This window comes from Hyperoodon ampullatus, assembly GCF_949752795.1.
Source record: "Hyperoodon ampullatus genome assembly, chromosome: 6".
Lineage (NCBI taxonomy): Eukaryota > Metazoa > Chordata > Mammalia > Artiodactyla > Ziphiidae > Hyperoodon > Hyperoodon ampullatus.
Window position 1 is genome coordinate 102,894,604 of NC_136919.1, and position 288,358 is coordinate 103,182,961.

Below are 288,358 nucleotides of genomic sequence, written 5' to 3' on the forward strand. Positions count from 1 at the left end.
TGATTAGTTCTAATAGTTTTCTGGTGGCATCTATAGGGTTTTCTATGTATAGTATCATGTCATCCGCAAAGAGTCACAGTTTTACTTCTTCTTTTCCAATTTGTATTCCTTTTTCTTCTCTGATTGCCATGGCTAGGACTTCCAAAACTATGTTGAATAAGAGTGGCGAGAGTGAACATCCTTGTCTTGTTCCTGATCTTAGTGGAAATGTTATCAGTTTTTCACCATTGAGTATGATGCTTGCTGTGGGTTTGTCATATATGGCCTTTATTATGTTGAAGTAGGTTCCCTCTATGTCCATTTTCTGCAGAGTTTTTATCATAAATGGGTGTTGAATTTTGTCAAAAGCTTTTCCTGCATCTATTGAGATGATCATATGGTTTTTATTCCTTAATTTGTTAATGTGGTGCATCACATTGATGGATTTGCATATATTGAAGAATCCTTGCATCCTTGGGATAAATCCCACTTGATCATGGTGTATGAACCTTTTAATGTTTGTTGGATTCTGTTTGCTAGTATTTTGTTCAGGATGTTTGCATCTATGTTCATCAGTGATATTGGTCTATAATTTTCTTTTTTTGTGATATCTTTTTCTGATTTTGGTATCAGGGTTATGGTGGCTTCATAGAATGAAGTTGGGAGTGTTTCTCCCTCTGCAACTTTTTGGAAGAGTTTGAGAAGGATGGGTGTTAGCTCCTCTCTGTTTGATAGAATTCACCTGTGAAGCCATCTAGTCCTAGACTTTTGTTTCTTTGAAGATTTTTAAATCACAGTTTCAATTTCATTACTTGTGATAGGTCTGTTTATATTTTCTAATTCTTCCTGGTTCAGTCTTGGAAAATTGTACCTTTCCGAGAATTTGCCCATTTCTTCATGGTTGTCCATTTTATTGGCGTATAGTTGTTTGTAGTAGTCTCTTATTATCCTTTGTATTTCTGTGTCAGTTGTGATTTCTCCTTTTTCATTTCTAATTTTACTGATTTGCATCCTCTCCCTTCTTTTCTTGATGAGTCTGGCTAAGGGTTTATCAATTTTGTTTATCTTCTCAAACAACCAGCTTTTAGTTTTATTGATCTTTACTATTGTTTTCTTCGTTTCTATTTCATTTATTTCTGCTCTGATTTTTGGTTTCTTTCCTTCTACTGACTTTGGGCTTTCTTTGTTCTTATTTCTCTAGTTGTTTTAAGTGTAGGGTTACATTGTTTGTTTGAAATTTTTCTTGTTTCTTGAGGTGAGATTGAATTGCTATAAACTTCCCTCTTAGAACTGCTTTTGCTGCATCCCATAGGTTTTGGGTCATCCTGTTTTCATTGTCATTTCTTTCTATGTATTTTTTTTATTTCTTCTTTGATTTCTTCAGTGGTCTCTTGGTTATTTAGTAGCCCACTGTTTAGCCTCCATGTATTTGTTTTTTACAGTTTTTTTCTTGTAATTGATTTCCAGTCTCATAGTGCTGTTGTCAGAAAAGATGCTTGATATGATTTCAATTTTCTTAAATTTTCTGAGGCTTGATTTGTGACCCAAGATGTGATCTATCCTGGAGAATGTTCTGTGTGCACTTTAGAAGAAAGTGTACTCTGCCACTTTTGGGTGGAATGTTCTATAAATATCAATTAAATCTATTTGGTCTATTGTGTCATTTAAAGCTTGTGTTTCCTTATTTATTTTCTGTTTGGATGATCTGTCCATTGGTGTAAGTGGCATGTTAATCTCCCCTACTATGATTGTGTTACTGTTGATTTCCCCTTTTATGGCTGTTAGCATTTGCCTTATGTATTGAGATGCTCCTGATCAGGAAGAGACGATATTTGTGGTAAATTAAAGAACATTAACTTCACCCCTAAAACCACACTGGAGCTACTCATGACTCCCCATGAAGAGATCTTAATCCAGCTCCTAAGCTCTACCCTGCTGCACAGCAAGTAGGAGATGTGCCAGAAAACTGGGATTGAAAAATGTTCCTAAGTCCAAAATCCTAAGAACAGTGTGGGACTCTACAAAAATGTATGTCAAATGCCATGAAACGTGGTTTGTGCTCTGCCAGCCTGCAAGGTCACAAGTTAAAGGGCCTTACAACTAAATTCCCACTCTGCGGAAATTTAAGAGATATAAATTCACAAAGAAATCTGACACACAGATGCAGAAAAGAAAATTTTAAACTGGGTAATTATTCCTAGAATTTGCACTTGAAAATTTCTCTTACCCTGTAATTTCAAGTTGAAGCATTTGTGCCTATTTTCCATTTTCATCTATGAAGATATATCTTAATGTGTAGATCTGGAAAGAAGAGATGTTATTTTTATTTTAAGGCTTGCAAAACAATATGCTTTGCTGGGGATTCATTCCCATCTTGAGGATTTTTGCATATATTCACTGGAGATCCTTGTCAACAGGCTACTTGTCCTACTATAAAGGTTAGTTTCAATTCAGTTAGAAATAGCCACCACCACTTTTACTGCCATTTAGATTCAAAAATCACAGACAGAGCTCTGGTATTTTCTTAACCCCTTCAACTACTTCATCTAATCAGCCCTTAATAAATGGAGATCCTACACTTATAAGGACTCCATTCACAACTTTCCATTCTAACTTCCAGGCCCTCATTTTTTTCTCAATGATTTCCTTGTCTTTTAATCCACTCTACACAATATTCTATCCTATATGATACCCTAACTATGTATCCATCAAAATACCAAGAAATGTGGGAGGTCAGTGAACTTATGTCAAAGTGAATCCTCTACAATGCCCCATCCCCCAGGTAATCTGGTAAATTTGGGGCATCTTATCACACACTGATGATAGTATCCAGGGTCCTGAACAAGACCAATGCAATCAATTGTGCCTCAAAATTTTTTCATTTTTAATTGAGTGATCAAAGTGCCAGGTACTATTCCAAGCCCTTTCCATATAGTAACTCATTTAGTCCTCATAACAACTCCACGAGGAAGGTGCTGTTATCACCCCTATTTTACCAATGAAGAAGCTGGGTTACACCCCTTGCTCACAGTTACCTACAAGTAGATACATGAGGCCAGGTTCAAACCAGGCAGGCTGGCTACAGAGCTCAGACCAGTGGCCACTAATACATGCTGCCTCTTATTTATACTGTCCTTGACCATTGTGTATGTGTGTATCTCTGTCAATGTGCACCTGCAGAAATTCCACAAATCCTGCCTTAGTTAATTCTTTGAAGCAGCAGCAGACAACAGGGATAAAGCTCAGGGCATATGTCTAGTTGAACAAGTATGAGGGCAATAAGAATGCTGAAAGGATGCTACATAAGTGAGAGCAGACAGCCTCATCCTGGTTTGAGGTCGAGAGGGGAAACTTCCTGAAGGAAGTGATGCTTAAGCTAAGGCAGAAGGATGAGCAGGAGTTAGCTAGATGTGTATGGGGGTGGGGGGGGCGGGTCAGAGAAAGGAACTAATCCCTGAGGTCATAAGGCTGGCCAGAGCGCATCCTATGAAAGCCTCACTATTCCTGGCCATGACACCCCAAGCTGGTCAACTGGCCGACATGACAAGGCTGTGCCACATGCACAACATGTGTTCATTCTTTTCTCCCCCAGCCAGCTGCCAACTGCACAATCTCATGTAGACACATCTTAGAACTAAAACTACTTCAGGGATGCCTGCAGCAAAGCTGAAGGGAACATCCAGAAGGCCAAAGAAAGCATGCTTTATTGAATTTACAATGCAGAAAATATTTGTAGTTCCTTAGACATTTGTATTGCCATAAAAATTATACTTTATGGGATAATTATTAATGGTTTGAAGAGAAATAAACAGTATAAGCGAAATAGAGCTGATACTATGAAAATGTAAACCATGTAAATCAAAATCATAAAATAATTATTCAATACTCAGAGGCCTACTTAATATATACATATGAAATTTCTTACACACATATACTATAAAAGCCCACAAAGGCCATCACTCTGAAGCCATTCACCGCACAAATATGAAAATAAATCTTTATCTTTAACCTCGATTTTATCTTCAGCAAGAGGATGGCGCAGTTTGGCTTTATGCAAATCACATTTCGTATTAAATAATCAAATGTCACATATGTCATATAAAGCAGCAAGTAGAAAAAATAAATTATGAAAATGCATGAGGCTAAAGTTAGCAGTGAAAGATGTCTCCATATCCAACTTTCTTTTCCATGATGAAACTAAAGTATTATCCAGTGTGTCAGGATACATAAAAAAGAGCGTAGTGTAACTGATTTTAAAAGCTCTCAAAGGAAATACTGAGCCAAGATGAGTTACTTGCACAGAACTATGCAAATGTATCAAATTAAATCTGTTAAAAAAATTAGATACTTTTTCTTACCAAAAATGTTCTTTAAATTTGAGAACACCTTCACGAAACCAAACGTTGATAATAATCTTGATTTCCTAGCAAGGCAATGGAAAGAGATGTAAGTAGCTTTTCTTTAAACAAGATTGCTAACTGGAACTTTAAGTTTCTAATTTGGATTTTGTTGCAAAAATATTTATCCAGGTTCAAAGAGCTACAGATGATGGCTTTGTGTACCAGAGGCACCTATGTAATCTAATCAATTTGGGTGTACTGGCTGTACAACCCAGAAGCAAAGATCAAGATGATACTTCTATATCAAAGTTACATTCTCATATACAGATCGTAAGACAAATATAGACACTTTTGGGGAAAAGAAAGACAACACAATAACATGTATACTAACACAGTTTTGTGCAATTGCACCAAACACCTAAACATGAGTACCATAAGTCAACACATAGGTGTCGGGTCCATTCTAACCTGGGCTCTGTAGATGCCACCTAGGCAAACAGCAGTGGCAGAACTTTCGTCTGACCATGGCACAAAAATAACCACTACTCCCTCCCTGGTTCAGTTTGACATTCCCCACCAGCAAGACATTCCTTTTGGTCAAAAATGTAAATTTTTTCTGGGACCAAAAAACAGGAAACAGGAATCCATGGTAGAGTTGCTGAAGACACAACCAACTTTCCAGTTTAAAAAAAAAAGATCTAGTTGGTAGAGAGAAGGCACACTTTGAAAAGCTAAACAACATTGTGGCTATTTATAATCTATGTGTGTAACATATCTGGTCAATATGCATTAAAAATAATAACAATAAAGCTTGGGGAATTTAAGGTCTGATCATAAACATCATAAACAGGAGAAAAACTGCTACATGGAATTGTTTTAATTCAACAAAAAGGGATGTTTTTAGATGATGTAGTACAATAAATAAGAGCTATTATTTCAGTTTGTTCAGCAAGCTACTTGGGGCCTAGCCCTATCACAAGGTAAGTTCAAGTCTCTGGTTGCTAATAACTTGGCGAAGGCCACTGAAACTCAAAAGCCAAACCTAAAAACCAGGCCTCACTGACCCACCCTGGGGTCAGGTGTTGACTCATTTAGCTGTTGGAGACATTTCACTGGGGAATCTGGGTGGCAGCACAGCTTCTAGGAGGGCAAGACCCACCGGGCTGTGGGTGAGAGTAACTCACTAGTCTCCTCAGACAAAGGACTCTGACTTACCTGTCCCCTAACCACAATCTGCTTCAAAAGAGATGATTTTCCAAAACCACACGTAACGTTTCTTTCACCGTTCATTATTTAAGAAACTGAATGCTGGCAACCAGGGAGTTAGGGGATTTGAGTTATACTGGAGATTATGCTTTTAAATCACAGGGAAGCTCAAGCATGGGTATTTTCACTTGGCAAAATGGTAAATCGTTCTAAGTACTAGTGTGCTTTTTTAATGAGATATAATTCACATACCAAAAAATTCACCATTTAAAATACACAATTTAGTGGGTTTTAGTATATTCACAAAGTTGTGCAACATTATCACAGTACAATTCCACAACATTCTCATCATCCCCCAAAGAAACCATACACCCATTAGAACTCACTCCCTGTTCCTCCCTTCACCAGCCCCTGGCAGTCACTTGCTGTTGTTGTTTTTTTTTAAGTGAAACGTGACAACTTTCCTGTACTTTGTATTTTTAGTAGCACATGGCTTTATACGTTTTCACTAGAATATTTATTTATTTATTTATTTATTTATTTATTTATCTTTGGCTGTGTTGGGTCTTCGTTGCTGCACGCGGGCTTTCTCTAGTTGCAGCGAGCGGGGGCTACTCTTCGTTGCAGTGCGCAGGCTTCTCATTGCAGTGGCTTCCCTTGTTGCGGAGCATGGGCTCTAGGCGCATGCATGGGCTTCAGTAGTCGTGGCTCGCAGGCTCTAGAGGGCAGGCTCAGTAGTTGTGGCACGCTGGATTAGCTGCTCCTCGGCATGTGGGATCTTCCCGGACCAGGGCTCGAACCCGTGTCCCCTGCATTGGCAGGCAGATTCTTAACCACTATGCCACCAGGGAAGCCCTTCATTAGAACTTTTAACACTTAATTCAAACCATGGACTTTATAAGTATTCTGAGATTATAAAATACCCTCTTCTATATACAAACTATTTCTGTTGCAAAAGTTTTCTTTTTTTATACATAAAAAAATAGATCTTTCTATCTCCACTGGAGCTTAAAACATTACCATTTTTTTCCTCAATTAAATTCTGTTCTTGTATATGAAGTGAGAAGAATCAATACTCCAATATTTAAAAAGCATGAATGACCCGAGTCCTTATTAACTGTGGGCCATCACGCTCTCCTTCCCACTGCTTAAAGACCTACAGAGCTGAGAGGGCCAAGGCCTGAAAGGCAAAGCTGCTTGTTTACAGACAAGGAAATGGATCTAATGTGGGCTGGTGACACGTCCAAGACCACAAGGCTAGTTTACAGCACAGCTAGGATGGTAACCCCCTTTTCCTAGTTTTCTAGTATTGAATATTGGAAGTAAATGTTATAGGTTATCTACAAAATCAGCTACCATATGAATCTGTCAGTGAATTTCTTCTGTAGCTTTGATCTGAGCATGTGATTTTTTTTTTTACCACTTTAAAAATCTATATGTTATCTGGTAAGACTTTGTAAGGACAAGACAGGTACATTTAACCAGGGGGCCCACATCATTCGTTGAAACATAGCAAAAAAGAGCTGAGGTCTGGAGGGACCCCAGAGCATCTCTCAGATTCCACACACTGTAACTCTCCACACGACAGTGTCCGTAGGATGCACCACTATGCTATGTAAGAAGTGAACAAGTCACATACATTTAGTACTCTGGAAATGAAGGCCTCATGCATGGGCCAAGAATGTTTGGGATGTAACCATTGCAACAACTCATCTGGGCTGACTTTTTGGAACTGGTCCCACTCAGACTAGTAATGGATTTGCTGTCATCCTCACCGGTTCTTTTCTTCACTTCCCTGGAGAGAGAAAGAGAGAGAGACATATAGACAGAGAGAGAAAGGAGATTATTGAGGAATAAAAATGAACCGTAAACAGCTCTATAGAAATAAAACAGCACTACTGAGCACTTGCTATGCACCATCCAGTGTTCTAAATGCTTTGTAGCTGTTGACTTATTTAATTCTCACAACAACTATGTGATTTTATTGTGCCCCATTTTATTTTTTTTAATTTTTTTTTAATGATTTTTGGTTGTGTTGGGTCTTCGTTGCAGCGAGCGGGGGCTACTCTTCGTTTGCGGTGCGCAGGCTTCTCATTGTCGTGGCTTCTGTTGTTGCGGAGCACAGGCTTAGTTGCTCCGCGGCATGTGGGATCTTCCCGGACCAGGGCTCGAACCCATGTCCCCTGCATTGGCAGGCGAATTCTTAACCACTGCGCCCACAGGGAAGCCCTGTGCCCCATTTTATATGTGAGGAAACGAAGGCAAAAAAAAAAGTTAAGAAATTTCCCTTTGGTCACACAGCTGGAGAAGTGGCACAGCAGTTGGGCTCCAGCGCCTGCATTCTAAGCACCAGGCCACACACTCATGCATGAACACACACACATGCCCAGGTGCATACACACATGTGCACAGACACACATGCCCAGGTGCATACACGTGTGCACACACTCACGTGCACAGACTACTCTTGCTCTCTCCTGTGGTTTCACATGGTTTATAGTCTGCCACACGCACAGCTCATGCCTTAGGATTCTGGAACCTGGCTCCCGTCCCCAGCTAATGCACAAAAGCAATGATGGGGCTTCCCTGGTGGCGCAGTGGTTGAGAGTCCACCTGCCGATGCAGAGGATATGGGTTCGTGCCCCGGTCCGGGAAGATCCCACATGCCTCGGAGCAGCTGGGCCCGTGAGCCATGGCCACTGGGCCTGTGCGTCCGGAGCCTGTGCTCCGCAACGGGAGAGGCCACAAGAATGAGAGGCCCACATACAGCCAAAAAAAAAAAAAAAAAAAAAAGCTATGAAAAAGCAATGATGACTTTATAACCGTTCTGTAATTATACATGATCATGGAGATAACAATAGATGGTTAAAATCCAGGAAAAAAAAGTCTTCCTTTTGCCTCTTCCTAAATTTCTTTTAGAATTAACTTCTAGAGGCAGCACTGGACCAAAGATCTCCATGATTTTATGGAGAAAGCCCCCTAGGAAGTCTCCTATCCCTGGGGATGCTTGGGAAATACACCCTTAGACAAGCTGAATGGCAGTCTCTGTGGGTGAGGAGAGTGTGACAGCTCGTCCCCAAGATGGTCCCAAAGAATTCTGCCTCCCTGTGGTGCTGAAGCTTGTGTGGCTGCCCCCTGGTCAGCACCGGCTCTGTGACTGCTCAGACCAGTAGAATGGCAAGGAAATGGTGTGCTGAGATTTCCAAGCCAGGCATTAATCAGGCCTGGCTGCTCTAAGCTGCAATTTAAGCAGCCCAGGGTTCTTCGCTGGAGAGAGGTCAGAGAGGTCCCGGGGGCTGAGATCCACAGGGAGGAGCATCCTGGCCGCAGACGTGCAGACGCGCCACAGCCCGTGTCCATCTGACTGAGAACACATGAGACACCCAAGGGAGAGGAGCTGAGGACTCTCCAAGTGAGATCCAGTCAATTCTGGTAATTGCAGAAAATAAAAAGTGGTGCTGTTCTAGGCAATTACATTTTGGGTGGTTTGTTACAGAGCAGTAGGTCCTGGGAACTGGCATATTCCCAGCACAGCGACGCTGTTCAACAGGAATAGAATGTAACATAATCCACATATATGTAATTTAAAATTTTTAGCAGCCACATTAAAAAATGTAAAGAGACAAGTGAAATTAATTTTATTAATATATTTTATTTAACTCAGTATTGCAAAAATACTATCATTTCAGCATGTAACCAATAAAAATATTAATGAGGTATTTTACAATGTTTATACTGTCTTCAAAACCCAGTATTTATTTAATATATCCAGCACATCTCAGCTTGGATCAGCCATACTTCAGGCAGCTAGTGGCCATCAAACCGGTCAGCACAGCCCCAGAAGGAGCTGATACCTGCTAACCTTTGAAAACCACTGCACTTTGAGTAGGAAACAAAAGGGAAACTAGTTCTTGCTGAAGGCCAGTTAATAAATGCTATGTTACATGTCTTCACATATTCCTTATTTAATACAAATAACACTCACACCCGCTTGCACAAAATCCTGACAGGCGACAGGTGAGCATCACTGTCCTCACTTCACAGATAAGGAATCAAAGACTCAGGAAAAGAAGGAAGATACACAGTTCAATCCATAAACCCTGTAAGACTCAGTTCAGACTTCTAACCTCCAGAACTGTAAGATAATACCTTTTTATTGCTTAAACCACAAGGCTAGTGGGAACTTGTTACGGTGACGATAGAAAACTAGTACAACTTCCAAATGCCAAATCTCGACCCCTTGGTCATTCAATAAATGTCTGATTTATGCCAAGCTCTGGGATCCTCAACTAGTGAGCTTTGAGAGAGAGACAGATGTCTTCTAAATAAATTGTTACCAGGTCCCAAGAGAGCTGCTAACACACAAGCACAGCGTTTGCAGCAACACAAAAGGTACACCACAGTTGTGCTGGGGTGAGGGGAAGGCGGCTTTGTGGAGACTGAGCTTCAGGGAGGCTTTGACAGTGGAGCGACCTCTTCATGGGATAGGAATTCACCTTCATGTAATGAGGAAGGGAGATCCCAGGTGCAGGAAACAGCATGCATGAGGCAAAGAGGCATAAAAGAACTTGGCCACAACTGGAAGCAAAGTTTGCTGTGTGGATAGATTATCTTTCATTTGGGAAGCAAGATAAGAGATGCAAACAAAGGTAGGTGAGGTTGGGCTCTGAGGGACAATTAGACACTTGTTAAGGAGCTTGGACTCTATGCTGTAGGTAGGACACCTACCTACAGCAAGAAAGAAAGTCTTAATTGGACTTTTATTTACAAAGATTACCCTGTTTAAAGGGTGGGGGATGAACTGATGCTGCAGAAACTCTGAGGCAGAAACTGAGGTGCCTCCTGCACTACCTGGAGTAGGAAATTCTGAGGCCTGAAGCAAAATGGAAAGAGAGAGAGAGAGAATACGGACAGATCCAAGAAAGATTACAGAGAGGTCACCTAATCAATAGGGCCCCAGAACCCACTAGAGGTAGGTGATGGAGAAAGAGAGGAAGGAGTCAAGACTGATTCTGGTTGGTAGTTTCCTGAGACAGGAAATGTAGAAGGAGGAACAATTTTAAGGAAAAATTAACACATTAGAATTTGGACATGTTGGGGCAGTCATGCCTATGGAATTCCCATTTGTTGGTGGATGGGAATATGGTCATGGAATTTTTTTTTTAAGATGGGGATTAAAAATACAGAAATTGGGGGCTTCCCTGGGGGTGCAGTGGTTGGGAGCCCGCCTGCCGATGCAGGGGACACGGGTTCGTGCCCCGGTCCGGGAGGATCCCACATGCCGGGGAGCGGCTGGGCCCGTGAGCCATGGCCGCTGAGCCTGCGCGTCCGGAGCCTGTGCTCCTCAATGGGAGAGGCCACAACAGTGAGAGGCTCGTGTACCGCAAAAAAAAAAAAAAATACAGAAATTGGAAGTCATCAGCTAGACATAGTTCTAGAAACCATGGGGGGGTGGAAGACATTAGGCAGAGAGAGAAAGGAAAGAGGAAGAGAGTGCAGAATAGAATCCTGAGATTACCAACATTCAAAAGGCAAGCCAGAGATTCAGAGTAGTGAAAAGTCCCAATTTTGCTCTTAGTAACTGTGTCACTTTGAGCAAGCTGATTAAGCATTCTAATTCCCAATTTTCTGATCTGTACAATGGGTATAGTACTCACAGCATCCTCACAAGACAACTCACATCGCTCCCTTCTGGGAGGTCCAACAGCCTCTATTAGCTACATATCATATGGCTGCCTGGTCATATATTTTGTTTTCTTTTTTTTCTCTAATATTAAATTGTATGGCCTATCTTACATACCCTGATATCCCTACATGGCTTTGATGCTGAGCACTCATAATTATGCAGATATTATTGAACCTGAAAGCAAATACTAAGGGAAAAAAATAGGTACCCATATTGTTCACCTGGACTTCAGTTTCTTTAATCTGCCAAAAATGCAGGCACATCCCACTTTAAGGAAATCAGGGAGATACAATTTCATACAACTCAAACAGGTTTAAGGCTGGGAAAATTAAATTACCTCACCAAAAACTACCATGTGCTTCACAACTGCATTTTGAATGACTCAATCTTATGGACAGGTTTACACCCAGTGGGCTCAGCAATGGTGCTGATACATCAGCCTGAACTTTTTGTGTTCTTCTCAAATTTCAGGCCATTGATCGATTTAATGCCTGTTGAACTTGAATGTTTAAAGCACGTGGCTCTATTGACGGCAAATCTATTTACCAATGGACAATGGTTGGGATGAATTTCCTATCAGCCCTACAGGGAAAGTGCATTTCTAGGAGAAACTTTTCCTGGGATTGAGAGGTTTTCCAAGAAAAAGCAGAGGAGTTCAGGTTGTTAAGCAAACGTTTATGGCCTCCCTTTGAAAACAAATTTTGTTTCAGACAGTGCAAATCCATAAACTCTTCTAGTTCAAGTTTTATGACATGACGTGGAATGAAAGGGACCATGCCGGGAAATATCTTATGAAATCTAAATCAAGAACTTACATGTTTTGCATTATATATAACATTCTAAAGGCTGTAACACTTTTTTTTCACATCTTTATTGGAGTATAATTGCTTTACCATGTTGTGTTAGTTTCTGCTGTATGACAAAGTGAATCAGCTATATGTATACATATATCCCCATATCTCCTCCCTCTTGAGCCTCCCTCCCACCCTCCTTATCCCACCCCTCTAGGTCATCACAAAGCACTGAGCTGATCTCCTTGTGCTATGCAGCAGCTTCCCACTAGCTATCCATTTTACATTTGGTAGTATATATACGTCCATGCCACTCTCTCACTTTGTCCCAGCTTACCCTTCCCTCTCCCCGTGTCCTCAAGTCCATTCTCTATGTCTGCAACTTTATTCCTGCCCTGCCACTAGGTTCAGCAGTACCATTTTTTTAGATTCCATATATATCTGTTAGCATACGGTATTTGTTTTTCTCTTTCTTACTTCATTCTGTATGACAGACCCTAGGTTCATCCACCTCACTACAAATAACTCAGTTTCTTTCTTTTTTAATGGCTGAGTAATATTCCATTGTATATATGTGCCACATCTTCTTTATCCATTCATCTGTCGATGGACATTTAGGTTGCTTCCATGTCCTGGCTATTGTAAATACTGCTGCAGTGAATACTGTTGTACATGTCTCTTTTTGAATTATGGTTTTCTCAGGGTATATGCCCAGTAGTGGGATTGCTGGGTCGTATGGTAATTCTATTTTTAGTTTTTTAAGGAACCTCCATACAGTTCTCCATAGTAGCTGTATCAATTTACATTCCCACAACAGCACAAGAGGGTTCCCTTTTCTCCATGCCCCCTCCAGCATTTATTGTTTGTAGATTTTTTTGATGATGGCCATTCTGACTGGTGTGAGGTGATACTTCATTGTGGTTTTGATTTGCATTTCTCTAATGATTAGTGATGTTGAGCATCCTTTCATGTGTTTGTTGGCAATCTGTGTAACTTCTTTGGAGAAATGTCTATTTAGGTCTTCTGCCCATTTTTGGATTGGGTTATTTGTTTTTTTGATATTGAGCTGCATGAGCTGCTTGTATATTTTTGAGATTAATCCTTTGTCAGTTGCTTCATTTGCAAATACTTTCACCCATTCTGAGGGTTGTCTTTTCATCTTGTTTATGGTTTCCTTTGCTGTGCAAAAGCTTTTAAGTTTCATTAGGTCCCATTTGTTTATTTTTGTTTTTATTTCCATTTCTCTAGGAGCTGGGTCAAAAAGGATCTTGCTGTGATTTATGTCATAGAGTGTTCTGCCTATGTTTTCCTCTAAGAGTTTGATAGTGTCTGGCCTTACATTTAGGTCTTTAATCTATTTAGAGTTTATTTTTGTGTATGGTGTGTAATACTTTTTTAAATGGTAGTTTTACCTGTGGAAACTATGCCGTTTTCACTTAAGACTTGGGTACTTTGACAAGCAAATCTGATGGCACAGTATAAAGCAAATTAATGTCTTTACATGTTTGTTTATTTCTAATTTTCAGATTTAACACATTGTTAACAGAACTCAGAGGACTCAAGCCAGGCCACAATACAATAACTACCATTTAAAAAACTCCTTGATAAGTGGTTCACAAGAAGTGACCTTGTTATCAAACGCTTCTGCACACAGGTGTTTTGTGTTCCCAAAGAAACCCAAACCTGAGTGGAAGCTACACTGTAAACAGGGTGGTGCTGGGCTGAACCAACTCTCTGGCAGGAGCACACGGGTCAAGGGCACAAGCGGCCTCCAGCTCTCCTATCCTTGTAACATAGAGAATCGATTATAAAAAGAGAATCAATTCTGCAATCTGGGTGTGACAGTGGCACACTGGAGTCATTTAACTGTAATATGACCCCACAAGGCAATTCAGTGTTAAATAGTGATTATGTTATTCAGTGGAGTCCAGGCTGTTATATATAGAATCATAGACTGTCAGGACTAGAAAGGACCTTAGGGATCACTTTCTTTGGCACCCTCGTTGTACAGATTAGAAATGCCTAAAGGAAGACAGGGACTTAGTCAAGACTCTTCAGCTGTTCAGGGTAGATTTAAGATCAGACTTTGAGCCTCCTGACACTACACTCCTCCAACGTGCTGGGCAGAAGCCGGCAGCCATGCGGAGGGCCTGACCTGCAGCATCCTTTCCTGCTCATACAGGACAGCAATGCAGCACCCCCTGCCTGAAGCTAAGGTAGCACCGAGCCCCTTATTGTACTAAAGTTAAGATTCTTATAAAACCAGAAACTTACAAATGATCAGGAAAAGAACTACACGCCTAAAGTTATGTTTCTGCTTTGTCAGCAATTAAAGTATCATTGGCCTGGATTTTGTTAATGCATGTTTCTTTTCTCTCTCTCTTTTTTTTTTATAGATATTTAATCCCTTTAGACCAGCAAAGAATCATCTTTTCATTTGTGGCAGAAAACTAGGCAGAAGAAATAAATCTAATAGAAAATATTATTATTTCCTAAGAATGCTGCAAGGATTAAAGTACAGTTAAATCCAAGGTCTTCAATGATGCGATTTTCATTCTAATCCACATCCCAAAATATTATTTATTGTTAACACCATTGACTTAGCTTAATAATTACCTGGGTAATAATTTAAACAAAGTGCTTCCAATTGGCATGATATACAATTTGCTTTGTTGAGTTTTTTTTTTCCCTTTACCTTGGAAAATGTCATAATAGACAGCTATATTCATAATAGTCTCCTGTGTTTAAAATCTGGTTCCTGGAAGTGATTCATACATGTCAACTATTAGCCTTGTGGTGACATTTTGCAGAAACATCAACGACACCTCAGATGCACCTCCTTTGTTTGGCAGTAAAGGTATTTTGTCAAAGTTCACAGTGAACAAGCAGCATTACCAGTTTTTATAAAAACCATGTTTGTTTCTCCAACCACTACTGAAAGACAAGACAGTGTTTTCCAATGTAGATTCATGTTATGGTCAAGAAATCTGGCACACACAGCAGCTAAGTGAAAATTCAATCCTGCATTCAGTTTTCGAAATGTAAGGCCAAACTTTACCGAGAGAGATGGAGAACAGCTTCCACTATATTCGAACCATCTTTGGCATTTGTTTTATAAAATAATGCCCCATAGGTCTGTAAAAAATATAAATACACCATTAAATGAAGGCTTTAATTAGGTTTCCTGGAATGTTAGCTTTTAAAACCAATAAAATAAAATAAAAATACTCCCCTTTTGAGTGTGCTAAAACTAATAGCTAAGAAATTGAATTCAAAGTTTCAATACTTAAAAAAAAACAGGTTTGAGCCTAGTTATTCCAGGAACAACTCCTAGTCAGAGGATTTTTATTTTGCATCCAAAAAACCCCCATAATACAAAATTTCATGTTTTAAGGTTCTTATTTCCAAGAGTCACACCAAGTGCTACCAAGTGCTCTCTATCAAATAATTTGAGAGAGAGAAAAATGATAGCTTAAGGTAACCACTCAGGAATTAAATGTCCATCTAAAGTATGTGATGAATTGGGAGGTTTGGATTGACATATATACACTAATATGTATAAAATGGATAACTAATAAGAACCTGCTGTATAAAAAATAAATAAATAAGTAAGTAAGTAAGAAAGTAAAGTATGTCTTCTTTTGGCCAGAAGCTAACACACATTCCCCTTCACCCTATCATCTTTTCCTATCAAGATTCAACAGCCTCTCTGTCACTAAAACCAATGGACATTTTCTAGTCCTCTATTTTTCAACCCCCCCAGTGGTTATGCATACAAACATTGATCATACCACTCTCCTTCTTCAAACCCTTTAATGCTTTCCCCCATCCCTCTCAAGTAATACTGAAATGCTTACCTGGCCAACAAGGCTTAGCTTGTATGTAGCCCCAGCCAACCTCCCAGTTTTAGCTGTCACCACTCTCCCTCACTCACAACACTCAAGTTACCCTGGCCGTCCCTCTATTTCCCCAATGCTCCAAATTCCCTCCCACCTCAGGACCTGTGCACCTACTGTTCCCACTACTAAGTCATCCCCTACCCCACTAACCCCCTTCACCAGGCTGACTTTTACCTCCCTTCTAGATTTTGAGGTAATCCTCCCTTGAAGTTAAGTGTTTTATAACTCTGAAAAGTCGATATTAGGTTTTCCTATCATAAAACATCTTGACATATGTATCCTCCCAGTATAGCACTTGCCACAGCTGTAATTGACCAAGTTATTTTTGTGTGTCTTTGTCTAACAAGCTGGAGACAATTTCCCTTAGGAAAGGAGAACTGTGTGTGCTGTGGGGCTGGGTGTGGGCGACATAGCCCTGTGTGGGATACGGGCAGGATGTGATGGGTGCTCCGGAGCAGAGAGAAAGAGAAGGACCTAACAACAGGCAAAAACTACCGTGAAACCTTTACCCATGAGCCCCCAAATCCACAGAAAAGCTTTAAAAAAAACAAACATGAATGTATTTCTAGTAGAAATGGGTAGTGCTGCTACCTGGCACAGCCAGGATGTTATGGGGTGAAATAGAGACTGCCTTTGAGGATGCAGGAGGGTGGAGGTCAAGAGATGCATAATAAGGAAGCAAACCTCGGGAAATCTGAGAAATCGTGAAGAGGGAATAAAACTGTTCTGCAGCCAGGAATTCTGAAACCTCTAGAGGGACACGTGGATTACATGAGTTTAATATCTATCTGCCCCAGACAGTAAACTACGTGAGGGCAAGGACAGTCTGCTTTGTTCTCTACCCTTTGCTCAGCTCACAATGAAGTGCTTTTCACATGGTGGATACAATTAAATATGTGTTGAATCAATCTCTTCTGTATTTCATTGCCTAGTTTTGATGTTTATCATATTTGGTTCAAAGTTCTAAAATTTAAAACAAGTAATAATTCCAACTTAAAACAGTGAGGTTGGGACTTCCCTGGTGGTCCAGTGGCGAAGACTCCGAGCTCCCAATGCAGGGGGTCCAGCTTCGATCCCTGGTCAGGGAACTAGATCCCACATGCCACAACTAAGAGTTTGCAAGTCGCAACTAAAGACCCCGCATGTCACAACTAAAAGATCCTGCGTGCCGCAACTAAAGATCCCGTGTGCCACGACGAAGGCCTGATGCAGCCAAATAAATAAATAAATAAATAATATTTTTTAAAAATAGTGAGCTTGAAACTTCTTTTTAAAGTTAACATGTATATGCTACAGAGCAGTCCTTTCATGGTGCTGAGGACAGACAGCAACGATAGCAACATCAGGTCAGACTGTTATGGTAAGAACCTCTTATTTAACCCAAGGAGCATCTGGTTCCTTGTTCGGGTAAAACAAGTCACAAGAGGGCCATGCAGCCTTCTGATACAATGATAATAATGAGAGAATAAACATTACCCACAATAACAATCTGGACAGAAACAGGGTCCAACCACTATACAAATGCATAACCAAAAAGAATTTTACACTATTCCAACTGAATACAAACCTTACAGAAAAGAACAAGTCTTCCACTTCCCTTCACCCAGGTGACACACAGCACCACCTGCTGCCCCTTGGCACAGGGACCCTCTGGAACCAAACCCATGTTTTCAAAATAGGACACCCATTCTTTTCCCTTTACCCAAATTCCGGGACTAGGGAAGGGTTCCAGGAGCTGGGGAAGAGTGAGGAGGAAGACGGGATAATTTTGCCTCCTCTTTGTCCCTGACACTCAGTGGGGGGAAACGATCACGTGATGCTTTTACCTCTCTAAGGGATTTAATTCTTGGTGCAATTACTAACAGTTATGGGGCAGACAGGCATGGGGGGCACTGGGAGCTCTGCCTGTATAAGGACAGAAGACCCATCAAACTGAGTGGAGGTCCGTCAAACAACCTCTTCAGCTAAGGTTGACAAAAGTGGAAGACCCCTTCCAGCTTGGACCCACTCTCACTCTTACCATGGCCAGTTTTTCTCCAAGGTACCCTGGGACATGTTTTTGTCCCTCTGCTTTGGCAGCGTCATGAAGATCAGCCTTGTTTCCTACCAACACGATAGGAATGCTCTCATGGGCTGCAGCCTACCATGAAGAAAAGGAAAAAACTGTGCACACATCACACATTGGACAAGTTATGAGGATGATGACGACAACAGCTACCATTTCCAAATGCCCCTTATGTGCCACGGGATGTGTACACAATATCTTCAAACCTCAAACTATCTCTAAAAGGAGCCAAACTTTCTCCCATCGCCAGGTGAGAAAATTGAAATTCAGAGAGGTTAAATAAGACCTTGTAAGGACCAGGGCCAGGGTGCTCCAAACTGATTCCATCACCCTCACCACTCTACAAACCAATAAAACTCAAGAGGCGTGACCACAAAACTCCACTCGGCTGTGGTGCCCACATAATTTTCCACCACTTTCACTCCAAACAGTGGTGATTACAAATCAACTTCATTACCCCAGGTATAAAACACACAAGAATTCCCTCAGCTACAATGGGACAAAAATGGAGTCTGAAAGTTCGACACTCACTGCTCTATGGTTTATAACAAAAGCAAAATACAAGGGCCCTAAAGGTCAACAGTTTTCTTGCAAGGAGTCACTGAGCGATCACTCAAAGTAACAGACTCTTAGGATTAATGCCCCCAAATCAGCACAGCACACTGTCACACAGCCCCGACACTCACAGGGGAGCTGGAGAGCACAGCGGAAGCGGTGAGAGGCAGGATTAAGCTTGAGACCCCACCAAGCCCACCACGTGGCTGCTCACTGGCTGCGTGAAGTCAGGCAAGTCTGTTCCTGGTTCTGCCTCACCTTCCCTACCTGTAAAATGAAGGGGTCAGCAAGGGCACATCCCCCTTCAGCAGGCGGGATGAGAAGGGAGGACAAGCAGACAACCCTTGCTCTGGATCCTGAACAAGAGAGACAGCAGCCCTGACTGAGATGTGGAGAATGACCCTTTGCGGTGCCTAAAGACATCCAGGTGCTTATCCGCTTCGGTGCCACACCTGATACGGCATCAAGAAATGAGCCTCAGGAACAAGGAAACTGTATTCGACTTCCTTTCTCTTCAGACCATTTTCCTCCAACTGAACGTACCAGAGTGAAGTAAAAGCAAAGGGGAGAAGGAAATGAAAGGCCTTCCCTAAAACTGGACACCCCACCCATTAAGGTGCTAAGTAACTGAGTTCGGTGGGGAACTGCTCAGGATCCAAGGGGGCATCACGTGGAAGCCATGAATCAAATATTCGCTTAAGGGCTTCCCTGGTGGTGCAGTGGTTGAGAATCTGCCTGCTAGTGCAGGGGACACGGGTTCGAGCCCTGGTCTGGGAGGATCCCACATGCCGTGAAGCAAATAGGCCCGTGAGCCACGACTACTGAGCCTGCATGTCTGGAGCCTGTGCTCCACAACAAGAGAGGCCGCGATAGTGAGAGGCCCACGCGCCGCAATGGGGAGTGGCCCCCGCTTGCCACAACTAGAGAAACCCTCACACAGAAACGAAGACCCAACGCAGCCATAAATAAATACATAAATACATTTTTTAAATTAAAAAAAAGAACTTAAAAAATATATATATATTTGCTTAAGTAAGCCAAGGGTCTGACCGTCTAAATGATGTCCCAAAGTCATACAGGAACATACTGGCACCTCCTTCAAGTCCTGACTCAAATATCACCTTCTGGTGTGGCTACCCTGACCACACTACCTGCAGCCCCCTGCCTCACCGTAAGGCCCGTTACCCAGCTCTCTTTTTGTTTTCATAACATTTATCACTTCCTATCATTCTACTTATTTTATTTAAGTTTGTTGTGTGTTATGCCTCCCCCACTGGAGCACAAGCTCCATAAGGGTAGGGCTCTGTGTTTTATTAATGGATATATCGCAAGCACTAGCCCAGTACACACACAAAGCAGGTATTTCAACAATATTTTTGAATGTGTAAAAGAGATCAATATTGTTTGAATATTGTAAATATTCAAACAATAAATGATTTATGACAGGTAAGTAAATGGTCTTCATTTTATTATAAGATTTTGTAACCCAGTGGTTTTTAATCGAAGTGTATTAATTATTCATTCAGAGGGTCCATTCACCACTGACATTCTACTGCTTCTCAACCCTCTGGCTTACCCCAGCAATCTCACCATTAGTTTCTACCCATATTTATAGTGGCCATATAAATCATCCCAATACAATTTCCTCAAATTAGAAAAGGTAAGCCATGGCAAAAGTTCACTGTGATAAGTGAAAAGTCAAATGCCAAGTGGCATCTAATTTCTTCTACATAACAAATTCAAGAATTCGTCTTGAATACAGTTTTCTTCCTTTTTAGACCACATGAAAGGTAATACGAATAGCTAAAAAGGTCACTTATCATATGTCGGTGCTTATTTAGCAAATTATGGCCATGGGGCCCCTGGCACAGGCCACAGCTGGTCACTAAGGGCTATTTCAACCCTATGGCCGACACTGCCTTTTGTGCCTCCTTTTCTTGAATATAATCCGAAGTCTTAAAATGAAGACCAAATCCAACAGTTCCAACAATGTTTTGCAATAGATCTTAAATATCTGTAGGTATGAGTGAGCTGGGGTTATCCATTCTCACCAGATTCTCCGAACTCACTGGTCTATCCCAGGGAGGTCATCTGTTCCCTTGAGTAGATGCCTCTCCTCTATGCACTAACTACCTTGGAGATCCTTTCTTGACATCAAAAGATTTTTTTTTCTTAATTTGCTGCACACTCTGGTGCTTAATCAAAGGAGCAACCAGTGTTGAATCAGGAGGTCCCATTTCCCCTTCTACTCCTAACCCCTAAATAACCAAAAACCAGTGTCATACACTTTCTATGCCTTAGGTTTCTCATAAAAAGTATGAATAACATTACATTTCTTACCTCCTTTCTCAGATATGTTACAGAGGTGAATATAACATGTGGGAAATTTTGTGAAATAAAATACTATATAAATGTCAACACGCTTTCATTGTGTTCATAATAATTTTAAGTTGTGATATTTCAGTTGAACAAAAGGCATGTTTATTTATCATTGTCTAAGTCTTACTGCAATTTCAACCAGTCATTTCTTAAATCACTTCTCTAGTTAGAAAGAAAACACTCATTCTGGTGATGTACAGGGTATGAAATAGGCCCAACTGAAGAATCTAGAGGCTAACTTGAGATCAGACAGCAATCAGTTCTCTGTTCAGCAACCACTGCACTTAAAGCCTGTTAAAAATGACAGATAATAGACTTACTTGAAAAATTGTATTAGCCACCAGTTTTGTTTTGTTTTTCTCCGGGAGAGAGTGCTAAACCATGGCTTGAACTGCAGTGTCATGGTTATTAATGACTGTTGGTAGCACACTAACTGTGTTCAAAATCATTTCCTACTTTAAAAAGTATTTACCATGGGGCTTCCCTGGTGGCGCAGTGGTTGAGAATCTGCCTGCTAATGCAGGGGACATGGGTTCAAGCCCTGGGCTGGGAGGATCCCACATGCCACGGAGCAACTAGGCTCGTGAGCCACAATTACTGAGCCTGCGTGTCTGGAGCCTGTGCTCCGCAACAAGAGAGGCCGTGATAGTGAGAGGCCTGCGCACTGCAATGAAGAGTGGCCCCCACTTGCCACAACTAGAGAAAGCCCTCACACAGAAATGAAGACCCAACACAGCAAAAATAAATAAATAAATAAATAAATAAATAAACTCCTATCCCCAACATCTTCTTTAAAAAAAAAAAAGTATTTACCATGAAACCAAAGGATATGAAAGCTCCTCAGATGAAAGACACCATCTTACTGGAGCAAAACAAAGCACAGATAGTTACCACACATGTTTAAAATACCAACTGGTTATCTCAGTGGTACTTTGAGATGTGTAAATCACCCAAATCACTACCAGAAAGAATAAGGTCGAGAACACAGTTCTCTATGCTATAGAATTTGGACCTGGCACAAGCTCACACCCAGGTGGTATCTCACCTATGCCTCTAGCACACATGGAGACCCTATTATACCTCCAATCACACTACACACCCAGCCCCATCACCCCCTTGTTTGTGAGAGCTGCTGCCCCTTCTTGGGCTGCCTGAATTTTCATTCACTGCCCATGGGGTTCTGATTTTATCTATAAGAAAACACAGAAGTTATCTTTTTTCCCCAGAAGCTCACTTTAGTAGTGGCCTTGGCTCTGTGGGAACTTGCCCAGCTACTAAGGAAGAGACGAGTACTGCCAGATGCCACTGGGAACCCCACATCTCACATCCAGTTCTTCCTGATGGCCTGGATCAGTGGCTTCTAATCAAGTTCGTTTTGACAAAGAAGAGAAAGTGCATTTTCCAAGACAGCCTGTGACTCTCCTGCGTAACTTTTTTGTTTCTCTGTTTTCACTTCTTACCTCAACCGTATCTTCCCATTCTCATACATTGAGAAAGCTTTTCTCACGTGTAACATCATACAGCAGCAAAACACCATCTGCTCTTCTGAAGTAAGACTTAGCAATACTTCTGAATCTAGAAGAGAGAAAAGCAGGTAAGTGACGGTTTTAATCAGTCAGTCAGTTTGGGGCTGCCTCATTCTTCCTCTCTTTGATGCTCACTTTCTTCTCATCTTCTAAAATAACCCCCAATTGAGAAGAATCTAATAGCAGCCTATTACTGTGAAATAGCCATCCCCGAGGCCTAGAATGACTTGGTGAACGGTAACAGCATAAGAATCTGGGCTGCTGATTTAGAAAAGCAGATCATTTTCTCCACCAAACAATCCCAAGAATGTCTACAAGCCTCAGAGCATAGCTTGAGAGCATAAGTTCTAAAAATTTCAGCCTCAGCAGCAAGCTACCAGATCCCATGTGGAGGAACAGAGAAGGATGGAAGAAGAGGCACATCAGAGAAAAATTATTTTGGGGGTGGTGGGTAGGGAATACTGTGGGTGGGTGGGAGAAGAACTACCCATGTGCAACACCACAGGGCACACACACAGGGTACGGGGTGCTCACCAGTGGAAGAGCACACCTCCACCCACATGTCCTAACTCTAAACCAGGTGCAGCACTTTACAGGACCTTAAATAGGGCCATGTCAACCACACATATTTTTTAAATGGCTTGTCTGTGCAAACCTCAGCAGAATTCAAAGCATTATGGAAAGCACTTGCCTCTCCTGCCCAGCCGTATCCCAGTGCTGCAGGGCTGTTAGCTCTCCATCTACGATGAGAGTTTTCATTTGAAAATCAACTTCTGAAAAAAACATAAGAGGACATGGAGAACACGATGTAAATAATTCCATCGGTTTTTACTTTCAAGCCCTATTTGGATGAGACAAGGGCCACTAAGGCAAAGTTCAGCTAGGTAGAGAGAAATGAACCTGGCCTTCAAGAAGAGTAACCTTCACAAACTAATTATAAGCCAGACCACAGACATGTGCACAGATGCACATCCGCAGGTTGGCTGACTGGGGAAGGATTTGATCTATGGACAAAAGGAAAATCTATGTTCTATTTGCCCATGTAATTAGATGGACTCAGTTATATCTGTGTGTGTGCATGCACATAAATATGCCTATGTATACATGCAGGTATACTCTGTATATGGTACGCTCTCTAGCAACCGAACCAAATACTGTGGTATTTTTATGAATTAAACTGAAGTGAAATTTCAAATTTGTTATCTTGAAGGGTATAACAGAGGACCACAAATTTACAAAGACACCCACTGTGTAAACGCCCCAAGCGGGCCCAGATGTAAAACTGGGTTCCAGAAGTAAACCCTCAGATGTAAACCCCCCCAGTCATAAACATGGGGCCCAGATGTAAACCTGGGTGGAAGCCGTAACCTGCTCAGACGCCAGCCGAGCCCCCCAATGCTGCACGCAGGAGCAGAGAAGGCGAGCGCCCAATGCCCCACATGACTCACACCCGAGCCTGGACCTCAGGCAACTGCAACTAACCTGGAAGCCCCTGACAGGAGGCCGCCCCTCAGGTGTCTCCAGAACCTGAGGAGAGGAACTCCTGACAGGATGCCTGGGCTTCAGGCAACTCCGTGACAGGATGGCTGACCGAGCCGTGTGGCTGACAGGATCTTGGTGTTCCGGCCGGGTGTCAGGGCTGTGCCTCTGAGGTGGGACAGCCGAGTTCATGACACTGGTCCACCAGGGACCTCCTGGCTCCACATAATATCAAATGGCAAAAGCTCTCCCAGAGATCTCCATCTCAAAGCTAAGACCCAGGTCCACTCAAAGACCAGCAAGCTACAGTGCTGGACACCCTATGCCAAACAACTAGCAAGACAGAAACACAACCCCACCGATTAGCAGAGAGGCTCCATAAAATCATAATAAGGTCACAGACACCCCAAAACACAACACCGGATGCAGTCCTGCCCACTGGAAAGACAAGATCCAGCCTCATCCACCAGAACACAGACACTAGTCTCCTCCACAAGAAGGCCTACACAACCCATTGAAACAACCTTAGCCACTGGGGGCAGACACCAAAAACAACGGGAACTGCAAACCTGCAGTCTGCAAAAAGGGGACCCCAAACACAGTAAGTTAAGCGAAATGAGAAGACAGAGAAACACACAGCAGATGAAGGAGCAAGGTAAACACCCACCAGACCAAACAAATGAAGAGGAAATAGGCTGTCTACCTGAAAAAGAATTCAGAGTACTGATAGTAAAGATGACCCAAAATCTTGGAAATAGCATGGAAAAAAGACAAGAAACATCGAACAAAGACCTAGAAGAACTAAAGAGCAAACAAACAATGATGAACAACACAATAAATAAATTAAAAACTCTCTAGAAGGAATCAATAGCAGAATAACTGAGGCAGAAGAATGGATAAGTGACCTGGAAGATAAAATAGTGGAAATAACTACCACAGAGCAGAAAGAAGAAAAAAGAATGAAAAGAATTCAGGATAGTCTCAGAGACCTCTGGGACAACATTAAATGCACCAACATTCGAATTATAGGGGTCCCAGAAGAAGAAGAGAAAAAGAAAGGGAATGAGAAAATATTTGAAGAGATTATAGTTGAAAACTTCCCTAATATGGGAAAGGAAATAGTTAATCATATCCAGGAAGCACAGAGAGTTCCATACAGGCTAAATCCAAGGAGAAACACTCCAAGACACATCTCAATCAAACTATCAAAAATTAAATACAAAAAAAACCCCTAAAAGCATCAAGGGAAAAGCAACAAGTAACATACAAGGGAATTCCCATAAGGTTAACAGCTGATCTTTCACAGAAACTCTGCAAGCCAGAAGGCACTGGCAGGACATATTTAAAGTGGTGAAAGGGGAAAACCTACAATGAAGATTACTCTACCTGGCAAGGATCTCATTCAGATTTGACGGAGAAATTAAAAACTTTACAGACAAGCAAAGACTAAGAGAATTCAGCACCACCAAACCAGCTTTACAACAAATGCTAAAGGAACTTCTCTAGGCAGAAAACACAAGAGAAGGAAAAGACGTACAATAAGAAACCGAAAACAATTAAGAAAACGGTAATAGGAACACACATATCGATAATTACCTTAAATGTAAATGGATTAAATGCTCCAACCAAAAGACATAGATTGGCTGAATGGATACAAAAACAAGACCCATATATATGCTGTCTACAAGAGACCCACTTCAGACCTACAGACACATACAGACTGAAAGTGAGGGGATGGAAAAGATATTCCATGCAAATGGAAACCAAAAGAAAGCTGGAGTAGCAATTCTCATATCAGACAAAATAGACTTTAAAATAAAGACTATTACAAGAGACAGAGAAGGACACTCCATAATGATCAAGGGATCGATCCAAGAAGAAGATATAACAATTGTAAATATTTATGCACCCAACATAGCAGCACCTCAATACATAAGGCAAATGCTAACAGCCATAAAAGGGGAAATTGACAGTAACACATTCATAGTAGGGGACTTTAACACCCCACTTTCACCAATGGACAGATCATCCAAAATGAAAATAAATAAGGAAACACAAGCTTTAAATGATACATTAAACAAGATGGACTTAATTGATATTTATAGGACATTCCATCCAAAAACAACAGAATACACTTTCTTCTCAAGTGCTCATAGAACATCCTCCAGGATAGATCATATCTTGGGTCACAAATCAAGCCTTGGTAAATTTAAAAAAATTGAAATCGTATCAAGTATCTCTTCCAACCACAACACTATGAGACTAGATATCAATTACAGGCAAAAATCTGTAAAAAATACAAACACATGGAGGCTAAACAATACATTACTAAATAACCAAGAGATCACTGAAGAAAAAATACCTAGAAACAAATGACAATGTAACACAACGACCCAAAAACTATGGAATGCAGCAAAAGCAGTTCTAAAGGGAAGTTTACAGTGATAAAATCTTACCTCAAGAAACAAGAAACAACTCAAATAAACAACCTAAACTTACATCTAAAGCAATTAGAGAAAGAAGAACAAAGAATCCCCAAAGTTATCAGAAGGAAAGAAATCATAAATGGTGAACTGGGAGATTGGGATTGACATATATACACTAATATGTAAAAAATGGATAACTAATAAGAACCTGCTATATAAAAAAATAAATAAAAATAAATAAATAAATTAAATTAAATTAAAAAAAATAGAAATGAAAAAGGAGAAGTAACAAGTCACACTGCAGAAATACAAAGGATCATGAGAGATTACTACAAGCAACTTTATGCCAATAAAATGGACAACCTGGAAGAAATGGACAAATTCTTAGAAAAGCACAACCTTCTGAGACTGAACCAGGAGGAAATAGAGAATAAGAACAGACCAATCACAAGCACTGAAATGGAAACTGTGATTTAAAATCTTCCAACAAACAAAAGCCCAGATGGCTTCACAGGTGAAGTCTATCAAACATTTAGAGAAGAGCTAACACCTATCCTTCTCAAACTCTTCCAAAATATAGTAGAAGGAGGAACACTCCCAAACTCATTCTATGAGGCCACCGTCGCCCTGATAACAAAACCAGACAAAGATGTCACAAAGAAAGAAAACTACAGGCCAATATCACTGATGAACATAGATGCAAAAATCCTCAACAAAATACTAGCAAACAGAATCCAACAGCACAATAAAAGGATCATACACCATGATCAAGTGGGGTTTATCCCAGGAACGCAAGGATTCTTCAATATGTGCAAATCAATCAATGTGATACACCATATTAACAAATGGAAGGAGAAAAACCATATGATCATCTCAATAGATGCAGAAAAAGCTTTCAACAAAATTCAACACCCATTTATGATAAAAACTCTCCAGAAAGTAGGCATAGAGGGAACCTACCTCAACATAATAAAGGCCATATATGACAAACCCACAGCCAACATCGTTCTCAATGGTGAAAAACTGAAACCATTTCCTCTAAGATCAGGAACAAGACAAGGTTGCCCACTCTCACCACTCTTATTCAACAGAGTTTTGGAGGTTTTAGCCACAGCAATCAGAGAAGAAAAACAAATAAAAGGAATCCAAATTGGAAAAGAAGAAGTAAAGCTGTCACTGTTTGCAGATGACATGATACAACACATAGAGAATCCTAAAGATGTTATACCAGAAAACTACTAGAGCTAATCAATGAATTTGGTAAAGTAGCAGGATACAAAATTAATGCACAGAAATCTCTTGCATTCCTATACACTAATGATGAAAAATCTGAAAGAGAAATTAAGGAACACTCCCATTTACCACTGCAACAAAAAGAATAAAATACCTAGGAATAAACCTACCTAAGGAGACAAAAGACCTGTATGCAGAAAACTGTAAGACACTGATGAAAGAAATTAAAGATAATACCAACAGATGGAGAGATATACCATACTCTTGGATTGGAAGAATCAACATTGTGAAAATGACTATACCACCCAAAGCAACCTACAGATGCAATGCAATCTCTATCAAACTACCAATGGCATATTTCACAGAACTAGAAAAAATTTTACAATCTGTATGGAAACACAAAAGACCCCGAATAGCCAAAGCAATCTTGAGAAAGAAAAACAGAGCCGGAGGAATCAGGCTCTTGGACTTCAGACTATACTACAAAGCTACAGTAATCAAGACAGTATGGTACTGGCACAAAAACAGAAATATAGATCAATGGAACAGGATAGAAAGCCCAGAGATAAACCCACACACATATGGTCGCCTTAATTTTATAAAGGAGGCAAGAATATACAATGGAGAAAAGGCAGCCTCTTCAATAAGTGGTGCTGGGAAAACTGGACAGCTACATGTAAAAGAATGAAACTAGAACACTCCCTAACACCATACACGCAAAAAAAACCTCAAAATGGATTAAAGACCTAAATGTAAGGCCAGACACTATAAAACTCTTAGAAGAAAACAAGGCAGAACACTCAATGACATAAATCACAGCAAGATCCTTTTTGACCCACCTCCTAGAGAAATGGAAATAAAAACAAAAATAAACAAATGGGACCTAATGAAACTTAAAAGCTTTTGCATAGCAAAGGAAACCACAAACAAGACAAAAAGACAACCCACAGAATGGGAGAAAAGATTTGCAAATAAAGCAACTGACAAAGGATTCATCTCCAAAATTTACAAGCAGCTCATGCAGCTCAATATGAAAAAAACAGACAACCCAATCCAAAAATGGGCAGAAGACCTAGACATTTCTCCACAGAAGATATACAGATTGCCAATAAACACATGAAAGGATGCTCAACATCACTAATCATTAGAGAAATGCAGATCAAAACTACAGTGAGGTATCACCTCACACCGGTGAGAATGGCCATCATCAAAAAATCTAGAAACAATAAATGCTGGAGAGGGTGTGGAGAAAAGGGAACCCTCTTGCACTGTTGGTGGGAATGTAAATTGATACAGCCACTAAGGAGAACTGTATGGAGGTTCCTTAAAAAACTAAAAGTAGAACTACCATACGACCCAACAATTCCACTACTGGGCATATACCATGAGAAATCCATAATTCAAAAAGAGTCATGTACCACAATGTTCATTGCAGCTCTATTTACAATAGCCAGGATATGGAAGTAACCTAAGTGTCATCCACAGATGAATGGATAAAGAAGATGTGGCACATATATATGATGGAATATTACTCAGCCATAAAAAGAAACGAAATTGAGTTATTTGTAGTGAGGTGGATAGACCCAGGGTCTGTCATACAGAGTGAAGTAAGTCAGAAAGAGGAAAAACAAACACCGTATGCTAACAGATATATATGGAATCTAAAAAAAAAAATGTTCTGAAGAACCTAGGGGCAGGACAGGAATAAAGACGCAGACGTAGAGAATGGACTTGAGGACATGGGGAGTGGGAAGGGTAAGCTGGGATGAAGAGAGAGGCATGGACATATATACACTACCAAATGTAAAATAGATAGCTAGTGGGAAGCAGCCACATAAAACAGGGAGATCAGCTCGGCGCTTTGTGACCACCTGGGGGGGGGGGGTTAGGGAGGATGGGATGGAGGCTCAAAAGGGAGGGGATATGGGGACGTATGTATGCACACGGCTGATTCACTTTGGTGTACAACAGAAACTAACACAGTACTGTGTAGCAATTATACTCCAATAAAGATCTATTTAAAAAAAGTTAAAAGAATGGAAGAGGGGCCCATCAGCAGTAAAGTGATTTAAGCGCATTGCTGGAAAAAGGAAACTGGATGGTAATGTACTGACAAAGGGAAGAGAGTTGGGGAAAAGGAGGTCCAGAAGATGTGTGTTGAAGGTCCTACTGTACACAAAGAAGAGACAACTGGTCATGCAGAACCCCAGAGCGTGAGAAGGGGGGCTGAAAATAGAGATTAAAATTGTATACTGAGGCACACTGACTCTCAAGCCCATAGCTGCTTTTACTCTAGGAAAGAAGAGCAGATAAGCCACAGCTGATTCCAAATGCAACAAGACAGGGTTTGTCTTTTTAAAAATAACTGAATGATTCCCAAAAGGAAAGCTAAGACTTCTCTCTAGACATCCATACCCCATGCACCTAGTAATCGGGGTCCCCTGTCTGACAGCCAGCTTCACACACAGAGCTCCAAGGAAGACCATCTTTCAGAGGAGATGCCTTGAGGTAAACAGATCTACTTGCTACATCAGCTACCTAAAATGATCTGAAATTCCAAGATGACATCTGGGTAGCAAGTTTAAAAAGCAATCAGTCCAATAAGAATAGAAATTTCCTGGACTCCAAAATTAGTACTTTCAAGGAGAAAAAAACAAATCCCATGCACTGCAAAGAATAAGTAAGTTGCAAGGTCTCAGTGATATCATGAAGATGGCAGAGTTTCTTTTTACAAGAAACCAAAAACTCAACCAGAGAATGCAAGAGAAATAAGCAACTTTACAAGAAAGTCATGAACCAAACACAAAACCAGTTAAGAGGTAGCAAAACTTGGAACTGGCAGTACATAAAAGGGATTCATCTGACCACAAAGCTGGGAAACTTCTCTTTTGAGTGGCATAGGAATAATGACTTGAGAGAAAGAAATGAGTTTCTCAGAACCAGTGGCATAAGGTGTTGACAATTATACTAAATTGGTAAACTTCTGTATAGTTCTTTACAGCCTTTAACATGCTCTCCCATAAATCATCTCCTACTCTCTTACAGGACAACCCTAAGAGGCAGGCAGGAAGTCTGGTATGTTTATACCAGAAAGCACCACCTGTGTAAAGACAGAAAGACAACCCATTGCTTATTAGCTGAGTGACTTTGAACAAGTTATTAAACCTGGAACTCATTGTTCCCATCCATAAAAGTGGGGAATTTGCACTTTCCTCAGAGAAAGTTTGAGAATTGAATTTTTTTTAATTATGAAAAAGAGCTTCATAAACTACAAAGTCAATAAAATGTTAGTTACTAGGGTTAGACAGGACAGTTTATTATTAATCTCCATTTACAGATGAGAAGCTAATGATCAAAATGAGGAAGTCAATTGTCCCATGTATTACAGGCAGAAATTGGCAGGTCTTGATAAGGACTCAGGTCTCGTCACTACTGACTCTCACTGTTCAGGGCCTGTTTGGTCTTCATCATATGCTGTATCAGGGCAAGAAACTCTGTCTCCTTTTGCAAACATTCTCTTAGTCTAAAGATTTGGGATGACATGGAAATAAGTAAAGACAGTGGCTAGGAGAATCTGTGACTCTAGCATAAAGCAAAGGATTGGTCCATTCAAATTCTGTAATAAAAGCTTAGTATGTATGGTCTAATGACCTGTGGAAATCAGATATAAGGTTGACATTGATAATAATTTTCCAAGAAGGATATGGGGAGAATTCTTAATAATTCCAGAGGTTTCAATAGCAATAACCCACAAAATGCAGTTAATTGTCAATCTCATTCAGTATAAATACTGGAAGGAGCATTAAAGGTTATCATATGAACAATCAGAAAAGCAAAGTGATGTGCCCAAATTGCACAATGCCACTTTCATGGATGATTATTTTTTAAGCACCCATTTTCATTTTAGCTAAGATAATTCCATTAGTTATGGAGACCATCCACATGCAGGAAGTGAATCCAGTACTGTGCTGGAGACAATGTGTACCAGCAAGTGAGAGGCTATTTGTTTTAAGCATCTCTTCCCAAACTCTGTATTCAGTGATGTTGACTTGGGAGCTTGAAATCGGTAACAGCAGGAGTATTTATACCATGGAAATCGTCAAATGCTACAAATCCCTCCTTCCCTTCCTCCCCTCTCCAGAGCCTGTTGTTATTAAACATCTACCAGCAAAGCAGAGTGAAACAGACCCTACTCATTAGAAACCAAATAGAGCAAAGGCCAAAACCAATCACACCTTTGCTTTCACTTCAGCCGTTCTCTCCTACTTCTTGCTCATCAGGGATCCTCTAGATCTGGAACTTTCCACAGAGAAGAGAAATATGCATTTCACTTAATAAACATTCACTGAATACATGTACCTTGCAGTAAGCTGGGTGTAGGGCTGCATGACAAGGAAAGACCATTTCCCTACTGTCATAAGCAGACCCGGGACTTGAGGGCCCTTGGTTGGTAAAGACCAAGGAAAGAAAACTGAGGTTTGATGGACAAGTGTTCAGGGGATCAGAAATATTTATTAGATCTATGCAAAAGATAAGATGCCCTTAGAAACAGAAAAAGAAATTAGGGGCCTTAAAAAAACTTTGTTTTTGCCAAGGAGTCCAATTTGATTCTGAAATCTGATCCATCTGTTGCTTCAATATGATTCCATATATTTTTAGTTGCTAATAATTTAGACACACTGAGATACTGAAAGTATCCCTCAAAGTCCAGCTGCCACATACCTACCTTTCTGAGTTTCTTTATTGTCACTGTAGATCTCCCACTTCTGTTTCACGCTGAAGTCTGAGGTCACTGAGGGCTTCCTCAGCTTTGCATTTTTCCTGAAAGAAAAAAAAAAAAAGATTTTGTTCACTTAAATAGGTTCTTCAAAGTCCTGTGGGTGAGAAACATTTTGTGTCAAAAAGGCTGATCCCAAGTCTCCTACAGAGATGGTGAGAAGGGATAAGGGAAGTAACCAAACTTTAGATGCCCAGCACGTCCATAACGGAAACCTACAAGAGTGAAAGAATTGAGGAATCTCGCAACCTACTTATACACATCACCTGGGGTGACACCTCTATGACCACTACTCAATTGTGATAGAGGGCTGTAACACATCAATTAACTAGCTAATTAATTACTGCTGTGTTTAATTAAAAGCTACTGGCACAGCCAAGGGCCCCAGTGCTTGCCTGAATCCTATCATGTCATCAGGACTCAGGAAGTCCTGGTGGGTTTACTGTTTTTCCAAGAGCTTACACCTTATCTAAATTCAAATCACATCACATGCAAATTTCTATGCAGGTGCTGCCCCTTAGGCTGGTATTTCTCATATGTGTCACCCCTGGTGCAGAGAATGGCAGAAGGGCACCCCAGGAGGTCAGGGGCTGAAGCTCTCATGAGTCCAGATACCTTGGAATATTTTTCTCTTAACACATTATGGAAATTTATATCCTATGTTCAGTATTCAAATAAAGCTTTAAGTTTATAACTACTGGAATTGAGTGTAACAAGGCCTAAATAAATGGAGAATATACCAGGTTTGTTCATTATTTATTATTATTAAGATGCCAATTCTTCCCCAATTGATCTTTAGATGCAATTGAAGTCCAAGCAAACCCCCAGCAGGGGACTTCCCTGGTGGTCCAGTGGGTAGGACTCCAAGCTCCCAATGCAGGGGGCCCAGGTTCGATCCCTGGCCAGGGAACTAGATTCCACATGCATGCTGCAACTAAGATCTGGCACAGCCTAAATAAATAAATAATAAATAAATAAATATTAAAAAAAACAGCAGGTTTTGTTTTTTAGTTTTTTAGTTGTTGTTTTTTGGGTTTTTTTTTTAAAAGAAACTGACAATGTGATTCTATGGAAATTAGAGGACTTAAAATAGCCAGGACAACTTTGAGAAATAAAAAAGTTGAAGAACTAATACCACCTGATTTTAAGACTTATCATAAAGCAATGGTCATCAAGACAATGTAACACTGGCATAAAGATAGACAACTCAATCAATGTAACAGAGCAGAGAGCTCAGAAATAAACCCAACACGAACACAGAAAACTGATTTTGGACAAAGTGCAAAAGCAATCCAGCAGAGATAGTCTTTTCAACAAATGGGCTGAAACAATTAGATATGCACGTGCAAAAAAATGAATCCATACCTTGCAAAATGGATCCTAAATGTGAAACCTAAAACAAAAAAACTTATAGAAGAAACATAGGAGAAAATCTTTGCAAACTTGGGGCAGGCAAAGATTTCTTAAACACCAAAAACATGATCTGTGAAAGAAAAAATTGACAAATTGGACTTCATCAAAATAAAACATTTCTACTCTTCAAAGACACTGTCAAATTAGTTCCGCTCATTTTATTCACAAGAAAATTTTGGGTTGGAGAACCATTTCTATGGCCACTCTACTCTCCTATCTCATTTCCTTCAAACTTCCCATCTTCTAAACACTCTTAGGTGCTCACTGTCCTCAAATATTTTGCATAGCACCCAACACATAATACATAAATTTTCAACAGAGGAGACAAATATGTTATCTTGGTTGACTTCACATCATCCTATCCTTTAACTATTTTTTTTTCAATTTTTGAGACTGAAGAGTTGGGAAATAGCTTTATCCCGCCCTAGTCAGAGTATATTTTAATATCAGTCTCTGATCAAAACCAAAACTCTTTGCATTTCCTATCTAGAAATCAAAAACTGCACATCAGTCCAGGCTCTCCCAAAAGTCACCTGTTCCATGTGGCCTGCCTGCCTGCCCTGACTGATTCAACCACAAGAAATCCCTTCCCCTGCCACATTTTATCTGAAGCTCTGTGTGCTGAGTTTTCTGTGGATGTTTATCTTCCCAGTTACCCTATCAGTCTCCGTACCCCCTGCAGCACCCAGAGATCTGACTGGCAACAGATCCTGCATTAATGAATAAATGAGGTCAGAGGCCAGGGAAGAAGGACACAGTGGGAGGTGAAGTGAAGAAGGCGGCGTTTTGTACAAGATCTGAGGCAGGTGAAGGACTCTGCCGCTGGGAGGGTAAAGAACACAGTGGTGAGGAAGGAGCAGGGGACCCTTGCCGGGCACAGAGTCAGGAAGGAGACAAATGATGGGAAATCTGATTGACAAGCTGAAAAGGGTCAATCCCCCTCTGAACACAGTGAGAAAGGAGAGATTCTAGAAAGCACAACAGATTGCATCTGAAATCTACAGGCAAGAGCATACGCTCCACTTCAACCTGCTGGTTGCCTTCTCCTTCCTTTATTTTTCCTTCTTCTCCTTTTACATTGTTTCAAATGGGGGAGGTGCCCAATATTTCCTATATAACCTACACTAAGAACGCTGAAAAGACTCAAAAATTATCAGCTGGAGAAACTGTCTGTCCTACAGGGATCTGTAACTAATATTTCTGATATGCAGAGATCCCTTCGTTTTCTTCCATCTCAGAATTGTGTCTTTATGGGTCGAGGTTACTGAAATCGGAACTCTGGCTGAACGGCTAAAACAATGTTGTGGATCCTAAATATATTTCAATAACAAACTAGGATGCATTTTTAATAAAAGAATTTTTTAATTTAATAAAAGAATATTTATGTTTAAGTTTATAAACATTATTATATGTATGTAAGTCCCCACAAATCAAGTCACATGATTATGTAGATGAAAACGTACTTAAAATCCTGCGTAACATAGATTACCCACCACCAGCTTCTACAGAAGGTGAGGACTTGCTTGTCTTTCTTAATGTACTATAGAATCATGAGTACCAGTAAAGAGCTCATTCCCTCTCTTAAAATTAGCATATTCTGGGATATAAGTGCATTCTATCTGTTCACTCAGCAGCAAATGGATTTCTTGAATTCATATTTAATATATATTGAACACCTACTACTAACTATTGAATGATTGGCATTTAGCTATATTATTATTGATATTGTGGAAGAATAGCTGTTGGGTGCATAAGTTATAGCCAAATTTTCTTCAACAGTTAAATCTTGACCCTACACTTGAGTATATATGATACTGGCAAGAAAATCTGTTGGAGATTGTGTACAACCTGCTCTGGCCTTCTTAAAAGTCTTTCTCAAAGGTTGCAAGAGTTTGCTCTGAAAAATCATGTAATTAAATGAGAATTTCTTTTCTATGATGTCTTTGAACTATCTTAAAACTATCTGTACACATGCAGAGTTTGTTTAGTTACTATACAAAAAACATATCACAAAAAGAAGTCTTTAATCTACTTTTAATTTTAAAATCATTGATTTTTACCTACCTACCCTGCTACCTAAACTTCACACACAAAGATAAACCAATCATCGTTTTCCAGTCTCTCTGTTTTATGCAGATAGACCAAAAAATATCAAACTAAAGCAAAATTATAGAGATTTTCTTACAAATTTTCTTCAACACATTTCCCCTTTAAAACAAAATGTTGTTGACATCTTCAATTTCAACATTTCAACAGTTAAAACCCTTTGAGACATCATCTCATTCAATGATGCCTGGGGTGTATTTTCCACAAGGTAGAAGTTTCCTGAGATACTCTCCACTTCATTGCTTCCCCAGAAACCTGCAGAAAATTTTAATTACTTTTTCATTTGATTTTCTAAAGAATCGAAGGGTGATTTTCTGGAATGTGATTTTAAAAAGAAGGTAGCGGGGCTTCCCTGGTGGCGCAGTGGTTGAGAGTCCACCTGCCGATGCAGGGGACACGGGTTCACGCCCCGGTCCGGGAGGATCCCACATGCCGCAGAGCGGCTGGGCCCATGAGCCATGGCCGCTGGGCCTGCACGTCCGGAGCCTGTGCTCCGCAATGGGAGAGGCTGCAGCAGTGAGAGGCCCGCGTACTGCAAAAAAAAAAAAAAAAAAAAAGAAGGTAGCCAAAAATCCTATTAAAATCTTTTTCACACTATACCAGGATCATTTTCCCTGAAAACTAGTCCACTTTTGTGCTCCCAGAGCTACAGCCTGCTAAAAGAGCAAACAACCTTCAGATCTGCAAACACTATCTCCTGAAGAAATCTGATCTCAACCCCTCAGGAGATCCAAGAAAAGAAAAGTCAGTCTTTGGGACTTCCCTGGTTGCGCAGTGGTTAAGACTCCACGCTTCCAACGCAGAGGGCCCAGGTTTGATCCCTGGTCAGGGAACTAGATCCCACATGCATGCCGCAACTAAGAGTTTGCATGCCACAACCAAGACCCAGCACAACCAAATACATAAATTAATTAATTAATAACAAAAAAAAGTCAGTCTTCTCTTAATTGAGTCACCACTTAACTCACTGGTTCATCAGATAAGGAAAACCTCAGTGAGCTGTGTATTTACATTTATCTCAATTTACATTTTTCATCCCAAAACTTCACAGGTTTCCAGTTCTGGTTCCCTGAGGTATGAGCTACCCTCTCTCACCCGTGTGGATAACATCCCTTTTGGGCAGTACAACTGGCTTAAAAGCTACTAAACAAAACAGAAATAAATGCTGAATGGTTTCTTTAAATGCAAGTGGTACTAAAGAAGGAGCCATAATAAAGTTATTACAATAATCTGCTTGAGTGGACAAGGAGAACCCACAAAGCAGTAGTATCTGTTTACCTCCATATACAGTTTTTGTACCATTTTCCTAAGACTCAGAAAAAAAAGAGCATTAAAGATAATCTCAATGACCAACCATTGGGCTGGGAGCCCAAGACACAGGTGCAAGCCCATATCTTGCTTATGGCTTCATATCAGCATAAGACTATGTCCACTCTTGGCTAGACGCCTACTTCTCACATGTATTCATAATATTATAAATCCATGTTTTGTGTTTACCTCTCTAAATGACATAATTTCTACAAAGATAATTTAGAATTACAGTGTCTGCTTTGGGGAACGTTCAAAATGAACCAAAGGGGGAAAGGAGTTAAAATATACATAAAAACAGAAAAGGAATAAAACTGTAAAAAATACCAATTTCAAAATGATGGCAGCACTCCAGTCATCTGAAACTCACATATCTGGCACCATGAAGAATCCAAAAGAAGATTGAAAGTCAGGAAAGGATGAACAGCACCCTGTGAGACACCCCTCCTTGGCACAGGACTACATTCAAGGGGGTTTAAAACTCAATTCTAGTATATCTGATCATTTTGCTTTCTGAGTCTTCAGCAAACGAAGGTACTCAGGAAGGAAGGAAGGAAGGAAGAACCAACAATAGTAAATTGTAACCTGGCAGCCTGACAGCAAAAGCAGAAAATGCACACAGGAACTCAAAAAGCCAAGCTGAACTACCATCCCCCAAATCCTGAGGATATCACTATACTACAGTCCAGGATGAAACTCGGCTTCATAATGATGACCCTGAGTTAGCAAGGAAAGCTGAAGGTATTTTGCAAACAGTTATTAAAAGCAAGGCATTGGGTGACTCCATATGCTTACCAAAAGACATGTGACAGACTGCCCATGGCAGCACTCTACGTGACAGCCACAAAGTAGAAAGTACACAAATGGCCATTAATAGTAAAACGGATAAATGAATTGTGATATCTTCACACAGTGAATATTCTACAGCAGTGGAAATGACAGATCTACGACAACAAGCTCACAAGCATAATGGTGAGTGCAAGAAGCCAAACCCGTGTATAGTAAGGAAAAGAACAGGCAAGAGATCATGCCTGGGGGTCAGGGAGGGGCTGTAGGGATTGGTTGGAAGGGAGCACGAGAGCTTCCAAGTAACATGCTGTTTCCTGATCTGGATGCTGAATATGCGAGCATTCCATCTGGAAAGATCCAGCAAGCTGTACACCAAGCTCTGTGCCCTTTTCCTCAGCAGAGTTTAATACACACACAAATCTCCCAGGGATCCCGTTAAAATGCAGATGCCTCAGTAGGTCTGTGGTGGGACCTAGAGCCTGCATTTCTAGAAAAACTCCCAGGTGTGGCCAATGCTGCTTGAGTGAGGCCTCGAGCTGCAAAGCCTGAGAAAAGACGTGAGTTAAAATTAGTGCCTGCCAAGCTCCTGGGTGCTGAGGAATGCCTCATCCCGGGAATATGAGCATGGAAGTTTTAGGACCGATGTCTGGTGGAACATTCTTGGCTTCCCAATGCCTCTCAAATTGCATCCCTATTAGCTCTACCAGCTCAGGAACAAAAACTAGTCGTTGGGGACAGTAAAGTAAAAACCTGCTCCTACTCTAGGGAGTTTTGCTCTGTTTCTCATGAAAACTTCACCTTTGGACTTGTTAGCATAGTGCCTTTCCCATAGCACTTACAGGAGGGAGGGAGGGAGGGAGGGAGGGAGGGAGAAGAAGGGAAAGAAAGAAAGGAAGTGAGCAAGCAAGCAGTTAGTTTGCCTGAGAAAGTGCAGCAATGTAAAGTGCTGGTGTGACTTGCCAGATGGCTGAGAGGCTGCTTAAATCCAAGATGTCTCTTCCATGAGGGGCTCAGTTTGCAGTTACGAATATTTTCATGAAGAGTGAGGTTGTAGGGTGAGAATGGAGGGGTAGACACCAGGGTGAGTAAGCCCTCTTCTCCCAGGGCATCTCAGAGCCATGAACACAGGTAGGGCAAGCCTTTTCCTGGCAGATAGAAAAATGTTAATAACTTTAAAGCCTCCCCAGAAACTTGGTATGTGGTTTTGAAGTGTTTAGGAATTTGGAAGGGGTACAAGGGGAATATAACATATGTATAGGGATTTTTCCCAGATTCAAATAAATATTTGAAAATTTTCTGGTGTGTATTTTATAAGATGGAAGCAATAAAAAAGAAAGAAAGAAAGAAATGCTCTCTGATCTCTCCAAAACATTCTCGTAACATAGGGAATCTCGAAAACAGAGTATGTGAAAAACATTTTATTTAGTAGCTGCAATGGTTAATTTTACGTGTCAACTTGGCTAGGCTGCAGTGCTTACGTATTTGGTTGTACGTGTCTGGACGGTGCTGTGAAGGTCTTTTGTACATGAGATTAATAAAGCAGATTACCCTCCATAATGTGGGCAGGCCTCTTCCAGTGAGTTGAAGACCTTTAAATGAAAACTTATCATCCCCAAGAAAGAGGCAATTTTGCCAGCCCACTGCCTTCCCTGAGTCTCCAGCCTACCAGCCCAGCCTGCAGATTTCAGACTTGCTAGCCTCCACAATTGTGTGAGCTAATTCCTTAAAATAAATCCACCCCCAGCCTTTATACACTCACACACACACACACACACACACACACACACACACACACACTCACATCTTACTGGTTCTGTTTCTCTGGAGAACCCCAACTAACATAATGGGTTATGTCATTGTACTTTCATTGGAGTTAATCACATAAACAAATACACCAGCTTCACAGTGAATAAATGTTAGCACTGCTTAAAAGAGTTGAGTAAGATTATTCAGCTTACTTGACTGAATAAGTTGAACTCAAGAAGAACTGAATTCTTATTCAGCTGCTGAATGAGAACTTTAATTTTGAATATCATTCAGCAGAATAGGTCACTTTTTAAGGGCCCGAATGCTCACATAATATAACATTTTAATTCTCACAGGGCTCATTAGGATTGTAACAGCCTGTCTAATAGATCAGAGGACTTCTGTGGACAGATTTTATTAGTCCAAAGACAGCTTATTCACTGTCATCTTTTAGGAGAGAGGCAATACATTATCTTTTTAGACCAATATAAAACCTCCAGATCTGTACACATGGAATCAATCGAACGCTCATTTCTGGCTCAGTGCCTTCCTTTAGCCTCCCATGAATTTGTCCTCAAGACTAGGACTGCTCAGACAGAGTGCATGTTCCTAGAGCCTCAATTAGCTCATCCCCTTGGTCAATAGGTGAGAGATGCAGCAGTGGAAGCTGCATTTCCCAGCATGTCAGCGCTCTGCGCCCAGGTAACAGCCACCAAATGCAAGCCTATTACCGCCACTGAAGGCAGCCAGCTGCAAGTGAACCCAGTGCTAGGCACAGTGCCCACTCCCCGGGGAATTCCTGCTGGCACAGACATTCCACATGCTTTGTGTTTGTTCATTTTGTCCTTGCTCCCGTAACTTGGTAGCCACAACCCATATACCTCCATCCATCAAGTTACCTTCACCGTAAAAAAATAAATAAATAAACTGCAAAATCCTATATTTTCACTGTTTAAAACATCTACAGTTTATCCTGGACTGATATTCTGGACTGCTGCATGTCTCTGTCTATTAAGAACGTAACGTGGGTTTTTTGGGGGAGGGCTAATATCTTATTAGGATTGTTACTGTTTTTGAGTATTCTGGCTGCAAAGCTGTACAGATATGGAGAGGTCGACCCCATTCCTACTTCTTTTTTAATATGTCTTGTGTGTGTTTGCAGAATATTAGGTTTTTCTGGAATGCACATACTACGTTAGAGCAGAAATGCATGCGCTATTATTCATTCATTAACATCCCCAAGCTACTCATATCTGCCAGACTGAAGTACAGGCTATGCCAACAGATCCCCAAGGAGGAAAAGAAAAAGTATTTGCATCACCAACACTAACACTAGTTTATGGCATGTCTGTCAGAAAACATGACATACAAATGTCCTAAAACACGGATTTTCTAAGCAAATGTCAGTTGACTCCTCAGAAATTCTTCTGCCTCAGCCAGAGCAGACTGTAACTCTGCTCTATAGGAGCAAGAATTACAGCGTGACTGTGTCACATCAGGGGATGCACTGTGCGGCCACCACGCCTAAGGAGATGGGCAACAAGCCAGCACATGCTGCCTCAACACCCCTGACCCTCCACCTCGGGACCAGGCAGCCACAGGTGGCTCACAGCAGGGGAGACTTTCACCACTGCATTCAGGTTTCAAAACGAATAACTCACTTGCACTTTTTTGTTTTCTAGCCAGACATTAAAACAAACAAACAAACAAAAACACTCTAGGTCAGAGATACTATTATGACAAAATGGCCACTTGAGCATGCTCCATAACTGTGTAGTTGTAAATGATCACAAGTGGGTATCATGGCTGAACATTCCCCAGAATGTCCCCCCAAAATTTTTAAAAATTGAAATTAAAAAAAATGAAATTGAAGAGAGTGGTTGCCATCAGTGTGGGGCGGTGGCAGGGGGCGGGGATGGAGCTCTCAGAATCTCTTTACCTGGAGTGTTTCTGCCTGGTCACCTGAAAAGGACAGGTATGAGGACATTTAAGAGGAAACTCTTGATGGAGCCTGTATTTGGGGCTGACAAAAATTACAAGACACAGAGCTTTTGTAGCTATCCAAATTTCTTATCTCTATAAAAAAGAAATTTGATATTTCCATAGTTTTTCTTTTCTTGTGGTTAAGAAACATATAACGTGAAACCTACCTTCTTGACAAACTTGTAAGTGTGCAGTACTGTCACCTACATGCACACTGTTGCAGAGCAGATCTCTAGAGCTTGTTCATGTTGAACAACTAAAACTCTCTAACCCACGGAACAGCCAGCGACTCTTCATTTCCCAATCCCCCAACCCCTTCCAACCACCATTCTACTTTCTAAGAGTTGGCTATTTTGATACCTCATGGAAGTGGAATTATACATTATTGGCCCTTCTGTGACTGGTTTATTTCACTTAGCATAATGTCCTCAAGGTTCACCCATGCTGTCACATACTGCAGAAGTTCCTTCTTTTTTTTAAAGCTGAGTGACATTCCACTGTATGTATACACCCCATTTTCTTTATTCATTCATCTGTCAATGGACACTTCAGCTGTTTCCAACTCTTAGCTATTGTGAATAGTGTTGCAATGATCATGGGAGTGCAGATATCTCTTCAAGATCCTGATTTCAATCCTTTTGGACATACATGCAGAAGTGGGATTGCTGGATCATATGGTAGTTCCATCTTCAATTTTTTGGAGGAAACTGCATACTGTTTTCCATAGTGGCTGCACCACTTTACATTCCCACCAACAGTGTACAGGTTCCCAATTTCTCCACATTCTAACTAGCACTTATTACCTTCTCTGTTTTTAATAACAGCCATCATAACAGGTATGAGGCAATATTTCACTGTGGTTTTGATCTGCATTCCTCTGATGATTAGCGATGTTGAGCATCTTTTCATCTCCTCAAAAATTTTTTTGCCTGAAGGACAAAATATTCCAGCAATGAAAGGGAACACCATTGCGGTACCAGAAAATATGACCTCTCATCACTAAATTCCCTTATTTTTGATCAGAAATCATTCCATTCCAATTGATTTTTTACCTGTCTTAAAACTGTGACAGACAAGTACTTCCAGCTTCAAATGAAGAGAAGGAAAGACATCAGGGGAAGAAGTGTTCTGGATATCTCAGTGCTTTCAGAGCTCAGCCCACCTCCCCCGAGGACACACCTATCAGGGCAGCATAACCTGGAGGTAGAAAATATTGTACAGCACCACCTGTTGAGCCTGAACAAGGTAACTCTGAAATGACAAGAATATCCTAGAGCAAAAAAGAGAGTAAAGATAGACTAGCTTTGGGTCAAAATATGATCCCACAAACTTGAAAGGGGAAGAAGTAACATGATTAAAGGTCTAAGGGCACCATGGAACCACATGTTCACAGATCTTCAAAGCAGGATCACAACTGACACTTGAATTTACCAGGGCATATTCGCAGGTAGGAAACAGGGGTTGCAAACTGGAAATGGTATCTTTCCCACATCACGGAGTATGCAAAATTAGAAATTTCTACTTAAAAGCCGATGTTTCACCATCCTTTATAAGCTGGCATCGCTGGCAACACTGGGCCTACATCCTGCCTGTCAGCATCTGTCCGTCCCCCCAGCAGATAAAGCAGAGGCTGCTACTGGGCCCCAACTCCATTCTATCGGGTCAGTGTTACCTGCCTGGCCGCGGAGGCCTCTGAGTTTGTGAGCCCCTCTCCATGACATCAGTCACAGCCCACGGGATGGTGAAGATGGGAACCTGAAGATAATCTGACCAGGACCTAGAATCTCTCTTGTTGAAACTGTATCATCACCACACAAGATAAGTGGAGATAAAGTCTCTACTGAAGAGAGAAAAAAACTGCCTGAATTTAGTAGGTGTGCTTGATTTCCGACCCCCAGTGAGACCTGGACCCAGACCATCCACCTCATGATTCTTCCCATTCATTACACTCACTGGTGCCTCTGGAGAGAGAGCAGCTGGCCAAGAAACTTGGATTTTTGACTGGATATGATTTTTAAGCACCCAGTTCCTAGCACAGTCCCAGGCACATGTGGATACAAAAAAAATCTTTTTTAAATGAAGTAATTAAAATGAATGACATAGGAAAAAAGCAAGAAGAGTTTCTTCTGTGGGCAAATGACAAACATGATCCTTAAGACTGGGACCAATTTAAGATGAACTTCTTCCACAATATTTTTGCCCTCAATTTAAATGATGGACAAGATCAATAAGCAATGAAAAACGGAGAAACTAATGTTTTCAATCTTTTATAGTTCTTGAGGAGTTCAAGTCCCTTTAGAACAGTATTTCTCACACTTGACTAACATGTAGACCTTATTAAAGAAAATATCTCCTATGGATTGCAGAGTTGACGTAAATATTGTCTATATCATGTTACGAACTATGAACAAACATAAACAGATATAAACTGATTATACTTATAGTTCCAAAACATTAATGTGCCCAACACACGTTTGAAAATCAATGGAATGATAATTAACAACATTCATTTAATCCAACAAGGGATGCACTTCCACTGAAACTACATCCCAACAGCTAATGTCAGTAGGCACTGGCAGCTTGTGTGCTGCACTTTTGAGTTACATTTACAAGATCAAAACCCCATTCCCCATCACTTTTCCATTGAGAACACAAGAGACTCCAACACTCTATGTTGTCAATCAGTTTCATTTTACACGGACACATCACTTACACTAAGCCCACTGCTGTGCCTTCCTCATCAGCCCAATGAAAAGTGGTGCTGTGGGTGCCGCACAACCAGTCTGAAACAAAGAGGCAGGTTTTGAAATGCTGTAGCCAAATCTGTCATGCAACGGTCATCCAGGTGATTGCAAATGTGCTCCAAATAATTTGTTTTATATTATCATATAATGAAAACAAAAATGTTAAGTCTTCTAAGACTCCCAAGCATACAAGACCCAAAGGGCCCCTGATTGGAGAAACATTCTTGACATGAAATGTCCATAGTCCGAGGATGTGACCAGAGGTATGTTTCCATTTATTATACTGCATCCCAGGTCCTTCAGGTGTTAGAAACTCCTAGGGTTTTTTTTTTTTTTTTTTTTTTTTGCGGTACGCAGGCCTCTCACTGTTGTGGCCTCTCCTGTTGCGGAGCACAGGCTCCGGACGCGGAGGCCCAGCAGCCATGGCTCACGGGCCCAGCTGCTCCACGTCACGTGGGATCCTCCCGGACCGGGGCACAAAGCCGTGTCCCCTGCATTGGCAGGCGGACTCTCAACCACTGCGCCACCAGGGAAGCCCTACTCCTAGGTATTTTAAAAGGTGAAACAATAAGCTTCTTGAAGGTCAGGGTCACTCTAGTGCCTGGGACACTGGCAGGCACATGAACACTGAGGGAATTAAAGAAACATGTCTGAGCTACTGCATCTATATATCCTTATAAGACATACAAACGAAGGCCTTAAGGTTTAAAATTCACTTTCCTCTTTTTATAATTACTCTGACAAAAGCAATTATAATTTGGAAGACCCCAAACACTTACCAGTTGAAGCAATGAAACTGTTTTTCTTGTTTGTTTGTTTGTTTTTTAAATTTTTGGCCGGGCCGTGTGGCATGTCGGATCTTAGTTCCCCAACCAGGAATCGAACCCTGCCCCCTGCATTGGAAGCATGGAGTCTTAACCACTGGACCACCAGGGAAGTCCCATGAAACTTTTTTTGAGGAACTAATTTCAATGAAATCATATGTGTCATACCACCATTACAACTTCCCATTTTACAACATGGTATGAGACTAATAGTCAGATAGGAGAAGCCTGAGTACCATGATAAATAATCTCTTCCCATTTCTTCCTTCTAACAATATACCGCAGTCAGGCCCTACCTAAGCTTTACCAAGCTACACATGAAGCAAGAAGGTATATTGTATATACCCTCTTAGGAGAAGAAAGCAGACATCTGAATCACTACAGCATCCTAACCTTTCCCATCATCTAAAAGCTCTCTCCGCCATCAGCCTCTAAGCTTCCATTCACAGCACATTAGCCTGTTTCAACTACTTCCATTTTACAAATGAAATAAGATCATGTAACCTGGGAAGAAACTGAGAAACAGGTAAAGATGTTTACATGCTCAAAGTGACAGGAGTAGTAAAAGTGGATTTGAACAGTGATACAGGACAGGAGTAAACGAAAACTTCAGGTTAAAAGACAAGCCAGAGAAGAGTCTGCGCTCTTAGAGCATAGTCTTCCAATGATACCTCATTTTCAGCCTTTCTCTTTTTTTTTTTTGCAGTACGTGGGCCTCTCACTGCAGTGGCCTCTCCCGTTGCAGAGCACAGGCTCCGGACGCGCAGGCTCAGCGGCCATGGCTCACGGGCCCAGCCGCTCTGCGGCATGTGGGATCTTCCCGGACCGGGGCACGACCGCGTGTCCCCTGCATCGGCAGGCAGACTCTCAACCACTGCGCCACCAGGGAAGCCCCTAAGCCTTTCTCTTTTTGTCCACACCATAAGGCAGAGTAAACAAGCTCTCATCAAAATCTGACAGCAAAGCTCATAACAAACAGTGAGATCTGAGGGTCAGAGCAGGCCACTGTCCCAATGGCCAACACTGGTAGTCCTCTAAGGATGGGAAAGCCAGAATACCTTTCTGGGGCCAGGAGGTCAAAAAGAAATTACTATCTTGAGATGAAACTCAAATATCAGAACCAGAAGGGGTCACCACCAGCAAGCAGAGCTCAGAAAAACTAAGCCACACACAGATCCCTACCAGGCCCAGGCACAAGGTTTGGAAGGTTCAAGGGAGGCTGTGGTTTTCACAGACAGGTAGGCTTCTCCCACTCAGCAGTAATGGCACACATAATTGTGACAGAGGATATACTGAAGGGAAAAAACAAAAAGCAACAAGCCAGCAACAATTAGAAAATAAAGATATATAGAGAGAGATACAGATAAAGATATAGATAGATAGATGGATAGATCTTTATGCATCTGTCTCTATATATCTCCAGTTCTGAATGCATAAAAGGCAGAGAATCTCTGGAAAGCCTGTGGCTAGCACACTGATAGGCCCCAAAGCCAGTGCCAAAGGAAAGCATTACACTCAGTCAAAAACACTCGGTGGAGCAGTGGTTAAGAATCCGCCTGCCAATGCAGGGAACAGGGGTTCAAGCCCTGGTCCGGGAAGATCCCACATGCCACGGAGCAGCACAACTACTGAGCCTGCGCTCTAGAGCCCACGAGCCACAACTACTGAGCCCACGTGCCACAGCTACTGAGCCTGTGCTCCGCAACAACAGAAGCCACAACAATGAGAAGCCACCACAAGGAGAAGCCCGTGCATCACAACGAAGATTAGCTCCCTCTTGCCACAACTAGAGAAAGCCTGAGTGCAGCAACGAAGATGCAATGCAGTCAAAAATAAATAAATAAAAATAAACACATTTTAAAAATAAATAAATAAATACTGTATTTCAAAAAAAAAAAAAGAACACTCTTCCAGGACCGAGGCTCAACCCACCATCATGCCTCAAGGCTGAAACAAATCTTTATCTCCTTGGAGAGCACAAGATATTACTGGCCATAAGAGTGAAAAAAATATATTTACCTTCAAACACTACAAACACAGTCCAAAGCACCCAGACGCTCACATTTGGAAGATACTCAAGAGCTGAGATCAACCAGAGAAGAGCTGATTTAACTCTCGCATCTCAAGCTGCCTCGGGGCCGTTCTCATTGAGTGGGAAGAGAGGGGAAACTGAGGCACTATCTAATCAATCAGTCAGTGTCTCTCCATCCGTCTGCTCGTCTTCTGCCGCCTCTCACCCTGTCCCTCTCCCTCTGTGTCTCCAGATAACTCTCTGAGTTTATTTCTCTCTTTGCGTCCACCTCTCCTCTCTTCCGTTCTCATCTTGCAAAGCACCACATCATGCAGGTAAAGTGGGTTTATGAAGCAATTGCACTATTACAAAAGAAGATGATCAGAGGGAAAAGCCCTAAAGTGGAACCCAAGAAAGGGAAGTGTAAAGGAAACGCTGACCAATGCTGAAACCATGCCTCTGTGTACTTGTAGCTATGTGTTTTAAAAAATCTAGTGAAGTGGGATTGGTGTTCAACTGTTGCTCTTTTCCTCTCTATTTTAGCCATCATCTTTATAGTTGTACAGACATGCTGAAGTAAACCATTTTGACAACCCATATACAGGTCACACATGGGTAGTTTTGGTTCCTTCTCCATTAAATTTCTTGCTTCTAAATTATTCAACAAAAGAGTCCTCTTCAACACTGTGTGTGTAGAAAAGGTGCAAATCACATGAAACAGCTGACAGCATGGGTCCAATTTTGGCACCTGAACGAATCCCACCCTAGCCCTGTCTGGCAGGTCACCAATCACACTAACCCCTGCTACACTAGATGCACCCACCCTGGGTCTGTCCCTGGTCTGGCTATTGTGGCACAACCAGTGCCCATGTACAAACCCATTGTGGTTCCAGTGCCAGCTGGACCCTTGTGTTTCTGTTTCTAAGAATGCGGGGTTCTAAGTTAATTTATCAACGTGAATCAGTCCACAAATGACACTCGCTATCACTACAAATGGAACGGAGAAAACTCTGAAAAGCTTCAGCTCTGATTAGAGGAGAGAGATGAATTCCTGTTATGCCCTTGCCTCAGTCAAATGCTCAACGTGTGCGTGCGCATACATTTCTCCATCAATTTCTCCAGCAACCAGAGATAAGAAAGTCTACGACCCTGTTTAATTCTGAAAATCAAACAAATGAGCTTGTAAAGTAGTAGGCATCAATGAATATTTGTGTGCAGCAATATAAATGCACAACAATGTCTTGTTTTCTATGTAGTAGCAGGAAAACAGGGAGTACAAAAACTGCTATAGCGAAAGCCAAACTGTCTAACAGCCCAGGTCACGGCTCAGGTGCCGCTCAGGTGCATCCAGGAGGCCTGGAGTACAAGGTGCCGTAATCAAGTCCTTGAGAAGTGGGAGCGCTCCTAAATCAGTGTCTGGGAAGATTCTCCGGACGCTGCGGATTTCACTTTGGCCTGTATAACTAACGAAGTGCCCTTTGCAGGGCTCAGATATGAGCAAGTAAAACTTTCTCCCCAAACTCTGACTCTGAACGCATTCCCTTTCCTTAACGCTAGGGCATCTCGTCTTGGGGAAGTTAAAGCGAGTCGGTGAAGGGAGAAAAAGGAACTCAGAGACTAGGCGGGCTGCATACTCCACAGTGTAAGAAGGAGAGATGGCAGCGCCCCTGGGAGGACAGGAAACACCACCACCACCTCCCGCCCTCCAAACTACACACGCACCTGGGGATGAACTTGGCCTCGTCCCAGAGTCGTGCCTGGAAGTCCTGCCAAGCCTAGCCAGGGCTCGCCACGTCCCAGGAGGCGGCCAGAGCCGCCGCCGCGTCCTTGTCGCCCTCGTCCTCCTCGCTGTCGTCGGGGTCGGACCCCGCCTGGTTCTTGCGGCCCCCAGCCAAGGCGCCGTCCCCCGCGGCCGGCCCAGCGGAAGCCGAGAGCAAACTCCTGCAAGGTGAGGCGCAGTCGCGGTCGGCTTCCAGCCTCCGGAGCCGGCCTCGGCGTCGGCCGAGAGCACGCGCAGCTCCGCCCACAGCGTGCTGAACTTCTTGCGCTCCAGCTGCCCTGAGCGCTTCGCAGGCGACGAAGACGGAGCGCAGCCCGGTCAGCTCTTCCAGGTCCCCGTCCGCCTCCGTCCCGCCTGGTGGGGCCAACCGAAAGGGCTCCGCGGCGCGACGGGGCACGCGGTCCGCCCCGGCTGTGGCGACAGCGGGGAGTCCGGAGCCACCTGCTGCCCCTGGGAGCCGCGGCAAGTTCGGCGACTCGGGCTGGTTTGGCCACTGGCGGGAACATCCGGGCGGGGCGAGGCGCCTGGGTGGGTCGTAATGGCGCGCTCCGACGCGGCTTCGCGTTCTGCCAGCCCTGGAGCGGTGCCAGCGCGCCCCTGACCCCGCGCAAAAATGCCCGCCTGCGACTGAGACCCCGGCGCGGCCGCACGCGCCTTCCCGGCGGGGCCTGGCTCTGCCCAGCCTGGGAGGAGGAGCGCCCAGCTCCGGTTCCCACGCCTCCGGGATCCCAGCTGTGCTTCCCGTGCAGAGCTCTGGAGCCTGGGTTTGGGGCTCTTGGAGTTGGGGGACCCGGCCGGAGCTGGGAGTGAGGCAGTAGGCTCTTCGGCGTAAACAGTGTTTACTCGGGTCAATCAAGAGCTGGCAGGAGCGTAGGGAGCTAACTAACTGGACAGAAAGGGGAAAGGAAAGTAGGGGTAGGATTCCAAATTGGTTAACGTTATGTGTATTTTATTCTTTTCCGATTCCGGAAAATTGGTAAACTTCTGTATATATACAAGATTTACCAGAAGACCCCCATTCTCTGATTTTACTGGCTTTCTTTAATGCATGTCCGTCCAACATTAAGATCCAACTAGTTAATGCACATTAGGAATCATAGATCTTCCAGATCCTCAAATCCAAATAATTTTTCACAGTTCTTGTCTCCAAAACCTGAGAAAATTAATAACCAAAATCCTTGACAGGCAGCAATATTTAAACAAGGACTGAGGTAGCTTTTAAACAAATCTTATGGAAATTATATGTGCAGATGTATGTTACCCTTTGATCTTAATTTCAACAGTACTGTTGTTTCCTTAATACTGGCTGCTTAATGGGTATAAGATCTTTAAAATTTATCCATTTTTATCCTTTTTTAAAAAAAAAAACCTCGTCTTATTTTCAAGAGACCCTCACTTTGTCCTATGACTTATGTATATGTTCCCTTTGGTGATTCTCATAGCTTGTGAAAATGCATTTGGGTTATTTTTACTTTATCACATCAGTTCCCTCCACTTTTTAGACCTTTTTTATTTATTTCCATTTCTTTTAGTAATGACTCTGTATTCCATTTATTCTCATTCTGAATCCTCTCTATTGCTTATTACTTTGTTTTCAGTGTCATAAAAATAGAGGATTTGACTGACATATTTCTTCAAGCTGATGTTCTTAAACAGAAAGCTAAATGCTACACATCCGAAGAACTGTTTCTTCTTGAATAGTACAATAAATAAGGTCAACACTCACAGCACCCATCAAGCTGTAAATGCCACTGATATTCGCCATCTGTAAATTTAACTAGTAAATTATGAGAGGCATTCTATTTTTTTTTTTTTTTTTTTTTTTTTTTGCTGTACGCGGGCCTCTCACTGTTGTGGCCTCTCCCGTTGCGGAGCACAGGCTCCGGACGACGCACAGGCTCAGCGGCCATGGCTCACGGGCCTGGCCGCTCCGCGGCATGTGGGATCTTCCCGCACCAGGGCACGAACCCGTGTCCCCTGCATCGGCAGGCGGACTCTCAACCACTGCGCCGCCAGGGAAGCCCCGAGAGGCATTCTATTAATAAGCCCTGGTCTTAGCAATCTGATTGCTAAGTGAATATAGTTCTGTACAAGTAGATAACTAATACATTGGAATGAATGTTATTATTAGTGCAAAAAAATTGTTATTGATTTTGGGTTTATGTGCTTTCCTGTTTATTCTAAAGACTGATTTTTCCATATAAAGTAAAAAGTGGCCTCGGTAATCCCACTTATTACCTCGGTAATGCCTTTAAAGCTTTTCAGATATACTTATTAAACTGAATCTTTGAAATATTATTATTATCATTCTGTTAGCAATTAATAAATATCTGTATTTTTCAAAATAGATGTTAATATTTTTAACCACTTTGCCAGAAATGCTTTCTTGAAGACTGCTCTTGCAACTTCCTTCCTTAACTCACACTGACCTTTGCACTCAATTCGAAATTCTTATATTCTTTGACCTGCTTTGTCCTTTCAATAAGCCCCTTCACTGAGGAGTCATCAAGAAACATGGATTATTCCAAACGTCTGTGTACACACCTTCTCATTTCCACTGATTTTAATCTACTCCAGTTATCACAACAGTTATCATAACAACACAACAAACACCTAGTGATTTAAAATAGCAGCATAATCTCACTGCCATCCACTTGGGCAGGGCTCAGGTAGGTGGTTTTTCTTCTGGCTTGCCTGGGATCATATAGTCACGGTAGCTTTACTGTGGCTGCTTGGTCTTAAGAGTGCCTCACCCATACGTCTGGAAGTTGGTGCTGGCTGTTAGCTGGACACGTGTCCTCAGGAGGCTCACACCAGCTTTGTCACATGGTGGCAGTGCTCCAAGAGGTTTAGGACCAATGCACAAATGCTTTTCAAGGCTCAGCTTGTGTCATGTTTGTTGCTATTCCATGGATCAAAGGAAGTCACATGGCCAAGCTCTAAGTCAATGGAGGAGATTATACAAGGTCGTGAATACAGGGAGAGGTACTTTACTGGAGGCCCTTACTATAATAATATACCATACTTAGCCTCTAACACATTCTCTCAGGCTTCTGTCCTGCCAACCTCCTGTTCGTTCTACACAACCACAGCTGGACAGTCCTTCTTAAACACCAATTATTCTGTCATTTTGGAGCTTAGTGTTTCTCAATCAGTGGTAATTTTGTTCCCCAGGAGACATTTGGCAATATCTGGAGACATTTTTGGTTGTCACAATTTGAAAAGGGGGAGATGCTAGTATCTAGTAGGTATAGGCCAGGGATGCTGCTAAACATCCTATGATGTACAGGCCCAGCCACCCATAACAAAAAAATTATCTGGTCAAAAATGTCAGTAGTCCTGATCTTCCCTGGTGGCACAGTGGTTGAGAGTCCGCCTGCCGATGCAGGGGACGCGGGTTCGTGCCCCGGTCCGGGAAGATCCCACATGCCACAGAGCGGCTGGGCCCATGAGCCATGGCCGCTGAGCCTGAGCGTCCGGAGCCTGTGCTCCGCAATGGGAGAGGCCACAACAGTGAGAGGCCCGCGTACCGCAAAAAAAAAAAAAAAAAAAAAAAAAAAAAAATGTCAGTAGTCCTGAGGTTGAGAAAGCCTGCACCCAAGCTCATCAACCCCTAGAGGTGTCTCAGTAAAAAGAGAACCAAGGGTAAGCTGTTCATCTGGGTATACAAAATCCTCTAAAATCTGGTCCCACCTTATACAAACATTTCTGCTTTAGTCTCCATCAGGGCTCCTCCTATCCCCCAAATATGCCACACTTGCTTACATGACTAACTTGATAGCTCCTTATTGTCATGACAAAATGTAAATACTGAACATCCTTTAGCTTTTTTCACTTCTCCCTAACCAAACCATTTCCCAGCCTTAGGGGAAGAGTTGGATCCTGCTTTTCCTACCAAAGTTTCCACAATTTCATTATGACCTGTCACTTACAAGGACATTGCTTACCATGTACTATGTCAGCTCAGTCCACAGGAATGCTTTTTTCTTTTCTTTTTTAGTCTTTTACACAGTTTTATTTTTCACGTTAAAACACTGATTCAGGACTTTCCTGGTGGTGCAGTGGTTGAGAGTCCGCCTGCTGATGCAGGGGACACGGGTTCGTGCCTTGGTCCGGGAGGATCCCACATGCTGTGGAGCGGCTGGGCCCATGAGCCATGGCCGCTGAGCCTGTGCGTCCGGAGCCTGTGCTCCGCAACGGGAGAGGCCACAACAGTGAGAGGCCCGTGTACCGCAAAAACAAAAACAAAAACAAAAACTCTGATTCATCTGGAATTTATTTTGGGTCAGGTGTGAGTTGTAGATTCAACTTTATTTTTTTCTGAATTTCTGCCTAGTTGCCTCAACACCATTTATACAACAATCTCTTTGCCATGGATTTAAATACCACCTTTAGCATATACTAAGTTCCTGTATGTATTTGAGTTTATTTCTGGACTTTGTAGTCTGTTCTATTGAGGAATCACTCACCTTTTGAAAGGACTCTTCAGCTTATAAAAAGATTCTTAAAGGAGTCCTATTGGGTTGCTTTTCGTATTTTTAAGTGTTTAAAGTACCTCACAAGGTACTAAGGAATGCTTTTGAATATCCCTACTCAGGGGAAGGCAAAGGTTACATAATCTATCTTTACTATTTTGAAAAATTAGAGGAAAGAGAGGAGGAAAAAGAAATAGGAGGCATTTATTTTCTATTTTAGCATCCAGAAACAGCTATAGGCAGTGCACAACTATTTCCTTGGCCTGAAATATTCTCCACAGTAACTCAAGTCTAAGGGTGTGGCATCGTCTGCAGTTTGTGAAAGGGCCCTATGGAATACATGGGCTACCTAGAAGTCACTGCAATGCCCTGACACAAGTCCTGCTGAAATCAACACATCTGACATTGCTGTAGTACACTGTAGTACATACAAAACCAGAGTGTATACAATTAAATATTTGTGAGTTATAAGAGAATAAATATTCCTTTCAGAGTTATCCAACTTATTCTTGTCTCATACTACATTGAGTGACTGAAGAAAAGTAGATTGTAATGTACCATAGTAATCTCAGGTAAGAATTTAAATGCATTACAAGCAAGCAAGAAAATACAAACACTTAAAATTCTGTACTTTTTCACTTCATCATTATTTAGAGGGGTGGAGAGGACAGAGATGTTTGGCATGCAAAATGCATTATTTTTGTATGATGTCAAAATTTCATGTGCAGTTACCTCTTGCTTACCTATCTCCATCTAAATTTTAAAATAATTTATATCTACAGCGGGCAGAACTTAAAGTGATGTCTGTATTTTTTTTATTTTTTTATTTTTTTATTTTTTTTGCAGTACGCGGCCCTCTCACTGTTGTGGCGTCTCCTGTTGCGGAGCACAGGCTCTGGACGCGCAGGCTCAGTGGCCATGGCTCACGGGCTCAGCCGCTCCGCGGCATGTGGGATCTACCCGGACCGGGGCACGAACCCATGTCCCCTGCATCGGCAGGCGGACTCTCAACCACTGCGCCACCAGGGAAGCCTGATGTCTGTATTACTGATCAATCTATGACTCAAAATACTGAATAAAATAAGGTTACTTCAAAAAATCTTATATCTTATTTTAATTGGGAAAATTTCTGGGCATATTTAAGTATATTTTCAAAGTCTTTGTTGCTAGAAATGCTATTTTCCTGAAAACATTAGCAGGTAAGGGCAGACGTGTTGTGAAATACTTTGACCCTTTCGTAAGCTTCTTTTATTTTGCACAGGTCAGAAGTGATGGTACAGCTGCAAAGATGGAGAATCTTCAATATAAAAAAAGAAAAGACAAGGCCATAGATTATGTGGAGGAGATACAGTTGAGCCTAGATTCTAAGCATGTTTAATGCATGGAAAGTCTTTAAAGTAACCTTGACTTGTACTTTGTTTCTCAAAGGAGATGCCATCAAACTTGAGAAAACAGATATATATATATATATATATTTTTTTTTTTTTCGGTACGAGGGACTCTCACTGTTGTGGCGTCTCCCGTTGCGGAGCACAGGCTCCGGATGCGCAGGCTCAGCGGCCATGGCTCATGGGCCCAGCCACTCTGCGGCATGTGGGATCTTCCCGGACCGGGGCACGAACCCGCGTCCCCTGCATCGGCAGGCGGACTCTCAACCACTGCGCCACCGAGGAAGCCCCAGATATATATTTTAAAATCTGTCCCATAAGTGAAGGAATAGTGAGAATGTCTGAAGTTAAAGACCACCTGTGTTCCAAAGGAAAGGGTATTAGGCCCTGCTGTGAGAGAGAAGCACTGTCCATAAATAAAGATTTTTTCAAACACAGTCTTGCCGATTCACTTTCACGCTACAGGAGCACAGCTGAGCAGCTGCAACAGATACATATGACCTGAAAAGCCTAAAATATTTATTCCCTGGCACTTTACAGAGAAAGTTTGCTAACCTGCTCTGTTTGAAGATGTGAAGGAAGATAATGCATTGGCAAAGAATCGTCTTAATTTCAAACCATTCTTCTACCCTGAAGGTAGCTTCGGTGCCTCTAAAAACTCTTCAAACCCAATAAAAACATAATAATTCAACTTACAGGAGAAGAATTAAAGTCATCACAAGGGAATGGTGATAGGATAAAGGAAGAATGCACAAATTTTATTAATGGTAACTTATTTAACATTTTTTAAAATAAGAAAATACCAACAGACCTGAATCTTGTGCAATTTTGTCTGGTTGTTAAGTTTTTCGGTTCCTCAGCAATTTAGAAGAATCCTATGATAAATTCTGCTTAGAATTTATTAACTTTCCCTTTAATGAAGAATTGCCAAGCCTCCTTTTAGAAGGCAAAAAGGACCAAGGTTTCATGATGTTTCCCATCTTATTTCCCTGCCAGTGATTTCAGCTTATGTTTAGTGTTAAACTGAGGGACTCAGTTTGACCTTGGTTCCATTTCTGCTCTTTCTCTAGTTGGTTTCTGATCAAATTTTTTTTTGTATAATTGTGAATTGCTCAGCCGTATGTATGTATGTGTGTGTGTGTGTGTGTGTGTGTGTGTGTGTTTAACCAGAAAAAGTCCCAAAGCCTTTTTGACAGTAGGCAGGATTTATAAATTATAAATAATTATAAACAACTATTAGGCAGCTATGTTCATTTTAATCTCAATAATATTGGAATGATAATTATGTCAATATTTCCTTGTTAGCAATTTACTAATTATTGTAGAGCTGCTCAGGACACACTCAACTTTTTCCAAAACTTGTATTCTAACAGTAGGCAGATCATGTCCTGAGACCACAATGAATTTTTTCCTAGGGAAGCCTATGAATTTTATCTCAAATACTCAAAAATTACTTTTAGCTCTAGGGAATGCAGTGTGTGCATTGTTAGATCAGAGATATATTTATATTCATGCAAAATAATGGAGAAATGTACATTTCTGTGTGACATGAAAGTTGTTCCCAATTCTATATAAGATGTTAAAATATTAATCCCTTTTTTTAGACCAAAAAAGATTAAAGCTCCTATTCCCAGAAGTACAAAATGAGACAAAAGATCAGTCAGAAAGAGATCTATAAAATTCTAAAACCATTCCTATTCCTCTGGAAAGCATTATATAATTCAGAATTCAAAGGATGAGATATTCAAATAAGGCTCTTTTCACCAATACCCAAGAGACTTGGCTTAGCAATGAACTAAGATACTCATCTTTTACTAATGTAGTAATTAGAAATACAGAATAAGAATTTCTAATGTTGATACATGTATTCCTTAATTTGTAAGTCTTTAATGTTATAGAAGATGAGTGAATAAAATGAAAAGTTAGCTTTATAAAAAGAAAAAGAGGTCACCTTTCCACCATACAATGAGATAGAATTCTTGCCCACCAACACATTTGTTGAGAATGCCATATCTTTAGAGATGATTTTTTTAAATAATGTATATTTCATTGTCTTTTAAGCTCTCGTTCGTCTCCCAGTAATAAACAAATTATTAGTTAATTTTTATAAGATATTTACAATTGGCAAAAGGGATTTCCAATATTCCAGACTATTCCAATATGTTGTTTGTTTTGAAACCTAAAAAGTTCCAGGGCCCCACATACAAGTATTTGTTCTATGTATTCCCCTATTTGTTCTATGGATTCCCCCATTTCATGAAAGATTATTACAAAAATATTTGATTTCATTCAAAGAGCTCAGATTTCAGGGCTTCCCTGGTGGCGCAGTGGTTTAGAGTCCGCCTGCCGATGCAGAGTACACGGGTTTGTGCCCCGGTCCGGGAAGAACCCACATGCCGTGGAGCGGCTGGGCCCGTGAGCCATGGCCGCTGAGCCTGCGCGACTGGAGCCTGTGCTCCGCGACGGGAGAGGCCACAATGGTGAGAGGCCCGCGTACCACACACACACACAAAAACCCCAAAGAGCTCAGATCTCAGAGAGTAGACTAGGAGTAATAAAATAATTCTTGAAATATGGAACACTTGAAATGGTAGCTTCAACTCCGGTGACTCCTGAAATCTTTTTATTTCCTTAGCTTGTATAATTCTCGTAAATGGTGTTCCAAGGACAGAGGCCAAAATAACTGAAAGGTATTTCATTTAAGTTTTCCAAATATTTTTTCTGAACTTTTCTGTGAATTCCAAAGTACATTTGAGATGTCATGAAAGCTTGGTTTCGTCTTTTTTTTTTTTTTTTTTGTCTTTTTTTTCAGGGCCTAGGTACATGTATTGGTTTGTTTACAAAATTTACTGAGCCCAACCCAATCCTAGCCACTGGGTTCCTCCAGGGCAGCAGCCAAGCCTACATGCCCCATATAACCTGAGCAGCCCAGGAAGGAGGCAAGTGGGAGCTAGGACCAAGGGCGGGGAAGCCACAGCGGTCTGCTATGAGTCACCTTGGTTTAGTCTTTATTTTTTTCTTTGCTGTACGCAGGCCTCTCACCGCTGTGGCCTCTCCCGTTTCGGAGCACAGGCTCCGGACGTGCAGGCCCAGCGGCCATGGCTCACGGTCCCAGCCACTCCGCGGCATGTGGGATCCTTCCGGACCCTGCATCGGCGGGGGACTCCCAACCACTGCGCCACCAGGGAAGCCCTAGTCTTAAATAAAGTTACCAGAAGCTATTTTCTGGGAAATATTTAATGATTGCTAGAACTCTGTTAATAAAATGGAAACAACCACGAGGATTTATAAAGCACAAACCAATGCACAGCTAATATCACGTTTCCTCTTCACTTCATAATGGCATTTGGGACTGAAAGACACAGAAGTGGGCAAAATCAACATTCTCTTACCGTCGACAGTTTTTACAAAGTTTTTAAACCACATCCAGGATGACATTCTCGCAGAAACTGAATTTCACACATTCCAAACTAATATGACAATAGTTAGCCAATGAGCAAACTCTGGAAAGAAGGAAGAGGACAAAAGGTTATTAGAATAGATTGTGAAATGCACTTTTTACAAAGTTTACAAAAATTCAACCCTCAAATTTACCTTGGCCCTGCATATCCACTAACCCCACCCCATCGCTCCTCACCTACTGGTCCTGCCTTCCCAACCAGGCTGAGGCTACAAATGGACCTTCCAGAAACACACACAATGAACATACCTAATACAATTTCCAGACCATAAAAATAAAGTAAAAAAGTAAACATGACGGGGGCAAAGATTTAAAGATGTCAGAGTTTCATTCTGAGATTCTGAGAAAAATGGTAAAAGTAAATAAATCGAGATAATTGTTACGGTGTTATCATTTTGATGTGTATTTAATAATAATGAGGTAAAAGTAATCATTATCTTAACATCTGGCACCAGAATTACTCCCAGAAGGGAACCATCTTAGTTTGGGATACCTTTATTTAAAAAAAAAAAAAAAAGATTTATTTATTTATTATTTATCTTTATTCATTTTGGGCTGCATCAGGTCTTAGTTGTGGCATGCGGGCTCTTCGTTGTGTTGTGTGGGCTTCTCTCTAGTTGTGGCGAGAGGGTTTTCTCTTCTCTAGTTGTGGTGTACAGGCTCTAGAGCACGTGGGCTCTGTAGTTTGTGGCGCATGGCCTCTGTAGTTTGTGGCATGCGGGCTCTAGTTGAGGTGCGCAAGCTCAGTAGTTGCGGCACACAGGCTTAGCTGCCCCGTGGCATATGGGATTTTAGTTCCCTGACCAGGGGTCGAACCTGCATCCCCTGCATTGGAAGGCGGATTCTTAACCACTGGAACACCAGGGAAGTCCCTGGGGTAATACCTTGATAGACTCTTGCAAGAGAAAAGGATCTGCAGAATAACATGTAATAGTTCTGCCAATTTTCATAGACAAGGATGGATTTTTCTTCCTCCTGACAAGTGAGTAAGGAAGACAGTGGAGAGAAGAGAGACGACAGAAAAATGGAGAAAGGCTGGAGCCAGCAAGGTGAGAAGGCTACAGGGGAGCCAGTGGAAGAACTTGTGAAAGTGCTATAAGCCCTTCCTAGGGTACCTGAAACATTTCTGCTGAAATCTGTTTTGCTCACAAATGAACTAGAAGAAGAGGCTGATGTAACACTGATCATGTGAAAGGGAGCAGGAGCCCAGGAGGCAAGAGAAGACAGGAAGGAACATGAGCACATAGATCCCACCCCAGAATTTGTCAAAATTATGGGCATGGAATTTTGATAACCTTAAGCAAATGTTTACCTAGATCTCAGGAGTCAAAAAGCCTCCTTCAGGACAAGGGATCTCTATAACCTAAATCACAAGTTCTCAAAGGATGGCTCCCGGACCAGCAGCAGCAGCAGCAGCAGCACCTGGGAAATTGTTAGAAATTTGGGGGGCTTCACCCCAAACCACTAAATCAGAAATTCCAAGGGTCAGGCTCACCAATCTAACAAGTCTTTCAGGTGATCCTGATGCACAAAAAATCTGAGAACCACTGGCCTGTAAAATGATTCACAGCCTTGGCCATGTATTAGTTTCACCTGTGACATGATGAATAAAAAATACTGATGCCAGAGAATCATTGTCAATGTTTCTACCAACATAAACAAATTATACTTCAAAGAAACAAATTCTTGAAAATAAGTCTATAGGCAGAAACACCAAAAATCTCTATTAGACATAGCTTCAGGATGGCGGAGGAGTAAGACGTAGAGATCACCTTCTTCCCCACAAATACAGCAAAACTACATCTCCATGAGGAACAGCTCCGACAGAACACCTACTGAATGCTGGCGGAAGACCTTAGACTTCCCAAAAGGCAAGAAACTCCCCATGTACCTGGGTAGGGCAAAAGAAAAAATAGAGACAAAAGAATAGGGACAGGACCTGCACCTCGGGGAAGGAGCTGTGAAGGAGGAAAAGTTCCCACACACTAGGAAGGCCCTTCACTGGTGGAGATGGCAGGTGGCAGGGTGGGGGGAGCTTCGGGTCCAGAGGAGAGCGCAGCAACAGGGGTGCAGAGAGCAAAGCAGAAAGATTCCCACACAGAGGATTGGTGCCGACCAGCACTCACCAGCCTGAGAGGCTTGTCTGCTCACCCGCCAGGGCGGGTGGGGGCTGCGAGCTGAGGCTCGGGCTTCGGAGCTTAGATCCCAGGGAGAGGACTGGGGTTGGTGGCGTGAACACAGCCTGAAGGGGGTTAGTGTGCCACAGCCAGCTGGGAGGGAGTCCGGGAAAAAGTCTGGAACTGCCTAACAGGCAAAAGACCATTGTTTCAGGGTGCACGAGGAGACAGGGTTCAGGGCACCACCTAAACAAGCTCCAGAGACGAGCATGAGCTGTGGCTATGAGCGCGGACCTCAGAGACAGTCATGAAATGCTAAGGCTGCTGCTGCAGCCACCAAGAAGCCTGTATGCAAGCACAGGTCGCTATCCATACCTCCCCTCCCAGGAGCCTGTGCACCCCGCCACTGCCATGGTCCTGTAATCCAGGGACAACTTCCCCGGGAGAACACACATCATGCCTCAGGCTGTTCCAACGTCACGCCGGCCTCTGCCGCCACAGGCTTGCCCCGCATTCCGTACCCCTCCCTCCCCCACCGTACCCCTCCCTCCCCCACCGGCCTGAGTGAGCCAGATCCCCCTAATCAGCTGCTCCTTTAACCACGTCCTGTCTGGGCAGGGAACACATGCCCTCAGGCGATCCACACACAGAGGCAGGGCCACATCCAAAGCTGAACCCCAAGAGCTGTGCGAACAAAGAAGAGAAAGGGAAATCTCTCCCAGCAGCCTCAGGAGCTGTGGATTAAAGCTCCACAAACCACCTGATGAACCCTGCATCTCTGTAATGCCTGAATAGACAATGAATCATCCCAAAATTGAGGCAGTGGACTTTGGGAGCAACTGTAGACTTGGGGTTTGCTTTCTGCATCTAATTTGTTTCTGGTTTTATGCCTAAATTAATTTAGTATTTAGAGCTTATTATCATTGGTAGATTTGTTTATTGATTTGGTTGCTCTCTTCCTTTTTTTTTTTTTTTTTTTTTTTTTTGCGGTACGTGGGCCTCTCACTGTTGTGCCTCTCCCGTTGTGGAGCACAGGCTCCAGACACACAGGCTCAGTGGCCATGGCTCACGGGCCCAGCCGCTCTGCAGCATGTGGGATCCTCCTAGACCGGGGCACAAACTCATGTCCCCTGCATTGGCAGGCAGACTCTCAACCACTGCGCCAACAGGGAAGCCCTTTTTTTTATATATACATATTTTTTCCCCTTTTTCTCCTTTTCTGAGTATGTATGTGTATGCTTCTTTGTGTGATTTTGTCTGTGTAGCTTTGCTTTCACCATTTGTCCTACTGTCTGTCTGTCCATTTCTGGTTTTGGAGGTATTTTTTAGTATAGTTTTTAGCGCTTGTTGTCATTGGTGAATTTTTTTTTTGTTTTGGTTGCTCTCCTCTTTCTTTTTTCTATTACCTTTATATTTTTTATAATATATTTTTAATTTCTTATTTTAATAACTTTATTTTATTTTATTTTTCTTTCTTTCTTTTTTTTCTCCCTTTCTTCTGAGCAGTGTGGCTGACACAGTCTTGGTGCTCCAGCCGGGTGTCAGGCCTGAGGCTCTGAGGTGGGAGAGCGAAGTTCAGGATATTGGGCCACCAGAGACCTCCTGGCCCCACGTAATATCAAATGGCAAAACCTCTCTCAGAGATCTCCATCTCAACGTGAAGACCCAGCTCCACTCAACAACCAGTAAGCTACTGTGTTGGACACGCTATGCAACTAGAAAGACAGGAACACAACCCCACCCTTTAGCAGAGAGGCTGCCTAAAATCATAATAAGTTCACAGACACCCCAAAACACAACACCGGACGCGGTTCTTCCCACCAAAAAGACAAGATCCAGCCTCATCCACCAGAACACAGGCACCAGTGCCCTCCACCAGGAAGCCTACACAATCCACTGAACTAAACTTACCACTGGGGGTAGACAACAAAAACAACGGGAACTACGAACCTGCAGCCTGTGAAAAGGAGATCCAAAACACAGCGAGTTAAGCAAAATGAGAAGACAGAGAAAAACACAGCAGGTGAAGGAGCAAGGTAAAAACCCACCAGACCAAACAAATGAAGAGGAAATAGGCTGTCTACCTGAAAAAGAATTCAGAGTACTGATAGTAAAGATGATCCAAAATCTTGGAAATAGAATGGAGAAAATACAAGAAATGTTTAACAATGACCTAGAAGAACTAAAGAGCAAACAAACAGTGATGAAAAACACACTAAATGGAATAAAAAATTCTCCAGAAGGAATCAATAGCAGATTAACTGAGGCAGAAGAACGGATAAGTGACCAGGAAGATAAAATAGTGGAAATAATTACTGCAGACCAGAATAAAGAAAAAAGAATGAAGAGAATTGAGGACAGTCTCAGAGACTTCTGGGACAACATTAAACACACCAATATTCGAATTACAGGGATCCCAGAAGAAGAAGAGAAAAAAAAAGGGACTGAAAAAATATTTGAAGAGATTATACTTGAAAATTTCCCTAATACAGGAAATGAAATAGTCAATCAAGTCCAGGAAGCACAGAGAGTCCCATACAGGATTAAACCAAGGAGGAACACGCCAAGACACATATTAATCAAACTATCAAAAATAAAATACAAAGAAAAAATATTAAAAGCAGCAAGGGAAAAGCAACAAATAACATACAAAGGAATTCCCATAAGATTAACAGCTGTCCTTTCAGCAGAAACTCTGCAAGCCAGAAGGGAGTGGCAGGAAATATTTGAAGTGATGAAAGAGAAAAACCTACAACCAAGATTACTCTACCCAGCAAGGATCTCATTCAGATTCGACAGAGAAATTAAAACCTTGACAGAAAAGCAAAGACTAAGAGAATTCAGCACCACCAAACCAGCTTTACAACAAATGCTAAAGGAACTTCTCTAGGCAGGAAACACAAGAGAAGGAAAAGACGTACAGTAACAAACCCAAAACAATTAAGAAAATGGTAATAGGAACACACATATCGATAACTATCTTAAATGTAAATGGATTAAATGCTCCAACCAAAAGACATAGATTGGCTGAATGGATCCAAAAACAAGACCCATATATAGGCTGTCTACAAGAGACCCATGTCAGACCTAGGGACACATACAGAATGAAAGTGACAGGATGGAAAAAGATATTCCATGCAAGTGGAAATCAAAAGAAAGCTGGAGTAGCAATTCTCATATCACATAAAATAGACTTTAAAATTAAGACTATTACAAGAGACAAAGAAGGACACTCCATAATGATCAAGGGATCAATCCAAGAAGAAGATATAACAATTGTAAATATTTATGCACCCAACATAGGAGCATCTCAATACATAAGGCAAATGCTAACAGTCATGAAAGGGGAAATTGACAGTAACACTATCATAGTAGGGAACTTTAACACCCCACTATCACCAATGGACAGATCATCCAAAATGAAAATAAATAATGAAACACAAGCTTTAAATGATACACTAAAAAAGATGGACTTAATTGATATTTATAGGACATTCCATCCAAAAACAGCAGATTACACTTTCTTCTCAAGTGCACAAGGAACATTCTCCAGGACAGATCACATCTTGGGTCACAAATCAAGCCTTGGTAAATTTAAGAAAATTGAAATTGTATCAAGTATCTTTTCCGACCACAGCGCTAAGAGACTAGATATCAATTACAGGAAAAGATCTGTAAAAAATACAAACACATGAGGCTAAACAATACACTACTTAATAACGAAGTGATCACTGAGGAAATCAAAGAGGAAATAAAAAAATACCTAGAAACAAATGACAATGGAGACACAACGACTCAAAACCTATGGGATGCAGCAAAAGCAGTTCTAAGAGGGAAGTTTATAGCAATACAATCCCACCTTAAGAAACATGAAACATCTCGAGTAAACAACCTGACCTTGCACCTAAAGCAATTAGAGAAAGAAGAGCAAAAAACCCCCAAAGTTGGCAGAAGGAAAGAAATCATAAAAATCAGATCAGAAATAAATGAAAAAGAAATGAAGGAAACAATAGCAAAGATCAATAAAACTAAAAGCTGGTTCTTTCAGAAGATAAACAAAATTGATAAACCATTAGCCAGACTCATCAAGAAAAAAAGGAAGACTCAAATCAATAGAATTAGAAATGAAAAAGGAGAAGTAACAACTGACACTGCAGAAATACAAAAGATCATGAGAGATTACTACAAGCAACTCTATGCCAAAAAAATGGACAACCTAGAAGAAATGGACAAATTCTTAGAAATGCACAACCTGCCAAGACTGAATCAGGAAGAAATAGAAAATATGAACAGACCAAGCACTGAAATTGAAACTGTGATAAAAAATCTTCCAACAAACAAAAGCCCAGGACCAGGTGGCTTCACAGGCGAATTCTATCAAACATTTAGAGAAGAGCTAACACCTATCCTTCTCAAACTCTTCCAAAATATAGCACAGGGAGGAACACTCCAAACTCATTCTATGAGGCCACCATCACCTTGAAACGAAAACCAGACAAGGATGTCATAAAGAAAGAAAACTACGGGCCAATATCACTGATGAACATAGAAGTAAAAATCCTCAACAAAATACTAGCAAACAGAATCCAACACCACATTAAAAAGATCATACACCATGATTAAGTGGGGTTTATTCCAGGAATGCAAGGATTCTTCAATATACATAAGTCAATCAACGTGATACACCATATTAACAAATTGAAGGAGAAAAACCATATGATCATCTCAATAGATGCAGAGAAAGCTTTCGACAAAATTCAACACCCATTTATGATAAAAACCCTGCAGAAAGTAGGCATAGAGGGAACTTTCCTCAACATAATAAAGGCCATATATGACAAACCCACAGCCAACATCGTCCTCAATGGTGAAAAACTGAAACCATTTCCACTAAGATCAGGAACAAGACAAGGTTGCCCACTCTCACCACTCTTATTCAACATAGTTTTGGAAGTTTTCGCCACAGCAATCAGAGAAGAAAAAGAAATAAAAGGAATCCAAATCAGAAAAGAAGTAAAGGGCTTCCCTGGTGGCGCAGTGGTTGAGAGTCCGCCTGCCGGTGCAGGGGATACGGGTTCGTGCCCCGGTCCGGGAAGACTCCACGTGCCACGGAGCGGCTGGGCCCGTGAGCCATGGCCGCTGAGCCTGCGCATCCGGAGCCTGTGCTCAGCAACGGGAGAGGCCACAACAGTGAGAGGCCCGCGTACCACAAAACAAAAAAAAAAAAAAAAGAAAAGAAAAGAAGTAAAGCTGTCACTGTTTGCAGATGACATGATCCTATACACAGAGAATCCTAAAGATGCTACCAGAAAATTACTAGAGCTAATCAATGAATTTGGTAAAGTAGCAGGATACAAAATTAATGAACAGAAATCTCTGGCATTCCTGTACACTAATGACGAAAAATCTGAAAGTGAAATCAAGAAAACACTCCCATTTACCACTGCAACAAAAAGAATAAAATATCTAGGAATAAACCTACCTAAGGAGACAAAAGACCTGTATGCAGAAAATTATAAGACACTGATGAAAGAAATTAAAGATGATACAAATAGATGGAGAGATATACCATGTTCCTGGATTGGAAGAATCAACATTGTGAAAATGACTCTACTACCCAAAGCAATCTACAGATTCAATGCAATCCCTATCAAACTACCACTGGCATTTTTCACAGAACTAGAACAAAAAATTTCACAATTTGTATGGAATCACAAAAGACCCCGAATAGCCACAGCAATCTTGAGAATGAAAAATGGAGCTGGAGGAATCAGGCTCCCTGACTTCAGACTATATTACAAAGCTACAGTAATCCAGAGACTATGGTACTGTCACAAAAACAGAAAGATAGATCAATGGAACAGGAGAGAAAGCCCAGAGATAAACCCACACACATATGGTCACCTTATCTTTGATAAAGGAGGCAGGAATGTACAGTGGAGAAAGGACAGCCTCTTCAATAAGTGGTGCTGGGAAAACTGGACAGGGACATGTAAAAGTATGAGATTAGATCATTCCCTAACACCATACACAAAAATAAGCTCAAAATGGATTAAAGAGCTAAATGTAAGGCCAGAAACTATCAAACTCTTAGAGGAAAACATAGGAAGAACACTCTATGACATAAATCACAGCAAGATCCTTTTTGACCCACCTCCTAGAGAAATGGAAATAAAAACAAAAATAAACAAATGGGACCTAATGAAACTTCAAAGCTTTTGCACAGCAAAGGAAACCATAAACAAGACCAAAAGACAACCCTCAGAATTGGAGAAAATATTTGCAAATGGAGCAACTGACAAAGGATTAATCTCCAAAATTTACAAGCAGCTCATGCAGCTCAATATAAAAAAACAAACAACCCAATCCAAAAATGGGCAGAAGACCTAAATAGACATTTCTCCACAGAAGATATACAGACTGCCAACAAACACATGAAAGAATGCTCAACATCATTAATCATTAGAGAAATGCGAATCAAAACTACAATGAGATATCATCTCACACCAGTCAGAATGGCCATCATCAAAAAATCTAGAAGCAGTAAATGCTGGAGAGGGTGTAGAGAAAAGGGAACACTCTTGCACTGCTGGTGGGAATGTGAATTGGTACAGCCACTATGGAGAACAGTATGGAGGTTCCTTAAAAAACTACAAATAGAACTACCATATGATCCAGCAATCCCATTACTGGGCATATACCCTGAGAAAACCATAATTCAAAAAGAGCCATGTACCAAAATGTTCATTGCAGTTCTATTTACAATAGCCCACAGATGGAAACAACCTAAGTGGCCATCATCCGATGAATGGATAAAGAAGATGTGGCACGTATATACAATGGAATATTACTCAGCCATAAAAAGAAATGAAATTGAGCTATTTGTAATGAGGTGGATGGACCTAGAGTCTGTCATACAGAATGAAGTCAGAAAGAGAAAGACAAATATCATATGCTAACACATATATATGGAATTTAAGAAAAAAAATGTCATGAAGAACCTAGGTGTAAACAGGAATAAAGACACAGACCTACTTGAGAATGGACTTGAGGATATGGGGAGGGGGAAGGTTAAGCTGTGACAAAGCGAGAGAGAGAGGCATGGACATATATACAGTACCAAACGTAAGGTAGATAGCTAGTGGGAAGCAGCCGCAAAGCACAGGGAGATCAACTCGGTGCTTTGTAACCGACTGGAGGGGTAGGATAGGGAGGGTGGGAGGGAGGGAGATGCAAGAGGGAAGGGATATGGGAACAGATGTATATGTATAGCTGATTCACTTTGTTATAAAGCAGAAACTAATACACCATTGTGAAGCAATTATACTCCAAAAAAAAAAAAAAGATACACAGCTCTCAATGGAAGACAAATTCCATGGGCTGAGTTTACCACATAGTCATGATTCTCCTTTTCCTATTCCACCCACCAATTTTGCAACAGCTTTTGATGAAATTCAGCTGGTAAACCATCACCTTTCCTGATGCCAATCATTTGTGCTTGCCAACCAATCAGCACTTGTTGCACTTGTGTTTTTAACAAATGTGTTCAAAATCCATCAAAACTCTACATTTGAAAGACATTTTCAGGGTAGATATTTTCAGTCCCAGGTTTTAAGTGTGTAGATATGAGAGGTTTTCTAGGTATGCAACTTACATCTTTTTTTTTTTTTTTTTTTTTTTTTTTTTTTTTTTGCGGTACGCGGGCCTCTCACTGTTGTGGCCTCTCCCGTTGCGGAGCACAGGCTCTGGACGCGCAGGCTCAGCGGCCATGGCTCACGGACCCAGCCGCTCCGCGGCATGTGGGATCTTCCCGGACCGGGGCACGAACCCGTGTCCCCTGCATCGGCAGGCAGACTCTCAACCACTGCGCCACCAGGGAAGCCCTTACATCATTTTTGGCAATAAAGTTACATAACAATGAAAACACAAATATCTGTTCTCCAAATGTTCTCTCCATGAACTGAGTTTCCGTCCAAAGCAGTTATTTTCTCACTCATTGTTAAATATCAACTTAACCTTGAAGAGCTATATTGAGTGTGTTTATTATAATGGTTTTTAAAAAATAGCCACTGACTGTTAAAGGACGCCACAGAAAAGGTCAGTATATGTGAAACATGCACCTTTGTGTGAAAGGAAGCTATGTTTTAGTGTGAAAACTCTTTTAAGGACTTTGCCACAAAATAACCAGCTAACCCCTGTGTGGTAGGGAAGTGACAAAGGGAGTGTCACTCCCTTCCTTGTTACAAAATAGAATACTATGAACATTTCAAAAATCTAGTTTCTGTAGGATATTGGTGAATCCTATAGCAGTTTGTACATTCCAGGCTTCAATAACTTTGCTGTGAAAAGTTGCCAACTTTTTTAGTAAACTTACCTTGAAATTCACCCCTACCTTTTGAAAAATATTCCTGTCAAAACAGCACTTCATTAGAGTAAAAAACTGCATTTCCCCTTTTTCTGTAAGGCATTTAAAAAAGATTAAACCATCTCAATACTCTGTAATGACCTATATGGAAATAGAATTTAAAAAAGAGTGAATATATGTATATGTATAACTGATTCACTTTGCTGTACACCTGAAACTAACACAACATTGTAAATCAACTATACTCCAATAAAAATTTTAAAAAATTAAACCAAAAAATATTTTTTTTCACATTTCTTACAAATTGATAGTACACAAGAATATGGAACTACCCCTCACCCTCAACTTACAGGACATGAAAAACCTGATTTTTTTAAAGCATTAAGGATTGCAGGTATTAGTGTCTGTTCTAGCAGCAGGCACTGTTGGTGTATTTTTCACACATATTTATGTGACTTGAGTTACTACTTGCATGGGTTTTAGGAGCATCCTCCTTTCAGGTCACAATAAGGGCACAGGGAAGATAGTAAGTAATAACTCTGTCTACCTGGTATAAGACTGCAAGTCCATGAGTTGGTTCTGAAGGAATCAGCAAACTCACACCAGCCCCTCTTCCTGCATGACTTTCAGTTAAATGATTACCTAAGGCAGCATCTTTCCAAATGTGGTTCCTGAACCAGCAGTAACTTGTTAGAAATACAAATACCTGGGGCCCACCCCAGATCCTCTGAGCGTGGAACCCAGCCATCTGTGGTTTAACAAGCCCCCCCAGGTGATTCTCATGCCTTTAGTTTGCGAATCACTGACCTCAGGAATCTTCCTAATCACGCCCACGTCACTTTTGTAGTTAGCACAGGCATATGAGCCCTGAGTCTATGATTATATCTTGGATAAGTGAATTCATTACTGAATAATGATGCTTTAATCATATATTTCCCAGAACCAGTACAAAATAATAAAATACCTCTTTAAACTGACAGCATACTTTTAGGACATTATTTCAAAATCAATTCATATTAAAATGAATGAGTTCTTGTGAAGTGTTTTAACACATGAACTATTTATTGTCCCATCCATCTATATAGGTTAATTTGAGTTAAGGAGTTTTTTTTTTTTTTTTTAAGGCAACAGGAAAGTGAGTATTCAGGTGTGGGGTGTGTGTATGTTGTGCGTTTGTGGCTGTTTATGACTATATTTGTGCATATGTAAGCAAAAGTCAGAAAGCAAAACCTGGGACTTCCCTGGCGGTCCAGTGGTGAAGGCTTCACCTTTCAATGCAGTGGGTGCAGGCTCGATCCCTGGTCGGGGAACTAAGATCCTACATGCCTCCTGGCCAAAAAACGAAAACATAAAATAGGACCAATATTGTAACAAATTCAATAAGGACTTTAAAAGTGGTCCACATCAAAAAAAAATCTTAAAAAAAAAAGAAAGACAAAACCTAACTTATTGGGGGGGGTGGGATGAATTGGGAGATTGGGACTGACATATATACACTAATATGTATAAAATAGATAACTAATAGAACCTGCTGTATAAAAAAAACCTAACATACAGTGCAGGTATTATAACGAAATATGACATAAACTATTATAAGAACTTTTTCATAAGGAAATAATTAAGTTCCCAGTTATTTAAATAAATATTTATTATATTGACTGTGTTACAGTAAAGTAACTCATAGTCCACTAGAACTTGTTATTGTGAGATATGATCTATATTAAATACAAGTCAGATTTTACCAAAAATTATCAGAATAGTAAAATAATGTGTATCTTAATATCAAAAGGCCTTCACCTTTTTGCAGCCTATGTTCTTAGGACAAGTCCTTTACCTCTCTGAAGGTCAGTTTCCTCATATGTAAAATGAGGATGTTGGATTTAGAAGGGTCTGTGGTGTCTGATCTAAAATTCTACCTGAGGGCTTCCCTGGTGGCACAGTGGTTGAGAGTCCACCTGCCGATGCAGGGGACACGGGTTCGTGCCCCGGTCCGGGAAGATCCCACATGCCGTGGAGCGGCTGGGCCTGTGAGCCATGGCCGCTCAGCCTGCGCGTCCGGAGCCTGTGCTCCGCAACGGGAGAGGCCACAACTGTGAGGGGCCCGTGTACTGCAAAAATAAATAAATAAAATAAAATAAAATTCTACCTGAGGTGGAAACTGAGCTGGAAATGTAAGAGTTAGCTTGAAAACTAGAGTCTCAGAGAAGAGGAAACACTTGAGGTAGAGTCAGGTACTGAGAGCCTCAGATGTAGCCCTTCACTGTAGACCAGTGCAAGACTGGATGGGATACGCAGAACCAGCAGAAATGGTGGCCTAAGGGAAGAAATATTGGGGAGGCATCAACAACAGGGTGTGAGGGAACACTGCCTTCCTATAGTCCTAGGGGAATGTATTTGAGATGATATTGATACCTAAGAAAAAATATAATTCCCCCTGGAATTGAGCCCACCTTGGGAAGCCAGCAAGGTAACTGAATGATTGTCTATTGCCTTTCAATTATGATGCCTTTCACATGTTGTTGACCTCATTGCCTGTCCCCTATTGCTTTTAGAGTTTGATCTCCAACCCATTTACTTGACCCAGGACTGTCACCTGCTTCCAACTAAGCTTGTCAGATCTTCCAGCAACAAGCCTTGATATTAAGCCCCAGAGATTTTACTCAGCCCTAACCATTTTGTTTTAAAGTGCAGGTTTTATCATTATCCAGGTATGGCCAGGCCAGCAGATCAGGAGGTGACTGCCATTGAAAAGAGAGTTTGTTATACTCACAGTTCCCAAGAGGAAGTAGCATGCCACACCACACTGGGCCACATGGGGAAGTACCAGTGTCAGGAGGCAAAGGAATGAGGGAAAAATGTGGGCAAGAGCCTCTGTTGTGGTCTTCATTGGAAGGAATGGTGAGACAGAGCAAGCAGGTTTAGGATTGGCTGGATTGAAAAATGTTGGTGGATTCTAGGGCATAGGGGCTGCCCCTAGTTGTCAGGTACCTGGCCCGGGGGAGATTATGACTGGCAGATAGTGGCCTGGAGTGTAAGAGCTAGGTAAAGGAGGTGGTTGGGGAATGTGGGCATTGGACGGGTTGGTTTGCTTATGAAAGGTGCACTTGCAAGTGAATCCTTTACTATGTCTAGGAATTGGAGCCCTGGGAAAGGCAGTCTCTCCAGGGTCAGTAAAGCCCCAGATGTCAAAACATCAGAATAAAAAGACATGTTTAATACACATCTCCAAAGGCCACTTCCCTCTGGCTATGCTCACACTCTTTAGTTGGTCCACAGGTATCACAAGACCAAAAGAAGGGAGCCTCTACCCAGAGCAGCTGAAGTCAAATACCCAAGGAATAGCTTTTACTTGGTATGGTCACATCTGCACCAGAGTGTAAGACTGACTGAAATATTTATGAGACCCAGGTTTGAAACCCACTGCCCCTGAGAATGTCATTTAACCACTCAAAACCTCTGGTTTTTTTTGATCTGCTCGACAGTGATGGTAATATTGATCAAATTTTTGTGATAACCTAATGAAATAAGGCAGGCTGGAACTATAAAGCACTATGTAATTTTTAGCATTTATAGCTATTTTAACAGCATAAAAATAGATTGACAGAAGTGAATACTAAAGTGTTTATGGGTGAAATAATACATGCGTGATCTGCTTTAAATTATCCCAGCAAACAAACAAAAAAGAGGGAGGAGATTGATAACAGAAGATAGAAAAAAAAAGCTGGTAATTACTGAAGCTCAGTGAGGTACATGGGAATTCATTATACAGTTCTTCTTTTGTGTATTCATGAATATTTTCATAATAAAAACATTTAATGTAATTTAAGAGACAGGGAAAAGAAGTATTAGCAATCATTGGAGGACTGCTATTATATTCAAACCCAAACTCTATTGTACAGTATTTTGCTATCATGAATCAAAAGCTCATCCTCTTTCCACAGACGCCTGGATTACTAAGGTTACTTGATCTTTTTTCAATGGTTCCAAATATCTCCAGGCTAAAATTGACTTAGTTTAATCAAATTCTTGTTATAATCCATTTGTGTTGAGCAATGGAATTCCTAATGGTAAAACTATAATCAACATGTTATGACTGTTTCATGATAAGAGGTCCTATCCAATTAGGGAATTTACCTATCAAAGGCCCTTCACTCTCAAGAGAGCTTCACTGAATACTGATGGGGATTGCTTAATTAGTGAGGTTAAAACATCCTTCAGAAACAAGGTCAAGATGACATTTTTATCTGTGCCAAGTGGATGAAAGAATCCTCCAAATACAGCACTCAGAAATCTTGGTGTGGAAATTCCTGTAAGACTCATCAACAGAAGGAAAAGGAAAATACATTGATCTTAATGGTTTCAATGGATTTTTCTTTAGGCACATTCTAGGTATTAGATTTACATGAATATTTCCATACAGTTTCCATAAAGTGACCAACTTTTTGCTTGAGAAAACTCTTCCTCCAAATTCATTGTTCCTGTTTAAATAAATAAGAATCCATTAAAAAAAAACTGTGAACCATAACTCCATAATTATAAAACAATCAACAGAGGAAATTTAAAAAGAAGCAATTCTCTGAAAGTCTTCTTTTCATGATATCTGTAAAATCTCTTAAAGAGATTGTAAGAAACACTGAGTTAGTCTATGAGATAGAAGGAGATGAACAATATAACAGACCCTTTAATCAAAATGCTGTATGCAATGTCAGAGCACTTGGTAATCAGTGTGTCTGCTCAAGGAAAGGAGCGAGAATGCATCTACACAAATATACCTGGTGGTATCAGACCATTCAAACTGCAAAGGATTATTTCCTTTTTCTTCCCATAAAAAGAAAATCTCAATGACAAATCCCCAAAGATTCTTTGCTTCATCTGACTAAACAATTCTGCATTTCCCAATGATTTGGTTCTTGGTAGACAGCATCAACTGTCAAACCCCTCATTTAATTTAGTATACTTTAATATAGTTTTGTATACTTTAATACAGTTACAGTGATATACAATATCAGCTCTCTAAAAACATTTAACTGCCCAAACTAGTATCAGGATATCCAGAACATGTAAAATAAAATAAGTCACATTATTTAAGACTTGCCCACTACCAAGGCTAGTTTGCCTTGGGAAAAAGACCTCTTTACAGCCTTCCTACACTTTCAAACTTCACTTGAGAGCCAAGTGTAAACAACAGTTCAGCTAAGAGGAAGAAATGAAAGCTTCACATTTATTCAATGTCTATTTTATTCCAGGTAAATGGGTATCGTTACTTTCATTGTTAACAGGGAGGAAAATGGGATTCAGGAGCTGTTGTGCAGCTTAGTCAAGTTTGAGCATCTGTAAGATGCTAAGTTTCAACACTTCATGTCCTTTCTACCTCTTTTTGCTACTTCCAAGGCCAAAACTGAGCTTCACACTACCAGCTAACTGTTCACAATATCTGCCACTTCCACCCAATCTCAAAGAGTCACAAAGCTAAATGAGAGAATACAGACTCCTGCACTGAGGAACACTATGTTAAAAGTGAAAAAATAAAGAATGGAGGGAAGCCATCATCAAGTCTAGAGAACAGCATGAAGACCCACTTGCTTTAAATTAGTTTCAACTTCACCCATTCAGAGTCACTGACAACTGACAAGGGGAACACCTTGCCTCTCACTCCCTGAGCTTATTTTTCAAACCTTAACCCCCTTCAATGTGTTTTTTGTTTCCACTTGACAAACCAATTAGTCTAACAGAAATTATAAACCCAAAATAAAATTCTCTTTTCTCAGCCTTAATTGTGAACAAACCATAAGAGCAAAGCTTTGTTTTTATAAAAATAAAATGCATGGCATTATACGGGATCATGTACTTGACTGAAAGTACCTTGGGAATTGTTCTAAGAGCTTTAAACATTATGGGAGTGTATGACTGCATTATTATAGAACCCAGCCAACTATGACAAGCAAGTATGGTGGTAGGATATAAAAGCTGAAACCAATCATAGCCAGGAATTTTGGTTATAATGTTGAATGCCCTGGCTGCAGGGTTGCAGCCTAGAAGAACACCACCCAAGGCCAAGTGACTGCAGAAACTGCAGCTGCTCAGCCCAACATCTTCTAAGAGACGTCTTAGAAGTCCACTGCCCCCTCTTTGCAAAGGGATTAACTGAAAGCCCAGCTTGCATTTTCACCAGGAATACCCAAAGAACGCACCTCTGGCCATCCATTCTCTCCTCCCTTCTGCTTGGTACTTCTGGACCCTTGACCCAGCTCATCCCTACCCTACCCCATCTAAACCCTTGAACTGAGCTCTATGGAAAACCTGCTCCATACACCAAATCATCTATGAATTTATCTGTTTCTTTGCTCAATCCCTCTACCTTGCCTTAAGGGAGACCCCTGCTGCAAATACTTTCCCACACCCCTCACAAGTGGAGACTGTTCATTCTCTCACTGTCATGTAGCTCAAAATCAGGACAGGGAGTTTTTGTCCTCTGTGCTCCCCATCATCACTTGCCAAAAATTATCACCTCTCCTCACATCATGCATGACAGCTGCTCCCCTTCCTCTTAGCTGTCAGTTACCACCCTTGCAGTTACACATCAATCACCACCCTTCATGAAGGACTTTAGTACACAATCACAGTCTTCCTCTTCACCCTAAGTCCTGCCAATACTTGGGGGACTTCAGTGGCCAAGTCGATGACCCATCTAACACCTTAACCTTGGGTTCTGACCCCATAACTTAGACCCTTGTCCTCTGCACCCCATCAGCCACCCACTCCGTTAGTATGGCCTTGGACCTTCCTTTCCAGCTTATAACTACTTTTCTACCTACTCCCATTGAGACCTTCTTCCACGTCATCAGGACCTCCAAATATCTGTCTTCTTTGCTTTCACTCCTAATATCAGCCTTCTAATTTCTTCATTTTATCCTTTTTTTCCCCAAGCCCAGATGTCCCATGTTTATTTACATGTGAAATGTGTTTAGCACAGTTATGATGAATGTAGTGATAACACCTGACAGCAGCAAGACCTTTTGGGGAATCAATGTTGACTACAGTATATCATTCAAGTATCTACATATATACAAAAGACTCACTTTATTCTCTTATTGCTTAAATCCCATGACCTACCATTTCACCGATAATCTAGCCAGTATCCCAAAGTCCTGTCTCACTTGCCTGTCATAGTCAGAATCCACATAAATTGCTATCCATGTTCTCTGGTCTTGCACTGGAGCAAGGTACACAATATATTTACATTTTAAACAAATGGTCAGCAACCTGTTACATTTGTCTGGCCAAAACACTACATTCTCTGAAATGCCTTTCAAACCTATGTCACTCATCTCTAGACATGTCCTTATAGCTCCAACTTCCCTTTTCCTGATAGCCAATGACCTTGCCTCCTACCTCATGCTCAACACGCCCCTACCATATCCTTCCACATATTTTTTCAACTTTCTCCACTCCTCCTACATTAGTTGACCATTTCTCTTCCTTTCAAAAGCTAATTCCTAATCTTTGGATCCCATTAACTCCAGCCTTTTCCAGAACTATATGCTGTCATCTATACTTTTTCCATCTTATATATCCAATCATTCTGTTTGAAATGGATCCTCCTCACCAGAATTTGAACACGTTCAAGTTTCATCAATGAAAAACTAAAAGGTTCCTTTGACCTCACGTTCCTATCCAGTCATCACTTTATCTTTCTTTCCTGCCCTTGTAGATAAAATTGCTATTTTCTATCTCCATTTTCTTAGTCCCCATTCATTCATCATTTCATGCCAATGTGGTTTTTCACTCTGTCACTCCCCCAAAATAATTCTCATGAAGGTCACTAATGATTGCTAGTAGCTAAATCCAACAAACATGGATTTTATATACTTTAAGCAGCACAGGACTGTTAACCACTGCCTATTTCTTAAAATGTTTTATTCTTTTCATTTCTAAAAAACAAAACAAAACAAAACAAAAACCCATATTCTTCTGGTTTTCCTCATACCTCTTTGGCTATTCCTTCTCACTCTCTTTTGCAGACTCAGCTTCTTCTATCTGATCATTGACTATTGAAGCTTCTCAAGGCTAAAGGCGAGATCCTCTTCTCCCTTACGCCATTATATCTCTCTGGATGTCAACCATGGCCATAGCTCCTCCAACGTACATCTCCAGGCAGATCCTGGTCTGAGCTCCAGAGTCCTATATCCTTATACCTACTCAACATCTCCACTGATATATCCCAAAGCACTTCAAACTGAGTATAGCCAAGAACACATTCCAAATTTTCCTCCTCAAATAACATTCACTTCCAAGTTTTCTCTATCTGTTCATACAAACATTATTTGAAATAAGCCAAATTGGACAACCTAAATGTCCATCAATAATAGACCTGATAAATACAAAAAGTGCAATGTATCAATGCAATGGGATACTATATATTAACTAAAATGAATGCACCATAACCATATGCTTTAACAACAGTGCATCTCACAAACAATATTAAACAAAAGAAACAAATCACAAAATGATATAAATAGAATGGTTCCAGTTATAAAAAAATTTTAAGTGGCAAAATTAAGCTATTTTTAAAGGATGCATATATATGTGGTAAAACTATAAATAAAAACAGTGTGATGGTTCCCACAAAGGTCAGGCCATTGATGGTCTCTATTACAGAGGCAGGGTGACATACACAGAGGGTTTTTATGCAATAGATGATATTCCATTTCTTAAGGTAGGTGATAGATATATGAGTGATTTCCAATTAGTCTCCGTACTTTACAATTATCTTTTAAATTGTCTGTATGTTACAAATATCAGTCTATATGCAAGGAGTTTTTCAAATACACACAATTTTTTAAAAGGTAGAACTACAATCTCATTTAAATGAAGTTCAAGAAAAGGTAAAACTAAGCTTTGATGATAGAAGAGAGAAGAGTGGTTACTTCCAGGGGAGGGAGAAGATTATAACTAAAGAGGAACATGAAGGCCCTGTCTGGAGTGACAGAAGTACTCTATATCTTGATGTGGGTGGTGGTTACATGGGTATATACATATGCAAAAATTCACTGAGTTGTACACTTAAGACTTGTTCATTTTACTCCATGTAAATTATACTTCAATAAGAAAGAAAAAAGAAAATTAAATAAATAAAATTCATACATTAAATATGATTTATATAAAAGGGAAAACTTGGATGTACTTCAGCACAGTATTTTGAAAGTTCCGTCTTACCAAATCATAGCCTAAACCAGAGGTGGGAGAACTACGGCCCCTGAACCATCTTGTTTTTGTAAATAAAGTTGCATTGGAACACAGACACACTCATTTGTTTACAGAGACTCTATGTTCTTCAAAGACTAAAATATATACTGGCTCATGTTTTTCAGAAAAAATTCACCAACTCCTGACTTAGGTCAATAGTTCATGACTTTTTTAGGAATTCATGACTGTCTCAAAGAATCCAGTGAAAGCTACAGATTATCTACTCAAGAAAACACACAGCTTCTTAAATATAAAATGTTATTCAGGAAAAAGAATATATATATCTATAATTAAGTCATTTTGCTGTACAGCAGAAATTAACACAACATTGTAGATCAACTATACTTCAGTAAAAATTTTTTTTAATGTTATTCATAATTTCAGGAAGTTCACAGACCCTCTGAAGCAGTCACTAAACCCAACTTAAGACTTTCTGTCTGAGGTTTTCATCACAAATTACTAAACCACTCTGCTGAGAACAGTCCACAGGTTGGCTCTCCTTTCTTTGAACCACAAATAATTGAACTTCCATTTCACATTCTTGTTTGCTCCATGGAACTACTCATAGTTATAGCCAATAACAAAGTTGCCCAGGTCACAATATCCAGTCCTGTATCAATCGATTTATTTTGTTCTCCCTCTAGGTGACAGTCTATATGCTACTTAGCCTTGAGAAGTCTTTCTGAAAATGTGATATATTTTGCTACCAAGGGAGACCAAGAACATCAGAAGTGATGAACTGGCAGCCCCTAGCTTTAATACTAGAAAAAAGCACAAAGCAATGGCTTACAGACAGAGGAGTGAGCAGTGTCACATTCACATATGAAGAACATTGGTACATTTATTCAGTAGACCAAAAATGCAGAGGAAGAATACAGACCAAGAATATAGAGGAAGTAAAAACTTGTGGACCAAATGATGGAGTGTATGTAGATGCTGTGTGTTCTTTTACAGCAGGGCTATTTTTGTGCATCTACTTAGTCCCTGCAGTGCCTTGCACGTTGTAGGAAACTAATAAGCAATTTTAAAATGGATAAATTAAACCAATTTATAAAAACAAAGTCATGCTTTTATAAATGGTTTAGGCTTCCTGGGAGCAATATGATAGTTTTATTTATTTTGCATCACAGAAAAAAACAATTATGAGTGCGGAACAGTCCCTATGTTTCTGTGATTCTGATTTCTTATTAATGTGCTCACACAACATACATCAAAGGTCTAGTTGGTGGGAGGCTGGCCAACTTATTAGCACCGTTTATTGTTCTGAAAGAAAGCACTCACAGAGGTCATTTGATGAGGACAAAGCATGTTTTGACCAATTCCAGAATAACAAAAAACGTCTTCACACAAAATAGACACGGCAGCCAGCATGATCTCTGACCTAGTGCTTGTTCTTCAATTTTTCATTAATGCCTTCCTCACTGCTGTATGAACAGTGGGTGGCATTCAACAAAAGCTGATTAATGCTGAGATTTCAAATTGCTGAAAATTGAAAGAATGTGCCCCGTGCTGACAATTTGTTAGTCAAAAAATTGTCATTTCTACCTCCATGCAAGCTTTAGCCCATCTAAATTTCTTCCCAGATGCAATGTTATATATTCCCCTTTCAATGAGATTCAATGCATTTTTCCTAACAGTGAAAATATTTTATGGGCTCATCAAGAGGCTAAATCTCTCTAATTCCAAAGAATTAATTTCCAGAGTGGAGGGAACATATTTTGTCTGTATTTGCTACTTCTTGTATCAAGTTGATAAGAATCCACAGATTTATGTGGACACTGAACTCTTACAAGTTTATCAAAAAAGTATTTTGTGGCTTACCAATTATATTTTTAAAGAAAGTTAAATGTTTGTATTCCTTTCTAGTCATTAGCATTATCAAGGCCTCAGAGCAATTGCCACACATCAGCCTGTGCAAAGTGGCCATCATCTCAATGGGGACAGGTGACAACTATCAGAACAACCATATTTAGGAGGCAGAATGGACTCAAAGAACACAAAGAAGACAGTAGGCCCTGGGGCTCCTAAACCACAGGGAACTTGGGTCCAACTCTCCTGGTTGTTCTCATCACCCCTTCCCTCTTGACTTGAGGTCAAGGACACTTCCCTCCCCCATAAGGGTATACCAATGACTCATTCCAAAAAAATCCCTCCCCCCAACTCTTCAACCTCCACTTCTCATACAGGCTGAGGCTAAGTGTTTGCCATCCTGCAAAACCAATATTATACTCTCTTAGCATGTCCTATATGGGTGGCCTACCATCTTGAGTTAGAATGAAGATGGGGGTACTTGTCTCAAACCTTATATTTTAAGGGCACCGCAGAACGTGGGATTTTAAAGCCTAGGGCGTGTACAAAGAGAGAAGTCAGAAGAGAAATATGCCCACAGAGCCAGGATCTTAAATGTCTCCACCTTCAGTGAAAGAATAAACTATGATTGCCCCAAAAAAGGAGACACCACAGAAATTGCCCATCTCCCCTGAGTATTTATGGTAATCATAAGTTGGCCTTCACACTGATTTGTGGCCTAAATTTATATCACCTGTTTGGTCTGAAAAGCCCTAAGTCCAGAATTTCTTTTAAAGTGATTCTGGGTTAGTAGTGTTCCAGGAACCAGGAAGAAGAAAAAGCAAATCCTTACTGGAGAAATGTGTGTTCACCCAGTCCTCCAAGTGTTTCCAGGGGAACTTGAAACATCAGCTGACATTTAAAAAGTCAAACCACTAGAGGAAACAAGGCACCATGAGCAAGAATTACCAGAAACAAGTAGCAAAGTCAGATGGGCAAAGCCTGCAGATATTGGAGTTTTTAGGTACAGAATATAAGATAAGAATGCATATTAACACTAAAGAAATAAGACAGCATCGAAAGTATGAGCAAATAACAAGAAACTATCAAAATTGTTTAAGCAGATTTGAAAAAAAAGAAAATTTCTAAGAATGAAATGTAAAAATTTAAATTTAAAACAATTGATGGATTAAATGGCAAATTGCATGTGATGGAAGAATTAATGAAACAGAAAAAGATCTGGAGACAATATGCATAGTGCACATGTTTATAAATGCTAACAATTCTTCCAAAATAGCTTAAAGTGTTTTTTAAATAAATTTATTTATTTTATTTTATTTATTTTTGCTGCGTTGGACCTCTTTGCTGTGCGCGGGCTTTCTCTAGTTGTGGTGAGCAGGGGCCACTCTTTGTTGCAGTGCGCAGGCTTCTCACTGCGGTGGCTTCTCTTGTTGCAGAGCACGGGCTCTAGGCACGCGGGCTTTGGTAGTTGCGGCGTGTGGTCTCAGTAGTTGTAGCGCACGGGCTTAGTTGCCCCATGGCATGTGGGATCTTACCTGACCAGGGCTCGAATCCATGTCCCCTGCATTGGCAGGCGGATTCTTAACCACTGCACCACCAGGGAAGAACCAATAGCTTAAAGTTTTACAAAGAATTTAATCAGACAATTTCAAAGAGAATTTTTGATGAGAAAGTAATTCTATTGATAAATATTTTCTAGAAAAACAAACAGGGAAGGATGAGAATAAAATGTTTACAAATAAAACAAGGAACTGGGGCTTCCCTGGTGGCGCAGTGGTTGCGAGTCCGCCTGCCGATGCAGGGGACACGGGTTTGTGCCCCGGTCCAGGAGGATCCCACATGCCGTGGAGTGGCTGGGCCCATGAGCCATGGCCGCTGAGCCTGCGCGTCCGGAGCCTGTACTCCACTACAGGAGAGGCCATGGCAGTGGGAGGCCCGTGAACAACAAAAGAAAAAAAAAAAAAAAAAAAAGGAACTTCTTTCATATATCAGAATATTTAATAAAAATATATAGAAAAACAGGATATTAGTACAGTAATTGACAAATTAATGTAATAGAATGGATAGTCATTAAATATTTTCTGATGAGGAGGAAAACTTACTATATGTTAAAGAAAGCATTCCAAACCAACCAGATACCATTTAGAAACATTTCTAATACTATCTGGCAGGTAGTATTAGAAAATTGGCCCAGCTCACAGAAGTTATGCCAAATCCTCACCTTTCCCTGGTGACAAAAATAAGAGTGAGAAGGGACTTTCTGGGTTGTCTAATATTTAACTATAACATTAAATCTCTTTTCCCCAGTAGCCAATAAAATGAACAACAGAAACAAGAAAAAAAATTGAAAATATCTAAAATTCTTCAAGGGCAACCCAACAAAGACAAGGGTCATTGAATGTAATAAATTTCAAAAACTTTTGAAAGGAAAGAAACAGATTCTGGATCAGAGAAGGATTAGTATGACTTGGTTTCTAACACCCCCCAACATCCCCAGAATTTATGCTGTCAATAAAATGCTGAGAATTTCCAGCAATCCTCCGATTATGAAGAAAAGCAAAATAAAATTGTGTATAATGACCATATAAATTATAAGTAGATGACTTTTCCTTGAAAATATAAAAGGAAGATTGAAAAAAATTAAACATTAATAGTAGATAATTGGGGGTGTTAAGAATACATATAATTATGTTTTTTGTACATTTTTAGTTTCCAAAGAACAATATCCAATAACATCCAAGAATAATATATTCCAAAAAATAATAAATATTTAAGTGTGGAAAGAATACAAACATGTATTCCACAGAAGAATAGAGGCAAATAATCAGTAAACAAATGTTCTAATAAATGTTCAACTTTGAAGCAAAGCAAAATGATGATGTATAACTCAAATCTATCAAAGAAGGAAATTTTAGTTTTTTTAATTTTATTGTATATATTTTTTTATACAGCAGGTTATTAGTTATCTGTTTTATACATATTAGTGTATATATGTCAATCCCAATCTCCCAGTTCATACCACCACCACCACCACCAGCCCACCACCCCCGTTTTCTCCCCTTGGTGTCCATATGTTTGTTTTCTATATCTGTGTCTCTATTTCTGCTCTGCAAACTGGTTCATCTGTACCATTTTTCTAGATTCCACATGTATACGTTAATATACAATATTTGTTTTTCTCTTTCTGGCTTATTTCACTCTGTATGACAGACTCGAGGTCCATCCACCTCTCTACAAATGACCCAATTAAAGAAGCAAATATTTTTATTTAAAGTTATAATAGTGCTCAAAGCTAGCAAAATGAGGTTAGATTACATTTTCACATTCTGTTGGGATGCATATTGTTTGTTACCTCTCTATAGAAAGCTATTTTGCAGTATTTATGTCCCTGCCCTTTGATCCAATAATTCCACCTCGAAGACTCTATCCTAAAATTTTCATCATATTACACATAATAGCAAATAGTTAGTAATTATACAAATATCTGTTAGTGAAGTTGCACATTCGTTTTATGGAACCATTAAAAATTATTTTCACTACAATGAGGTAACACCTCACACCAATCAGAACGACCATCATTAAAAAGTCTACAAATGACAAATGTTCGAGAGTGTGTGGAGAAAAGGGAACCGTCTTTACTGTTAGTGGGAATGTAAACTGATACAGCCACTATGGAAAACAGTATGGAAGTTCCTCAAAAAAACAAAAATAGAGTTGCCATATGATCCAGCAATCCCACTCCTGGGCATATATCCAGGCAAAACTACAATTTGAAAAGATACATGCACCCCTATGTTCATAGCAGCACTAGCTATGAACACAATAGCCAAGACATGGAAACAACCTAAATGTCCATCAACAGATGTATGGATAAAGAAGATGTGATATATATATACAGTGGAATATTACTCAGCAATAAAAAAGACTGAAATAATGTCATTTGCAGCAACATGGATGGACCTAGAGATTATCATACTAAGCAAAGTAAGTCAGAAAGAGAAAGACAAATACCATATGATACCACTTATATGTGAATTCTAAAATACAACACAAATGAACATACCTATGAAACAGAAACAGACACACAGACATAGAGAACAGACCTGTGGGTGCCAAGGCAGGTGGGGAGAAAAGGATTGGGAGTTTGGGATTAGCAGACGCAAGTTAGTATATACATGAAGGATAAACAACAAGGTCCTACTGTATAGCACAAGAAACTATATTCAATATCTTGTGATAAACCATAATGGAAAAGAATATGAGAAAGAATGTATATATACGTATATATACATATATATGTATATGTATATATATATATGTATAACTGAGTCACTTTGCTATACAGAATTTATACAAAAGTTAACACAACATTGTAAATCAACTCTAATTCAATAAAATTGTTTAAAAAAAGAAAGTATCATCAAGGAAGACTTACCTTAAAAAAAAAAAATGAGGGCTTCCCTGGTGGTGTAGTGGTTGAGAATCTGCCTGCCTGCCGATGGAGGGGACACTGGTTCGAGCCCTGGTCTGGGAAGATCCCACGTGCCGCGGAGCAACTAAGCCTGTGTACTACATCTACTGAGCCTGTGCTCTAGAGCCCGCGAGCCACAACTACTGAAGCCCGCGCACCTAGAGCCCATGCTCTGCAACAGGAGAAGCCACTGCAATGAGAAGCCTGTGCACCACAACAAAGAGTAGCCCCCGCTCTCCGCAACTAGAGAAAAGCCCGCACGCAGTAACAAGGACCCAACGCAGCCAAAAATAAATAAATAAATATCTTTAAAATATGGTGTTTTCCAAAGATATTTAATGGATTGAGAATACTCTGTGTACTTGATGAAAATAAATGCCACAAAACTATCCTTATGATTATGGTTTTGTTTTAAAAAACTTTTTTCCACACATAGAATAAAGACTGAAAGGAAATATATAAGATGTACACAGTGCTTATCACTGGGTAGTAAAATTAAGGGCAATTTTAATTTTCTTTAATTCTATATGTCCTAAATTTTTTTAAAATCCTTATTTTTTAAAAAATAAGCATGGTACTTAAAAATCCTTATGGATTTAAGAGTCAATTTTCAACAAATAGATAACAAGTAAAATAAAATATGGATATAATAATCTGAGATCTAGACAGAAAAGAACTGTGCTCTCTTAAAGATAATGAATGAAATTTCTTTGCTCCAAAAACCACTATGCCTTCAACAGGACTTGAACAGAAAATCTACAATTGAAGAAATGCAAATGGCAAACATATTTAAAGATAAAACCAAATAACCAAAGACAAGAATAATAAAGCAATCTTGCAAAAGAAAAAACTTCTTTTCCCTGTCAAATAAGTGAAGTTCACTTTGTCCCTGTGCCTCAACTCCCCACCTCGCCTCAAAGAACAGTGACTGGCAAGGGTATGATGAAGAGACATTCTCTTCCACTGTTGATGGAGTACACATTAGTCCAATCCTTAAGAACATTTGGAAATGTAAATCAAGATTTAAAGTGTTTTATTTCATGAAGTTAGACCCAGAAATCCCACTTTCGAAAATCTAGCCTAAATAGTCATTAAAGGGGCGATGGAAATCTCCGTGTAAAAAGATGTATCATTGGGGCAGCATTTGCTTCAAAATATTAGAAACATCCTAACTGTTCCAAGCTTATGATGCTAACGGCAAGTTTTTAATAAAGTAGGAAAGTATTTGCTGAAATTTTAAAAAGAAAAATAGGTACAACTATTCAAAAAATTAACCTATGCATTAGAAACAATTAGAAGCAAATATATCCAGATAGTAAAACTTTTAAAAAAGGAACAAGAAAAAATACACTGGAACTTTTCTGAACCACAGCATTGGTATTAATATTCCAAAGTGAATGAAGGTGAGATTTGAAACTGTGGCAGCAGGGACCATTTTGGAATTCCCTGCCAAGACTTCATTTCTCATTTTATCTTTCCATTTAGTGTTGACTTATGTCAAAATCGTTCAAGGGCTAGGATTCAAAAGACTTGAGATAATGCAGAGAAACCACAACCTGTTGCCAACTTATATAAGAAATGTTGGCCTCCTTAATTTACCTGTATACTTTGCCAATCAGAATTGGATTTGATGAGGTTTTTATTGGCCAGCTCCAGCCTTTCTTTATCGTAGGGGCCACACTCCTTGGTGTTTTTTTGTTTTGTTTTGCAGTACGCGGGCCTCTCATTGTTGTGGCCTCTCCCGTTGCGGAGCACAGGCTCCGGACGCGCAGGCTCAGCGGCCATGGCTCACGGGCCCAGCCGCTCCGCGGCATGTGGGATCTTCCCAGACCGGGGCACGAACCCGCGTCCCCTGCATCGGCAGGCGGACTCTAAACCACTGCGCCACCAGGGAAGCCCCTTGGTGCGTTTTTCTACCAAATAAGTTATTACACAATTCACAGGCTGTTGACGTTGGGAGGATTCATGGTGTTTCCCCATATTATTTCCTGCATTGTGCCAGATCCTGAAGGTGTAAAAAGTATTCTTTCTTTAAAAGCTGGTTAAGGAGACAAGGTTATCATTATAGAAATATTAGGGAACAGTATGTGCCATGGGCATTCAGAGAGGGGGACAATTAATGTAGGCTGGAATAAAATAATTAAAGTAGCATTTATTGAGCACATACTAAATACTAGTCACTAAGGGTCTTATATACACTATCTTTTTAAATTTTCACAACAGCTCTCCACGATAATCATTATGACCCACACTTTATAAATAACTTGGGCTCAGAAAATATGTAACTTTCCCAAATTCACGTGACTAATAAACAGGTCTATATGAGTCCCACCTTTTTCCCCCTACTACTCAAAGAAGGCTTCAAAGAGAAGTAAGAATTTGAGGGGGAAAATGAGTACTATATCAATAGGTAAAAGGACAGGTAATCTGTAAACAAATTATAATGTATTCAACACGTCCTCCTCATAACAAGTTGGCCAATTACTTACATCAGTTTAGTAGAATATTTTTTCTGCTTATAAAGTAGAATGTCTAAGGCATCAAAATAACCACAGGATCAAGCAAGTATCTAGAGTCTCTCAGTTACTCTTTCCAAAAACATAATATAAACTGATTTTTATGCTTCATGATTTATAAAATAATTAGGAAGTGAGTTGATCAAAGTGAGGATGTTTCAAACAGATTCTTGAGAATACATCAGACTTCCAGTTCGCGTTGGGGTCATCATACACCATATTTTTAACACATCATCACATCCAATGTACTATTCAATTAGACTTTCCCAGGCTGATGGCGTTGGGAAATTTTATTTTTTTAAAAAAACAAACAAAAAGTTGAAGAGAAGGCAGTAGCCTTTCTCCAGAGGGAGTGACCAAGAGAAAAATTCTGTTTGTCCAGGGTTTGTTTATGCACAGAGCCTACACCTTGGTTTTCACACTGGGTAAAACTCACCAGACTCCTTTGGAGCAAAGGAGAAGCAGACTCAAGTAAGAAGCAGACTTAAATTAGAGGAATAAAAATCTGCCACCCACCGAATCATTTCACCTCACAAATATGGAAGAAGCCCACACTGCTGTTGATGAATCTTCTTTCTAGATGGTTTCTATAGGTGTAGGAGCAGCAGCAGCTGCCCTGAGAGACCAGACATGGATCTTTGATGCCACCTTCTTTGAGGATTCCACATGCTCTCGCTTGATGAGCCTTCAGGTTACAGAAGTCAAACCTCATCAGACCCTTAGGAATCCTGTAAGTCTGGAGTACCTTCCTGCAGGTGCCATCTGCTACTGGTCATCTTACTGTAGTGGGTGGAATTTCTCCCCCGAATTGTGGGAGAATGACAGTTACTGAAAATACAGCTATTTGACGATCTTTCCAGAACAATGGGGGAAGAGCATGGCATCAAATCTTTCAGCCCAAGATAGTGGAAATCAAATCACGATGGGAAAGTCTCTAGTTTTTTGTGATTAGCTTTGAAGTTCTGAACAAGAGGAGAGAGGGAAAATGTTTTCAAGATGTTTCCTTGAGTTGTGCTATAACACAAAGAACACTATGCTTGAGACTGGAAGGTCTAGCTTCTATAACGTACTTTGTCACTTAGCAGGTCACTTAATGTCTCTGGGCCTCAGTTTACTCAACTGACAAATATGGATAATGGTTACCTCAATGAATGCTTGATGAAAACACCAAATAATTAAATACAAATACAACAACAGAATGTACTCTGTAAGCTAATAGGTGATATATAAATGTTAAGGCACATGTAAATGAGAAATTTATCGTTACTTACCTGTTCCCAGGCTTTTCAACTAAAGCTTTAATGGCTTTGTCTGTCATATGGCATACATTAATGGAGAGTCCTTGAAGGCTGAAAGTCTACTAAAAAAAGAAATATCTCAATAACATCTTAATTTAAAAAAAAGGATTTAATACCAAAAGCTCACAGTTTACTAGTTATTCAAATAACCACAAAATTATCTAAAGAGGATTTTGTTTTGGTAAACAATGCACTTTAATTACATCAACTTTGGAGGGCTCAATAAGTCAGGCACAGATATATATATCTTTGTTTCTTGGATTTCTTTTCTGTCGCTTTGATTTTGTCTTTGTAGAAAACATATTTTTATTTCAAATTATTTTATCAAGGCTTTGATTGTGACCAAAGAATATGGCTGTGTAAGGGATATGGAATGCTCCTTAAGTGGCGTGGTCACGTAAAGTATAGTTTCCATCATCACCACCATGTTACTCGGCCAAGAATAGTTTCCTAGGGAGATAAATTAAGGAAAACATACAGTGACATCATGATCATTATACGGATTCACTTTGCTTACCACCAGGCCAAGCTTCAGTCAGAAATTGACAAAGAAATGAAATACAGTGAGTCTTACATAGCATTTGCTTTTAGATTTATCACCAAATATAATGGGACGTAAAAGTGACAGTGCTTTTATATGATATACTTCTTCCCACTGGATGCACAAAATCAGAAAAGCTGAAAGAGAATCTTACCTGACACTCACAAATTTACACCACCAGTATGTATTCTTTGTGAACACGAGGCTCAACTCTAAAAAGTTGGCACTTTACTAAAACATGGAGTTGATTTAATAGAAAGTCTTTATCTTAAAACACCCTACAAGGAAGCTTCTTACATTGAGAAGAATGATCAGAGGACCCTTGATAAAGTTACACGTCATAGAAATGGTTATCCTACATTAAGGCTTGGAGCAAAGGAAGGAAACTGAAGCAATAGCCCTGGAGATGAAGACTTCCCCTCCCCATCAGGCATGCCATCTGCCATGTTGAAGCAGGCCGTGGAGAGCCAGCAGTTTCACCATTTTCATTACACAGGTAGTTGGAGAAAATTATTGCTATCACTCAGTGCAGCCATTTCCTGGTTTTCATCTCTTATTTACATGTTGACACCCTCAACAACGAACTTCTGTTTTGCTTTCACCTTTTAGGAAACTGGTAAAGACACTGATATCTTTAAAATGATACTGTATTTTCCAAACAGTTCTTATGGACCCTGTGTGCAGAAAGTATATTTGTGATACTTGACAGCACATCTGATTTTGCTGCTTTGGATGGAAAGCCATAATGACTCATTGCCTTCTCCAGCTGATATATATTGACATCAAAGTTTCTGTTAAAATATCTGAAAGGGGCTTCCCTGGTGGCGCAGTGGTTGAGAGTCCGCCTGCTGATGCAGGGGACATGGGTCCGTGCCCTGGTCCGTGAAGATCCCACATGCCATGGAGCGGCTGGGCCCGTGAGCCATGGCCGCTGAGCCTGTGCGTCCGGAGCCTGTGCTCCACAACGGGAGAGGCCACAACAGTGAGAGGCCCGCATACCGCAAAAAAAAATAATAATAATAAATAAATAAAAATAAATTAAAAATAAAATATCTGAAGGAGGCCTTGCTTCCTTCCAGAATAGTTATCATCAAATTCATCAGAACTGCAGATTAGTTGATTAGAGAGGCAGGTGGAAAACTAAAACTACCTTGGCCACCACTCTACCCTAAGAGATTGTGATATCAGGATGGCTGTTCACAAATGTCTGGTTTTCTCTTTCCTTCCAGGAATGTGGTAGGATTCCAATTCCCCACTCCACGGAGCTCGCTGCTCTATGAAATGTAATCAGTTGCTTTAGGATGCAGTGCATGTTTCACCACATCCTCTTTCCCTTCTTCCATGACAGTTGCCAGTACTCCAGCCAGTGCCTGCTCTCCGAGCCCAGGCCCTGGACCAAGCACGACGAAGCTGTGGAGTAGAGCCTCCATCCCATCCAAGACGGGCGTGAGCAAAACCTTTATTGTTTTAAGCTACTGAGATCTGAAGGTTGTTTGTTACCACAACATAATCTAGCTTTTCCGCACTGATACAAGGCCTACGCCGGCCTTCTATCACTAAAGGAAATGCTTCTGCAAGTAGAACCCTGCAGATAATCAAAAAAATTGCAGAACTCTTTTACAAGGTTCTTCAACTCAGGTGACCCTTAAAATTGAAAGGTAGGGCTTCCCTGGTGACGCAATGGTTGAGAGTCCGCCTGCCGATGCAGGGGACACGGGTTCGTGCCCCGGTCCAGGAAGATCCCACATGCCGCGGAGCGGCTGGATCCGTGAGCCATGGCTGCTGAGCCTGCGCGTCCGGAGCCTGTGCTCCGCAACGGAAGAGGCCACAACAGTGAGAGGCCCGCGTACCGAAAAAAAAAAAATTGAAATGTAGATCTGTAATCCTTTTCTTGCTGACATAAACACCACCAGTGATGCAAATCTGATGAAATATCTAACCTTGGCTACTTCATGAGGATAAATTTCTGCATGGGGGATGATGCGCCCTTATTACAAATTATCGTATTACCTCCAAAAGATAACCAATTTATAGAGCCACTACAAGGAATGTGTACCAATTCTACTACAACACTGCTGATACTGTATACTTTTTTAAACTATTTTAGCTGGCATATTTTAGTTGTCCAGAGTTGTTTATTTCACATATTTATTCTTGCAGTAATAAGCTGTTAGAAGTTGGCTTTTATTTCATTTATTATCATTTATTTATTCAATATTTATTACATACCTATTATGTGTGAAGTACAAGGAAATGTCCCTGTCCTCTCAGAGCTTACAGTCTAGTGAAATGCACTGATATCCTCTTTTTCGTTTATCCTTCCAAGTGTGAATGTCTTCTTTATAAACATGAATTTTTAAAAATATTGTATATATCAGCCCCTTTGGAGTTTTTTAATGGTATAGAAATTTTATATACGTATATTCTTGAAGCTATCAATCATCCATTTACAATTTTTTAATTTCTTCAAAAATGAAGACGTTATCCTCCTTCTATATATTGAATAAATGATTTAATCTTTGTCAATTTTTATTATAATTTGATTCAATGTTTATATTTTTATTCCATACAGATTGACTTTGAAACATGATAAAGCAGGGATTCACCTTAAATTACTGAAATGCTATCCTGTTTCTGTAATACCCTATCTTAAACAACCCTTCCTTAACCTCTTTAAACATACATACAGAGTTTTGCATACATATAATTGTCTACGTTGGTACTCTTTAGTCTGTTCTATTAATTGGTATTCCTTATTGTAGCAAATACTATTTGGGGAATTGTAGGTTTTTGGACTAACCCTGATAGTACCCATTAAAAAAGAACACAGTCACTAGATGTAAAATGAGTAAATTAGTAAGTATGTAATTAAAAAATAATAAAAACTGAGTAAGTTGGAGTAGGGAGCTAAGAGTTGTGAAATATTTGTACGAAAAGTTAATCTTGAAAAATATATTGCTAGGTCTGTCTTATAATGAGATTTTCTATAATAGTGGAACACAATTTAGTAGATAGAAAATAGGACAATTATGAGTGTTGAAAAAGAAGGACAAAGAGCTAGAGACAGCAAGATAGTAACAGACGGGTTCATGCTGGGAATAAGAAAAATAGAGTGGTACAAATAAATATTCAAAAGTTTGCTGACTAGGACTTCCCTGGTGGTCCAGTGGTAAAGAATCCGACTCCCAGTGCAAAGGGTTCAATCCCTGGTCAAGGAACTAAGATGTCACGTGCTGCGGGGCAACTAAGCCCACGTGCCACAACTACTGATCTCGCGTGCCTCAACTAGAGAGCCTGCGTGCCACAAACTACAGAGCCCATGTGCTCTGGAACCCGTGCCATAACCAGAGAAGAGAAAACCCATGCTCCACAGCTAGAGAGAAGCCCGTGCACCACAATGAAGAGCCCACGCTGCAACTTGCAGTGCAATGAAAGATCCCACATGCCGCAACGAAAACCCAATGCAGCCAAATAAATAAATATTTAAGAAAAAGCAAAAAAAACCTTGCTGACTGAAGTCAGAAGTTGGATCAGCTGGGGCAGGGTCCACTGGACGATGCTTTATCAGAATGATACAGAAGTAAGACAAAAGCAAGACAAAAGATACTTAAAAGATTGTTTTTTTGGTAGAGGATATACAAAACTTGAACATTATCCTAACGAGCTGACCTATTTTAAGACATAAGTGCAATCTAATTTTTAGTTATGGAGAACAGTATGAAGTTTCCTTAAAAAACTAAATATAGAACTACCATACGACCCAGCAATCCCACTACTGGACATAGACCCTGAGAAAACCATAATTCAAAAAGACATGGCTTCCCTGGTGGCGCAGTGGTTGAGAGTCCGCCTGCCGATGCAGGGGACACGGGTTCGTGCCCCGGTCCGGGAAGATCCCACATGCCGCGGAGCGGCTGGGCCCGTGAGCCATGAGGCCGCAGCAGTGAGAGGCCCGCGTACCGGAAAAAAAAAAAAAAAAAAAAAGACACATGCACTCCAATTTCATTGCAGCACTATTTACAATAGCCATGGAAGCAACTTAAATGTCCATCGACAGATGAATGGATAAAGAAGATGTGGTACATATATATAATGGAATATTACTCAGCCATAAAAAGAAATGAAATTGGGTCATTTGTAATGATATGGATGGACTTAGAATCTGTCATACAGAGTGAAATAAGTCAGAAAGAGAAAAATATCGTATATTAACGCATATATGTGGAATCTAGAAAAATGATACAGATGAACATATGTATAGGGCAGGAATAGAAATGCAGATGTAGAGCACGGACATGTGGACACAGCGAGGAAAGGGGAGGGTGGGATGAATTGGGAGATGAGGTTTAACATGAACACACCACCATGTGTAACATAGATAGCTAGTGGGAACCTGCTGTATAGCAGAGGGAGCTCAGCTCGGTGCTCTGTGATGATCTAGATGATGATCTAGATGGGGGGGCGGGAGGTCCAAGAGGGAAGGGATATATGCATACATATAGCTCATTCACTTCATTGTACAGCAGAAAATAACACAACATTGTAAAGCAATTATACTCCAATAAAAAACAAACAAAACCACTACAATGATTTGTCCAAGGCTACAGAATTGGTGTCAGTGGTACTTGTGTTAATCTGCTTTTTCCAAACATCTAAGGCCTTTAAAGCTTCCTGGGCACATTGCTTTCCTACCTGTACCCACTGGACAAATAATCCCAGCAGGCTAGTTTCAGATGGCGCTATCCCTGAAAATGACACCATTATCTTTGTTTTACGTGAGGGCTCAAGTTTACTCTTTAGGCATTTCTAGCTAAATGCCTAGTAATTCTGAGCTACAGCATAACCCAAAACTGAAATTGTCGATCATGAAGAAGATTCTCCAAAGAAAATATTAGACTAAGAAAGTAATTATGCTGGAGGAGAGGTGTAGAATATAGTGGATGACAAGCAGGCAGGGGAATAAAAGCAGTCTTATCCTGAAAATTAACTCTGATTTAAGTTTAACACCATGCAAAAGACTACAAAAGACTACAACGGAATCTATTTTGAGGGGTCTTCTACAACATATCGTCCAAATCAATAGGGGCATTTATTTAATTATTTATTTATTTTAAATTTATTTATTTTTGGCTGCGTTGGGTTTTCGTTGCTGCACACGGGCTTTCTCTAGTTGCGGCGGGCAGGGCTACTCTTTGTTGCGGTGCGCAGGCTTCTCATTGTGGTGGCTTCTCTTGTTGCGGAGCACGGGCTCTAGGCATGCAGGCTTCAGTAGTTGTGGCATGCGGGCTCAGTAGTTGTGGCTCACGGGCTCTAGAGCACAGGCGCAGTAGCTGTGGTACACGGGCTTAGTTGCTCTGTGGCATGTGGGATCTTCCCGGACCAGGGCTCGAACCCGTGTCCCCTGCATTGGCAGGTGGATTCTTAACCACCGCGCCACCAGGGAAGTCCCGGGGCATTTATTTTTATTTACTGTTAAATCGTCCAATTCAATAAGGGTATTTATTTTTATTGAATGCTAAAACATCAACAATTCAGCTCTTCTAGAGCAGAGCCAACCTTTTTAACCATAGTTTCTTTTCCCATAGCTCCAAATACACCCTTGGCTATTATTGCATTCTTTTCAGAAAGCCTTTTTGGAGCTCTGTCATCTCCTCCTCCTGTACCCATGGCCTCAGAGGACTGTCTGAATTTTTATGACACCACCTGCTATGCACACAACAAACTCAAACTTTTAGAAGCTTTTTAAAAATCAACAAATAAGGGACTTCCCTGGTGGTGCCATGGTTAAGACTCTGCTCCCAATTCAGGGGGCCCAGGTTCGATCCCTGCTCAGAGAACTAGATCCCACATGCATGCTGCAACTAAGAGTTCACATGCCACAACTAAGGAGCCTATGTGCCACAACTAAGGAGCTGGCGAGCCACAACTAAGGAGCCCGCAAGCCACAACTAAGACCCAGGGCAACTAAATAAATAAATAAAATAAGCAAATAAATATTATTGGTGTCATGCAAATGATAAGTCATATCTCTAGTTGCCACCTCCTTACTCTACCAGTCTCCTCCCAGATAAAAAGGCCATATCTGAACGTGAAATGGCACATGAATATTGATGGAGTAATTCTTTGGTGACAGTCTCTGCTTTGGAGGCAGGGGTCACAGAGCACTAGGCCCTTGGTGAGTCTGGCAATGGAGATGTTGCAGAATTTTCCCTGTTTGTGTCTTCCTGAATGGTAATTCTAATATGAGTGATTTGGGCTCCAAATCATGGACATCGCATGCCAGCTCTTCTAGCACCGTAGTGCTCTTAAGAGTGGTATCCACATCACCAGGGAGCCCGTGAGAACTGCAGAATCTGCATTTTAGCAGCATCCCCAGGGGATTCATACACACATTAAAGTTTTAGAAGCACTGTATATTAAAATTTGATATTCGCTGCTCTAGCACACACTCCTCCAAGATATTTCTCTGTATATAAACTAGAGCAGAAAATGTATTTTTCAGGGATTTAAGCTAAAAATCTTAAGGGTCATAGAAAAAAATTCCCTCTGAACATGAAAACATTTCATTAGTTAGCCAATATTTGGATATTTTTAGTATATGGTAGCAGGTTGCTAATTTTCCCCTCCGACTTAATACCAATGTGGTAGGAAAACACAATAGCAGAGGAAACTAAAGACATAAATCAATGATATCAATGATGTTTTTTAGTCATTGGGAGGAATTAGTTCTAACTGTAATGGGGTTGGGCCAGTGAGCTCATATGAGTGTCTTTGAAAGACAGCAACACAACCACAAACATGAACCATTATATTAGAGACCTAGTTCCTGAGGGGAATCTTCCTCCCTAAGGAAATTCTTCCCTGAGGATTCTTCAGTGTCTCATTCCTAGATTCACTCTGGATTCCTATAATGCCCAGTGACTGAACTTGGCCATGAGCTCAAGGGCCCATCAATATTGTACCCTGTGGTGTCAAGGCATGAGTAGGTGGGGGCAGAAAGAGGAAGCAATCCACTTTGGAGACTGGATTCCCCATGCTCTACTTCCAGCAAAACAAGAGCTTCATGCTGATTCAAAGTTTTCAGTAACAAATATACTATCTCATAGTTCGAAAACCAGGCAATGGGAATAAAGTCATGCCTCAATAAAGTAATGTTGAACTGAATAAATGTCTTCTAGATATTAAAACTTAAATGCTAGGGATGTGTGCATCTGCTTGGCCTCTAGCTTATTTCCTGAAAGAGAATTCTGACGGTACATTGGTGGATGGTGAGAAACTCCAAATAGAATATGGGTCCTATCAGCTGGCAAATATCAGACTGGAATGTATCTTCTTTGTTCAAAGTTGAGTAATCAGGAAAATTATATAACATGCAGCATTTGAAAATCAAAGAATATTCTTGCTCCAAAAATACAGAGAAAAATTATTCTTATTAATACTATGAAATCAGATAAAAACTTTTAAAGCACATTTGCAAAAACACAGAAGAAAGTAACTTTATAAAATTAATTTTAAAAAAACAATAAAAATAGAACTGAGATGCCAGAGTGATGTAAAAAGGTAGAGAGCAAGGACACAACACAAACTTAAAGAAATCTAACCTTGCAATAGCTAACTAAAGCCCATCTCAAAGGCACTGCAGAGCAGAAGGAACAGAGATAAAGATATGATAGAAAGAGATAGCCATAGATTACAAAGTTCCAATCAGTTGGCAATTGCTATCATTGAGAAAAACAACATAAAAGTGAGCCTGCTGGCTAATGGCTGAGGAGGTCAGCAAATCCTTTTCCCCAAAACAAGTGCAAACAATCATCTGTGAAACATTTGTGCTTAAAAAACAGCTGAACTTTAAGTAGCAACAGTGGGAGTCTGACGCAGTCTCGGCTGAAGCAGCTCCAATCACTCCCCACCCCCTTCAGCTCAGTAAGGTTCTGCCAGGGCAGCAGGCAGGCTGTGCTTTGGTGGAAGGGAGTTCACTCCATGTGGAGTGGTTGGCAACACCTATGTCCAAAGGCGTTGTTGGTGGAGGTGATGACCTCAGTGATGAGTGATTAAGGAGGGCCAATACCTGCCCAAGGTTGAGGTCATAACTGGGACAAGTATATTTCTGGCTCAAGCTTGGCTAGGGCTGGGGTGAGTGGGAGCAGTGATTAACTGCAAATGAGGACAAAGGGACTTTGGGGGATGATGAAAATGTTCTGAAACCAAAAATCATTGAACTGTTTACCACTTAGCATGTATAAATTTTATATGAAATCGATACACCAATAAAAGTTTTTTAAAACTATATACACAAAGGAAAACTTGCTAGGGTGAAAAAGAAAGTTCCAAATCTACAGCTCTAATGAGCTCACCATGCCCCTGGCAAAAATTAATTTAATGTTGTTCAGTCTTCAACTTGGCAACAGTTTCATTTTCTTGGCAACAGTTTTATTTTCATGATAAAAACTGTAAGAACTATGATCTTATCCATGCAGGAAAAGAAAGCCAAACAAAAAGATTACTTGCAAAGGAAGAATAATCACACTGAACCCAAGCTTCTCCTGTGCAAAAGTAAATGTCATGATAATAAAAGAAAGAAATTTTTACAGAATTTTAATAGGACAAGCTGAGCTCTCAGAATTACATGCCAGGCTAAGATGTAGCTCTTGTCAAGGGAATAGAAATTTAATCAAGTGTGCCCATTTGATGTACAAAAGAATTACTTTATAGTTACAGTTGATTCCTCTGATTAGCAAACTGCATACATTTCAGATAAAGTTTAATTTGTAAACAATATTTTCCCCAATACTTCATAGAAACACATCTATTGCAAATCTGAGGACTCAAGTTCAATTGCCTTCAGTGACAGGCAAGTAACACAAATGCAGGGAGAAGGTCAGGTGTATTTCCATGGTATGCCAGACTCATCATTTTGGGAGTTTAGTGCTACTCTCGATACTTAGCTTCTGCATCAGGGACACCTTAGGGAATGGTGAGGACTGTGGCAAACTGGAGTGAGTTCCAGAAGACTGACACTTTTCAAGAATGAAAAAACAAAACCTTATTGCTGGGTCTTTTAATTTTTCAAATCAGATTACCTAGATTTTTATATTAAAAAATCTTCAATTTACTCATCTGAAAATAGTTTGTCCAGAATCAGTGACTTTCATGCTGTTTTATGCCATAGAAACCTTTCTTCAAATTAACTTCTCCATAAAACACAAAAATATGAACCACAGCTAGATTATCTTTCAAATATCTAGGATTCTATGGGATCCTAAATAAGAGTTGGCCGAGTAATCTCTTATCTAGCTGGTCAGCATATTTACCTCATGCCAATTTAACCCATTAGGTTAGCTCAAGTTAACATGTATTAAGTGATTAGTATGGACCAGACACTGTGCCTTTATGGATGCATGATCCTACCATTGGCAGTCATACATACCTATTTCAGGGCAGGGAAAGCAGAACACCACAGAGGACATAGAAAACCCTGCTTCTAGAGGAGGAGGGGGAAAACGTCAGCCAAGGGCACATTTCCGTTGTGCCTTAAAGGATGGGTTAAGTTTTTCCAAGCAGAAATGGGCGTCTAGAAAAGCCTGAAGAAACACATATAGGTGTGAAAGTACATAATACCTCCAGGGAAAGTGAGATAGCTGGTACACAAAAGGAAACAGCACCCAGAAATTAGGCATTCACCTGTTTACTGGTAATTGAGTTATACTAATCAGTCATTTTCTTACCGTGTTTGCATGGAGGAGGAGAAGAAACAGACCTCAGAGTGGTGAGGATGTAAATCCTAGCTTACATGAATAAAACATTTATATAATTATATACTTTAAGTTAGAATCACAAGGATAATCTGTTATTTTAAATTGTTTTCTTTTTGAGTTAACAGATTTTAATCCTAGAAAGTAAGACTAGAAATGTTGATGAGAATCAAACCCATGATATTTTGTGTAAAAATCTGTACACTTTTGTGTTATAAATATTTATAAAATTTAAGAGGATTTGGCTTATTAAAATAAGATTATCCTTATTGTTCTCTCACATGGTGCAGGATGCAGCATCTCTGTGGGGTTTATCCCTGTGCCCGTCCTGTGTTTGTTGCCCTCTCTGTGTGGGCTACAGTGAGGAGGTACAAAAAGGAAGCAGCCACGCTCCCTGTTCGCTAGGACTTAGTGTTTCACAGAAGTGATTTTGTGGAGAAGCCATTCTCCTCCACTGCAGGAAGGCAGTTGCCTTAAATTCTCTCTATAGAATTCTGAAATGCTTTCCTCAGAGACCAGGAGAAGGGCTCCAGAAGCTCAAAACCTTTCGCCATGACAATGTGGTACCTCAGAGGGCAGAGGAAACTCCAAAGTTCCCAAGCAAGCATTGATGTACTCCTAGAATCTACCACCAATTCTGGAAGAGTAAATACTTGAGTTTGTGCCCTGCCATGAGAGTTTTCATTCTGATTTTACCTCTTGAGCCTAGGGGGAGCTGGAAGGTGGGGCTTGTGCTAGGGTTACAGGATGGAATGAGCAAGGCTTCATCCCTCTAACAACATCCTGCGTGAATTATAGGCTCTGACCCTGTCTTCTCTCAGCTCTTAACTCTGCTGAGACTTGAGAATCCTGAAGGTCTTGGTTCCAGCTCATCTCTCTACCCGCAGGGGCTGGGCCCCCAACCCTTAGGCACAGAATCACCATTCAGAGGAGGGACACATTCATGCTTCTTCCCATCTGGCTTTTCTGCATCCTGCTAGCAGTGGATACACTGTGCTAAGTGCTGAGTCCTATCAGAGGAAGAGATTCCTGCCCCCACCTCCTCGTTTGATGGTATGTTGAGCCATCTTGGGTTTCCTTAGGCAACACTGAGGCGGGGGCATCCCACAGTCCCCATACCACACCATGAGGAAGCCACAGCACTTTCTGCCCTTACTCTCTCCTCTGTGGTAGGTCAGAAAGTGGGACTACAGAGGTGCCAACTTCTGAGAGAAATGAGGTGTCCAAAACAGAGTTCCCTCCCAACCACTCAGGGCAGCCTCTTTGTCTTTCTGCTTCCCAGTTCTCTCCTCCAAACACCAAAACTCCCTGGTCCCCGGCTGAACACTAGGATGCCATACCTGTTACCAGGTGATCACCAACTTCAACTTTTTTTTCTGCCCACCTGGGCTCACATGCTGCTATCAACTCCTTAGGCCCTAATAAAAAACCTTGCCATGGCAACTTCCAGAATTCCTTTTTGTCTCCGGCTTTGGCTCTATGTATCAGCCCCTCCCCCCAGCCATGATCCTTCCCAGTTCCTCATTCACCCCCTGCTCTCTTAATTGTAGAAAAACCACTCTTCTCATGATACACAGAGTCCCTCCACATTACTGTCACCTTGTCTCTACTTACCATCAGTGAAACGTCTGTGCTTTTAGCCAAGGCCAACCCTTCAACCTGTGACTCACTCCTATTATGTTACTTCTGCACCACAACATTGCTCTAGAATTTCTCCCTTTCTCTCCTCCATCATCAGTTTATTCCTCTAGACTGGATCTTTTCCGTCAACATCCAACATGCTATATCTCCTACCTTTAAAAAGCCCTCTTGATGCTATCTCATTTTTCTGCCCCTCTGTGGAACAAAGCTCCCTAAAGCAGTTGATTACGCTTGCTATCACCAATTGCTCTTCCTCTCTCTCGAATCCACTCCCGTCATGCTTTTACCTCCACTTCGCACCTGAGTCTATTCTTCTCAAGGCCATGAATGATCTCTGTGTTGTTAAATCTAACGATCAACTCTGAGTCCTCATCTTACTTGGCGGATTGGCGACTTTTCACGCAGTTGATCACTTTCTCCTTGAAATACTTTCCTCTCTTGCCTTCCAGTATGCCACACTCTCCTGGTTTTCCTCCTACCTCACTGGCTGCTACTTCTCAGTCTCTGCTTATTCGTTCCTACTTTGTCCTCCAAATTCTTAATGTTGAGGTGTCCCAGAGCCTGCCTTTAGACCTTCCCTTCATTTACAATCATTGCCTTGGTGATCTTATCCAGTCTCATGGTTTTACGTATCTTTCTCCCTTCCTTCTCTCCCTCCCTCTCTTTCTCTTTCTTCCTTCCTTCCTTCTTTCCTTCCTTCTTTTCCTTTCTTTTTCTTTCCTTCTTTCTTCCTTTCTTTCTTTCATTCTTCTCCTCCTCTTCCTCCTTCATCTTCATCATCATCATCATCATCATCATCATTCAATCTTAATCTATCTTTCTATCTAGTCTTCTACAGCCAGGACCTTCCCTGAGGACCATCAAATTTCTGTGCTGAGAATAGACTGTTGGAAGTATGGTCTCAGGCAGAAGCTGGGAGATTAGTTATGATGCTACTGCAGTAATCATAGCAGCAGAGTGAGTGAGAGACGTCATCATGTTCTGAATTCATTTCAGAAGGTAGAGACAACAGGATGGACTGGATATGGACAGTTAGGGAAACAATGTCAAGGATGACACCAATGTTTTTGTCCTGAACAACTAGAAAGATGGAGCTGCCATTAAGTGATGTTGGGAATACTGTGATTGGAGACTGTTTCATACGTGTAATTAGATGATGGCTTGGAGCAGGGAATCAGGAGTTCATTGTTCTATAGTTTGAGGTGAATATTAGACATTCAAGTATATGTGTTGATTAGACAATTTGGGCATGTGAGACTATCCCATGCAATCATGAGCTCCATTGTGCAAGTCCTGTGTCTTTGTCATGTTAGCTATGGTCCCTTGCATATAGTAAGTAAATATTTTAACCGAGTGTAAGATATTTCTCCAAATTATTTTTTAAATTCTTTTTTGTCCAGTTTTGAGATATAATTGACATACAGCACTGTATAAGTTTAAGGTGTACAGCATAATCAAGGTTATTTTTATTGTGACCTGAGGTCCTCATGAGCTGAGTACCCAGTAATCGTGTGTCAGCATTCCCTATTCCATAGCACTCATCATACTAATGTAATGATTTGTCTGCCTCCTAAGCCCAGACTTTCAATTCAAGTACGATTAAGGTATTATTATGCCACCACTATCCTAAGCCCTGGGGATATGAGACACTATTGTATTATTTAGGCAAGAATGGATGAGTAATCTAACAAGCAGAGGCAGTAAACACAGAAAAAAGGGGGCAAAGTTGAGATATATCAAGATTAGAACACAGTCATTGACTTCATGTTTGAGCTGAGCAAAAACACAGATTTATAGTTATACCAATCCCTGACACTGGAAAACAGTTTTGTGGGGTTGAGGGTGAGTATTCAGAAATTGTAAATTAATAGGCATTGCCTTTGAAAACAAGGCTCAACTCACTGCTCTTCATCACACTATGGACAACAGACCAAAACTCAGTTTATTCATCTCCATCCCCTAAAAGCACTTGGGTATTGGGTTGGCTTCCTGGCTCAAGGTTCTTTAGAGTGCACAGCTAACCAGCCTTTTCTCTTATCATGCCCTCTTCAGGAACATGTCAACTTCTACCCCAGATATTCAGACCTCCATCTACATGCTCTCCCTCCCTGCTTCTCTCCCTGCCTACCCTTGGGAGTGGGGACCAGCCCCTCTCCATGTTCTACTGTGATCTTCATTCCCAGTGTCATTCAGTCCATGCAGCTGAGAGACAGTGGAGGTGGGATAGAGGCAAGAGAGCTACAGCAGCCTCCCAAGTGAGTTCTCCAGAAATATCTAACCAATAACCAACAGGGAGCAGAGAGGGGAGACTCTATCATTTGCTTTGGACTGTTGTCATATTACCTATATGCTGTTGATAAACACAAAGCACCTGCTCAAGGCTGGAACACTGGCACTCTCCTAAAAACCTCCCTTCCAGAGTGTGGGCACATATAGAAGTCATCAGTGAATTTTGCCTGTGAGATTCCTGGCCACTCCTCCTTGACAGTTCTAGCCTCATGTCCACATTGCTCCTCTGGGCCGAAGGACACCATGATACAATTCAAGCCTGACCTCTACCTTCAATGTACCTTAGACAAGGGCCTTCCCTCTCTGTTCAAGTCCCTTTACCCGTAGTCCAGGGTGGGGGTGGGGTGGAATGCTATGCAGCTTAAGTGTGGGTTAAAGCCCCTTCCCCAGATAGGAAGGACATTTACCTCCCTTATGCCTTCCCTGAACACACCGCAGTGGAGAGAAGGAGCAGATGCACAGCTCTCTACTTAGAGACACACAGTGTATTTTGGGTGGCACCTCTGTCCACCTGCACGTCAATGAAAATGACAGTAGCAGTCCTCTTCAAGGAAGGCTGACGTTGGATAGACTACAGTCTCTTGACTGAGCTGGGTCTTCTTGAGCAGACCAGTGCTTCCCTCCGTGGTGAGAGTTGGGAATTAGGGTGGGTTCCCTGGTTGGGTGACACAAGCCACTCGAGGACAGTGCAGTGCCGAGGGCAGCGGCAGGGGATGCCCAGGACTGAGGCAGAGTGGAGTTGATGGGAGCGGGGGCGGTGCCGGAGCTTACTGTCTGGGGAGTGGGGCACATCCAAGAACGCCAAGCCCACCTGCTTCTCAGTGGGTGGAAACTGGGCCTTAGGGTCCCCTCTTGTCTTCTCCATCTTAGTTTGCCCCTTGGGACTTCTGGCTGAAGCCAGGCTCTTTTCCACATTTTCTTTCCTGGTGTTGGCCACTTTCTCACATGTGGAGGACATGGACTCCTCATGCCCTTTGCCTTTTGTCTTGGGGTTAATAAAGTGCAGGAAAGATTTCATCTTATTTCTCCAGCCAGATTCAGAAAAGCTGGGCCTCTTTTGAGTACGGCCTTGCATCACCTGCCCCTGAAAAACCTGACCTTGTAAAGTTTGGCCCTGCAACGGCTTACCCGGAGTGAGTTGGCCCAGGAAAGGCTGGCCCTGTGACACCTGAGGCACCACAGGCTGGGCATTCTCAGGAACCCTTTCTGGTTTGAGGATGACACTGAGCTTGGCTTGACTGTCTTGCAGGTCATTCTTCTCAGAGTCTTTCCCCCCAGGGACTCCAGGAGGTAGCTCTGGGAGTTTAAGCTGAGGGCGATGCTGGGGACAGTGTTGACAGGGAGCACCAGGGTGAAAGCGATGTCTCCGTCGCCAGGGGCTGCAGGGTGTCCCATTCAGAAGCATCCCTTCTGGCCTCTCGGTTTCAGCAGAGTGGCTTTTCTTTCTTGTGGAGGAGACTGCAAACGCGGCATCCCCTTCTCTGTGGTCCCCGGCCGATTTGGGTTTGCCTGGTTCCTCTCTCTTTTCTGACAGTGTGGGTACTTGAGCTAAGTCCTTGCTCTTGTCAGGGCTTTGGGGCTCAGGGCTCCAGGGCTCCTTCAGCCTGTGGTTGTTCACACTGGCCTCCAGCTGACCACAAAGCACCTGGGCCTCTGTCAGGTCCCCACTGGGTTGCGAGATATTGGAGGCCCAGTGGACAGAACCATGGGATACTGCACTGGAACTGGGTTGCTCCTGTTTCTGATACACTGCCTTCAACTGAGTGGCCAGCTGTTCTTTGAGATAGAGGCATTCTGGATCTGGGGCACGTGGCATATCTCGTGGGATGGGGAGTTCCTGGAGCAGTGTGTTTCCTTGGTTGTTTAGACTCCCAAGAGACTCCTGTGTGCATATGTTCTCTGAGGTTGCTACAAGTTGTTTCCTGGACTTCCTTGCCTTTATGGGAACTCCCAGTTGTATCTCTAGCCTCTTCTTTCTCAGATGGAAATTTAGTTTGGCCAAGATGTGTTCTCCAAGTGAGGAGGGCCTCGCAGGCTTTGTCTGACTTTCTAGAGGCACCATCTCAATTACTTCTTCCACCTGCACTTCAGCCTGGAATTCATCTGCAATGTCTGCACAAGCCTTGTTGGCATCTTGAAAGCCTGACCCAGCACTTAGACCCTGCTCTTCAGGTGAGGTCATCTGAGTCAGAGGTTCTGTTGGGAATTTGATAGGCCTAGGTACCATCTCTGTGATCATAGCTTGGGAAGTGACTGCTGGGGCCATGACCCTAGAGGGAGCCACATAATAAAGAGCCAGCAGCCCTAACAAGAAGGCCAGACACTTGTGCCGTAAAGTTGTCTCCAGTTTCTCAATGGCTCCCTCGGACAGGGCTCGGAGCAGCTTAGGACGTTCAATGACAGCATCTGGTGAGGTTTGTTGCTGCTGATCAAGGGCCGTTGGCATCCAGGGTGTAATTTTCTGTTGTAGGTCCGAGTCACTTGCTGCCTATAGTTCCAGGGGCTTGCTTTCTGGGATGCAGGTGAAGGGAGCCACTTCCAGGCCCCCAGGAATTATGCACTCCCAAGAGCTATATACACAGGCAGGGATGTTGCCCTGGTGAATCTGCCCACATTTGGAGTCGATATGGCTCTGCAATATTGCCTTGGTCTGGTCAAACAAGTGTGGCATGGGGACTGTCGCTGGGTCCACAATGGGTGAGAATGGGTCATCAGCCCCAGTGGCCTCTAGAGATGTAGGCTGGGGACCATTCACACTGTCTAGGGATGTGCTGCTCCGGGACATAGTCTGCTGGTTAGTGGGGGACAGGAACAATTGAATGGACTGTTGGATCTTCTGCGGCAGGCCCCGGCGGTGGTGAATCAACTGTCTCTGGAGGTGGAATTCCAGCTGCCTCCTGGCATGCTGCTGCGGGAAGAATGGGACCTACTTGAGAATGGACTTGAGGATATGGGGAGGGGGAAGGGTAAGCTGTGACAAAGCGAAAGAGAGGCATGGACATATATACACTACCAAACGTAAGGTAGATAGATAGTGGGAAGCAGCCGCAGAGCACAGGGAGATCAGCTCGGTGCTTTGCGACCGCCTGGAGGGGTGGGATGGGGAGGGTGGGAGGGAGGGAGATGCATGAGGGAAGGGTTGTGGGAACAGATGTATGACTGATTCACTTTGTTATAAAGCAGAAACTAATAAAAAAAATGCAAAAAAATGCAAAAAAAAAAAAAAAGGGTCCTTTAAGCGGGGCTTGGACATGTTCTCATTCATGGAGAGGCCTTGAGAACCCAAGAAGGCATCACCCAGGGACTCACTGTGCAGAGAAGGAAGACCACAGAATAGCTGGCTATATTTCGGCTGCACATGGCCCACTGAGTCATTAGCCTGTTGCCCAGGCATTAGATAAAGGCCACTTAATTCCTTAAGGGCTGAAGAGGGCAAGGCAAGAGCCATATGGTTTGGGATTTGCTGGTAACAGTGTATTTGTTCTGGGTCCATAATGGACCATTCAGAAACCCAGAAGGCCTGGGTAGGCTGGCCAGCCATACATGGACCCCAGTTCTGGTATGAAATGGTCCCAAATCTCTCAACAGAGAACTGAGAAGTATCATTCTGAATGAAAGAAACTGGTTGGTTATATACAGGTTGGTAAAATAATGGTGGATTTGGCATAAGCTGCCTCAGAGACTCTTCCACACGTCTGGGGAGCCCCCACCTCTGGAAATGCATCCATTTTTTTACATGTAGCTCAAGAAGCCTCAGGACTTCAGGACTCAGGGACGGCAGGTGGGCAGGGAGGACAGTGACCGTCTGCAAGGCCACAGGATGTATCAGGGTAGTAATTTCTTGGTTCAGGGTCAGCGGAGAGACCTGGGAATTTAAAGGCTAATGGCCTTGGTTCTCACAGACAAGGTTGAGGTTGCTCTGCATCATCTCCTGCAGCTTCACTGAAACCCTAGGTTCCTCAGTCCTTGAAGAAAACATAGTCTCTGGGCCCCTGGGCACCTCTGGCACTTGAAATCCCTGCCTTAGCATGAGGTGTTCAGCCCAGAAATCATGGATGCTGGCTGCACCAGTTGACTGCGCAGCTGACTGGGTTAAGGATTTCTGTGACACTGTGAGGGTAGCAGATGGAAGTGAAAGGTCTTTGGAGTGTGGCCCATGCTCCAGACTCTGTTCAAAAGACACATTAGACATGGACAAAACCTCTAGGCAAGAAGAGCCCTGCGATGACCCCCCTGAAGTGGGGGAGATCAGAGTGTTCTCGCCCACCACTACCTGCTGAATCTCCAGAGCCACAGCGTTGCAGGTTTGGCAGCAGGAATCTGCACACAGGATCTGCCGCACGCTCCCCTCCTGAGGAAGCCAGTCCTGGCTGGGAAGGGAAACATGGCAACCGTTTGTAACTGATGGAATGACATCTGCCTCTTTTCAAGTGTGTGGCCTGGAGATTGACACTGCCCCCCTTAGCCCTGTAAACTCTGAGGCCTGCACCCACTGGGTGTTTACTCATCTACTTGTCTTCCTAGGGAAATGTCATTTGGCAAGTTATGGTGTGCTGGGCTGAGAGCCTGGGGCTTGTTGGGCAAAGTCTCAGACAACTGAAAGGAACGCAGGGCCTTGAGAGCCTGGGAGGTGGGTGAGTTCTCTGCTGACCTGTGCTGAGAAGCTGAACTAGGAGAAGGCAACCAGGCAGATGGGGGAGCCCATGGTTACCTGATGGTGCAGCACCAGGAACATCACCAGATAGAACCTGGAGTCAGCCTCATTTGGGGCTACGGAGGTCCTTGTGGGAACTCTGCATTCTGGGGATTACAGGGCATACACAACATCTCTTGGAAGCCAATCCCTATTCTCTAGAGATCTTAAGAGGGGGATAATATGACAAGCTCCTGCCTGAGGGCTGTCCCAGGAACTGGCCTCCCTGGAGATAAAACCAGAGGAGGTATGTCAGCAGGGTCCAGGGGTCTGCCCTTGAAAGGGTCTAGCTGTAAAGAGAATATGAAAATGACGACTGATTTATGCACTTAATTATCTAGCCTCCTAACTTGTCTTGTGGTTGAGTGAAAACCCATGTAGTTTTAAATCCTGCACTAGTCAAATCCTGAATTCCAGGACCTTCGTGAGCCTAGCCCAGAGCAGAACTGCAGGACTCCTGTCTCCTGAGACGTCTGATCCCACCCTCTCCTCTGGGAACCCTCAACCAGTGTCCAGGGTCCACTGTGTCTGGCTACCTCCCAGCCATTATGCTCCTCCCCAACCCTGCCCCAGGCCAAGTGGAGAAATGATCACAGGCCAGGCTGGGAGTTGGGAGACTGCAAAGAGCAAGAGATCACCTTCTCATGACAGACAGCAGCTCCCATGGCTTCTCAGCTTCTTCCCGGGAAAGTCTCCTAGCTGAGAAACCAGGAGACAGTGTTTCATGGAACGGGAGAGGATTCAGGGACATCCTACAGGAAGCTGGAGATCTTTGAATGACAGGAGACTGCAAACCCCAACAGCCAGTGCTCTGACGCACGTCTGACTACAACGTAACCAGGTATGATGTGCTCTCCTGGACCTAATCTCCTTTGACCTTCACAACCACACTGTGAGTGAGACAGCATCATCATGCCCATTTTATGGATAACAAGACTGAGAGCTGAAGTGACATTCACTGGGTCATAAAACTAGTAAATGACACAGTTAAGGACAGAGCCCTTACTTACTCACTCCCCTACTTCCTCTTCACTCCCAGGGGTAAGGTGGAGAATTCTGGAATATTCCCAGGCTCTGATTTCCCACCCAAAAAAGTCTTCTGGGAGAATTTGTCCACTTGGGGAACTGGGCCTTCAGTGGTTAGAGCACTTGGTGCCTGGCACCAGGGGTCATTGAGGGACAGTGTTCATGGGAGCCTCACCCACAGTGGACAGAAGTCAGAGCAGAGACTGGGACGTTACCTCTTGATGTTTTATCTTTAGCCCTTTGTTTGACTCTCCGGTGACGCTGAAAGGCAAAAGAGAGTGTGAAGCTGGGGTGCTCTCTTCTTTTCACGTCTAAACTGAGACAAAACCTGCAAATATTTCCCTAGCTTTTTCTGTGTTCCAATTTCACACATTCTCCTACCTTGCTTTTTCCTACTCTACCTTTTTCACACCATCATTTCCTTTCTCTTATTTCTGATTCATTTTTAGGCTCTTCATACTCCATACCTCCACCCCCATTCCCTGAACAAGTTCTGTGGAGAGATCAGGATAAGACAAGAGAAAGGGAGGAACAGAATAAAGGATGGGTGGCACAGTAGCCAAAGGACTTTAGCCATCCAAGGCCCTAAATGTCCACCAACCAGAAGAATCACCCAAATATGAAGCTGTTCTGGGATCCAATGAGGAAACTTCCTCCATTAAAAAAAAAAAAAAAACAGGGGTAAGGGGTTAAGAGTAACAAGAGACAGTGAGGGGATAAAACCTTGTTTAAGGCTTAATTGGTTCAGTTGTAGTCATAGCGTTTCCCTACCCAGCAGCAGCTCCTGTTAGGTCCCAATCTTAAATCTTGGTAATTCTTTCTCACTTGCCAAATAATTAATGCAATAATGATGATGCAGCCATAAGTGTAAAGAGGATATCCAACATCCCACAGAATAAAGGTAGGCCTCAACATAATCTAAACCTCACTAGCCATCCCCCTTTCTAGGCTTCCTAGGCTTTCAGGGTCTTAGAACCTAATGCCTCCAAATTCTAGACCTATCATCTCTGCCTCACAGAGCACAGAACCAGACCAGTAGACTGCATCACAAAGCCCTCCTGTTTCCTGTCATGCATAGCATCACAGACCTTTATTTGTCTAGGAGAAATTCATGTGACACAGTGCAGCGCCTGAGCCTAAAGGTGCTAAGTCACAGGAAGCAAATACTCTTTCATGCTCTATTCTCTATATCCTGTTGGCTCAGCCTTCTTCTTTCAGATAACAGTCTGGCATCTATCCCCAGATAACTGAGTCTGCCCTAAAACAGACAGTGGCTACTGTCTCTCTTCCTCCTACTACAGAGGAACTCCATGAACTATATCACCTGTACTGGGAAGATAACTAGAAAACACACAAGAGGACAGTGCACACATTGTCTTGTTAAGTCTTGGACGGTGAAGGTTTTGATGCCACAGGCAATAGGTGGTCAGTATCAAGAGGTTCAGGAAAAGAACAGTGATTAATGTGTCAAGGAAAGGACATAGCTTCTGTTCTTTTAAATAACTTACTGAGAGTTAAAGAAGGAGTCCTCCCAGTCTCATCCCTAAGCTGGACAGTGTCAAAGGTACAAAGACATTTGAGTTATGTTACCTGCCTGCTCTCAAGACACTTAAAAACCTAGTTTCAAAGACAAGATTAATTCACAATCAAGAACCCACCTTATTAAGAGTTGAATCAAGAACCAGCCTTACTAGGAGTTGGGAAAGAGAGGTGTAGGGAGTTATTTAATGGGTACAAAGTTTCTGTATGGGATGATGAAAAAGTTCTGAAAACGGATGGTGGTGATGGTTGCACAGCACTGTGAATGTCCTTAATGTCAGTGACAAGTACACTTAAAAGTGGTTAAAATAGTAAAGTTTATATTGAGTATATTTTACCACAATTTAAAAAACAAAAGGCCAAGAAAACCCAATCGTTAGCATGAGGGGATTTTTTGCTACCTATAAGGAAGAATATTCTGAAAATAATTTGGCAAAAAAATGGATTAGTGAATGTTTTTCTTAAATGCCCTTTTTTTACAGAACAAAATAAATACAAAATAGATCCTTACATTTAAGATAATTTAAGAAGAGTCTCACCCTGAAGACGGGATGAATTTGAGCCATTTCAACATCTTTCCTGAACTTGTAAATTCCATAATACAGGAATGAGAAGACTTTTCCAACCAAAGAGCACTGAATGACAGGTAAACAATAATCAGTGAAAAAGCATCTTGCATCAGCTTTTTAGCAGTAGATCAAGATACGTACAAAGTAGCTTGAATCTTTTATTACTGTTGTTATTCCTATCAAACCAAGCTCCAGCTTCCTGCAGCTGCTGCCGGCCTCTATGCTGCTGCAAAGGTTCTCAGTCTCCCGTTAACCTGACCCGGTATGGCACTGCGTGGTGCTTGGGGTCCTCCTTCCCTGGACTATGAATGTAGGTAATTAATAAACTTCATTCAGTCTTATAGGTCCAGTGTCAGATGTTGCTCGTTCGGCCATCCCCAGAACCCCAGGGTTACCAATGGAATGAAGAGGAGGTGCATAGAACACTATATCTCCTACACAACCAGCTCCTGCTTCCTGCAGCTACTGCTGCAACACTGCTTAGTCTTCCATTAGCCTGAGCTCTTTGCCCCAGACAAAATCACCAAATTTGGCAACATTGGCACCAGCTCCAACGAGTATACTATTTACTTAACAGATAATCCACAGCCACTGTCATCCCACCAAACTGTTAAAACCATATGCTGCAAACTGCTCTATAGCAACTTATCCACCCTTGCTCCTCTGTCTCAGAGCTGAGGTAGAGTCAAATGACAATCTTATGCCTTTCTGCAGAGCAGACTTTTAGTACTGGTTTACTTATTGATTTGGTACCCACTGACAGAGGGTGCTTGTGTGGATAGGACAGTGGGATCAGCGTCTTCCTAAACAAGGGCACATTCATGTAATGAACACACCATCGTTTTTCTTTTTCTAATGGATGATTTCTTTTTTCTTAAATTAATTTATTTAATCTATTTATTTTGGGCTGCGTTGGGTCTTTGCTGTGGTGCGCGGGCCCCTCATTGTGGTGGCTTCTCTTGTTGCGGAGCATGGGCTCTAGACGCACGGGCTTCAGTAGTTGTTGCACGCCGGCTCAGTAGTTGTGGCTCGTGGGCTCTAGAGCACAGTCTCAGTAGCTGTTGCACACGGGCTTAGTTGCTCCGTGGCATGTGGCATCTTCCCAGACCAAGGATCGAACCTGTGTCCCCTGCATTGGCAGGCGTATTCTTAACCACTACACCACCAGGGAAGTCCACACACTGTCTTTTTTTTTTTTTAACATCTTTATTGGAGTATAATTGCTTTACAATGGTGCATTAGTTTCTGCTGTATGACAAAGTGAATCAGCTGTACGTATACATATATCCCCATATCTCCTCCCTCTTGCATCTCCCCTCCCACCCTCCCTATCCCACCCCTCTAGGTGGTCACAAAGCACCGAGCTGATCTCCCTGTGCTATGCGGCTGCTTCCCACTAGCTATTTTACATTTGGTAGTGTATATATATGTCCAGGCCGCTCTCTCACTTCGTCCCAGCTTACCCTTCCCTCTCCCCATGTCCTCAAGTCCATTCTCTACGTCTGCATCTTTATTCCCGTCCTGTCCCTACGTTCTTCAGAACCAGTTTTTGTTGTTGTTGTTTTTGTTTTAGATTCCATATATATGTGTTAGCATACGGTATTTGTTTTTCTCTTTCTGACTTACTTCACTCTGTATGACAGACTCTAGGTCCATCCACCTCACTACAAATAACTCAATTTCGTTTCTTTTTATGGCTGAGTAATATTCCGTGGTATATATGAGTCACATCTTCTTTATCCATTCATCTGTTGATGGACACTTTAGGTTGCTTCCATGTCCTGGCTATTGTAAACAGAGCTGCAGTGAACATTGTGGTACATGACTCTTTTTGAATTATGGTTTTCTCAGGGTATATGTCCAGTAGTGGGATGGCTGGGTCATATGGTAGTTCTAGTTTTAGTTTTTTAAGGAACCTCCATACTGTTCTCCACAGTGGCTGTATCAATTCACATTCCCACCAACAATGCAAGAGGGTTCCCTTTTCTCCACGCCCTCTCCAGCATCTACTGTTTGTACGTTTTTTGATGATGGCCACTGTTGCTTTTAATGATGTGGGCGTGGACCTTCAGCTTTGCCCTTCCTGCTTCGTGGTGTATCCTGAACGGCAAACAAGGGAGATGAAGTACATCAAAGGCCTCTGTGGACTCTGGACGGTTACACAACTGTAAAGGATTCAGATTCGTCTGTTTCTAGAAAACTTGGTAAAGCTGGACCCTGCTTGCATGATAATGCTCCAGTGCCACAATTACTGTAATAGTAGAATTTCTTCAGGAAACTGTTCGTGATTACTGATTCATATGCACCATGGGTCATATCACAGCCCGATAAAGAAAAATCCTGACAGGACACTGATGTGATTTTGTCCCTCCACACAAGCCTTACTTAGGAGTTTTGCTGTGTCTCATTCTCAGAAAACACTAGTGAATACCTTAGATGTCTCAGGTGATGGGGACAGAGGCATAGCTCCTTCCATTCAGAAGCAACATTTTTATATGCTAGCATTTTTATTAATGCCCAAGAGTTGGACAGGAAAAGTTGGACACATCCCAGAGTAGTATCTGCAAGACCACCAGCGCTTCACAGCAGGTTACTGCGCTACGCAGAAGTGTAGCAAGCAGCTAGAGGCACTAGAGGGCAGCACGTGCCCACCCAATGAGTCCCGAGGACTCCGTTTCAGGAACTTTAAAAGGCCGTCTGTTCCAATGACTCTCAATCCTGGCCTTACATCAGAATCACTGGGAAGCTTGTGAAAATATACATTTCCTGGCCTCACCCCAGACTTAATGAATCAGAATCTCTAGGGGCACAGTCTTTCAATCTATGTATTAAATAAGTGTCAAAAATAATCCTCAAGCAATAGAGCACTGGGCTTTGGGGTGTGTACTGGGGAGCAAATGGCCTCCAAAGAGCAACAATTCTTCCTCCCACCCAAGTTTTATTGAGATATAATTGGCACATAACATTGTATTAGTTTAAGGGGAACAACATAATAATTTGATGTATGTAGGTATTGTGAAATGGTTACCACAATAAGTTTAGTTAACATCCATCACCTCAGAGTTATAATTTTTTTCTTGTAATAAGAACTTTTAAGATCTACTCTTTCTGCAACTTTCAAATATATTAACTACAGTCACCAGGCTATACATTAGACCCCCAGAACTTATTAATCTTATAACTGGCATTTTGTCCCTTTTGATCACCTTCATCCATTTCTCCCACCCCCACTCCCTGACACTGGCAACCACCAATCTATTCTGTTTGAATGAGTTTGGTGGTTTTTTTAGATTCCATATATAAGTGAGATCACACAATATTTGTCTTTCTCTGTCTGACTTACTTCACTTAGCATAATGCTGTCAAGGTCTATCCGTGTTGTTGCAAATGGCAGGATTTCCTTCTTTTTTATGGCTGAAAAATATTCCATGATATCATCTTCTTTATCCATTCATCTGTCAGTGGACGCTTAGGTTGTTTCCATGTCTTAGCTATTATAAATAATGCTGCAATGAGCATGCGTGTACAGATATCTCTTGGAGATAGTGATATCACTTCCTTCAGATATATAACCAGAAGTGGGATTGCTGGATGAAATTTGAAGCAACTATCTGCGGATGATGTTATAAAAAAAATTCTCCTATAATAGGTGAGTTTGGCCATCTCTGGCAATGACCTAACTTAGACAGTGATCTGTAAATGGAAGTTAAGAATTCAGGAACACAAGGAGGAAAGGAGAATTGACCCTGACTGAGAAAAAGTACTATGTGCCAGGCCCTTTACACACATCACCTCATTCAGTCCTTACCCTCAACCAGACCCAGGTACTGTTTTGCCATGTTATATACGAGGAAACTGAATCACCTGTAAGTAAAGTAACACTAGCCTGAGGTCACGTAGCAACTTAGTGATGGATAAAAAGTTTGTTTCTAAACTCCACTAAGTCTTGCAACCTTCAATTCAATCAAGTTGAGAGGAAATGGACATAACATATGATTATAAGATGTTTGAAACTGCAGACTACTCACATGTCCAGTTGTTTTTGAAAAGAAGGGCCACAGTAATAAAAGGACTCTAAAACAGGAGCCAAACAGCAAGGCTGGGTCCAAAGGTGTCCAATGTTGTCCAGGTCATACCTACTTCTCATCAGGTATGTCCCCCAGGGGCAACAGCCCAGTGACATTAGCATCTGAGACTGTCCCATTCACACGCCTGGCTTGATTACAGGCTCATCAAGTGCCTTCTGACTAGAATGTAACTTACAGTGTAAATGGACCTATACGAAGAGAATGACCTGACTAGCATGTAGGAGTATTCCAGGTCCCTCGGGATTATATTTCTCAATAGAAATTTGTAAATTAGCATGACCATTTTATGCCTCAGACTCCTTTCAGTTTAATTTCAGTTGGTAATTCAGTTTAAATACAGTTGGTTTCTTCAGGAAACCAACTGGCTCAGAGAACCTTGACAAGATGTAGTCTTTCTACTTGTACAGCTGAGGAACACTGACTCCTAGTTTTCCCTCCTTTCCGTTCCTCCTAGTTAGTCTCCACTCTCCTGACCAGTTGCAGAGGCAGGGAGGGCAATTCTAAACATGAGGCTGCTGCAAAGACCACAATCCCCGGCCTCCTCACAGAGGAGAGCAACACCACTATTTCTCAGTCTGTGCTACTTTCCTCTGTGTGCCTCAGTTTTTTCCCATTAGTACAGAGTAGTATCTATCAAAGGCTATTTATTGAATAAAGCATTTGGGTGGGGAGGAGAGTAATAAATGTTATCCATAAGTGAATCCCGATGACTTAAAAGCAGGAAATAACAGTTAGTTATACAGAAACACTCAAAACATCTCAGAATGTGCCTGGTACAGATAAACTACTACATAAATCTCCTCTAAAGAGGAGAGAGGTTATTTTTGGCTGAAGTGATCTGGGAAAGCTCCATGTTGTAGAAAATGGCATTTAAACTGGTGCTTGAAGCAGACAGAGGATTTTCATACGTGGAATTTGAAGAGAGTGATCCACATGCAGCAGTCAGCATGGATAAAGCGGCTGGTGCCTCTGTGTAATGATATGTGGAAATAACAGAAGGACTCCTGAAATATTTATTTTACTATGAGTACATTTTATTTTGTATATATTCGATCTCAATGAAGTGAGGTTTAGATTTCTTTTTGTCTTTGTGTGAAAACTGAGGTTGTGGATATCTCCTCGTGGGTGTGTTTTTCTGCATCACGTGGACATGAACTGTGTAGATGGGTCTCCTGAATCTGACCATATGTGTTTCTAGCTATAAATGTCTGCGTGGGTGCATTTCTCTACAGACTTTTTGATCTTTGTGGGTGTGTGCACAGGTAGTCCTGAGGGAATGGGAAGGAAAGAGAGAGGAAGGAGTAGAGGTGAGGAGGAGAAGAAAGAGAGGAAAGGGAGTGAGAAGCTGTTGAGCTGAACCTCTGTCCAAAGCCCAAATGTGAAACTCCTACACATCATTAGTATTTTAGGTAGTTGATAATTGATTGTCCTATTGACCTTGGAAAGTTCTTTTTCTAATAATAAAACATTCATTGGTAAAAGGCTAGTGTTTCAAACTGCTATGTTTTATCCGTCACATTCTATGTCTTTTCATTTGTCCTTCCTTTGACCCAATTTAGTCCTCTTTTTGTATTTCTTTTTTCTTTTGGTGTCTTATTTTCTTATCCTCCCAGTCCTATTAATTTCTTTATTGGAGTTTTTTCTTTCTGTAAGTTTTTCCTTTCTCTTCTAACTTATGGAGCTAATACCATACCCCACCCATACCCCAGAAAACAAATGTTTTTACATTGCAAAAGGGGTACTTCTTGTTGTAAAGATAGCTTAGGCTCAATCTTGGTGTTTATCTTCACTGCCACAGTTGAATCAACAGATTTTAATTGGGTGCTTTGGTGTATGTTAAAGGCATTGTTCTAGTTACTGAAGAAACAGAGAAAAATGCCTAGAATAGTCAACCAATTATATTAATGATCATCTTTAACTAAAGTAACCAGCTTTTCTTTTCTCCAGACATAGGAGAAAACTAGAAGACAGAAAAGCAAGAGTGATTTAGGTAGTTTTTCCATGGGCATCTACTACATATCATCTTAAGAAAAACTGAGGTGGCAAATAATCATCCGGTGAATTTGCATATTTTTTCGTATTTGTTAATATACTGTCATTCCAAGAAATGAGGGTAAATCAAAATTATATTTAGTGAGTGGTATTTATGCATCTGTTTCTTAGAAAGAGTTCAGGTATCCAAAGATGGTTTATTAACTAACTTAATCATTTGTTTAATGATTAAGCTCTTAAGGTTAAAGATCTGGAAATATAATTTTAGCTTATGAGTTCTAGAATTGTAAGGATTGTAAGGATTTCATAATAATTGTAAGGATTTCATAATAATTTCAGAAACAATGACTTGAAAATTGCTCAAACTTAATAAAAGTCATAAACTTACAAATTCAAAATGTTCAATGAGCTCCAAACAGGACAAATTAAAAGAAAACCATGCCCAGACACATCATAACCAAGTTTCTTAAAAGTTTCTTAAAACCAAAGATAAAGAAATCTTGAAAACAACAAGAGAAAAATACTACATTACACAGAGGACTCAAATCAATAAAATTAGAAATAAAAAAGGAGAAGTTACAACTGACATCACAGACATACAAAGGATCATAAGAGAGTACTACAAGCAACTATATGCCAATAAAATGGACAACCTGGAAGAAATGGACAAATTCTTAGAAACGTACGACCTTCCAAGACTGAACCAGGAAGAAATAGAAAATATGAACAGACAAATCACAAGTAATGAAACTGTCATTAAAAATCTTCCAACAAACAAAAATCCAGGACCAGATGTCTTCAGAGGTGAATTCTATCAAAGATTTAGAGAAGAGCTAACACCTATCCTTCTCAAACTCTTCCAAAAAATCGCAGAGGATGGATAATCCCAACCTGATTCTAGGAGGCTAACATCACCCCGATACCAAAACCAGACAAAGATATCACAAAGAAAGAAAATTACAGGTCAATACCACTGATGAACATGGACGCAAAAATCCTCAACAAAATACTAGCAAACCAAATCCAACAATACATTAAAAGGATCATGCACCATGATCAAGTGGGATTTATCCAGGGATGCAAGGATTCTTCAATATATGCAAATCAATCAGTGTGATACACCATATTAAAAAATTGAAGAATAAAAACCATATTATCGGGCTTCCCTGGTGGCGCAGTGGTTGAGAGCCCGCCTGCCGATGCAGGGGACACAAGTTCGTGCCCTGGTCTGGGAAGATCCCACATGCCGCAGAGCGGCTAGGCCCGTGAGCCATGGCCGCTGAGCCTGCGTGTCCAGAGCCTGTGCTCTGCAACGGGAGAGGCCACAACAGTGAGAGGCCCGCGTACCGCAAAAAAAAACCCCAAAAAACAAAAGAAACATATGATCATCTCAATATATGCGGAAAAAGCTTTTGACAAAATTCAACACCTGTTTATGATAAAAACTCTCCAGAAAGTGGGCATAGAGGGAAACCTACCTCAACATAATAAAGGCCATATATGACAAACCCACAGGAAACATTATTCTCAATGGTGAAAAACTGAAAGTATTTCCTCTAAGATGAGGAACAAGACAAGGGTGTCCACTCTCACCACTATTATTCAACATAGTTTTGGAAGTCCTAGCCACGGCAATCAGAGAAGAAAATGAAATAAAAGGAATATAAATTGGAAAAAAAGAAGTAAAACTGTCACTGTTTGCAGATGACATGATACCATACAAAGAAAATCCTAAAGGGATTTCCCTGGCGGCACTGTGGTTAAGAATCCACTGCCAATGCAGGGGACATGGGTTCAATCCCTGGTCCGGGAGGATCCCACATGCCATGGAGCAACTAAGCCCGCAAGCCACAACTACTGAGCCCATGTGTCACAACTACTGAAGCCTGCGTGCCCTTGAGCCTGTGTGCCACAACTACTGAGCCCATGCGCCACAACTACTGAGCCCATGCGCCACAACTACTGAAGCCTGTGTGCTCTAGGGCCTGCATGCTGCAACTACTGAAGCCTGAGCACCTAGAGCCTGTGCTCTGCAACAAGAGAAGCCACCACAATGAGAAGCCAGCACACCGCAACGAAGAGTAGCCCCTGCTCACAGCAACTAGAGAAAGCCTGCACACAGAAATGAAGACCCAATGCAGCCAAAAAATAAATTAAAAAAAAAAAGAAAATCCTGAAGATGGCACCAGAAAACTACTAGAACCAATCAATGAATTAAGTAAAGTTGCAGGATACAAAATTAATACAGAGAAATCTCTTGCGTTGCTATACACTAACAATGAAAGTTTAGAAAGAAAAATTAAGGAAACAATCCCACTGACCACTGCAACAAAAAAAGATAAAATACCTAGGAATAAACCTACCTAAGGAGGCAAAAGACCTATACACAGAAAACTATAAGATACTGATGAAAGAAATCAAAGATGACACAAACAGATGGAGAGACATACTACGTTCTTGGATTGGAAGAATCAATACTGTGAAAATCACTATACTACCCAAAGCAATCTACAGATTCAATGCAATCCCTATCAAATTACCAATGGCATTTTTCACAGAACTAGATCAGAAATTTTTACAATTTACATGGAAACACAAAAGACCCCAAATAGCCAAAGCGATCTTGAGAAAGAAAAACAGAACTAGAGGAATCAGGCTCCCTGACTACAGACTCTACTACAAAGCTACAGTAATCAAAACAGTATGGTACTGGCACAAAAACAGAAATATAGATCAATGGAACAGGATAGAAAGCCCAGAGATAAACTCACACACATATGGTCACCTTATCTTTGATAAAGGAGGCAGGAATGTACAGTTGAGAAAGGAAAGCCTCTTCAATAAGTGGTGCTGGGAAAACTGGACAGGTACATGTAAAAGTATGAAATTATATCACTCCCTAAGACCATACACAAAAATAAGCTCAAAATGGATTAAAGACCTAAATGTAAGGCCAGAAACTATCAAACTCTTAGAGGAAAACATAGGCAGAACACTCTAGGACATAAATCACAGCAAGATCCTTTTTGACCAACCTCCTAGAGGAATGGAAATAAAAACAAAAATAAACAAATGGGACCTAATGAAACTTCAAAGCTTTTGCACAGCAAAGGAAACCATAAACAAGATGAAAAAACAACCCTCAGAATGGGAGAAAATATTTGCAAATGAAGCAACTGACAAAGGATTAATCTCAAAAATATACAAGCAGCTCATGCAGCTCAATATCAAAAAAAACAAACAACCTAATCCAAAAATGGGTGGAAGACCTAAATAGACATTTCTCCAAAGAAGACATACAGATGGCCAACAAACACATGAAAGGATGCTCAACATCACTAATTAGAGAAATGCAAATCAAAACTACAATGAGATATCACCTCACCCTGGTCAGAATGGCCATCACCAAAAATCTACAAACAATAAATGCTGGATAGCATGTGGAGAAAAGGGAACCCTCTTACACTGTTGGTGGGAATGTAAATTGATACAGCCACTATGGAAAACAGTATGGAGGTCCCTTAAAAAACTAAAAGTAGGGCTTCCCTGGTGGCGCAGTGGTTGAGAGTCCACCTGCCGATGCAGGGGACACGGATTCGCTCCCCGGTCCAGGAGGATCCCACATGCCACAGGGCGGCTGGGCCTGTGAGCCATGGCCACTGAGCCTGCACGTCCAGAGCCTGTACTCTGCAACAGGAGAGGCCACAACAGTGAGAGGCCCGCATACCGCAAAAAAAAAAAAAAAAAAAAAAAAAGTAGAACTACCATATGACCTAACAATCCCACTACTGGGCATATACCCTGAGAAAACCATAATTCAAAAAGACACATGCACCCCAGTGTTCATTGCAGCACCATTTACAATAGCCAGGTCATGGAAGCAACCTAAATGTCCATCGACAGATGAATGGATAAAGAAGATGTGGTACATATATACAATGGAATATTACTCAGCCATAAAAAGGAATGAAATTGGGTCATTTGTAGAGACGTGGATGGACCTACAGTGTCATACAGAGTGAAGTAAGTCAGAAAGAGAAAAACAAATATCATATAGTAACATGTATATGTGGAATCTAGAAAAATGGTACAGATGACCTTATTTGCAATACAGAATAGAGACACAGACGTAGAGACAAATGTATGGATACCAAGGGGCTTTTGAAAGGGGTGAGGTGGGAGGAATTGGGAGATTGGGATTGACACATATACACTATTGATACTATGCATAAAATAGACAACTGAGGGGAACATACTGTATAGCACAGGGAACTCTACTTAATGCACTGTGGTGTCTTAAATGGGAGGAAAATCCAAAAGGGAGGGGATATATGTACATGTATGGCTGATTCATTTTGCTGTGCAATAGAAGCTAACACAACATTGCAAAACAGCTATACTCCAATAAAAATTAACCAAAAAAAAAAGAAAAATACTACGCTACAGTTTGAATGACTGAATTTCTCATCAAAAACCATAGAGGCCAGAAGACAGTGTAACAACATCTTTAAAGTGTTAAAATTCCACATTCCAGCTAAAATGTCCTTCAAAAATGAAGATGAACTAACATGCACCCCAGTGTTCCAACTGTCAAGATATGGAAGCAACGTGTCAGTCAACAGATGACTAGATAAAGATGTGGTATATATATACAATGGAATACTACTCAGCCATAAAAAAAGAATGAAATTTTGCCATTTGCAACATGGATGGACTTAGAGGGTACTTATGCTAAGTGAAATAAGTCAGACAGAGAAAGGCAAATACTGTATGGTATCACTTATATGTGGAATCTAAACAATACAACAAACCAGCGAATATAACAAACAGGAAACAGACTCACAATATAAAGAGCAAACTACTGGTTACCAGTGGGGAGAGGGAAGTGGGGAGGGGCAAGATAGGGATAGCAGATTAAGAAGTACAAACTATTATGTATAAAATCAGGGACTTCCCTGGTGGTGCAGTGGTTAAGAATCTGCCTGCCAATGCAGGCAACATGGGTTTGAGCCCTGGTCCGAGAAGATCCCACATGTCACGGAGCAACTAAGCCCATGCGCCACAACTACTGAGCCTGCACTCTAGAGCCCACGTGCCGCAACTACTGAAGCCACACACCTAGAGCCCGTGCTCCACAACAAAGAGAAGCCACCGCAATGAGAAGCCCGCGCACTGTAACGAAGAGTAGCCCCCGTTCACCACAACTAGAGAAAGCCCGTGTGCAGCAATGAAGACCCAACGCAGCCAAAAATAAATAAAGTTTAAAAAAAATTAAAATAAAATAAAATAAATAAGCTACAAGGATATATTATACAAACACAGAGGGAATATAGCTAATATTTTATAATAACTATAAATGGAGTATAACCTTAAAAAATTGTAAATCACTAAAAAAATTATAAATCACTATGTTGTACACCTGTAACTTATATAATATTGTACCTCAACTATATCTTAATTTTAAAAGTTTTTTTAAATGAAGATGAACTAGAAACATTCTCATAAGAAAGAAAACTAACAGAATCTGTCACCAGTAGACCTGCTCTAAAAGATATTCTAAAGGAAGTTCTTCAGGCCTAAGAGACATGATCCCAGAAAGAAAGCTGAAACTTCAAGAATTAAGGAAGAACAACAGAAAGGGTAAATATCAGGATAAATAGACTATTTTTCTACTCTTAAGTACTTTAATATATGTATGAATGTTGAAACCAACAATTACAACATTGTATTTATAGATGTAATACATAAGACACTGATAAAGGGACATGATAAAGGGAGCTTTGTGGTTGCAAGGCTCCTGTGTTTCACTCGAAGTGATATTAAATCTAAATAGACTGTGAGAGCTGGGTATGTATGATATATTATAATCACTGGAGCGACCACTAAAAATGATGCAAAGCTACATGGCCAAAAGCCAGTAAATAAGTTAAAACAGAATATTAGTAAATATGCACAAATTCCAATAGAAGCCAGGAAAGAGGAGCAAGAAACAAAGACAAACAGGAAAATAATAAAATGTACAACCTAATCTAACCATTTCAATTATCACAGTAAATATAAATGGTCTATACATACCAATTAAAACAAAGAAATTCTCACATTCAATTTTTAAAAGACCAAACTATATAACAGTATGCTGCTTTCAAGAAACCTACTAGGTAGATAGATAGGTAGATACATAGATAGATAGATAGATAGATAGATAGATAGATAGATAGATAGGTAATGCAAACACTAATCAGAAAAAAAGCTGGATTGGCTCTTTCAATGTCAGAAAAAGCAGACCTCAGAACAAGGAAAATTACCAGCAGTAAAGAGGAAAATTTTATAGTGAAGAATGGGGCAACTACCCAAGAAGAGAACAATTTTAAATGTATATGCTCCTAAGAACCCAGAGCTCCAGAATACATGAAGCAAAAACTGATAGAAAAGAGATAGAGACAAATCCACAAGTACACCTGGACATTTAAATACCGCTCTCTCTGTAACAGGTAGACCAAAAATTAGCAAGGATATAGAAGACCAGAACAATACTATTAACCAACTTGACCATATTGACATTTATAGAGCACGCCACCCAACAGGAGCAGAATACACATTCATTTCAAGTGCACATGGCGTCTTCATCAAGATAAGCCATACTCTGGGCCGTAAAACAAACCTTAACAATTTTTTAAAAATTAAAATTGTACACAGTATATTGTCTGATCATAAAATAATTAAACTGCAAGTCATTATTTAATGACTAGAAAGATTTCTGGAAAATTTCCAAATATTTGGAAATTACAAAATGCTGATGGGAAAAAATTGCTGATGAAAACAATCAGAGAAGATCCAAATAAACAAAGAGACCTATTAAGTTTAAAGACTGGAAAATTTAATTTAGTTAATGTTTCAATTTTCCCCAAATTGATCTGTACATTCCCAGCAGGATTTCTTATAGATTTATATGGAAAAGCAAAGAAAGTAGAATACCCAAAACAATTGAAGAAAAGGAAAGTAAAGTGGAGGACTCCCATTACCTGATTTCAAGGCTTAACTACAGTGACCAACACAGTGTGGTACTGGAGAAAAGAGAGACACAAAAGTCAATGGAACAGAATAGAGCAGGGATTGGCAAACTGTGGCCTGTGGGCCAAATGTGACCAACAGCCTATTTTGAAAATAAAGTTTTATGGAACATAGTCATGCTCATTCGTTTACATGTTGTCTATAGTTGCTTTCATGATACAGTAACTGAGTTGAGTAGTTGCAACGGAGACCATCTGACTTGCAAAGCCTAAACTATTTAATATCTGGCCCTTTAAGGAAAAAATTATAGTCAATTCCTAAAACAGGGAGTCCAGAAATAGATCCTACACATAAATGGACAAATGATTTCTGATCAAAGTGAAAAGCCAAATCAATGGAGAAATGATAAGACTTTTCAACCAATGGTGCCAGAATAATTGTGCATCCATTTGCACCCCCCTCACAATAAAGACCAACTGATTCTTGACTTATACCTCACACACTCCAGATTAACTCAAGACTGACCACAGACCTAAAGGCAAAGTATAATACTAAAACTCTTAGAAGAAAACACAAGAGAACCTTTGTGATTTTGAGCTAGGAACAGAGTTTTTAAATATACTATCCAAGCAAGATTCATAAAAGATCACACTGATAAACTGTACTTCATCAAAATTCTGAACTTCTGCTCTTTGAAAGATACTGTTAAGAGAATGAAAAGACAAGCCACAAATTGGGAGAAAATATTTGCAAATCAGATATTTGACAAAGGACTTTATCCAAAATATATTAAAAAAAAAACTCTCAAAACTCCACAGTAATAAAACAAACAGCCCAATTTTAAAATGGGCAAAAAAAGATATACAGATGGCAAATAAGCACATGAAAGATGCCCCACATCACATGTCATCAAGGAAATACAAATTAAAACAATGAGGATGGACCTAGAGTCTGTCATACATGGTGAAGTAAGTCAGAAAGAAAAACAAATACTCTATGCTAACACATATATATGGAATCTAAAAAAAAAAATGGTTCTGATGAACCTAGGGGCAGGACAGAAATGAAAATGAAGATGTAGAGAATGGACTTGAGGACACGGGGAGGGGGAAGGGTAAACTGAGACGAAGTGAGAGAATAGCGCTGACATATATACACTACCAGATGTAAAATAGCTAGTGGGAAGCAGCCACAGAGCACAGGGAGATCAGCTCAGTGCTTTGTGTCCACCTAGAGGGGAGGGATAAGGAGGGTGGGAGGGAGACACAAGAGGGAGGGGATATGGGGATACATGTATACGTATAGCTGATTCACTTTGTTATACAGCAGAAACTAACACAACACTGTAAAGCAATTATACTCCAATAAAGATGTTAAATTAAAAAAAAAAAAAAACAACAATGAGATACCACTAAACACCTATTAAAATGGCCAAAATCCAGAACACTGACAACACCAAATGCTGGCAAGGATGTAGAGGAACAGGAAATAATCTGTAATGTTTTGTAATGGACAAAAGCCTTGAACAGACAGTTAACCAAAGAAAGATACACAGATGACAAATCAGCACGTAAAAAGATGTTCAATATTATTAGTCATTAGGGAAATGCAAATTAAAGCCACAATGAGATACTAGTCTAAACCTAATAGAATGCCTAAAAACCAAACCAAAACAACAACAACAACAAAAAAACTGATGTTACCAAGTGCCAGTCAGGATGTAGAACAATTGGAACTCTCATTCTCATACATTGCTGGTGGAAATGCAAAATGGTACAGCTACTTTGGAAAACATTTTAGCAGTTTCTTATAAATTTAACAGACTTACCGTACAGCCCAGTTATCCCAGTCCTAGGTATTTACCTAGTGAAATGAAAGCCTCTGATGACACAAAAACCTGTACGTGCATTTTTCTCATTTTTCTCTCATTTTCAGCCTTGATCCTGCCACCAGATGTCTCAACTGCTTTTGGCTTCTCAGCTTGACTCTCAGTTTTTCTTACAAACTTTCTTTATAACTCTTCCTAATCATCCTGTTCTTTGCTGCTTCAGTAAGTTACGCATCTTAGCATCAGCCCCTGGAACATAACCCCTAGCACCAGCAAATACTCCACCTAGGACTACTAGTTTCAATTATAAGCATGATGTCATGCAAGCCCATTGCTCTGTTTTATCCATAAACATTTTTTTAAAAATAAATACACAATAGCATGTACTCTCTAATGGGCCCTCTACTAATTTTTAACACACTGGAAACTACCAAACTATGAAGTTTTACAAAAATTGGAATAAAACTTCTCTAATGGCTCTGTTTAACTGAAGAAAATCCTGAGACTGAAAGACAGTACATAAAAATAAATTGTTAAATTTTACAACCACTTATCTATATATATAAGGACTTTCCTAATGCTCTTCAAAACAAGTCAGAAATACAAACAAGGGGGCTGGAGCTCAAATGTAAGATTAGATCAGCTTTTTTTTTTTTTTTTTTTTTGGCAGCACCGCAGCCTGTGGAATCTTAGTTTCCCGACTAGAGATGGAACCCGGGCCCTCAGCAGTGAAAGTGCAGATTCCTAACCACTGGACCGCCAGGGAATTCCCTAGGTCAGCTTTTTTTTTTTTAAAAAAAGCTACTTTTTTTGGTGTATGTGTTCGAGTTTAAAATTTTTGACCCAACCTCCCACCAGCACTATATTATCACACAAAATAAATATAAAATTACAAAAAGTGCTACTTAGGAATAAGAAGGGTATCCTGATGTGTACAGGACTGACATGCAGCCTAACCTTGGGGATATGGCTATCAGGGAAAGCTTTGCAGAGGAAGTGACATTTAGGCTGAGACTGAAAGAGTGAGTTTATTTGAAGAAGAACGTTTTAGACAGGGAAGTACACAACGGGGTTGAAGTGGGAAAGCACTTGCACTATGAGGAACTGAAACAGACAGTACAGTGTGGTGGTGAAGTGCCCAGGTTCCAAAGTCAAATGGCCTGGGTTTGAATCCCAGCTATGCCCCCAACTTGCTGTGTGACCTTGGAAAAGTTACATAACCTCTCTGGACCTTGGTTTCCTCATTTATACCTACCTCATAGGGTGTTTGTAATTGTTCAGTAAATATTAGCTTATTATTATTCTGACTGGTGAGATTAAAATGAAGCGGTACTACAAGATGTTGGAGGGCCACAATATCACAGAGGCTTTTAGGCCCTATTAAAGATTTAGGATTCATTCTAAATGTAATGGAAAACTATTGAAGGATTTTAAGTAGGGGCGTGGCATCATGAAACTTGTGTTTTAAAACATTAATCAATTGACAAATATTATGCTTCTGCTTTGTGGCAAAAAAAAAAAAAGACTCTCATGAGCTAAACTTTTCCTATCAGTCCAGGCTTCTTTTCATTCTCTCCTTTGTCTCTTGATCTTCTCATATGTGATAGTCACTTTCTGGTAAGTATTAAGCCAATTCGAAGTTCAGCCCTCATAGGAGTGTTCTTCCCTTTCCCCTCTCGCTTCTCAAACACAGTGTCCCAGTGTCAGGGAAAGTCTACTACTCTTCCCTGGAAACACGGGAGTACAGCTGGTCTCCGTACTCTTATTCTGTTGGTCTTCAATTGAGCTCTTTCACCGTTTATCTCTAATCCATCCCTGACTGTTAGTTTCTGTCCTTCTGGAATCCACTTGGGATCAACAAACACCACCAGCAACCTCCATTACGGTCATCATCTCAGTGGCTCCGGTGTCCCTTGGTCTTGCTGTCCTCACAGTACTCTAGGGCTACACAGGGACTGTTGAATCTCTGCATTCTAAACACAGACCAATGAGAACGAGCAGCATTTGGGGAGGAGTTTTACCCAGACACTTGCCTTCACAGATGCTCCTTCGTTGCCTACTCTCCCCTTCCCCACCTCCACATCAAACTTAGAGCTTCTCCAAGGTTTGTACCTGCCATCAGGCTCAAAGGGTCTCAGATCACATTCGCACTATCTGAATATTTCTGTTACATCCTCCCACCTCCACACCCCTACTCTCAATGAAAGTGCTTTCTTTTACTTCATCATTTTCTCTGGAGGGAGTTTCCCCTCTATCTTATGGTTCTTTATAGTGGAGAACATACTGGTGGAATGGCTACAAGGGAATACGACTGGATTTGGGAAACATGATTGGGGTTAGGATGTCTGTGAAACAAATCCACATTAGTTTATTATTAAAATACCACCTCCATTTAAATTATTTGTTTATTGTCTGTCTCCACAAGATACAAGCTCCAAGAGGGGTGGGTCTCCCTTGTCTGTCTTCTTTACTGCTACATCGCCAGCACCTAGCACAGACTGCTACTCAACAAATATTTGTGGAAAGAATGAAAAAAATAATATGAGCAAACCAATAAATAATGAGTGACTTGTGCTATTGGCACTAGGATCCATTGGAGCACTCTGAGCAGAGGATTGAAGCAATCAGATTTGCAGGTTATCAAATGTCTTTGTATGGACTAAATGTCCCTTACAAATTCACATTTTGAAACCCTAACCCCAATGTGATGGTATTAGGAAGTGGGGCCTTTGGGAGGTAATTAGGATTAGATGAGGTCATGGAGGTGGAGCCCTCATGAATGGGATTGTACCCTTATAAGGGTCAGGATAGAGCTTGCTTCCCCCTCTGTTTTCCACCATCTGAGATTGCAACAAAAAGATGGCCATCTATGAACCAGGAACTGGGTCCTCACCAAACACTGAATCTACTGACTGGCACCTTGATTTGGGCTTCCCAGCCTCCAGAGCCAAAAGAAATAATTCCTGCTATTTATAAGCCACCCAGTCTATGGTATTGTTAGAGAAGCCCAAACGTGCTAAGTCTTCAAGTTGTCACGTCATCATACGCAGCAGTCTGTATTATCCCCCCAAGTAACAGTTATTAATTCTCAAGTATATGTATTTCAGTGGGAGAACTCATTACTGTAGATATTCAAATCTATGAACAACTTCCCCAGAAGAGCTGAGGAGATGTCACAAACCTAAGACTGCCTCCTCCTCTCTCTACATCACCTATTTTTACCCACTCCATCTCCTCACATCGTAGCCCTTTAGTCAGCTGCACTAGTTAGCCATTGTAACCCTTTCCGAGAATTTCAGCTGAGATCTGGATACACAGCCCACTCTGATGTGGCATTTGCATTTCGTGCTTGATTTGTCTATAACATTACAAATTCCACACTCCTACATTTCTACTGTTATAATCGTAATACTATTTTGGTACTTCTCTTCTGCAAGTGAGATTAGCATTTCTATGTAAAATAGAAAAACTGTTGGTCGTCTCCCTAATGTGTCTAGGAGCTTCATCCAAGCCTGAAGTTTAAATTCTCAGCACCTGGGACAAGGCATCTGTTTATGCAGGTTTCTCAGTGCACTGAAGTGCTGCTGTGGACTCCTGCCTGGGTCTCTTCATGTCAGCGGATGACCTGGCTGACTTTTCCTTTGGCAACATAGAAGGAACCTGAGATCAGAGACACCATTTGGGAGTTTTCTCCTAAAACAACATCGCTTGTTCCTAAACCTTATAGGATTTTCCAACAGAATGACAAAGCATGGAGGCTGCACCATTAAAGGAGGTGCCAGGAAGCCAGTGGGCCTAGTGTCCAGAATAAAGAAAGCTTAAGGGCTTTGCAGCTAGTGCTCACACCCAGAGCAGAATCAAGGGAGTGTCTCAGGAAGGGGCCTAGAAGAAGGCAGAAGAGCCCCCAACACATTTCCATCAAAATTGGGGACATTTACTCCTGATATTCATGAAGATTTCTGGTATGACTGTTGGTGACTGTGTGACTGTTGGTCTCATTTTATGAAATCTTGCTGTCAGAGAACTAAAGTTTTAAGCAGGACAAAGAAACAAACAAACTTTTCAGACAGGGTCAGGAACATGGAGAGAAACTTCCCAGATGACCTTTTTGGGCATATTTTTCAATTCCATAACTCTAATTCTGACCTTAAAAATCTACAAGTTGGGGCTTCCCTGGAGGCGCAGTGGTTGAGAGTCCGCCTGCCGATGCAGGGACACGGGTTCGTGCCCCGGTCCGGGAAGATCCCACATGCCGCGGAGCGGCTGGGCCCGTGAGCCATGGCCGCTGAGCCTGCGCGTCCACAGCCTGTGCTCTGCAATGGGAGAGGCCACAGCAGTGAGAGGCCCGCGTACTAAAAAAAAAAAAAAAAAAAAAAAAAAATCTACAAGTTGTTCATCAACTCATTTCAGTGTCCGAAGAGTGAGGAATAAATTGGGAAACTGCATCAAAATTTAGATGTATCCAGGCAAGAACCCAGACTGAGAAGACATTGGTGGAAGCTCGAAAAGAGGGCAAGAGGCCAAAATCACAGATTGTGGAACTCCAAATTAACTCGTTTCAGGGTCATCTAAGCAAGGACTCTGGCTTGCATGTCAATCCACAGCCCTAATACCCTAACAGAAAGAAAAGTGTGAAGTCTTTACCTTGCGAGGGTAGGGGCAGCTGTTTCCCCAGAAATCACCTGAGGTTGAGAAGGCAACAGTGAGAACCTGGGGCTCCTCTCGACCTCCAGAACCTTCTCTCTGGTCTTCTGGCACCTGGCATGTCCCAGGGACTTAATTCTGATCCAGTCTACTCATCTTTACCTGCTCTTTTTCAGCATGGCCAATATTCCTCTCCCTTTACCTCATCCCTTCAAAGCAGGCTCTGGGCTAAGGGAGTTCAGGATGCCTTTAGGTGATATCCTTTCCCACGGCTGCCATCCCACTGAGCTGTCTGCCGCTCCAAGGCATGCCCAAATGTCAGGAAACTGAGCCCATTTTTCCTACGTTGAAGCAGGTGACTTAAAAGGAATAATATTGTAATGAAATTATAGATACTTTTTCTATCTTAAAAAATTTCAGTATGGTGGTATTATTATTTATATTATAATAAATAAAATAATATTTTCTTTCAATATTTTATAAATTCCTAAGTATATTTTTCCTAAAATAAAATAAACAAGTCTATATTTAAATACTTTTATATCAATAGCTTAAGCATAAACACTTAACCTATTGCTATAACAAAATACTATTTTGATATAAATGTTTCAGGAACAAGTTTTTCCACACATATTCTAAACATACCCTAATCATGCTTCTATTCTCTATCCCAGCCTAACTCCCATTAGAATGTAAGTCCCTCCTCCACAATGATGTGAGTCCTCCCCATCCTGCCAGAATATAAGCTTCATGCGAGCAGGCACACCTCTTCTGCTCACCGCTCTATACCTAGCTCCAAGAACAATGCTTGATAAACAGTAGTCACTCAATAAATATTGCTGAATAAGTGAAGGTACATCTGCATGCATCTTTACCCAAAGACAGGAACACGAAAGAAAGAAATCAAGTGGAGGCAATAAGAATGCATATGTTACTTGGGTCTTGTTACAGTATTAATAATGGATAACATGTATTAAGCACTCATTAGGTAAATACGTTAGGCACTATGCTAAACACTTGATATGTAAAAATATGATATAGACACTATTATTAATTTTATTTTTTAAAAATCTGAAGAAAACAATTTTTGAGAAGTTAGTGTTGTTATTATGTACCTATATATAATATCTTTTTTAATTTAGCAAAGTACTAAACCATCTTCATGAGTTACTCTTCATAATAAAATTAGAGAATAAAACAGTGTTCAAGTTCTTCTTATTCGGATTCTCAAAGTCACAAAGGAAGTAAAAGAGGTGCAATAAGGATTTTGATTCCTTAGTTCTCGTATATGGCCAAAGCAGCTCAAAATTCTTCCCAGAAGACAAATACAAACATCTGTGGTACTGTTGCCCATGTCACAAGGTTCTGGTGCAGGAAAGTTAATAAGCGATTACAAAATTCTTTGTAAATACAAAGTGCTATAGAAATGCAAAACATCTACAACAACAATAATTAGTCCTAATCACCATCTCTCTTCTGTGTGCAGCTGTCTCTCAGAATTCACTTTGGGAGTTGAATCACCCCATCTCAACAAATAAAGCAACCTCCCTCTTTCTCAGACCTTACTAAGAAGCCGTCCCTCATTCCTCCCCCCAGCCATGCCCAAGCCACCCTCCACCCCCTACACACATCCTTCTCCCACATGATGAGCAAAGGCTGAATGCTGACATTAATGCTCTCCTGACAGCAGAAAGTAGTGATCAGACAGGTTGAATGATTCAGTGGAAAGTTAATCTGATCTCATTTTAGCTATGTGTAAGAAGCAACCTGCTGTGAACTAGAACTGTAATGCTGGAAGTTATCTGATTCCTACAGGCCTCTCTTCCTTCTCTGCCCTGGTGAATGACTGCTAAAGGAATTTAAAGCATGTAAAACATGATAAAACATTGATTTGTTGCCTTGGCCATTGAACTGGACATGTTGGCTTCTTGCAGGTAAAACTGAAGAGGAGTATGATAGATTCTAAATTTTATTTATAAGGGTGAAGCTTTTAAATGTACTCACTTAAGTTGCTTCTTGAGGCAGTAATGCCCTATTTCCTTTAAATTAGACTTCCAGCTTTGAACCCAGTTTATAAAGCAAAGCAAAATGAAACAAAAACCTAGACAAAGAAACCTCTGTCAGTAGAACACTTTAGCAAAGACTGATGACCTGAAGAAAAGGGTTGACAAGATGCGATTGGTCAGTTCACTGCTCTGAAGGAGAGGCATCCTTTATTTGTGGCTGCCTAGGGAAGGCCAGTTACAATGCAGAAAAGCTAAGAAATGGTAGGAGAAAGTGGAGAAACAAACAGGAAAAGAGTGAAAAACTGGACATAAGAAAAATGGACGGTATAGAAGAAACAGCAACTTTTACAGTTGATTGTGCCACAGTTCAAGAAGAGTATAGCGACCACTGTTACATTGTTGGCCTCCCGTGATCTCCCAGTATTTGCCTCTGTGTAGTCCTCTTTCTTAGAACCTGAGTTGGGAGTATGACTTATTTTAATTAACTGGAAGTGGCAGAGTGATGCTCTATCAGTTCTTGTTCCAAGCCTTAAGAAGTTCTGCTTTTGTTCTCTTCAGAGCCATGATCTGCTTTATAAGAATTCTGTTAGCCTGCTGGAGCTATGTGGAGAGGCTGTCAGAAAAGCCACATAAGAGGGAGAGGCCCTGAGAGACAAGCCTGGCCATCCCAGTGTCTCAGTCAAGCCCAGGACCCTGCTGACCTGCCAGCTGGATGAATCCACGTGAGTAGCCATCAGTAAGATCAACAGAAGGGTCACCCAGCCAAGCCCAACCCAGATTGCAGAATTATGAGCAAATAAAATGTTCATTGTTTTAAGCCACTAATTTTTGGGGTGGTTTGTTATACAGCAAAATATAGCTCCTGGCATGTTAAAATGAAGTCAGTGATCAAGACCCAGTGACTCTACTCTCTGAGACAGTATTGTGTGGACTGAAGACGCACGTCTGGGACCAAAGCAAGCTTGGTTCAAATCCTTACTTTTTCACTTTTTAGCTCTTATGGCCTTGGGCAAGTTATTTAATCTTTCTGGGGCTCAGTCTTGTTATCTGTGAGTGAGAGAAATATTTCTTCTCTCACAAGATAGTTAAGAAATGAAATGAGAGAAAGTTTGGGGCACAAATTAAGTACCCACCAAATCTTATATTATTTGTTATATTCCATTTCCTTCCTGTCGTTCCCTCACCCCCTGAGGGGATAAAAGTGATCCAAACTACATTAACTCTTTAGGGTAGCCCTGTGACCTGCTAAAGGCAGTTCTGTCATAGGTCGGTTTTGCACTGCGTATGTATATTTGACAAACAATTGTTGTGTTTATATGAAAAAGAGGTAAACTCCTAAAATACAGGTGATGGACTTTTAAAATGATAGCAGGTTTGTGGGGCACTGCTGGAGACAATGCACATTTGTGTCCATGTCCCAGACCGCCTACACCTGCTCCTCTGCAGTATCACAGCTGTTTATTAGACTAAGCTGGGGTCGCCAAAGAATACTGAAGTTACATTCAGCTTATTTTATTGCAGAAGGCATGAAGGCACATGCTGTATTTCCATTTGGTTTTTCACAAAAATGCATTACTATCTCAATGGTTTGTGAAGTTCACTTAGGCAAAAATTGCAGATTTCGAGGTAGTACTGCATAAACTTTGGTGTTTGTTGAGTCCTTGTCTTCATACTGGAAAGAAGAAAGTCCTATATTGAGTGACTAAATTATGTGCAGACACCAAGAGAAAACACACACATGCACACACACGAAAGAAAGGATTAAGGAAAAAAGAAATAAACCTGCTCTGGCCTCAGTTTCCAATTTGTAAAATGAGAAAGCCAGACTAGAAGGTCCTCCAAGGTCACTTCCAGCTCTGAGTTTTAGCAGACATCTCAAATTCTGTGCATTTATTAGCCCTTTGTGAGATTAAAAACACAGGTTGTTCTCCAGCAAAACTTTAATTGCAGAGTTTTAATTAGAAAAAAATCAAAATACTCTTTCAGATTATGCTTTTTTAATTTTAGTTTTAATTGTGTTTTTATTGTTTCCATATTATTTTAAAAGAGAGATGAAAGCTGCAGTTTGACAAATTGCTACATCCGTCTGCTTGCCGTACAACTGTCCTAGCAAGTTAACTTAAAACAACTTTCTAAAATGTACTTTTAATGAGAAACTTAGACCCTTGAAATTTGTATAAAACATTTTTTTCCTTCAGACTTCTTATAGGGCTGTAGAGTTTCCATACCTCAGTGCCAAGAGCATGGCAGAGGAATTTCGCTCAGCTTAGTAATTACCTTGTGTTGGTCTAGCTCAAAGTTGTTTTTCTCTTAATGGCTTAAGAGAGCCATTCAAATGCTTTGATTCTAGTAATAAAAGTTTTAATGGGCAAGGTAGGTGAATGCCCATGTAATGTTTAGCCTATTAAACTGGCCATATCCAAAGCTTATGCAGAGTAAATTCTTACTAGGGACTCTGAAAAAGGGCAGATCAATGTGGAAAAAAGCTTGAGAAAATAAGAGAGCTAAAGTAAGTCTGGGAATGTCCTTCCTCTCTCCAACTAAGATCCCGATTATAGTGGACATTTATTTTTGCCTTCTTTCATGGCGAGGGGGAAAGAGCTCCCCAAAGTTTCCCTGTGTGCTTCCAGAATGTTGATTCACCTGCAGGCTTCACAGTGGACCATGTATATGAGACCACGGTTTCTCAGACTATCTGTGGTGAAGGACCAGTTTGCTTCATCTCCCACACCCCCATCCACTGTGGACTGGTACTTGTATAAAATATAGTAAAAATGAATCACTGGAAAAATGACACACGAACTATGACATACAAAATATAAGCCTCAGTTTTTATTATTAAATTTAATTACTCTCTCAAATTGCAGTACAAGTTTCTAACCATCCTCAGTTTCTATACTTTTTTTTTAACATCTTTATTGGAGTAAAATTGCTTTACAATGGTGTGTTAGTTTCTGCTGTATAACAAAGTGAATCAGCTATACATATACATATATCCCCATATCTCCTCCCTCTGGCATCTCCCTCCCACCCTCCCTATCCCAACCCTCTAGGTGGCCGCAAAGCACCGAGCTCATCTCCCTGTGCTATGCGGCTGTTTCCCACTAGCTATCTATTTTACATTTGCTGGTGTATATATGTCCATGCCACTCTCTCACTTCATTCCAGCTTACCCTTCCCCCTCCCCGTGTCCTCAAGTCCATTCTCTGTGTCTTTATTCCTGTCCTGCCCCTAGGTTCTTCAGAACCATTTTTGTTTGTTTAGATTCCATATCTATGTGTTAGCATATGGTATTTGTTTTTCTCTTTCTGACTTACTTCACTCCGTATGACAGACTGTAGGTCCACCCACCTCAGTACAAAGAACTCAATTTCGTTTATTTTTATGGCTGAGTAATATTCCATTGTCTAAACTTATCTTGTTGTAGATGGTAACAAAAATGTGGAAACAGGCATTGGTCCACGGACCACACTTTGAGTAGCACTGACCTAGACTAGGCCAGTAATATTCTCTGGTTCCCAGTAACTATTTCATGGGTGTTCTTATGACCTGAGCTGGTCCCAGTCACTTGAATGTTGGGACTTTGGTTGAGAAACTGGGACAACAATTCTGTTTTTCCTGGCTGGATGCCACCTTGGGACTATAAGAGAAGTGGCTTGAGAATGAGTCAACACCAAGAAAGCAGAACCAAGACGTAGCAAGTCAGAAACTGAATCTGCTCCTGTGTTATAGAGAAATAGAAGCCAATAAATTAAAAATTTTGCTCAAGCTAGAATTCATTAGGTTTTCTATCATCTGCAAGAGAAAGAGTCCTATGTGATATAATTTGCATGTTTCCCCCTAACTGTCAGTCACCTTGCCAGTCATCTTTCCAAAACAGAGATCTGGGAATGCCATTCTTCTGGTTATGAAAACCTTAGCTTCCCACTCCCTTGGTCCAGAGTTCAGGCTTCTTAAACTATCATTCAAAGTCATTCACAGTTGAGTCCCCTTCTTTCTCAGCCTATTTTTTTTTTGCTACTCTCATCCTCAGACACATGGCCAATGCTTTAGTGTGACCACACATGCACTTTTATATATGTTATAGGTTTGCTCATGTTCACTTTAGCTGGATTGCACTTTCTCTTCCCACGCCCTCCTCTGATTTTCTAAGAATAGGAACTTGAGAACATAAGGTGTTCATTACTTTTAAATGTTAAGCATTATGCATCACCATCATTCCTGCTGACTCAAGGGCTAATTTTGAGAGTGTTGGCAGGAGGGCAAATTGATGCACCCAGACATTTGACAAAAACTGCATTTAGACTCCAAAGCTTTCATTTCATAGGGAGTCTGATATGGTTATATTACCAAAATCTCAGAAAACAACAAACTTAGACAAAGTGTGACTTTAAGTTATTGCAAAAATGAATAAGCAAGAAATGAAAACATATGTCTGCACCAAAATGTGTACACAGATGTTCATAGCAGCTTTATTCATAATAGCTGAAAGTGGAAACAAACCAAATGTTCATCAGCTGATCAGTGTATAAACAAAATGTGGTATATCCATAAAATGAAATATTACTTGCCATGAAAAGAAGTGAAGTGCTGATACATGTAACAACATGGACTAACCTTGAAAACATTATGCTAAGTGAAAGAAGCCAGATATAAAAGGCCACATATTGTATAATTCCATTTATATGAATGTCTGGAATTGACAAATCTATAGAGAAAGTCGATTCGTGGTAACCTAGGGCTGGGGAGAGTGATGAGATCGAAGGGTGAAGGCTAGGGGGAACAGAGTTTCTTTTCTAGAGTGATGAAAATGTTCCCAAATTGATTGTAGTGATGGATGCACAACATTGTGAATATACTAAAAGTCATTGAACTGTACACTTTTAATGGGTGAATTATATGGTATGTGAATTATGCCTCAACAACGTGTTTTTTTAAGAAAAAGAGTTTATAGGAGCTTTATTCATAGGTGCCAAAACTGGGAAGCAACAAGATGTCTAAGGTGAATGGATAAATCAACTGTGGTACATCCAGACAACTGAATAGTATTTATTCAGCACTGAAAAAATGAGCTATTAAGCCATGAAAATACATGCAGGAACCTTAAATGCATATCACTAAGTGAAAGAAGCCAATCTGAAAAGGCTACCTACACACTGTATGATTTCAACTATATGACATTCTGGAAAAGGCAAAACACTGGAGACAGTAAAAAGATTGGTGGTTGCCAGGGGTTAGGGTGGAGGATGCAGTGAAGAGGCAGAGCACAGAGGATTTCCAGGGCAGCGAAACTACTCTGTGTGATACTACAGTGGTGGATACATGTCACTATACACTTGTCTAACTCATGTAAACTATGGGCTCTGGGTGGTAATGATGTGTCCATGTAGGTATGATTGTAACAAATGTCCCACTCTGGTGCTGGATTTTTTTTTTAATTTCCTTCCTCCCTCCCTCCCTCCTTCCCTCCCTCCCTCCCTCCCTCCCTTCTTTCCTTTCCTTCCTTTCTGCTGTGTTGGGTCTTCTTTGCTGCACGCAGGCTTTCTCTAGTTGCAGTGAGCGGGGGTTACCCTTCGTTGCGGTGCATGGGCTTCTCATTGCAGTGGCTTCTCTTGTTGCAGAGCACGGGCTCTAGGTGCGTGGGCTTCAGTAGTTATGGCTTGCGGGCTCAGCAGTTGTGGCTCACAGGCTCTAGAGCACTGCCTCAGTAGTTGTGGTGCACAGGCTTAGCTGCTCCGTGGCATGTAGGGTCTTCCCGGACCAGGGATCGAACCCATGTCCCCTGCATTGGCAGGCGTAACCACTGCACCACCAGGGAAGTCCTGGTGCTGGATGTTGATAGTGGGAGAGGTTGTGTGTGTGTGTGGAGGGGTGTTGGGGGCGTCAGATGGCATATGGGAGCTCTGTGTTTTCTGCTGAGTTTTGCTGTGAACCTTCAACTGCTCTAAAAATTAAAGTCTAAAGAAAGAAGCAAAGGAGAGTGAGGAGGAAGGGGGTGAGGAACAGGAAGAGGGCCAGGGCAAGGACGGAGAGGAGGAGGGGGTGACCTCACAAGGCCCATCTCAGTTGGCACCACGTCTGAAATTTTCCCTCTCTCTCGTCTCCCTCCTGGCGGAAGAATTAATTGCTCTTTCATCTGTGTTTTCATTGTGTTCTTATTCCTACTTCTTTTATAGTTCATATCACTTTATTATAGTTGTTTGCAGGCCTTACTTACTGAACTATGACCTGCCTGAGGGCAGAGGCAATGCCTTATTTTCTTGATATTTCTACTAGAAACACTACATGGTAGAGTTCAATGGAAGTGTGGTGTGTGTATGAACGAAGAACATCTTAAAGCGGCAGTGTTACGTTCAGTTTTAAAGGATTCTACTCTAGAATCTGTTGTTCTTCAGGCTTTTTGGTAACCTAAAAAAAGCTCCCTCTACATGGCTCATCCCTGGGACCGTGGCCAGGATGTGAGCGAGAGCACTGAGGACATGTGACAATCCTAGACGAACGACTTATCCCTACTGAGTCTCCTCCAATAGGCAGCGTACTATTCTAGTAGAGCTTTTGGAAAATACTCTTTCTTGGGGATAATATAACCATGTGCAGCCTGAAATCTGGGACCAGACTTCTGTGTAGTGACGAAGGTCAACTGGGAAGATGTCATTGGGCAGAGAGGAGAAGATCTCACTCTACTGAAAGCCACCACTGCCACCTCAGGATGGCTGCCTGAAATGCTCTGGTGAGAGCTTTATTACAAGGCTTTGGGGTTAGATATATGTAAAATGTGTGACATGTGTTCCTGGGAGGGATGACATTTTAGACTTTTATTATTGATTTATACCTTACTGAGAATCATATGTAATAGAGTTCTTGAAAGTAGGTTTTAAGAGGGCAATAGAGAAAACTTATCACGATACTGGTGCTGAGAATGAAAAGGAAAAGGTACCTAAGAGGTGATAGGATGCCAAAAATAGCTTTTCTTTACTTCCCAAATTTGGCCTCATTTAATGGATAAAGTGAATATTCTCAATCACATAACCACTTTAATTTTAGTACCAGGGCATACTTTTTAAGAAGTCACTTATTTATATTGTTTAAAATAGTAACATTGAGAATGTGAGGAATTTAGTAGGCAGGGCTCTACTACTTACTTGCTGAACGATCTAAGGAAGTTTCTTCCCGTCTCTGAACTTCAGTTTTATTTACTGATAAAATGGGCACAATAATACCTGTACTGTTTACATCACAGGATGTTTGTGAAAATCCACTGAGATCGCTGAAAGCAAAATGTTTTATAAATCAGACAAATAAATTTATAATTTATCATTGATGTTAGTCTAGGAAGGATAAGTGCTGTGAACTTCTCCTACTAAAAATACCAATGGAGTTTATTTGTGGTTGGTACAAAAAGAAAAAAAAAAGAAAAAAAAAAGTGCTGTACATTTAGTCCTTTGTTTCTTTCAATTTTGAAGGAGCTCTACCAGGTTCTGAAAAGGAATCTTATTAACATTTTGGGAAAAGCCTTTTTATTGAAACTTCTTGTAAGTTTTACACGCAAGGCACACACATGTATGTATGTAAGGATACCTAGCCAACATGTGCCCTTTTAAAAGAGAAAAGCTCTTCTTTAACCATCTTCTCCAAGAATCGTTAATTTGTATCAGAAAATTGGAGAGGCATGCAGGGATACCTTCCTAAGGAGCATAAAATGTCTGAGCAGTTATCACCCATAGCATCTGTCCCTTCTCTGATCTATTCCAGAGATCACTTGCCAATTCACAAATGCCATGGGGGACCTCTCCTGTGAGGTTATGTAACTCTTGACCTGTGTAGGGCTTGCCCCTAAAACTGCACCATGAGGTCCTTAAGGACAGAGCCTGCGACTTACAGGTACTTGTGTCTCCTAGTTTCCAGCAGTAAATATTTATTAAATGAAAACTTGGCTGAGGTTGCATATCAAGGTCAGGAAGAAGTGGTGCCTCTTGGCAGATTTGATCCTCAGGGTAGGTTACCTTTTCCTGCATAATTGAAAGAAGACTCTGTGGGTTTGAAGGCTGTCTAACCCTTTCACAGGAGATCAAGTAACTGTGCTAGGCCATGGGTGTCAAATAAAGGGCATCACAGTTTAAGAAAGACATGAGAAATTAGGAGACAGTTCAGAGAACAGCTGTCATGAAGATAAAGAGTTTAGAAAGGAAGATATAGGAAGAGGGGAGGGAAATACTGGGATTATTTAAACCTGACAAGAGGAGCCTGAAAAAAAGCATGGCAGGTAGTTGATTTTCAAACATTTATGGGGATGATTATATAGAGCAGAGCTTCTCAACCTTTGTGGCAAGGCACACTTAAGAAAAGATTATATTTACAGGGCCCACAAGGATAATCAGGTAAGGCTGCTCAAGACTCGATTCTTCTCTAAGGCTTTGACATTCCTGGGTCCCACCGTGCCACCAGAGGGCTTAGCACAGCCTTTGGGTAGTGTTATGGACAGAATATTTGTGTCCTACCAAACTCATATGTTGAAACCCTAAGGCCAATATGATATCATAGTACTAGGAGATGGGGCCTTTGGGAGGTGATTAGGTCATAACAGTGGAGCCTTCATGAATGGAATTAATGCTCTTATAGAAGAGACCTTACAGAGCTCTCTCACCCACTTTTTCTGCAGGGTTGCTGGGAGAAGACAGCTGTTTACGAACCAGGAAGTAGGTCTCACCAGACACAGAATCTGCTGTTGCCTTCATTTCGGACTTCCCAGCCTCCAGAACTATGAGAAATAAGTGTTTGTTGTTTAAGCACCCAGTCTATGGTGTTTTGTTACGGCAGCCCAAACTGACTAGGACAGGGATTTGTGCACATGTTCGAAAATTGATGTCCCCTAGTCAGGGACTGTCTGTATTTTAGGTAGAGTAGGAAGAAGTAGGGTCAAAACAAAAGATGGAAGATTGGAATAAAATGAGAAAACACTTTATTCTTAGATTTGAAAATACCAGATTGGTTTGTCAAAGGGTGTGTGTGTGTGTGTGTGTGTGTGTAGCATGTCCTAAAAGTCTTTATGCAGTTTAAGCTTCACTAACTTCAGAAAAATAAGTGCTACACACTTATCCTCAAGATCTCGTGAAAGTTTATTTACATTTATTTTATAGTAACTTTAGTTTTGTGAATGTTGAATAATGAATTCTTCATTTTAATTATTTGAGTCAGCCCCTCTGACTGAAGATGGTAACGGCTGACTGCAACAAAAAGCAAAATTCCCTATTCAACATTCACAAAACTGGATAAAAGAACTTTTAAGTTCTTTAGAACTGGGTTTGTGTAGTGAAAAGACTCTATAGGAAAGATGGATTTAAGGACATATATGATCCTGAGTATAAATGTGTGGGTACAAGCAAAAATTCCAGACAGTATTTCAGACACTTAAGGCAGTGGAATTGGTGAGACCCAAGTCAAGTTTCTATCAAACAGTAGAGGGGACCCAGGTAGTATCTGGGTTACAGATGGGACAAGCAGAAAATTTCATTACTGTAAATATATGAAACCATGAAAGGATGGAGTTGGAAAATAGGATGGCAGGGTAGGGCAGAGGGACCTGGAAGGCCCAGCAGGGGCGGAAGGGGTTGCTGGACTGGTGGGTGGGGGAGGGGCTGTGGACACACCCTCTCCATGTTGTCCCCTCCCCCACACTCAGAAACCCTTTGTGACTCTTCAGTGCTCTGTGATGCAGGCCTGGGACTGCTCGATAACTTCAGTAACTTCAAGCAGCCTTGTGATTCAGAAAACGGAATTCAGAAAATGGAGCGTTCTCTCATTTTTGAACAGCTTACTGACCCATGTCCGAGCTGTGACTCAACATCCTTGGATATTGACCAAAACCTCGTCGTCCCGTGCGGGTTGGGGTTGCTTTTTCTGTTCCTGTGGTACCTGGTGCGCTTGCCATTTTCATCTATCTTTAGTAAAACCAAAGACATCCGAAAGGTAAGCAGCCCTGGGTGAGCCCCCAATGGAGATTCTTTATTGTTGTTTCCATTTCTATTCCCACATTTTAAAATGAGTTTGGTTGGCTCAGAGAGACACCTAAGATGGGAAGTTCAAGGAGAGGAGAGAACATCACCCTCCTAGGGAAAGAAGCCAGGCAGGGCTAGGGGTTCAGGGGGGACCAAGGCTTCCAGTTGAAGCCCATGGTCCATCTGAGTGTTTGGAGGACTCCAGGATAAAATCCCAAACAGTAATTCTGTGGCCCTGGGTTGGGTTATTTAGAGAGTTTGGGATCTCTGCAGGAGAACAGAGTTCCCCATTGCTTGATCATGCCTCACATTCTCAAGTCAGGCATCACTCGACAAAGCCTTCCTTTGTGCTGGGCTGATCAGAGCAGCAATGCTGAGCCTCTGACCGTAGGCTGGAGCCTGAGCTCCAGGATACAGGGTCCTATCTGAGGGACATGGACGTGACTGTTGGCCTCAGATGCTAGGCCCTCCTTGGGCAGATGACTTCTGACTGAGAATATCAAGTGTGGACCTCATAGTCGAAAGTCCTTCTTTGAGTTTGTCAAAGAAGAAAAAAATTGAAAGCATTTTAAACCTTTAAAATTGATAAAAAGAAGGAACATAAAGTTCTGTTAATTAAAATAGAGTCATATTATTCATGGATAATGAATATCTGAGTTTCCTAGAGAAGAGTGAGAGAAATGAGCCCCAGCCCTTCATTCTTTTCTTTTGTTCTCAGCATCAGGGCAGAGCCAAGAGGAGAAGGAAAGGTGGAACACCAAAAGGTAAGGTTCTGCCTATCCCACCTGAACTCTCCAAGGGTGACCGTTCCTGCCTTTTCCATGAGATCCAAGGTCCCTGATCTCTGAGGATGTCAACTGCTAGGTACAGTTTCTCTCAGAGACCAGAGTTCTCAGAGGAGAGGCTTGTGGGAAGGCAGTCAGAGCCTGAGACACTTCTCAGATTCCCTGCTCTGCTCATCGCTGGGCATGAAGCAGTGATGGACCTGGACAATGGGTGTTTCCCAACAGGTGGCCAGGTGAGATGTCAAGAGTCAGAACTTCTGTGTCCTGACTTTGTAAAAGTCCTTTGACTTCCTGGATGATCAGATCCCTCTCTAAGGCAACACTGATCTCTGGGCTTCACATGGTGGTTTTGAGCATCACATGAGATAAAATGCATGTGAAAGTACTTTACAAGAAGCAACATACACATGTTAATATCATTGACCATTTGACCTCATCTACTAATTCTTGGGCCTTTCAGAGTCTAATATCCCAAGGGTTTCCCATAAGGGGACTCCTTTATTATACCTATGCTTCTACCTTCATTACATATAACCCACTCTCCTGGTTTCTCAGGTTGGAGATGTCACCAGAGAGAAACAGAGGAGAAAACACAGCTGATTTCTATTCTGAAAAGGTGACTCTTCCCCCTTCTTTCCTGATCCCACCTTAGCATGTTCTATGCAATTCCAGGGATTCAGTGCAACCTGCTGTAGTCATGGCAGGGGGTAGCATAGGAATGAGTATGTGATGAAGGCCTTGAGGTGAGCGCTATTTAGCATGTTGTGAACGCATGGATGTGGCGGAGCAATGTGAAGGGGCAGCAGGCTTCCAGTGACCCCACCCCTGCCAGGCCAGCAGGTCCCCCTTTCCTTGTTCTGGTCCTGGTTGCATCTTTGTACTTCCTGTCTTCTGCAGCGCCCTGGGCCGGCACGATGACACCACCCACTTGCATCAACTCTTATGTCCAGACCCCTTCTGTGAGGTGTGTAATAATGCAACTGCTGAGGTCAGTCGGCTGCTACTCCCAGAGGCCCTGGAAGATTCTACTTCCTCTGTGTCCCCGTTGGCTTCCACAGCTTCTGTGACTGAGTCATCATTTACTCTGTCCCCTGCCTTCTCAACAGTCCCTCCAAGGGACCTAACACCAGCCTCTCTGCTTGAGCCTTCCCCACTGCCCCCCTCCGTTCTCTCCCCTAACCCAATGACCCCCTTAGTTGATTCTTTTTCACCCTCCCCATTGGGTCATTCTCTGGCACCAGAGCCTTTTCCTTCCTTGGATTCCAAATTCCCTGTGGACTATTCCCCACCCCAACCCCTTGCCTTTCCCCGTCTCCTACCACATGACACTCAGACAGCAGGTCGTGTTCTCCCACGAGAGGCCACTCTGTCTCCGGATACCGTTTTCTCTCTTGACCCGACCCTTTCCCAAGATATCAACCCCTTATCAGATTTGTCCCAGGCAATGAATCACCCCGATTCTTTTGCTTGTCATCATGCACCACCAGCTCTGTCTGTTTCACCACAGCCAGACTGCACTTTATCTGTCACTCAATCTAAATCAATTGCCATCTTACTGAAGCCTGTTCCTGAGAACTCACTTCCAGAAAGCCCTGGTGTAATGTTCCAGCTAGAGGAAGATGTGGGGAAAGATCTGGGACACAGCCTAGAGAATGGCCCAAAAGATCACCTGTTGAATGACCCAAAGAGCTCTTCAGGTAAGGATCTGGGGTATGACTCTGAGAAAGGCCTAAACAGTCAGATGGTGAGTCTCTCAGAGAAAAATTCAAGGGTGTCAGCAAAGAGTCTAAGTCGGAGACAACTTGAAAATGTCCTAAAAGTACATTTGAGCAAGAAGTTGGAGGAAATAAATGAGGGTCGGCTCCCTGAGACTGTGCGTAATTCATGGCATGCTATCAAGCAAACATTGCTTCTTTCTGTGACAAACAAAACAGAGAAGTTTGCCATCATCAGTGGGTGAGGCCTACCCCCTGAATACCGTCCAGGACCTGACTTTTGTTGATTCCAGTCCACAACAGATGCTGGAAGCCCATATTAAAAGGTTTCATATGAGGATGTTGTGGGCCCTTCCCCGCAAGGTCCTTGAATCCATACAGATCTTTAAATTGAAAGATGCCCCATACCAGTCCTTGTCTCATGCCAACTTGCCCTCCTCAACCAATGTGATTTCTGAGGCAGACTCCAAATCTGGGAGCTTCAAGTCCTTTAGAGGAAGCTCTAAATCTCTCCATGGAGACAAAGTGGGAACAACAAATTCAGCCCCTGTCCTGGATCGTTCTCTCCCTGCCACCTCACCTGTGGGCAAAGGAGGACAGAGGGTCCTGAGACAACCACGCTCTGATGTCAACCGTGGGCTGGCAGAGGGTGTTCAGAGAATTAAGGATGCCAGACAGACTCGTCTGCCTGTCTCCCTCTGCATCACAGGGAAAGCAGGTCATAGACAGACTCAACCAGCCAACAGATATCCCCAAAAGCTGCTTGCAAAGCAAGCTGGGGCCAGATATGAGCCGAAGCATAAGAGTGTGAGTTCCAGTGATAAAGGAGAAATGCAACAGGGCAAAAAGGTGGAGAAGTCAGAGCCTGTTTCAATGCCCAGATGGTCTAGGGAGGTATTCACGGCTGAGGAGCTTGATACTCTTCAAGTAAAAACTAGTGACATGTTGGCAACTAGCAAGCCAGGGAGCTCCCAAATGATAAATGTGAATGAGAATAAAGTAGAAACTACCGTGACCACTGGAAGCCCCCCACCCAAATTACCAGTTCCCCAAGATCCTAAATCATTAGACCTTAAAGAACAACTGTTCAGTGAGTTAAACTTTAAACTGGAGAACAGGGAGCATAGCCAGGCTCAAGGCCAACCCACTGACACATCCCTTGCTTCAGATAACTTGACTTACGAGGCCTCACTGACTCATGCCCAGGGTGCCTCAGGTGGGGACATGGGAGCTTCCCAGGTGCTGCATGTCCATTTGGAGGACAGAGGAATCAGGATGGAGCAGCAGCAGGAACCTTGGGTCCCTAAGCATGACTTAAGGAGGTGCCAGGATAAGAATTTCCCACCAACTGCAAAGAGAGTGAGCCCTCTGGAGCCCAAGGCAGAAGAGCTTGATCGAGGGGATAAAGGGTTCGGGACATCCCAACTTAGGAGGAAGAGTTTCCCTACTCAGGAGATGGTACTAGAGAAGACACTTGCGAGCAAGTCTTCCCAGATCCTATCACAGAAGGGACAGCCTCTTCCTGAAGGCCATATCAGAAAAAGAATGAAGCACTTCTTGCAATGGCTTTTTTTTCTGGGATAAAATACAAAAGACAAGAAGATGCCCAGGAAAAGGGCAGCCCCATATCAACTGTGCAGAACAGAGGCCTAGTTAAAAGTAGAGCTGCCTTTACTGGGACAACTGAAGCTCAGAAAATCGCGACAGACATCAGGAAGTTCCTAGATGAGAAACTGGGGTGTCACTATGCAATAGATGTCACCTACTCTCAAGAGCCCCTTCCTTCCCCAGTGCAGTTTAGGAAAACTCAGCGAAAGGCGCAAGTGCAGGTCTGAACAGAGCCTGTCCAGGGGCATCCTTTCAACCACAGGGCTCCCTCCTGTAAACTGACAAATATCAAGTCCTGCCATCAAGAAGCTATCTTTGCTGGCCAGAGTTATCCTCCAAGTAGTACAAGACAGATCAGAGATAAGAAGAGACACCCCCAGAAAGTTGTGGCATTCAAGGACCAGTGACTGTGTCACAAACATCCCCCACCGGTGTCCCACAGGGAGCCTGTGCCCCATCCAAGCCCCACCCGCAGGCGTCAAGCTGGCCAGGCACCCACCACTGCGCTCAGCACTGCTGAAGGCCCTGTGTTCAGACATCTGTCTCTACTGTCTAGACAGAAAACACTTCCCCAGAATTTCCAGGGATGAAGACTTCCCATCCAGAAATAACTCCTTCCTTGTAGAGATTATTGATTCTCCCCAATAAATATTTATCTAATAATAGTGTATCATTTCTGTGTACTGTGTACTGTGTTGGGGGCATGGGTTTTGGGTAACTCAGGGCTTATGTGTAAGGGAAAGGAAGGAGATAGTTCAGCTCTTACTGATTGCTTCCTTTGGCTTTGGCTAAAAGGTGACCAGTCCTCTGGAGTTCTTGCTGAGAAACAGATATTGTGCCCCTTCCACCCCCGCCACCCCCCCGCACCGCCCCAAAGCCCATTTCCTCCCTGATGAAATTTGAGGAGATGGGCTTTGTCTTCTGCCGCTTAGCTTAGCCTTAATGAAAATGTATAGCAGCCCACATCTCCCCCCTCACTGAATGTTTTATATCCTTTAGAGAAGTAGGGGAGATAGGTCTTTTATACCTGAGGAGCGTTAAGTACAGGTATACTTTCTGAAAATAATGCTGAAGAAGAAACAACAGCTTAATCATTATTTAGAACTCAGTGACCAGAGGCTCCCACAGGGGGCTGAACCCTGAATGGCACTATTTGGGCGGAGGTGTTGCTCTACTGGACCCTGGGCTACTTGCCGTAGGGCCCAGGAACAGCACAGCAGCTGCTTAAGAATCTGTTATGTGGGTCATGTTAATGTATCGGGAGAGCATACTTTAAACTTGACATGGAGGTTTCCTTACTAGAAAGGCACCCTGGGGAAGTGGTTCCCCTCCCGGGGTATTTTTTCAGGCTGCTCAGTTAATGACTGTTTTTTTTTTTTTTTTTTTGCAGAGGAAAAGCACCACTCAGCTGTCAGTGGTAGGAATGTTGACCAGGCAGCCACCTACCTCCCAGGGTAAAATACAGCTGAGAGTAAGCAAAAGATGTCTTAAAGTGAGTGGGAAAGTAAGAAAAAGTGAAGGGAAAGAATGTCCTTACTGGTGGAACAAAGTTCATGCCTCCTCATTCCCATATTCTGACCCTGTCCTGCTCCCCCATTCCTCAATCTGATCCAAGCACCATGTCCTTGAGGCTGACCAGAGAACTGCACGGCACACTGATGCCTTATATCAAAAAGGCATGGGGGTGTCTTTGAGTACTAAAACAGTATCTCCAAGGATGTCATCAAGATGGCATCCCCCTCTTTGGGGAAGGTGATCATGGTGCTTTCCTTCCATCTATGCTTGATGGGAATATACAGGATATTGCCCTTAGTGTGTACAGTTCACCAATCAAGATGAAGGTGCCACCACTGATATTAATAGCCTTGGTGGAGCCGTGGTACACCTCCCCAGGATACCTGCAGCTCATGAACCAGAGGTGAGTCCTAGACTATGCACTGGGGTATCAGACATTTGGGGGCTTACCATGGACCTCCTTTTTTTGGCCAAGGCTGCACACATACCCACCCTTACAATGAGGTCTAGAGGGAAGGCAACTCTACTTGTACAGACTGGGACTCAAAAATAGGGTGAGTATCCTAGAGAGCACCTGAGGTAGTTTTTCCAGAAAGACTTATGGATACTGGGTGTTAAAACAAAAAAACAAAAATAGATGTCCACTACAGCCTTCTCTCACTACTTTTATTTTCTTATCCAGAGTTATGACATTGATCCTACAATATCTGAAGCTTATGGTCACACAGAGAAGGCAGATTCCGTGGAGCCCCTGGGGGAGGGACAAAAGGTGGGAGGGGGCCCAGGGTGGGGAACATGAAGAGGTGAGGAGTGGTGGAGGGCTCTAACCTCCATGTGGATAGACCTATCAGTAACCCAGCTTCCCTGTTCCTACATCATCTCATTTTTACTTCCATTCCAGTGCAGTCACTGCCACACTGTAGAGCTTATTACCAGGAACACTTCTGCCATCTGGAATAATACAGTCTGACATTCCACCCTTTGGCCTCATCCTCCATCATTCCAGCTTATATACTACTTGTTAATTTTTCAACTTTAGGTCGTTTTTCCACTTACTCTTCCTCTATCCACCAAGCTCTTGTTTTCTTTTTCTCTCTCTCCAAGGTAGGCTTGGTGGTCTATCAGGTAAGCAACATTTAAAAAGCTCCACTACAAATAGGTCCCATCCAATCACCTTTAATCCTTCCCGTCTGGCAAAATCCCCTATCTCTGCCTTTTCCAGAAATACCTTCCCATAAGTAGCTGATGACTATTGGATTAAATCTCACAATCAAGTCTACTGATGCCATGATAAATTCAGCCCTCATGCTACCTAGAAATAATGCATCCATTCCACAAGTTCTTATTCCATGCTTACTAACATGTGAACAAAACAAATGGAACTTAGGTCACTGTTTCCTTAGTCCATTTTCTCTCCAGTGCTACTCAAATCTATTTCAAACCTCCTTCACTTTTCTCAAATTTAGGCCATCTCCACTTGCTCAGCAGATGTGCCAAACCACCATTCACAGAGGAACTAGAAGTCATGAGATGGGAAATTTTCATCAAAATCCTTAAAAAAAAAAATTTCCCATTCCTCCTTTCCTTCTTCCTTCCTGTTATATGGAAAGAAGTTTCTTTCCCAACGTCAAAGGAATTACACTTCCTGAAATTTCCTTATTGAGAGATAGCTAAACTCTAGTCTTGATGGACTGATCACCCTGGCCAGGTATCCTTTTGCTCCCTCCCTCTCCTTATGAGTCACTCTACATCTTTTATTATTTTTAAAGCTTTTTAGTACAAAAATGTTTAAACATGCACGAAAGCAGACAGAACAATGTAACCTCCCATACACCCCTCACCCAGCTTTCACAGTTATCATTTGGCATGTGTGATACGTCCCATCTTTTACACTATGATTAAAGTGTAAAAGCCCATTTAAACATCGTCATCTATCTCTTAAGACATATGCTATGTGCCCATGTCAGAGCTCTCACATTTCTTTGATACTTATTACCTGTGGTACACAGTTATTCACAACAGATGTACACAGCATTGGTGACAAAAAAGCATTGTGCTTTAGAGGCTCTGGCAATCAGTTCTGCTCTGTCTTTTAGTCAACCCTAAGGAGTCATTTGAATGAATTCCTCCCTCAACCCCATATAAGAAGTAATCTTACAGGTCAAATTCAGTGCACAATATTGCTTTCCCTTAATCACACAGTAACTATAACATGCAGAAGGAATAGAAGTAGTAAACTGTGCATGTTGATAAAGACTTGACATTACTACATATGTTTTCAAATATTTACAAGAAAATATTTTTCCTGTCACATAGTTAAAATGAGCTATTGTGTTTCGAGTTAAACACAGTAGATAAAACACACTTGTTTATCTTCTCTCTTTCCCCAAATGCCATTAAAAGCAAGAGTAGATTAAAAAAAAAGTAAGAGTAGGTGAAAAGAGGTTCAACATCTCTAGCCATCAGGGAAATGAAAACCAAAGCCACTATGATATAACACTTCACACACACAAGAATGACTAGAAACACAAAGTCAGATTAAAACAAGTGTTGATGAGAATGCGGAGAAACTGGAACCCTGATACACTGCTTGTGGGAATGAAAAATGGTGCAGCTGTTTTGGAAAACAGTCTGGCAGCGCTTCAAAATGTTAAACATAGAATTACTATGTGACCCAGCAACTCCACTTCTAGGTATATACTCAAGAGAAATGAAAACATATGTCCACACAAAAACTTGTAAATAAATATTCATAGCAGTATTATTCATAAGAGTTAAAAGGCAGAAACAACCCAAATGTCCATCAACTGATGAATGGGTAAATAAAATATGGTATATCCATGCAGTGTAATATTTTTGGCATTAAAAAGCACTGATACATGCTACAACATGGCTGAACCTTGAAAACATTATGCTAAGTGAAAGAAGCCAGTCACAAATAACCACGTATGATTCCATTCATGTGAAATATTCAGAATAGGGAAACCAAGAGAGGACAGAAAGTAGATTAATGGTTGCTTAGAGCTGGGAGATGAAGGGTGGCGGGTAATAGCTAAAGGTTACGGGGTTCTTTCTGAAGTCATGAAAATGTTTTTAAAATTGTGATGCACATATCTGTGAGTATAGTAAAAATCATGGAATTACACACTTTAAATGAGTAAATTGTATGGTATGTGAATTATATTTCAATAAAACTATTCAAACAAAGGATTTAGAAAGAATAAGTGCTTAAGGATGACTAGAAGGAGAGAGAATACAACAAAAGATGTCAACACATTTTTGGAAGATGGAAATCTGGTGGAGGAATGGTAACTGGCGAGCAGAGCAGACGAAGTGCTGGCAAACCAATTCACACCACAAAACGCCAGAAGACAGATGACCTGGTGGCACCAGATCAGAAAAATTAGGGGTTCCATGCTGTAAACATGTTGATTTTTTTCCTTCTTTTTTTTTTTTTTTTTGTCTTGTGTTTAATTTAAAAATATTTGTTGGTGGGGAGGGTGTGGTGCTCTTCTTGAGCATTTTGTAAAATCCTGTTGAAATGTGCAGAGGGTCCCAGGTTTCTTGCCTGGGACAGAATGTGAGATAACTTTTAAAGCTGGCATTACACATTTCTGGGGTTTGGGTATGGTGATGGTGGTAGCTGCAAGAATCAAAGGCAGAAATCCCAAAGTTTAGGTAAAATCCAGGACAGCAGGCAATGGTCCATTTTTTAAATGTATTTATTTGAAAATAACTAAACTTGTGGAAAAGATGCATGGATGGTAAAAACTATGTACCCTTTATCCAGACTTACCTACTAACATTTTGACCCATTTGAGATCTCTCTCCTCTCTCTGTCTCTGTTTCTGTCTCCTTCCCTTCCTGCCTCCACTCTCTCTATATATGAACACGCACACACACACACAAATATGAAAAATATGCATACATTTCTGAATATTTGAAAATACATTTCATGCACCATGTACCTTCTCCTTGAATATTTCATTGTGTATTTAAAAGAAAGAAGATTCTCTTACATACAGTACAGTTAGTTATCCCCTTCAGTAAATTTAACAATGACATAAAACTTTTAACTAATCTCCCATTCATATTCCATTTTTGTCAATTTATTGAGTAATGTCCTTTGTGGCTTTTTTTCAAAACCTCCATCACAGGATTCAGAATCACAGACTGCATTTAGTTGTCATGTGTTTTTAGTCTCCTTTAATCTGGATCAGTATTTCTCAGTCTTTCTTTTTTTTTTTTAACACCCATTTCTTTTTTTTTAATTTTTTTATTAGTTTCTGCTTTATAACAAAGTGAATCAGTCATACATATACATCTGTTCCCACATCCCTTCCCTCATGCATCTCCCTCCCTCCCACCCTCCCCATCCCACCCCTCCAGGCGGTCACAAAGCACCGAGCTGATCTCACTGTGCTCTGCGGCTGCTTCCCACTATCTATCTACCTTACGTTTGGTAGTGTATATATGTCCATGCCTCTCTATCGTTTTGTCACAGCTTACCCTTCCCCCTTCCCATATCCTCAAGTCCATTTTCAAGTAGGTCTGTGTCTTTATTCCCGTTTTACCCCTAGGTTCTTCATGACTTTTTTTTTTAATTCCATATATATGTGATAGCATACGGTATTTGTCTTTCTCTTTCTGACTTACTTCACTCTGTATGACAGACTCTAGGTCTATCCACCTCATTACAAATAGCTCAGTTTCGTTTCTTTTTATGGCTGAGTAATATTCCATTGTATATATGTGCCACATCTTCTTTATCCATTCATCCGATGATGGACACTTAGGTTGTTTCCAGCTCCGGGCTATTGTGAATAGAGCTGCAATGAACATTTTGGTACATGTCTCTTTTTGAACTATGGTTTTCTCAGGGTATATGCCTAGTAGTGGGATTGCTGGGTCATATGGTAGTTCTATTTTTAGTTTTTTAAGGAACCTCCATACTGTTCTCCATAGTGGCTGTACCAATTCACATTCCCACCAGCAGTGCAAGAGTGTTCCCTTTTCTCCACACCCTCTCCAGCATTTATTGTTTCTAGATTTCTTGATGATGGCCATTCTGACTGGTGTGAGATGATATCTCATTGTAGTTTTAATTTGCATTTCTCTAATGATTAATGATGTTGAGCATTCTTTCTTGTGTTTGTTGGCAGTCTGTATATCTTCTTTGGAGAAATGCCTATTTAAGTCTTCTGCCCATTTTTGGATTGGGTTGTTTGTTTTTTTGCTATTGAGCTGCATGAGCTGTTTATAAATTTTGGAGATTAATCCTTTGTCAGTTGCTTCATTTGCAAATATTTTCTCCCATTCTGAGGGTTGTCTTTTGGTCTTGTTTATGGTTTCCTTTGCTGTGCAAAAGCTTTGAAGTTTCATTAGGTCCCATTTGTTTATCTTTGTTTTTAGTTCCATTTCTCTAGGAGGTGGGTCCAAAAGGATCTTTCTGTGATTTATGTCATAGAGTGTTCTGCCTATGTTTTCCTCTAAGATCAGTCTTTCTTTTTTTATGACAAGGCCACTTTTTGAAGAATATATTTGATGTGTCATTTTTATGACCCCTTCTATCCTGGAAATTCTTTTGGTGGAGCTTATATTGCTCAGACTTTAGAGGATGTTTTTACAGTTGTGAATCCTAGGGACCTCAGGGACAGTCAGGACCAAACTTTCTATAAAAAAAAAACAATACCAGAGATACAAAGATATGTGGAGGGGTTTTTCTGAACAGATACACCTCCTGCAGTCAAGGGAGGAAGGTATGTGAGATAGAGTGGGCTTGAAATGGACCCTCCTTTTGGGTACAGACAACAGTGGAGCTGTGGATGCAGGAGAAGACAGGTAAAGAAAGGAGCTGTCATTACTAGTACCCTCCTCATAGGGGAGGGAGAGAATTAGGTATCTGGGGTCAAGACTGATTCATCAGACTCAACGAGGGAATACAGGCAAGCAAAGTAAGGAAATGACACAGCTTAATTTCAGCAGTTTATAATCTAAATAATGAAGGCATAAGGGCTACAACTATTAAATGACTAGCACGCGGAGATGAAATAAATACATATACACATCAACAAAAATGACATCATTGTTTAAAAAGGTATGGAGATGCCAACAGGAATTTTGGTGGCAAGTAAGAAAGTAGATGGGGAAAAAATCATAAAACTTTTCATAGAAGAAGTAACCATGAGTGTGACTCAGAAAAGCTAAAACGTATTGCTAAATATTGTGCTCATTAGAAGTTATGTTAAAGAGAAGCCCACTCCTTAAATCAGGGTGTGTTTGGTCCTTCGGGTTGTGTTCTGTAAAATAAAGAAAAGAATTTTAAATGTTTTGAGAGGGATTTTTCAGAAGAGGGAGCAAGCAGCAGGATGAGACACTGTATGGGTGGAGGAGGCTAGATTTGAGAACCTTAGGGGGCTAAATAGCCTAAGAGGGATTTTAGGAAAAAAAGAACTACTAAAGCTTTTTAAGTTGTTTGCCATAGGTTCATGGGTGTGCCATGCCCTTGTTTCCCTTTTTGTCATGCTTCCTGTTCACTGGTACAGGCTACTCTGCACTCTTACACTTTTTGGTGAATGTGAATTCTTTTGAGGAGATATGGGGGCGTATATTTCTTCTGACTATGTTTCTGGCTTCATACAGGTGAGAACACATTATGTATGAGGGGAAGCTGTAGTTGAAGGCTTGGAGGTAAAAATCCCTTGGCATAGAAGCGTTTTAAATATTATGTGGGGTCCAAAGGTAGATCACCAAGCAGTAAAAGGGTCTCAGGTAATATCTGGGTAACGTGTGGAATAAATAGAAATTTTCACTAAGGTAAATATATGGTATGTAAATGTGTGGGTTGGAAGGTGGGTTAGAGGTATCTAAAGGGCCCTGGAGGGATGGATAGATCTGCTGGGTTGGATGGTGGGGGAAGGATTGTGGGTTTCTCTCTCTTGTGTTGTCCCCTCCCCCACCCTCAAGAACCTTTGGTGTTTACGCTTAACCTCTGTAATGTGGGCCTAGAACTCTAGTCTAGAATGTGCACTTTCAATGCCCAGATGCTTGAGGCAGCAATGCACTTCTGATGATCTGGGCCATCTTCTTTGTCTGAGGAGCCTTACTGCACCATGGCTGAGCTCCAGCTCAACTTCCTAGGTTTTCCCATCCTTGCCTTTGTGTATTGGGTGGGGCTCCTTCTTCTGTCACTGTGCTACCTAAGGAGGAACTTATGTTTCCCAATATTTTGGAAACAGGGAGAAATCGATCAGGTCAGCAAACCAGAGTCCCTCAAAGATATTAAATCTTTACAAATAGATGCATTCAATGGTATCAGTTTCCCTCTAAGTACTGCTTTTTCTGCAGCTCACAAATTTTGACAAGTTGTATTTTCATTTTCATTTAGTTTAAAATATTTTTTCTCTTGATATTTCTTCCTTGACCCATGTTTTAGAAGCATGTTGTTTACTCTCCAAACATTTTGGCATTTCCAGCTATTTTTCTGTAATTGATTTCTAGTTTAAGTCCATTATGGTCTGAAAATATACTTTGTATGATTTCTATTTTATATTTGTTAAGGTGTGTTTTGTGGCCCAAAATGTGGTTTATTTTGGTCAGTGCTCCATGTGTGCTTGAGAAGAATGCATATTCTGTTGTTGGATGAAGTATTCTACAAATGTCAATTAGATCAAGTTGATTGATGGTGCTGTTTAGGTCAACTATATCCTTACTGATTTTCCGCCTGCTGAATCTGTCCATTTCTCATAGAGGGGTGTTGAAGTCTCCAAAAATAACAGTGGATTCACCTAATTCTCCTTGCAGTTGGAACAGTTTTTGCCTCACATATTTTGACAGTCTGTTGTTAGATTGTACACGTTAAGGATTGTTGTGTCTTCTTGGAGAGTTGACCCCTTTGTTGTTATGTACTGCCCCTCTTTATCCCTCATAACTTTCCTTGTTCTGAAGCCTGCTTTGTCTGAAATTAATATAGTTCCTCCTGCTTTCTTTCATCAGTGTTACCATGGTACAATTTTCTCTTTCCCTTTACTTTTAATCATCTGTGTCTTTATATTTAAAGTGGGTGTTTTGTAGACAACAAATAATTGGATCTTGTTTTATCCACTGACAGTCTGTCTTTTAATTGGTGAATTTAGAACACTTACATTTAGTGATTTTTTTATATAGTTGGATTAATATCTGCCATATCTGTAACTGTTTAGTATTTATTATGTGTATTCTTTTTTTCTTCTTCTCTTTTTCTGCCTTTTCTGATTTTAAACAAGCACTTTATATGATTCCATTTCTCCCTTCTCTTAGCATGTCAAGTATTCTTCTTTAAAAAACATTTTCATGGTTGCCCATGAATTTGTAATATACATTTACAACTAATCTAAGGCCACTTTTATATATAACATTATACCACTTCATAGGTAGTGCAGGTTCCATTATAACAGAGTTCCCAATTCCTCCCTCCTGTCCCTTGTAACACTGATGTCATTTATTTCACTTATCCATGTACTATAATCACCCAATACACTATCATTAGTATTATTAGGTCAACTGAGAATAAGAAAAATAAAAGTTTTGTTTTACCTTCATTTATTCCTTCTTTTCCATTCCTTTATGTAGAGCTGAGTTGTCCTTTTCCTTCTCCTTGAAGAACTTTTTAAACATTTATTCCAGGACAAATCTGCTGATGATGAGTATCTCAGTTTTTGTTTGAGAAAGTTTTTATTTCTCCTTCACTTTTGAAGGATAATTTCACTAGACACAAAGTTCTAGGGTGATTTTTTTTTCTTGCAACACTTTAAATATTTCACTCAATTCTCTTCTTGCTTGCATGGTTTGTGATAAGCCCATAATTCTTATCCTTGTTCCTTTAGAGGTAGGATATTACTTTCTTCTGTATTCTTTCAAGATTTTATCTTTCAGCTTCCTACAGTTTTAATAAAATATGTCCAGGTATAGACTTTCTTCATAGTTATATGCTTGGTGTTCTCTGAGCTCCCACAATCTATGGTTAATCCGTCATTAATTTTGGAAAATCCTGGGCTGTTATTTCTTCAAATATTTCTTATTCTCTCTTTCTTCTCCTTTTGGTATTTCAATTACATGTATATTACACATTTTGAAACTGTCTCACAGTTCTTGGATATTCTGAGTTAAAGATTTTTTTAAATATTCTTTTTCTCTTTGCATTTCAGTTTGCAAAGTTTCTACTGACATATTTTCAAACTCACTTCCTCTTTCCCTGGCCATAGGCAATATACAGATGAGCCAATTAAAAGCATTCTTCATTTCTGTTATAGTGTTTTTGGTTTCCAACATTTCCTTTTGATTCTTTCTTAGAGTTTCCCTCTCTCTGTTTATTGCTCATCTGTTCTTGCATGTTTCTGCTTTTTCCATTAGAGCCCTTAACATGAAGCGATGGTTATTTTGGATTCCATGTATGACAATTCAAAAATCTCTGTCATATCTGAATGTGGATCTGATGCTTGCTTTATCTATTCAGACTGTTTTTTCTTGCCTTTTTATCATACCTTGTAATTTTTTGTTGAAAAGCCAGACATAATGTATTGGGTAATAGGAACTGAAGTAAATAGACCTTAGTGTGAATTTTTATGTTAATCCAGGTAGGTGTTGGTTGTGTTTAATATTTATTGTAGCTGTATATATCAGAGACTTCAATTTCCTATAGTGTCCTTATTTTAATCTCCCTTGGTGTCTTCAGACTTCCCTAAGTCTCTTCCTTATATAGAGCCTATGCCTTGCAGCTCTTTCGGCTATGATCCTCTGTTACCATACTGGATGTGGTAGCAAGGTGCTGGGGGGGAGGGGATATGATTAAATCTGTCTTTTAGTGGTCCTGTGTCCCTGGGTTATTCACAGATGTTTCTAACACTTTTCTCTCTTTCTTTCTTTTCACTTTTTAGAAGAGATAAGAAAGCTAGAGGGAACTGGAGTTGGATAACTTCCCTTCTCCCATGTGGGATAAGTCTCTGGTAGTCTTTTCCTCTGCTGAGTAAGCTTCTGTTATGGAGAACATTCAGGGGATATTTCAGAATGTTTTCAAAATTGTTACTTTTCTTCCCATTCCCACACTCCTCCACCAGAAACATCAGAATTTTTCATGGCTCTTCACTGTGAGAACCTGGTGGGGTTCCCATAGGTGAAACCCATGAATAGGTGGAGGCCCCCCTAAGATAATGACCCTAGGAGTTTCTCGCTCTCATGTTAGCCCATGTGCATCCTCTAGCAATTTGTCAAAGTGTCCTTTTAAATGTTCCTATCAATTTATGGCTCCAGTGGCCTCTGCTTGAGGTAAGCTGACCTCAACTGTGATTCTCTGCATTCACCCTCTATGAAGATTTTGGAGTGATTTGCCTTGTGACCTTAATTCTCTAATGCTACAAGAAAAGTCACTGACTTTCAATTGGTTCAGATTTTGCTTCTTCTAAAGACTGTAGTAATGACTCTCAAGCTCTTTAAGTGTTGGAGCTGGAAACAAAAGTTGCCTCTCAAAGAATGATTCTTTATTTTCTTGTTCCCCTGCTCACATTTCTCAGTGAGATTGGTTGGGTCAGAGAGACACCTAAGATAGGAAGTTCAAGGAGAGGATAGAACATCATAGGCCAGGCAGGGCCAGTAGTTCTGGGGGGACTAAGGCTTCCAGTTGAAGCCCATGGCCCATCTGAGTGTTTGGAGATTCCAGGATAAAATCCCAAGCATAACTTTGCGGCCCTGGGTTGGGTTATTTAGAGAGTTTGGGATCTCTGCAGGAGAACAGAGTTCCCCATTGCTTGATCATGCCTCACGTTCTCACGTCAGGCCTCACTCGACAGAGCCTTCCTTTATGCTGGGCTGATCAGAGCAGCAATGCTGAGCCTCTGAGAGCCTCTGAGAGCCTCTGATCAGAGCCTGAAGCCTGAGCTCCAGGATACAGGGTCCTATCTGAGGGACATGGACGTGACTGTTGGCCTCAGATGCTAGGCCCTCCTTGGGCAGATGACTTCTGACTGAGAATATCAAGTGTGGACCTCATAGATAAAAGTCCTTCTTTGAGTTTGTCAAAGAAGAAAAAAATCGAAAGCATTTTAAACCTTTAAAATTGATAAAAGGAAGGAACATAAAGTTCTATTGGTTCCGGAAGATCCCACATACCGTGGAGCAACTAAGCCCGTGTGCCGCAACTACTGAGCCTGCGCTCTAGAGCCCATGTGCCACAACTACTGAAGCCCGCGCACCTAGAGCCCATGCTCCGCAATGAGAAGCCACCGCGATGAGAAGACCGCACACTGCAACAAAGAGTAGCCCCCACTCTCCGCAACTAGAGAAAGCTCGCGTGCAGCAACAAAGACCCAACACAGAGCCAAAAATAATAAATAAATAAAAATTTTTAAAAAAGTAAGCAGTTATGAGCTGCTATAAACCTACTGTTTCTTTACTTGACTTAAATGAATTTAATTCTTTAAATAACTGAGCAGGTAGAGAATTTAGACTCAGCCATTATTAGAGGCACCTTATACAACCAAAGTGGTATAAAAACCCTGTAACATGAAAGTGTTGTGGAGGTCCTTCTGGTCTTCTGAGACCGGGACACCTGTACCTTTATGTCCCATTTATAAATGTTCCTGTATAATGTTTGGGATGCTGAAATATTTGTTGAGATAGATACACCATGCCTATTACATGCCTTCCCTATATCTCTCTCAACTACATCCCTCTAATGAGTTGGTGCAGCTCCAAGGCTCTATCTAGTAACAAGGTAGTGTCAGGCAGTGCTTGTTGTACTCACTGGCTTTTAATCCTCCAACTGCCTTGTAATCTCCTCCTTCACACCTTGATGCTTAGAAATGGCATATTTCCTGAGGAAGAGGTTTCTAGGGAGTCCTGTATACTTGCTTGAAATGGGGACAGGAGGATGGAGGAACAGAAGGGAAGATATAGGGAAGATGAACGGATTTTTTTAATATAAATTTTTCTGCCACAAAAACTATAGGTACCGGGCTTCCCTGGTGGCGCAGTGGTTGAGAGTCCGCCTGCCGATGCAGGAGACACGGGTTCGTGCCCCGGTCTGGGAAGATACCACATGCCGCGGAGCGGCTGGGCCCGTGAGCCATGGCCATTGGGCCTGCGCATCCGAAGCCTGTGCTCTGCAACGGGAGAGGCCACAACAGGGAGAGGCCCACATACCGCAAAAAAAAAAAAAAAAAAAAAAAATGTAGGTACCAAGCAAAGCAATCAGGGAAATTTATATTCATGCGTTAATTTACCACTTACAATGATGAGTAGATAGAGAACATTAGATAGATTAAGGAAGTATCTAGGAGGTAAAATGGATAAGATTGATAATGGATAGGATATAGTGGCTGATGCGAGAGGTTGAACTCAAGGATTATTGTTAGGTGCCTGGTTTATACAACTGGGTGAATGGTATCACTACACACTAAGACAAATGAAAATGAAGGAGGAGAGATTTGGCAGTTTAGGGAGACCATGAGTATTTAGCTTTATGTATATTTTAAATGCACAGATTTAGATGTTAAATAGGCAACTGGATTTACAGAATTCAGATTAGAGGTCTCAGGTAGACAAATGTCCAAACTTTATGGAGTTGGTAACTGAAGCTGAGTGTTTCTGTGAAATCATATTATGAGTTCTAGAGTGAGAGGACATAATGGCCTAGAACTGAATTTTGAAGAATTTCAACATTTAATGTCTGAGGAGAAGGATACGCACCTGCAAAGAAGATAAGAGAATGAACTGCCGCAGAGATTAGAGGAAAACCAGAGGAGTTTTTGGGTCAAGGAAAATCAAGTCTCAAAGACAGAAGCAAATCCTACTTACAGGTCAAGTAAGTAGGAGATAAAATTTTCACATTGCGTCCATGGATTTGGAAATAACTTATGAAGTACCTTTTTATTGGAGTAATAAAAGATGGATCCTATTGGGAGTGGGTTGAAGCATGAGAAGGAAGTAATAAAGTGAAGATATCAAATATAGATAAACATTTTTAAACAGCTTTATGGAGGTACAACTGATGCACAAAAAATGGCACATGTTTAATGTATACTATTTGATGAGTTTGGACATATGCATAAACCCATGAGACAATTAACACAATCAAGGTAATAGACATATCTGTCCCCTCCAAAAGCTTGTGTCTCATTTTTTCTGTGTGTGGTAAGAACACTTAACATGAAATTGACCCTCTTAACTAATTTTAAGTGCTTAACACTATTGTTAACTACAGACACTATTTGTACAGCAGATTTCTTGAACTTACTCATCTTGTATAACTGAAAATTCATACCTGCTGAACAACAGCTCCCCATTTCTCCCTTTCCCCAGCCCCTGGCAACCAACATTCTATTCTCTGCTTCCATGAAGTCTGATTATTTTAGATATCTCATATAAATGGAATTATGCAGTATTTGTCCTTCTGTGACTGGCTTATTTACTTAGCTTATTGTCCTCCAGGTTCATCCCTGCTGCCACAATGGTAGAACCTCCTTCTTCTTTTAAAGTTGAAAATATTCCATTGTAAATATATACTACATGTTTTGAACCATTCATCTGTCGATGGACATTTTGAGAAAAGCTTCTTGACATTGATCTTGGCAAATATTTATTGGCTATGACACTAAAAGCACAGACCACAGAAGCAAAAATAGACAAGTAGAACTACATCATAATAAAAAGCTCCTGCACAGCAAAGGAAACAACCAACAGAATGGAAAAGTAACCAATGGAATGGGAGAAAATATTTGAAAATCATATATCTGGTAAGGGGTAAATATCCAAAATTTATAAGGAATTCCCACAACTAAGTAGCAAATAAAACAAATAACTCGATTAAGAAATGGGCAAAGAACTTGAATATACATTTTCCAAAGAACACATATGAACGGCCAAAGTGTATATGAAAAGGTACACAGCATCGCTAATCATCAGGGCAATGCAAATCAAAATCACAAAGAGATATCACCTCACACCTGTTAGGATGCTTAGTTTCAAAAATACAGAGGTAACAAGTACTGGGGAGAATATGGAGAAATTGGATCTCTTGTACACTGTTGGTGGGAATACAAAATGGTATATAGTCACTATGGAAAACAGTATGGAGGCTTCTCAAAAAATTAAAAATAGAACTATCATATGATTTAGCAATCCCACTTCTGAATGGATATATGTATATATTTATATGTAGATATATGTGTGTGTGTGTATATATATATATATGTATAAGAGAACTGAAATCAGGATCTCAAAAAGATTGCACTCTCATGTTCATTGAAGCATTATTCACAATTGCCAAGATATAGAAAAACATTTTCAAGAATTATTTTAAAAACTGTGCCTTTGAAGAAGAGATAGTGTGGTAATTAGTAATAGAAGTCAGGTGGAGAAAGGTGAGTTTGGTTTTGCTTTTCTTTTTTGCTTTACTCTTCTTTATTATTTTTCCCAATTTGGAAGATTTTAGAATGTTTCAAAAAGATAGTGGAAAAGATCCAGATTAGAGAAGGTATTGAACAAAATAAGGATCCTTAGAGAGTGCAAGGTGATGCAATCCAAATCAGGAGTAAGGGAATCGAGCTTCTGTTCTGTTAAATTACCAAAGGAGATAAAGATGGCAGCAGATGTAGTAACTCTATTATGTTAATTAACAGGAAAGTTCTCCTAATGTTTTTTCTTTTCTTTTCTGTGAATTAAAAGAGATTATCTCCTGATATTATAGCAAATGGTGGGGACATGCCATTTAAGAATACTGCAATAGCTGAATCACTTTGTTATACAGCAGAAACTAACACAACATTGTAACGCAATTATACTCCAATAAAGATTTTTTTAAAAAAACAAAGAATAGTGCAGAAAGAGAGAACAAACTGTAAAGAGTGGGAAATGATGGGTCCAGATTAATGTAGCAGAATTAAAGGGCAATATTAAAGGACCTTTTAGGTTAGTGATCATGAATTTATAAAGGAAACAATCTAAACTATTATACACTTTACTTGGGAAGACTTTGAAAGCTGGAGATCAAGAAAAGAGAAAGCAATGGTTTGGGTTGATCCAGCATAATTAAAAGACACTGGAACAGGGCTAGGGACAAACACACTATTAGATAATGGACATTGGAATGTAAGAGAGTAAGGAGAGATACAAAGGCAGTATCAGGAGAAAGCAAGGGAGTAAATAGACTTGCGTCAAAGTACTATCATAGTGAAGGGGTATTTGAACAAGTGAACTGGAATGTGAGAAGTTATTGTAAAGGGATGGCATATTTGTGTTAATAATTTTTAAAGACTATTTCTCTTTTTCCAGCTCTAATTTTTATTTTAGAGGACTGACTCCTGAAAACTCGGTTTCCCAGGATTCACTGGCAACTAGCTTCCAATTAATTTTGAGTAAAGGAAGGACTGGTGGGAGTTTGGAAGAAGGGGATAGGGGAGAACCCAGAATGCCCTCTTTCTTTGAGTTGTACATACAGCTGAGGCTTCGTCTCCCTCATGCGTCCAATTCCTGCTCAAGGGCTTCTCCCTCCATGTCCCCAGCATCCACCAGCAGTCTCTACATTCATTACAGTTCTGCTTAGGGGATTCAGTCTTTCCAAACTCTAGGTTGCCTTCCTATTTCATTTGACTCCAGCTTTTATAACTTTTGAAACAAGGTCCTTGTATTAAAATCTACTTTCTAAACTTCCTGAAGCAGATTTCCTGTCCTGCATGAGTAATCCCAGGAAAAAGATGCTCAAGATGGGACTCTGGAATAAGGTTTTGAGCTTGAATGTAGGAGTGACTCCATTGCCAATGCAAAGACAAGTGTTTCTTCCGAGTAGTGGAAGCAATAAATAAATTACCAGCAATATTTGCTTTGAACATATTGCCAGTTGAAGACAATACTTTTACGTGTCAAGTGGCAGCTGATTTTGTCTATTACAGCAGTAATAACTACAAGCACCACGGGGACCATTAGCTGCTTCTTATAGCACCAGGGAGCTTACAAAATGAAAATGTTTACACTTAATGTTAAAAGGTGTTAGGTGTTTAAACTCTCAGATCGAGGCATGGGAAGACACAGAGAGCCACACTGAGGGCCTTAAAATTTTCTCATGTCTTATAGCCACACAGCAGACATGGCTGAGGATCAAGTTTCAAATCTAAAAGTGTGAGTTGCAGAATTAAAATGCAAGTTCAACGTACATCTGTGCTAAGTCTCACAGATTAATATCAGGACATTGATCAGGAAGAGCTGGGTATTAAGATAAGGATATATTGAGTATTTAGGATAAGTGCAGGTAGGCAGACTCAGATTAATATCAAAATTTTTAACCCAAATCTTCCTGTGGTTTCCTCGCCAAAGGAAGCCACCCTTCTTCCTCCCCATTTGAGGAAACTAACCTCCCCTTACTTAACATATCTCTAAAGACCTCATCTAAATAGGTTAGTTTTCAAGGAAATTTCTACTTTTCTCAAGACCCAGCCACATCAGCACTTACTGCATCCTAATAACTACAGTCAGATTCCACCAGGCGCCAGGAGGCAAGTGTAATGTCCACCCTGGTAGGAGTTAGCATATACATCAAAAGAAATGCTATATCCTGCTAATGTGTATCAGCAGAAACCTGTAGAATGTGTGTGTGGCATATGGTTTTTTGGGATTTTTTGCTTGTTGTTTTGCAGTACGCAGGGCTCTCACTGTTGTCGCCTCTCCTGTTGCGGAGCACAGGCTCCAGACGCGCAGGCTCACTGGCCATGGCTCACGGGCCCAGCCACTCCGTGGCATGTGGGATCCTCCTGGACCGGGACATGAACCCGTGTCCCCTGCATCGGCAGGTGGACTCTCAACCACTGTGCCACAAGGGAAGCCCTGGCATATGTTTTATAAGTGCTAGACTGAGAAAGATGGAATATAAAGTTGGAAGGGGTTGAATTTATTATAAAGAACTTACCTGAAATTCAAAGTATTAGCTCTAGCTGATGGAATTGGCTCTAATCGTTGGCTTGTTTGGCTGACTGAAACATAGATTCAATAGTCAGCAACATTCAAAGAGGGCAAGATGCCATAATTTATCTGACAGAATGTAGACAAAGGAATCCATGTACTTAAAATGAGAATGTTGGAGTGCATTAATTATGTAAAACCCACTCAACTATCCCACAGTTATGCCCCCACAGAGGTCATCGATAACATTCTTCTTCAAGACATTAAGACATTCTTTGATGAGAGAAATACAAGCATCCTTGAAAACCTCTGTGGCATCTGTCTTCTGTGGGCTAAAGATGACAATGCGGGATAGCACCAATGAAATGGCCCCCGTGCTTTTAACAGGAATATGGGGTTACAGAGTAGCAGAGGTTAAGTGGTAGCATTTAATATGAGAAACAAGGTGAGTGCAATTATCATAAAGGTCAGCAGGGCAGAGTGGCACTATTTTCACTCAAAATGACTTCCAGCAGTAACAGATTAATCACATTTACACTGGGAATTACATTGATGAGCAGGCTTGAACTGTATAAATGAAAATAAAATTCAAGCACAATGAGCAGAAACCTGCATTGATTTTCCAGGAATGAAAATTACAGCCTCGCCCAGACCTAAACCAGAGATCAGGTGGCTACAACAGCTTCAGAAACTTTGCTGCAACACTGTCAAAAGTATAGAGTGTGATTTTTTTTTCTCCAGGTCTACCTCAAAGGGGTTTACAATTTTCCAGGGGGAATGTTTAGAAAGAAAAGTGGAAAACTCAGAATTTTTCAGAGATTATTAAGATAAATTTACACACCTGAGGTTCCAAAACATCACTGTGGTCTTCAGGTCATAATAGGGCTTATGGAAGCCATGTGATAATTGAAATTTTGGCACAAGTTCACCTCACTAGAAATCCTGTGCAGTGACCTACACTATGTTTCCCCATATCTGAATATATTTTTGGAGTACACATACTTGGAAAATGACAGAACTCTCAACCAAGGTAAGTGCTATTAAGAACGGCTACTGCCTGACATCCATTAGGATAGCTATTATTAAAAACAATAATAAATAACAAGTATTGGCATGGATGTGTAGAAATCTGAACACTTCTCCATTGCAGTTCCTCAAAAAATTAAACAGAATTGCCATACGATCTAGCTATTCTACTTCAGAGTATATATCCAAAGGAATTAAAAGCAGGGACTTGAACAGATGTTTGTAATTTCATGTTCTTAGCAGCATTATTCACAAGAGCCAAAAGATGGAAACAACCTAAATGTCCATCAACAGAGGAATGGATAAACAAAATGTAGTATATACATATAATGGAATATTAAATGACCTTTAAAAGGTAAAAATTCTGACACACACTACGATATTGATGAACTTTGAAGACATTATGCTAAATGAAATAAGCCAGAACCAAAAACACAAATACTGTGATTCCAGTCATATGAGGTATGAGAGTAGTCAAATTTATATAGATAGATAATAGAATGGTGATTGCCAGGGTCTGGGTGCAGTGATGAATGGAGAGGTGTTGTTTAATGGGTACAGAGTTTCAGTTTGGGAAGATGAACAAAGTCCTGGAGATGAATGGTAGTGATGGTTGCACAACAACGTGAATGTACTTGATGCCACTAAATGGTACACCTAAACATGGTTAAGATGGTAACTTTTATGTCAGGCATATTTTGCCACAACTGGAAAAAAATACATAGGAAGGGCCAAGTGGAAGCTCCTGGAACTGTGCCTACATGAAAACAATACCAAAAAATAGCAATAGCACATATCTGGGGAATTTGCAGAGACTAAAATAACCATGCAGATGGTAATCTCCATCACCTGCCCCATTTAAATAATCTGTTTGGCCTGTAAAAAAGGCAAATAAGTCATGGACAATGATTGTTGATTATCATAAGATAATGAGGTACTAATTCTAATCAAAGCTGCTGGATTTTATGGGCCTTTTTTTCCTGGAACAAATCAAAACATCTCTAACTCCTGATATACAGCTATTGATCTGGCGAATAGTTGTCTCCACATCAAACAGCAAAGATAATGGAGCAGTTTACTTCTATCTGACAGAGACAGAAGTACACTCAAACTCTGTCTTACTTGAGTGCTATGCCAAGTCTCCCGATGTCTATAATATTATAGTCCATAGGGAGATTAGTCATCTGGATATCACAAAAGCATTATGATAGTCCCTTGTATTGATGAGTTTATGGTGATTGGACATGAGAAAAAGTAGAAAGTACTCAAGTTGTGTCAGTAAGATACATAGATGTCAAAGAGTGGGAAATAAACTCCATGAAAATTTAGGATGTCAAATATATCACAGCCTAAGTATGATAATGCACACAAACAGAAACCAACCTCCAGAAAGCACTGAAGATCATGTTGATTTGTTTTAAAGATGGAGGCAGCACACAGCTAGGATTCCGAAAGATTTTTTACACACTCCCTTTCCTAAATCCCATTCCTGATAGTGACTGCTCTTTCCTTTTACCTCTTCTCTCCTGTCCTCACCCTTCCTTTATTGTTCCCTATCCTTCTTACCCCTCTGCCCTCTTTCATTCTTCCTCATAGAGAATAACCTGGGCTATTATTTGTATTCTTTACATTCTTTGTTTCTCTCTCCCGGCCACCCCCCACCTCAACAAAGGCCTTGTACCAATTAAGAAAGGAAACATTTCAAGTATTCAGAGTATTTAGAGGAGAAAGGTTATGGGGAAATAGCAAATCCTGACAATTTAAATATTCTCTATGTATCACATAAGTATATTTATTGTAAATAAATTCATACATGCAATAATAGTACAAATAGAAAATATTCACAAGCTACCAGACTGCCAAATTCTGCATGAGATACAAAATCACATACCCATACTATCTGCTTTTCAATTTATAATTAAAACCATGTTACCTCAGAATTTTAAAAATAGCATTTTGATAATTATAAAAGAAAAAATTATAACTACATCAAAATTTTAAATTTCTGCACTTTTAAAGACACCATTAGAAAATGAAAGGGAAAGCCACAGATTGGAGGAAATATTCATGAGAGATATATATAGATATAGATATAGATATATACATAACATAGACTGGCATCCAGGATATGTAAGATGATCTTACAACTCAATAGTGAAGTAGTATTTGGGGGAAATACTACTTCAGAATTATAAGAAACAAATATTTGTGTTTAAGCCACCCAGCCTATAGTACTTTTTATTGAGATATAGTTGAAATATAACATTATGTAAGTGGAAGGTGTACACTTGTTGGTTTGATACATTTGTATATTGCAGTATGATTACCACCAGTAGCATTAGCTAACACCTCTATCATGTCACGCAATTATCGTTTTTTTGTAGTGAGAATAATTATGATCTAATCTCTTAGCAACTTTGAAGTTTATAGTACAGTATTGTTGACTGTAATCACTATGCTGTGCATTAAATCTCCAGGGCTTATTTATCTATCAATACCAGTTGCAAGTTTATATCATTTGACCAACATTTTTCCAATTTCCCCACCCCCAGCCCTGGAAACCACCATTCTACTCTTTGCTTTTATGACTTTGGCTTTTTTAGATTCCATATATAAGTGATATAAGACAGAAAAAGACAGTCTATGGTATTTTTGTCATAGCAGACCAAACAAAGGAGTATTTGGGAGATGCCATATCATGTAAGCTTTTTAGTCAATGGTGAGAAATATTGATTTTATTCAATTACAATAGGATAGTGCAATGCAGAGTTGGGTTTGGAGGCTTAAACATGGGAGAAAAATGACCTAATTTATTTTTTTAAGATTATCTGGGGGAGGGGGGCTTTCCTGGTGGCACAGTGGTTGAGATTCCGCCTGCCGATGCAGGGTTCACAGGTTCGTGCCCCGGTCCAGGAAGATCCCACATGCTGCGGAGTGGCTGGGCCCGCGAGCCATGGCTGCTGAGCCTGCGGGTCCGGAGCCTGTGCTCTGCAATGGGAGAGGCCACAGCAGTGAGAGGCCCGCGTACCACAAAAAAAAAAAAAAAAAAAAAAAAAGATTATCTATGGGGAGTTTCCTACAGACAAATAAACAAGGATTCAAGAAGAAACTTTAGAAGGCCCTTTTTAAGAGTCCAGGTAAAGGATAGCAGATTAAGGTGGTAAAAATAGAAAAACATTAACTAGCAATTAACTGAGAAATAGATCTTCAGGAACCCCCACACATTTAGATAATTCATCTGAAATACGCTATTTGAAAATATAGTTTCTTAGGATGCATCATATCTCTGAAGGAAATGCTAAAATAACAATGGATTGATAGTCCAAGCAATGAAGATTTACTGAGTGTGTGTGTGTGTGTGTGTCGTCCTCAACTGTCCTAGGTTCAAGGAAAGGCAAATAGAAATAAAACCTTCATGTTGTAATACTGTCCCACAGTGAGTAAAGGTATCATGTACTTTTAAAATTATATCTATTTAAACAAAGCCTAATATAATGGGAAAAATAAACTAGACCTGGAATCAAAAGACCTGAGTTTGAATCGCAGCTTGATTAATTACCAGAATATTAAGTTCGGGCAAGTTGTCCACATTTGATCAATTTCAGGTTCCTTATTTACAAAATGGTAGGCTGGATGGAGTGATCACTAGGCTCCCTTCTTGCATGAGATTTTGTTATTCTACAACACCATATTGGTATTCTCATTAAAGTGAATTTCAAGTGTTTGGTCAAGAAGAGGCTCATTTACTTCTTTTATTTCAAATTTAATAATAATGTAAGCCCTCATCCCATCAGGCAAAGAAGAAACTCTACCAGTTTGTCATCATTCAAGAATCCATTTCTTTTGTTAGATCACATGAACATTCTAGAGGCTTAAAATAACCCTAGAAAGTGTGGTAGAGGCTCTGTATTTGGGCCTTAAACAAAAGATACATCTTGTTGAACTTTCATGGTGGCTTTAAATCTGCTGACTCTACTGCTTCACTGATAAACTGGAATAACAGGAAAGTTGGTGCCTGAACCCATATTACTTGCATGAAGTGCATAACCACTGTTTCTGAAATCTTTCTGTATCTCTGGAGACATGCCCTATTTTCACATTGCCATAGTGGATGTTTAAGTTTTCTGCTACATGAAGATATGTCCCTCTCTCCAGCCTCAGGGACATCTATCCCTCTTCCTTTGGAGTCTCAATGGCTCTCCTCTTTTTCCTCTCTCTCTCTCTCTCTCACCTAACATTATTCTTTCAAAGTATTTGTGCTTTTCAAAGAACAAAGGAAAATCTGTCAATTCCAGGAAACACCAGCTTTTCACCCTAACACAAATCTCCCCTGAAGTAATTAACAGCAAATGTTGACTACCATCTTGAAGTGGTGGTAATAGAGTTGTTGGGGAAAACAAACACAAATTAAAGTTTCAATAAATTATACTTCCATAACTACAAATAATTAGCTCTTCAAGAAAACAGATTTATATATCGACAAAATCCTTGCTTTGGAGCCTCCTCACCAAATAGCCTTAGTCTTTAGGGGAACAATCAATGATCTGAAATCTATCCCTTACCAAGCATACTTTGAAAAGTTCATTCTACTATACAGCTCATTAGATAGAACTTGCAATAAATCTTAACAGACTCAGAGAAGAAAATGTTTATTTAAAGTGGTAAATTTTTCAAAACTTCACGTGGAGCCTGACTGTATTTCCAAAGATCTGATTCCTGCATTTCACTTCAGATTTTCCCCAATCATTAAAGAGATCTCTATCCAAAAGCTATGTGAATCTTCTATGTTCATGTTGCCATATCTGACTACATATATATTCTTATTTATCACACACAAAAACTCATGCACACACTGTCTCTTGCTCTCTCACATACATACACAAACACACACACACCCATCCCTTCAGTTCATATATTTGTAAACCTACATACTCTTTTTGTAGTTGCAATTTATTTTTTAAATCCACATTATGTTATTGTGATCCACCCATGTTAATACACACAAAAACCATTTCATTCAATTTACCTATTGTATAATATTACTTTTGAGAACAAACCATAATTTATTTATCAATTACCTTTAAGAAGGGAATTTAGGTAACATCCACCTTATTATAAACAGGACTACATTAAGATTCCAATGCACATAGCTTCTAATGTAGATAAATAAGAATTTCCTTAATGATAGAGAGGCTGACCTTTCTTTTATAAGTTTCGTGGCCACCCAGATTTATTCTTTTGTGTTTTTATTTGTCCATTTGTCTATAGTGCTGTGGAAATGTTTCAATATTAATGTCAAATAATCTGTTCAGCTTTTCTTCATACTTTGTGATTGTTTAAATGTTGTGTTTAAGACACCTTTCCCTAACCTGATTTCATAAAGCTATATCCATATTTTGCTTTTAAAGTATTAATGTTTTTTCTTTCATATTTAATTTTTGATTTGAACTGGAATTTATTTTCTCATTTCTTTAAGATAGGGGTCTAATCCTTTGTCCATATGAATTTCCAATAATCTCAACACCATTTATTAAAAGGTTCATTCTTTCTCCACAAATCTGTAATGTTACCACAATAGTCTTTTTTTTAATCTATCTATGTTCCTGGGCCCTATATTCTGTTCAATTTTGTTTGTCTATACCTTTGCTGTGCCAGTACCACACTGTTTTAATTAATATGACTTTAAATGTTTATATCAGGTAGCATAGGTTGCCCTTTCTTCATGTTTCTTAATGTTTTCATAACTTCTTCAAAAATTTTTGGCTACTTTCAACTCCCTACTTATACGTAATGGTCACCTTGGCTAAGACATGGTAACCAGACATTTGGTCGAACATTATTCATGATATTTGTGTGAAGAATTTTTTTTAGATGAGATTAACATTTAACCCAATCAGTTGAAAGCCTTAATAGAAAGAAGACTGACGTCCCCTCAAAAAGAGGGAATTCTGCCAGCAGACTGCCTTTGGACTCACACTGCAATATCAGCTCTTCTCTGGGTCTCCAGCTTGTTGCCCTGCCCTGCAGATTTTTTGCACATACACATGTCCTATTGGCTCTGCTTCTGTTTCTCTGGAACTCTGCCTAATACACTTCTCTCCCATATAAACTTTAGATTTAGCTTGTCATGGCTTATGAAAATATCTATTGCAATTTTCATTGTAACAGCAATGCATACACAAGTTAGTGGCATGGTCAACTATAAGATATTGATTCATTTTTTCAACGAATATTATAAAGTGTTCCATTTAATGTTTTACATCCTTTAAGAAAGCATCATTTTCTCCATGAATATTTGACTCACATTATTATATTTATTCACAAATACCTGATATTTATTAGTTTATTGTGAATGATATTTTTACTTAATAGTAAACATAATAATGGAATAGTATTTACTAATAGTAGTACATTTTCTTACTGGTTGTTGCCAATATTTTAAATTCTTATTGGTTTTTGTACATCAGTCTTGTATCCAGCAAGTTCAGAGATTACAGATTTTCTTGTATTTTCTATGCAGACATTTTCCGCTTCTTTTTTTGTTTTCAAATGTATTTTCCACTGGCTTTTGCTTCTGTACATATAAATTAATCTTGTGTTAATATTTTATTTGGAATAGGTTTATTGATCTCTATAAACGGATGTGTTGTATATTTTATTTATTTATTTATTTTGGTTTGGCTATTGTATATTGAAAAAGTGAGTATACCCTCTTGTTTCACTCTCTGAAAAATTTTATATAAATAAAGGTTAATTTGAGCCCTGAAGGATTTGCAAAGTCACTTTTAAAATGTCTGGTCCTGGTGTTTTTGTTTGCTGATTTGTAGACATTTGACCAGACTATCCTATTCATGTAAAAGTTGTTAGTATACTATGTTTCTCTATTTCCTCTTAAGACAATTGTGCTAATTTAATTTTTTAATTCAATTTTTTATAAATTTTCATATTAATGGCATAATACTCTTTATTCCTATAATTAGTAAAACTCCAAATATATGTAAATGAAACCCCTTTTCTTTCATAGTTTTGTTTGTGCCTTCCTCTTCTATGAACATAAAAAAATACCATTCTTTATATTTTCAAAGAAACAAAATTGAAGTTTACTGATCCTCTCTATTGTCTATTTAGATCCCATTTTTTACTGACATATAATTCACATACCATAGAATTCACCTATTTATATATTTCAGTGATTTTGAGTATATTCACATATAAGTGCAACCATCATTACAGTCAATTTTGAACATTTTTATCACTTCAAAAAACAAATCTAATATTCTTTAGGCATCACCTCCCTATATTCCCACCCTACTTCCCACAAGCTCTAAGGAACCACTAATCTATCTTCTGCCTCTGTAGATTTCACTATTCTGGACATTTCATAGAAAGAGAATCATACAATATAAGGTCTTTTGTGACTGACTTTTTTACTTAGCATAATATTTTGAAGGTTCATCTATGTGATAGCATGCATCAGTATTGCATTCCTTTTTATAGCCAAGTAATATTTCATTGTATGGACATACCACTTCTGTTCATCCATTTATCAGTTGATGGACATTTTGGCTGTTTCCACTTGTTTGCTACTATGAAAAATGTTGCTATAAACATTCTTGTTCAGTTGGTGTGAACATATGTTTTCATTTCTCTTGGGTATACATCTAGGAGTAGAATTGCTGGGTCATATGGTAATTTCATGTTTAATTGTTGGAGGAACTGCTAAGATGGTTTTCAATTGAGTGACGCCATTTTACTGTCCTACCACTATTTTTTTAAATAGTGTGAAGTGTGAGTCCTCCTACAAGTTGGAGATTATTGATACCCTCTTTAGTTTGTTTTCTGTTTGTCCTACTTGTTTTATTAATTATCTCTTCTTCTACGGCACAATCTATTTAATTCTTATGTTGCAAACTTAGCTAATTAATTTCTAATAAGTTTCCTTTCAAATATGTGTGTGTGTGTGTGTGACACAGGTTACAAGTATTGATTTACAGGTTCCCAACAAGGGTTTTTTTTTTTTTTCACTCTAAATATTTAGTAAATTCTGACAGAAATTGTCATTAAATAATAAAATAGAGCTTACAGTTTCAAACTTAATAGAGCAAAAGTAGACTGCTATAAATATTTCATGATTCCAGAAGAAAAAGAAAAATATGAAAGAATTTAGACAAGTAGGAAAAAAAGGAAGATTTAAACCAAATTAGTAACTACATTTAATGCAAATGGATTGGCTGCTCCAAATGAAAAGAAACTAAGTGTCAGATTGTATAAAATTACATGTAACTATGTGCTATCTTCAAGAGACATACCCAAAGAAAGTGTAAGAAGTAAATAATAAATGCAAGAGCAGAAATTAATGACATAGAAAATAAACAATACAAATTCAAAAGCTAACACTTGGCTCTTTGAAAATACTAATAAAAGTGGCTATCTACTTGAGAGTCTTCTCAAGACCAAAAAAGAATAAAAAAAGATAGAAAGCACAAGAAACCAATATCAGAAAGGTAAAAGGGTCATATATCACATACATGTTACAGACTTTACAAAGGAAAAAATGAACAAAGAGTTTTCAAATAAATTTTAAATTTTATAAAAATCACAGTCCCCTAGAAAAATGTAACATCAAAATAGATTCAAACAGAAATAGAAATTTATACATATGTTTATACATTACAGACATTGAATCAGCACTCAGTACTCTCACCATGAAGAAAGCTGAAATCCAAGATTTTTCACTAGTGTGTTCTAAAGAAAGGAAGAATTCCAGTAGTACACAAACTCTTTGAGAATAGAAAGAGGGAACACTATTCAACTACTTTTTAATATTTTCTTCATTTCAAGACAGGAAAGGACAGTATAAGAAAGGATAATTAGAGGTGACCTTACCCAGGAAAACAGATGATAAATATAATATAAGCAAACTGAGTCCAACATAAAAAGCGAATTTCATGACAGACAACCAAAATTATTTTACACAACAAAATTAATAATAAAATTAAACATACAAAAAAATTAAATCAAAAGTTTCTTATAATTTCAGCAGTCATGTGTGATTTTACAAAAACCCGCAGCTAATCTTATCAAAGTAGAAACAGAAACTTTCTTACATGAAAATTAGCTATCCACCTTAGAGTAACATTATAGATACAGGTGAGATGATTAAAGATTTAAAGATCATGAACAAGACAAGGATGCCCCCTGTCACCACTCTATTCAGTATTGTACTTGAGAGTTTAGCCAGTGGAGAAAGTCAAGAAAAAGAACTAAAATGTCTAAGGATTAGAAAAGAAAACACACAACTTGTTCTTTTTATATATGATATTGTTGTGTACAGAGAAAACACAAAATAATGTACAGGAAATTGCTAGGATTTGTAAGAGAGTTTAATAAGATTTCTAGATAAAAATCAATAAAAATAAATTGTGGGGCTTCCCTGGTGGCACAGTGGTTGAGAATCCGCCTGCCAATGCAGGGGACACGGGTTCGAGCCCTGGTCTAGGAGGATCCCACATTCCACGGAGCAACTAGGCCCGTGAGCCACAACTACTGAGCCTGCAGGTCTGGAGCCTGTGCTCCACAACAAGAGAGGCCACGACAGTGAGAGGCCCGCACACCGCGATGAAGAGTGGCCCCTGCTCGCCGCAACTAGAGAAAACCCTCGCACAGAAACAAAGACCCAACACAGCCATAAATAAATAAATAAATAAATTTATAAAAAAAATAAAAATAAAAAAAAATAAATTGTATTTTTATATAATAGCATCAAACAGAAAATGATATTAAAAAATCCTTTTAGATAGCACCAAAAAGCTGAAGTAGCAATAAATCCAATAAGATATACAAAGCCTTTACAGACAACATTATAATACTTTTTCAAAGACCTTGAAGAAATCAGAAAGGAATAGAGATATATTTTGTGTTTATAAGATGGATATCTTAATAGTGAAAAGATGTTAAGTCTCTAAAAATTAAGTTATAGAGTAAGAAAAATCTAAGTGAAAATGCCAAAGATTTTGTTTTGGACCTGAAAAACTTCTTTAAAAATTTATACGGATTACAAAAGCCCACCACACACTTGAAGAATAATATAAATGTGGGAAAAGTTGTTCTACTGAATATTTAGTGTTCTTATAAAGCTACAGTAACAAAGAGAGTGCAGTTTTGATACAGAGACAAACAAATGAACTAAAAGAAGACTTAATAGAGACACAGAAAAACAAAACAAAACATATATTATTAAAACAAAATCATATATATATGTATATGTACACACACACACACATACATATGGCAACTCCGTATAACAGAGGTATCACAGCACCTCAACAAAGACATAACAAACTTTTCGATTAAAAAATGCTGAGCACTAGGGTATCCATAAAGAAAAAATAATTAAAATTGTATCATATTGTAAACAAAATTATTTTCAGATGGATTAATGACCTAAATGTGAAACGGTACCAAATATATTTTAAAAGACAATATAGAAGGCTATCTTTAAGCCACAAAGTAGAAAGATGGAAAAAAGTATAAGCTTTAAAGGAAAAGATTGATGTATTTACCCACATTAAATTAAGAAATATTTTCCAACAAAAGAAAACACAAAGATAGTTAAAAGAGAGGTCATGCCACAGAGTTTGAAAAGATCACTGCAACATATAAAACCAATAGAGAGACTACTATTCAAAATATGAAAAGAACTTAAAAAGAATAAAGCTGGAGGTATCTCACGCCCTGACTTCAGACTATAGTACAAACCTACAGTAATCAAAACAGTATGGTACTGACACCAAAACAGACATATGGAACAGAATAGAGAGACCAGAAATAAACCTATACACGTATGGTCAATTAATCTAAGACAAAGGAGGAAAGAATGTTCAATAGGAAAAAGGTCTCTTCAATAAGTGGTGCTGGGAAAACTGGACAGCTACTTGTGAAACAATTAAATTAGAACACTTTCTCACATCATATTCAAAAATAAATTCAAAATGGATTAAAGACCTAAATACAAGATCAGAAACCATAAAACTCCTTGAAGAAAACAGGCAAAACACTCTGACATAAATAATAGCAATATTATTTTGGATCTGTCTCCTAAGACAAAGGAAACCAAAGCAAAAATAAACAAATGGGACCTAAATAAACTTAAAAGCTTTTGCACTGAAAAGGAAACCATTGACAAAATGAAAAGACAACCTACTAAATGGCAGAAAATATTTGCAAATGATATGACCTATAAGGGGTTAATATCTAAAATATATGAACATCTCATAAAACTCAATATTAAAAAAAAACAATTAAAAATGGGCAGAAGACCTGAATAGACATGTTTCCAAAGAATACATACAGGTGGCCAATAGGCACATGAAAAGATGCACATCACTAATCAACAAAGAAATGCAAATCAAAACCACAATGAGATATCACTTCATACCTGTCAGAATGGCTATCATCAAAAAGACTACAAATAACAAATGTTGGCAAGGATGTGGAGAAAAGGGGACCCTAGTACACTGCTGGTAGGAATATAAATTGGTGCAGCCACTATGGAAAACAGTATGAAGGTTTCTCAAAAACTAAAATTAGAACTACCATAAGATCCAGCAATTCCACTCCTGGGTATATATCCAAAGAAAACGAAAATACTAATCCAAAAAGATGAATGCACCCAATGTTCACAGCAGCATGATGTACATTATTTACAATAGCCAAGATATGGAAGAAACCTAAGTGCCTGCTAACAGCCAAATGAATAAATAACATGTGGTATGATACACACACACAGAGAGAGAAATATTACTCAGCCATGAAAAAGAAAGAAATCCTGCCATTTGCAACAATATGGATGGATATGGAGGGTATTATGCTTAGTGAAATAAGTCAGACAGAGAAAGGCAAATACTGTATGTTATCATTTATATGTGGAATCTAAAAAATAAAATGAATGAATATAACAAAACTGAAACAGACTCATAGTTATAGAGAACAGACTAGTGGTTACCAGTGAGGAAAGAGAAGGAGGAAGGGGCAAGATAGTGGTAGGGGATAAAGAGGTATAAAATGTGTAAAATAAATCAGCTACAAAGATATATTTACAGTTCAGGAAATATGGCCAATATTTTATAATAACTTTAAATAGAGTATAATCTATAAAAATATTGAATCACTATGTTCTACACCTGAAAGTAATATAATATTATAAATCAACTATACTTCAATTACAAAAATGAAATAAACTCTTAAAAGCAAGAATAAAAAGGCAAATAACCCAATAGAAAAATAGGCCAAAAATTCAATAGACCCTTCAAAAAACAGCAAATCCCAAAAGCCAATAACTATATTTAAAATTGTAAAATATTTATATTTTCACTAGTAATCATGAAAACTAAAATTCACACCATAATGAGGTACCACTACACACAGATTAGATAGGAAATATTAAAATAAATGATAACAACTAATGTCAAGGAATTTAAATATGAATCACCACCACTGTTGGAAGTGTAAGTTGATTTGACCACTTGTCATTATCTTGTGGTTTAAGGACATATTTTCTCTGTGACTCAGCATCTCATTCCTGAAACTTCCCTGTAACCCAGTAGTTCACTCCCTAGAGAAATGTGTTCTCCTGTGTACTAGGATACATATATAAACATGTATCTTTTTCAGCATTGTTCATGACAGCCATAAATAGAAAACAACACAAATATCTATCAACAGTATTATAGGAATGTGCACATAAGTAATAAATCTACAAAGAAAAACAATGAACGGGTTAACATAAAAGTTAGGTAAGTGGTTATTGTTTGTGCTATGGGAGGAGGGTTTTGTGATGATGCAAGGCATGGAGGGGATTCTTGGTTGTTGCCAATGTTCCATTTCTTGACCTGTGTGATTGTAACAATTGTCATCGCTTCATAATTTTCATTAAATGTACATAGAGTCTATAGATTTTCCATCTAAACTCACAAAGAAAAACAGCTATTGTGCTTACTACCTAGGGAGTTAAGTACACAGGAATGATGCTACAGATGAATACTTATGTCTCCACAGTGATGCTTGCTGGCCACAAAAGCTAAAGCACCAGGATAACTGCCTTTCCTTATTTTCAAATTCCAAGTCTCACATAAATGCACTGAGTTTGTGGAATTTCTTTTACATAAAGATCCCAAGCTGAAAGAGGGTCTGGGATTTTTTTTTCTTAACTTCTAACCTCTGCCTTAGGAAGGTATACAAGAAAATGCAGTAGCCCCCTTATCCTCAGGGTATAAGTTCCAAGACCCCAGTGGTTGCATGAAACAACAGATAGCATCGAATCCTATATATACTGTGTTTTTCTCCTATACTTACATACCTATGATAAAATTTATAAGATAGGCACAGTAAGAGGTTATCAATAACTAATAATAAAATGTAAAAATTATAGCAATATACTATAATAAAAGTTATGTGAATGTGGTCCCTTCCTCTCTCAAAATATCTTATTGTACAAATTAATGCCTCTTCCATCTTAACTAAGCACTTATCATGCACTGTGGCCATAACTTTTGCAATTTGAGGTGTGACTGCAAAACTAGCATGAATTTATTTTTCCTTCTTCACAATTTCACGTACAGAAGATTCATTCTTACCATAGATCTTAGCAACCTCAGCATATGATTTTTTCTTTCCTTATTAAACCAAGAACTTTCACCTTTTCACCTAAAGAAAGTACTTTACAGCTTCTCTTTGGCATATCCAAATTGCCAGCATCATTCCTCTTTTGCTTTGGGGCCATTATTAAGTAAAATAAGGATGACTTGGACACAAGCACTGTGATACGGAGACAGTCAGTTCTATAACCAAGATGGCTACTAAGTGACTAAGGGGTGAGATACGCCAGACAAAGGGATGGTCCATACCCCGGTGGGTAGATGGATGATACAAGATTTCATCACACTACTCAGAAATTTATGAATTATTTCAGGAAGTTTCTATTTAATATTTTTGGACTTCGGTTGACCGTGGGTAACTAAAACAGCAGAAAATGAAACCTCGAATAATGGGAAATGACTATAGATCAAATAAATGCTGAATGCCAATTCACTTATTTCACTAGGAGTAATCTTGGATGAATCAATTATAATACCATCTGAACTCTCCAAATATCTTTAGTTCTTTCAGATTGGTAAGAAGTGGTCTTGTTAATGAGATAAGTAATTCTTTTTCCCCTTGTCAATAAACAACATGGTGCACATATTCACTGAAGTGTGTCAAAACTCACACCTGTTAAATGACATTTTCAAATTAACTTCCTTAAGGTGATCTTGCCCTTAGAGAAGTAACTTTTCTTGCTTTTTCAGAGTCCTTAACTCCAAGAATCAAGTTTATTATTTAACTAGACCTACACTTCCAAATACTCTCACCAATAGCCACTGTCCCCAAAAAGTTTAGACTCTAGTTTTGCCCTGAAGCATTTTTTCAAAGGAAAAAAAAAATCTCACTAGAAAAAAGTATTTGTATTCTCTTTAGGTTTAGTCTTCCTATGGGTATCAAATAATATTCACTCCTTCCTTAAATCTAACATCGACAAAAAAATTCCTGAATCTATACCATGCCAACTTCTGAATTCTGAATTTGGGATATAGTAAATTAATGATTAATAGTTTCTTCTTCAACGTCCTTTAGTACAAACACACACACATCCTAATTTTCTTAGTCTTTTAAAATACCATCACAATTGAATAAGATTACTAACTTCGATACTAGATATCATAATATAGGATTTCCTACTATGGTACCATAAAACATTGATCTCTGATGGCTCAATCACACTGAAAAGCTGTACAAACTCTAGGGTTCTACAGCTGTAGTTCTCCTTTTGCACTGCTTATTGAGAGGAAAAAAATTGTATTCATACCTTATAACTTCTCTTTAAACTTGCCTTCCATTCTTAGGTTACTTAAGATTTTGTATATTCAAATCTGTCCATAAATTGGAGTCAAATATTACTCTGATATTTGATTAGGTGCTAAAATCAGTGGAAAATATTTTTTAAGGGACTAAAGTCAAAATTACCCTTGAAAACCTCTTAAATCAATCATAATATACACTGTCCACTAAGTAATTTATATCAGTTTCTCTAAAGCTTATTTAATCAATTTCCCTTACCCATCCTCTCAATTAATTATTCAATGAATTATTTGAGAATGGCAGAGAATCATGAATTCCTAAATAATGCATTCTTCTTCTCACGTACTTACTGGCTGTCTTTTCACCAGTTTCAAGCCCTGTTTCAAATATAGCTGGAGCCAAATACTGTATCAACTGCATTGCCCCCATCAATATTGCCATATCATTCAGGGACTTTTCCTCCGTCTTCATAAACAATCTAATTTCCCTTCTATCATCCATTTTGGATGATGCAGATACACAAATGACCTTCCCCAGACTTCTTCCCTCTCTTCATAGTCTGATAACAGCTTGTGAAATTTTCCTATGGGAAACTAATAAACTCACAAGAAAGCATTAACCTAGGCATTCATGTCAAACCGTGCATTCTCAAACTTGACACTCGGCCAATGCTTCCAGGCCAACATTACTACTTTTCTCAAGTTACTCCCCTGCTGAAAGAGTATTCGTTACATCAATTTACAAAAGCTGTGAGCACTCCCCTTCCTCAGCAACCATCTAGTAGTTTAGATAAATGGTGGAGTATTTCTTGGTTAATTTCTATGGTAGTCTTAGATGGAGGCACAGCCATATGTTATGTCACAGTACAGTAATCTCAGACAAGACCACGAGTATATAAATCCTCATTTATGTAGACTTGAATATCTGGAAGAGCATGAAAGTGGGTCTGTTACTAGAAGAAAAGCCTACTTTACAATACAAAACACATAGAGAACAGTGGATAGCACGGATAGTGTTTTCCTCTTTTCCATTTGAAGTTTATACAGGTTTCAGCTTAAAGCTGCATCTCTGTAGGTTCTCCCTAACTTTTCTCCTCTTCACCATGACCTTGGTTTTTTCAGCTTTCTTCTTACTCTCCAAGCCTTGATTAGCAGTCAATAGGCTCCTTTCATCTTCTCAGCAAGATAGGCTGCGGGACAGGTCAGGTACCTTGAAGGTCCTATGGAAATATGTTTAAACCTTTCAGTTAAACATCTACAATCAAAATTTCTCTTGCAAATGTTGATAGCCTTTATTTGGTGTTATGATAATAGAAACTTTCTTTTCTCATCTAAGCTAAGGCTCTCTTCTAGGAGGAGGAAATGACCAAAAAAAAGGGAGGGGGTACTTGGAGAAAACAGATCTTGTCTTACTGCATAACACTGAAGAGACAGAACAGAATTATATGGCACTTTCTCTTGAGGAGATGATGACATTGCACTGTGGTATTCTTTTTTTTCTTTAATTAATTAAGTTTTATTACTTTTGGCTGTGTTGGGCCTTCATTGCTGCACGTGGGCTTTCTCTAGTTGCGGCGAGTGGGGGTTACGCTTCATTGCGGTGTGTGGGTTTCTCATTGCGGTGTCTTCGCTTGTTGCGGAGCACGGGCTCTAGGCACGTGGGCTTCAGTAGTTGTGCCATGCAGGCTCAGTATTTATGGCACACGGGCTTAGCTGTCTGGGCATGTGGGATCTTCCTGGACCAGGGCTCGAACCCATGTCCCCTGCCTTGGCAGGCGGATTCTTAACCACTGCGCCACCACGGAAGTTCTGCACTGTGGTATTCTAATGAGAGGAGTGGAATTTTTAAAAATTGTTTCGCCTAGAGGGAATTTACCACCATAGTGGTGATATCTGACATCTCTTGTGTCTTAACTTGTGAGACCCAAAGCCATTCAGCAGTGTTTTCTTGGTAGCTCTTGAAATACCAGACTGTAGTAGAAGAAATTACAGACCTCTCTCCAATGTCTAAAGCCAGTTTATTAACCAGAAGCACAATTTAAGGACTCTGTACTTCAAATAAATCAAATCCTTATAGTCTCTAATTTATACATAATCTTTCAGTTCCATTATTTTTCATTTCCAAAGATAATTCTTTTTAAATTCACTAGGCTCTATTTTCTACCTAAATTGTATGTTCCATTAAAATAAAAGTATGGGGGTTGCTAAATGGGCCAAGATCCTCTCATGTTCTATCATGTATGTCATTAAAAATAATTTAGGGGCTTCCCTGGTGGTGCAGTGGTTGGGAGTCTGCCTGCCAATGCAGGGGACACGGGTTCGTGCCCCGGTCCGGGAGGATCCCACATGCCGCGGAGCGGCTGGGCCCGTGAGCCATGGCTGCTGAGCCTGCGCGTCTGGAGCCTGTGCTCCACAATGGGAGAGGCCACAACAGTGAGAGGCCCGTGTACCCAAAAAAAAAAAAATTTAGAAAACAATGCCATGTTTATTATCAGATTATGTGTCTGTTATAAAAGATACATTGGAAAACCAGGTTAATCACATGTGGCTTGATTGAGAAATTCAATCTTGATGAAGAAAAAAAATTTAAATGTTTAATTTTTTTTCAGTAAGTGCTACAAGGGAAATTTAATGCTTTTGCAGTCTAGACCAAAAATTACATCTAATTTTAAAGAATTCATTTAAGTAACTACATGGACATTTCATGTACTGCTATTATTATGTTATTATTTTTATTGGGGGGATATTTGTTCAAAGCAACAACTCCAAATAGCCAAAAAGCTTCCCACATGCTCTTCTCTAAATTCCTGTTTTGTTTAATTATAACCCTGAGTTTAGAATTAAAAAGAAAAAGGGGAAAAGAGGGAGACCCTCCTCTGACTACAAGCACAATTAGCTGCCCATTAGCAGTTATGATCCTGGTCTTCTGCCTCTGATATCAGTGGCCTCTAATAACATGGGATGGGTTCACTCTGTGGCTTCAGCATGGGAAGAGTTTATGGTTCATCCTCATTCTTGCCTCTTTTACAACAGAAGACACCCCAAAGTGGAAGCCATGTCTTACTTTTGTCACTTCCAGCAATAACCCCCTCCAACTTATTCTCTGGGCTTCTGTTCGACCACACTGAGTTCTCTTTTAAGCTCTCTGAGAGTGAGTGAACTAACTGGAGGACTGGTATTTTTATCATCGCTTACCCAGAAACACTGTCTCTTCTACCAGGTCTGACTCGTAGAACAAATGAAACAAATTTTCAAACAACAAAGTTTCAAACACACAAAACCTATCAAATGATTTGTTTGTTGCTTTGTTTTAATCTCAATAACTGTAGCTTTCATCTCTAGTAGTTAAATTTGATTCTTTTATGTATCTTCTATATTTCTACATAACTTTTTTAAACATGTGTGGTACAATTATAAGAGCTATTTTGACTTCCTTATCTTTTTTTTTTTTTTTTTTTTTTTTTTGTAAGTACAAGCATGTTTATTGCATTGCTGTTTTTAGTGGCAGAGATCTGGGAAGATCTTTCATGTCCATCAGTAAAGGGAATGACTAATAAAAGTATGTTCCAGCATACTGGGCATTACTATACAGCTGTTAAAAAGAATGGCTTAGGTCTGTATGTACTGACCTAGAAGGGTGTCCACGGATAAAGCAGGTTGCAAAGCACTGAGTTTTATGTGCTCCCACCTTTGCATAAACAAATCGAAATACAAAACCTGTATGTGTGTATCTGTTTGAATAAGTGTGGAGAAAGATGTGTGAGAATACACTCTAAGTTTTAACATCAGCATTTGGAGGAGGGAGGGGGGCTTGAAGATTGAACTCTTCCCTTAAGCATCTATTTTGTAAGTTAATGATTAATAAACAAGAAAAAGCCTACAAGGATATGTTAAACCTCAGAAACTGGTAAAATACAGAATGCCTCCTCCACCCAAACTGTGATCATTTACTTCTCCTGTCAACAATTATTGGGTATCTACTGGGTGCCAGTGCTTTCACGGACACTGTTTTATTCAATCTTTAGAATAATCCCAAGAGATCTTATTTGAAGAAGGTAAAATAAGATAACATAGAGCTTTAGTAACTTGCTTAAGGTCAAATCACTAGGAAGATGGTGGAGTCAGCATTGTGCCCAGTCCCTTCTGGCCCCAGAGCCTGTGCATTCTTGCTTACACCTCTCTCTTAAAATTGGGAGGATAGGTGGCCCTATTTTTTAACTCAGGAATTCTAGCATCTAACTAAGCCAGGTAAACTAGTGAGGGTGCTAATTAATGTATGGAAGGGTGATCTAGTGCAGATAAGAATCCTGTTGGGAATGATCCCAGTCCTTGCTGAAAAAGCTAGTCAAAGGGACTGGAAAGACCCAATTTTGAAAGAATCCCCTTGGAGGTGAGTCACTTGGTGACATCTCTACCAGAGGCAGGGAAGTGTGAAAGGAATGTGGGTACACTGGTATAATCTCCTGTGATGGTCTTGGGGTGGTGGGAAGAACTGCTCTTCTTTCAGCTGGCTTTGCCCCCGAAAGTGTTTTGAGGGGCACTTGTGGGTGTAATCTCACTTCCTTCCTTCTTGAGTTAGGGCTCTTCACTTATAATTATGGGTTTCAGACAACTGAAGCATTTCGAGGCCATGGATTTCTTCAGAACATATTTCAAGCCAGAGAGGCAGCATTGCTTAAGACAAAGAGAAAACTCATTTCTTTTTTTTTTTTTTTCTTTTTTTTCTTTTTTTTTTTTTTATATCCCCTCCCTTTTGCGTCTCCCTCCCACCCTCCCTATCCCACCCCTCCAGGCGGTCACAAAGCACCGAGCTGATCTCCCTGTGCTATGCGGCTGCTTCCCACTAGCTATCTACCTTACGTTTGGTAGTGTATATATGTCCATGCCGCTCTTTCACTTTGTCACAGCTTACCCTTCCCCCTCCCCATATCCTCAAGTCCATTCTCTAGTAGGTCTGTGTCTTTATTCCTGTCTTACCCCTATGTTCTTCATGACCTTTTTTTTTCTTAAATTCCATATATATGTGTCAGCATACAGTATTTGTCTTTCTCTTTCTGACTTACTTCACTCTGTATGACAGACTCTAGGTCCATCCACCTCATTACAAATAGTTCAATTTCATTTCTTTTTATGGCTGAGTAATATTCCATTGTATGTATGTGCCACATCTTCTTTACCCATTCATCCGATGATGGACACTTAGGTTGTTTCCATCTCCGGGCTATTGTAAATAGGACTGCTATGAACATTTTGGTACATGTCTCTTTTTGAATTATGGTTTTCTCAGGGTATATGCCCAGTAGTGGGATTGCAGGGTCATATGGTAGTTCTATTTGTAGTTTTTTAAGGAACCTCCATACCGTTCTCCATAGTGGCTGTACCAATTCACATTCCCACCAGCAGTGCAAGAGTGTTCCCTTTTTTCCACACCCTCTCCAGCATTTATTGTTTCTAGATTTTTTGATGATGGCCATTCTGACTGGTGTGAGATGATATCTCATTGTAGTTTTGATTTGCATTTCTCTAATTAGTAAAGATGTTGAGCATCCTTTCATGTGTTTGTTGGCAGTCTGTATATCTTCTGTGGAGAAATGTCTATTTAGGTCTTCTGCCCATTTTTGGATTGGGTTGTTTGTTTTTTTGTTATTGAGCTGCATGAGCTGCTTATAAATTTTGGAGATTAATCCTTTGTCAGTTGCTTCATTTGCAAATATTTTCTCCCATTCTGAGGGTTGTCTTTTGGTCTTGTTTATGGTTTCCTTTGCTGTGCAAAAGCTTTGAAGTTTCATTAGGTCCCATGTGTTTATTTTTGTCTTTATTTCCATTTCTCTAGGAGGTGGGTCAAAAAGGATCTTGCTGTGATTTATGTCATAGAGTGTTCTGCCTATGTTTTCCTCTAAGAGTTTGATAGTGTCTGGCCTTACATTTAGGTCTTTAATCCATTTTGAGCTTATTTTTGTGTATGGTGTTAGGGAGTGATCGAATCTCATACTTTTACATGTCCCTGTCCAGTTTTCCCAACACCACTTATTGAAGAGACTGTCCTTTCTCCACTGTACATTCCTGCCTCCTTTATCAAAGATAAGGTGACCATATGTCCGTGGGTTTATCTCTGGGCTTTCTATCCTGTTCCATTGATCTATCTTTCTGTTTCTGTGCCAGTACCATACTGTCTTGATTACTGCAGCTTTGTAGTATAGTCTGAAGTCAGGGAGCCTGATTCCTCCAGCTCCATTTTTCGTTCTCAAGATTGCTTTGGCTATTCGGGGTCTTTTGTGTTTCCATACAAATTGTGAAATTTTTTGTTCTAGTTCTGTGAAAAATGCCAGTGGTATTTTGATAGGGATTGCATTGAATCTGTAGATTGCTTTGGGTAGTAGAGTCATTTTCACAATGTTGATTCTTCCAATCCAAGAACATGGTACATCTCTCCATCTATTTGTATCATCTTTAATTTCTTTCATCAGTGTCTTATAATTTTCTGCATACAGGTCTTTTGTCTCCTTAGGTAGGTTTATTCCTAGATATTTTATTCTTTTTGTTGCAATGGTAAATGGGAGTGTTTCCTTGATTTCACTTTCAGATTTTTCATCATTAGTATATAGGAATGCCAGAGATTTCTGTGCATTAATTTTGTATCCTGCAACTTTACCAAATTCATTGATTAGCTCTAGTAGTTTTCTGGTAGCATCTTTAGGATTCTCTATGTATAGTATCATGTCATCTGCAAACAGTGACAGCTTTACTTCTTCTTTTCCAATTTGGATTCCTTTTATTTGCTTTTCTTCTCTGATTGCTGTGGCTAAAACTTCCAAAACTATGTTGAATAAGAGTGGTGAGAGTGGGCAACCTTGTCTTGTTCCTGATCTTAGTGGAAATGGTTTCAGTTTTTCACCATTGAGGACGATGCTGGCTGTGGGTTTGTCATATATGGCCTTTATTATGTTGAGGAAAGTTCCCTCTATGCCTACTTTCTGCAGGGTTTTTATCATGAATGGGTGTTGAATTTTGTCAAAAGCTTTCTCTGCATCTATTGAGATGATCATATGGTTTTTCTCCTTCAATTTGTTAATATGGTGTATCACGTTGATTGATTTGCGTATATTGAAGAATCCTTGCATTCCTGGGATAAACCCCACTTGATCATGGTGTATGATCCTTTTAATGTGCTGTTGGATTCTGTTTGCTAGTATTTTGTTGAGGATTTTTGCATCTATGTTCATCAGTGATATTGGCCTGTAGTTTTCTTTCTTTGTGACATCCTTGTCTGGTTTTGGTATCAAGGTGATGGTGGCCTCGTAGAATGAGTTTGGGAGTGTTCCTCCCTCTGCTATATTTTGGAAGAGTTTGAGAAGGATAGGCGTTAGCTCTTCTCTAAATGCTTGATAGAATTCGCCTGTGAAGCCATCTGGTCCTGGGCTTTTGTTTGTTGGAAGATTTTTTATCACAGTTTCAATTTCAGTGCTTGTGATTGGTCTGTTCATATGTTCTATTTCTTCCTGATTCAGTCTTGGCAGGTTGTGCATTTCTAAGAATTTGTCCATTTCTTCCAGGTTGTCCATTTTATTGGCATAGAGTTGCTTATAGTAATCTCTCACGATCTTTTGTATTTCTGCAGTGTCAGTTGTTACTTCTCCTTTTTCATTTCTAATTCTATTGATTTGAGTCTTCTCCCTTTTTTTCTTGATGAGTCTGGCTAATGGTTTATCAATTTTGTTTATCTTCTCAAAGAACCAGCTTTTAGTTTTATTGATCTTTGCTATTGTTTCCTTCATTTCTTTTTCATTTATTTCTGATCTGATTTTTATGATTTCTTTCCTTCTGCTAACTTTGGGATGTTTTTGTTCTTCTTTCTCTAATTGCTTTAGGTGCAAGGTTAGGTTGTTTAGTCGAGATATTTCCTGTTTCTTAAGGTGGGATTGTATTGCTATAAACTTCCCTCTTAGAACTGCTTTTGCTGCATCCCATAGGTTTTGGGTCGTCGTGTCTCCATTGTCATTTGTTTCTAGGTATTTTTTTATTTCCTCTTTGATTTCTTCAGTGATCACTTCGTTATTAAGTAATGTATTGTTTAGCCTCCATGTGTTTGTATTTTTTATAGCTCTTTTCCTGTAATTGATATCTAGTCTCATAGCATTGTGGTCGGAAAAGATACTTGATACAATTTCAATTTTCTTAAATTTACCAAGGCTTGATTTGTGACCCAAGATATGATCTATCCTGGAGAATGTTCCATGAGCACTTGAGAAAAATGTGTATTCTGTTGTTTTTGGGTGGAATGTCCTATAAATATCAATTAAGTCCATCTTGTTTAATGTATCATTTAAAGCTTGTGTTTCCTTATTTATTTTCATTTTGGATGATCTGTCCATTGGTGAAAGTGGGGTGTTAAAGTCCCCTACTATGATTGTGTTACTGTCGATTTCTCCTTTTATGGCTGTTAGTGTTTGCCTTATGTATTGAGGTGCTCCTATGTTGGGTGCATAAATATTTACAATTGTTATATCTTCTTCTTGGATCGATCCCTTGATCATTATGTAGTGTCCTTCTTTGTCTCTTCTAGTAGTCTTTATTTTAAAGTCTATTTTGTCTGATATGAGAATTGCTACTCCAGCTTTCTTTTGGTTTCCATTTGCATGGAATATCTTTTTCCATCCCCTTACTTTCAGTCTGTATGTGTCTCTAGGTCTGAAGTGGGTCTCTTGTAGACAGCATATATATGGGTCTTGTTTTTGTATCCATTCAGCCAATCTGTGTCTTTTGGTGGGAGCGTTTAGTCCATTTACATTTAAGGTAATTATCGATATGTATGTTCCTATTCCCATTTTCTTAATTGTTTTGGGTTCGTTATTGTAGGTCTTTTCCTTCTGTTGTGTTTCTTGCCTAGAGAAGTTCCTTTAGCATTTGTTGTAAAGCTGGTTTGGTGGTGCTGAACTCTCTCAGCTTTTGCTTGTCTGTAAACGTTTTAATTTCTCCATCAAATCTGAATGAGATCCTTGCTGGGTAGAGTAATCTTGGTTGCAGGTTTCTCTCCTTCATCACTTTAATTATGTCCTGCCACTCCCTTCTGGCTTGTAGAGTTTCTGCTGAGAGATCAGCTGTTATCCTGATGGGGATTCCCTTGTGTGTTATTTGTTGTTTTTGCCTTGCTGCTTTTAATATGTTTTCTTTGTGTTTAATTTTTGACAGTTTGATTAATATGTGTCTTGGCGTATTTCTCCTTGGATTTATTCTGTATGGGACTCTCTGTGCTTCTTGGACTTGATTAACTATTTCCTTTCCCATATTAGGGAAGTTTTCAACTATAATCTCTTCAAATATTTTCTCAGTCCCTTTCTTTTTCTCTTCTTCTTCTGGAACCCCTATAATTCGAATGTTGGTGCGTTTAATGTTGTCCCAGAGGTCTCTGAGACTGTCCTCTGTTCTTTTCATTCTTTTCTCTTTATTTTGCTCTGCATTAGTTATTTCCACTATTTTATCTTCCACCTCACTTATCCGTTCTTCTGCCTCAGTTATTCTGCTATTGATCCCATCTAGAGTATTTTTCATTTCATTTATTGTGTTTTTAATCGATGCTTGATTCATCTTTAGTTCTACTAGGTCCTTGTTAACTGTTTCTTGCATTTTGTCTATTCTATTTCCAAGATTTTGGATCATCTTTACTATCATTATTCTGAATTCTTTTTCAGATAGACTGCCTATTACCTCTTCATTTGTTAGGTCTGGTGGGTTTTTATCTTGCTCCTTCTCCTGCTGTGTGTTTTTCTGTCTTCTCATTTTGCTTATGTTACTGTGTTTGGGGTCTCCTTTTTGCCGGCTGCAGGTTCGTAGTTCCTGTTGTTTTTGGTGTCTGTCCCCAGTGGCTAAGGTTGGTTTAGTGGGTTGTGTAGGTTTCCTGGTCGAGGGGACTAGTGCCTGTGTTCTGGTGGATGAGGCTGGATCTTGTCTTTCTGGTGGGCAGGTCCACGTCTGGTGGTGTGTTTTGGGGTGTCTGCAGACTTTTTATGATTTTAGGCCACCTCTCTGCTAATGGGTGGCGTTGTGTTCCTGTCTTGCTAGTTGTTTGGCATAGGGTGTCCAGCACTGTAGCTTGCTGGTCGTTGAGTGAAGCTGGGTGCTGGTGTTGAGATGGAGATCTCTGGAAGATTTTCGCCGTTTGATATTATGTGGAGCTGGGAGGTCTCTTGTGGACCAGTGTCCTGAAGTTGGCTCTCCCACCTCAGAGGCACAGTACTGACTCCTGGCTCCTCAATTTGGGATGATTTGTTGTCTATTCATGTATTCCACAGATGCAGGGTACATCAAGTTGATTGTGGAGCTTTAATCCGCTGCTTCTGAGGCTGCTGGGAGAGGTTTCCCTTTCTCTTCTTTGTTCTCACAGCTCCCGGGTCTCAGCTTTGGATTTGGCCCCGCCTCTGCGTGTAGGTCGCCGGAGGGCGTCTGTTCTTCGCTCAGACAGGAAAGGGTTAAAGGAGCAGCCTCTTCGGGAACTCTGGCTCACTCAGGCCGGGCGGGAGGGAGGGGCACGGAGTGCGGGGCGAGCCTGCAGCGGCAGAGGTCGGCGTGACGTTGCACCAGCCCGAGGCGCGCCGTGCGTTCTCCCAGGGAAGCCGCCCCTGGATCCCGGGACCCCGGCAGTGGCGGGCTGCTCAGGCTCCCGGAAGGGCGGTGTGGACAGTGACCTGCGCTCGCACACGGGCTTCTTGGCGGCGGCAGCAGCAGCCCCAGCGTCCCACGCCCGTCACTGGGCTCCGCGCTTTCAGTCGCGACTCGCGCCCGTCTGTGGAGCCCCTTTAAGCAGCGCTCTTAATCCCCTCTCCTCGCGCAGCAGGAAACCAAGAGGGAAGAACAAGTCTCTTGCCTCTTCGGCAGCTCCAGAGTTTTCCCGGACTCCCTCCCGGCTAGCTGTGGCACATTAGCCCCCTTCAGGCTGAGTTCTCGCCGCCAGCCCCAGTCCTCTCCCTGCGCTCTGACCGAAGCCCGAGCCTCAGCTTCCAGCGCCGCCCGCCCCGGCGGGCGAGCAGACAAGCCTCTCGGGCTGGTGAGTGCCGCTCGGCACCGATCCTCTGTGCGGGAATCTCTCCGCTTTGCCCTACCCAGGTATGTGGGGAGTTTCTTGCCTTTTGGGAGGTCTGGGGTCTTCTGCCAGCGTTCAGTAGGTGTTCTGTAGGAGTTGTTCCACGTGTAGCTGTATTTCTGGTGTATCCGTGAGGAGGAAGGTGATCTCCGCGTCTTACTCTTCCGCCATCTTACCCGGAAGTCCGACTTCCTTATCTTCTAATTCTAACATCTGTGCCAGTTTTGGGTCACTTTCAAGTGATTATTCTTATTCTAGTTCATCTTTTCCTGTCCCTTTGTATGCCTGGTAATCTTTGGTTGGATGACATAACTTATTAATTTTGCCTTGTAGTAGTGATGAATATTTTTGTATTTCTATAAATATTATTGAGTTTTGCTCTGGAACATAGTCAAGTTGCTTGGAAAGGTTTTCACCTTTTTGTGTCTTGCCTTTAAGATTTGTTCTGCTCTCAAAAACTTCATTAGTTCAATGTTTTATATCTATTGTTTAGATGATGAAAATGAAATTCCTAGAGAACATGTAAAAGCCATGTACCTGGCTGTGGTAGGATCTCAGAAATTTTCATTGAATAATTTGAATTCATATCCCTCTGATTCTAAAAACACCATGGTGCCACTCTTCACAACGTTCCTCTGTTTTAAATTAACTCACTTATTAGCTAGATGAAAAGTCCCTCAAAAGTTTCTTAAATATCAAATTTAAATACTGTGCTAAAAAAACCAATATAATAATTTTCTTACCACTGGCTCTAACAATTTACTCATCTAATTCAGGCTTTTCATTTAACAGTAATTATATATGGTTATAATATGTGAGAATATGCAACGAGAACTTACGTTGGAAAAACATCTGTTCTTACATTTCATATTATAAAAATGTTTTCACTGTACAGGAAAAGCCAGACGTATTCTAAAATATTTATTTGCAGTAATGTCTTGGATATATATTTTCCTTTAATAATTAATAAAACTAAGAACTGACAATAGCATTGATTGAGAAGGTGTATAATTTTGAGGTTCCTGCCTCAGAGATGATGTTAATCTTCATGTTCACATTTCATGTAGTTTAGTTCAGAAAAAAGTTTTCATTTTCCTCTTTTAACTAAAAGGATCCCCATTCTGCATTCAGAACAGTAACAGTAAAAAACCAAGGCCTACTTTATATAAAGTCAGAATTTATAAAGACATACACACCCATATATACATATATACATATATATATATATATATATATATATATATATATATATATATAACTTCCTTATTCTTGTTTCCAAAATATTATTGTAAAGAAAATTATGACTTCTGTGGTATTTATTCATGAATAAACTCTAATGGAGAGTTCTGCTCCTCGTTTTTGTCCAGTGTATGAACACATATATAAGTTATGGAAATCCCCATCTTATGAGGAAGAATCTGTCTCTCATTATAGAGATTGAAAATGCCAGCTACTTAATCTCTGAGTGTCCTTTAAAGCCATAGGCTAGCATATGACCTTAGCTCTGACAATCAGTTATATCCATTCTGGAGACTGGACTAGAAGCTACTGACAAGAAGAAAAGACTGCTTAGAATATATTCTGGAGTGGAAAGCACACACTGTTTTCAGTATCCAGAACAAATGTATCAGTGATTCATATTACTGTATTTAGCATCCCCTATCATTGATATTTGTAGTTCTAGCTGAAGTGTCTCTGCCCAGTGACTCTTGCACTAGGTTGCTCCCTGGACCAATTCTACAGCATGATTCCTAGGCATAAGTTTAAACTTCCAAACACCAATCCTGTTTGTTGAATCTTTTATGTAGAGATTCCATAAACTGTCCAATATCTTTTTAATAGTTTATTTTCTACTTAATTAACCCAGTGTAAGTCACCGATTGCTCTAACATAAAAATTGATACCAGGAGAGATCAGAGACAACAGATCATTGAGGATATAGGGGAAATTGCCATCAGTTATCTAGCCTGGTTGGCACTGGAGACAGTAAATCTCTAGTTGGCAATAAGAAACAAATTGAGAAAAAATTATCCTTAGAGTGTCCTGGAACTTAAAGCCTACTAGTGACCTGACTAGGGAAAATCAAGTAGTAACTGACATGTAAAAGTATGAAGGTCCTGGGACTTCCCTGGTGGCGCAGTGGTTAGGAATCCACCTGACAGTGCAAGGGACACGGGTTCGAGCCCTGGTCCAGGAAGCAACTAAGCCCACGAGCCACAACTACTGAACCCGTGTGCCACAACTACTGAAGCCTATGAGCCTAGAGCCTGTGCTCCGCAACAAGAGAAGCCACGGCAATGAGAAGCCCACACACTGCAGTGAAGAGTAGCCCTCACTCGCCACAACTAGAGAAAGCCCGTGCACAGCAATGAAGACCCAATGGAGCCAAAAATAAATAAATAAATTTATCTTTTCAAAAAGTATGAAGGCCCTGAGTATTCCAAATCTGTAGGGTGTCATGGTTACTTCTAAGGGCACTGGGAGAGCATCCTTTCCCAATTGTGTATTCCTAGCTCCCTTGTCAAAGATCAGTTGGCTGTATATGCATATGTTTATTTCTAGTCTCTTTATTCTGTTCCATTAGTCTGTCTTTTTGCCAGTACCATGCTGTTTTGAGTACTGTAGGTTTGTAATATATTTTTTGAAATCAGAAACTCTTATGCCTCCAACTTTGCTCTTTCTCAGAACTGACAAATGGTGTTGGTGAAATTGGATATCCACATGCAAAAGAATGAAACTGGACTCTTGTATCATATACAAAAATCAACTCTAAATGGATTAAAGACTTAAACATAAGATCTGAAACTGTAAAACTCCTAGAAGAAGACATAGGGGAAAAGATCCTTGACACTAATTTTGGCAATGATATCCTGTCTATATGACACCAAAAGCACAGGCAACAAAGCAAAAATGGGCAAGTAGAACTACATCAAACTAAAAACCTTCTGAACAGCAAAGGAAACAATCAACAAAATGAAAAGGCAGCCTATGGAATAGAAGAAAATATTTGCAAACCCTGTATCAGATAAGGGGTTAATATTCAAAATTTATAAGAAACTCCTATGACTTAATAGCAAAAAAAACCCCAAACAACCCAATTTAAAAATGGGCATTGGACTTGAACAGACATTTTTCCAAAGAAGATACATGAATGGTCAACAGATATATGAAAAGGTGCTCAACATCACTAATCATCAGGAAAATGTAAATCAAAACCACAGTGAGGGAATTCCCTGGTGGTCCAGTGGTTAAGACTCTGTGCTTTCACTGCTGAGGGTGCAGGTTCAATCCCTGGTCAGGGAACTAAGATCCCACATGCCGCACAGTGCAGACGAAAAAATCCCCCCCCCCCCAAAAAAAAACACACAATGAGATATCATCCCGAACCTGTTAGGATGGCTATTATAAAAATAAAGAAATAAAGTATTGGTAAGGATGTGGAGAAATTGGAACTACTGGGTACTGTTGGTAAGAATGTAAAATGGTAGAGTTGCTATGAAAAATAGTATGGAGGGTCTTGAAAACTTTAAAAATAGAATTATCACGTGACCCAGCAATGTCACTTCTGTGTATATAGTCTAAAGATTTGAAATCAAGATCTAAAAGATATTTCTGCACTACCATGCTCACTGCAGCATTATTCATGATAGCCAAGATCTGGACAAAACGTAAGTATCCATTGATGGATGAATACATTTTTAAAATGTGATATATACATACAATAGAATATTGTCCAGCCTTAAAAAAGAAGGAAAATCTGCCATGTGCAGTAATATAGATATACCTGAAGACGTTATGCTAAGTGAAATATGCCAGTCACAGAAGAACAAATACTGCATGATTCCACTTATATGAGATATCTAAAATAGTCAAACTCGTAGAAACAAAGAATAGAATGATAGTTGCCAGGGGCTGTATTATACACTTAAAAATGTGAGAGTAGATCGCATATTGTTTTCTTACCACAATAAAATTTCTTTTCATAAATTAATAAAATAAATTAAAAATAAAGACAACAGGATACACCAATGTAATAAGAATGTAATATTCCAGTCTTAAATTCCCAGCTCAAGATAATGCCAAAATATCATTAACTTTTTGTGAATGTGATAAAAGTCTTACTCCTTGCATCCACAGGTTGAGATAGAATAACACTAAACATTTAATTCTGATGACTGCTTTATTATGAGAGTTTATTTGGCATCTTGGAATGGGGCATTGACTGAAAAAGAACTGGACTTCTTTGTAGTGGGATGAGGATATAATGGTAGATTCCAATAAAGAAAGGACTCTCCAACCCTCACTTGCCATCTTTCTAAGGAGAAGTCAATTTTACAATATATAGTAACATTTTTTACGCCATGATTGGAGACATGTAATGACTTAGCCAAGAAAAGTTACCTAGAAAATGGAAGTCAATTTTTCCCATCCCAACCTCTTTAGCCTTCCCTGTATTGATTCTTGGTACCTTCAATACCACTATTCTCCACTAGTCAGGGTGGAGACATGAAGATGAAATGATAAATGGCAGTTTGACTTAAGTCTGCCTCCCAGTAGGACTAGTAGGATGCCCCAAATGTCCATAAATATTTCATTAGTTTCTTAGTATATCATTAAAGTAGTACACTCAGCCACAAGCAGAATCACCATCTTGGCTGCATGTCTCAGGGAATAATATTTTTATTAGGAAGAGCCCACTAAAAGCCCCAAGAGCTTCCTCTATTTATTATAATAATATGTCAAAAGCATGATTAAATCCCTAAGAGAATCACAGTGATTAGTTTCACTACTGAAGATTTTACAAATTCAGGATTGGTGATTTCTATCATATTCCTTTTAAAATTTCAATATGTCTAGTGTAGAAGTCAGAGTATTCAGGAGTAAAACAGAAGATTGTTATAAATTTGATTAGCTAGAGACAGCAAATTGAGACCGTTGTTCTATATGTGGTCTCTTCACTAGAACAAATCAATAAGGTTCTAAGGAACCTGCTTTGCTTTCTAAGTAATCGATAGCTATTGATTAGGCACATGCTTTTATTCCTTTACTCTAAAAAGCTGAGAACATCAGAACAATTTGCTTGCAAATCACAAGGCAGCAGTATTAATTTCACTGTATTGTCTCAACTTTTTCATTCTATATCACAGCTTAGCTCATAGGGACCTTGACCTTCTGACATCACACTTATCCTCTATTTTAGTGACCTCATGCTCAGAGAACCTACAGATCAATAAATAGACTATCCAAAGTGTCTTGGCAAGACCCATGTCTGCCTGAAAGTCATAGATAAATTGCACGAACCTTGTCCATTCCCTATGTTTTAGGAATCTCCCACTTTATGAGTCAAATCCACCTTTCACCATAGAAGCTAAACATCTCAAGTACTTGGTTTCTCAGCCTCCTTTGAAACTAGGGCATTAGCACAAAAACGGAGTTCTATCAGTTGGATGCATATGCCCCAGATTTGCAATTAAAAGCTGCCAGTGAGTGAGTGGAAAACAGCAATTGTAGAGTCTATACTGGTCACATAAAAGAACCCTAGTGGAAGCAATATCCTCTTTCCAGCAGCATCTAACGTTCTGTGTTTGTGAGCTCAGCATTACAATCTGCAGAGTAATCAAGTAATCCAGCAGTAGTGGCAATCTCATCTTCACCACATCAGACCATGAAATAAGTTTAGACATTTCTCCTGGCTGATAGTTTAGACCCACGGTTCTCTGACTCTCCAAACCATTCTGTGAGCTACTCTATATCATTGTAATAAATTCATTTTCTTAAAGTTATCTAAGTCATATCATGTTGCTTAAAACCAAGAGTTCTGCCGATACACCCAATTAGCATTTAGTAAGCATCTTCAACTGGCCTTATCAGACCCTAAAGGAAACTAGATAAATAGGATACAAACTCTGTTAGTGCATATGCTTGTGGGGGAAACTCTGATGGTGTTAGAGTACACACATATGTAATAAACCATGGGAGTATAGCTAAAATTTTGCTTTTCTTATGCTGATTGTGATTTCTACTTTGTGGATTATTAAAGTAAAATGCTTAATTCCTGAACATTTGGATCTATCTTAAAATAATTTTTGTTACTGATTTCTAACTCAGCATCTCAATGGTCAGAAAGCATATTTTATTGTATTTCAGTCTTTGAAATATGTTGAGACTTGCTTTATGTACAACCATATAATTAATTTTGTAATATAGTCTATATATACTTGTTAAAAGTGTGATTTCCATCATTGTTGCATAGAGCGTTTTATATATTTCAAATTGATCAAGTTTGATATTGGTGTTAAAAATCTTCCATGGACTTCTGGCTGGTTGTTCTACCTAGTACTGAGAGAGTTGTGTTAAAATCTCCCATGATGATTGTGGATTTACATATTTATTCTTCTTTTCCTGTCAATTTTTGCTGTATGAATTTTTAAAAACATTACTGTTTGTATGAAATCTTAGATTTATTACATTGTTTTAGAGAATTGATCTTTTAATCATTATGGTATTTGAAACAAATTCTACAGGTAAGCCATTTGAATAAGATAATTTAACAAGGTTGCTGAATCCAAGGTCAGTATTTTTAAAAATCAATTGTATTTGTACAGACCAACAGCAAATAGGATATTCAGAAAACGATGCTCTTGATGGTAATATCTATTTTATTGGCATAGAGTTGCTTATAGTAATCTCTCATGATCTTTTGTATTTCTGCAGTGTCAGTTGTTACTTCTCCTTTTTCATTTCTAATTCTACTGATTTGAGTCTTCTCCCTTCTTTTCTTGATGAGTCTGGCTAATGGTTTGTCAATTTTGTTTATCTTCTCAAAGAACCAGCTTTTAGTTTGGTTGATCTTTGCTATCGTTTCCTTCATTTCTTTTTCATTTATTTCTGATCTGATCTTTATGATTTCTTTCCTTCTGCTAACTTTGGGGGTTTTTTGTTCTTCTTTCTCTAATTGCTTTAGGTGCAGGGTCAGGTTGTTTACTCGAAATGTTTCCTGTTTCTTAAGGTGGGATTGTATTGCTATAAACTTCCCCCTTAGAACTGCTTTTGCTGCGTCCCATAGGTTTTGGGTCGTCGTGTCTCCATTGTCATTTGTTTCTAAGTATTTCTTAATTTCCTCTTTGATTTCTTCAGTGATCACTTCATTATTGAGTAGTGTATTGTTTAGCCTCCATGTGTTTGTATTTTTTACAGCTCTTTTCCTGTAATTGATGTCTAGTCTCATAGCATTGTGGTCGGAAAAGATACTTGATACAATTTCAATTTTCCTAAATTTACCAAGGCTTGATTTGTGACCCAAGATATGATCTATCCTGGAGAATGTTCCATGAGCACTTGAGAAAAATGTGTATTCTGTTGTTTTTGGGTGGAATGTCCTATAAATATCAATTAAGTCCATCTTGTTTAATGTATCATTTAAAGCTTGTGTTTCCTTATTTATTTTCATTTTGGATGATCTGTCCATTGGTGAAAGTGGGGTGTTAAAGTCCCCTACTATGATTGTGTTACTGTCGATTTCCCCTTTTATGGCTGTTAGTATTTGCCTTATGTATTGAGGTGCTCCTATGTTGGGTGCATAAATATTTACAATTGTTATCTCTTCTTCTTGGATCGATCCCTTTATCGTTATGTAGTGTCCTTCTTTGTCTCTTCTAATAGTCTTTATTTTAAAGTCTATTTTGTCTGATATAAGAATTGCTACTCCAGCTTTCTTTTGATTTCCATTTGCATGGAATATCTTTTTCCATCCCCTTACTTTCAATCTGTATGTGTCTCTAGGTCTGAAGTGGGTCTCTTGTAGACAGCATATATATGGGTCTTGTTTTTGTATCCATTCAGCCACTCTGTGTCTTTTGGTGGGAGCATTTAGTCCATTTACATTTAAGGTAATTATTGATATGTATGTTCCTATTCCCATTTCCTTAATGGCTTTGGGTTCGTTATTGTAGGTATAGTCCTTCTGTTGTGTTTCTTGCCTAGAAACGTTCCTTTAGCATTTGTTGTAAAGCTGGTTTGGTGGTGCTGAACTCTCTCAGCTTTTGCTTGTCTGTAAACGTTTTAATTTCTCCATCAAATCTGAATGAGATCCTTGCTGGGTAGAGTAATCTTGGTTGCAGGTTTCTCTCCTTCATCACTTTAATTATGTCCTGCCACTCCCTTCTGGCTTGTAGAGTTTCTGCTGAGAGATCAGCTGTTAACCTGATGGGGATTCCCTTGTGTGTTATTTGTTGTTTTTCCCTTGCTGCTTTTAATATGATTTCTTTGTGTTTAATTTTTGACAGTTTGATTAATATGTGTCTTGGCGTATTTCTCCTTGGATTTATTCTGTATGGGACTCTCTGTGGCTCCTGGACTTGATTAACTATTTCCTTTCCCATATTAGAGAAGTTTTCAACTATAATCTCTTCAAATAATTTCTCAGTCCCTTTCTTTTTCTCTTCTTCTTCTGGAACCCCTATAATTCGAATGTTGGTGCGTTTAATGTTGTCCCAGAGGTCTCTGAGACTGTCCTCTGTTCTTTTCATTCTTTTTTCTTTATTTTGCTCTGCAGCAGTTATTTCCACTATTTTATCTTCCACCTCACTTATCCGTTCTTCTGCCTCAGTTATTCTGCTATTGATCCCATCTAGAGTATTTTTCATTTCATTTATTGTGTTTTTAATCGATGCTTGATTCATCTTTAGTTCTTCTAGGTCCTTGTTAACTGTTTCTTGCATATTGTCTATTCTATTTCCAAGATTTTGGATCTGGGAAATAGAATCTTGGATCAGCTTTACTATCATTATTCTGAATTCTTTTTCAGGTAGACTGCCTATTACCTCTTCATTTGTTAGGTCTGGTAGGTTTTTATCTTGCTCCTTCACCTGCTGTGTGTTTTTCTGCTTTCTCATTTTGCTTATGTTACTGTGTTTGGGGTCTCCTTTTTGCAGGCTGCAGATTCGTAGTTCCCGTTGTTTTTGGTGTCTGTCCCCCGTGGCTAAGGTTGTTTCAGTAGGTTGTGTAGGCTTCCTGGTGGGGGGGACTAATGCCTGTGTTCTGGTGGTTGAAGCTCGATCTTGTCTTTCTGGTGGACAGGTCCACGTCTGGTGGTGTGTTTTGGGGTGCCTGTGGCCTTATTATGTTTTTAGGTATCCTCTCTGCTAATGGGTGGGGTTGTGTTCCTGCCTTGCTAGTTGCTTGGCATAGGGTGACCAGCACTGTAGCTTGCTGGTCGTTGACTGAAGCTGGGTGCTGGTGTTGAGATGGAGATCCCTGGGAGATTTTCGCTGCTTGATATTATGTGGAGCTGGGAGGTCTCTTGTGGACCCGTGTCCTGAAGTTGGCTCTCCCACTTCAGAGGCACAGCACTAACTCCTGGCTGCAGCACCAAGAGCCTTTCATCCACCCGGCTCAGAATAACAGTGAGAAAAAGTAGAAAGAAATAATTAGTAGAAGAAAGAAAGAGAGATTGAAAGAAAGGAAGAAGGGAAGTAAGGAAGGAAGGAAGGAAGAAAGAAAGAAAGGAGGGAGGGAGAAAGGATGGAAAGAAAGGAAAGAAAGGAGGGAGGGAGGGAGGAATGAAAGCAAAAGGAAGAGTGAATGGAAGAAGAGAGGGAGGGAGGGAGGAAGGAAAGAAAGAAAGAAAGAAAGACAGGAGGGAGGGAGGGAGGGAGGAAGGAAAGAAAAAGAAAGTGGAAAGAAGAAGGGTGGGAGGGAGGGAGGGATGGAGGAAAGAAAAAGAAAGAAGGAAAGGAGGAGCGGAGGGAGGGAGGGAGGAAGGGAAGGGAGGAAAAAAAGAAAGAGCAGGTAAAGTAAAATAGAATAAAGTATGAAATATAGTAGCGTTATTAAAATTAAAAAGTAATTATTGAAAAAAAACACGGACCGAAAGAACCCTGGGACATATGGTGGAAGCAAAGCTATACAGAGAGAATCTTACACAGAAGATTACACATACACATTCACAAAAAGAGAGCAGGGGGAAAAATCAAAAATCTTGCTCTCCAAGTCCACCTCCTCGATTTGGGATAATTCGTTGTAAAAAGAGGAAAAGGGCGAAAAGTCTGAAATCTTGCTAAGTCCACCTCCTTAATTTGAGATAATTCGTTGTAAAAAGAGGGGAAAAAAGTGGGGGGAAAGTCTTAAATCTTGTCCTCAAGGTCCACTTCCTCAATTTGGGATGATTCGCTGTCCATTCATGCACTCCACAGACGCAGGGCACATCAAATGGACTGTGGAGCTTTAATCCGCTGCCTCGGAGGCTGCACAGAGAGATTTCCCTGTCTCTGCTCTCACAGCTCCCGGGTCTCAGCCTTGGACCTGGCCCCGCCTCTGCGCGTAGGTCGCCGGAGGGCGTCCGTACTTCGCTCAGACAGGACGGGTTTAAAGGAGCCGCTGATTCGGGGGCTCTGGCTCACTCAGGCAGAGGGGAGGGAGGGGAATGCCCTCTCCTCGCGCACCAGGCAACAAAAGGGAAAAAAGTCTCTTGCCTCTCCGGTAGCTCCAGACCCTTTCCCCGGACTCCCTCCGGGCTAGCACTAACCCCTTCAGGGTCTCTTCCTGCCGCCAGCCCCAGACCTCTCCCTGCGCTCCGACTGAAAGCCGATACCCGAGCCTCAGCTCCCAGCCCCGCCCGCTCTGGCGGCCGAGCAGACAAGTCTCTCGGGCTGGTGTGTGCCTGAGGGCACCGATCCTCTGTGCCAAAATCTCTCTGCTTTGCCCTCCACACCCCTGTTGCTGTGCTCTCCTCCGCTACTCCGAAGCTTTCCCCCTCCGCCACCTGCAGTCTCTGCCCTCGAAGGGGCTTGTAGTGTGTAGAAACCTTCCCTCCTTCACGGCTCCCTCCCACTGGTGCAGGTCCCGTCCATATCCTATTGTCTCTGTTTATTCTTTTTTTCTTTTGACCTACCCAGGTATGTGGGGAGTTTCTTGCCTTTTGGGGGGTCTGAGGTCTTCTGTCAGCGTTCAGTAGGTGTTCTGTTGGAGTTGTTCCACGTGTAGATGAATTTCTGATGTATCTGTGGGGAGGAAGGTGATCTCCGCGTCTTACTCTTCCGCCATCTTCCTCCGGCTCCTTGATGGTAATATCTAAAAAGTGAAACACATAAAAATAAATCTAATGAGAGATACGAAGACTTCTATACGCAAAATTATGAAGCAGTACTGAGAAAAATTAAAGAATACCTAAATAAAGGGATATACCATGTTCATGGACTGAGGGACTCAACTTATTAGAGAAATCAATACTCCACATATTAATCTCAGTTTCAACGTAGTCAAGTCCCATTAATTTGGGGTTTTTTATTTTTGTTTTTGTGTTTGGCTGTTATATTTGTTGCATATGTGTTTGTTTGTTTGGTTTTTATTTCTTTGGAGAGATTAACAATGGTTTTAAAATCACTGGGAAGTGTTTCCTCCTACAATTTAAAACTGCTACTCTCTTCCTCATTGATGCTTAAAATTTCATATTTAGATATACATTCTATAACTTTACCTTTCTTTGCCCCTCTTAAATCTCACTCCTCACACTTCCCTGGGAGAGGAAGCACCTTAAGGCTTGTAAGCCATTTACATTTCAGTACAAGTTTGATATAAGTTTCCTAGAAGAAGTTTTGGTAGGAGAAGGAGAGAACAGAGATAAGAGACACCTAAAAGGGCAAGGAAAAAAGAAAATGAGTTCAATAAAGACAACCACAGATTGGAGAAAGACCAGCCTTTTGCTATTTCTCAATCCTTCTTAGAACAGCTCTGTTTATTGACATTCAGAAAAACAGATGACTGCAGTATTTCTGCTTATTGATTTACTTTATATTCCACTATAAGCCACTACCAATCAAGCAGTCATCATCTGCTTAATCCAAAGTTTTACTTTACAATTGTTTTTTATGTTGCTTTTTAAGTTGATATGACATCTGGATTCTAAAACATGACATTCTGTTCTCTTTTGGATACAGGAAAAAATATTTTGATGTTTGAGACTGTATGATTAATTTTCCAAGTGGTGGAAAAAGTACTGGATTGAGAACAGAGATTTTAATATTTCTTAATATTTAATATGCAATCATTTATCTTTGGTAAATTGCTTAGCTAAGCAGGCTCATATTTTTCTCATTTGTAAAATGAAGGGACTAAAATATCTCATGAACCCATTCTCAACCCCTTTAAGAGTACATGACTCTTAGTCAGATGTTCATTGGATCACTCAGGAAATTCTTTCTAAGAATAAGACAGTATAATTTTAGATGACACCTTTCTTTTAATAACATCAATTAATTTTTTCTCAAAAATTTCCAGTTAAGCAGTAGAGATAAATATCTTTTAGATATGGGGATATCAATAAAGGCTGAAGTTTTACTAAGCTTACAGAGTTGAAAGTAAAAGGATAAGTATTGTTAATATCAATATTATCATTTAGAAAATGCTTTTTACATCTTTTAGGTTTAGTTCAGAAACAAATAATGTTTTAAGTCATCTCCAAATGCTCAAAGGGCAAATAATTTATTCTATATATGACAATTATAATAACACAACACTTTGACTCCTTAAGTATGATTTGTAATTCAAACTTACCCCTCATTTATTATTAAAAATGTTTATTCCTTTGATCTAAATTTACTAAAATAGATATAAATAGTCTGTGTTAGATAATATTTTCAAATGTAACTTCCTTGTCTTTCAATACCCTCACTTGAGACAGGCAATATAATAGATGTATTATTAAAATGCCTGCTCTTTCTACAATCTAATGGTTTTCAACATGACTTAGTCAATCAGTAAATACTTACGTCAAAAGTTACTGAGACCAGGGACTTCTCTGGTGGTCCAGTGGGTAAGACCCTGTGCTCCCAATGCAGGGGGCCCGGGTTTGATCCCTGGTCAGGGAACTAGATCCCGCATGCATGCTGCAACTAAGAGTCCACATGCGGCAACTAAGATTCCGCATGCCACAACTAAGAAGTCTGCATGCCGCAACTAAGACCCAGTGCAGCCAAATATATAAATATTAAAAAAAAAAAGAAAAAAAGTTACTGAGACCAGTGGTTTTTAAATTGTATTCTTGGAGTTTGGGGATTTTGTCAAGGACATTTATGAGTTTATGAAAGAGCGGAGGGTACAAATAATCAAAGCCACACTTATTTTGTATTTCATAAATTTATTGGGATTACAGGTAAAATTTTGTTTGAAAGATGGGATATGTTCTATTAAACATCTGGATGTCACTGACTGTACAGACGCTTTTCAAATGTAGAGGTTAATAATAATAATAACAGTAATAATGCATATTGAGCATTCATTAAATACCAGGCACTGTTGGAGTGCTTAAGAGGCACTAACTTATTTCATCCTAACATCAATCCAGTGATCATTATCTCAATTTTACAGACGTAGAAATCAAGGCACAGAAAAATTAAATATCTGTCCCAGTTAGTAAATGAAAGAACAATAATCAAACTCAGGCTGTTTAACTCCAGTACGTTCACTCTTACCCACAACATTAATTCACTTTCTTAGGACCTCCTTAGAATAGAAAAATGGACAATCTTAAAAGTCAGAAAAAAAGAGACAAAATAGACTAAATGAAGTTTCTGATCAGAAAAGCAGCAATACAAAACTGGTATTAAAAATATTCATCTGGTAATTAATGTAAAATAAATAATAGGAGAACCTAACTTTGGGTATTTGGGCTCATTCATTTATTAATGAATATTAATTGATCTAGTTATCATCCTTTGTGATTAGGCTACATTAATGAACAAAGCATAAAGAAAATTCTGCCCCCTTGGACTTTCTAATGGATCCAGAGACTAGTTACCTTGGCCCAAAGACCTGGCCTAGGAGGATAGCAAGGAGCCTACAGAGTGTTAGTTGAAAAAACATTCAAATTTTTTTGTATCTAAAGGCTATGGCAGAGATAGAAGAATGAGAAAATCAGAAAGCGGGACTAGGTTTGGAGAGAAAAATGATTTTGAATAGCTATCTTTCAAGGAATAGCAAGACATCCATTTATGAATATTTAGAAGGCAATTAGCAATATAAAGTTGGGGCTTTAGTGAGAGTACATTACATGGATACCATAGCCATTTCCCACTGAGGTAATAGCCAATCCAATGGCAGGTTTTAGCTGGAAACATAAAATTGAATAAATAGTTTGATAGAGGAGAACCAGTACACAAAATACAGAAGTATGGTGAATTCCCAAAATAATGGAATGGGAAAAATCAAAAAGAAGCACTCAAAGTAACAAACTGATTTGCTAAATATGTAAAAAGAGTAACAGGTAGTACATAGTCAACACAATTACAGCAAAAAAGATAAGAGTCATCTGTGAGGAGCAAAAGAACAAAAGCAATTGAGATTTTTAAAGTAAATGAGACAAGAAAAACCTTTGAATTTGGAAATTATAAACCAATTACTGATGTGGAAAATAAAATCTTGGTGCAATGTGGAATGAAAGCAGGGTGAAAAGAGAACATAAAGAGTTCGTATATGTCATTTGTTTTGTGCATATAGTACAAGGAAGGGGAGGAGTAGACCATTAGGAAGAAGGGCATGCTTCATTTTGGTGGTAACTGCATCAAGAACACTACAGGATTTTGAAACCACAAATTAGCTGAGGATTAGAGAAAACTTTACTTAGCTTTGGAAAAGCTGTGCTTCAAATAGCTTACGGATAGCCCAACTAATTCCTTAGTCTTTCCACTACTATATGCTGCTTCCAATAGAGTAATACAAACCTGTCACTTGTTTTTAATAATGCTTGCTCATTTCCCCAGCCGTTTTCTCTTAATCTACTATCTTTGACTTCCTTGCCTTAGCTTACAGTAACACTTTAATACAGGGACTATAACAATAATGCTGGACTCATTTATAATTCCATCTCTTCAAACACATTTTCCCACATGAAATGTTGTTAGGATTAAGTAAAAAGAAAGTAAAGTGACAAATAAGAAAACCCTCTTTTAAAAAGATTTTTTAAAAAACCTTTGCTCTGAAAGGCAGATATGAATCACTGACAGCACACATTTGGGTATTAGCTAGGTATAATAAAGTTCGCACACTCTTTCACTCAAGCTTTGTTTCAGTCCAGTTGTGCCCTCTACAGTCTTATCAAGTGAATGAAGGTGACTTTAGCTTGAAAGGAATCTGATAAGTCTCTGATACTCAGTCCACACTTTTCAGGCAGGAAAGCAATATTTGATTCTTCATAAAAATTTCCGACCTATTTAATTTGGGGGAACTCTCTAAGATAAAAGGTAATTAAATTTAACAAGTGGATACATTTGCTTGGCTGTGTGATGACCACTGGAAAAGAAAATAAAGTTTTATATAGTCTAATTGTGTCCTTCAATACTGAAAACTATTATTAGTGACAATGTTGAATTTTACCTGAGCCCTCGAATCCTGGAAAACGGCAAAAGTTAAGATATCTCTCTGCCCTTTGTGTTGTGGAAAACAGCTTAATCCTAAGAACCACCACAGATGCCTCCTCTTGTTTACCGATGGCAATGCCAGACAAAGATATTCCAAATTGCCATTTTTTTTTGTCTCATAAATTATCATCTGAAGTGTTTATTCCTACTAATCAATTGGAACAAACTGCTAATTAATCAAACTGTAAAGTTTCACTCCTTCTTCCAGGCTCCAGAACTCTGACTCACTGTCAGACTGAGTCAACATATAATCTCTCCTAAGAACAGGCTGACCTCAGGGTAAAATATTCTCTGATCTACCATCCACTCAAGCTACTCTTTTATCCCATTTCCCACAGCCTACCCTTAATACCCTTGTTACTTCCTCTCAAGAGAAGAAAAACCCCTTTTGATTAACCACTGAGAGGCTTGCAGATCTTAGGGTCACAGCATTCTCCCTAATGCAATAGTTCTCCTCCCCCAATTGCAATAGACCCCTCCTCGCACTTAATCTTTTCAGTAAAGTTTCTCCTTACTATGCTGGTATTGTTTGGTTTTTTTTTAGTTGACATTGGCAACTGATAGAAGAAGTAAATATTGCTGCATCTGGATATATGTTATAATGGGGGATTGAAAACTCTAAAATTTTTAATTAATTTTTATTGGAGTATAGTTCTTTTACAATGTTGTGTTAGTTTCTTGCTGTACAGCAAAGTGAATCAGTCATATATATACATATATCTGCTCTTTTTTAGATTTCCTTCCCATTTAGGTCACCACAGAGCACTGAGTAGAGTTCCCTGTGATATACAGTAGGTTCTCATTAGTTACCTATTTTATACATAGTAGTTATATATATCGGTCCCAATCTCCCAATTCATCCCACCCACCCCTTCCCCCCATGGTAACCGTAAGGTTGTTCTCTACATCTGTGACTCTATTTCTGCTTTGCAAATAAGTTCATCTCTACCATTTTTCTAGATTCCACACATAAATGGTACTATACAATAGTTGTTTTTCTCTGTCTGACTTACTTCACTCTGTATGACAATCTCTAGCTCCAACCATATCTCTGCAAATGGCACTATTTCATTCCTTTTTATGGCTGAGTAATATTCCATTGTATTTATGTACCACGTCTTCTTTATCCATTCTTCTGTTGATGGACATTTAGGTTCCTTCCACGTGCTGCCTATTATAAATAGTGCTGCAGTGAACACTGGGGGGCATTCATCCTTTCGAATTATGGTTTTCTCTGGATATATGTCCAGGAGTGGGATTGCTAGGTCATATGGTAGCTCTATCTTTAGTTTTTTAAGAAACCTCCATGCTGTCCTCCATAGTGGCTGTACCAATTTACAGTTCCACCAACAGTGTTGGAGGGTACCCTTTTCTCCACACCCTCTCCAGCATTTATTGTCTGTAGATTTTTTGATGATGGCCATTCTGACTGGTATGAGGTGATACCTCACTGTGGTTTTGATTTGCATTTCTCTAATGCTTAGTGATGTTGAGCATCTTTTCATGTGTTTGTTGGCCACCTGTATGTCTTCTTTGGAGAAATGTCTATTTAGGTCTCCCAACCATTTTTTGATTGGGTTGTTTGTCTTTTTGATATTGAGCTGAATGAGCTATTTGTATCTTTTGGAGATTAATCCCTTGTCAGTTGCTTTGTTTGCAAATATTTTCTCCCATTCTGAGGGTGTCTTTTCATTTTGTTTATGGTTTCCTTTGCTGTGCAAAAGCTTTTAAGTTTCATTAGGTCCCATTTATTTATTTTTGTTTTTATTTTCATTACTCTAGGCGGTGGGTCGAAAAAGATCTTGCTGTGGAAAACTGTAAATCTTAAATGATTTGGTTCATTCAGTGAATTATGAGTGTCAATGAATACATTAAACAGCCCACAAAGAGAGAGTCCTTTAAGCATCTGCTGTGTGCTAGGGTTTCCTCTACTAGGCCACAATTAGAAAAATCTGTTTGCTCAAAAAGCACATAGGTCAGTACAGAAGACTAACATAAAACCATCATGAGATGCATTGATAGAAATGTACACAGAGTGCTATGTTTACATTTGATAAAGTCATTTACTAGGAGTGCCTAAGGTCTATGGCAGGAAAATAATGTGACAAGAAAAGTTCTATAGTAAAGGTGATATCTGAGAAGACCATCAAAGAATAAACACGACTTTGTCAAATGAACAAACTGTGAAGAATCTGTATTTGGCATTGGGAACAAAGTGATCACAAAAAGCCCAAGTAATACCATGGTTCCTCTGGAGAGCAAAAGTAGTTGGAACTGACTCAACTGTAGCTCACATATGTAAGACAACTGAAGGGGAGCTGGAAAGATGAGCAGACACAAAGCAGCACAGCCTTTTACAACTATGAAAGTTGGGGACTGCACAACTCCGGGGGTACCATTCATAACGATGTCAATGTGAATGACACATGCTGGAGTTGTGTACAGCCCTGAGCAAGACCTCTGAGCAGGTACCAAATTAGTAGAGTATTTTTATGCCAAGTGTATAAGTTAGGATGCTTTTGTTAGCAAAAAATGGAAACCGAATCTGTCTGTCCTCAACTTTAAGAGGATTTTGGAAAGAACATCAGGGCTCATGTAACAGAGGAGGACCCTATGGGGCCTTCCTAGGATAGAACCCTCCCCCATATCCTCTACTTTAGCTCCTCTCTGAAGTACATAGATCACAGTATTTGATGCACATTTCCTGCTTTACAGATGCTAAAACCCCCACCAAATGGAAGGTTAACTACTTAATGACCAAAAGCACATAGCCCCCAGGCCTACTGGAGCCAAAGAATTGATGACCTTAACCCCTGGGACACTGACCTGTAACCTCACCATCAACCAAACAGAGAACTGTGCACAAGCTGATCACATACCCTGGGACTCCCCTCCCTCACCTTGCCTTTAAAAACACTTTGCTGAAACCCATCAGGAAAATGAGGCTTTTTGAGTACTAGCTGTCCCGGACTCTTTGTATGGCGCCTTACAATAAAAACGGCACTTTCTTTCACCACAACTCAGTGTCAGTAGATTGGGTTTACTGCATGTGGATAAGTGGACCCAAGTTTGCTTCAGTGACACTCACAGTACTGCTATGGGGCTTTTGCACAGCAATGGAAACCATAAACAAGACGAAAAGACAACCCTCAGAATGGGAGAAAATATTTGCAAATGAAGCAACTGACAAAGGATTAATCTCCAAAATTTATAAACAGCTCATGCAGCTCAATATCAAAAAAACAAACAACCCAATCCAAAAATGGGCAGAAGACCTAAATAGACATTTCTCCAAAGAAGACATACAGATTGCCAACAAACACATGAAAGGATGCTCAGCATCACTAATCATTAGAGAAATGAAAATCAAAACCACAGTGAGGTATCACCTCACACCGGTCAGAATGGCCATCATCAAAAAATCTACAGACACTAAATGCTGGAGAGGGTGTGGAGAAAAGGGAACCCTCCTACACTGTTGGTGGGACTGTAAATTGGTATAGCCACTATGGAGAACAGTATGGAGGTTCCTTAAAAAACTAAAAAAGAGAACTACCATACGACCCAGCAATCTCACTACTGGGCATATACACTGAGAGAGCCATAATTCAAAAAGAGTCATGGACCACAATGTTCATTGCAGCTGTATTTACAATAGCCAGGACATGGAAGCAACCTAAATGTCCATCAACAGATGAATGGATAAAGAAGGTGTGGCACATATATACAATGAAATATTACTCAGCCATAAAAAGAAACGAAATTGAGTTATTTGTAGTGAGGTGGATGGACCTAGAGTCTGTCATACAGAGTGAAGTAAGTCAGAAAGAGAAAAACAAATACTGTATGCTAACACATATACATGGAATCTAAAAAAACCCAAAAGGTTCTGATGAACCTAGGAGCAGGACAGGAATAAACACAAAGACATAGAGAATGGACTTGAGGACACAAGGAAGGGGGAAGGTTAGGCTGGGACGATGTGAGAGAGTAGCATGGACATATCTACACTACCAAATATAAAAAAATAGAGAGCTAGTGGGAAGCAGCCGCATAGCACAGGGAGATCAGCTGGGTGCTTTGTGACCACCTAGAGGGGTGGAATAGGGAGGGTGGGAGGGAGATGCAAGAGGGAGGGGATATGGGGATATATGTATACATATAGCTGATTCACTTTGTTATACAGCAGAAACTAACACACCATTGTAAAGCAATTATACTCCAATAAAGATGTTTAAAAAAAAGAAAAAGAAAAGAATGGAGGTTTTGTAAAGAAAAGGGAAAAGCCAAAAAGTGCTGGATATAATTGAGGATTTCTGTATTAGAGATTCTGCAGTACTGAAGTACAAGAAAATTGAGTAGGTGGATGAAGATTTAAGAATGTTCAACTTTTGATGAATTTAATTCCTTTCACCTTTTTTTTTATGAGTCATGGTTACAATTTGAATTCCTTTATAAATTACTTTTGGGTGATTAACTGTGTTTTTTAAAATGCATCTCTGTACAAAGACTCTCTCTGAAATTTATTACGGTGGCCTAAATAAATTAATACATCTTGAAGGTCTTAGTGGTAAATCACCACGTTTAATTCCAAGAGAATTTAAAAGGTAAAGAAAAATTAGTTTCAAAAATATTTTCAACAAGTTGACATTTATGAAAAAATTTGAAAGATGAGCAGCTATGGGCATACCACCTTATTTTAGCTGATGAACTAATGAATATAGACTTCACACATTTTCAAAGTACTGAACTGCCTTTTCTTCTATAGCAATCCTCAACATATACCAGGTTAAAAAAACTAATAATCTTAAATCATGATTTCTTCCCTAAAATCCCCTTTCTACTCATTTATAAATCCTCCTTAACATTAATTTTTTCCTATCATATTTCTTAGCCTTGGTTATTTCATGTATTTGATGTACAAATGTACTGAACACTTACAATATGCACAAGATACTTTTTTTTAAAGCTACATGTTAGTTGACTCTTTTGTGCTTGGCACTGGAAGATACACTGTTGGAAGATTCAGCCCCTGCACTCAATTTTCTCACAGGTTAAAGAAGATTCAGACAAGTAAATCCACAATTCAACACTCTGCTCTAAAAGATATGAGAAAGGGTTGCCCAGGGGGTTTTGATTGTAAAGAGCAGGAGAAACTATCTTTTCCTGGGTATGGGAGGATTCCTAGAGGAGATGTTACCTGAGAAAAGGAAGATGAAAAGAAATTGCCAGGTGAATAAGGGATATTTTTTAGCTTTTATTTCTCTTCAATTCTCACAAAAAAAGAAAAACTCAAAAAAATAAATGAAGGTATATGACTCTCAGAGCTCCTTAGGCTCTTTGGTATCTATATTTGTAGCTGGAGATACATGTGCCACAATTATGTTCTAAGTTAAGGGAGTCTGCGTGTGTCATGCATCAAGCATGTAGTGCAAGCTCATGTTAATAAACATAGCCATTCAGGCATAATCAAGGTAGAAAAGCAACAACTCACTACATATTCACTGATACCTTTCCTCTAGTCTCCTCTCCTGTGTTCCTTTCACCCACCCAAATGTTTTGGTGTGTAAGCTTTCCTCTCAAGACAATGGAGTCCACAGCATGGCCATCACAAGTTTGAGTGTTGAACAATAGGTGAGATCCCTAGTGAATAATTATACCCAGTTGGAGAAGACTGAACAGTGCTTGGAGCCAGGTGAGAGAAATAGCGTTTGGCTTATCTGCTCTGAAATAATATCTGAAAGACTCAATCCATAAAGTTTCCATATGGTGGAAAGCAAGTTGAAGAGTGAACCCTGGGTCTTAATGTTATGTGTGTGTGTGTTTGTGTGTGTATGTTCTGATTCATCAAATGTTAGGGAGAAACATTTTATGATAGAAAGAGCATTGGCCCCAGAGGCATGGGTTTAAGTTCTATATCTGTCACTCTCTTGCCACCAGGCTTTTTTAAAAGCTCATTTAATGACTCAGTTAATGCTTTTTTACATTTGAAAAAGAATGAGGCTTTTTCCAACTTTAAAGTTTGATGATTTTATGGTCACTTTTATTTGCAGCTTTTTAAGACTCCCCATCTAAATAAACTCTTAGGCTCCGTGACGTGTGCCCAACCTAGACATGCCGAAGGGGCTTTGAAATCCTGGCCTGCTTTCAGCCGACTTCATGCATTTATATCAGCTGATTTGTTACTTGATAAAAACGTTCAGGATAATGCAGTCACTTTTTAAAATGCTGTAGAAAAGACCACTTCAGAAACAGATTAGAACAGCCATGATAATGGACCGGAGTCCTGAGGCATTGAGCTGAGAATTCCATCTCCCCCTGCATGAGAGAGGCAGGTCGTTACCCTCTACAGCATCTGAAGTTGGGGATTTGCTCCCTACCCCCCTAACTCTGGCTAACAGCTTCCCATCAGCCTACCATCTGGGAATGAATCTGGACCTGCAGATTTATAGTCTCAGTTGGTACCGTGTCTTAGGATGAGGAGGACAGCTTGCTTATTTTTCCTAATGCTGCTTCTTCCCAATCTTAAGAGCTAACTCAAGATTTAGTGAATAATCTATACACACGTTACATGAGCTACTCAGATTCCCTCCCACATCGTGTCTTCCACACTGAGGAGTTCTTCCAACCGCCTATTCTCAAACGGAAGTTCCTCCTCTCCCTCGATGGTTTTTGCTTCCCTCTGTATTTTAAGGTGTACTTATCAAAACTTCCTAAGAACTTCTAGGTTCAAACAAATTTCTATTTTGTCCAAGGGTAAGACAATACCTTTCACTTTGTTTCCAATATCCTTTGTGATAATGTCCAACAAATTTGGTCAGTGTTGGTTTCCTGGTCGTAATCTTAGACTGAACCTTCAGGCAACGGAGTCCTTTGGCTTTCTTCCGCAGTGATAATCAGTTCTCAGAGGCTTCCATCTCATAGAAGAGTTTCAATGATTTTTACCTGAACTGTTTCTCCCTGCTCTCATTAGAGCTCCTCTGCTCATTTCCACTCCTGTTCACCATACTTTGATGATATTTTTATTACCTGGAAGAACTTAGTTCTGTGCACAAATTTGGAAATTCTCCCATGGTACTTCTTATCTTGATCCCTTGAACAAAATGTTAAATAAGGCCAGTTCAATATGCCTTCTTAGGGGTTCCTATTATAAACCCTTTTCCTTCCAGAGAAAATGATCATTTATCCCAACTCTTCATTTACTCTCTAAGATAATTCTCTCTCCATCTCAAAACATTGTCTCTAATCCCAAGAAAACTCAATTATTTAGCTTTAGTGAGGTGTAATTGATATATAATAAACTGTACACATTTAAAGTAAAATAAATAAATAAACTCTCAACTATTTCTAAACTTCCAAGTATATATAGATAGCTGATTACTTGTGACCTCTCACCGATGGGCCTATTCCACTCAACTAAAGACAACTATGCCGCAGAAATGCACTCAGTCTGTGTAGAATACAGATCTAAATGTCTACCCACTCACGGTGTCATAATATATACTTAATAAAATGCTCTGTAATATTGATGACTGTGGTCTTTAGTGTCCCATGAACCTAAACATGTTGATTAACGGAGTAACATGTAGATTTCACTGTGTATTATTTACAGGAGCTTTATTTTTATTAAGGTTATTGCTAGAAAAATATGTTTCTGCTAATAGTATTTATACCATACATCAAAAGTTAAAGTTATTATTTTGGCAAGATCAGACTCCTGATACTCACTTATTTAGTACTGCCCAGTAAATTTTCAATATTAGAATTCTTTATCGATGAAGAATAAAGAATTCATGATACTTTTATTATTCACCTTTTACATTTGTATCCACTAAGAAGCATTTTCACAATACATGCATATGAATATTTGTGGATTATTTTAATGTATCTTTCACAATGTTAAAATCTCTTTCAAGACCCATTTGCTGTTAAGAGGTCTTACCTCTTTAATAATAGATGATGGATGATTTATTGTCATATTTGCAAATGAAAAGGAAAACCATGGCCAGAATTTGTGATGTCACTCTATGTAGACACATATGCATGGAAATAACCTGTACATGTTACACACACACATATATAGTCCTATATATATAAGTATATATTTTATATGTATATATTGTGCATACATATGTATGTATATGTGTGTGTATGTACTCACTTATCTTTCCACCCACCCATACATGCATCCATTGATCTATCTAGCTATCTTCCAACACACAGTACCCCTACAATGATAAAATAGGATCAGAGTTTCATAGAAATATAGAACCCAAAAGATCCTTAGACATAGTTTAAAAACAAAGAATGTTATTCTTAGAGGTGTAACTCTCCGAGATAGCACCAGGAGAAAGAACTCAGCTAGAACCTAATCCCCATATTCCAATTACAAGTTCAGTTTTCATTCCACCATAACACACTGTCTTTCGCACAGATATCTGTTATACACATGGATAGATACTGATCCTTAGAAGACAGTGTCAGTGCTGAAACTATTTTCTGTACTGAACACCCTGCTGTCAACTAAATTCTCGTTTGAGTTTTGAAGTTTACTGATGGTTTCTGTCAGTCCCAAGCCCTCCTAGGCATTTTTACACATAATCAATATGAGGGGAACTTCCTGTCTGGCATCAATCAGTTCTTTAAACCACAATTATCTATTAAAATATTGTTCTTAAGTCAGGAAAAATGGATGTTAGTGTCAAACACAGCTTTGCTCACTCTCTCACACACACACACACACTCACGCAAATTACAAATAGTATTCGACTGCGCTATATTTCAGGCTATTCAATAACTAGGTAAATGACATATACTTTCTGTCTACATAATTTTTTTTACTATGCCAAGGCATACACACTAGTTGTTCCCTGCAGTACCTGCCGAATGCAACTAAATTTGCAACAGAGTTAATCACTGGCGCAGCTGAATATTTTAAGAGATTTCTCCTCTAGTAGGAAATTCATCTTTTTTCCAAGAAAAGGGCATTTACCCACTCCTTCATCTCCAACTGAAGTAGTTCCGTGATTTCCTTCCTTTCTCTGATTTCCACGCCCCAATTCCCAAAGACAAGCTCATCTCTGATGACCTTTCAGTCTATGAGTATTTGGGGTAGGAGTGGGGGTAGTCCACAGTTAAAATAAAGTTTGTATACAATCACTTTCTATGTTGTTATGAAATTATTCTAAGCTTCCCTAATAATAAACTTAAAAGAAACCATGCAAATGGTTCAGATGTGCATATGGAGATAACTATTATCTAGAAAGCATCCAGATTTCTTAAAAAGCCAAAAAAAAAAATAGACTGACTCACTCAGGATATATGGAAATATAAGTGAGGTAGGTGGGCTAGAGTGTATGTCATTATCAATAAAGCCCTAGGAGAAAATCATAATTTGAAAAGATACACGCACCCCAAAGTTCACTGTAGCACTATTTACAATAGCCAAGACATGGAAGCAACCTAAATGCCCACCAACAGATGAATGGATAAAGAAGATGTGTTTCAAATATATATATATATATATATATACACACACACACACACACACACACACACATACATACACACAATGGAATATTACTCAGCCATAAAAAAGAATGAAATAATGCCATTTGCAGCAACATGTATGGACCTATCATACTAAGTGAAGTAAGCCAGACACAGAAAGACAAATATAATATGATATCACTTATATGTGGAATCTAAAAAAAATTATACAAATGAACTTATATATGGAACAGAAAAAGACCCACAGACATAGAAAACAAACTTATGGTTAGCAAAGGGGAAGGGGGTGAGGGATAAATTAGGAGTTTGGGATTAACATATAAACACGACTACATATAAAATCGATAACCAACAAGGACTTCCTGTATAGCATAGGGAACTATATTCAATATTTTGTAATAACCTATAAGGGAAAAGAATCTGAAAAAGAATATATATGTATATATATAACTGAATCACTTTGCTGTACACCAGAAACTTATACAATATTGTAAATCAACTATACTTCAAGAAAAAAATTAAATTAAATTAAAACTAAAAAATAAAATAAACCCCTAGATATATTTTTACATAACGGAATTAAATTCTTAAAACCCCAAAAATGAATGTTTTAACTGAATTTGAGAAATGATGACTAAATTAAATCTTGGGTTTAGAATTAATTTGATTCATAATGGAAGGAAGTTAGAAAATAACATTTATTAAGAACAACACTGTTTAGCAATCCTATATGAAGATATAACACACAAAATATCTCCTATTACTTCCCTGTTAGAAGAGCTCTTTGCTTTAATATTTACACTACAGAGAATTTAATTAGTTCTCAATCAAATATTCTTCAGCCAGTGATTATACAGCAATAAAACATATTTGCATCTGCAAACTCAAGGTAACTTTTATAAGAACACAGTGGTTGGAGAAAATCTTGAGTTACATTCCAAATACATTGGGTAAAACTTCAGACTCCTGTGTAGACATTTTGAAAAGCCTGCAAAGTGTCACAGAAGAGGATGTGCAACTCTGATGTTACTGGGGTTAAGAGAGGCCATGTTACTGCAAAGCAATGTTTGTTAAAACCATATTAATTATTAGGTGATTAGGATATGATGATTTTAAATATCTATATTATAACAATTTTTTGTTTCATTGCGTTTCAGGAAATTTGTTGGGGTTGTTGGGCAAACATATAAAACATATTAAAGGTTTCCATTAAAATAATAGGAAATTTTTTCCTGGTTACATTTGAACAAAAACGGCTTGATTTTTACAAATGGATTCCTGACCTTAAGCAGGAGACACCTTTACGTATAGTATCACATTTACTTTATTTTACATAGAATGTCACTAAAGTTTACCACAACCCATTTAGTTATCATTGCCTTTTACAAATAATGAAACTAAAACTGAGAGATTAAATAACTTACCCAATGTCACACAGCTCATGAGCGGGGGAGATCAGAATCCAATTCAATAGCCTTTGAATTTTTCACTATATAGTAGGACCATAGTTCAACTAATCAGGTATTTATTGAGTTTCTAACTGTACATAACATTTGGTGTTAGGCATTAGAGGGGCACATAATGATGCCTACTTCTTGCATCACTACAGTTTACGATCTAGTAGAAGGCAAGTGCACACATTGTTCTATTTAAGAGTCTAAGAGGAAACAGGAAGGTGAAAAATGGCAAATATTTATGCAAACAGGAGTTTTACAGGCCATCTTGAAGGGCAATGTATTTAATACAGGACTAGAAGGGTACAGATATTGCAGAGAGGTTTGATATGAACTAGGGCATAAAGGGTAGGGTATCGCAAGCACAGATTACAATGTGAACAAAGGCATGGAAAAAGTGACAGCATATGCAGAAAGATGTAGGTAAGGAAAGCCTTGAAGGTATTGAAGAAAACAAGTATACATGATACTTGTTAAAGATAGCAAGGATAAGTCAGAGAGACTACTACAGAAGGGCTGTGTAGTAGGAGAGGGAGATGGGGCTCAACTCCTAATATAATAAGAACAAGTAGAGATATAAAGGCAAGGAGCAGGGTGGGGGTCAGTAGAAAATTACTAAGAGGAAACATCAGGGGTCAGGAGAATTCTGGCTAAACCAATTTGACAAAAGTTTTTTCTGTAGTCAGGCTAGGGTGATAAGACATGAAGGGTGAGGGATAAAGAGTTTGATCATATATCAAGGGTAGAGGATTTTTGCTAAACTGACCCACCAGAATTCATGCTAATACTAGTCTAAATGGGCCAAGGACAGAGCCTAAGGTCAGGGACTAGTTAGAAAGAGGACTCAGAGAAGCCTGACTCAAGTTTGGTCAAAGAAGAGTGCTATGGTCTGAATATTTATGTTCCCTCAAAATGTATATGTTGAAATCCTAACCCCCCAAATTGGTGGTATTAGGAGGTGGAGCCCTTGGAAGGTGATTAGGTCATGAGGGTGGCACCCTCATGAATGGGATTAATGCCTTTTATTTCCGATTTTTTGTGACTATTATTATTATTTTCATTGAAATATAGTTGGTATACAATATAAGCTACAGCTGTACAATATAGTCATTTGCGATTTTTAAAGGTTATACTCCATTTATAGTTATCATAAAATATTAGCTATAGTCCCTGTGCTGTACAGTATATCCTTGTAGCTTATGTTATACATAATAGTTTGTACCTCTTAATCCCCTACCCTCTCCCCTTCCCTCTCCCCACAGGTAACCACCAGTTTGTTCACCACATCTGTAAGTCTGTTTCTTTCTCGTTATATTCACTTGTTGGTTGTATTTTTTAGATTCCACAAATTCCTTCATGAATGGGATCAATGTCTTTTAAAAGAGGCTCCAGAGAGCTCACTAGCCCACTTCCAATATGTGAGGACACAGCAAGAAGGTTCTGGCTATGAATCAGGAAGAGGGCTTTCACCAGAATGAGACCACGCTGCTATCTCGATCTTGGACTTCAGGCCTCCATAACATTACAAAATAAAGTTCTGTTGTTTATAAGCTACCCAGTCTGTGGCATTTTGTTACAGCAGCCAGAATGAAAAAAGACGGAGAGAGAATCTTTGCCAGAGGCCCTTCCTTCCTCCCTTCCTCCGTCTGGCCTTTCTTCCTTACTTTACTTATTTCACTCTCCAACGCATATTCATTTAGTATCTACTTTAAGGAACTGAATAGATGGAAAACACAGGTTGAGCTATAAAGATCACTATTCTTATAGTATACAGTTTATTGGAGGAAGAGATAAGCGTCTGTGACAGAGCATGACATGCACAATTTTATTTTAGATAAACTGGTCAGGAAGACCTTTCCATGGAAGTGACATTTAAACTGAAGTTTGAAAGATGAAAATGTAGTAATGTTGGCAAATCTAGAGTGATTTTTGTAAGGACTTACTACACATTTTACTTTATTCTGTATGCAATAAGTTGTCAAATGTGTTTGAAGATAGAGGATGCATTCTAATAGTGTGGATAAGAGCTTGCATTTAGCCTGAATATTAAAGAGGCCCAAGGAAATCCGACCATAAGGAAACCCAAACTCTGCTCCCAATACAAATGCTACTTTTTAAAAAACTTTCACCCTTTGGTCAACCTACTGTCCATTGAATTTGTTGAGCTTTGTGGATATTAAGACTTAAGCAAGAGAGGCAACTTGATTATAGTACAGTAGTTTGAATTTAAGCAAAATGGTATGCCTGAAATGTAGGGGCCTTTTTGTAATGTAATTTGAAAATGTGGTGAGTTTCTTTGAATAGGCAACCCAGACTGACCATTCAGTGACTCTCCATAAGAGCGACTACAACACCCAATTAGCACCATAAAAGGGAGAGTCGACATGACAGAGATGTGAGGTGACCATTTTTACCCACACCACACGCTGCCATTGTGGTTACACCTACTGGTGTAAATACTTGGTGAAAGAGGCAGTGCACCTCCCTGTGACTGCAGGCTACTGAACAAAATCACCAACCTCCCTTCAATAGGAGCATATAAAATTCTAGGCCTGGAGAAGAACAAGTAATAAAGTAACTATTTACTCTCCCCTGAGTTCATTATCCTCTTCTCTTCTCCCTACTGGGTCGAAGGAAGGCAGAAGATAGCATTAAAGCTCATTTTCAGGGTCTGCATGTTCAGTTGTACAGGTGGTGCACTGCATATTTATAGGAGTGTCATTCACTTTCTTCTTTACATGAATGGTGCCCCCTGGGAATTTTAGAGTGCACAACCTGTGAATCTGTATATGGCAGGCCTGCTTAATTTGGTTTTGCTCATATATTGTGAGCTTTTGTGTTGCTTATTCATTTTGTGTTCTCTGTGTTCATTTGTTTTGAGAAACAAACCTGATATCCGTTTCATCCTTGGAACCGTAAAATTCATCTTTAAATATATCTATATAGGTAGCAAACAGAATATTATTTATGTATATGTAAGTTTATTTATTTATTACAATAATCTAGGACGTAAGACTTTACAAATAAACAAATGTGCGGAAATATGAACTAACTTGCTTGTGAATAACAGACCTGGAGCATGCCTCAGAGAAAGTGTGTAAAATGGCTCAAAACTAGAGAAAGCACAGAAGCAAACTATCCACTGACACGGCACTAATAGAAAAGCTATCAAAAGTCTAAATCTGAGCAGAACCGGGAAGAAAGGAAATCATACGAGGGATGAGACCTTGCTAAATAAATACATTTTTATTTCCATAATTCGAGGTAAGCATAAGGAAGAGATGAAACTAATTCCTAGTGTCAAGCCTATGTAAGTGGAAAGGGTGTGATTTCAATTAACAAGAATTTCGTGTTTAGATTCAAAACAAGTATTTGTGTCAAAGAACCAATTCCAGTAGATTCCATGAGACATGCATATTTAGATTCATTTTTCTGCATCAATGCTTTCAAGCTTTTAACCCATCCTTCTGGTGGGAAAGAAAAAAACATAAAAATATGAAATATCTTATCAAGCTTTAATTATGTTTACTTCTTGATTTAAAATTACTCTTTATTAAGTTAAAACGAAGATATTCTAGACTAACTCCAAAGCAGAATTGAAATGGCACACGAAAATGATCAAACATGATTCAAGCATCTCATTTAACTGAGATTTTACTACGTTTGTGTAATGATGTCTAAAATTGTGTTTTCATTAAACATAGCAGAGTAGAGCGAAACAGGGAGAGTCATCCTATAGACCTTGTTTGAATCTAAACATATTATCTATTACTGTAACTTTGAGAAAATCACTTAATTTGCGTCAGCCTCAATGCCTTTATCTCTGAGAATACTAATACCTATCTTGCATGGGGCTTGAGATCAAATAAGTTAAAACACAAGCAGAGTGTCTAGCAATTACAGTTGCTCAGTAAATAGCTCTTAATATTACCAATGGTCTCTGATGTGGGAAAACTATTACATAATAAAAAGATCCTTAATTGGGTATCTTTAAAATCAGGCTGAATGCAAAGAACTTCAGATTTTATGTCCTCCCTTTTTTTATTTTTACCCAGAGAATAATGCAATTCAGAAAACAGAGGGAGAGATTAATTTCCACTTCAACTGAAAAGTCATCATTATAAGATTTTTTTCATCATGTGCTATAGTACATTAAATATAACCATAAAATCTTTGTTACCTCTCTATTGACAGGTAGAATGTGGTGTCCCGCTTCTTGAATATGGGCTGATACAGTGGCTTATTCAATCAACAGAATGCAAGAGAAAAGGTGTTCTTGCATTTGTGAGGTTAAGTCATAGGAAGCCTTACAGATTCCAGCCAAGTCTCTTGAGATGTTTACTTTGGGTGAAGCCACTCACTATGTAAGAGTTCAACTACTTTGAGATATCCAGGTTGCTAAGACTCCAAAACTACACTGAGAAATTTCATGGAGAAAGACAGAGACAGAGAGAAAACCAGCTCCAGATTTTTCAGCATGTGCAGCCCAACTCAAGCCCCAGATTTGTGAATGAAGATGCCATCTTGGTTGGACATTTCAGCACCAAAAGATGTGACTCAAAGAAAACTTAGCCAGAACCAAGGCCCCAGACATATGACACCAGTCAAGTTGTCTAATCTATCTCCAATCATTCAAGCCACCACAGCTGAGGCCCAGTCATGATGGAGCAGAGATGAGCCATCCCCAGTATTCTTTATCTTTATTCTTAGCTCACAAAGTCCTGACTATAACAACATGGTTTCTATTGTATCTACCACTGCGTTTTGGAATGGTTTGTTATACTGCAATAGGTATCTGGAATATATGTCTTGATCATTTCTTACAGTTCTAAAGCCACGGAACTCCTTTTACCCATATTCAGGGAGAATGCTATCACTTGCTTATTTTCAGTCTCCCTTTGGGTCATAGTATCTGTTCAGAAGCTTCCTTGGACAGAGTCAGTAAAAGAAAACTCTTGATTACAAAACTCCATTATTACAACCAGGATAAAAGAACAGTCAAATCTGCTCACACACCCCATTTTTTCACCACATCATAAACAATGGATTGGCCAAATTTTTAAGTGCTTGACTCTGATTGAAAGTAAGCAACTTTCCATCTTCAACCTCTTCCCCTCCAACTCAACTTAGAGTGATGCTCTAGTCAACCTCTGGACTTCCTGATGCACCTCCCATCTCTGAAATGAGAAGTGAAGAAAAAACATCTTCAGAAGACTTCTGATATCAAGACAAGGGATAGAACAAAGGCCAAAGCAGCAATATTGCCATCCAGAGGAAAAACTACTGAACCTACACTGCAATATTCAGAAGGAAAGTCAAGACATGAGAGAACTAAGTGTAAAGCACAGCTATATTGGTGGCTTCTATTTAAATAATCAAGGTCAATAAGTAGGTCTCTGGGATGATGATCCCTATACCCTGTTACTTGCACCAGAATTGGGACACAACCAGGAACAAATAGTTCAGGAAGCTAGAGTCATTGACACTGAGAGCCAACTACAGGGAACACCAAACATCCGGGGCTATTAGTTCATGTGCTTCTGTACCTAAATTTGGAAAGACTGTAAGACTTTCTGGATCTTCAGGTAACTTGCATACTATTCTAATCATAAGCAATCATGCTCCCTCTTAAGCTAAACCATACAACTTCAGAATCAGGTGTTACTTCTTATTGGTACCACTGTCCACTAAGCAAAGACAGAAATACAGAAGTAATCCTGACCCCTGCCTTTCCCTCATATATTCCCCCTCCCCACTTTCCCCTCTTTCCCATATATTACTAGGTTTAATCAGTTCTGCTGCCTAGAGATCTGTTAAAGTCCTTCATTTTAATCATATTCCTTTGCCCTGATTCAGATCCTTGTCATCACTAGCCTAGGCTGCCCTCTATCTATTTCTGACCCTCCCATCTGAACTCTTGTCCTTCATATTCATCCTCAACACTACTATCAATATTATTTCTAAATTGCAAATTTGACCATCAACTGTCTAAAGACTTCAACATCTTTCCATTGCACTAATGATAAAGTCCAACTTCTAAACATGTCATAAAGGTCTCCATTTTTTGGCCTTGCTCTGCCAATTTAACTAATGTCTTTTTTTAGTAATTAAAATCTACTATCCTTGTTGTTTTATGAGTGTTAGCAGTTGCTGTTCTCACTTTTGAAAATATTTCCCCCTTTCATTCACTTAGAAAACTCCTATTCATCCTTTAAAACCCAAATGCAGTGAAACCGATTTTCTCTCTCACTCAAATCACTTTCTCCTCAAAACTGTAATTTTACCTCTGTGTAGATCAATTGTTTGTTATACTCTAATGACAACAGATTCTTAAATATACTCATCTTTGTATCTTAATATCCGATAATATGACTGACATTTAACAAACGCTAAACATACTTGACACTTGAATTGATTGAATTGAATTAAACTGAATCAATCACTCTCAAGAACACTAACAATTGTTTGGGTTTCCTGCATCAAGAGTACAAATCACAAACTCATAATACTGCTAGTTTTGATTGAGACACAGCAAACAAGTTTACAACCGATTTCCCCTGTGAAAATAATAACTTCAGTAAAAGATAACAAATACACTCGGAAGTCCATAAAGGAGGCAGGGTAGTCTAGGGGATTCTGTTCTCATCCAAAGACTTGCTGAGATTTGATTCAGAGGGGAAAGATTGATTTTTCTAGCTTAAGTTAAACGAGGCATCGAACAAATGTCAAAAGCAGGACATAGACTTAGATTCTTCACTGTCACACCAGTAAAGTTACCATCCTTCCATCTCCTTTAGAACAAACAAGAAAGCCTGCTGTGGACTGTGAACAAAACAACAGCTGTGAATTTACACAGCTCCTTAAACTTCTAAGCTGTGTACTGAGAGTGAATTAGAGGTCTCCTCCAGATAGCATTGCAAATGAGCATTATTTTATTTTCACCAAGCCTTTCAGGTGATACATGCAACAAAATCAACAAAGTCAGTACTCACTGTGGCAGACAAAGTAACTATTATGTATCTGTCCTAAAAGTTCCTGTGATGTTCTGGCTAGTTTTGCTTAAGTAATATTTGTAATATTTATGAGAAAGGAGGACAAAAATGAACCTGATGCTTTTGTGGAGAAGGAATTCCCTGGCTGAGCAGAAAAGCCTGCCAAAGTTTTGGTGTTTCTTGTTTGTTTGAAACAAGACTGAAGGACCATCTAATGCAAGATGAAGCCATTAACAGTTAAAAGGGAGAGGACACACTAAAGAGACTCAGCCAGGGCCCTGGTAAATTATCAACAATTGTGGGCTTTCTTAGTGAGAGTCTAGGATTTGAGAAATTCATGAGGAGAAAAGGCGGAGGTCCCTGGGCACCTGAAAATGAGAATTGCTGCATTGAACTAGGCTGACTTTGGCATGGCATTTTGAAGAAGGCAGTCAAATGGAATGTAACGAATAAATAGAGCATATCAGAGCCTGAAAACCTGAGAATAGGTTCATGTGGGTGAAACGAGGTGAAGCACGGTGCTTGGTACACTATAAACCCTCAGTAACATTGGCCGGTTTCGAATGAAATGAAACCTAACCTGAATCCAGTCCCTACTCGGTAACAGCGGGGAAGATAATGGGTGCCTAGGCAACGTCTAGCAAGTTCTGGGCTAGAGGCGGCTCCCAACTGTTGCGTCACCAGGGGCCACAGAACTGAGTCGGGAAGGGAGAAGGGAGGAATCTCTGCGGAGGGTCATCCGACTAAGTCGGAAGCGGACACTCTGGCAGGAAGTAGAAAGCGAAGAAAACGAAACGACCACTGGTGAATTTCAACACCACGTCGTGAATTTCAGATAATTTTCCACTTGTTTATTAAGATGGAAAACTCGGATTCCAACGATGAAGGAGATGGAGTTTCGGCCCAACACATAAGTCAAACGGACCGATTGGTTCGGGAAGAAGATTTCTCCAGGTTCGTAAATAATCTGAGTGAAGAAGATTACGAACTTATGAGAGACAACAATCTTCTAGGCATTCCAGGTGAAAGTACGGAAGAAGAGTTGCTGAGAAGACTTCAGCTAATTAAAGAAAACGCACCACAAGACTCAGATGAAAATACAGGTATATTTTGCTTTTGGAGGGAATAGGATGGGATGAATAAGGAACTTCATAATAGGAAATAGTAACTTCATAATAGCAAATAGTAAATTATACAGAAGTGACTTACATTAATTTGGTAAGTAACTTCTCATAAAAAGAACTGGCATTTACTTGATTTTTGGTGAGAATGTCAAGGTATGTTTGTTTGTTTTCCTGATTCACATTTGGGTTGTTTTAATTGGGAAACAGTGCAAACTGGCCTATTTGTATTTTTCTTGGTTTTCTACCTCAACTGAAAGTCCCTCCTACTTCCTGAATTATTTTTTCTACATAGACATGTAAAAAAAGCAAACAGAAATATTCTCCACTGGGGACAATTGTGCTCTCTTCAACACCTGGGGACATTTGACAATGGCTAGAGATATTTTTGGTTGTCACAGGGGAGGCATGGGTGTTACTAGCATCTAGTGGTCAGAGGCCAGGGATGCTGCCAAATATCCCACAATGCACAGGATAGCTCCCCAAAACAAAGAATTGTCCAGCACCAAAATGTCAGTAGTGCTAAGGCTGAGAAACCCTGCTCGAACCTCAAGTCTGGTGGCTTCCCTCCCAGTGTGAAGTAGAGGATTTTGCTGTCTAATGAAGAGGAGACTATAATACTTTGGTTCTTGAATATGGTCTTATAGGTACCATGCTAGGTTCAGTCTATTCATTTGATCGGACCTTCAATTTAATGTCAGTTAAAAATCTTGGTAACATTAAGAAGTATTCAAAATGCAAACACTTTTAAACCTATAAAACTTGTTTATGTTTGGGCAATAACCTTATATTTTAAAACAGCTTATCGATTATCCAAAGCACATAAGTGAAGAGCCTAGAAGTAGTCATGTTGGAGACTAAGGAAAATTAGACAATAATGTAAATTGAACTAAAATACTAGCATTGTACCTTAACTGGTGTTTACCTTGTTTAATTGCATTAGTGTTTTGACAGTGGACTGAAAACAAAGTCTCTTGACATTCCTCCGACAGTGGTACACAGGGCTGTGTATATGATGAAATACTGAAAAGTAGACTTCCTCTGGATTCCCTTTTTAAAAAATTCTCTCAGTTTATCTAGGATTAGCTCACCCTTTTTGGATGGAATCGAAACTTTTCTACCTTTACTTATAAATCTACACAGTGCAGTTTATAAAATATTAACTCTATAAATGTGAAATCAGTTGAAAACATCTGAGTATTTAAGTTCTCATTTTTTGTTTGTTTTTGAAACAAAGTTTCAGAGTGCTATTTTATGATGGTTCTAATTTTGGTAGTTCTTTTATGCACCGTCCCCATTTTTTTTGTTAACAGACAGAGGAGACTCTTCACATGACGTGTCTACTGGTGACTCTCTAATAGACTGGCTTAACTGTTCTGGACAAACTGAAAATATGACAAGTGGACAAAGAGAAAGCCAATCTTGGAGAGAAGAGAGCCAAATTAATCCTAAAAGTGATCAGTTCATATTCAGTTTAGAAATAAATGTTAACCTTGATAATGGGAGTCCAAATCCAGAGAATGAATATGTAGCATCTGCAAGACTTCCCAGAAGAGAAAATATGGAAGACAGCCAAAGGCAAGTGGAAAGTCCACAATCTGAATCAATATTTACAAGACCATCTATGTCTGAACAAGATACAACTGAAACATTAATGGAATTCCCACCTACCACAAGTCAGAGAAGAGCAAGAAGTAGGAGCCCAGAGTATCGGAGAACCAGAGCAAGAATTGAAAGTTGGTCGCCTCCACGTTCACTTAGGGAAATTGTACAAAGACTTAATCATAGTATACCCTCTCAGAATTTTGAGCAGCCTCTGCTAAGTGAGAATGCGAGATTTTCTAGAACTGAGCACCAAGAAATATGGAGACAGCAAATGACTGGATTTGAGTTGCAAAATAGCGGTCTTATTGAAACTTCTAGAACAAGGAATGCCGTTCATGGAGAAAATTCTCCAGATACAACCAGCAGTGGTGAATCTTGGGGAATGAGGGAAATATATCCAACCATACCCTTCAATCTTGAAGTAGGACAAGTTCATTCTGGAGCATATTCTCAGAGAGACAGCAGAGCTAGTAGAACTCAGTTAACATCTGAGACACCAAACAACACTGTCACTTCTGAAAGTGAACGAGGACTGAGGCATATGTATTCATATTCTGAGCAGGCAGGTGTGAGAGCTTATGTCAATACCATTAGAAATCCCGTTTGCAGAATGTTAAATACTAGCTTAAGTGATACAACATCTGTTCCAATTCAGAGCACGTTAAGGCAGACAATGACAGAATTTAGTAACTCAAATAACCTTATGGACAGTGACAGTAATTTAGAGCATAGTGTCTTACCTCCAAGTCAAAACATGGAATGGCTAGAGTCACCTAATGGTAGTAGTAGTGGTACATTTGGTTCTGATTCAAATGCTAGCTATGATACCCATTCAAGTTCCACACTGAGTTGTCATTCAAGCCCCAATTGTACGTCTAGTTCCAGTTCTAGTCCTATTTACGGTTCCAGCTCAAGTGATGAAAATTCAGGAATTAGCTCACTGATGTTTGAAGGCAGTGAAGAAACAAACTTTTCATCAGACTTATCATCAGAGACCAGCCAAGGGGGTAGACAAATTAGTCTAATAATATCTGATGAAAGTGACTCTGGGTCCTCCCATAATCTGCAAGAGTTTTTCCTCTTAAATGAAGATGATCTATACCAAACTACAGGACTCACCAAAGCACAGATTGACAATTTGGCTGTAAGATCTTTTGGTGAAAATGATGCACTAAAAGCCTGTAGCATTTGCCTTACAGAGTACACAGAAGACAGCAAGCTTCGCATACTACCTTGCTCCCATGAATATCACATTCACTGCATTGATCGCTGGCTGTCTGAGAACTCTACGTGTCCGATTTGTCGTAGGCAAGTAGTGGATTCCAATGAGAGTGAAAATCCTGATTGAGATCTGAATTCTCAGCTCTATAAAGTGTTATAGGGCTTCCCTGGTGGCGCAGGGCTTGAGAGTCGGCCTGCCGACGCAGGGGACTGGCAATAAAAATTAATTTCACACCACGGCAGTTCACTGAATTTCAATAAAAACTTAGCATGTGCACTGGGTTGGGATGTTCCTGATTCCATGGGAGAGATGTCTTAATATGATATAGTGAATCTAGATAGATCCTAGTAGTATTATCTAGTCATGTACATCCCAGACATCTCTTAGCCCTGTTCAATCCTGGTTGTGCATGCAAAGAAACAGAAACCCAACCAAATATCAATAATTAAGAAGCCATTTAAGACCACATTAGAGTCATTCACATAAAGAAGTCATGTTACATTCATAGAATGTCATAAAAAGCTTTGAAACCCTTCTCTTCCTATCTCTCTCCACAGCAGTTTATCCCACCTCCCTAACACTACCTTAACGTTTCTCCTATTCCCCACTACCAATGTATCAGTCAGTTCTAGCTAAAAACTGATGGCACACTTTAAAAGAGTGATGGAATAGCATTTAATGAAGAGACTAAAGTGTGTAAAGAATGAAGGGAAACCAAGAGATGATGAAGTACCCTGAGGCTAGCAGCTGTGAGAAGCCAGTATTATAACCACTAGGTTTGAAGGGGCATAGAGAGATAGCAGTTCCTGCAACCCAGAATGTCTTCGAGTTATAGGAGAAGCCCACCCAACAAGAGATGTAACCTTAGAAAATGTGGCATCCACTGCCAACCTAAAGTTTGGAAGGGGGCAGATCATGGAAATAAATACCCTTGCCTTCTTTCCTCCTGACTTCTAATCACTTATCAGTAGTTCATATTAACCAAACCCAACCTGAAGACACAGAGAGACTGGTCCATGAAGCTGATAAAGATCAGCCTCCTGGAATCACGAAGCAGGGTTAAGAAGGATGGCGAGTAGATCCGGTAAGCAAATCAGAGACCCTCTACCACAACCAGTATTCCCAACTCTCTTCAAACCCAGCCTGTGTATGCTTTCTTGCCTCTTCCGCTTCCGCTTGTTCTCTATTCCACTCTATGACTCAGCTCTTTAACAACCTTCTCTATTTTCCTTTCATTTACTCAGATCTTGTATTTTTAAATGTGATAAGATGACAAAGCCTTAGAACTTAATTACCTTTCCCTTAAACATGTCACACTTTGATTTGCTGTGATTGTAAACAACGAAGGATAAAGGGCAGTTATAGGTATGTCTTTAATTTTTGCTTCTTAAATATATTCAAGCTTCAATTTCTTTCTATATATGTTTAGTTCATATAATTAATTTTTAAAACAGATTCTGATTTCTTATAAAGGGTTTTATGGTTTATATATGACTCTGAATCCTTGTGTGAATGACCCAAAGTAGCCAATTGCTGCTTGGAGCCTCACAAGCTGCAATATGAAAGCCTTAAAGGTAAAACTTGGCTTCAAGAAACATGTCTACATAGTTCAATTCTAATTGTCCCCAGTAAAACCATCACCCAAAACCCCGAGTATTTGAAATCAAAATTTAGGTCATGCTTCCTTCCAACCTAAACATAGTGAAGGATTTTTCTCCTAATTCAGCCTGAAGACTATTTTTGGGGGGTTGTATTGGCCAGTCCAGAAAATTTTGCTTAAATTTTTCAATCCTGGTATAGGTGAGAGTACATTGTATTATAACCTAAAGCAATAATCAGAAATTTTGTGCAATGTGCAACCTATACAAATGTAGGCAGTGTTAAGTATACACCTTCTCTAAAAAGTTAAAGTCAGAAACATCACTGACCTTTCTTTTCTCTGTGAATTGCTGGCAGCCACAGTATTTGCACATAACTACAAAATATAAATGGGGAGTGGTGGTGAAGTTTTTGAAAACATCTTTGAGGTAGCATATTTTTCACACAGAGGATATCTGCATGGCCAGAAATGAAGGCTTGGATCAAACCTCTGAAATTTACATTAACTTCTGAAAGTTGTTTGAATAGTCTGATTTTTAGGAAGTAGTTTTGATATCAGATATACTTCATTTAAAGTGAGTAGAATAATTATAACAATACTTGGCTTTCATACTATCCTAACAGATTAAAACCTTCCAAAGGATGATAATTGCTTAATTAATGCTTCAGTACATTCACATGCACCTTCTGTGGTCGACAGAATTCTAAGATGATGCCCAATGATCTTTGTAGGAGCCCCTCCCCTTGAGTATGAGACCTGTGAATGTGATGGAATATCATTCCCATTATTAGATTATGATATATAGCACAGTTGATTGGGAGATTATCCAGAGTGAGCCTGACCTAATCAGGTGAGCACTTAAAAGGCACACAGAGGACTTCTAATCCAGATAAGATGGTTTATACTTCCCTCTCCCTGCTCCCCCTTTATACGCACAACTATATATCCTGGAAATAATATGAGACAACCAGAGGAGATCTCTGAAAGGTCTAGAGAAGGTGAATTGCCTAGGGACCCTCAGAATGGATGAACAGCCTCATGGCAGGGCACCTTATGACCCTCTACCAACAAAAAAATGTGATCCAGGCCCAGCATTTCCTAACTCCCAACTTAGTAACAGGAAGTGGCTCAAAGAGGCTCTTCCTCCATCACATCAAATGGGAATCCCCCAAACACCAGGCGAGCCTTGCAGAACCTGCAAGGACGAACAATTGGAAGCCCTGATGACAATAAGTGACCAGGGAAAGTGCTTTCCTTCCCCACTGGGCCTGAGATCCCCCTTCACCACCCAGACACATCAGTGGCTAAGGGTCCCAGCAAAAGTGCTCCTACCACAAAAAGCTCCCACCTGGACAATGCTCTCCTCAGATGGGCCTGAGACTCCTCTCCCCTCCCCAGAAACATCAGGCAACTTGCTGGTACCAGCAACGGAGATCCCTCCACAGAAAGCTCTCAACCTGGTAAGCACCCTCCACTCCTTACAGTCCAGGGAGACCCTGTCACAAGTGCCTGGCCCAGGAAGGACTCTTCATCACGTGTTCCAGAGATTCCCTTCCCTCACCAGAAGCACCAAGTGCCGTATCCTGGGGAAGCTACTTCAGACCCCATAAGCAGCATGAGAAGGGACCAGAGGTAACCCCACCTGCACAAGAGAAACAGACCAAAAGAGTACCACAAAGGGTCTGAAAATTAGGTTATCATGGAACCACCGTCCATAAAAGTACAGGAAATGTGTGCCAAACCTATAAAGAGTGAATGCCTGCTAAAAATTAAAAAGAACAAAACACTTTAAATAGGGACCAAAGTATCCTAACATAATAGCCAAAATGTCCAAAAGACAATAAAATATCACTACTTATACCAAGAACCAGATACATGACAGCTTGAATAAGATGTGACAGATGATGCCAACAGAGATGAATTAGATGTTAGAATTATCTGACAAGGGTTTAAAAATGCTGATTTCAGACCTTTAAGACCTCGAACACAGAACCTAGTCACTCCATGCCAGTATCCCAACCTATAGAACTGTGAGCTAATAAAGGGATGCTGTTTTAAGCCATTACATTTGTACTAATTTCTTATGCAGCAACAGACAACTAATACACCTTCTCATCTAGGATCCATCCTGTACCTAGAAAATGATTATAATGAGTCCTAGACAAGTAAATGGCTTAATGTCTTGGTTCTAGGCCCACTATAACATTATATTCTACCATTTTTCCCAAAAATGGAATCCCTAATTCCTGCTACTGAAGCTGCTAGAAGACAGTATCCTTCCTGTTTGAACAACCACCAATATCGTATCGCTCTAACTTTACTTCACATCACCCTATCTCATTCTACCAGTGTATGCTGCTTATATCATAAACCCAATTTAACACTCTGACTTTGAAACTATATAGCCACTTATTTTTCTCTCAAAGCGATTGCTGAGTATTATATTGCTCTTCCAAATCATATTCCTCTCTGTCTGCCCTGACAAATCAGAAATGGAGAAGATTTGTACCTGAATCTTCTGAGCTCAACCTGATACGTTTTTTACATTACAGTATATCAGTTTAAATACACAGCATCACTGTGGTTGTGAGCATAAATATTTCCATCTTAAGAATTTTCTCTGTATTTTCTTGGTAGTTTTTAAAACATTTGTTTATTTTGGCCTAATTCCAAAAAACACCCTTGTCTGAATAACAAATTCTTTTTGAAAGTAGTTATAGCCTGTGGATAAGTTTTTGATAGCAATATAAAGTCTATCTTGTTTGGCTAACCATGAAAATAAGTTGTGCTCTCAATATTCCATGAAGAATTAAGTATAAAGATTCTTTTGTAAATGCAAACAAGCCTGAGCATCGAACAACAGGAACATCAAAACACTGCATGTACTGGAAAGTTCACAAAGAAATGTGACGTTTCTGTTAAGTAATATTACTTGTTATCCATATGCAATACTTTGAGATCTTCAGTATCTTCTTTACTACAATTAACCAAACATTTCATGTCTTTTCATTATTTGAGAGGTGAATGCATACTCCCTTCAATGAGAAGTTTCCTGGTATGAGAATTTCGAATGGAAATCTGAACTGCATTTCTTTTCTGTGACTTCATTTAAGATTTGAACATTCTTTACCATCCTAACTCAGGCTTTTTCACTATGAAATAAGAGGCTCTCCTTTGTGTGATATTCAAAACTCTCCATTTTTAATCATCAAGCCAACATCTTTAACATCACTGCAAAAATGTGGGGATTTGGAAAAGCATGTTGGGGAAAATCCTTTTTCTCTCATCCACCATTCGTAGAGGACAGACACTAATTATAAGCCAACTCTGGGCTCTGGGTTCTCCATTCTCACATCACTAGTCACAACACAGTTATGTACCACCCCTGGCCTTGTCATCTTCTATTCTGGAAGTGTATTTTTTTTTCTTTAGTAGCACTTGTGACTATCTAAAACATTTTTTATTTATCTTGTGCTTGTTTTCTTCCCCATTCCTATCCCAAAATAGAAGCTCCAAAAGATCTTTCTTTTTTTTTAAATTACTACTACATTTCTAAAAACTAGAACAGTTACTGGCACACACACACACGCGCACACACACACACACACACACACACTGCTTCAGAATTTTTGGCCACTGTGAGCATCCCAGACTTATTTTTCACCCTTTATTCTCCAAAGAAAACCTATTTTAATACTGTTACCTACCATCCTGGATTTGATGTATTTCAACCTAGATCTCTCTCACTTACTTAACATATTTGTATAGGGTTTCTTGCCTATTAAGTTATAATATCTGCCAACCCTTTTCTAAATCACTATTTCAGGCATTCAACGCTGACCAAGAATGTGCCATGCCCAATGCTGGGTGCTAGGGTTATAGTTACGAAGTACAGCACTTATCATGGAGAAATGTATTACATTTTAAAGAAGGCAGATGAATAAACATACAGTAACACTCTATGTCAGGGATGCCCTGACACAGATTCAGATACAGGATAAAATGGAATGATCTAGGAGGAGAAATCTACACTAATAATTCAAACCTCCTTAAAGTTGGGTTATATCTGAGTTGTATCTTACAGGACTAGTAGCAATTAGCCAATGAAATGAAGTCATTAATTTTATTCTAAGCAAAATAAACACTGCATGCAACAGTAAAGATGCATGGAAAATTTAGGGCTCAGTAAACAGTAAGTATGAATCCTCATGCTCTGGGGTAGAAGAGGAAGAGATGTAAGTACATTAGCAAAAAATGAAGAGATGAGGCCAAAGAGGTAACAAGTGGTATTGTGTATCAGGCTGAAGAGTTGAACTAGATCTTCTAAGCAATGCACAGTCAACACGATTTTTCTAATAGGAATAAAATTTTTCAATTTTTAGAATGGTCATACTAGCAGGGATATGAACAGATTGTCAAAATTTAGATTGTCCCACTTACGGAGTTATGGCATTAACTGGAAGAAAAAAGTATAAAGTCCTGATATAATGGTGAGACAGTTGAGATATGGATGCATATAGATTCAAGTAGTATTAAAGAAGCACAATAAAATTTGGTGGCTGCTTGGATAATTTAAAGATGACCTTAAGTTTCTGGTTTAGGTGACTGAGTAGATGGTGAGAAGTTCCACTGATATAAGAAATGCAATATAACTTGTTTGTCACAGTAGAGGAATAGATGACAATTCCGCTGGAATCTCTGAGATTTGAGATGTCAGAGTGATATTTTAGTGGCAATGTTCATCTAGCTATCACGGAATATCAAGTATGCTTCTAAAATTAGGATAAAGATGCCAGACTGAAGTCAAAGAAGTATGAGGTATTGCCTGTGAAAGTATGTTCCATGGTAGTAGTGGAGGGAGATGGATGGAATCCTTTGGAACAGGAGCAATTATAAAGTAGACAGACATAAAGAAGCTAGCAAAGATAATCAAGACAGAAAAATGAGAGGTGTAAAGATAATCATAAACACAGAGCTCATGGTCTTCATTCGTAAATATGAAGAGAAAACAAAATATCTCTAGATGTTAAGAAGAATGTAAACTCCTAGGAAAGCAAGGGTTTTGTAATTTTCACTACAATAGTCATAGCACCCAAAAAATACTGCCTTGCCCAAAGTCGATGTTCCACAAATATTTGTTGAGATATTTGAGATAGGCATGACATAAGAGAGAATAAGATAAATATTAAAAATAGCAAAATAAATCCTGGGAGAAATAGGAATAATTCATGGACTAGGAAAGAACGTGAAAGGCTTAGTTTTACCATGAACAGATGGAGATCTGCCACTATTCTAAACACATACAAATGTTGAAAGAGTAAGTCTTTGGCAGGAACTGTAACAAACACATTGGACATTATAGATCACCTGGAAACAGTCTTTACATATCTTTTTTAAAAGCCTCCTTTTTAAAAGAAAGAATTGTTAAGAGGGTGGTTAAATGCCTTTCTGTCAGGCTTTTTGTTTGGAGAAAAAGGTGTAGGTGAAGTAACTCTGCCCCACATAGACTTTCAGTCTACTTCTCCCTCTTGCCATCCTGAGTTACTCAGGAGTTCTGCTGGGCACATATATATCTCAGAAGTTGAAGCCCCCTCCTTGCATATTATAGTAGTGGGCTTCCCTTTCTTTCACATTTCACCGTTATTATGACAGGTTTTTGAGAGGCAAAGGTAATGGCTACGTATGCTTACATTCACAAACATCTTGAAGCAGAGCCCATTTTCTTTTGTATTTTGAAATCCAATATAAAGGAATTTAAAAATTCAGCAAGAGGGAAAGGGTTTCAGAGTATTTGAACTTGAAAGAGTATATACCCATAACTTCATTTTTGCAAGAAAATTAGCTTCTTGAAATCTTATGCAATTGCTGCCATGGTCATTGTATTAATTTTAGGTTGTAATTTTAGAGAACACTTACAAATTAGTTTAAAGGCTAAAAAGGAATTTATTGACTCACAATACAACAAAGTTTGAAAGTGCTGATACTTTCAGACACAGGTAAGTGTGGGGGCCCAAAGGATATAAATAGAAAATGTTTCTCTGACTTGGATATTCTTCCCTCTGCAGTTTGTTTTGTTTGGTTTGTTTTGTTTTGTTTTGTATTATTTTGGGGAAACCTTTCTCCAAGGGGTGGCAAGAAAAATGACCAAACGCAACTCTATTTTTGTATATTACCAATTTACTGAACCCAGGCAAAGAGACAGCCTTTATACAAAAGACTGACTCAGCTTGGGATTTCTGTTAAAACCTCAGGTTCAGGGAATTCTAACTGGCCAGGTCTTGGTCACATGCCCAGCACGAGAATATGGAGGTGGGATCTCCAAGCCAAACCAGATGGAAATGTGGACAAATTCACCAAAAGTAGCAATGAAGGTCTTCTAAGGGTTCTCTTTTGTTTTTCACACTCTTCTGGAATCAATTCTGGTGGTATATATTTTACTAGGAAATAATCAATTTCATCCAGTTTTTAGATTTTTACAGCATATTTATGTTCCGTGCATCATCCTAAATTTAATATATTTCCCTTTGTGTTATTTTTCTTTCTGTTCCTATACTTTATACCTTGGCTTTCTCCCTTTTTCCTTGATCAGAATATCAAATGACATTCGATAAACTCTATATTAAGGTTTGGTTGGACAAGTAGAACCACTAGAAGGACTTTATTATAGAGATTCAACCTTACATGATAGTGGGGCTTTGTTAAGCAGTCTATGTAAATCCACTGCCCCTGCCTCTTGGTGCCAGTCCTGAAGTCAGTAGGGCTGGCAGTCAGGAATGAGAGATGATCTGAAGTTAGGAGATCAAGGATAAGCTGGAACCTTCAAAGATAAGCTATAATCCAACGAGAAAAATGAACTGAACACCATATTAAAAGGATTCTACATCATGGCCAAGTGGGGTTTATGTGTAAAATGGTTCAACACACAAAAATCAATCAATGTGATACACCACATTAACAGAATGAAGGACAGAAAAACCACATGATCATCTCCACTGATGCAGAAAAAGGCAGAAAAAGTATGTTCATTGGAGTTCAAAACTCCATAGAAAGTTTAAATAACATATTTGATAAAACTGAATTTGAATTTTATAAGTTGAAAATAAGCCAGAAAAAATGATGAGATTAAATGAAAATGTGAATGATAAAGGAATAAAGGATAAAACGGAAGACCCACATTCATCTAATAATATTTTTAGAAGGTGAGATTAGAGTGAATTTAACAAGTATTTGAAGAAATAGTACTTCTCAGAGATTAAGTTAGAAATAAATCCTCCGATAAAAGAAGTGCATGGAGTCACCAGTAAAAGAAATGAAAACAAATATATGACTATATCCTGTATCGTATACCTCACCTCAGCCCGATCCTTCCTTTGTTCCACATTAAAAGAATGTGCAACACTGGCAGACTACTTATATATACAATCTGACAGTGTCTCACTGTGTTCATGATTCCAACAAATCTATCCTCCACCTCTCTCCTTACTCCAGCAGGTGAGAATATTCCTAAAGCAACCCTTTCAGTTCTCCCACAGGCTAAACCCATGGATGAATTCTTTCTCCTTTCTTCACATTCCCTCCCCATAATTTTGAGATCCAGTTTACAGAACTTCCAGAGGTCAAATCCCAGCTTGATCATGCATTCTCATATTGAATCGCCATCCTTCCCTGCTTCACTGCTTTTGCCCTGCAACCCGGTTCACTTGCATTGTACTCTCTAATTAAATAATAGCACATAAACTCTTGGCCTGAAGCTCTGCTTTCTGGGGAACCAAGGCTAAAAAACAGCTGGTAAACCACATCACATAATGGCAAAGAGGAAAGTCTACAAAGCAACTTGGAAGAAAGAAAGAATATCAAATAAAAAGAGCAATGAGACTAGTAGCAATCTTCTCATCAGTAACAATAGATGCCAGAAGATAACTGAAAGCACTATCCTTAAAGTACTAATGGAAAAATCACTCTTAACCTAGAATAGAACATTTAACTAACCATATTAAAAAATGAAAGAGATGACATTTTCAGACAAAGACAGAAATTTCTACCTATAGATCTTCAATACTAAAACTTCCAAGGAATAGGTTTCTTACAGAAGGGAATTAAACTCACCGTGAAGAAGTGGGATTAAAGAACAAACTGAGCAAAGAAAGTGATATACATGTAGATAAATCCAAGAAGTTTAACTGTTAAACACTGTGTAATTGTGTGACTAATTTGGGGGCCAAGTCAAAAATAAAGTGCAATTCAATGGAATATTACTCAGCCATAAAAAGAAACGAAATTGAGTTATTTGTAGTGAGGTGGATGGACCTAGAGTCTGTCATACACAGTGAAGTAAGTCAGAAAGAGAAAAACAAATACCGTATGCTAACACATATATATGGAATCTAAGAAAAAAAGAAAGGTCATGAAGAACCTAGTGGTAAGACGGGAATAAAGACACAGACCTACTAGAGCATGGACTTGAGGATATGGGGAGGGGGAAGGGTAAGTTGTGACAAAGTGAGAGAGTGGCATGGACATATATACACTACCAAACGTAACATAGATAGCTAGTGGGAAGTAGCCTCATAGCACAGGGAGATCAGCTAGGTGGTTTGTGACCACCTAGAGGGGTGGGATAGGGAGGGTGGGAGGGAGGGAGACGCAAGAGGGAAGAGATATGGGAACATATGTATATGTATAACTGATTCACTTTGTTATAAAGCAGAAATTAACACACCACTGTAAAGCAATTATACTCCAATATAGATATTAAAAAAAAAGAAATTAGAAACTAAAAAAAAAAAATAATAAATAAGTACAATTAAAATAGAGACGATAATTACATGGAGATGATATAAAATACAATCAGAACCAATGCTTTGAAACTCATCAATTTTGTTTTCTGTAAGGGTTAGAGCTATTAAATATAAGACTGTGATCACTCAAGTAGGAATGTTAGACCTTTAATTACTAAAAATCTAGAATTAGAATAGATAAACTCCAAATCTGTTGAGGGGAAAAACATAACATTGAATGAAAAATGCAAGTTACAAAAGGAAATATATTATTTATGCAAGTTCAAAATATAAAAGAGTAGAATATGATTTCTAACTATAAACAAATTCTTGATTTACAAAAATATGGATGCTAGAGTATAGTCAAACTTTAGACAGTGTGTAACTAGGCAGCAAGGAAAATGCCATGGACTTTGAGAGCTCTCATGTGTATCACTAATATTTTATTCTAAAACAAGGTACCAATCAAATAGGGAAAAATCACATCTTGAATCTGAGTTTTGGATATACTAGTGATTCTGTGCTGCTTTATGAAGTTTAAATAGTTGTAAACAGTAAAAGTTAAAAAGAAACTGTAATGGATCAATGTCCTTTACTAAGTCCTGAGTCTTAGATCATGCTTTCTCCTCCTCCTTGGGCCAGTCCTTCTCTCTTCCTCCTTTTCCTTTTATCTCTAGTACATAACCTTGTATATGGAACATAGTAAGTACACATTAAACATGTGTTGACATGAATAATTCACATGAATGAGCTTTGCAAACTAAAGCCATTATCATAAACATAAACTCCTCACAAAATAGCACAATTGTCTTCCAAGAGGTGAACCACTATAATAAACTCTGTTATGTGCTACAGAGTACCTCAACATTAGTAAATGTGAAAATATGTACCATAATTAGAAAGCTATCTTAAAGAACATTAAAAACAAAAGAAACAATTAACTAGCATCAGTATATTAGGTAAAAATTGCTTTGTTAGATGTCTTTCCAGAAAACTGCTAGACTACAGAAAATTGTAGACGAGGAATTTTCTAAATATGATTCTGACGTGAATCCTGTAGACCTATTTTTGCAAATAAAAGTTTCTGTAGAGAAAGTGACATCATATAACACTGGTGGAACCAAAGCTTTTATGACTAAAGTGCACAATTACTGGTGCACAATTATATATAACTTTGGTGGGAGACTATTAAATATCTAGCATGCGAAGGTAATCTATTAATCTAAGAGTCGAATTTTTAAGAGAGGTGAGAGTAGAAGGCCAATTTTTATGATAGCATAAATGCTATCAGAATTGCACTTGCATTACTATTATAAAGTAGGACACTCGCTGGTACAGAAAAATAGGTTTCTCAAGTGTGGCAGGTGAAAGAAAGAATAATGGAAATTTTAGCTTTTTGAACATAAAAATGTGAAATATATGCTTTAGCAATGAAAATGAAACTACAAAATAATCGTTTTTATTAAAAATATTTTCTTTCCAGTTACTAGGTCTTGCTAGAATACTTTTAACCAGATCATTTAATTCCCATTTCAATCCATTCTATATACCCGATTTGGTTATGATTTCTAAAAGTAATATGTATTCCCCCCCAAACCGCAATATTTCACACAATATGAAAAGAGAATATTAAGCTTACCGTGAGATTGAGTAAAACCTATCATTATGCAGTGTCCTCATAATGAGATTGCATAGTATAAAAAGAACAAAACAGAATTGAAATAATGTATGAACATCCATATGTTATAGTTAGTTCTACTTGGGTGACACATTATACAATAATTCCGTGAAATTAATTGGGGAGAAATATCTCAAGACTTGAAAAAAAATCCAAATTCACAGACATTAATCTACTCTAGCATTAATTTTACTACTGTTCTTTAAAAATACTGTGAACCTTTCTTGAAAATCTATTCTAAGTCAAACTCTCTTTCATAGTCAACTATGATTTTTGTACATTTATTCTATGGACTCAAGGAGAGAACTGAATGCTGATATCAGAATGTCCCTTGAGTCCACAGATAGATTCGTTGACAATCATCTATATACATAACAAAAAAACATGAGCTGATCCTCACTACACGCAACACTTTTGGTATTCATACTTAGAGTGTTTCCTTCAAATTGATGTTCCATAGATTTTTGGTATACAATTATTTATGGAAAAAAAGATGAAATATTAAAATCTATAAAATCGCATAAATACACATACAGTTGATAATGTCTATAAGCAGTTAAACCAAATTTTTAATTCATATTTTATTTTTTGCATTTTGTGAGAAAAGTATCAAACTCAAAGAAAAGTTGAAAGACCAGTATAATGAATAAATATACCAACTATTAATGTACCACAATGCCAGTTTTCTCTCTCTCTCTCACTCTCCAAACACAGACACACACACACACACACACACACACACTCACACACACCTATCTCTCTTTTATCAAACAATCTGATATTAGCCTGAGGATATTATACTTCACCTCTAAATACTTCATTATGCCTGTAATGAGGATACAAACCCATATCACCACTACCACACTTATGAAAATTAACATTAATTCAATTCTATCATCCATTATACAAAAGTGGAGGAAAATTTGGGACCCCAAAATATGCCTCTTTGGCATAAGAATTATTTTAGATTGGTTATTTAAAAAAAAAGAGCAGACTCAGGAGAAACTCAGAAAACCAAGTAGAAGTTACCCTTTTGTAAAGGACATTTACAAGGGGAAATCTCCATTTGTAAGGGTGTCTCCCCCTCTATATCAGAAAAGGAAGGATGACTCTAAATCTCTAGAAACTCTTATCAGTAGAGAGGAAAATGACTTAAATCTGCATAACAAACATGTCTTTATTTACTGTGCTTTGCCCGGTAACCTCCCATAACTGCCCCCCCACACTAAACATCTTCTTTGTCTTTAGCTGGAGATGGTATCTAAGGTGGTGGCTTGGGCCATTTTGGGGAGATACTCAGTTTTCCTGGGTACCTCCCATGTATATAGGAGGTATACCTGTTATTAAAATTCTGTTTTGGGACTTCTCTGGTGGCACAGTGGTTAAGAATCCACCTGCCAATGCAGGGCACATGGGTTCGAGCCCTGGTCCGGGAAGATGCCACATGCTGCGGGGCAACAAAGCCCGTGCACCACAACTACTGAACCTGCGCTCTAGAGCCTGCGAGCCACAACTACTGAAGACCGCATGCCTAGAGCCCGTGCTCTGCCACAAGAGAAGCCACCGCAATGAGAACCCGCGCACTGCAACGAAGAGTATCCCCAACTCACCACAACTAGAGAAAGCCCGCATGCAGCAACAAAGACCCAATGTGGCCAAAAATAAATAAAATAAAATAAATAAATTTATTTTTAAAATTCTCTTTTTATTCCTGTTACTCTGTATTTTATTATAGGAGGATTAAAGGGGAACACATTTTTCTACCCCAAAAGATGTCTCTTTGGCATAAGGCTTATTTTGAGCGAAAGATAATCAAAATACATCAGATTCAGGAAAAGCCCTTTAGCTCCCCCTCAACAGCTTAAATTTACATTGGAAAGGGAGCCTGTACCAGGAAAAAAGCCATTACCAGAGATAACTTTTTACCTAAGAGACTTACTTGCGTAACAGGGCAAACTTTGTTTTCTAAACATCTCTTCCTTCCTGTGAATGGCCTTCTTTCCCTTTGTACCCCCAGACCCCTACCCCTTTCCTTAGCTCAGAATGTTATATAAGCTTCAATTACCTGGCTGCCTTTTGGGGCTCTTATTTTTATGGGGCTCCCATACATATAAAATTAAATTTGTTTTTCTCCTGTTAATGTCTTAGGTCAATTTGATTATTAGACCAGCCAAAGAACCTAGAAGGGTAGTAGGAAAATGTTTCCACTCGAGTTGGTAACCATGAAGGGACCTTCACTGGCTGGACACTGCTCACTCTGGCTGCTGCAGCTGAGAGAACCTGGGACCTCTGACAAAAGCCAAAAGAAGAAATCTCATGTCAGTCTCTCAGATCTCTGCCTGCAGGGTCTGATGGAAGTGAAGGTGGTGAGAGTCCTTTGCTTTTTCTAAATTTAGATTAGCAGGAGAAAATATTTGGGTGAATTCGTTCCTTAGGAACACCTACTCTGGTAAAAATTTGATATGAGTACTCTTGTTTTCTATTGATTCTTTTCCTACTGTTTCTTTTCTTTGTTTATGTCTTTTGTGTCATTTGCCATAAGGATGAAAACCACAGTGTATAACAGAGGCAAAAGTCCCATAAGCTTGTCATTTGAGCCTGCCTCACAGACTGGTGAGTTCACAGTTCTCCCCAGACAGGCACTGTGAGTTAATGTGCACATGAGGTAAAGGCTATGACTAATGGAATTTCAGAAGCAAGCCACAAAATTGGTGGGCACAGTCGAGCACTTAAAAGCTGTTAGAGCACTTGCAACCTAACTCAAAGACCCCCGGGTTAGGATAAGTTGGTCATGAATGGGTTAAATTGACTAGGTCACCACCAACCTCAAGAAAATTTCCATGTCATGAGGTACATGGTAAAATACCACAATCCCCAATCCAGTGGCACATGCCTCTTAGCTATCAGTTTGGCTCCAAGAGACCCAAGGCTTAGCTGAAGCCATTCATGTGTACATGAAAAGAACAAAAGAGGTGCAGGAAATTTTCCTTTTGTGTTGTTCTATGCTTAAGAGCTTAGCTTTATGACCAGTGAGAATATCACCTCTAGTCTCCACCACCTGGAAGGTACCTATCCTTATGTGCATTTCCAGTTGAAAAGACTGGGATTCCAAGTGCGGTAGCCAGTTGATCAGAATCACTGGTAACAATCTGGGCTTGCAACTGGCATCTCTTTGTCTGACTATGCCAGCTCTCAGGGGAGTCTGTCACAAGGGGCCCTGCACCATAAGGGGCCTTTGTCATCTCAACCTTCATTGTCTCATTCTAGATATTGTTAGGGCTGCATGTTTGCAGTCTCCTTTGGGACATTTCTTGCATCCATGGTTAAGCCATAAAAAGTCTTATTGGTTTGATTTGATCTTGAGATTAATATAAGATCCTACCTGTCAATTGCCAGACAATGGGAGCTTCAAATTGGCTATATTTAAGTGTAATGGCTATTGTTAGGGACTCCCTTAATAAGACGAGAGAACAGAAATTAGACTCAGAACAAAAATAACATCTACACCTGACATAAACTCCCCTTTTTCATCCTCTTATACATTCCTTTACCCCCAACTCCCTGTCCCTGACCCTCCAGATCTTTTGGCTCTCTGGGCCTCTGGTCTAAACCCTACCTCTCAAAATCCAACTCCATCACCTCAGTGAACTCCCTTAGGTCCCCAGATTCCTCCAACTTCCCCCAAAATCCATTAAACATCAAGTTGCCTGTTTTGACTTCCCTTTCTTTACAAGATTTACAGAGAGCACTCTGGCCTAACCTCTAGGCCTGGGGTATACAGATTAGGCATTAAAATACTAAAAGCAAGGAATTGAATTCAGAACAAGTACCAGAGACAGATGGTAGGGATCATTTTTCCATCCCTTATGACCCTTGTCACTTTCCAGGGCTCTGTAAACAGGCTCTGCCAGCTTTAGGCCTTCCTATGCAATGCCTCTGTGGTTGTTTCCAGGACCCACACCACAAAAAATTCATGTCCCCCAGACAGCAGCAGATCTTCTAAGTTATAAAGCCTTTTTTTTTTTTTTTTTTTTTTTTTTTGCGTTAGGCGGGCCTCTCACTGCTGTGGCCTCTCCTGTTCCGGAGCACAGGCTCCGGACGCGCAGGCTCAGCAGCCGTGGATCACGGGCCCAGCCGATCCGCGGCACGTGGGATCCTCCCGGACTTGGGCATGAACCCGCGTCCCCTGCATCGGCAGGCGGACTCTAAACCACTGCGCCACCGGGGAAGCCCTATAAAGCCTTTTACCTCAACTTTCAGAACATCTTACCAAATTTAGAGAGGAATGGAAAGCTTAGTGGCCATTCACAACCACACTCACAGCAACCTAGATCGACTGTTAAGGGATGTTCTTCCCACCCTTGATTATACTACAGCTATCAGGCAAGCCAGGCAGTCCCCTGAGTAACACCTCCCCACTACAGAGGAAACAGATGGCCAGAAGTTCTCCCAGGCCCTCCTACAAATGATCGGGAAATGGGTCACCTGGAGGCCAATGTTTAGGGGCTAGTAGAAGCAATAGTACAGGTTTCTCCCTAAGGTGAATTGGTCTGAGGTTGAATTTTGTACTCAGAAAGGTCTTTCTTAAATGCTTTAGACAGACTTTTTGAAGGCATACTGCATTAAACCCTCAAGCTCTAGAAATCTTTTAATTTTCATCTTAGTTGGAAATCTCCCTGATATAAAGAAGCAAGTTTAGTTGGATGGGCACATCAGTCCCTTGATAGGCTGTTAACCAGGTCTTTGGGGAATTGGAAACAACAATCTTTGTCTTACAAACCTCTAAAAAACCAGAAATGTGGCTCTAGAAGCAAATCAAATTCCACCTATTTTACCAATCTCCAAATCTCCCCTATTCATCTCAAAATGCTTGTCGATATTGTTAAAAACCAGGACATTGGAGACAGAACTGTCTTGCACTTAAGAAAAAGAAAAATTTAAATAGTAATTACCCTGGACCTCTGAAAACAGGCAAATATGCCTGAAAAACTCCATCTTGCAGAAAACTTGGATACTTTCTCTATGATGTAGATTTTCTACCTCCATCTCCTCTATTGACTTAACAGCCATTCCCTAAAATGCAAATTTTAGGGAGATGTTCCTCATCCGAAAAAAGGGGAGGGATGGTAATTGGAAATTGGGCAAATAAAAAAATCTTAAATGTCCTCTCCACAAATATTAATAAAAAGCTTTAGCCATCTGAGCAGGTGAACGTCACTTATTGCAACTGCCAAAACAAAATTTGGATCCACCTGTTCATTTATAAACTCGTGAGTTTTATATTACTGTACCTTAATCATAGCTAAAATTTTAAAACTATAGTTATAAGGCCTGTTTGCATCTGTCTGTATGTTTATGTGTGTCTATATATGTACGTGTGTCTATATATGTACATTGTATATGTGTGGTATTTTTCTACCTTAGGATGGTATTGCCAAAATTAATTTGTAAAAGAGCTCTATTTAGTTGGGTTGAAGGTCAAGTACTTGAAAAAATTGGGTCTTCTAAAACTCTCAGAAATAGAGAAACTAACCCAAGTGTTAATCTGGGATAATCTTCAGTAAATAAAACCTAGTTTAAGTTTGTTATTTTAATTAAAATGTGTGTTGGTTTAATTAAAATAATGAATGTAAACAAATTTTATTCTACCTGAGTTTACTAGAACTGCTCCTATAGAACACCCACTGATCGCTGGCAGAAGACTTCAGACCTCCCAAAAGGCAAGAAACTCCCCACGTACCTGGGTTGGGCAAAAGAAAAAACAGAGACAAAAGAATAGGGACGGGACCTGCACCGGTGGGAGGGAGCCACGAAGGAGGAAAGGTTTCCGCACACTAGGAAGCCCCTTCGCGGGCAGAGACTCCGGCTGGCGGAGGGGGGAAGCTTCGGAGCCACGGAGGAGAGCGCAGCAACAGGGGTGCGGAGGGCAAAGCGGAGAGATTCCCGCACAGAGGACCGGTGCCGACCAGCACTCACCAGCCCGAGAGGCTTGTCTGCTCACCCGCTGGGGCAGGCGGGGGCTGGGAGCTGAGGCTCGGGCTTCAGTCGGATCCCAGGGAGATGACAGGGGTTGGCGGTCTGAACACAGGCTGAAGGGGTTAGTGCACCACGGCTAGCCGGGAGGGAGTCTGGGAAAAAGTCTGGACCTGCGGAAGAGGCAAGAGACTTTTTCTTCCCTCTTTGTTTCCTGGTGCGCGAGGAGAGGGGATTAAGAGCGCTCCTTAAAGGAGCTCCAGAGACGGGCGCGAGCCGCGGCTAAGAGCGCGGACCACAGAGACGGGCATGAGACACTAAGGCTGCTGCTGCAGCCACCAAGAAGCCTGTTTGAAAGCACAGCTCACTATCCACACCTCCCCTCCCGGGAGCCTGTGCAGCCCGCCAGTGCCAGGGTCCCGTGATCCAGGAACAACTTCCCCGGGAGAACACACGGCACGCGGCAGGCTGGTGCAACGTCACGCCGGCCTCTGCCGCCGCAGGCTCGCCCTGCACTCCGTAGCCCTCCCTCCCACCGGCCTGAGTGAGCCAGAGTCCCCGAAGCATCTGCTCCTTTAACCCCGTCCTGTCTGAGCGAGGAACAGATGCCCTCAGGCGACCTACACACAGAGGCGGGGCCAAATCCAAAGCTGAACTCCGGGAACTGTGAGAACAAAGAAGACAAAGGGAAATCTCTCCCAGCAGCCTCAGGAGCAGTGGATTAAATCTCCACAATCAACTTGATGTACCCTGCAACTGTGGAATACCTGAATAGACAACAAGTCATCCCAAAATTGAGGCGGTTGACTTTGGGAGCAAGATATATTATTTTTTCCCCTTCTCCTCTTTTTCTGAGTGTGTATGTATGCTTCTGTGTGAGATTTTGTCTGTTAAGCTTTGCTTTCACCATTTGTCCTAGGGTTCTGTCCATCCATTTTTGTTCTTTACTTTAAAATGAAAATTGATTCCTTGATAATTATTTTTTATTGTAATAACTTTATTTCATTTTATATTACTTTATTTTATTTTATCCTCTTCCTTCCTTCCTTCCTTCCTTCCTCTCTCTTTCTTTCTTTCTTTTTTCATTCACTTTTTCTCCCTTTTATTCTGAGCCGTGTGGATGAAAGGCTCTTGGTGCTCCAGCCAGGCGTAAGTGCTGTGCCTCTAAGGTAGGAGAGCCAAATTCAGGAACTGTTCCACAAGAGACCTCCCAGCTCCATGTAATATCAAATGGCGAAAATCTCCCAGAGATCTCCATCTCAGCACCAAGACCCAGCTCCATTCAACGACCAGCAAGCTACAGTGCTGGACACCCAATGCCGGGGTCAACAATATGATGACAGTTGACAACTAACCTTTTGGTGGTGAGCACACTGTATATTATATAAATGTCAAAATATAATATTATACACATGAACCTTATGTGTTATAAACCCATGAAAATATAAATAAATAAAAATTTAATAAATAAATTTACTTTCATTAACTTATGAAACAGCAACATTGTTTGCCCAATTTACTTAGCTTCAGAATTTTCATTTGTACAGTTGGAACCAGAAGAAGTACCTTTGTTGGTTTATTTTTTTTCTAAAATTCTAAGACTAAATTGTTATTACAATGTCTTCAAAAATTATTAATAGAATGCTTTCATAATTATCTCACGTAAATATTTAGGTAAATAGCTATGTAATAGCTGAATTTTCTCAAACTGTTAAAATATTATTTCTAAAGGTATATTTCAGGTTAAGAAGGATTAAGCTGCAGAGATATAACGTTTAATGATATTTCTCAAGTGATAAGAACTTACTATCAGAAGCATGTAATATATTAGTACCCTCATTATGAAGTTCAGATTCTCCAGCAGAAAATGCTCAGGGCATATGTGAGTGATGATAATTTTTTTTTCTATGCCTATATTCCTATAGCATTTCTTATCATGATGTCATTGTGTAACTGCATTTAAAGTGGGCTCTTAGGGACTTCCCTGGTGGCGCAGTGGTTAAGAATCCGCCTGTCAATGCGGGGGACACAGGTTCGAGCCCTGGTCCGGGAGGATCCCACATGCCGTGGAGCAACTAAGCCCATGCACCACAACTACTGAGCCCGTGTGCCACAACTACTGATGCCCACGTGCCTAGAGCCCGTGCTCTGCAACAAGAGAAGGCACCGCAATGAGAAGCCCGCGCACCGCAACGAAGAGTAGCCCCCACTCCCCGCAACTAGAGAAAGTCCGCGTGCAGCAACGAAGACCCAGCACAGCCAAAAATAAATAAATTTAGAAAAAAGATGATTCTTTAATAAGTCAATCAATCAATAAATAAAGTGTGCTCTTAAGCATTTGCCAATTAAAGAAACTCAACCTAAAGACCCAAAGACCCCATCTGAGTTTGCTAAGTGATGCAGTGTTAATAAAACTGTGGCTCATTGGAATCTAGTGTGTTACAGGATTTTTTGCACACTTAGCTCTTCAACTGATTTGGTTTGGCTTCTAGTCAAATTACTTGGTACCTTGGTTAAGTGGGCCTGTGAAAAATACCTGATGTATACAAGCAGTTCCTATGGAGCTAATAGCTATGTGTTTGCTAAGTATTTTGTGAGAAGAAAAGATCAGAGAGCAAAGAAAGCTGGATTTCCTTAAAAGCACTGAACTGTAACATGTATGTAAAGACTGGGTAATTCCTGGGCAGAAACAGGCCTGCCAGTAAAAGCCAACTATATGCAGCTCCCTTCTTTTGCTGAAAATCTGTCCTAGTTTCATGTTAAATTATATATTAAAAGAATACTACATTTTTCTATAATGATGTTTTTATAATATAGAGGGTATGTTTCTGACCAAAGACTCTACATCCACAATATATGATAAAAGCAAAGGTATAATGATAAAATATCATACTCAACTCATTTAAGTAGTAAAGTATATTCTAAACCTCATAATGGACAAATATAGTCACTGTGAGGTGGTTCTATAAGTCTCTAATATATTTTAAAAAGGTATATATCATGTTCAAACCAATTTCTACTATATCTTAAATTATGACTATATAAAATGAACACATTAACTTTCATGACCACTTATTTACACTAATATAAGTCTGTTCCTCAACAAGAAAGATGTACATATGTATATGGGTGTTTGTATGAGTTAGGTAACTGGCATCGTTTAAAAAACTGTTCAAGAAAGTTTGAAGTAATGAATTTTCATGTAGCATGAGGAGGTAATCAAAATCATTCTCCCATATTTCCTTAATTCTAAGGTACCCTATGTTGTATATGTCCTTAAGTTAGGGAAACTTTCATTGGAAATAAAAAGCAAGTACACCAAATGCGCACATTAGAAGGAAAATTCTGGTTTTATAAATTTTATAATGAAAAAAGAAAATGGAATACATATTTTTATTTACCTTAGAATTAAATTTGAATTTAAGCTTAATTTCTACAGTACCCTTTAGAAATTTTTATTATGCAGTCTTTCTTGATGATAATTTGTAATTTGCTATGATTGATTTAGAATTTCCAAATTTCCATCCATTTTTAGAATTCAAAATTTTGGCTAAAACCATCAATTATTTGAAATCCTCTCTCAATCTAGACTGTGCCTGAGGCCAGTACCTGAGCTGATCCTCTAGAGAGCTTCATGGAGAGTATAATAAGAGGAGCCCTTGTTGAGTAATTTATAATTGATGAACATCATCATGAATTGCTCCCAACATTATTCATGATTCTGAACACTTGAGATAATTGAAATACCAAAAGAATGAGTATAAAGCTATTAGGACAAGTGGATACTTGAGCCTACTCACAGTCTCTTTGAGGCAGAGGCTCATTTTGTGCATAAGTGTAAAGAAATATATTTTTGGAAAAATAATTCTAGTTCCAGTTAGAAGATGGTGAACTCAGAGATTTCATTTATCACTGCTCAAAGTGTTTAGAGCCGTTGAAAACATTTCCCCCTAGACATTGACATGATGGACTTATTTAAATCAGCAATTACAAAAGATGACCAAGTGCCAGGCACCAGTGAGTAGATTATTGGGCAAAAATCCGTTGTTTCCTCTTGTACAAAACCTGGATGCACCCTGTTCAAGGACAGACTTAAACAGGCAAGGGAAAGTTTATTGAAAACTATTGCAGTTGGAGAGAGAGATTGGACTAAACTCTGCTGAAACAAAAGGTGGGACAGTTTATCAATTCTGGAGTGAGCTAGTGGACTGGTACTGGAGGACATTAGGAGGAGACTGGTTAATGTGATTAGGCCATCTGTGTTTGCTAATCAGCACTTATTGAAGTTAGACTCTTGCCCTCCCACAGAGAAGGCAGTGCTATCTTTCTTGATGATTACATTTCGAAAAATGGCTCCCATGTCCTTGAGAAAGACATTCCTGGGTTGTAAATCTGGCAAGATTACTAGAAGAAGATTTACGAGTCAAAGGGGTGAAAAAAGAATTTGCATGTTTTTTAGAGTAAATGTTCTAAATAAGGGGAGGTCAAGGGCCTATAAGTCAGGAAGAAACCTGTCTAAAGTTTTATTAAGCTGAAAGGAATGTTAAGGCTGTCTTGGTCAATCTAAACCTTGAACACAGGTACAGATGTTTGCCAACTCTAGAGAAAAGCCTACAAGTACGACCAGCTCCTTTACCTTTAATTTCCCATCCTCCCTAATCTGATTTAGGTATTTCACTTGTGTTGTCACAGGCTTACCAATATCACAGAATTTATCAGGTCAAATTGCAATTTTTTGTCTGTTTACTACTCTTGACACTAGACTGTAAGGGACCTGAGAACAGGGATCCTGTTTACATTTGTAACCACAGGACCTACTGTAATTCCCCTTACCTCAATTAATGCCTGCTAAAATAAACTGAATTCTAAAAAATTAACAGAAAAGTAGCTGAGATAGGAAATAAGAATGTGGGAATTACAAAAAAATTAAGAGCCTTTACTGTAGTAAAATGAAGATGGTAAGGGAATATGATCAGAAGCCATATATTCCTAGAAGGTATGAAATTTTCTAGTAAATCCTAGAAAACTAGAAGTTGGCCACACCCAGTGGAGATAGGAAAGAGGGCTCACATTTAATGTACACTATATGGTAGACACTATGTTAGCATATCAAATTTAATCGTTTATCTGTGAAGAAAGCACTGCAAACTCTATTTTATAAGTAAGAAAACTGATACCTGGAGTGGCCATATACCACCTACAGAACAGTGAACCAAGATTTAAACACTCACCTTTATGGCCCCAAGTCAGAAAGCTATTAAACTTGGCTGCCTTAAACATAAATTATAATAGTTTAAGTTTAGGAGAGAAAAATGATCAATACTTTTAACTTTGCGTATGAGATGATATCCCTAAGAAGGGATCACCCTCAAAATATAAATAGAATCAATAAGTATCAGATGTATCTTTAAATACTAGAGACAAGCAAGGGTGTAAAGGAAACTGGTGATGTTTGGGGGTAACTTCCAAAACTTTTGAAGGTGGTGTCACCACAAGGAGACTCTGTCTCTTGGTAGCACCATCAGCTCTGCTTCTGGATTGGATGGATATTGAGATGACATTAGAAGTGCTCTTCTCTTAGAGTTAGGACATTCTCCGATTCTTTAGTAATGAAATACCTTTGTTTCTTTGCTTTATCACCAAAAAAGATTGTTTAAAGGAACAACCTTTTTGTTTTTCCAGATACACACTGGGAATGCTATTTACCAACTCTCACTACATGCTAGAGATATGATGGTAGTCCCCTTATATATCCCAGTATACCGTACAGAAAATATTAAGGCTCCTGGCATCAGTCCCATATGGTTAAATAAGCTGTTTAAAGGAGGATATTCCTGAACTGGAGAGGGATGTCTGGGACAAGAGCAAGCAGGATGGAGAGGATTTAATCAACAATTTAGTTTTATCTGGAAGCCTGATAAAATTCAAATACCCATGTCTCGCTTACATGGGACTTATTTTTCAACATAATATGGCTTGACAATTTTTCTTAAGAATTTGGGATGAGAAGGAAAAACATAATAATTTAATCTAGTCAATAAAAGGAATATTGATGTTCCTCTTATTTCTTTGAAATCCTTTGGTAAATTTCTTGACTTGTCATCTGACTGACTTTTACCCTTTTCTAGAAAAAAAGCATACTGGGAGGAAGTAAGACCTAGTGCTCTTTAGTGTACTCTTGGCATTCTTCCAACTCTTCTGGAAAACATCATTCTATCACTTATATTCCTGTAGAACTGTAAGTTGAAATGAAGAACCCTCTTACCCAGCCTCTTACACAAAAGTATCACGATATTCTTTAAAAGACCCTATCCAAACAGACACATTTTAAATAATTATTAGTTCACCATCATGACCCAACAAGACTGCAAGGTTGCTTAGCAACAGAATCAGGCACTCTTAACAGGAACATGCATGGGAACAATGGTGAAAAGTGATGGAGATCTTACAAAGGTAAATTCTTGGAGTTAAATCTTTGTGAAAAGACATCATAGGGAAAATGAGTTTTTTAACCTAAGAATTGTTTCCTGAGATTGATATATTATTTCATAGCTAAACATCAACCACTTTCCATAGAATAGATAGAACAATGGAACTTTTAGTCTTTACATAATTTAGGGCACTTACAAAACATTATTTATCAGTGTTAACTTGAAAATGAATAATATTTCTGTGTCGTCCCATTATCTTTAAAACTGTATAGATATATAAAGAAAGGAAGTTACTTACAAAAATAAATACTGCAAATGTATTTGATTAACGATGTTCTATTTTTATGTCATACGTAATTAGACTATAAAAATTGTATTCTTTTAAATTTGAACAAGATATAAGTATATATATATATATATATGTATACATACATACACACAAACATGCATTATCTATGTAATTCCCATTTCCAGTAGAAAAGGAAAGAAAAGAAAAGAAAAAGCCTGCAAAGCATTGTCTCTTTGGGACTCCTAGATTGACTAATTTTTGGCTGAATGGGCTGATTTTATACTACAATACCTGTAAAGGCACTAACTTCCTTCTATTAGTAAAAGGAAGAAAATCCAGTACATTTAGGCTCTGTTGATGCAATATGTAAACACCCAGCAAGTTCAAAGAGTAAGCTCAACATCCTGGCAGAAGACCTCAAGTTTGACCCTAGTCCCATCTCTGGCTTGGACAATTCACTTAACCACCATAGACCTCATATTCCTCATCTCTAAAAGGAGGCCTCCAAGATTATTTTCAGCTCTAAAATCCCTAAAGTTCATGTCCATCAACTCTAAGTAGCATCATTCTTTTTTCTCACAGAAGAATTGTTTGTTTTAGTGCATTGGCTATCTGACTAATGTCTTTATGTAAATACTAGAAGTAGCAGGCTTGTTCGCCAATACATTCATGCATCAGGCAGAAAATGTTCAATACTGGGTTTTTGTTTGTTTCTTTCTTTCTTCATGGCTGATTGCATGTTGCAGAGGTGATTTTTGGTTTCTGGAAGTTAAAAACATGCAGGTGTAGATATAATATGCTGCAGCCATTTATATCATCAGCCATAATGTTTTAAAACAACTGGCTTTTTTGCATAGTCTTTTTAATCCCACTAGTTGATGCCAGGGCAGGTTTTTCATTATACAACTGAGGATGTAGCTCTATAGTCCTGACAGCTGAGTAGTAGAGAAGATGCAGTTTTCTTCCCACAAAAATACCACTTTTCCTACTAACAATTCTAAAGGGAGAGAAAACCTTTAACAGAGAACATATTAAAGGAGAGTCACAGTTATTTAAAACCAGAAACTTAAATATTGATGGAAGAAGCAAGTAGGTTTAGGAAGAGAGCAAGCTACAGAAATTGATAAAAGCTTTGCACTTTTAGTTGAAATTTTTAAAATTATAAACAGAAATGGAGAATTCTCTGCAATCTGTATTTTATCCAGTATTCAACTAAGTGGCCTATTAGTTTAGTAGGATGAAAAGTATCTTGCTGGCAAATGTGGAAACTAATACTGAAACAAAAAGATAAGGCAGAGACATATTTTTGTAGCAAAGGATTTCACCAGCTTTGTCAAGGTTGACACAAGAATCATATTATAGTTATACTTAATATAAATGTTAGATTATGTAATACATAAATGTATATTCAGTAGATATAGTCAATAAATTGTACATAATGTACTACAGTAGTAAATGTTAGGTTCTTTTCAATGAATACTTTATAGTGTTTTTGCGATCTTTATAAAGAGCCTAGTTTTTAAATAAATACTATTTCAAATTTGGGGAATGAGAAGTTTAAAATAAGATGAACCAGATTTCTACAATCCATTTTCTGATGCTCAAAGTGGGCAGACTACAAAATGGAGCATGGCTGAGGCCATGTGGTAATCTGTGTGTTCCTTGCACTGTTTGAATTATATTATACATCCGTAATATGCAGGGGCACAAATCACTCATAAGTTATGCTTTTTAGGCAAACTTTTACACACAAATAACAACTAATTAGAATAGACCGTAGCAAAACCGTGATGTTTGCTTGTTTCATCAAGCTCCACTTTCTGAGTTTCCCCTGTGAGTCTATTTATTGCTCTGTCTTCTCTATTCCCTAATAGCCTCTGCAGAACACTTATGCCCTCAAGTTCTCTTCCCTCTTGCACATCATCAAAACTTGCTTTTGGATCATTCAGGCTGAGGTAAAAATGACTACGATCTTAAAGCACAACCAGTATTTGAATTTTAATGGGAAAAAAAGATTTAAGCTAAAGGGATGAGATTCCGAGATAAAGGGATGAGAGTTGAGTGCCAACCATCAGTTAGTAGATGAGAAGACATTTTTAGGCAGCAAAACTTTTCTGCATCTCTAGTCATAATACTAATTCTGCAAGCTATATAGTTGGAGAGATGCAATCATATGAAAGGCTCAAGATACCAGAAAATAGAAACCAAAACTATTTCTTCTTAGTTCATAAATAGGCTGTAGGTTTACTAAAGAGGACATTAAAATTGCTCCCTGTTTCCTGAACCCAATCCAACCAGCAAGGGAAAGGAGTTGAATAATGTGGCATTTGAGTTGGTTAATGGCAGGGAGAATTCAGAGTGGAATTACAGATGTAAAATGGATATCAGGATGTTATTTGTGTGTATGTGTCCATCGTGTATGTGTATAGAAGCCACCTCTGTCATCTAGGAAAAGACATTTAAATCTTCCAGAGTTATAAATTCACTGAGAAGAAACGATAAACTTCAGCATCCTTTTGTTGGTCAATTGGGTCCTATTTGAGGGATGAATCAATAACAATGATTTCCTTGAATGGTCTCTCAAGGCTATTGTTTTTTTATGGCCCTGGTATGCAAGGGGGTTGTTCTGAAAGGATACAAACAGGTAATTCTCTCTTTCAAGGATTTTGGTCGAAGTAGTTGAGCAAAAACTACAGTATGATAGGAAGCAGTTCGTTTTCTTTGTCTCATATACAGAGTTAAAATTAAAAAGTGAAAAGACCCTATGTTTTATCATTTTATATTCAACACTGATCTACATAAGTGTTAAACCAAATTGATCTTACTACCCATTATGATTATTAAGGTACCAAAAAAAATTCACTTTGAAAACGATTCCTGAATATGGATACATTTTGTATTCAGAATCACATGGAAAAAGAAGCCTCTTAATTTACATGGGCCAGTGTCCCATAGTTACTGATCATTAGTCATGGGAAATAAATTAATTTTCTAACATCCATCATTTGCTATTTTTTTTAAAAAAGAGGGATTTTATTGTTCAGCACAGGGAAATATAGCCATCATTTTATAATAATTAAATGTAGTATAATCTATAAAAATATTGAATCACTATGTTGTACACCTGAAACTAATATAATATCGTAAATCATCTCTGCATCAATAAAAAGAGGTATTTTAGTTTTCTTATCAGCTGTTCTGTTCTTTGTTAAGAAGTGAGGAAAAAAACACTTACTGATTCAAAGGAAGTCAGATCCTTGATTTGCCTGATGATTATGAATATGAAAAAAGTATTCTCTACAGAACAGTAGCTCTTAACCAAAAAAAGGCCTGCTCTAACATATTCTACAAAGAAGAGTGTGCCAAGATATAGCAATCCTTTTTGATTCTTTTGAAGTTTAAACAAATAGTGTACTCTGCATGAATTTTATCTTTCAACTAAATCATTCTACTGTGGAATTTATGATGCTATACTACTAGTTTACGAAGAAAGTGTAGTAGGCTTCACATATCTCCATACCTTATATTGATGGCATTTAAATTCTAATACCAAACTGTTATTGTTTCATAAACTAGGAGAAAATTACACTTATAACAAGCAGGAGAAGCTGGCAGAAACAATAGATTTTCCATTCTTTGCTTTCTATTGTTTGTAAGCCTAATTACCCTAGTTGATCAATTGATGACAACACATGATGAAATTTTCCTGACTGCTGATTAATGAGCTCTAATTTCACTAGCTTTGTTACTGCTAAGGCTTCCACTAATTCTATGTGTGAATGTCTTCTTACCCTACTCCTCCTACTTTCCCCTTTGAACTTCCTCATATGTAGAGAACCCATTTGATTGACTTAAGCGTCAGAAGATACTTATAATCAGAGAAAAAGCAAAAAAGAATGACTATAATGCCAATTAGTATAACTATTAATTAGAAATTATGTTTTGGGGATTTTCAGACAGAATAGGAGTAGAAATGATAATAGTTTAGTTTTAGGAAAGCTGTAGTACACAAAGAGAACCCCAAATCACACCACAGAGAATTTTGCAGGAATTTAATATATCTGATATACACTCAATTTGTGCCCATGAATGGTGAGCAACTAGAAGTAAAGGAGAATCACATAGTTACATTTCTGGACAAATCAGGTTATCAGAATGATGTAATAATGGCAGTTTGCCTCAATCACTTCTTAGGTTTTCTTATTTACTATGCTAAATGTTAAATGAGATTTCTGAGTAAAAGCATTACAATGACTTCAGCATTGTGGGACATGAAACACAGTGAGAACTCAGATCAGGGAAGGACATAAGTCAGGTAAAAAGGAAAAAGAATTGAAAGAGCTGAAAGATGTATTACTTGGCTGTCAGGTGTTAGGAGAGTTTATTTGTGCTTTTTCTTAATCTTCATAATGCTCTTGTCAGAATGGTAGTAACATACCCATTTTTTTTTTAGATGAGCGACCTTTAAGTGTAGGTTGCACTTGATTGTCTGCCAGGTTTTCAAGTCTGTGATGGGGACAGTAATGTCAGAAATTTCAATCCCAGTCAAATCAAGACCTGGTAGAAACACCATTATGGAAGTGCATAGTTTTGACCCAAATTTGACCACATTAAAATATTGTTCTTTCTTCTCCAGGATGATAGTCTGTATTTCAAGAAGGATTCTAATTCTTGCCCCATAACAATTTCTCTGAGTTCTTTGTGCCAACTAAAGCCTTTGATTGATTTTCATATTAGCAAAGGCCTGGAATTCTATGCAAAATGCTATGAATAGTTAGCAAATAGCAAAAGGATGCAGAGCCGTTATCAGATTCTCAAAACTCAATCAGATTATCTAAGAGTTTACATGAAATGTGGTAATGAATGCCCTTTCTGTATCCAAACATTATAATATTTTTAATCCTTACCGTGGTCCCTGAAATGTCTATTATCTCCAATTATCAGTAAGGGAACTGAGGCATCGTAAAGTCTAAGTAAGTGAGAGGTCTGGAGTTCAAATCCAGGTCAGTTTCAGTCTTGAACACCACTAATTCTATAGCCTACACTGCATTCTATACTCTCACTGTAGATAATCAATAAATGTTCATTTATTTCCTTTACCCCAGTTGGGGACAAAGAACATGGGTGTGTGAAAGAAAGTACAGATTAGTTTTAATGTGAATGATATAATAATAATGCTAGTCAGCAGTTACAGAATATTCATATTGTGCTAGGAGTTGAGCATTAAGTACTTTACAGGCATTCTTTTATTTAAAATCTCATATATATAATACCTACCTTAGGAAGTAGGTAATAGAAATGTGCCAAGGTGATTGAAATAACGTGGTCACGTACAGTCAATGAAACTGGGAAGGAGTTTTCTGGGCTGATGGTTGAATTTTGGCCAAGACATTAAGGGGAGAAGGGATGAGCACTGGTGGGGAGACTGAAAACTTATTCATCATAGGGAGAAAGCACTGGTGGAAGCATTGTACTGCTTGCTTAAGAACTGTTACCCTCATAACCCAAAAACTGAGGTTTTGCTGAAAGCTGAAGTCAGATTTCTTGCAGTGTGAAAAAGAATTTACTGATATCTCTTCATGTTTGAACATGACTGTTTTGCAGATTTGTTGAAATGACTCAAGTTCTCTTTCAGATCTGGACTAAATGTCTGTATCATAGCATTAGGGCCCATGAAGCAGCATTTGCAAGCCCATACTCACCTCCCCCCTTTTTAGTGTTTTGCACTCTGGGAAAGCAAACAACAGCAACAACAATATCTTATTTCCTTTTATCTAGAGTTATTATTAATCTTGTCAAGAAACCCATTTGATATATTTATGCCAAAATATAAATGAGATTTTTCCAGTTTTATTGAGATTGAATTGATATATAATATTGAATCTGTCCAAGGTGTACAATGTGATGATTGATATATATATATATAGTGTGAACTGACTACCACAATAAGTTTAGTTAACCTTAATTCACATAATTACAAATTTTATTTTTGTGATGAGAACTTTCAAGATCTACTCTCTTAGCAACTTTCAAACATAAAATACGGTATTGTTAACTGTAGCGACCAAGCTGTACATGACATCACCATTACTCACTTATCTTATAACTAGAAGTGTTTATCATCTTCACTCATTTTCCTCACCTCCAACCCCCAGCTCTGGCAACCATCATTCCATTCTTTCTATCATGAGTTCAGTAGTTTAGGTTTCACATATGAGATCATAAAGTATTTATCTTTCTCTGTCTGACATTTCATTTAGCATAATGCCCCCCAAATCCACCCATGTGGTCACAAAGAGCCAGATTTCCTTCTTTATCATGGCTGAATAATAGGAGGTTGTATGCACCCTATTTTCTTCATCCATTCATCCACAAAAATCACTGAGGTTGTTTCCATGTCTTGGCTACTGTATTGGGTTGGCCAGAACGTTCATACAGTTAATGAATACACTGTTCAATAAAACCTGGTGGAAATGAAAAATGTGTCTTTCATTTTTACTTAAAATAAATCTTTGACAAAGACAGCTAGGCATCCCTTTGAGTAATGACTTATATCGCATTGAAATATTTTAAACATACGAACAGTAATAGCTTAAATGACAAATGTTACTAATATTGACACAATTGATCAAGGAGAATATGTTAGAATATGTTAAAATGCAGATGGACAGTGAAAGAACAAATATAACTTTTAACTAAATATTGTCTTGATAGTTAGAGCATTGGTTAAGAACATGATAACAGATTTCATCCATTTCAAGAAAGCAGAATATTTGCAGATCACTTAACATTTACTAGGTATGTTCTCAGTCTGGAAGGATATATTTCATTTACATGTGTCATTTAATTTAACCACATCCCTCTGTAATAGATAGTGTTATCCCTATTTGCAGATAGGAAACAGGTTCAGAAAGATTAAGAATGTTACCTAATTCTAGTAAGTAGCCAAACCTAAACTGATCTAATTCCAGGGCAAAGCTCTTTCTGACACATCAGTGGGGGTCTTTATCTCTTTGAGAATTGTTGAACATTAAAAGCCTTCTTCCAGGTAAATGCATAAAGAAACAACATGAGCAATGATATAACAATACAAGTCTCACTAAATAATTGGTGTGTTTGGCCTTGCTTTTGCTGATAGATCTTTTGCAAAATTGCTTTTCTCTGAGATAGTGGACTTTAAATATTTTCTTTGAAGACTTTCCTAAACTATACCTATCAGAAAGCTACTTTGCTTTCAGGCTAAAGAAAAATGAAAGCTTACTTAACTACACTTAGGTGCCAGGGTCATACTATGAACTCTACACCTGCCAGGATTCACGCTAAGATAGGGTGGCTCCGCAAACTGTCCATAGTACTGTGATTTCTTTCTGATATTTTGAAGTAGAAATAATTTAATAACTATTCACAAAAGAGAGAAACACTGTTTCTTCGTCCTCAATATCATACTGCTGTAGGCTACTTCTTTTTCTCTTCTGTTGCCCCTTAGTATAGAGAGTGTGTTTTGGGGACCCTCCTTCACGATCTTCTCCATTCCAAGAGCATCTTACATAAATCCAGGACCTCTCAAGCAGCCAGTTTTGCCAGATGGTCTTAGGGTTGGTTGTACCCATATATGTATAATCCTGATCTTCTCAAGTAAGGTCCTTCTAGAGCATAATGGCTAAGAGAATTGGTGCTGATACCAGACCTGAGTTCAAATCCTGCCTATGCCCCTAACTAGCTGTGTAACCTTGGAGAAGTAACTTAATCCTTAAAGGGATTAGACTTCTCACTCGGAAAATGGTATAATAAATGCATCTACCCCATATGGTTAGTGTGTAAATTAATGTAACTTGAGATGGTGCATGTTAAGCATTAGCACAGTGCCTGTCTCTTGTTAGTAATACCTGCTTTTATTATTAATTATTCTCTTTATATTCCCAGTTTCAGCTAGGTGCCTAACATATAATAGTTGTTCAGCAAATATTTACTGGATTGAACTAGCTCTGAAATTTAAGCATTGGGTCAACAGCAAAGTAGTCACCCCATCAATATTTCTCCCACAGAAAGGGAGAATAGATGGAAGCCAGCCATTATACTTTCTTTTCTTATTCTAAACTTCTCATCCAGGCCCAGCAATAAAATAATCTTCCTGAACCCCAACAATTTCGAGAATTTTTCAAATCACAGTATTTGAAAATAGTTGGGTTTCCCTAATCTAATATGTCCCAGGGCCCCAACGTCACCAAGCTTATATTAATGAAGTCTAGTTAAGATAAATGATTACACTTAGTAAACCAACTGCTTATGAGCTCATTGGGCTTTTTAAAATTTACTATCTGCACTTCATAGAGACACAAGTATTTTGCTTTTGTAGGACACTCAACAGTCAAAGTAGTCTTTCAAAAAGCACAAATCAGATGCTATTATTGCACTGCTTCTAACCTCTAAAGGCTATCTATTGTAAAGAGATTAAATTTTCAACTACTTAGCCAGGCTCACAGGGACCATGTGCTCTGGTCACTTACTACATCTTTCCCTGACCTTCATGGCGTTCGAGGCACAGTTGTCTTTTTCAGTCCCTCAGATGCAACAAGCTCTACTTCTTGCTCTCCCGGCTTTAGATTGGCTAATCCTTCTACCCAGACCAATTTCCCTCTGATCATTAAGGTCTCGGTTCAAACGCCACCACTACTATCTTGACCAAAGAGACCTGCCTCCTCAGTGCCTCTCCGTCCCATTGTCCAGTCGTATTTCTGTCGCTGTACAAAATTTATTTACATGTTTACTCTGTCTTCCTCCACCACTGGACATTTGCTTAAGAGCAAGGACTTTGTAATTTTTTGCTCACCACTGAATCTTCCAAGGCTTGCAGCAGACACTGGCACATAGAAGGTGTGTAGGAAATGTGTGTCTAATAAATGAATAAATATGTGAATGAAAAAAAACTGAAACACTAACACAAGAATATTCTCCTTTCAAAAGAATAATGAAAATAATTTCATTCAATAAGAGTCATTCTTAGTTACTGATACATGACTTAGTAGTTCCCAATCAATTTAAAATGTTCCCTTTTTTTCTGATACTTCACAAGTCATTAATTAAATGTTGCTCACATTTAGGGCCAATCTGTGAGACATTATTAACTTGTCTACTCTAAAGTTCCAGCATTAACTCAGGCGGGGCTTCACCAAGTACTGATCATGTGACCTTGGCCTCTCATTGCCTCAGTTTTCTCATTTGTAACATGGGTATAATAATAGGCTTATTTCATAGGCCTATGAGGAAAACCTCATATATATATGTGTGTGTGTGTGTCTATATATATGTATTTAAACAGTGTCTTAGAATAGTGTCTGGCACATGATAAGCATTACAGAGTATTGACTGCTGCTACTAGTACTGTTATTATGAGAACTAACTGTTGAGAATAATCCTTCATATACTGGTTTATTCCACTGAAGATAAAGGAAACTAATAGAATGTTAGAAATCAGATTAAACACAAAAAGCCAATAAAATATACCAAGACAGAAGATGATGAGAGTGTAAAAGCATAGAAGAAAAAACTGGTTTTTGTTTGTCTTATTCTTTTTCTTTTTTAAAGAAGGAAAGAGCCTAGAAATAGGACAAAAACTATTCATTGGCTATACTGGCATGGGGATCACTGGTGACCTTCATAAGTAAAATTTCAGGACAGTGGGCAGTGAAATTACGGAGAGAGAAGTCAGATGGATGTAAATTATAGAGTAAATGGGACGTGAGGAAATGGAAACAATATATGAAGATAACAATTTTGAAAAGCTCAGACATGAATTGGCTAAAGAAGATATGCAGGGATTAGGGGAGGAGGGAGGCTTTCATGTTACACGTATAGTTTTTAACATTTTAAGTTGGAGTTACTAGTCTAGAATGAGGTTGAATTTTGGCAAGAATCATTCATAAGGAGTAGATGGGTTGTAGAAAATGCAGTGCTGTGAAGTACTTGAGAAGATGAGAGAAAATGAAATGCTATCTGTAGTGCACATGGCCTTTTAACTTTAACTCCGGTAGTAAAAGGGAATACAAAGGTCAATGCAAATGCTAATGAATTAATGGATTTGGCAGTGGACTATTTACTGACTTCTGTGTTCTTAATGAGTTATGAAGCACCTCACCGGCTCAGAATGGAGGGAGTAGAGAGGATGGAGTTTAAGTAAATCTTCTAAGACAATAGTCCTTAAGGAGAATTAGAAAGAGCTTACTGTAAGTCAGAGTAATATTTCCAGTCTTGAAAATCCATTTGAAGCTGGTGATTATTAATTTATTGGAATACCAATTTGCCCTGCCACATGATTTTTCTCCAGCTACCTGGATATAAGTTACACAGAGGCAGAAGAGAATGAGAGATAACAATCGAGTGAAAATACAATTAGTATTTTTTTTTACCTTTTTCCACATTCCAGCTCCAACTCTGGGGAGCCTTCACGGACATGGCTGCCCTCCCAGCCTCCAGCAGTACTCTGTTATCAAAGAATTCAAAGAAATGGAACATAGGTTTCCAACTTATTAATTTAGCAAAATCAAAAATTATATATAATGTCTTCTGTTGGCAAAGTTGTTTGCAATATAATTTGGTTCCATCTTTTGACAAGTAATTTGGCAATGTCTAGCAAGATAAAAATGTTAATAGCTTTTTACACATTAATTCTAATTCTGGATGCTTATGCCAATAAATACTTTATAATCCAGAAAATTATTATATAAAGATGCTCATTGTCATGTCATTTGCAATAACAAAAAATTAGAAACACCTTTAATTGTTAACAATAGGAAAACAGTTTAGGAAATTATATCCACTTAGTAGAAAATTACACAGTTAGTATATTATAATTACAAGATGATGGAGCAAAATAGAATAATGCTTAATAAAGAAAGAATGAAGAAAGCTGACCTAAAATTGTGTCTTCCTTATGACAGTAATTATGTAAACATATAAATATTTATTAAAACTTAAAACCAAAATAAGGTTTTAAAAGCTCTGTACCACTAATGGGGATTTTATGTTTGTTTCAAAATATTTTTTAACATAACTTTTATAATTTTGTTTTTTTCTACTCCTTTTCTTAAGAATTTCTGATTATTACCTCATTTTTCGTTTCATAGTTTCAAATAAAGTCAGCAATTTTATCATCAGGGAAGATTAGACTTATTTGACAGTTCATAATTCCAAGTTATTTGGTATAAAAAGACCATATACACTTGTAGGTGTTTTCAAAATAAAATTTCGAAAAAAATTTTTTTTTTTTTGCTTAGTCTTTCCTAGTATGGAGATTAAGCAAACTACCTAAAATGGCTAGCCATTCTTTTTTCATTTTTGGCATTTTATTCAGTTATTCACAGAAATGATAACAAATGAGTCTGCAGTTGCCTCTGCCAATTTCTTAAATCCTCTATTATCCACAATATGAAACCATACTAATATGAATGCTTCTAGTATTTTCAGAGCTCTTTAGTTATTATACTTGAGCATTCTGTATGAAGTATCTTATGTAAGTGTAAAATTTAGACTCAACTAATGGAACCTTTTCATTTCTTAGTTCAAAAGTGAGAGATGCTTAATCCAGCCATATGATTAACAATTACTTGTATAGTAAGAAGTTCCTAAATTATTGTTTTATGGATACCTGGCAGTTTTCTTGCCATTTCTCAGAAGTTCTCTATTAAACACATTCTCTCTCTCTCTCACACACACACACACACACACATTGTGATTAAAAGCACAGACTTTGGCATTATGAAATCTAAGGTTCAATTTCCAGTTCTGTAGTTTCTGGGCCACTTCACTTTAGGCAAGTAACCTAATGTCTCTGAACCTTGTTATTTTCATCTGTAAAATGGACATTATAATCATATCAGACAATCCTCAAAACATCCGTAATGATTTTAGAGTTTCAGAGTCAGGTACAAGCAGGCACTCAGTAAATGGCTAGTGCTTTTATTACTTTAATATTATTTAGGTCTTGATTTTCCTTGAGTCTGTGCGTCCCCATAATGCAACGTAATTTCTGGTAGATTAACACCTGTTTTCACTAAAAATTTTAACTGAGTTCATTACTTTCTGTGCAACCCAGATTAGTTTTTTGCCTTTTTTTCTGTGCCGTCTGTAGGTGTTCAATAGATTTATTTAATAAATGTATGAATGCATGAATGCATAGATGAATTTTTGAATACTTCTTTTTGAGAAGGTAGAACAAATGTGACACAGTAGAACAGATAAGAAAATAGTCCATGGAAAAAATGGCAAAGTCACATATGTGCCCAGGGCCAGCCTAAGAAGAATTTCTTTTTTTTTTTTAAGGGAAAATGTGTTGAATAGCTTATTTTAATTATTTTTAAAAGTTAAGTACAAGTACTTCCCTGGCGGTCCAGTGGTTAAGACTTCGCCTTCCAATGCAGGGGGTGTGTGTTCAATCCCTAGTCGGGGAGCTATGGTCCCACGTGCCTCGCAGCCAAAATACCAAAACATAAATCAGAAGGTGCATTGTAACAAATTCAATAAAGACTTTAAAAAGTGGTCCACATCAAAAGAAAAGTTAAGTACAAAAATTTGCTGATGATTTACATATTTAGCACCAATAAAATAATGTGAGATTAGCTGTACTAAAACAGGATGTTGAGCTACATTCACATTAAGTGACATTATATAGTCTAATTTTGTGGAAAACTTCTGAGATGGCTGATAAAAAGTAAGATGGTGAGTGACCTTTGAGCAGAAAAAGACAGAAAGAGAAATGGCCTTTTCTACATTCTATTGTGCCTCTAAGTAAAATGCTTGGTAATCTAGCTACAAAGCTATATGTCATTTGGCTTTAGGCACCTACTGTGATTTACCTTGTGAAGATCAGATTTTGCCATGGAGAGGATTTGTAAAAGTATCACACATTCCAGTACCATTGGCAACCACAGCTACCAAAAACTCTAATTTAACTTGATGAACCTAATGTCAGATGATAGTATCATTTCTTGTGGGTGTTTTCGGAAAAGGTGGGTAGGAAATGTATAAAAGTGAATACTTTATTGACTGAAATAACAATTCATCATTTTGAAAACATTAAATACATTAAAGTTGTTATAGCATCAGACATTAATATTTCACTGTACTTTAGACATTGCCTACAATCAAAGTGTTCTGCCCTTTGAAACAGAATCATGCTTGTAGTATGCATTAATCATGTAAAAGATTAAACACTGAAAAGAAATTCAGCCTTTAAAGACAATTTGCTTTGATTTATTCAGTGGGTTCTTCCAAAAAGTTAATACCAAGAATTATTGCTTGTTGAATTGGAGTTACAAATTCTTTCAGAGTTACTTAGTATTTTCTTTAATATCAGTATCAAGGAAGGTAAAGCAAATTGACATATTCATTAGGAAATACAGGCACATAATCATAAAACAAGAAAACACAGCGTTTTTATAGACTTTATTTTTTAGAAATGTTTTAATTTTACAGAAAAATTGAGAAGATAGTATAAAGTGTTTCCATATACACTATACCCATTTCCCTCTATGATGATCCACTTATATTAGTATGTTACATTGTTACAATCAATTAACAAATATTGATACATTATCATTTACTATAGCCCATCCATTAGTCCAGTTCCTTAGTTTTTACCTAATGTCCTTTTTCTATTCCAGGATTTCATCCAAAACATCACATTACCTTTAGTTGCCATGTTTCCTTAGGCTCCTCTTGGGTTTGATAACTTCTCATATTTTCCTTGGATGACCTTGACAATTTTGAGTAGTTAGTTTTTTGTAGGATGCCCACTACTAGAATTTGTTTGATGCATTTTTCATGATAATATTGGGATTATGTGTTTTGGGGAGGAAGACCACAGAGTAGAAGGGTTATTTTGTCAGATCACATCAAGTGTACAAAGTATCAATATGCATTATGAATGCTGAGGTCGACCTTGATCACCAGGCTGAGGTAGTGTTTTTCAGGTTTCTCCATCGTAAGATTACTGTTTTCCCATTTTCATACTGTACCTTTTGGAAGGAAGTCAATATGCTCAGCCCACAACTAAGGAATAGGGAGTTATGCTTAAGATGGAGTACTACATAAACTATTTGGAATTCTATTGCACTGGAGATTTATCTATTCTCCTGCATTTATTTATGTATCCAATTATTTATTTATATCAGAAGAACTCATGGATTTTTATTTTATGCTTTGGGTTATAATCTAATTCTACTTTAGTTACTTTGTTCCTCAAATTGCTCTAGTCCTGACCCTTGTGAACTCCTTTCAGTTGGCTCTTGTGCCACTCTGAGGTATCCCCATCCTATATATTTTTTTGGAACTTCCTTACTTTCTGACACTATAAGATGGTCTTGTCTATAAATCTTGTATATTTACTGCCCCAGTCCCAGAATCAGCTATTTCTTCAAGGATAACTAGGTCTTTTTAGTGGAGAACGGTATTAGACAGCAGGATCTGGGTGTGAGGTGTGCTAATTGCTGCTCGGATGTCATTGCTTCTAGATCTTCTCAGCTGACAGAGCAAAGAGATAATATGTGTGTACATGACCCATGTATACGCACATATCTATAAGTATCTCTCTACATAACCATGTGTATTAAGGTAATATGAAGCAATATTAAGCTAAACATGAATGTATATTGATGTTTCCAACTTTAATCTGTTACCACATAGATCATCTTAGCCTCATCTCTTGCTTATCTTTAAATTTCAACTCCAGCAAAACACTTGGCTTTTAGAAGTATGAAAATCAAATTGTAGCAACTTTGGGAAGCCACATCATCTAGCAGAATAATTCTTAAAGGGCTAGGTGTTTATCATCAAATTTTAATTTACAATCAGCAGTACTTTTTAACATCAGTAGGCCTCCAGACCTCTGCTTCCAAGAAGATGAAGTAGCCCATTTCTCCCAGGTTCTCCCACTTAAAACTAAAACCCTGAACATAACAACAAACAAACACAGGAAGACGCTGAAAGGTGGAAATGAGAAGGCAGACTTAACTAGGGACTTTGGGACTTGAGGAATAACATGGTGATGAGTCCCCTGTGTTTCCTGTTGCTTCCCATACATCCTGGAGAGGGTATTACAGGAACCCCCAATCAATAACCACCAACAGAACAACAGACAAAAAAGCTTCAGAAAAAAACACAAAACCCTGTTCCCCCTAGCCAAAGTATGAGGAAAGGGGTTGCTAAAGACAGAAGACCATTTGGGCAATAATATACACACTACTCGAGCCAAGTGCCAGTGGAATATTGCACCCATCCCCTATGTCCTGTCGTTTCAGTTGGGCCAAGCTAGGATTTGATCTTCCACACCAGCCCACTCCTGCCCTCCAGAAGAGCCAGCGCTCTGATTCCCCACCAGTGTTGTTTCAGTGTGGTCCAGTGGTGAGATGAGCCTCCACCCCTTTCCATTAGCAAACAGACTTTAAAAGGTGGTGCCTGACAGGCTAGTTATCACTGGGCTGCCCTCACACAGTCGTGGGGTCCAATGGTGGGACTTAGCCTCCGTCTCTCCCTGACATCAATAAGAATAGGATGTTACAGGTTGGAGGTAGTAGGCACCCCACTAACCCCCAACACATGATGTCAGTGAGACACAATGGGGTGCTGAATCCCCATAACCATCCTGAGGCAGTAAGACAGAATGAGATGGCACAAGCAGGGCTAGTTGGCAGTTCTCTTCTTATTACCTTGGTGTCAGTGGGGCCAGCACGTAGCTGACCCTCTGCCCACACCCGGCATCAACAAGAAGGAATGAAGTGGGAGGAAGGACAGCAAACACTTCACTTCTCCCCTCCCCTGTGTCAAGAAATCTACTGGGGAGATGAACTTCCACTCCTACTAAAAGGCAACACAATGATATTAATGTTCCCACTTTAGGGGGAAGGTGTCAGAAGGGCCGTAGGATAGCTGAACTTCTACTTGATCTGTCTGCAGTGAGGCAATGTAAGTGCCCACTTTTGCTGGCGTATTGTCAGTAGGGCCCAATGGAAATCTGTACGTAACCTCCCAGTCCTCATACTACACCTCAAATAGGATGATTTCCTTGTAAAAAGTAATAATAAAATTAAATGGGATACAGAGTCATATAATAACTCACAATGTTTAGAATACAACGGAAAAATACTCATGACACCAAGAACCAGGAAGTCACAGAATAAATGAGAAAAGACAATAAACATACACCAACACTGAGATAAAACATCTATTGAAATGATCAGACAAGGATTTTAAATAAGCTGTCACATAAATGCTTCAATTAGCAATTATGTGTTCCTTGACAGAAATGGGAAAAATAGAAAATGTAAACAAACAACTAGAAGTTACGACAATAAAAACAAATGAGAACAGTAGAACTGAAAAATACAACAATCAAAAACTTTGCTCAAGAGTAGAGTGGAGATTACAAAGCATAGAATCATGAACTTAGATCAATAAAATCCACCACATGTACAGAGAAAAATAGACTGAGGGGTAGAGACGGGAGAAAGAACAGGATCTCAAGAACGTGTAAACAGTAACAAAAGCACTAACATTCATATCATCAAAGTTCCAGAATGAAAACAGAGAGCAAGTAGGACTGACAAAGTATTCAAAGAAATCATGACTAAAAAGTTTCCAATTTTTTAGAAGACATAAACACAAATTCAAGAATCTGAGCAAACCCAAAGAGGAAAAACGCAAAGATATCCTTGCCAAGACATGTCATAACTAAACTTCTGAAAAGTAGAGACAAAAAAATTCTCGAAAGAGGACAGGCACAAACAATGCATTACTTATTGAGAAACACCAATTCCAATGACAGCATATTTCTTGTCTAAAACTCTGGAGTCAGAAGCATTGACATAACATTTTCCAAGTGCTAAAAGAAAAGAACGCTCAGCCTCAAATTCACACTTTTTATATCCACTTTCTTGTTTGACTTACATTAATGGACTACTAACTCATCTTTCTATATCCGGGACTGCCATCACCCTTCTCCAAAAATCTAGTCACAGTATTTCCAGAGTGATCTTTCTGAAAATGAAACAAATTTTTCTTATAAAAATACCTGATTGTGTTATGAAACTTTTCTCTCTTCTAAGTTACCAGTTAAAATCCTTCAATGGATTCCCACCTTTCTTGGAGTAAAATCTGACATCCAAACTCTCTTTGTCCTTTTGGGCTGCTGTAAGATTATACTGCAGGTTGGGTGGCTCATAAACAACAGGCATTTTTTTCTCACAGTTCTGGAGGCTGCAAGTGCAAGAATAGGGTGCCAGTATGGTCAGATGAAGGCCCTTTTTTTTTTTTTTGGTGGTACGTGGGCCTCTCATTGTTGTGGCCTCTCCCGTTGCGGAGCGCAGACTCCGGACGCGCAGGCCCAGCAGCCATAGCTCACGGGCCCAGCCGCTCCGCGGCATGTGGGATCTTCCCGGACCGGGGCACGAACCCATGTCCCCTGCATCGGCAGGCGGACTCTCAACCACTGCGCCACCAGGGAAGACCGAGGGCCCTCTTTTGAGTTACAGACTTCTCATTGTAACCTCACATGGCAGGAGAGCTTCAGGAGCTCTGTGGCGTCTCTTTTATAAGAGCACTAATACCATAATCATTTCCCAAAGGCCCCACCTACTAATACTATAATCTCCGGAAATTAAGATTTCAACGTATAAATTTGGAGGGGAACACAAAGACTACACCATAGCACTTATTATATATACATGGACCATTCATGATCTGGCTTCTACCACCCTCTCCATTGTCTTCTTTTCTTACACTCCAGTGAGCATTTATTTATTTATTTTTTTTTGCGGTACGCGGGCCTCTCCCTGTTGTGGCCTCTCCCGTTGCAGAGCACAGGCTCCGGACGCGCAGGCTCAGCAGCCATGGCTCACGGGCCCAGCCGCTCCGTGGCATGTGGGATCTTCCCAGACCGGGGCACGAACCCGTGTCCCCAGCATCGGCAGGCGGACTCTCAACCACTGCACCATCAGGGAAGCCCCAGTGACATTTCTTATACTGATTATGAATGGAACTCCTTTCTGGACTGATCCTTAACCATTCATTTTCTGGCAAACATGGATTTATCATCTCTTTTCCTCAAAAATTCACCCTTCCTTCATGTTACATATCCATTTCAATTGCCTTCTACAGGAAGCCCTACTGATATCCCCCATACACTACTCTCCGCAGCATGAATTAAGGTCTTACTGTGTCTTCCTATATCACTCTGTAATAATTTTTACGGTAACTATGGATTTTCTTATTTGAGTGTCACAATACATTGACTTCTAGGTGGCACAATAATGATTTTAGTAACAGTAACACTGGTGTCTGCTTTAACTCATGGCATACTTTAGGTGCTCAATAAATGTTTGTTGAATGAGTGAATGAATGAATGAATGAATGGTCAGTTTGAAATCTTAATCATGTTACTTTTCAAAAATCTGTTAAAAAGATACCCACAGTTTTCCAGAAGATTAGGGACTTAGGATCTTCAACTTGATTTAATAGAGGAAATTTTTACTCATACATCATGCTTAAATACCTCAAAGTAAAACCATTAACCCAGGAATTTAAGGTTACCCATTTGGACTTGCAAGCCAATCATTAATATCTCCTGCCCCGACTGTATTAGATGGTTTCAATGCTCCACTCATATCTCCCCAGCACTCATCATTCCAGTATATGCTGATAGACTCATGCTACCACCTGCAATTATCCACCTTAGGGCAGGCCAGAAATGTACAGGAGTTAATGTATCTGGGTGTAGCTTTCAACCAAGGACAGAGGGGACTGGAAGATAAGTACTTCAAGTTTCTCACCAATTCTTGGGATAACTCTGAGATACGTTCTATAGAGTTTCACAGAACTCCCCTGAAGTACTGGCAGCAGTTTCCTGCAGGAGTAATTTATTCAGTAATGCACCTCTGTTGGCTTCCTTCCATGCCTCCATTCTCAATTCCTACTCCACTTCTGAGTTTTCTGGAAGCACCTCCCAGATGAACAGTTTGCATTCAAATTATTGCCTCAGGTTCTGCTTCTAGGGGAATTCAATTTATAGCCTCCTAACAATCCAGTGCTCCTTACAGAGCCATCACTGGTACGAGTACCAAGGCATGGCACATTATGTATCACCCCTCCTAAATCCTAATATTTTTAAACAGATAGGAAAGAGCACGACCTTGAAGAGAAAAATCATTTATATGAGAATGGCCAATGGATAAAGGGAAGGAGAGACAGTGCCATTTGTTTTCCATTAATGATAGTGTGAAATTTATGGGCAGATGGTCCAACAGGTGTGACTATAATTTGAGGAGCCTGCTCCCTTGGTTACAGAAGACTGCTACTGTTATTATTATGGAAGCACAACCTCATGACTTTATTGCTTCACTTGATGTAGCCTTTTCCTTTACCCTTAAATCTTTCTACATCACTGAATTGCAGCCAATAGATTTATTTTCTCCCTATGGCTCCATCACAAAAAAAAGACACACATGTGCACACACACACACACACACACACACAGAGTTTTGTGTATGCCAGTGCTAGAAAAGACAAGCTCATGGTGCATGTATGCAATGGGTATTGTACATTACAGGTCTCTGTGAGATAGTCTTCTGCAGGTTCGTATGTTTATTTTATGAATAATTAACTTTAGTAAAGTTAATTTCCTGAAGATCCTGATGAAGGCTGAAGAAAGGAAGTAAATTTTTAAAGAAAAAGACTTAGAAACTTGCCCTTTTTGCCCTCTCTTTGTGTCTTTTTTTTTTATTAGTTTCTTCTTTATAACAAAGTGAATCAGTCATACATATACATCTGTTCCCACATGCCTTCCCTCTTGCGTCTCCCTCCCTCCCACCCTCCCTATCCCACCCCTCCAGGCGGTCACAAAGCACCAAGCTGATCTCCCTGTGCTATGTGGCTGCTTCCCACTATCTATCTACCTTACGTTTGGTAGTGTATATATGTCCATGCCTCTCTTTCGCTTTGTCACAGCTTAGCCTTCCCCCTCCCCATATCTTCAAGTCCATTCTCAGTAGGTCTGTGTCTTTATTCCTGTTTTACCCCTAGGTTCTTCATGACATTTTTTTTTCTTAAATTCCGTATATATGTGTTAGCATACGGTATTTGTCTTTCTCTTTCTGATTTACTTCACTATGTATGACAGACTCTAGGTCTATCCACCTCATTACAAATAGCTCAGTTTCGTTTCTTTTTATGGCTGAGTAATATTCCATTGTATATATGTGCCACATCTTCTTTATCCATTCATCCGATGATGGACACTTAGGTTGTTTCCATCTCCGGGCTACTGTGAATAGAGCTGCAATGAACATTTTGGTACATGTCTCTTTTTGAATAATGGTTTTCTCAGGGTATATGCCTAGTAGTGGGATTGCTGGGTCATATGGTAGTTCTATTTGTAGTTTTTTAAGGAACCTCCATACTGTTCTCCATAGCGGCTGTACCAATTCACATTCCCACCAGCAGTGCAAGAGTGTTCCCTTTTCTCCACACCCTCTCCAGCATTTATTGTTTCTAGATTTCTTAATGATGGCCAATCTGACTGGTGTGAGATAGTATCTCATTGTAGTTTTGATTTGCATTTCTCTAATGATTAATGATGTTGAGCATTCTTTCATGTGTTTGTTGGCAGTCTGTATATCTTCTTTGGAGAAATGCCTATTTAAGTCTTCTGCCCATTTTTGGATTGGGTTGTTTGTTTTTTTGCTATTGAGCTGCATGAGCTGCTTATATATTTTGGAGATTAATCCTTTGTCAGTTGCTTCATTTGCAAATATTTTCTCCCATTCTGAGGGTTCTCTTTTGGTCTTGTTTATGGTTTCCTTTGCTGTGCAAAAGCTTTGAAGTTTCATTAGGTCCCATTTGTTTATCTTTGTTTTTATTTCCATTTCTCTAGGAGGTGGGTCCAAAAGGATCTCGCTGTGATTTATGTCATAGAGTGTTCTGCCTATGTTTTCCTCTAAGAGTTTGATAGTTTCTGGCCTTACATTTAGGTCTTTAATCCATTTTGAGCTTATTTTTGTGTATGGTGTTAGGGAGTGATCTAATCTCATACTTTTACATGTCCCTGTCCAGTTTTCCCAGCACCACTTATTGAAGAGGCTGTCCTTTCTCCACTGTACATTCCTGCCTCCTTTATCAAAGATAAGTTGACCATATGTGCGTGGGTTTATCTCTGGGCTTTCTATCCTGTTCCATTGATCTATATTTCTGTTTTTGTGCCAGTACCACACTGTCTTGATTACTGTAGCTTTGTAATATAGTCTGAAGTCAGGGAGCCTGATTCCTCCAGCTCCGTGTTTTGTTCTCAAGACTGCTTTGGCTATTCGGCGTCTTTTGTTTTTCCAAACAAATTTTGAAATTTTTTGTTCTAGTTCTGTGAAAAATGCCAGTGGTAGTTTGATTGGGATTGCATTGAATCTGTAGATTGCTTTGGGTAGTAGAGTCATTTTCACAATATTGATTCTTCCAATCCAGGAGCATGGTATATCTCTCCATCTGTTTGTATCTTCTTTAATTTCTTTCATCAGTGTCTTATAATTTTCTTCATACAGGTCTTGTGTCTCCTTAAGTAGGTTTATTCCTAGATATTTTATTCTTTTTGTTGCAATGGTAAATGGGAGTGTTTTCTTGATTTCACTTTCAGATTTTTCATCATTAGTATATAGGAATGCCAGAGATTTCTGTGCATTAATTTTGTTTCCTGCTACTTTACCAAATTCATTGATTAGCTCTAGTAGTTTTCTGGTAGCCTCTTTAGGATTCTCTATGTATAGTATCATGTCATCTGCAAACAGTGACAGCTTTACTTCTTCTTTTCCAATTTGGATTCCTTTTATTTCCTTTTCTGCTCTGATTGCTGTGGCTAAAACTTCCAAAACTAAGTTGAATAAGAGTGGTGAGAGTGGGCAGCCTTGTCTTGTTCCTGATCTTAGTGGAAATGGTTTCAGTTTTTCACCATTGAGGACAAAAGCCCAGAGGATGTTGGCTGTGGGTTTGTCATATATGGCCTTTATTATGTTGAGGAAAGTTCCCTCTATGTCTACTTTCTGCAGGGTTTTTATCATAAATGGGTGTTGAATTTTGTCAAAAGCTTTCTCTGCATCTATTGAGATGATCATATGGTTTTTCTTCTTCAATTAGTTAATATGGTGTATCACATTGATTGATTTGCATATATTGAAGAATCCTTGCATTCCTGGAATAAATCCCACTTGATCATGGTGTATGATCCTTTTAATGTGCTGTTGGATTCTGTTTGCTAGTATTTTGTTGAGGATTTTTGCATCTATGTTCATCAGTGATATTGGCCTGTAGTTTTCTTTCTTTGTGACATCCTTGCCTGGTTTTGGTATCAAGGTGATGGTGGCCTCGTAGAATGAGTTTGGGAGTGCTCCTCCCTCTGCGATATTTTGGAAGAGTTTGAGAAGAATAGGTGTTAGCTCTTCTCTAAATGCTTGATAGAATTCGCCTGTGAAGCCATCTGGTCCTGGGCTTTTGTTTGTTGGAAGATTTTTAATCACAGTTTCAATTTCAGTGCTTGTGATTGGTCTATTCATATTTTCTATTTCTTCCTGATTCAGTCTCGGCAGGTTGTGCATTTCTAAGAATTTGTCCATTTCTTCCAGGTTGTCCATTTTATTAGCATAGAGTTTCTTTTAGTAATCTCTCATGATCTTTTGTATTTCTGCAGTGTCAGTTGTTACTTCTCCTTTTTCACTTCTAATTCTATTGATTTGTGTCTTCTCCCTTTTTTTCTTGATGAGTCTGGCTAATGGTTTATCAATTTTGTTTATCTTCTCAAAGAACCAGCTTTTAGTTTTATTGATCTTTGCTATCATTTCCTTCATTTCTTTTTCATTTATTTCTGATCTGATCTTTATGATTTCTTTCCTTCTGCTAACTTTGGGGGTTTTTTATTCTTCTTTCTCAAATTGTTTTAGGTGCAGGGTCAGGTTGTTTACTCGAGATGTTTCCTGTTTCTTAAGGTGGGATTGTATTGCTATAAACTTCCCCCTTAGAACTGCTTTTGCTGCATCCCATAGGTTTTGGGTCGTCGTGTCTCCATTGTCATTTGTTTCTAGGTATTTTTTAATTTCCTCTTTGATTTCTGCAGTGATCACTTCGTTATTGAGTAGTGTATTGTTTAGCCTCCATGTGTTTGTATTTTTTACAGATCTTTTCCTGTAATTGATGCCTAGTCTCATAGCATTGTGGTCGGAAAAGATACTTGATACAATTTCAATTTTCTTAAATTTACCAGGGCTTGATTTGTGACCCAAGATATGATCTATCCTGGAGAATGTTCCATGAGCACTTGAGAAAAATGTGTATTCTGTTGTTTTTGGATGGAATGTCCTATAAATATCAATTAAGTCCATCTTGTTTAATGTATCATTTAAAGCTTGTGTTTCCTTATTTATTTTCATTTTGGATGATCTGTCCATTGGTGAACGTGGGGTGTTAAAGTCCTCTACTATGAGTGTGTTACTGTCGATTTCCCCTTTTATGGCTCTTAGTATTTGCCTTATATATTGAGGTGCTCCTATGTTGGGTGCATAAATATTTACAATTGTTATATCTTCTTCTTGGATCGATCCCTTGATCATTATGTAGTGTCCTTCTTTGTCACTTCTGATAGTCTTTATTTTAAAGTCTATTTTGTCTGATATGAGAATTGCTACTCCAGCTTTCTTTTGATTTCCATTTGCATGGAATATCTTTTTCCATCCCCTTACTTTCAATCTGTATGTGTCTCTAGGTCTGAAGTGGGTCTCTTGTAGACAGCATATATATGGGTCTTGTTTTTGTATCCATTCAGCCAATCTGTGTCTTTTGGTGGGAGAATTTAGTCCATTTTCATTTAAGGTAATTATTGATATGTATGTTCCTATTCCCATTTCCTTAATTGTTTTGGGTTCGTTATTGTAGGTATTTTCCTTCTTTTGTGTTTCTTGCCTAGAGAAGTTCCTTTAGCGTTTGTTGTAAAGCTGGTTTGGTCGTGCTGAACTCTCTCAGCTTTTGCTTGTCTGTAAAGGTTTTAATTTCTCCATCAAATCTGATTGAGATCCTTGCTGGGTAGAGTAATCTTGGTTGCAGGTTTTTCTCCTTCATCACTTTAATTATGTCCTGCCACTCCCTTCTGGCTTGTAGAGTTTCTGCTGAGAGATCAGCTGTTAACCTGATGGGGATTCCCTTGTGTGTTATTTGTTGTTTTTCCCTTGCTGCTTTTAATATGATTTCTTTGTGTTTAATTTTTGACAGTTTGATTAATATGTGTCTTGGTGTATTTCTCCTTGGGTTTATTCTGTATGGGACTCTCTGTGCCTCCTTGACTTGATTAACTATTTCCTTTCCCATATTAGGGAAGTTTTCAACTATAATCTCTTCAAATATTTTCTCTCCCTTTCTTTTTCTCTTCTTCTTCTGGAACCCCTATAATTCGAATGTTGGTGCATTTAATGTTGTCCCAGAGGTCTCTGAGACTGTCCTCTGTTCTTTTCATTCTTTTTTCTTTATTTTGCTCTGCATCCGTTATTTCCACTATTTTATCTTCCACCTCACTTATCCATTCTTCTGCCTCAGTTATTCTGGTATTGATCCCATCTAGAGTATTTTTCATTTCATTTATTGTGTTTTTAATCGATGCTTGATTCATCTTTAGTTCTTCTAAGTCCTTGTTAACTGTTTCTTGCATTTTGTCTATTCTATTTCCATGATTTTGGATCTTGGAAATAGAATCTTGGATCAGCTTTACTATCATTATTCTGAATTCTTTTTCAGGTAGACTGCCTATTACCTCTTCATTTGTTAGGTCTGGTAGGTTTTTATCTTGCTCCTTCTCCTGCTGTGTGTTTTTCTGTCTTCTCATTTTGCTTATGTTACTGTGTTTGGGGTCTCCTTTTTGCAGGCTGCAGATTCATAGTTCCCGTTGTTTTTGGTGTCTGTCCCCAGTGGCTAAGGTTGTTTCAGTAGGTTGTGTAGGCTTCCTGGTGGGGGGGACTAGTGCCTGTGTTCTGGTGGTTGAGGCTCGATCTTGTCTTTCTGGTGGACAGGTCCACGTCTGGTGGTGTGTTTTGGGGTGCCTGTGGCCTTATTATGTTTTTATGCAGCGTCTCTGCTAATGGGTGGGGTTGTGTTCCTGCCTTGCTCGTTGTTTGGCATAGGGTGACCAGCACTGTAGCTTGCTGGTCGTTGACTGAAGCTGGGTGCTGGTGTTGAGATGGAGATCTCTGGGAGATTTTCGCCGATTGATATTACGTGGAGCTGGGAGGTCTCTTGTGGACCCGTGTGCTGAAGTTGGCTCTCCCACTTCAGAGGCACAGCACTGACTCCTGGCTGCAGCACCAAGAGCTTTTCATAATGTAGAGAACATATCATGGGAAGCACATAGACAGTTGTTAAGCTACTCCACTGTATGATAAAATTCTTGAATTATTACATTATAAACCGGTCCGGGGAGGAAGGCGCCATCCGGGAGCGCGTAAGGGCTGCGCGGCGCAGGCGGCGGGCAGGGCCGAGCGGTGGCGGCGGCGCTGTCCTAGGAGAGGTACTGGAGCCGGGGGACGCCGAGGCGGCGACAGCGGCGGCGGGGGCGCGGGGACCTCTCTTTGTGTCTTAATGAACAAAGGATAACTGGGCCTTTTTTGAAGCCTTTGCTTGAGTTGAAGACACAAAATGCAACCTGTACTCTTATAATATGTTCAGTTTATCAGTACACAAACTTACAAACCGTGAATTTCCCTAAAGTTATTATACCATTCAGAAGATGTTTGCTTGGACGTTTACTTAAAACCAAACAATTGAGGTCTATATGTCCAAATAATTTCCTTCTCTCTTGCTGTCTCCATTTCAGTTTCCTGAGTTTATGGGAAGGCCTGGTTTCCCGGGAAGGCCTGGTTTCCCCAAAGGAACGATTTCTGGTAGAATTCTGAAGGTCTGACCCAAGAAAAAAAATCCAGTATAGCCAATGAATTGAGGACAAGAAGGTTTCCAGTCAGGAACATTTAATCTCATACATTACAATCACCTTAAGTAAGGTGTGCTGATAGCTGGATATGATTTAACTTCTTGGAAAAAGATGCATATATAACCTGCCCCACAAGGAAGCTGTTCTCAATTCCCTTAGTGGTTGTGGTGTTTATCAGAGAGTGCCTTGGGGGAAGATGAATACAATAACAGTATGATGCTTTTCTTTTCATTTTTAGCTCATTGTTGCCAAGTACACTTGGTGATCTTGGTGCCTGTGGTTTAATCCCAGGAGGTTAGACATGTGGAACAGCACATTAACCCTTTTTAGTATTTTCTCCCAAGACAAATCATTTTTATAGGTTGTCTCCATGGTCTTCTAAAAAATTAAGCATCAAGTCTTCTAAGTGAGCAATAGCCCCAGTCAGTGTGAGGAAATCAGCTTGGTTCTTATTGGGGCACAAATTCTTGGTCTTGGCACAAAGTGAGTTCACATAGGGAGTTAGAAGGAGAAGAATGGGGCATGCGAAAGGAGAGTTCTGTGTTCTCATTTACCTATGCATGTTGAAACTCCACTAACAGTTTTATTTTCATTAGCAATTTGTGATAAAAACTTAGGGTAAAGGGAATAATGAAGCTGTCCCATTATATGGCAGGACAAAAGATAGTAGTGATATCAAAATCAGGGCCTATCCATCTCATTTGCAGTTATATACTCAGTGTTTAGCATAGCATTTGATCCCTCATCAGTATTCAATAAGGAGATGCATGTTGAATGACTTAGGGATGAATTAATGAATGAAAAAAGTTAATATGGTAGAAAATGTGTTTTATCCTTGTATTTTTGTGTGTTGCCTTCTGTATTTCAAGACCCAGCACTGTAACTGACACATAGAATATAAGCAGTAAACTTTGCTGAAAGAATGAATGAGTCCCCACAATTCTAAGAATAATTTTAAGACCAACACAGACCCCATATCTGCCAAGGTCTATGACAGAAGTATCCAGAGAAGAAAGCCTGATCTCAGCTAGTGGTAGAGCTGACAGAATTTATCTAGTTTTAATAATTTACAGCTCATCCCATTACATCTAGGCATAGTACCTACGTGAGCCATACAATTAAATGTTGACTGAAAAAAAATGCACAACCTAAAAGTTGAGAATTATGTTTTATTTGGAGGACATACTGAGGACTTAAGTCAGGAGACAGCCTCTCAGATAGCTCTGAGGGACTGTTCTGAAGAGGTAAAGGAGGGCACAGGATATTTAGGGGTTCTTGCAGAAAAAACCCCAGGTAGTTGGAACATCAAAAGATTACTGTTAATTAAAGAAACTAGACATCTTAAGTTAATAAATTTAGTACTTTTCTATATATGGTGAGATGCAAGAATCTGGTCTCATGGAAATCATTCCCTTGATATGCACTTTAATTATCTAGGGCCAGTATCCTGTTTTCTCCATCCTGAATCCCCTCAGGGTGCAGCATTGGGGGTGGCTTCAGTGGCTGATGGCTTGATGGCTCTAACATCCTTTGTTACTGATATCGCAGGCTACATTCTTTGTCCACGTAAATGACTTGAATATGGATAGTAAATCTGTGGATTTGCAAAACGTAATTCTTGGAGCATTTTTAGAACGACAAAGTTAAGGGCAATTTCAGAATCACTAGCAGCTAAAATTGCTATTTATACTTTTCCATCGGTAGGTAGTAATCTGCTGTTGCTATCTTCAGTATTCCCAAGGGATAACAAAAGCCATTTAATTCAAGAAAGAAATGTAAACTTTAGCACAATGCAACTTCCACAAAACCAAACACACAAACACACACCCAACTCTCGCAGATATGAAGTAATAATCTAAAATAGAATCCTGGAACTAATTGCAAAAAAAGAGCAAATGTACTCATATTGGATTTTATTCTTTTATTAATGTTTGATATATATATGTATTTATTAATAAAATTCAGAGTTGCTTTATGGAGAAATAGCTTTGTACGAATACTGTCTTTGTATGTGTTTATCAATAATGTATGAGATTGCCTCCTATGCTCCTTTTCCTTTATTCTCTTGCAGGCAGTAGATGTAGTTATCAGTTGTTTTTAAAATTTCTAGGCAGCCAAAGGACTAGTATCACTTAAATAAAGAAGGCAAATTGTCCCAAAGTAGGAACAATTTTCCTTCATTATGGAACATAAAGTCCTCCTATGAAGGGGGAAGAATTTCATAGCTAAAAGCTTTCAACTACAGAAGATTTATGAGTAACTATGTATGTTGTTTCAAAGTGGACTCTCTATAATTAATGTCTAGGGGTTATCTTTGGTATATAATGGATTTTGATTTTTTAAATATTATTAGATAATATACAGAAGAATATATTTAATTGTATGTAAGTTATGAGAAATAATAAAAACTCCTGCAAACACACCACCAAAACTAAGAACTAGAATCAAAACTGCTGAGTCTTCTCTCTGTTCTCTACCCTGATCCCACCTTCCTTCTTTCACCAAAGAAATCACTCTGATCTTGGCTTTATGTTCAACATCCACATAATTTTTATCTGATTTTGCTTATTATTGAGATTTATAAAATTGATATCATACTTTAGTCTTCTGTGCTTGCTTTTTTTACTCAACATTGTGTTTCTCAGGTTCATCCACTTTACTTTAACTAGTGTTCATTCATTTGTACTACTGTATAATATTTTATTGTATAAATACAAGAAAATGTGTTTATTATTCTATTAATGATATTTGGGTTGTTTGGGGCCTATTACGGACAGTACTTCCATGAACATTTATTTTAATGTTTCCTGGTACACATGTGCAAGATTTAACATAAGTAAAAGAGTAGACATACTAAGAGTAGAATTGCTGAGGTGTAGGGAATTCAAATATTCAACTTTAAAAATTCATGTCAAAATGTTTTCCAAAGTTATGGAATCAATTTTCAGCCCTTTTGCTCTATAGCTTCACCAGTTAGAATGGCCATTCTAGTCTTTTGTTCCTTGTATTAGTCTGCTCAGGTTGTCCTAGCAAAATACCTCAGATTCAGTGGCTTAAAAAACAAGAGATTTATCTTCTCACAGTTCTGGAGGCTGGAAGTCCAGGCTCAAGATGTTGGCAGTTTTGGGTCCTCCTGAGGCCTCTGTCCTTGACTTGCAGATGACCACTGCTTCCTTGCTATGTCCTCACATGGCCTTTTCTCTGTGTGTATACATCCCTCTTATCTCTTTCTCTTCTTACAAGGACACCAGTCATATCAGTGAGGGCCCCACCATTATGACCTCATTTAACCATAATTATGTTTTTAAAGTCCCTGTCTCCAAACAGCCACATTGGGAGATGGGGCATCAACATACGAATTTTAGGGAACACAATTCAGTCCATAACAATTTTAATTTGTATTTCCCTAATTACTGATAGGCTGAGAATCCTTTCATTTGTTTAACAGTTGCCTATGTTTCCTATTCTGTGAAGTCCAGAGAATATCTTTTGTCCATTTTTCTACTGTTTATCTTTTTCTTACTTATTTGTATTGTTTTTTAAATACAAGCAAATAATCTTTGGTCAGCTATATATGACACAAATAAGTTATTTCATACCTTCTAACTTTTTTAATGTTGTCTTTTGATAAATAGCGGCTCTCAATTTTAATGAAATCAAATTTATCTTTTAGCTTAGTGTCTTTTTGTTCTACTTAAAATGTCCTTCCTTAGTTTAATGCTACCCAGATATAGTATATTTTCTTCTGAAAGTTCTAGTGTATCTTTGTTTTATATTCAAGCCATTAATGCACTTACAATCGACTTGTCTGTATTATCCAATTTCTTTGTTTTCTTATGAATAATTAAGTTTTCCAGGACCATTTTGGAATGAATGGATTTTTTAGGTGTGTCTGAGCTGTTCTTGACCATTCACATAAATTCCAGAATTGGCAATCCTGTAAAACCTCTATTAAGTATTTTTATTGTAATTGTATTGACTATATAAATTAAGTTGGGGGAAACTTACACCATTATGATGAGTCTTTTCTATCCATAAACAAGATGTACCTCTCCATTTATTTAAGACTTCTTTAATATCTTTCAATAAGGTTTTATTTTCTCCATAAATGTCTTGCACATTTTTATTTAGATTTATTCCTAGGTAGTTTTTTTTTTCCATTTTAAATAATTTTTAAGCTCTCTCTTTGTTCCTGGATTATAGAAATCCAATAGATTTTTGCATCTTGAGCTTATATGTAGCCATCTTGCTAATATTGTTTTTTAGTAAGAGAGGATTTTCTTAGCAAAGAGGAATAAATGTAAAATTAAATAAAAAGGTTATGGGTCAGCTCTGGTCAATAGAACTTTCCATGATAATGGAAATGTTCTTCGTGCTGTCAAAAACTACAGCCATTAGTCACATGTGTTTTTAAATTTTTAAATGTAAGTTCAATAAAATTAAAATTTCAGTTCCCAAGTCAAACTTGCCCACATTTAAGTATTTAATAGCCACTTGTGACTAATGGACACTATACTGGACATTGTATCTCTAGACTATTAGACTGTGAAGCCATGGCGTCCCGGGATTTTATCTTTGTCAATGGCATAGTGAGATCTTTCATGTGACAGTTATTCTGTTATTAAAAAGAGAAGTTACTTAACCTAGTCATCCCTAACTTTTTGAAATAATCCAACATAGCTTTCACCATCCATGGATTTCTTGAATCATATTTATGTTTCTAAGCTATTTCTTATGTCAAGTGTTCACTTTGTAGCAAGTTCATTGTCCTAAAATGGCACATACCAAAGTATCAAGAGGTTCCCTTATTCCTGATAAGCTGTGATTGGATGAAGAAGACCTTGTTACCCTGCCTATCTGATTTTTATTATAATCAGATGTTAATCTGTATCAGTCTCCATATTCAAAATTCACCTTCAAAATTATATGTTATTCACATGATGGTTGTCTTTATGTCATTTAGCTAGTATCATGACCTTATAAATGCAGTTTTGGTCATTTTCTACTAAAACCTCATATTTATCTGTGTGGAAATACATCTCCTACTTGTTTGCCCTCTTATAAACGCTTCCTGTAATTTAATCCTCATGAGCTTTATTTCCCCTAATTTTAATTACTTAATATTTTGTAAAACATTTAAGAGATCACTGGTATGCTCTTTTTTTCAATCATCTATACATTTAAACAGTGTGTTGCAATAAGAAATAGTACTGGTAATCAGAAGACCAGAGTCCTAGTTTTACCCATAAAAATGAACATTGTCTTTTACATAGATTCTTGATTCCCTTTTCACAACTTTTCCATTCCCCATGCTACTGCAATCAATCACTCATGATAGAAAATTATTCTCTTTTCTGTTTGCTAAAGCTCTTTTTAAAATACCAAGTTTCAAATGATCATCAATTCAAGAAACTTTGGGAAATGAACCTCATAATTTCCAGAATGAATATTTTGTTTCACTGGTTACCAGGACACCATCCTCTCCTAGATTTCTCCCCTCCTCACTCACCATTCCTTGGCAGTCTCCCTTGGTGATGCCTCCCATCCCTCAACGTCTTTTAGAATGCCCTAAGGCTCATTCCTGGCCCCCTTCACTCGCCATCTACCTTAACTACTCATGAGTTTTAATCTAGTCCCCTTACTTTAATGGGAAGATGACTTATGACTCCCCAATTCGTACTTCTAGCCCTAAGCACTCACCTAACCTCCAGACTCCTAATTCCAATTTCCCACTAAATATCTCCAATCTATGCATAATAGACATTTCAAACTTAGCAAATAAAACTAAATATTTTGCTTTGATCCATCCATTGCACTCCCGTTTTTCCTGGCTCCATAACTCATCCAGTTGCTCAGGCCAAAAATGTTAGATTCATCCTTAAACTCTCACTTTCCCACAATTCGTATGTCCAGTCCATCAGAAGTTCTTGCCAGTCTACCTTCAAAATACATCCTGAATCCACCTACCTCTCACCTTACTCTTGCAGTCTTTACTTACTCCAAGCCACCATTGCTTGCCTCATCTAATGCAATAGGCAGCCTCTTCCACAACCTCCTTGCTTCCTCCCCTCTTGCCCCAATCCTTATAGTCTATAACCAATACAATAGCCAGAATAATCACCGAAAAAAACCATGAATCATATCACATTATTTCCCAAAACCTGTTCCCATCACTTTAGAATAAAAATTAAACTTTTTACCTGTCCCACATGCTTTATTCAGTATTTCTTCTGCCCTACTCTCCAAGCTCGTTTACTACTACTATTCTCTCACACACACATCCAGATTTTCCTTCTGCAGTGGCTTTCCCAACATCAGGGCCTTTGCACTTTGCACTTTGCACTTGTATTCCCTAAAACCTGGAAGATTTTAAAAATCTGTAAGATTCCTCCAAGCAAGATCTTAGAAGGTATTTACATTTCATTTTGTAGAGACACTTGGTAGAAGACATTTTTGCAGAAGATAGATACATTTTACTTTGGCGGCTGTTCACACATCTGGCAATTTCCAAGTTGGTTAAATAACAAATGTGAATTGATGAAGCTAAAATAAAAGAACTGTAGTTGGTGAGACCTATGTGTTTTAAACTGTGAACTTTGAGGAATCGTAGACATGCAAACTACACCATGGTTTCAGTGTTAATGTGTGAGAATTAGCTAAGGTATTTTCCAAATACTCATTAGTCTCTAAAGAGCTTCTGAGCAGGAAATCAGAACGGGGCCTGTGGACCTGAAATTTATCTAGTACCACAGTTGATTCTGTTGCAGATGGTTTTCAGTCAGCCCTTTGAGAGACACCAAGCTGGGGTATTTGCCCAGATATGATTACCAATGGTCATGCAAGTCACCAGTGAGATACAATCGAGAATCAACAAATGACTGAAAAGAGTGACAAAAGAAGAAGAAGATCCAGTAAGGACCAGTAGAGACGCTATCCCAAGCACTCTTGGCTAGGAGTTTTACAAATCCATTCATATAAATGGATGATAGTTAACAGCCAAATGGCACTGCATATTTTTTTAAGTTGCTGAGTATTAAAGTGTATGGCTAAGCATCATAAGTTTTGTTAAATTATATTTTGGTTGCTATAAAATTAGGTGTACATTGTGTGTCATAGATGTAGGGATACAGATGTGTAAATATATGTCGTTGTTTCAGTTCTTCAGCTGATACTTCATAATGTCTTTGCAACTTCTAAATGAAGGACCTCTTCAAATATTGTTTAGAAAGGAAAGATACCTGTTCATCCCTGTCCACCTCCCTTTCTTCATCCCCTCCCTTGTCCCTTCCCTTCTTTTTTTTTATATCTTTATTGGAGTATAACTGCTTTATAGTGTTGTGATCCCTTCCCTTCTTGAACAAATTAGTCCATTAAGTGAGGTAAAATAACACTTTGTCAGCATGGGGGAGGTGGGCATTCAAGGAACCACATGACTTGGCATTGGGTCTCAGAGTCTGAGAAAGGGGAGAGGATGTCTGCATAAGGGAGCCTGGAGTTGACTGCTGAAGTCTGATTCGTGTGAAAGGGCATCCACATGAGGAAGTGGCCTTGGCAACCACTCTGTACAGATTGTCCTAACCCGTGCCAGGTGGAGAAAATGTGTGGATGGGAAAGTGGCAGCTACAAGAATTTACTTAAATACAGGAAGATTGATCAAATAATTAAGGATATTAAGAATATGGTAATCAGTGTTATTTTAATATCTGTGGAGGGAGTTAAAATATGAAAAGGGCAAAAACTAGAATGAAAGGGTGTTGAAAGGGAATGGAGGATGTTAATGTGAACACATGATTTTCAATATAGAGACATTATAGAAATAAACATAGACTATATGTATGCATATGTTTATGAATGTGTTTGTGAATATGTGTAAATGGTTATGAATATGTGTTTTCTCATATGTGTATGTATATATGTACATAAATCCCCTAGCTCTGCCTATTGAGAGTACCTGGGACCACTGCTTCCCAAGAGCAATGAATACACCTAGTGTCCAGATCTTGGTTTCTAAATACAGCTCTCCAACTGAAGGAACTAAAGGTGTTTGGAGAAATGGCTGATTCTAGAACCACTACAGGGAAAATATAAGATGACCCTAGAACATACTATTGTTTCAAGAAGTAAGGGATCAGCCATAAAAAGAAACGAAATTGAGTTATTTGTAGTGAGGTGGATGGACCTAGAGTCTGTCATACAGAGTGAAGTAAGTCAGAAAGAGAAAGACAAATACCGTATGCTAACACATATATATGGAATCTAAAAAAAAAAAAAAAATGTCATGAAGAACCTAGGGGTAAGACAGGAATAAAGACACAGACCTACTAGAGAATGGACTTGAGGATATGGGGAGGGGGAAGGATAAGCTGTGACAAAGTGAGAGAGTGGCATGGACATATATACGCTACCAAACGTAAAACAGATAGCTAGTGGGAAGCAGCCGCATAGCACAGGGAGATCAGCTAGGTGCTTTGTGACCACCTAGAGGGTTGGGGTAAGGAGGATGGGAGGGAGGGAGACGCAAGAGGGAGGGGATATGGGGATGTATGTATATGTATAGCTGATTCACTTTGTTATAAAGCAGAAACTAACACACCATTGTAAAGCAATTATACTCCAATAAAGATGTTAAAAAAAAGAAGAAGGGAGATATCAAAGAATAATTGGGAAACATCAAAGGATACAGAAGCCAAACTGAAGGGGTTTCCACTGGACAAATCTTGAACAATCTAAGCCTCAAAATCAATAATGGTAGAAACGTATTATAGTCAATTGAATAAAATAGGAGTCTATGAGTTCATACTGATTTAAATAATTAAATTGAATAAATTATGTTTGATGAGGAACAGGATATTTACATAATTACAAAGTGCCTTACCACAAAAATTATTAATAATGAAGGAGAAAAAAATAACTTTACAATGGAGAAGACTGGGTGATACACCTTAATCAAATGAGT

At 39.4% G+C, this 288,358-nt stretch overlaps 2 protein-coding genes and 1 pseudogene across 3 annotated transcripts; 2 read left to right on the top strand and 1 right to left on the bottom strand.

Moving 5' to 3' along the window:
* Positions 1-103,054: 103,054 nt before the first annotated feature.
* LOC307054858 (protein SPATA31F1-like) lies at positions 103,055-107,857 on the bottom strand (annotated as a pseudogene). The gene is made up of 4 exons: positions 107,745-107,857; positions 106,681-106,783; positions 105,637-106,581; positions 103,055-105,339 (listed from the first exon to the last, which is right to left on the bottom strand). The product of its transcript is annotated as a protein SPATA31F1-like (transcript).
* A 4,413-nt stretch (positions 107,858-112,270) lies between these two features.
* On the top strand, positions 112,271-146,432 carry LOC307054859 (spermatogenesis-associated protein 31D1-like; the record flags this gene model as incomplete). Its single annotated transcript, XM_079706731.1, is given in 13 exon segments — positions 112,271-112,407; positions 137,767-137,947; positions 139,273-139,341; positions 141,525-141,618; positions 141,621-141,775; positions 142,523-142,568; positions 143,145-143,205; positions 143,487-144,515; positions 144,517-145,873; positions 145,876-146,136; positions 146,140-146,316; positions 146,320-146,395; positions 146,398-146,432. Coding segments are annotated over 13 exon segments (3,678 nt in total).
* Positions 146,433-147,531: 1,099 nt separating this feature from the next.
* LOC307054861 (E3 ubiquitin-protein ligase RLIM-like) lies at positions 147,532-228,790 on the top strand (the record flags this gene model as incomplete). The annotated part of the gene is made up of 5 exons (XM_079706733.1): positions 147,532-147,588; positions 147,726-147,830; positions 148,110-148,196; positions 225,576-225,819; positions 227,151-228,790. The coding sequence occupies 5 exons, from the start codon at positions 147,532-147,534 to the stop codon at positions 228,788-228,790; spliced, it is 2,133 nt and encodes a 710-aa protein (XP_079562859.1).
* Between the last annotated feature and the right edge of the window lie 59,568 nt (positions 228,791-288,358).